The sequence below is a fragment of the Puntigrus tetrazona genome, chromosome 9, assembly GCF_018831695.1.
Source record: "Puntigrus tetrazona isolate hp1 chromosome 9, ASM1883169v1, whole genome shotgun sequence".
NCBI classification, from domain to species: Eukaryota; Metazoa; Chordata; class Actinopteri; order Cypriniformes; family Cyprinidae; genus Puntigrus; species Puntigrus tetrazona.
This window is the reverse complement of record NC_056707.1, coordinates 17507698-17796055: the sequence shown is the minus strand read 5'-3', so window position 1 is coordinate 17796055 and position 288358 is coordinate 17507698. Positions and strand designations below refer to the sequence as shown.

The 288358-nt window shown below is 36.5% G+C and overlaps 9 protein-coding genes and 2 long non-coding RNA genes across 20 annotated transcripts in view; 5 read left to right on the top strand and 6 right to left on the bottom strand.

Moving 5' to 3' along the window:
- lrp1bb (low density lipoprotein receptor-related protein 1Bb) overlaps positions 1–60050 on the bottom strand; it is a 228239-nt gene extending 168189 nt beyond the window's left edge. For all 6 annotated transcript variants that reach the window (XR_006251816.1, XM_043249358.1, XM_043249353.1 and 3 more), the window contains exon 1: positions 59792–60050. Coding sequence is in view for 4 of the 6 variants with exons in the window: in XM_043249353.1 (XP_043105288.1) it covers positions 59792–59885 (94 nt within the window). In the remaining 2 variants the exon portion in view is untranslated. The remainder of the gene's footprint in view (positions 1–59791) is intronic.
- An 86-nt stretch (positions 60051–60136) lies between these two features.
- Positions 60137–62853, top strand: LOC122352098. Of its 2 annotated transcripts, XR_006251849.1 has the most exons (4): positions 60137–60229; positions 61289–61572; positions 62531–62628; positions 62723–62853. It is a non-coding gene; the product is annotated as an uncharacterized LOC122352098 (long non-coding RNA). The 2 variants fall into 2 exon arrangements; XR_006251848.1 differs by having other exon boundaries at positions 62531–62853.
- Positions 62854–123538: 60685 nt separating this feature from the next.
- atp1a1b (ATPase Na+/K+ transporting subunit alpha 1b) lies at positions 123539–133568 on the bottom strand. Its single transcript, XM_043249292.1, has 22 exons — positions 133413–133568; positions 131543–131656; positions 131398–131457; positions 131109–131312; positions 130905–131018; positions 130652–130786; positions 130420–130537; positions 129839–130107; positions 129448–129756; positions 128535–128669; positions 128184–128379; positions 127913–128088; positions 127703–127839; positions 127449–127599; positions 126610–126778; positions 126379–126533; positions 126153–126276; positions 125826–125971; positions 125180–125310; positions 124985–125086; positions 124808–124899; positions 123539–124657 (listed from the first exon to the last, which is right to left on the bottom strand). Exons 1-22 carry the CDS (start codon positions 133422–133424, stop codon positions 124629–124631), a joined length of 3078 nt encoding a protein of 1025 aa, XP_043105227.1. The 5' UTR covers positions 133425–133568; the 3' UTR covers positions 123539–124628.
- A 6400-nt stretch (positions 133569–139968) lies between these two features.
- On the bottom strand, positions 139969–143786 carry mab21l3 (mab-21-like 3). The gene is made up of 6 exons (XM_043248857.1): positions 142491–143786; positions 142311–142382; positions 141675–141966; positions 141276–141457; positions 140695–140889; positions 139969–140614 (listed from the first exon to the last, which is right to left on the bottom strand). The coding sequence occupies exons 1-6, from the start codon at positions 142686–142688 to the stop codon at positions 140381–140383; spliced, it is 1173 nt and encodes a 390-aa protein (XP_043104792.1). The 5' UTR covers positions 142689–143786; the 3' UTR covers positions 139969–140380.
- Positions 143787–143934: 148 nt separating this feature from the next.
- On the top strand, positions 143935–146081 carry dnajc28 (DnaJ (Hsp40) homolog, subfamily C, member 28). Its single transcript, XM_043248852.1, has 2 exons — positions 143935–144067; positions 144744–146081. Exon 2 carries the CDS (start codon positions 144766–144768, stop codon positions 145897–145899), a length of 1134 nt encoding a protein of 377 aa, XP_043104787.1. The 5' UTR covers positions 143935–144067; positions 144744–144765; the 3' UTR covers positions 145900–146081.
- Positions 146082–146453: 372 nt separating this feature from the next.
- Positions 146454–147586, bottom strand: LOC122351635. The gene is made up of 2 exons (XM_043248856.1): positions 147456–147586; positions 146454–146968 (listed from the first exon to the last, which is right to left on the bottom strand). The coding sequence occupies exon 2, from the start codon at positions 146959–146961 to the stop codon at positions 146584–146586; it is 378 nt and encodes a 125-aa protein (XP_043104791.1). The 5' UTR covers positions 146962–146968; positions 147456–147586; the 3' UTR covers positions 146454–146583.
- A 658-nt stretch (positions 147587–148244) lies between these two features.
- Positions 148245–157412, bottom strand: rcan1a (regulator of calcineurin 1a). 2 transcript variants are annotated; one of them, XM_043248854.1, is made up of 4 exons: positions 157008–157412; positions 150156–150329; positions 149619–149778; positions 148245–149484 (listed from the first exon to the last, which is right to left on the bottom strand). In XM_043248854.1, the coding sequence occupies exons 1-4, from the start codon at positions 157128–157130 to the stop codon at positions 149309–149311; spliced, it is 633 nt and encodes a 210-aa protein (XP_043104789.1). In that variant the 5' UTR covers positions 157131–157412; the 3' UTR covers positions 148245–149308. The 2 variants fall into 2 exon arrangements, with proteins under 2 accessions (XP_043104789.1, XP_043104790.1); XM_043248855.1 differs by lacking the exon at positions 157008–157412 and adding an exon at positions 151188–151641.
- Positions 157413–157828: 416 nt separating this feature from the next.
- sona (SON DNA and RNA binding protein a) lies at positions 157829–167738 on the bottom strand. The gene is made up of 8 exons (XM_043248645.1): positions 167582–167738; positions 165680–165809; positions 164888–165080; positions 164714–164784; positions 161748–164210; positions 161189–161625; positions 160840–160923; positions 157829–159663 (listed from the first exon to the last, which is right to left on the bottom strand). Exons 2-8 carry the CDS (start codon positions 165705–165707, stop codon positions 159661–159663), a joined length of 3279 nt encoding a protein of 1092 aa, XP_043104580.1. The 5' UTR covers positions 165708–165809; positions 167582–167738; the 3' UTR covers positions 157829–159660.
- Positions 166103–188515, top strand: LOC122351532. Its single transcript, XR_006251765.1, has 4 exons — positions 166103–167307; positions 168447–168522; positions 187611–187729; positions 188065–188515. It is a non-coding gene; the product is annotated as an uncharacterized LOC122351532 (long non-coding RNA).
- Positions 188516–221681: 33166 nt separating this feature from the next.
- Positions 221682–236528, top strand: zp2l1 (zona pellucida glycoprotein 2, like 1). Its single transcript, XM_043248995.1, is given in 6 exon segments — positions 221682–221847; positions 235724–235865; positions 235867–235900; positions 235963–236057; positions 236131–236288; positions 236395–236528. Coding segments are annotated over 6 exon segments (729 nt in total).
- A 37967-nt stretch (positions 236529–274495) lies between these two features.
- The window catches only part of ncam2 (neural cell adhesion molecule 2), a 157368-nt gene continuing 143505 nt past the window's right edge, over positions 274496–288358 (top strand). For 2 of the 3 annotated variants that reach the window (XM_043248035.1, XM_043248033.1), the window contains exon 1: positions 274497–274752. In XM_043248035.1, the coding sequence (XP_043103970.1) occupies positions 274701–274752 (52 nt within the window). In that variant the 5' untranslated portion in view covers positions 274497–274700. Of the gene's footprint in view, positions 274753–288358 lie in introns of all 3 variants that reach the window. The other variant, XM_043248036.1, reaches the window with a different exon arrangement.

The window sequence follows — 288358 nt, the reverse complement described above, 5'->3', positions numbered from 1 at the left end:
TTCCTGCTGTGTGGGAAGCAGCAGAGGGGGGCTGTGATTAAGATGCCCAAACTCTTCTGATATTACAGCTTCTGCAGTTTATCTGGCGATGAAATCAGCGGGTTCACGCAGCAGGAAATCTCCTCCAGAAGATCTGATTAGTTTCATTTGACTAAAATCAGGGACGCGCACGTCAGATCTAAATGTAAAGTTAGCATAACAATATCAAGTTAGAGCCTTCAGCTTCTAATGATCCTGTATCTGAGGTCAAAAATAATGGGCTATAACTGATGTTTTGGGTGAAGTTAATATGTATGTAATCATTACTATGCATGTGGGTGGTGATAAGTACGGCTGAATGGGCTAATCTTATAAAGTGTTGCTCCATATGCTGAGATCATTTGAAATGCTACAGTATAATGTGGGTGGTTGCGAAATGCTGAATTAAACTGCTTTGGGTGCTCTCAGGTGTACAGTACAGAAGGGGTTTATCCCCAGGGGCTGTGAAGGAGGTTAAAACTCTGACAATTCAGTTTGTCTATTTGCATCTTTCCATATTTATGTCATTATTTGGATTCACAGTCATAATGGAGAAAAAGTCACTTAGCTAATCTGCATAAACCCAGGATACCACAATTATCAACAGACCCTGCCATTCTCTGGGGACTTTAGAGCTGTCTGCTCTTACCGCGGGAACAATTAACATAAACGCTTCGTCTATCGGCATGTATTTAAACTAAGGCTTTTCCCCACCTTTTACAAGACCATATGAAAATTAGAGCAAATTCAGTCACTATTAAATCCACAAATGATTAACTGGGGGGAAAAAAAGCACACCGTTTTTTGAATTATGGAGCCCTTGATTTCCTAGCAAGGGCTGGGCTGGTACAGTCATTGCCGCAGGTCTAGAAGCTCAATGAGATAAGAAAATGATGAACGAACTAAAGAATCATTACACAGGGCTCAGTGTGAGAAGTTTTCTTCCCGTGGGCCTAAAGCTTGGCTTCTATTTGTAATTACCTAAAGTGCTTTTTAGGATCTCATTGACATGCTTTGAGCAAAAGAAAAGGACAAAGTGAAAAGGAAACCTACGTTTGTTTTGTAGTCTGAAAAGGGAAAAAAAAAAATCTATATAACCTGCAGAAACAGCTAGGCATGTGAGCGGGATGGCTACAAACAGCAGCTATTAAAAAAAAATCATTGATCCAAAGCTTACTGACACATTTTTTAAAATAATATCATTCTAGTTTAGATATGATAACAGCTTAGAACTATTGAAAAAAGATTAAAACCATTTAAAGAGTTCTTAAAAGATATGTTTTTGAGCCCTGAGGTCAGATTTGAGAGGAAAAGTATGCTATTAGGAAGTCCGAAATGTTTTGACACAACCATTAAGTGTGACAACAAAACCAATGAGTGTTTTTCAACAAAATCAATATTAGCTTTACTGTTATATGGGTCCAGTTAGACTCTAATAAACAGGTGGAAGAGCAAAAACGAGGCCTGAATGCTTCATTGGAATCCATCATGTGTTTTTTAAAAGCTTTATAAACCGTGTGTGGAAGGAGGGTATGGCACATCTGATGCCGCAAATGATGCAATCCATTAGCTCTATCTGCTTCTGCAAGTGAAAGTATCTGCTGCAGAAGACCTCTGGAGAGCAGTAAAGTTTGACCTGGCATCAACTATAGGAGAAATAATGTCATATAGAAAGTTGCATTAAGATAAGATGACCATATGCGCGAGCATGATACGTCGAAACTGTGCACGTATGGAGTATGTGAGGGTTAGGGGTCATAAAGGCTCTGTCATGCTGAATGGCAATTGGCTGAATTGATTTCACACAATCTTGAACCTCAGGGCTCAGTATTGATCCCGCTAGCTTTTGATTTTCACACACCATGAACACTGGCACAACAGCCCATTTCAAATTATCCATCTTTAACAGCCTGAGGTAAGACAAAACTGGACTCAAATATTTTGGGACAACTGATACTCAAGTTTTCAGAGAGCCAAATGTACGCCAACAAAGATTCTGTCAGTCAACCTAAAAAAGTAATTAAAAAAACGTTATACGAACAATGATGAGCTATAAAATGAAAAATGGCTATTTGCAATAAATGGTATCTAATTACAGTGCATCTTAGTGGCTGGCCTCATTACTTAACATGTGACCTCATTCATGCAGCTAGTTAACAAGGTTGTTAGCAGCACATTGTTAAAATGGATAGTTCCCAGACACGCCGGTTCATCCTAATTATAGAACGTAATTGAAAGTATAGGATCTCATACATAGAGAAACAGCAGATGCATGGAAAGAAATATAGTTCCCTTGTCAGAGATGTAGAAGTACACAGAAAAATGATTCATAACTGACTGACATAAAGAGCTTTGAAATTTAATTAATTCATTATGTTGGCAAATAAATCTGTTAATCGCAATGCATTCACACCATGGAAGATCACATTAATACTCCCAGAACACAACCGAGTCAGAGACAAAGCATCGCTGTTTTTGAAATATGAGTGAATTATGAAATGCCATAAATCATGGCGTATAAATTAGAGGTACAAGATATATTGCTGGCTTATATATTATTTGATAGATGGGGAGATTAATGAAATGAATACCAATAGTGAAGCTGCATTGTGTGTGTGTGTGTATTAACATTTAACAAGCATTTACATGCATTTCTTTAACATACTCATTTACTACACAATTTGATGAACCAATCATTTCACAGACATTAGTTAGATAATGATGAACCTTACAAACTTCCAAGTCATATTATCCACTCCTGCAATATCCGTTCCGTTTTGTGACTTTGATACTGAGGCAATCATATACAATACGAATCTGCATTCAAACCATGCAATTGGTGACAGCCTGGGTGCTACAGTGATGGTCATTAAAGGCCAATGAAAATGTTTTGAAATCTCATGGGAAACCCATGTGTGGATGAAGCTGTACACACAAAAGGAAATATGCATACTTTTCAACTAGTGTTAGTAGCCAACTTGTCTTTTCATGCACATTTGCTTCACCAGTGTTTTCCATTTTGTTCCCATTGTGCCAGTTTTGCCTGATTCCCACCCTCAGTATCTCATTCTGAGCATATTTGCTTTCTAAGTTTACATGCATTATTTACAAATGTGACATTTGGGATCGCTTCCAAACTTCCATTTATGTTATTTAAAAGAACAGTTACAGAAAAAAAGATTCCTTTTGTGGTATCCAGTCTGATATAAAGTCCATTCCTACATTCATTATTAACTCTGAAATGTCTGAAGAATAAAAATACAAGTCTTAGATCTCTAAAAAGAGAGAGAGAGAGAGAGAGAGAAAGAGAGAGAGAGAGAGAAAGAGAGTGAGAGCAAGCGAGAAAGAGGATTTAGACATGATTAAAATTGTTTTGTATTTTAAAAACAACTCTTAACTCTTAGTTATCATTGTATAAACCCAAACGTCACTACACATTTCATATAAACCTTAATTTGCTGATCCTCACTAACATTTTTATGCTAATCAAATCCCTCCAACCCCAATGCTCTTCATTAAATGTCCAGTGCCTCACATTCACGACATAAATTTGGTGCTTCATGTCCTAGTAATTGTTTTATGGGATCATTTAAAAAGGTTAGCACATATCTGTGAAGATTAGTAAGTATTTTGACTGCACATCCTCAGAGATGCTGGCTAACCTCAAACATTTCAACACAAAATGTAATAAAACCATTTCCAAACTTATTTCAGCTTGCTTATTTCAGGCCAACCTGGATTCTACTACAAGCAAAATAAGACTTAATAGAAAATATACTGCACAAATGCTTCCAGCTTCCAAAGTGGATCTAAAATAGCAGCCAAAAAGACCCGTGACGAAGCCTGTCACCAAAAAAGACTCATGTCACTTCAGCTATACCAGACACAAATAATGCTGTTCACTTTTTCCACCCTAAAAGGCTCAGAGAGCCTTCATTTTTTTTCTTTCTGACAGGTAAAACCTGAATTATACCCCCCCTCGCCCTCTGTATGAACAGCAGAAGCAGACATCCAATGACTGTGTGATATGAGGGTCTGTTTGAGTGGGTTTGTGTAGAGGGCAAGCTCAATAATGGCCACTCTTGCTGGAGAGAAAGCAATGTCGTAGGGTCAAAGCAGCAGCTAAAACGGTGGCCTAAGGAAAGTGTTCGAGAGAACAATGGTGGTTGATTGTCAGGCTGAGATTTGTGCGACAGCTAATGATTCCATTTAACTCTACCTTTCCCAGTCTTTTCTTTGCTACATGGGACCAAACGCCTACTTTAGAATAGGCAGATTAGCAGCAATTAAAATTATTCAAAAACATCCCCCAATAATGCCATTTCTGATCTAATTTGCAAATGAATTATAATAGCTATAACTATGTGTAAAACATACAATGGCAAAGGCATTAAAATGTAAGAAACTGGAATGCCCAATATGATGCTTCTACTCATCTAAGTTCTGCCTTCCAATTAAAAAAGTCAACTGTGACTGTTTGCAGGGATCTGACCAAGCAGAACACAGATGTTATGTTCCATCGCTTCTATCCACCATCTTGTCCCACATTTCAGCCACAGCTGTCAGGCAAAATTGGGGATAGCAGCGGTACATAATATCCATGATAAATTCACTTTTATTTAAAAACCGCACTCAGCCCTTGCTCTACAATGTGCATCATTTGGACAAACCTTATTTTGAGAGTAAGCATGAAGTATTTTTGATGTTTTACACGTATGCGAGGGACAGCGTACACTGCATATGACGTGAATTTAAAACGTATGAGCATCAAATCTATTTTGCAGTAATAAGTTGTTCCAGAAGGTGGCAACACTCTCCATTATTTCAAATTAGAAAAGGAAATGAAATGAAATGAACAACAACAAAATACTACTACTTTGAAAGGCTACGTATTGAACTGTATACATACGCTAGTGTACATGTGTTCATTTTTGGGTGAACTAACCCTTTAATCTAAACATAGCTAAACAGAACAACTATTTTACTAACTATTAATACACAACAAATTAGGAGTTTAAAGCAAAAGTCACAGTTAATAGGGAATTAGTTTTGAGGATCGGTCCCCAAACTAAAGTGTGATCAAAAATATGCTACCGAAGTGCAAGTTTGAAGTAGGCTACAGTTTTTGGAATTTTGGTATTTCCCCATTCATTAAGAAAGAGGTCATATTGCTGCACAAATAAACTGCTTTGAAAGGCATATAGTCAAATCCTGTAAAAAAAAAGTATCGTTCATAAATTCAGTCTTACCTTAAAACAGAAAAGAAAAACTATTTCTACAAATGAACAACAAACCAAGTGACTACTTTAAAAGAAACCAGAAATAAAGGTGAAATAAAGGTGACAAAAGGTGTTAATGAACTGATCCATTTTAGTTTAAAAATATCATCATCAAGTGAATGTGGAGGTTGGGTCAGTTTTGTGGTTTTGACAGTGATGTCTTTATACCTTTTAATGACCACTTGATCAGTAAAAAAACTGATGAGCTGAAATTTCTCTTCACAAAGAAGCCATATTTTTCTCCCTTACTTGTGCATTCTGTTTCATAGACGCCCAAGAGAATGTCTTAATATCTGACACAGCAATCGGGCTGCTTCTGTTCCAGTTCACTTCAAGGCAGATATTGTACACAGACATCATGCATCCCTACACACTCCTGTAGAGCAACAGAAATTGTTGGCTTGGCAACTGAGCTACAGATAGATGGCAGGCCTCTTTGCAATGTAGACAATTCTGTGTGACTCAGACTGTAATCATGAATCAGCCACATATATTTGAGAAATTATCTGAACAGGCTTTAAAAATATATTTAAATAAAGCTAATCCTTTCTTTACATTCACTGGTCTACAGTATTGTGGATAAATGCAACAAGACTTGAAACACATACAGTACCTACTGCATATATTTTTCATCTGCATATAATATTAATAGAAAATTATACACATAAATTGTACTCTTTACTTAAAATTTACTTAAAAGGGGGAAAAGTTAATCAAGTGGCCTTTAAGGCCAATCAGTTCACTATGCTGCATTTTTATATAAATACTCCTGGATTAGTATTAATAATAAACACATATATACACAGTAGTCAACATTTGAAGTTGATCAAAACCTTTCATCAAAGTCGGCCTAAAACCTAAAATTAAAATGCTTTCCTGTCTTTGATTAACTTTTTTGATCCACTTCAAATGTTGACTGCTAAATTTAAATTGTAATCCTTGTTAGTCCTTTTGAACTAATTGAGTCCTTATTTTAAATAATTCACAAAAATCTAACCTTTCATTGGATAACAACAATTAAAATGGTTTAAAATGTCATTATGAGAAATGTTTTAATGTTTAAATGTAATAACTTATAATATCCATATCTACCAGTCTTTTTTTTTTTTACAAAAGAAATAATCTAAGCCAAGGAAGAATCTATTTGTGGATGTTTAAAACAGTTCAACAAAACCAAACTCAGTGTTAGCTAAACAGGCAATGCGGTCAAAGACACAGTAAAGCAGTCCAACCAGGCAAACAGGCAAAAGGGGCAATCCAAAAAAGAAGTCAAAGCAAACAGTTGAACAGGTCATACACATGGAAATGATACAAACGCTCGGTAGGAAGAGATGTGGGGGTCAAGTTAATATGACCAGCAAACAGGAAGTAGTTGCAGAAGAAGCAGAGAAAGTGCTAACAGTTAATACTGTGGTGGAGCTCCTTCTGCTGGCGTATTCAAGTTGAAGTTCAGTTTAACCTAATATGTAACCTAATTTTTTGAATGGGCTAACATACCTTAGGCTGAGCCTCCTGCTCAACAGATGTAACATGATGTCCTTTGTAGAAAGTCAGACCATATGTCCCCGTCGGTCGCCTTCTTTGGTTTGCCTGGAGTTCTTGCACTCGTACAGCTTTTTGAAGATGCACCTGAGCACTGTCCAAAACCCTTTCACTTCAACGTATCTAGAACACTGTCCTACACCCTCTCACTATGACACAAGACTTGGAGTATCTGTAAATGATGACAAAGATTGTTGTGAACCCTTTGGATGGTGGAAGACTGATAACAAAATCCATTGACAGGTGGGACCAAGGACTTTGAGGGATAGCGGTCAAAAAAGACAGTATGGCAGTTCCTTGGGGGTCTTAGACTGTGGGCAAACTTGGCAAGCTTTCACGTAATAAACTAAATCTTAATTCGTTGTTGGCCACCAGAAAGCATTGTGGATTATTTTGGTGGTGCATGAGATACCTGGATGACAAGAGTTGATGGAGGTATGAACCCACTGCATGATCCATTTTCGTAGTTCCTAGGGGAAATATTGTTTGTTCAGGGGGCACGTAGCAGATGGCACCTGGAGAGCGCGTCCACATTGCTATTCATATTTCCTTGGCGATGTGTGACAGTAAGTTAGAACCTTAAAAAGAACAGTAACCATCTGGCCTGATGTGGGTTAAGTCTCTTGGCACTCTTCACATAATCAAGATTCTTGTGGTCAGTGATCACCTAGAACAGATGGATGGCTCCATCTTGCAGCTTTCATGGACAGTAGCTCCTTATTACCAACATCATAGTTTCTTTCAGCTGAGTTTTCTTGTAAAGAATGCACAAGGATATAACTTAGACAGCTGACCATGACGCTATGGTAGTACTGCCCCAAATACCACAGTCTGATGCATCCACCTCCAATACAAATGGGAGGTTAGGCTCAGTGTGTTTCAGGAAAGGTGCCAAAGTGAAATTTGACCGGAGTTTTGTAAAGGCAATGGTGACTTCATTTGTCAATTTTAACTTGGATGGTTTCCCTATCAGAAGAGATGTCAAAAGGCGATCATTCTGTAGTTCCTGATGAAACGCTGGTAGAATTTGGCATAGTTTAGAAATCTTTGAAGTTCCTTGATTGTGGATGGGTGGCGCCATTCTGTTACTGCCTGGATCTTTTGCTAACTGCTCTTGGTAGTTCTACCGCAGTTTACTCTGATTAGTGAATGCCGCTTGGAGCTGAGAAACTTCAGTGGGATACATCGGTGGTGAAGTATTTTGTAATGAAGGTGAGGAGGAAGCCAAAGAAGTATGCAGCTAAACAAGCGATGAGGTCAAAAAAACACAGTGAAGCAGTCCAACCAGGCAAAAAGGGTAATCCAAAAGAGAATTTGAAGCAAACAGTCAAACAGGTCATACACATGGCAAAAGGACAATGATACAAATGCTCCGTAAGGCAGGATAAACTGGCAATACTTTACAAAGAAGACGCGGTGGCCAAGTTACTTCAAACAGGAAATAGATGCAGAATGTAATGAGGACCCAGACGGTGTGGTAGAATCCCTGTGCAGAAGTTTATTAGTGAATAAGACAATAGACATAAGCAGTGAAACAGTCAAAGGGTCGATACCAGGCAGACAGTCCGAACAGCAAACAGGTCCAGGATGATCCGAGTTACAAGTCAGTAGGCAGGCGATGAGACAAGGTAGCAATCCGAACAAGCAAACAGAATCCAAGAGACAAAGATGAAACAAACAGGCAAAGGTCATACACATGATAGCCATCAGAACAACAGGATAAACACTTGATAAAACAGTGAAACTAGCAATACTTCCCAAATCACATGTGGAGGAGTCTCTGTTTAAATAGTCCTTAAACAGGAAGTTACCCATGAAGCGGTAACAGGTTGAGTCGGGCTAGTATTCGGGTGAGGGTTCCCTCTAGTGGCCAGGCATTACACCGGTGGTGTGGGGTTACACAAAATTAGAAATGATGCCTTGGCATTTATTTCAATTAATATATGAATTTTAATTTAGTTTTAAATTCAAATATTAATTTAATTTAGTTTTAGTCTATCTCGCTCCAATCTACATGAATGGAGAAATACAGAAATCTTTATAACCGCATGCTAAATTATGTTTAACAAAAACAAAAAACTTACGTTTAAAGTATTATAAATGTATTAGGTTGATTTTATTTGCCTGTATTTAGGCTGATTAAGTTCATTTTACTCTGAGTAAACAAACTTTGTTTAACAGGTTATTGGTTCTTTTAATTTTAATTTATTCAGCAGCCACAATGAGTGTTAAAATTTCTTCCATTTATTTTCTTACGAGTGGCCCCATTATAAACTTTCTACAATTATCACATTTTGCTTTTTGAATCATTTTTATCCATAATATTGTTTATAGGTTTAACAAAGCAAAACCAAAATCTTTCCAAGTTGCTTCTGGAAGCTCATGGGGTACACATACCCCTGGTTGGGAATCACTCACTGTAGAGGATTAAAACCTACACACAAGCACAGGAACTAGATGCAAAACATCACAAATCACCACACTTTGAAATCTGGATTATGCAATGGTCTTCTTAATCCTTTTAGTTATTTAAAATCACATTAGAGTTCAGATAGAGACGAATGTTCCACATGGTGGAGTTTTTTCCCACTCATGTTGACACCCCAGGCGCTAGTGCTAGGACATTTATTTGTCAGATTTTACTCTTGATTTTTTCACTTCCACTTTTTTTCACTCCTAAGCTGTACAATTCTCAGGAGAGGTATCTAAACATGTTAGCTCTCTTGAAAACAGATATACCCCCTAACTCATTCAGATCCTTTCAACATTAAAATCCATTTTATAGTCTCTTTCTTCCCATGGAAAGAGCCTATTCAATGAATTTCCCTTTAGCTGTATGTTTCTAATGAGTTTATTCAATTAGCTAATGACGACTAGCCTATCTACTAGTATTAAGACATAAAGTGCATCTGCACTGTCTAGACATAACATTTCATGTCCTTGAAATTCAATGAAATAAAGTTGGTTTGTCTGCTATTTGGCATAACTTACAAGGTCAAGATAAATCTGAACAACTTCTAAGTGCTTGGATCAGCTGGAAAAAAACTGTCTCAAGAAAAAAAATCATAACCATTCATATTCTTTTCCAAAATCAAAATCCAGTAGATAGTAAGCTGCCTACAGAGGCATTTTAGGTGCACTCTTGGTATGAATGCCAAAAGGTAGAACCATGTCTATGTTTTATCTCGTATAAAAACAAATAAATTGAAGACCCTAGCAACACCACACAAGACTGCTCAGTAACACTATATAATAGGGAACCCATACTCACTATTAATTATGACTTTTACCCTCAATAAATTCCTAATTGTGCTGCGCATTAATAGTTGTTAAGGCAGTTGTTACGTTCAGGTACTGGGTAGGATTAAGGATGTAGCATAAGGTCATGTAGAAGGAATTAATATGTGCTTAATTACTACTAATTAATGGCTAATATTCTAGTAATATGCATGCTAATAAGCAACTAGTTAAGAGAGCCTAAAATAAAGTGTCTCTAAAAGACACCCAGAGGACATATTGTAGAAGCAAATTGGATATGTATAAATTATAAGTACTTTATTTACAAAAAATAAATAATAATCATTTAAAATTTATCTTCCAAGGCTGAAGAAACAGCAAATAAAACAAGAAAAGACAGAAAAACAGAAAAAGAAGCAAAGGTTGGTGTATCTACAGATAAAAGCAAATCAAAAGAGAAAGTCCTTCTCATTTGTATGAGGTATGTGGGTACTTCATACATAATATGTCCATGAGCTTTGAGGATCAACACAAAAAGGCTAAAATATCTTTGAATGGATAAAGGAAGACATCTATTATGTGTTATCTGGCCACTTTTTTCTCAGTTATTTATAATTTTTAATTACCTTTACGTCTTAAACTCAAGACATAAACATCTTTACATTATTTAATTGAACACAGTTATATGTTCATTTTACATTTTCACGTAATTAAAATAAAGAAAATAAATAAATAAAAAAGCACATATTTGTTCTGGTTTCTTGTTAATCATATTCGACTAAATTAATCTTTACATTCCAGTCTGCAGTTTTAACTAGATATAAAACCTTAAAACTAAACTAATGACCTGAACTCCAAAATCTCACAGTACATACAAACATTTCCAACCAGATCATAAAATCATAGCAAAAATAACTCTGACGCCTTTTATTATGATTAATAAAGCATATTTTTAACACAACTACTTGAAGAATATCACAATATTAACATGCTGGGATATTATTAATATGCTGGGAGATTTAAAAAACTGATGCTTTTGAATGTTAGCATCACACATATCCAGCTTCATATCTTTTCATAGATGGTAAGTTTGTTTGGTAGCTCACGGAGTACAGAGATGTACTTGAGAGGCGAGGAGCTCCGGTTTGAATCCCACGTAAATATGGTTCAACAAAAACAGTTCAAAGCTGCATAAGAAAGTTGAACTGACATGGTTGCATCAACAATTTTTTTTTTTGCATTTGTTAACACTATCGGGTATGTTTAGGGTTGGATTTGGTTTAGGGCACATTACAACATGGTACAGCGACAGTCCCCAGATATTTAACATAATAAAAACACAGCAATACGAACCTAATCTAATCTAATACAAATGTGCCGGGGTTCACGTATCACCTATTTCAGCTCCACTCAGTAAAAGCAGTGTTGCACAAAAGTGCACAGAGGTACAGTTAACATAGAGTTAACATTTTACTTAAAAAAAAGACTTTTTTATTGAGGCTGTTTTGAACACACAGTAGAAAAAGCAAGAACTGTCCCCCACAAACACGGGCATCCAGTAACCCCATTCCAGCTTTAATCTTGCGCGCGTGTTCTCTGTGGTTTTCATGTCTTTGTGTCAAAGCCGATTCTGTATATCTAGCATCAGTTCTTCATTCAAGTGAGCCAAATACCAGGTTGGATTTATCATCCCCAGCACACGACCACAGGCAGGAACATGCTTTAGTAATCTCACACCAAGCGTCTCAGCTGCTATGGCACTTTGTCAGTGCCGTGAGGCCAGCGAGATTTACTGTGGAGTGAATCTGGGCTCCTAGTGGCCAAAGCTGTCCCATTTTCCCCGGCCTGACTGCACTGACCTCATATGATGAATGTGCTCTTCGGGGCAAAGAAGAACAAAGCTCGCCGTTATTGATGCTCTCAATTAATAATCTCAGACCTGCCGCTGGATTCTCACGTGTAGAGTGTCCACCGCTGCCTCCACCTGCGCCGTGATATAGTATGGACCATACAGATAAGACACGCTGAACAATTAAAAGCCTAATTAAAAAGATAACTGACAGTGCTTCTGACACGCTCCGTTGAAATATCACGTGTAAGAAATGTTTAGAGGTACGTTCTCAAACATGGAGTGTGAGTGTTACTGATTAATGTGGAAGGAGTAATTCACTCGTGAGGCTCACGGCCATGTTGAGTCATCGGGTCTGGCTCAGACGTGTCAAAAGCCTGCTGAGAAAAGAAAAACACATGACTGCCTACCTACATTCAAGGTCACCATATATTTAGTTACAAAAGGACTGAGAAAATTCCTATCTTTTGCATGGAGTTTCACACAGTCAAACATTTCCACCTGCCTCGACTGTGTTTTTAACGTCAAGACTATTTCTTCAAAGATGAAGTGTAGCCTTTGAAACTAAGGCCCTGTTCTGTATAAGATTAACACATAATGATGAAACAATGGAATCCATGTTCACTTCTGTGCATATGAAATTGAAATTATGAATTTTGTGAACTGGTTATTTTTATTGAAAACATGTAGTTCAATACAATCTGATCCACAAATAACTGACTCTCGAGTTCTGAATTCTCTTAAACCAGTTTAATTACTGTCCTGTTATTCATATCACAAAAAAAACCCTAAACTATTTGAAACACAAATTTACAAGGCCTCTAATTTATGAGCATGAACTAAACTTAGTTGAAAACCCTGTTGTACACAATCTACTATACGCCTTCTGTCGTTTGATTGATAGCTTACACTTTTTTGCAAAGAAAAGGCCTTTTAGTATTATTTTGAAACACTTACAGACAGAAGCAACAAGAAGCATCAACTGCATTATTTTTGTAGCCAGACCCATAATATATATAAATGTATATCACACACACACACACACACACATATATAATATGGAGCAGCATGAGAAAGAAAACTGAATGGTCTATTCAGTAAATAAAAAAATAAAAAAATAAATAAATATAAAATGTGACTTGTAGAACTGACTGAAAAGGACAGAGAGAAAAAGGCCCAAACCTGACTCCAATTTTTACCATTAAAGAGCCAGATGTTGATTTTAGACACAACATGTTGCTCATGCAAAAAAAAAAAAAAAAAAAAAAAAAAAAATCTACACTGTGGTTAAAACCTCTCCCATCACAGCTCTTTAGCTCTGTTATGCAGGTCAGGTATTGCTTTCACATTCACTCTGAATGCAGACTAATGGAAGAAGTGAGAAAATACGCCCTGAACCCCTTAGAGGAGAAGCACGCCTCACAGCGCCAAATGGCTTTCGGCGTTCTCTCAGGGCGAGTTTGAGGGATGCAGGTTTATACCCTTTTTCTCACAATGAAAGTGGTACATTATTTTGCTGCACAAAAATGCCCCATCAACTCCAAATTATACACTAAATTGCTGGCATACGCTTTAAGGACATGGGGTGCTAGAGAAGTCCACTATAGAATTTATGTGACAAGTATTGGGTAAAGGGCCACTTCTTTGATAGATATGACTCAGCAGACGGTTTTGTGGCACATAAGAAAAGAGTTTTTGGTAAGCGGAGGTTTTAAGACGAAAGCTGAAGCTGAAATGGAGCATTAAGAAAATGACACAGTCCATTTCAGCTCCCAAATCCTCCTACGGTCGTCTCGCTGAGACATGATTAATGGGCGTAATCAAGTGATGTCCCTCCGTATGCCTGTGCCCTTCATGGCCCCAGCTAATTACAGCGTGCACAACAAACAAGCCCAAATCACAACGGATGCTTTATGGAGTAGGGGCACTTATTCATGGGCTCTGCCGTGTGTTGTGCGTATGTCATGCTAAAGGAATGGACAGGACATTAAGTGAATTTCTAAAGATTGTCAATACAGTATACTTTATAGAGAACCAGAACTGTCATATAACATTAAAGTTACACTACCTGAGAAACAGCATGGTCTTTTCTATGAGACAAAAACCCTTGGTAGATCACTGAGTGTCAAGTTCTGTTTAGAGAAGGCGGTTAGCAAATCTTTTTGGCAATACTGCACTGATGTTCAAACGTTTTTCCAAAGTAGCCCCTTATGCTTAACAAGGGTGCATGCACTTCATCAAAAAATACAGTTAAACATATCCAGTCCATATTTTTACACTTAAGGAACTACTCTAATATGCTCATTTGGTGCATTATATTATAATCTATGTTAAAACCAATTGTGCTGCTTATTTTTTTGTGCACAGAGAGCTGCAAAAAATATGTTATTAAATTACTGTTTTTAAAGATTACTTTTAATTAAGTGACTGATAATAAGGGAGTTTATATGTAAAAAAAAATGGGAATTTGACATTACCATTGTGACACTGATATACTACTATATTGGTCTTTTGTACTATCTTGTTTTTTTTCTTCATGTCTTCTCACCTGAAACGTACAAAGTCTTCCAAGCTGCCATTGGTGTGTCACTGACGATGAAAGAAAAATAAATACCCATAACAAATTTGTTAGTTTTATTAATGAACACTTACAAGTGTCTTTCTGTGAGTTTCAAATGGTATTTTTAATCACATTTAATTGAGGACTGCTGTAAAAGTTTAACACGCGGGTTACTGTGAGGGCAGTAAAAGGCCTGCGATCGAATGCTAAATTCCTGCCTTGTCTACTAAATATATATTTGGATACAAAGATGATGCTATTCAAGTTCTCCTTGCATTAATTTGAATATTTCAACAAAGGAATAAAATTAGCAGATATAAAACGCTGGTTTTCAAGGGCTCTAAAAAAAATAGAGGCATTTCTCTGGTTTGCAGTTGAGTACTTGAACACTTTAGTCTGAAACATTACATAAACAGTATTCAGCTGCAAAATCTAAATAAAACAAAATCTAAAAAAAACAAACGTCAAAGAACAATTTCGAAGGGATTCAACTGCAAATAAATGTTTTGTCAAATTAGATTAATTTATCAAGATGACCTGCCGATGCTGGCTTGAGGAAATATTGACTTTACGGTATCTCAAATTATTGATCCCATTTCAGATTTCTCAGCACACAACGCTTCTTTAACACATCCCTAGGCCTCACATTGCTTTTCAGTGTCTGTTGATAAAGACCATATTAATCAATTTAGCAAACTTCTGGGGCAATTTACCAGAAACTTTGAAAAATGAATCTCTGCCCGTGACGCATTTGGCTGGTCACTCTTCTCTCCTCTTAGAAATATCACTAATGTTCAGTCATACATTTTATACTCTACATCGCTCACTCATACTTCTTCCAGGCAACTAATTACTGAGTTCAGTGATGGAAGGGCACATATTTAAACTGCAGTCCATTAATCAAACCTTGGTTGAAATATTAATAATACATGTTAATTTAGCAATTACGACCCTTAATTGCAAGGGCCCCAATGAAAGCCCGGTGATTCGCAACTGATTCGACCACCAGTGTAAGACACGTAATATTCTGGTAAGTAGGACATCAATACAAATGTTAAAAATGCTCTGGAGATTCAGGTTAGATTAAAATGGCATTTACCTTAAAGGTTAAAGTCTGTGCTACTCATTTAAAAAAAATGGTTTATTAAGTAACAGAACTTAGATCGGCTGAACGTCATAAACACAGAAATGACTTGCTTTACTTTGCATTATGTCAATTTTAGCAGTATATAAAATATAGCTATATTCTATATAGAATATAGTATTAATATGATTATTAACAGTATATATTATTATAGTATAAACACTATAACAATTTGTAAGTTCCATATTTTATTAAAGTAATTTTTGTATTACAAAGAATTTATTTCACCTGATAATCCTAACAATATCAGAAACCATTTGAAATGAACTAAATTTCCGACAATGCAAACAGAATGTGACGATAATAAAAATTAAACATCATTTAATTATTTATCTTTTCATCTATTCTAGGCCATCATGTCACTTGACCCTAGCCTCTGATATTATAAATAATTACAGCAGTTTTAAAAAAACACATGCACATATAACTTGCATAATGAGTAACACGTGAAAATACAAAATTAATATTAACATAGTACACTGCAACATGTTTTTACCATCTTATAGTGTAAAGTGAATTCTGAGTATTCTCTCTCCTTCACCTGACTATTATAACACTGACCCATCCGTTCCCCACCACTTAAGTCCACCATCTGCTGGGCCCACCCCTCTCTCTCTCCATCTGCCTAAATGAAACTCCGTCTGCCAAGCTTGGACAGAAAGACTGAAATTCTTTATTGACCCTCAAGGGAATATTCAGCTGGAAAACAACACTAATATAAACAAAAATTCACTATGCAAATACGGAATGCAATCATGGTAAAGATTCATTATGCGATTTATTGTGATATTGCTTTCAATGTGTAACAGCTGTATTTAGATGTAAGTGTAAAAAGAGACAGATACTTTAGGTAAATACAATGATAGACAGAAAAGTAGATTGACAAACATATAGATAGATAGATAGATAGATAGATAGATAGATAGATAGATAGATAGATAGATAGATAGATAGATAGATAGATAGATAGATAGATAGATAGATAGATAGATAGATAGATAGATAGATAGATAGATAGATAGATAGATAGATAGATAGCTCACCAAAAAGGTTATTATATTATTACAGAAATTCTTAAAAGTGGAGGATGTCTTTGAAATCAGACACCTGCCTTTGTACAGTGTACCTAGCCATTTCAAGGTCTGGCAATAAAATCAGTTCTTTGGGAGAAGTTTTTTAAAAAAGCAACTACAGGAGGCTAGATCTGAGAAGCTAGAGAACTGAGAGATTATACAAGCACTCCAAAGCCGCATTTGCATGTTACTTCTGATGCACGCACACACACACACACACACGCACACACTTCACTGTACACTCAGGAACTTTAACATTTTGTCTCATTCAAAGTCAAAGCAATTAGCACATGCTGCTCAGATTTCCTTGAGGAAATTACTTTTGATTTAAATACGTCCTCTAAAAATATTTACATTGCTAATGGGCACCACAGACTGTGCGTCCCTATTGTAAATAAATATGTCAGGCCTCGTTTCCTATTAGCCGTCCTACTGAAATTATCTACCCTTGAGCAATCGTTAGCGTCTTTACTTTGACGGCTCAGACGGTATTTACGCAGGTGGAGGCGACAGTGTAATTAAACTATTGGAGGCTCGATTTGTGCGAAGGTGACAAACGCTACTGCGAGTAACTTTACAGCGGTGGACCAATGCAAATAAATGTGTTTGCGTGAAGGCGACGCCTGCTAATGATAATGAAAACAACTCGCTAATGTGATCCTGTTTGCGCTCGTGTTGTCTTACTGATGTATAACAGCTAATTTCCTCCGCGAGCATCTGCAGATGATAGAATGTCCGCGGGACGCCTCCGTTTTTCTACCTCAGGCTATCGGCGCGGTGTAAGACAACAGGTGTGCGCCATGTAGCAACCTCGTGCTGCCCAACCCAAACATTGCATCTTGCGCATCAGATTTATAGCTGTTGCCTCCTTTCTTTGGCATAAACAACTCATTTGGACAGCCAGCATGTTGTAAACAATGCAGGCCTGGAGGCAATATATCAGTGCAGTCCAGAGATTTATACGTGTGAAGTTGAGGCAGAAATCTCAGCAGACTGGTGTTCTTGGACCCATTGGCTTCCTCCTTGTTCAATAATCCAGCCATTCCCAATGCTCTTATCACTGCGAAATCGTGCAGCTGACCCCGGCGTGTTTACCGAGGTCTGCCAGGCCTATTCCCAACATCCCTACCAAATCCGTCATGAGCCAATAAAGAAAATGCCAATGCTGGGCTCGAGGCAGCCGTTAGTTCCATGTAGAGGTGCGGAGGACACAAACAGTGGGTCTTCTTTCTTTTTCTCCTATCTCCTCCACACACTCCCAGCTCTTACGGCCCAGAGTATAAGCCCTATATATTACACAAACACACATGCAGGGTCCACAAATAGAGCTTCGGCTACATGGTTGTCATGAGAAGGCTGCTCAAAGAAACAGTGAAAGACAGATAAAGAGAGAGAGTGAGCCATGCCAGTCGTAAATCTGGAAAGGTGGTAGAATGACCATGTAATTGGTGAGATTCTTTACACCAACATGTGCATTGATTAGATATACAGTATTTTAGTATTGCTGAAAAGTTCAAATGCAGATGAAATTGTTACAAAGAAATTCTTTACAACGTATTTTTTCTACAAATGGTTATTGAAAATATGACTTGTGTGTCTTAGGTTTAGGGGATATGATTAAAATATTTCATCACCACATAAGTAATTTTACTTATGTTAAATTTTATATATTTTTATAAATTGTTATATATATCACAAGTAATCACAAAATCAACTTTGTTTTTTTTTTTCAAAGTTCCTTGATTTGATTACTACTCTGGAATGAGAGTATAGTTTCTATCCATATAAGCCTAGAAATTTTTTACTTTTTATTTTCGGTCAGTTATAGTACATGATGTAACTGCAGAAAAGTCAAGTTTTCAATAGGAAAAGTGTTGAAACTCTTTGGTCATTTTTGAGTGAGATGGTAATGATCTAATTAGATTCAATGATCTATGCTATGCTGCAGCTAAAAGTGCTACCAGCAGACCAGGAGATCGGCTGACTGAATTGAAAAACGCTAAAACTCAACTGTTTAAATTAAGGGGAGTTGGAAAGTGAGCCTATTTTCAAAAGTAGTTTGAGTGTAGAGTAGTAGAGTGTTCCTTTAAGAGCTGCCTGGATCCAATATACAGTTTCACATGCTGTTTGCTTTTACTTTAGACTTAAATGACTGTTTACAAGGATAATTGCAAAGACGGGCATTCTGACACATACAAGTGTTTGTATTTAACGGTTCAAGGTCTATAAAGTAGCAAAAATAACTCATATTGAATACTCTTGCACTCTTTAAGCACCGTCTTCACGTGCATGTGCCTCTCTCACAGCACTCAGAAACAGTCTTTCAGACAGAACACACATATAGCAAAATGAGCTCTCTTTCGCTGTTAATTGTGCTTCAACAGCTTATAATGTGTTGTTTTTAAACTGCATGCAAGCGTTACGTTTTTGTGAACATGTAGCACATGAATTAACTGTGCAATTGACCTAAGCGCCTACCAACTGACAAATTTCTACCTGTTAATCATGTCTACTGGTATATATCCCACCCCTACTTCAAATAAATTAAATATTAAAAAAAATAAGACATAATAGCATGATATACAGACACAGCTGGAAAAATGGAAATCCATAATAGGTCAAGGAGTCAATAAATGCAAAAGAAGCATCTCGCTGGAATACTAAATGGATTTAATTTGACAAGTCTCAAAAGCCATCATAGAGTATCAATGCACTTACAAGAATCTTAATGGCAGTATAAAATTTCATGTAGCAATCATACACACATATTCAAAGCTTCCTGACACTCTTAATAGACCTCTTAATGCAAGTCTCTCCGTGGATGTCTTGTTTGGCGCCATCAGTGTAAGACGCAGACACCTACGTTTAATCTGATATGAGCTATCAGTGGTGGGATAATCATAAAACAGAATGATTTTAAGATCGGCTTCCATGACTTTCAACTGGGAACAAATGGATCAGCTCAGCATGCAAAGCTAATGGATGAAACCGGACTTGTCAGTAACTGAACACAGGTTCATTTATGAACATGACACGATTAAAAATAAATCTCAAGAATGCAGAAAAGCAATTCTGAATATTTATATATAATGAAGTTAGTAATAGCTTCAATATAGGAAAACAATATATGTTAAACTGTAAAAAAAAATATGCATTTATCATATCAGTAAATGTTCACTAAAGTTATACCTTGTCTATATAGAATCAAATTAAATGTCTGATATTTCTAGATAATCTTTGAAAAGTGATACATAAAATTTCTAAATGTCACATTCAACTGCATTAATTCTTCTTTTAAAATCAGATAAAGGAAACTTCAGACTATCAACTTTTTTTATTATCATCCTATTAATAACTTCATGATTAACTATGATATTCAGAATGTCCTTCAGAAATGTAATTAACAGTTCATTCTTAATGCCCTTTTTATGTCAGAAATGGCCAATTGTGGGTTAAATTAATCTATAGCTTTTTAATCACCATCATACTGTGCATTCTTGAATCATATCTATACAGGCTTTATCGGATGAGAAAAATGCATGATATCTGCATATAGTTTAACATCTGTAGTAAAAGCATCAAAGTATTAATACAAACACATTGTTTGCTACATGTCAGTTCTGTAAAACATTACATTGATAAAGGAGACTGAAACAAACAGTTTTTTCCTGACAGAAATCCACCCCTTCCTCTGATCTTATCGGCGTGCTGAGAAATAGAAGTAAAATGCTGCTGTTATGAATGATTCTCTCTCATTTCAATTATAGTACACAGAGCCTGGCAGTGATGTGTTTACCAATCATAGATTAGACTTTTTCCTCTATTAACTTTAATGATGCCATTAATGTGTCATATTTTCTTCTTTCCCGCAGCCTAAAAAAGGGCCTTTTGTAGTGAACAATGGTCTGGTACTTCTTAAAGTCAGTATGTAACACTGTTTGCAAGTCATTTTACCACCATATAATGACATATTTCAGGCTGAATCATGATATTCCAATTACAAAGTAAATATACAGCAGAATCTGATTTTACTCTTCGGGGACTGATTGGATTGTAAAAAGTGAATATTACATTTAATTTGACCTTTATTATATATATATATATATATATATATATATATATATATATATATATATATATATATATTGTTTTTAAATTACAGGGCTCTTTTGCTTAAATCTGATTGGTTGACAAACATTTCAAAGTTTGCAATTATTCTTTAGGAAGCACAAGGCTAAAGCAGTTCCAGGTTTTGACCGAATCACTCTTCCATATCCAAATGTAATTTTTAACACAGCCTAACACCACGTAAAAATAAAACCTACAAAGACTTAATTTATTATAAGTAATAGGTCTCTCTCTTCCACTCAAGAACCCTTCCATAGACAGCAAGGACCCTAACATGATCAAGGTCCAGAAATAAGGTTATTAAATAAGGTGTAATGTTAAAATAATCTATGTGACATCAGCGGTTCAACTATAATTTTCTGAAGCTACAAGAATACTTTTGTGCGCAAAGAAAACAAAAATGTCTCCTCCGTGTCACCCTACAGCATCATATTGGAGAGTATCATATTCATAAACAACGTATGCTGTTTTGTGTCAGCAGCTCCGTGCGCAGATACGCTGTTTATGTTGTTTATGCTTTGATCTGAATGTAAACATCATATCCACGCACATATGTGATACTCTCCAAAATGGCTCCATGACATGGAAGAGGTTGAATAAAGTTGTTATTTTTGCATTCTTTGCACACAAACTGTATTTTTTTAATGCTTGCTCTCTATGGGAGGGTCAGGGAGCTCTTGGAATTCATAACAAAAACATTTTCATTTGTTTTCTGAAAATAAAACGCCATGAAATTAATTAAATAGTTCACCCAAAAATGAAAATTCTGTCATCAACTTTCTTCAAAATATCTTCCTTTGTGTTCGGCAAAACAAAGAAATTCATACAGTTTTGGAACTATTCAAGGGTGAGTAAATGATGACACAGTTAAAAATTTTGGGTGAACTATTTTCAACTATAATAATAAAAAACTCTTTTGATACAATTTCTATTTGTTGTAGACTTAATTTCTCTAGCAAATAATGAGCTGCAGACATTGATGACTTGCCTGAGGTAAATGAAATAGCCTACTAAGTGACATTTTGTTTACAAGTTGATTACATGAGTTATGAGGTTACAAGTTGGTGATTACATGAGTTATGAGATTTTCATTAATGTATATTCCGCATTAAGACTAGTAATGAAAAGGAAGGGGTGCTCACACTCGCTCACTTACTCACTGCTGTTAGAACTGAGTTGTTAGCATTAGGCCACATGTTGAGACACATCAAAGAGCATAAAAACAGAATTCATTGTCTGAATTTCTTAAAAAAATGTAATGACTTGTTCAGAAAACATGCATATTAAACTGAAAGACCCGTGCCGAACAATTTTGGTTTGAGTATGTGTACCATTACACCCCTAATAGATAGATAGATAGATAGATAGATAGATAGATAGATAGATAGATAGATAGATAGATAGATAGATAGATAGATAGATAGATAGATAGATAGACAACTTTGAATGTGTGCATCAATTCAAAAAATGAGCAGAGATACATCAAGGACTGTCTGATTACATCCATTCACAGGTGGAAACTGAGCTGTTGGGAAAACGCCCAAGTTCAGAGGCAGACATGGAAATTGATGTTTCTCCCCCGAGGCGGCTGTACAGGCCCAGATGGCTGTACACTATGAGGACTGTGTTGTGATGGCACACACACTACAGGGTTTAACTGGGTTTGAGAGGGGAAAGGGGCAGCGCCAGGACTGTCAGATGGCAGCTCATTGAGCCTCGCCAGAGGCTGGCAATGCCTACAGGTGGGACGGCTACCACGCCAGCTTTCTGGCATCTACTCATTGGCGTTCTGGTCTAGTATAGAGGGCAGACCGCACAAGGTTTCATTATGATAATCAAAGGTTGACTCTTTAGAGAGGCCATGACAATGTACTGTATAAACCAGTCGCTTGGACACAATTCTGGCAATCGGTTGCTTCTACAACAAAACGACGTGAACAAGAAATGGCACTAGAGGTTACTGACATTTGAGGGCATTTTCAGAACATTCAGTTGCAAATGGTTTCCTATTTTCAGTCATTTTTCATGTACGATGTCATTTAAAGAGAAAACATTATGAGGCAGATCTGATTATCAATCACAGCAAAAACAAATTTATATTGCATATACATAATTGACAAACGTTGGTCAGCAGCCAATTTCTGTGGGTCAAATATAAACGATAAAATCCATTGAAACGAAAACAACAGTAAACACATCAAAAACTGCTGCACTCTCATTAATGGGATTTTAACAGTTTAAGGACATACAATAATCATTCTCTTTGTGAAACATTCACTATCGCTTTATCTGTGCAACATCAAATATCCTGTCCCTCTTCACACACCTCGAGCGCATAAATCGTGAACCTTTCACAATTTATGCATCCAGGAATGTTAATGATGCATTAGCGGGAGGCTGGGTCATTTTTCGTATGGATAGTAAGTGCTGTGAGATGCAGTTGGCATTAGCGAGGTACTCGGTACGCTGAAAAAGCACACGAAGAGCTTTATGGACCCTGGGTGAAGTGATTTACTACACAAGCAGGCTACTAGTTTTAATCCTGTGGGTTTAGAAGGAGGTCGTAATCACTTCTGTCACCAAGGTCAATGGGGGCTAAGGACACGGGGTGCAGTATACTTTGGAGGAATGTGATAAAACCTACGGTACATTTTTACCCTGAGAGCATATGAAGTAACTGAGCTTAAAATTTCCATTTCCTATCTGCATGGGAAAATTGTGAGCTCTTGGTGGAATATTTTAACATACAAACGGTGATTTTTACATATTTACGCATATTACAGAGCACCGATTTTAAAGCCTGGGATGACAAAGTATTCCAGTAGGTCTAACTTTCTCAAGGAAAATACTAATGGGATTTAATTAAAAATACAGTGTAATGTGCCATAATGCCCCTTTCGTGTGAATCAGACCTGGTGGAAAAAAAGACTAAATAAATAAATAAATAAATATTTGCACTTCATATACATAACTTGCAAACATCTATATTTAAAAAGGTGAAAAATACCAATAAAAACTTTGTGTAATGCTCAAAAATGCTTAAATTATATACTTTGCCATGTACTGAAAATAAAACAAAACGAAAGTTTGAACAACAGCCCCTTTTGTTGGGGTTTTCATTTCCACTACGAGCGTGTGGTAATACTGTTCGCCTCTTTTTTTTTTTAAATTTACATTCAATATAACATCTGTACAGCAAGTTTCCACTGCAAGCCCAACAAATTAAAAAGTAATGCATAATTTAAAAAGTAATTTGGCAGTGGAATCAAATGCGGTGTGATCTGCGCTCAGGTGTGGGTATTTTCATCTAGCAAGCGGCTCTTTTTTCCCAGATTCTCACATTTCCTGTTCATACATCATCCTTCATTTCCTTCATTATTGCTTAAAATATAAGAAGAGATCAGTCGCACAATAAGGTCGACTGGGATGATATTACGTTTAAAGAAATGTTAAATTTAAAACCTGACACTTATCTGGGGATCGAGCCAATTAAAAATCCCACAATTAATGGCAGGGTCCTGCAAATCCTTACATCCCAGTGGTGGTGCGACACAAAGACAAGATATAGTTTCGCAAATGAATGCAACCTCACTAGAAAACCTACCCCTGACTATTAAAATATGTGGCCGGGGGTAATATTACATTACCGAGCACCAGGAGATTCTCTTTCATTCTGTTTCTATTCTTGGCGTGCTAAAGGCAGGTGAAACATCTATTCTCCTCATCCCGTATGAAACGGTTCTCAGTTCCTTCAATTAAAAGACACAGCTGAAGGTACGCTGACTGCACAGGAACACTGTTTCATGACGTACTGCTATGAGGTCAAGAATGTTTTCTGGATGGAGTAAATCAAATATAATCGTAATGGGTTTTTTTACATAATATTAACATTTTAATAATTTAATAATAATAATAATATAATATTATTATTATTATTATTATTATTATTATTATTATATAAGAATAAAATTTCTTTAGATTTTTAAATCTAACCACAACAGTATTTTTATTTATGCCTGAAAACCATTTTTATATAATATATATAATATAAAAATTATGTCAAATGATGATCAATTTTGAAGAGATTTTCATTAAATGTAATTCGTAATAAATCTGTAATTTACAAAATATTTAAAATAATATTTTCCATTACATAAAAAAGTGCTAAATATGATTTAATTGTATTTACGATAGTTGTTCATGTTGTTTCAGGAAAATGTGCTAACAAAAGACAAAACTACAGCAACTGATTTATTCATTGTAAATTCATTTGCTCCTTCAACTCCATCCAAAGATAAAATTTTAAAATATTTACATTTAATCATTTAGCAGACGCTTTTATCCAAAGCCACTTACAAATGACTACAACTGAATCAAAATAAACAAAAGAGTAATGATCTGCAAATGCGAAGTCTCAGTAACCGTAATGCAGTACACATTGTAAGGTTTTTATTATTATTATACAATAACAATAATAAAAGACTGAATAGAAAAAGAATACAGCAAGCTAGTGTTAGAGGTCTTTAAGAATATAATATAATAATAGTATATTATTAACCAAATAAATACAGTAAATGTAAGATACAATACTATAAAAAGGTGGAAAAAACAAACTTGAACAAACTTTCCTTGCAGCTTTACAATTTAATCTATTAACTCAAATTTCGAGTAGCTGACAGCACAGCTACACTTTGTATGAAGATGGCACTTCAGTCATACCCATCTTAAGATGTCTAAAAATTCAAAAGCTGCAGTTTCACTAACTTATATTGGCAGGGTATTTCATTAGGATCTAAAAAAGGAGTTCTTTGTAACATGGAAAGAGTAAATGGAACATCAGTCTGTCGATACATTACGCCGCTCTCATTTAAAAGCTTGTCATAATAACTTAGCTCTAATTACTGACGGAGGGCCCCACTCTGGAAATCTGAATCACATGACTAGATGTCTGAGCTATCCAATGGCATCAGTAGTAGTTTGAGATCCAATCTGCTAGAGATGGAAGCACCAATTCGTCTCCATCACTCTCAGGGACTCGAGATAGCCCCTTTCTCTCGTTTCTTCGACCGCGATTAGTGAGATGAATTCCAAGCTAAGTGCTTGGAATTTGTCCTCTCCAGGATAGGATCTCTAGGGACAAAGCTCGTTCTGCTGGGCAGTCACTCAGCCACGGTCTCCCGTTTTGATAAGTCATCATTAACCAGCAGTGCTCTCCATCAAAAAAGTCTGGTTGTCCGCCCCTTTGCCTGGCTGCTGCATGCCTCATTCCACCTATCGCTGATGACCATCAACTCCCCTCCCTAGCACAAAAGGGGAAGATGTCTCAATAATACACAAGCTAGAATAAACCTAGTATCAAGAGTGAATGTAATGGCAGGAAAGGTTTATAAGTTATAGATATGTTGATATGAGAGTTCAATTTGCATCTCAAGCCATTTTGCAAATTGCTCAGTTTTTAAAAATTGATTAAAAAAAGTGTTTATTTGAGGAGGTAACGTTACGGTTATGGTACTTCTGCCAAATCCAACCAGCAAGTAGGGGCAGAATGATCAACCTTAACTTCACATTGCATTGGTTAAAGCAGACCTGGGCAAACTACGGCCCGCGGGCCACATCCGGCCCTTTGTACGTTGGTTTCCGCCCGCGCGAGGTCAAATATAATTATCATAAATTAAACAAATTTTTAAAAACTTTTATTTTGAAAAGCGTTACGTCACTAATTAAACGAACGTATGCACGTAAGTGGATGACGGTTAACAACTACAAATGATACAAGACGGTTAACCCTCAAGATATCGGCTAACGCTAAGAAAAGAAAAGTTGACAAAGAATGCCGTATTTTTAACAAAAAATGGACTGTCAAATATTTCTGTACAGAAGTTAAAGGTAAAGCAGTGTGCTTAATCTGTGGTACACATGGTATACTCCATTACACGACCAAGCATGAAGATAAATACAAAAATCTGTCCGATGAAGAGCGTGCAAGGGAGTCTGATGCATTGCTTGCAAAACTACAAACCCAACAGGAATTTTTTTTACTAAACTTCCCGCTGCCAGAGATGCAGCCGTCAGGACAAGTTATGTAATTTCTTACAAAATCGCCCAAAAAAAGTAAGTCGTTTTCCGATGGAGAGTTAAAGGAATGTTTATTGGACTCTGCTGCGCTGATATGCCCGGAGAAAAGGGGCGCATTTGAGAGCGTTTCACTCTCCCGACGCACTGTAACGAGGTGGATAGAGGACATCGCTGGAAACTTAGAGCTTCAGCTGAGGAACAGAGCGTCTGACTTTGACTTTTTTTCTCTGGCTTTGGGCGAGAGCTGCGATGTATCTTCTTACGTGGAGTAACTTCAGACTTTCAAATCACAGGGGAGGTGGCAGCCATGCAGTCAATAAAAGGCACAACTACTGGTAATGATTCATTTAGAGAGTAAATGCATGTTTGAACATTTTAGGTTTGAAATGAGATGCTTGCAGGTGTGACAACACCAGATCCAGAGTTTTGTCCAAATCTGACAGGGAAAAATGTTGGACTTTTAAAGAGAATGCAGGATAAAGTCACAGAAATTAACCCTGTTCAGAAATTGACATTTTGCATTGTATCATACATCAGGAAGTGTTGTGTAAGACAGTGTTAAAAATGAAACATGTAGTTGATGCTGTCAGTAAAACAGTTAACTTCATCAGAGCAAGGGCTTTAAATCACAATTTGTTGCATTGTTGGAAGAAAATTAACAAGTTAAAAATAAATTGCACTGATTCAAAAATGATTTTGTTTTCTTTTTTAACCTATACACCATAATTTCACATAACCTAATTTAAATATTTACAAAGTGTGTTAATCTTCTGATTATCAGTACCAGTTATTCAAAATATTTAATTTAGAGCATTTTACAATGAAAAAAAGTTGGTGGCCCTCGACGCAATTCTAGTTTCTCATGTGGCCCCTGATAGAAATTAATTGCCCACCCCTGGGTTAAAGTCTTAGGTTATGAGGTTTATCCAAAGTAACATACGGATAAATCATTCATAATAAGACCTACACACATGCATTTGTAGTACATTTTTACTTCACATTGATTTTTGAAATAGGATAAACCATATTTGTTGATAAAGGTTCAGGAAACCTAACATTTCTACTGTCATGGATGTAAAATCCCTGTTTAATGTTGCTATTCCAACCAGCGGCTTTTACTGGAACAGTGATTAATCGACCAGTCCTTCAAGGTAACCCACCGAAAAGCAGATTTTGAAATTTGATCATTTAGCACAGTTCCAGACATGCAAATGCATCTGCTGACATACATTTAGCAAGGTCTAATTCTGTTTCCTTCTCGAGCATAAAAAGGTACGTCCTTCAAAGCTGCATTTATTCATTTAAAGAGTTCTCCATCCCAGGTGATGAATTCTGGCAACTTAGACAGATTTAAAAAGGCAGTCTCAGATCTAACAATGTCAAAAATTCCTTCATATTATTCTTTCTATGATTAACATTCATCAAGCACTTAATATTGCTACCATTTATAATCCACTTTTAAAACCTAGTACCCAAATCAAGGCTAAAGACGTCTTCAAAAAAAAACAGACTAATTTAAAATAAAGAACAATTCAGACTTTAACGATCAGCCTTTCATTTTTCTCTCATTTCCTTGAGAGATATGCCAGGTTGGACGCGCACTTCCCACACAGTTCAGAGGGAAAAGTGAATACTGTGTGTTTAATGCCAAAAAGGTCCATATATCTGTAAACATGAACTTTTGCTCTACTCACCAATCACCCTTTATGCACATATTCTATCATCTGTTTAACAAGCTCATTAGTGGATAGAATTGAATGCGTCCCATGATGTCGAAGTGCACTGCTCTTTGCTCCAGTAAAGATTCTTATTTAGCTCACTGGTCCCATGTGTTTTTCAGAGCCCTGACACCTCATGCACAGAGGTTTATGTTGCGAGATAATGGAGAGCAATAGAATGATGTGGGAGTTGCCATGAAGACTTCTCCCACCTCCAAGAGTGAGAAGACAATCACCCACTGTGTAATTGAACTGACCTGCTGACCATTTGCTATCTTTGACCCCTACACACAAGCTGATTCCCATTTCACAACAGGGGACAAAAAAATGGCTATTGTGAGCCGCAGCTACAGTTTTCACTGCGAGCATATGAGGACCGTATCTGAAGTGTGGAGGTGGAATATCAGTGTGAAGCACAAAGATTCATCAGGCTAGAGTGGCACCTCTCTGAGTTTCGGTCTTCAGAGGAGGCTATTTTTGATGAGCACAGCTTTGAGAATTCATGCAGTACAGAGGTATTATTTTTTTACAGAAGGTAGAGGGGGTGACTATTACACCGCTGGGACTATTTGACTGGAATGGGCTCAAAAGTACTCTGACAAATAACATTGTGTCTTCACACTCTGCCAGCAACATGCTCAATTTGTAGCTCCAGGAAGAAAAGGTCACATCAGTAAGAAAGGCTACGTTATTGAGTAAGACCTGTTATGGACATAATTAACGAACAAAAGGAAAAGTCAGGTCTAAGTCGATGTTAACCTACTGACAATAAATGAAACTACTTACAAAAATATTCTTTAAAGTTTTTTTGTCAATCATAACCTTATGATGATGAACCTATGAGATGAAAAATTGGCATCAGTTATGATAATTAAACGTTTTTAATTAAAAACATGTTTTCAAGAAAGAAATATGTGATGTGATCTGGGAAAACCTGTCAGATGTCGCGTTGGGATGTTTTTTGAGGAAATGGTAGTGTGCCTTATTTTTTGTATCAAAATTAGGTTTTCATTAAATTATTATCCTATAACATCATGTCTATCATCTCTGAAAATGTCTTGGCACACAAAAAATTATTTATTATTGATATCAGGGAAGAGTGTGCGAAGTCCAAAGGAAAAAGAATTATGATATCACAGTAACCACATTTACTGAGTAAATGATCCTGCTCTTCTCAATCTGCTCAATCTTGTGATGTCAGTGCCATAAAACATTGTTATAATGGACTGTGAAGTGAAAGTCAAACTCTCATATTTGGAAAGAGCTTGGACCCAGCTTTCATATGATATCAAAAACTAAAAAAGGTTAAGTTTCGCCATTTGTTGGAAGAGGTAAAGTTGAACAATGAATGATCACTGGAAAACTGAAGCACTTTGCACACTAAAAGATGTCATGCTGAAGTTTAACTTAATAAAAAAAAACACATTAGTTTTAATTTAGCTTGGTTTGTCAACTAAACTGGAAAAGTATGTGTTAATATATAAGTACAGAGAGAAAAATATGTAAAAATGAACACTGGTGTTGATTATGGATGGATTTCATCAAGTCAATACATGGATAAAAACTGATAATATAATATTAGATGATAAGGCTTACATAATTTCATGTTGCTTGTTGAAAATATTTTTTACATCTTATTATTAGGTTAAAAATTCTAAAATGACTGAAACTGAAATAAAATTAAACGTTAAACAGAAAGCAACTAAAACCAGTAACAAAAAAATTCTGAAATGTAAAATATATATATATGTAATATATATGTAAAACTGAAAACACATAATTGTGTCTTGATCAAAGAAAAAATAAGGCAATTCAAAATATTAAGAACAAATACAATGGTACATAGAATAAAAGAATACTGAACTAAATAAAATAAAGTAGATAAAGAATACTGAACAAAAACTCAACATTTTTGTAGGAGCTTTCTCAAGCCAAGCCACTGCCACTGAGATGAATGAGAAAGCTAACGGATAGTTTTCTTCAGGTATTACAGACCTCCTCGGTTAAGACCGCTTCAGTTCTCAGTCAGTGACCACCTTGAGACCGCAGACGTTCTCTGTGGTATTTAATTCCACATCCACTAGACTCAGCTGGAATCAAAGAACAAAGTGCTGAACATAGTGAATAAATGATATTAAGGAAAACCACAGATGTTTGAAACAGGTATCCAATTCAAGCTGGTTTTCAAGCTGCAATTCAAAAATATTTGGACGTGTTTGAAGTTCAAGTTACCGTCCTGTATTTTGCTGTTGAAGCGTAATTAAAACCAGCGGCACGGCAAAAAATGTCCTCAAAAAGTCATCACTTACACTATATAAATACTTTTTATGTCATGCATAAAAAATTAGACTGCAAATGGAAATGGCTTCTCAGCTTTGTGGAATCGTGAGCAAAGCAATTGAAACCTGTAATGAAATGTACGTCTGTCTGCCTCAATGTTCTTCCACGTTCCTCTCAGGGTCAGAATCCATCGTGCTTCGAATCAGGCTAAAGATGTTTGACAGAATGACAAGGCGTCGTTCCCGAGATTCGTCATACAGAAACAGTGGCATGTATTGATCAACGGCTCTAAATGCTGTTTGACTGATGCATAATTTATCAGTTTGCACAAAAGGAAATGCAGAACAATCTCATTTCTTGATGCCAGCCCGGTAAAATTGGAGCTGCTCTCAGTGGAGATTACAGTGGTGAAACAAAGGAAAGAAAAACAAGCCACACTGAGGCACGGCGAGCGCTTCCCTTTTCACAAGTAAAGGAAACGACACCGCAGGTGGACATGGGTTTAATTACCCTGAAAATCACACAGCACTCCCTGCACTGAAGCTTATGCCCTGTGACAATGATGCGAGAGCTCCAAATCTGGGTGCCAAGGCCAACGGCGGAGAGGAAAAAAGCATATTCATCTCTTCGCAGGGTTAAAGGAGGAAACCTTGCCGCAAATATCTTCCCCCCCATCGGGATTCAATACCTGAGCAAAGTCACTCCAAGGTGATATCTGGCTGAATTGGACATTGGGTGTCTCTTGACTGTTCATTATTAATTCAGTCTCTGGCTCATGGGTGCCACAGTATCATTTCAAAGGCTGAGATGAGAAATTGAAGAGCAAGGGGAGTAATACTGCAGCTTTGCTTTCTAACCTCCCTTCTGCCTGTCAATATAGCCACTCAAATGATGAGGGTCACCAGCAAGCCCTTCCTGCGCTCTGACAGCTAATGCCTTTGGGTACAGAAACCTTGGTGGCTCAGAATGAGGTTAATAAGAAGCTAATGTCAAAAAAATTCTGCATACACAGAGAGTTCATTTGCTAATTCTTGTGCGATGGAGATGACTGGTCATGAATAGAAATGCCTATAGGACAGTGTTAAATGTCTGGGAAAAAAAACATTCTTCATTTAAACAAAAAAAGAAAGAAAAGAAAATACTGGGAATATCGTGTGCTGTTTTATTATTAAAGCCACCTCACCAATGCTGCATTTATTTGATCAACAATACAGTTAGATGGTAACATAATTAAATACAACAACAACTTAATCAGAATTTTGAAATTTTGTATATTTTTAAGTGAAATATATTGAAATCCAAATTTCAGTAAGTAGCACGATGCTTACTAAATCATTCTTATGTGCTTATTTGATGCTTACAAAAATTTATTCTCACTATCAGTGTTGAAATGTTGGCAATGTAGACTTCCTGAGTAATAATAATAATTTCCATAAAGCAATCTTTACTGACCCTGTTGAATCTAAAACGTTTTCAATGACTGAAAAAGGTGTAATTAAAATGAACTGACTCAAAACAACAAAATAAAATGTAGCAAGAAAAATAGCTGATGGCTTCACTTAAAATTATTAAAATGATTCAAAACAAGATTTTATTAACTTTTATTAATTTTATGTTGGATAATAGTTACATTATAACCAATTGAATTCTGCTCATGAAAAATGTCTCTTGAGGAAACTTCAGGGAGAGCTAAAGATAAAACCAATTTCTTAGAGCTATGAAAGACTTCAGAAGAAAACAGAAAAATTGATCTAAATGACTTTGGCATGGAGTTTATAGACTTTCATCATCTTTGAAATTTAACTAGAAAAAAAAGAAGCACAACAGATATTTGTGTTTATAGAAGCAAAAAACAAATGTGGCCACAGGTTCAAATACGAGTCAGTCTCTTGATGTCTTAGCAAAGCAATTAAATTTGAAATTAAACATAATAACGTTTAAAGAAGGATTACTTGATTGTATCACTAAAAATTACAGCAGACGGGCAGCAGTAAAAGCACAGCTTGTTGTGATCTATTCTGAGCCATGAAGCTCTTTTTTGTTTATTCAGGGCTGACAATATGTTGTGTGCTCTGAGACATGGCCTCAAATGCAGCCCTTTTATCTACATCATTTTTTAAGGGATGCCAAGGTGGTTGGCACCGCAGAGTGCTGTAGGGGACCCGCTGCAACAGCTGTCCTCACAAAAATAAATGTTCCAAGCAGAGGCGCATCTTTGACATTGGGACAAACAGCATTCTCCTAGATGAGGCCGCTCTACAATTCATCATGAAAACATATCACCAAGAATCACAGCAGTGTTTGTGGGAAGCCTCGGGCTATAATGCCTACTGAACAGAGAGAGAAGCATTAATTTAGTATGGGCCCGCAGTGATAAGAGGATGAGAGTAGAGCGATATTGTTCATCAGCAGATCCATAAACTCCATTCACACACCTGCCCATCACTGCGATCTATAAAGTCTTATTAAAGGCTATGGTACAGCGGGGCTGATAAAAGGCCAGGGTCACTGCTGTAATATCTGTCTGCACTGCTTTAGGGTTTCTTGCTCACTGTCAAATGGCACGCAGACAACACAATAAATTGTTAAAGGATTCACTCACAGAAAAATACAATTCTGTATCATAATTTACTCAGTGTCATGTTGTTTTTCGACATGTATGACTTACTTTCTTCCATAGACAACAAAAATAGAATCATAAATTCAACCCATATCCATCCAGTATATATATATATATATATATATATATATATATATATACACAATACAGTTCAAATGTTGGGGTCTATTATATTAAGCAAGACTATGTTTAACTGATCAGAAATTTTGTGAATAATTACAATCTTAAATTATTTTTTTAATTGCTGTGACAGCAGCTCAATTTTGTCTTCAGCATTATCAGTGTTCAAAACAGTTGTTAATATATACATATATATTAGGGGTGGCACGATACACAGACGTTCCGCTCTGGTACATAACTCAGTACGGGGTTCATGGTTCAATATGAATATGAATACAACAGGGACATGCAACAAATACTATGCTCGGTTTCTCTTCATTTATTTTGAACAGACAGTGGAACAAATATGCCTAGATGTGAAAATATAAAGTATTATATTACATTATTTAATTAACAGATAAACAAGGGGAAAAAACAGTGTGGTAGCAAATGTAGCCAATATTTAGTTTTAGTTCCTTTTTGCTTAATTTATTTACATAAAGGAAACTCAAATGGCAGAAAGTGACATCCTATCTTTATTTGTTTTATAAAAGCACCATGTATCAAACAGATTTGTAGAAAAGCAAACCCTTATACAGTTATGCATTATTATTAAAACAATAATTGTTTAAAGTTGATTCTGCTGGTCAAAATACAGCTGAAGTGATCACACACACAAACATATTGGTTCCAGCATTGTATAGGTTTTGTGGTTAGGGTTAATCTTTGTTTATTTATGAGAGAAGTGGTAATGTCTGATTTGTGAATTTATGATGCTTCTACGTAAGACTTTTTCAATTTATCTGGTTTATCTTGGTCACCAAACATTTAACATTACTTTAATTTTAATTTAATTTAACATTGACTTTGTGTCTGGTTGCAAGTGGTTAACAGCTCACTGAGAGGAAGATTATCATTGAAGAATGACTTAAATTTCAGTCTGTTTAGCACAAAATACTGTTGTACATCTTTAGAAATCCAACAATATAGTAATATAGTGCATCATGTTGATAAACCATTTTAATTCTACATAAGCAGGAAAACAACATCAGGCTCAAGCTTTCAAGTTTGTAAGTTCTATGGAAGAAATAATTCATTCAAGTTTAATATGACGTGAAGATAAATAAGAACAAAATTAATTTGGGATGAACTATCCTTTTAACAGCATTCCACCGTGAAGAATAAACGTTCGATTTAATTTCATTGAATGTTTGCTTCATTTATCAGACTAATTATTTACTTTGTAGCTGTTTTTCATCATCCCTTTTCACAGATTAATCAAGCACAATTGAATTACAATATATGAAAAGTGTTACAAATTCTAAAACTGATCAGGGCTGCTTCATGAGTCACTGAAAGAAACGTCAATGAGTCATACTTAGCTAAAGGCAATTTGTATGCAAATTGACTCTTGGTTTGATATGATCAAAAAAAAAAAATGTACAATGTCACACGTACAACATGAATGGCTTTCGACAAAAAAAAAAACAAACTCCAGAGGCAGTGATCCTTCAGGTAGAGCTGATTAAATTACAGCCACCTCATGGCTGAGCAAAGTGACTCGCAACTAGGTCGAGCGACCCATCAGAAACACATAAAACAGTGTGACACAGCTACATTGTGACTTGGAAGGGTACTCCATCACTCCATGTCGAAAGATTAATGGTGGAGAATGTCACAGGGAATAAGGTCATGCACTGAGAGACCTGGCGTTAGGGAGGCCACCGCCATGTCTGCAGTCTGCTTTCCAGCTCATCGTAGCTTCGACAGCGGTCTAGTAATAGTGATGAGTTCATACCCAAATCTGTGCAATCAAATCATGCAATTACCGCTTGTCAGAAACGCAACGCATACAGCAGAGAGCTAATAGGTAACCGTGCCATTTTTCAGAGTTTCACCACTCATGTTTAGACATTGTTCGAAGCTCTAAATGAATGCGTTTGGTCACAAGAGGAGGACAATATGTTACCTTGAGCAGAACCGTACGCTGCATGTAGAGCACGGCATCTGAACCTCATTAAGAGGCTTAGTGGTCCCATCAAAAAGCAATATGCCATTAGACTCACTACACTGAGCTTCCATTTGTGGACACTGTGAAGATCTACAACAATGGACTCAAACATGCTCATTACAGCCACCCTCAATTATTTGTCTGTTCCACATAATGAATTTGTCTTTCAAAAGTGCAGGAACAGATTTTCTTTTATTATAATCTTAGGTGTGAGTGTGAATGTGTGTGTAGGAGTCATTTTTAAGGGAGTATGCACTGAGGAAGAGACGACTGTGATTAGCTGAATCTCTCAGGCCCATAAATCGTAGCAATCACAACCTTCTCGGGTCACAGAGTAAGAGAGACAGGTACAGATTTGTGTTCAAGTTTCGGCTTTATGACTTTCTAGGCAAGGCATGTTTATTTATATAGCGCATTCTGTACTCTGTGGTAATTCAAAGTGCTTTACAGAAAAAAAAGAGAAAAAAAAAACCCAGAAAAGAACTGAATTTACATCCAAACTTACATCCAAATATCTACTAAGAACATGTTTTAAGTGACTGCAAATGCTTTTAAATAAATGCAGTGAATATAAAATAAGATCAAGAAATTGCAATCAATTAAATAAAAACCATTAAAACATCTAAAAATATATACTGTTTAAGGGTTTTGGGTTGTTATTTTTTTTTAAGAAGTCTCTTGGGCTCACCAGTGTTGCAGTTATCTATTTAAACATTATATTTTCAAATTAATGATTTCTATTTGAATTATTTTAAAAGTATTATTTAGTAAAAACTTTATTTTAAAATAAATTAAATCTGGATAAATAAAATAAATCTGAAGGTGCTTGTATACGTCGGATATTAAAATAATATTTTATCCCTGCAGTGATTGATGGGAGCTTGTTATGTTTGTGCTGTTGTGTTAATGTCGTGCGCCAGAGTTTCACTTTAAGCCTGGTACAGTCTGCTGATTCCCACGATTCCAATGAGCCAAACCCAACTGACTGATGATCCCAGAGATGCATACTGCTTATGCTGCAATACAGCACCATAAATAAATGAGTAAAGACTAGAAAAATCACCTGTGATTCCTCCCATACAACTCTGGTGCTTAATGCGTGTAGATATTTAATACCATGCTCAGCATAAAAACTTAAATTGAATTTGTGTCATATATCACTTCCTTTAAAACAGCATCAACCTCAATAACTGTTTTGTGTCCCTCTCCGCTTTCTCCCTTAATAATAAATAGAGAGACCAACAGAGAGACTGGAAATAAATAAAATAAATAAATAAATAAACTGATAATCTCTTCAGAAAAATAAAAGTAGCCATTAAGATTCTGAAAGATTTAAAAGAAAGAAATTAAAGTAAGTTATTTTATTTTATCATAATTTAATAAATCAATCAAGTCTTTTTGGGGATGTATATGACATTGTGGAAATAAAATAAAATACATATGAATGCATACAAAAATACATTTAGAGTAATTTGAGATTCTATTTCATGCTGACTTTTAAGAAAAAGCAGGACAAACTAAGGACAATACTTATGCTTTTTTGTTTTGTTTTTTTACTTTTGCAAAACTTTTGCAATTTTATTAAAGTAAAAGGCAGTGGTTTCAGAATTTTGATCCTTACTGTGAACACATAGAGCTCCACAAAAGCTTTTATATAACCTTTCTCACAGCTGTTGAAAGACTGTAATTACATATAACACTGACTTTAGCACATTCATATATTGTAACAGCTAATGGCTTTGTCAATAGCAATACCATGACTATTACTTGAACTACACAAACTCTTTGGAAACAGAGGAAAGCACTTTTGACTCCAGGAGGTCCAAGTCTTGCAAAATTATAATATTAAAAATTAGGGATATGCAAAAGTAAGATACATATATTTAGGGAAAAAAGGTTGCTAGAATGCAATCTTAAAACACAGTATACAGAAAACAAATCAAATAGACTTTTTTGCAGTTTGTATTGTATATGCGTGTAACACTGCTGTTTTAAAAGGGATGAATTTAAAGACCAAACATCTCCAAGAGGTTTTTACTGTGCCAGCTGTCTAACAGCTAATGCACGCCATGTTGTCGGCATGCCAATTAAAACTAAAAAAGGTAGAAAAAACATCAACCTCACTGAAACAGTGTGCTCAGGAGAGAAGCATACATTAAATATAGCACACTTGCCAATAATCTAAGTCCTCGCCATTGCACAACATAATACCTATTTGACATGCCTGACCTGCAACAAACCGTCACGAGCACACATCGACTGAACAATTCTGTGGTGATTTTTATATCTGGAAAGTGCCTTTGACAACTGCTGTAGTGCCATTGATAACTGCCACGCTAAAGCAGTAAATTGGCACTGTGCAATTGCAAACATCCTGTTTCACACCCCGTGAATTGGCTCGGTGCGTTGGCATGTATTGTTGAGCCCAAAGCTGCTCTCTCATTAGAGGAGTTTGGACTACATTACCCAAGTATCTGAAAATCTGATCACACAGGAGCATCCTCAGCCAAACTCGCCTGCCACAGTGGCCGGATCCTGAAAAACACATCCTGATGCCAAAGTGTGATTTGATTAAATTAGTGAGAAAGAACAGAAAGGAGGCAATATGCTGTTTTGTAACAATGTTAAAAGAGTAGTTCACCCAAAAATGTCATGCTAAATCGGTATGCTGTTAGTATTTACTGTGGAGCACAAAACAGTGTTGAACAGTTCACAGTGACCATGGCTCCCCATTGCAAAGCTCCCAATAGGACTGAAAACAGCATAAAAAAATGACTGTTTAGCTTGTGTGCTGTATTATAAATCTTAACTAAATGTAAATCTTATTACATCACTACATAGAGACATTCTGGTCTGTTTTGGTCATGAATAAAGGCGTAGTATGGCTTTAGTAGACTTTAGCGTACATATTGCCTCATATTTAGCGCACATACGACAACAACAACAAAATTCTACTCAATGTTAATACAAAGAGGTGTACAGGACACAATGAACAACAATCGTGTATTAAGACAACCATTTCAGATTAATTTTAACCCAAGCCTTTGCCAAGGTTCATTCACATAAAGTGGAGATCTAAAATGATGTAAATTGAATGTCAGCCAGAGGACCTCATCGTAACAGGTTAAAGGTTTTCCAGTGGCTTTTTCCAAAAGCTAAATGGTCAAAGAGGTACAAAGTCCTTCCCTGGAAACATCTATACCTAGCTTTTATGGGTCTGCTTCGAGGGATGCCTTCAGGCAATGAACGCTCTGGTCTGGGGCTTGTCAAAGAGCCTTTAAAGTCAAAGCAGTGCATGTAATTTCACTCCAGCGCTTTAACAACTAAAATACATGACATATCTACCACCGACACGTCCGATAGGTGGCCTGTTCCACACAGGAATCAAAGAAAAGCCTTGGACAGGTATGAATGCTGTAAAATAAGTCCTGATGCCGAATGAGTTGAAAACATGGAGAGAGCAGAGAAAAAAGATCACAGACTCATCATTTCCATTTGAGGCACTAGCAGCATACAAAAAATGACATCAGTTACATGAAATGTCTGAACCTGTGCCCAGACAAAATACAGTCAGAATGGTAATGTTTCTTCTTGTTGTTTTCAGTCTCGTTTCTATCGCTTTTGGCCATATTGAGCAGAACTAAAGATTCTACCCATGGAAGATGTATCCCCTGCTGTTTCTTTCTGATTGAAATGTGCCACTAAGCTCCAGCGCTACTGTCATCAGGGAGATTTTTCGCCTCTAGTTAAAGCTCACCAATAGTAATTTCCCAAACGTAAACCAGTGAAACTAGCAGCCTAGGTCTGTGTTAGGGCCGCATTATTTGTGGGAAAATAGAGTTGACATTTTTATTTATGTTTATTTTTTCTGCTTTTTTCCGTTTGATGAAACTCAGTGGAGCACAATTTTGGTTTTGGACCCTGTTATGAAAAAAATGCCATACAGGTTTGAAATGACAAGAATGCGAAACAGAATTTTGACTAATCTATCTCTTTAAGGGTCAGTCAAAAATGTAATCAGGCATTGGTAAATCATCTACTGTAACATAATGACACTGCCATTTAAGAGCATTTTAACAGTCCCAGTGCTCTAATCTGTTGCACAATGTCTGACTGTTTTTAAATGCAAGAATGCATCTTCCTTAAAGAGTTAGTTCAGCCAAAAATGAAAATTCTGGCATTACTTACACAAGCTCTTGTTGTTCCGAACCTGTAAGATCACGAATTAAGATATTTTTGATGCATTCTGAAAGCTAGACTTAATTAATAAACACAATCAAAGTTCAAAAACGTAGCGAGGACATTGGAAAAATAATCCATCATAGGACATTAGGGATTCAACCTTAATTTTGCAAAGCTTTTTCAAAGCTGCGAGAATACTTTTTGTGGTGAACGATGACTTTATTCAACAATTCATGTAAACAGTGCATGCTGTGCTGTGTCAGCTGTGCCACAGCTGAACCCCTGATTTCAAATGAATTATTTTACCAATGTCCTTGCTACATTTCTGAGCCTTGATCGTTTTAATTACATTGCTGTCTGAGGGTCAGAGAGCTCTCAGATTCCATCAAAAATATCTTTAATTTGTGTTCCGAAGATTAACGAAGGTCTTACAGGTTTGGAATGACACGAGGGTGAGTAATTAATGAATTGTCATTTTTATCTTTTTATAAGCCACCTAGGAAACTAGCCTCCTTAAGAACATTCAGACGACCAGTCATTCAGGCAACCCGCCGACTACCTGATTTCAAAGATGTGAAATTTTGCACATCCCTATGATAGACACATTAAGCACAATATGCTCTGCCTCACTAAATCACATTAACAAAGCCCACATATTATGCATCATCTCGCTTGCTGTGTCGGAGCATACAAATGCACAATTTCTCAAATCCTGTGTTTTTATTAAGTCACTCTGTAACATCTTGTTCTTTTGCTGAATGGACAAAGACGGATGAACAACCTCAAAAAACAATTATGATTTCTAGTATGGACTAATTGCTGCCTGGAAGTAAACAAAATCATTAGGCCAGTGTTTACCAAACAATGCAACTCTACTTGCCTTCAAATATTATGGGAAAAAACTGAACCCTCCTCATGCCTCATGTTAGATTTTTAAGAGACTATTAGGGTTATTAAGGTGTTAAATCATTAACTGGGCAGATACATACATAAAGTGAGGGCTGTCTAGAACCCATCAGACTTGCAAATTCCACAATCAAGCCATTTTATTGCGCCTTTAATCCTGTCACAACGCATGCAATGACAAAACTTTCAATTCAATGCACCGCAGTAGAAAAGCACGTAAAAATCTATAAAAGGCCCTCATAATATTCTTATTGAGAGCCCTTGTAGGATATGTACAAGAATGCCAGGCGCTGAAATAAAATCTCTGATTTAAAATCTTATAAACTGCAGTTCAGTTCATGCCTCTCTGCTCAAATGACTATTGCAGAATTTGATGCAAATGGAATAAATCAGTAGATCAGAGCAGAGGAGAAATTTCAATTAGGTGACAACTGCAAAGGATCTTGAAAGTTACGTGTGCTACAGAAAAGCAGGCAAATCAAATTAATCCAGAGTGGCATATAAAGGAAGCTTCTCTTTTTGTAATCATACTAGATAAAGCTGGGCTAATATAAAAAGGTGAAAATTCAATTTTCGCACCGGGAGAAATGATCAGTGTCTGTGATCAGGTAGCAAAAGAGAGGGCGGCTGAAGTGCCGTCGCCAAATAAAACGGTCTGTAAAATGAAATCTGAGCTGCTGCATTTCCCGAAGGGCACTGGCTTATTATAACTCAGATTCCTCGTTTAATTAAAGGTGCTTGAGTGCTGTGATTGGCAGGAGATTTTAATGTCACCCATACATTTCTAAATTGCTTTCCTCTGCGTGTTGGTGGTCAAAGGTGGATTACCTGTATTACAGCCTTTCCTCATAATCAAAATCAGTGACAGCGGTCAGTCTCCTCACCAGTCCTTTTAGGTCCACTGTTCTACTTAAGCACACATTGTACTTTATTGTACAGCCTATGCATAATAAAAGCATACTTGGTATTCAATATAAATTGGCCATGTTCCAGGTCTCCAATCACATCAGGTGAACCCTATATATCATTTCGCAGACTTATGCACGTATTAAAAAACAGGTTTGCATTGAAAATCTCCCATTTCTTCAAATAATGACCTCCAGCAGAAGAAATTAGTGAACTTGTACGTTACCAAAAGTTGCAAATGAAGGACACAACATAAATCAGATGGCTGTCTATCACTGCTACCGTTAGCTAATTATAAACCATTTATCCCATGCCACAAGAAATTACAAAACCGCAAGAACATCTAGTGCTTTATGGCGCTACACCAAACTGCCTGGGGAAAATGGCACATGGTCTGTTTTTGAAATGATGTCAATGAATATGAAAGCACTTGTTTTAAAATGTACAACGTATGATCCCTTAAGCCTTTCCTCCATCCAAGAATTTTACTAATCCAAAACATAGATTTTCACTGTCATGTGTATCTTTGTTATTTTCTAGTAGTGGTTTGGTATTCAGATGCGGTGTATCTTACTAAATTGAAAAATAATAGGGCTGCACAAATAATCAAAAATATAATAAAAATTATGATCACAGCTGCTGAAAAAAATATGACTAAGTATTGCAATATTTTACATCATGATACTGTATTGACATTCTGACCCCAATCAATATTTATATTCAATTTTGTACAAGAATATTTCAGGGAAAAAAAGATTGATGAGCCAAGCCCAGAAGTCCAACACACATGAAAGTTAAATAAATAAGTAAAACATCACAATTTATCCGTTTTACATAACTATAACCCCTAAACAAGTAATTAGAATATTTCTGAACCTGATAGCAATATAATATAGCATTGCCAGGTCCCTGTAGGCTCTCTTCTCTCATTTATGATTGAGTACAGTCAGCAACATGTACAGTACATTTTGTTCATCCAATCAGAAGCTTATAGAATAATTTAAAAGTAATGGCAACTGCTCCAAAAATGAAAAGAGTGTTTTACTCCTGTTAGTGGTGGGCCACAAAAAAATAGCCAAGTAACCAAAACTGTATATTTTGAAATTACTTTTAATTTTCTAGATGATGCATAATTTTCTGAAGGCCTTAACCATGTCACGAACATAGTAGTGGACAAAAAATAGACTTTCTGGTGGGGAGAGGGCTCTGTGAATGACTCACATTAAAAAAATAATTAAAATGAGCTATGTAATAATACAGGTTATTTTCAATTCAAAATGAATATTGGACAAATTTGGCAAAAAAATAAATAAAAAAATCAAATAGTTTGCATCACTGAATTTTACTGTCAATTTCTTAAAGTTGTGCAAATAAACATTTTGTCAAATACTAAAAGTTTAACTACTTGGATCTTTCAACACACTCTTTAAAGTTTAAGTGGAAGCGTGTCACATTAGTCTTGTTATGAAAAGATTATTGCACAATACAGATTTTGTAAAGCTTTGTTGATTATGAGAGCATTTGAACAGCAGGCTTTAAACAGTTGGCCTCAAACAGTTACATGAAACAGTGTAAATTTAAAGTGACAGCTTCATTAATTATCACAGCATTGTCTTGTTTCAAATTTTCTGTGAATAATTTATTTAAAATTTGAATAGCGGTTTTGATTTGTAAGCTTCTACGAGGTCCTAAGTTTACTTTTACTTTTGATTTACTGATGAATAAGCGATAAAGTAAACAAGGAACAGTTCTCAGCTTTTTTTGGATGTACAACCTACAAAAAAAGTAACATTGCATGCAACTGCCAACACAAAATGTATTTATTTATTTATTTGTATTGCCATTCCAGAATCTTTGGCCATTTTCATATAAAGTCACATAAACATAACAAACATTACATACAACTGTTTAAAAGATTTGATTAAAACCATAGTAAGAGATTTTTTAAATCATCCATTAAAGAAATTTCTGAGTAAAAGCACTGCCTGCTGGCATTTAAAGCAGACAATTCCAACACAATAATGTTTTATAGACAGAGAGGTCCGACAAAAATTACATGTTGTCACCTTTCAGTAAAAACAAATGAGTAAGTCTGGCCACCAAAAAACATCATAAATTATAACGTAACTTGTATTTTTTTTATAAACAATCATCAACAAATGAGATAATTTAACATGTTTTTTTTTTGCCATCATTGTGCCGCGGTAACATATACCCATTCAACGCAATACATTTAAATCAACCCAAGGGAACTATTACATGTCGGCTTGGTAATTTGACCCTCCACTGTGCCTGAGAGATTTAGCGGTCCCCAGATGAAATCCTTCCTATGACATCAGCCAATCAATGGCCACGAGGATATCATCTCACTTTCACAGCCCCTACAGGACAAACGCAACACATGCTGTTGTTTTATCAGTCAGTTAATGTAATCGTCCTCATACTTCCGTGTTCTTAATGAGCAGTAAAGGCGTCTCAATTCAGGCCGTATCAATCACAGCTACTACGAGGAGATTTTTTTGGCTTGTCAGCAGGTTAGCACGCATGGCTTAGCAAGGGTATTACAGTTGTGAATACATTCACTGAACCATGTTGTAATGGTTATATAGAGCGAGGGTAACTTATTCATATCGCATTCCAGATTTCAATTATTCTTCCCTTTCCTCAATGTCTCAAAAATTACCTCCCCACCCGCCCCAACCCGCTCTACTACGCTACTGCAAATCATTTGTAGCAACAATATGACAGGATTTTATTAATGGCTCCCCGTTCTGGCATTCACACTCAACAAGCATTGAACAAATAGCAACCTCAATATGTTATTCACTTTGATAAATGATTCAAATAATACTAATGATACCATGACATTCTATCACAAATTTTTCTTATAAGAGAATATTTGACTGCGAGCACACTTAATACATATTAATGCATCCTCATGTTAAACATCGCTTCTGCTACTCGAATGTTTATTAGCAATCTGCCTATACCGTTCATTTTTATTCCGCGCCGGTTCAGACACTAAAACCAGAAAGGATTACATGTTCTTTTCATTTTCTTAAGCCCCTGCGAAAAGCGTTGCCACCGCCGTAGAGGTCTAATCAATGAGGAACATAGCAAATGGTAGTGATGCTGTTCGCCAGCCAAAAGAAATGTAATAGTCGTGGGCTGTGAAAGTCTGCTGAAAGGGAGAAATAAGGATGAGCTTTAATCCCTCACTGAATCTTCAGAAAAGTCATTAGGTCAAAATACTGTGGAGGATGGTGAGAGAGGACCTTTTTTTTATAATGAAGCGCCTGGGCTCCTGGGGGAAACAATGCCGGGGGCCGCCGCTTGCGTTCGGCAGATCTGAAAATTAATGTTTTGCGGCGCTATCTGCAAAGGGTCCCCCAGGGCACCCGCTGGCTGCCGTATCCAGGAGCAAAGAGGTGCCCAAATCGTACAAAGGCATTTTGATTACAGCCACACTGTCAGACGGAATCTATGCATCAGCTTCTCTATTAGATATAATGGACCTGACAGGCAGGATGTGCTAAATCATTCAGTCAGATTTTGGCACCTAGTGACAAGCTATTGTGACAAGGCCTGTTTAGGGCGATCCGGTGGGAAAGGAGAGAGACTGGCTTTGAATGTCACACGAGCCACTTGAAAGACTGTTTAAGTGGAACATCTCAGAAAGAGAGAAGTTCCTGTTCTCAAAAAGTAAACTTCAACAGTGCTACTGCTCGACAAACCGCATCCTAAAAAAGGAGAGGATTGTTTCTTGGCCCTTAGCTTGTGAGATCTTAAGAGTATCCACAGTGAGACTGCGCTTTGACAGTTACTGCAAATTATCCACTTCAGTACACTTCTCCGAGACGGACATTTACCACGGACAACAGCATATTCACAGGGAAAAAATATTTTTTCCCTACGCTGCAAGATCCCTTTTGAACAGGAAAACATCCCGGCAGGATGCATTAGGCTCCTTGGCAGGAGACAAAACAAGTAGACCTTCAGAAAAATGATGGTGCACTAATGCTGCATTCAATTACAGGCAATCAAAATGGCCGATTCAAACATGTTTCTATGCTGCAGGTGTTTTATGTAAAGAAGCTAGAACTGAATAATGCACTCTAAACACTCTAAGCAAAGGTTCATTCTAGTAAAAAATAGTAGGATTTCTTTAAAATCACCAAATTACTCATACTTTCAATGTCCTTGATGCTTAGAATCTCAAAAGGAAAAACCGGTCATATGATATTATTTGCTTAGACATAAAAATGTACCTTGGTGCACTTTTTAGTGAGACATGAAATACGTACCAAGAAGTACATACCACTGCAGTTTCGAACAGAAATAAACACTAGAGAAAGTAAAACTCAACAAATGTGTTTTGTTTAAACAATTTTGCATTTGCTTTTTTGTGATACATGTTATTGCTGAACTGCTAAACTATTCTTTTAAGAACTATTCTTTTTTTATAATATATTTTTTTCTTTTAAAAATGTAAAACCCCTCTTTTGTGTGTATATATATATATGATTTATATTATACACACAAGCATACATATCCGTGTGAGGTTAAAATGGATCACACTTTTCTTAGTGCTTCAATGGTTTAGTAGTTAAGATCCACAAAACTAACAACTAAAAACAACCTTTGACAGACTGTGAAACTCAATAAAAAAATGATTTTTTCCTAGGATGATTCAGAAAGCAAGTCTCACTTTCATATAAGCTTTGAGTCTTTAATTTGATAAGATTTCATGTATATCAAATGACAATGTTTAACAAGATTGGACAATAAAGGTCTTTTCTATTTCTGCGAGCTTAAAATGATTTTTTATCTGACTCTTGGTGTTTTTCAAAGTGTTGCTTTTGCTTCGGAACGCACAATCATGACCCTATATTAAATATTAAAAGAAAAAACTAAATTGAGTTTAATAAGAAATTGGAAAATAGTAGTGGAATAGAGCATACACAAAGAAATAGAACTTACACATCCCTCAAAATCCCTCCATGCAGCCTGTACTCATTTGTTTTTCTTAAACGTGTCTGTCCAGATACACCAACAAACTCATTGTTAACCAGCTAAAAAAAGGGCTCTAACTCTTGGATCCAGATCACGTAGTGAGGAAAAGTCAAAGCCTGACCTCTCCACCCGGTGTCAGACAAGTCAGCATGACAGCTGAGCAATCAAAAACAGCAGTCGACCCATGACTTCAACACCGCACAGACTCCAGCCGCTGCGGCACACTTCATTTGATGAAGTTCAGGTCCCTCCTGTCCTGTCAATCAGCGGGGAGCATGACAGCATTATCCACGTTCCTCCATCCAAGGCAAATCATTTCTGAAACTGGCATGTTGAGATGCCTGCTTATCTTGAGCTTCTCTCAGATCATAATCTCTGATTCTGCTAGTCCCTTTAGGCTTTTAGGCATTACAAAAAGGGACAGTCATCTTTAATGAATACAATCTGATATTTGTGGTCAATACATCACGTTTTTCACAAAACAGTTGATTTTAAACCCATTCAAACTCCCAAAACGATTTGCTAAATGATCAAAACCTAAAATGTAACATAATCTGTATGCAGCACCCATAACAACCCATTTTGAAAGAGTTGCACTACAAAATGGTTTTTCAAATGGAATGCCAACAAATGACCCACCAGGCATTTTTTTTCAGGGCAATCTGTTGTTTCCAATAGACTGCATTTACTAATCAACCTCAAAATTAAATTCAGACATTACAATTCATTTTAAGGGCTACTTGATAATAATTAATCCCCTGCTGAAGAGTTTTTGTTTCCTTAGAAACCAAGTGCAACCACAAGCTGCCCCGCTGAAGCATTTTTGCTAAGTTGGTTTCCTTCACCTGTGTTGGCTTGTTAAGCCAGAGGGCTTTGACTTCTTTGTTTCAAAGAAATTAATTGCCTTTAGGGGAGATAAATAGCAAGTGACAAGCACTGATGCCAAAAGCAGGAATCCCAGTGGAATGAAAAAGCGACATAAAGAAAGGCCATTTTCACATTGTGGCATAGCCGCCAAGGCTCAGTGTGAAACGACCGGCTGGATGTATTAAACTCTCTGTTTTTCTGTTCCCTAATTACAGTGGGGGAAACATAACAGGTGACTTATGATGTATCAACAGGCATACAGAAAATTGCTAGAATCAACTCGGCTGAAATGCTGCAATCGCTGCTCACATCCATTTGGATGTTTTCATTGGTTTTACCAAAACAGACCTGGTAAACAGTTACAGTTAGCCCAAAAAGATATATGGAGAGAATAGGGAGTCTGGAATTAAAGAAATTGTTTAACAAAAAATGTAAAATCTTGCATAGAATTCTGTATTGTGCATAGCAATTATTTATGAATAGTATTTTGCTCTTAGTATTTTGGCTTCTCATATTATTCAAAATATTCTGTTTTGTGTTTATACAGGTTTAAAACAGTATAAAAATGGCAGTATTAAAATTTTTAGAGTCAACTATTTTTGATTAATGAAGTGTAATTTTCTTTTAATGTTTACAGATTACGTATGTAACCATGGTTACTCAAGGAATGTTGCGATGAAGAGCACTATGGGGAACGCATTGACTGTGACGGCTCTGAAAATGTGTGCCATTTTTCCAATGGAAGGGTGGGACATCATAGGCTTCAACTTCTAGACATGAAGCAAGTAGTGGCAGGGATGCTGAAAGTATGGCCTCGAGATACATACATAACCTGGAGACGTTCCTCTTCAGGAACTCAAGCTGCATCAAAGAACACTATGGGGAATGAAATGCCCATGCCACCAGACTTGCAAATCCCTGCCTAGTGTCTGTGATGCACAGGGACATTCAGAATTTAACCCGCTCGGGGGTACAGAAAAGCTTGGGCCATGCTGGACACAAAGTCCAAATGTGAATGGGCAACTAAGAGGGCCTGAAGGTGTCCTACTCTCTTGAGAGAGGATAATGCCAGAAAAAAGAGTGATTTTATTAGTCAGATGACAATCTCAAATTTCTTCACTGGTGGCCCACGGAGAGCCACAGCCAAATCCCACGTTGTGACACAAGAGCGTACTGGAGGCCTCAGCCTCAATGTACCGCAGAGCAAACATGTCACCAGGGATTGTTTGCCCACCTACTGTCCACCAAGAGGGGAAGGTAGGCTGAAATTAGCTCAGAGGGGCCACACACACAGCTTCCATAACTCCGGGCAAGAGTGCACGATGAGAGGAGATCCCTCCTGATGAGAATCTCCCACAGAGAGCTGTCTAGGAAGGAAATCAGGTCCGAGAACAATACTTGGCCTGGCCAGAACAGTGCTACAAGTAGTAGACTGACTGCATCCCAACACACTCTCTCTAGAACACTCAGGGGCGATCAGGTGAAAGGCATACAGATGCAGCCTCGGCCACATCTGAACATCCATAAGGCGCCCATCCTCAGTGGAGTTGGATGAATTAGAGAGAACCAGAGAGGACATTATGCATTCTCTCAAGTACAGAAGAGGTCCACTGATTCCGGATAAAACACTTTCCAGATGTTCTCCATCACCTCGGGGTGAAGCAACCATTCCCCTTAACCACTGCCTTGACACAATATCTGTACCCACTTTGAGATGCCTAGAAATGTAGACGGCTCTCAGCGAGAGCAGTCTGTCCCGGGCCCACACAAGGATCTAGAGCACCCGCTTGTATAAGGGACACAAACACAAAACTTGATGGTGGTTAATATAAGAGAGCACCATTTTTTTTTCAGTGCGACCTCTTAGGTCTGGGAGGAAGTGTTTCAGTGCTTGAAAAAGGGAGTTGATGTGCCTCGTGAGATGGCGATCCACTCCACAGGCCATGGGCTGAGCGGCCACACATGACTGTTCCCCAATCAGAAATGGAAGCATCTATCAATAGCGTTATGTGCCGACAAGGAGCTCCCAGCACAGGGCCATAAGAAAGGAACCAAGATTTCCTCCACATCCGACTGTGCTAGTATTAGCCAGTCGTTGATGTAAGTGAGTATGCGGATGACCCGTAGGGAAAAACTCAATATTGGTAAGCTTCGCCCCCCAAAAGCAAATCCTAGGAACCACCTCGGGGTACACCAGTGAGGACAAATGCCCTGAGAATCGAGATGGGGGCAATCCGAAAGTGGATTTTGTAGCCCCTTTCCACAGTTTTCAGGACACCTCGGTGCCCTGAAGTGGTGCAACAGCAGTGGGTGAACGAACTAAAGAGCCCCATTCTCTGGTGGTGCACCTTTTTCTCCCACTACATCTCCAGGCAGGGAAATCTGAGAGTGGGGCTTGCTGTAGACACCTGCGCCCCACAAATATGGCAGTGTTGGCCTACTGAGGGAACTGAGGGAAGATGGGCACTGTGTTATGTGGTGTGAGCCACTGTCCTCCGGAGGGATCTGCCCTTTGAAATCCTGAGGCAGGACCATCAGGACTTCTATTTTGACAGAGCCCTCTTAGTCTAAATTACAGACCTCAGACCGGCCCCTAAGCAGAGCGCCGCTGGCATCCCCAGTCCTGACTTGAAGGAACTCAGGTGGCAACACTCTGCTTCTGTGCCTCCTGGTTGTGAGAAGTGGGTACTCATGGAGTACTGTGTTGGAGAGTGAAGAGGGAGAAACTGCTGAAATGCCACCAATCGTTTGCACCCTTTCTGGTGTCTTTCAAAGACTGTATTGACGGTTTTGCCGAATAGACCCTGAGGCCCATGCAACAAACTTCATCATTCTCTTTGAAAGAGTCATCCAAAGAAGCCTCTCCACCACCACCATGGCTACCATACACTGCCCGGTGGCGTAAGCTGTCTCTTTGATGGCAGTGGTTCTCTGGAGCTTGGTCATTTCATCACTGCTAATATGCTCCCACTCATCCAGCTCCTTCAGCAGGTCAGTTTGGTACACCTGTAACACCGTCATGGTTTGCAGACACACGCAAGTCTGACTTGCCGCCGGGTACCCTTTGCCCACCAGCGCTGAAGTTGTTCACAGCAGCTTGGAGGGCAAGGTCAGAGCCTTTAAAGATAGTTGACATTCCCATAATAGTCAGACGTGGGGACAAGGCTCAGTCTCTATCTCCTCTAAATGTTCCAGCTCCTGGTACAATCCCAAGAGCGGATACACACGGAGCTATTTGCTGAATGACAGAAAGCTGAAGCCGGTTGCATTCCATGTTCTTTTAAAGCCTTCTGGCTGATGACATTCCCCGCCTATGACATCCTGCCATTCCATTGGACAGATTGTACACGTATTCAGAGCACTGATGCTGAAGCTGTTCCCTATAGCATTCTTTGATGCAGCTCGAGTTCTGAAGAGAAACTAAAAATATTCTTTGTATATTTAGTGTAAATTTACTAAAACAGTACAGACAGATGAAATAAGAAAGAAACATGATAACTTTACAATATCAATGAAATGATAACTCTGAAAAAATACTTATTTTATAGAATAAATTCATACAAGCCCTTATAGTGTTAGATGAATCGTCACCTCTCTCAAAAAGGTCAAAATCAAGATGGCACCTGACTTTTGAATACTTTACCTAACTGCTTTCACAACTGTACAAGTTCGAAAATCTGCAAGACTTCACTGAATCCAAAACCTCAAAAATGCCTCAAAAATACTCTGTCATGTTCACTTACTAGAAACTGCTAAACATAAACTATAGAAGCTTGGTGCTTTTCATCTTCTCTTTGAGCTTTCCCTCCATTCTGCTTCGTACGTTATAAGACTGAGTACTGAAGAACATTTCAGATGACTGTTATTTATCCAGCAGCGAGCACTGGAAGTGAAAGACAGCCAGGGATTGGGAGGCTGAGTGCTTTATCTCCTGTGCTTTCACAGAGCGCTGAGGCGCATCAGAGATGCAGAGAGGGTGAATGCACTTCTCCAGCACAGAAAGAAAAGAAACAAAAACAAGCAGGCATGTATCTAATTAGAACAAAAAGAGCCAGAAACAGAGAGAAGTCAGCTGTGACAGACCAGAGCAGGTGGTGAACCTAAACAATCGGATAGGAGATGCCGTTAACTTCAGAACCAAACAACATGCATTAAATTGCATACCATTAACACATAATGCATTTAAAATAAGGGATGGGTCACAACAGTTAAGTGGGTTAATGTAACTGCCTGATTAGTGAGGTCATATAGATTATACAGATTTTTTTGATAAGTTTGCATTTTTATAGTTTAATAAACCATTTTATGGTTATAAACATGAACATTTTCAGTAGATTTGGATTTGGATGGGTACACATTCATTTTAAAGGAACTGTTCACCAAAGAATTTAAATTTACTGAAAATTTACTCACCTTCATGTCATCCGTGATGAGTTTGTTTATATAATTGGAATAAATATGGATAAATTTAGTATTACAGAACTTGCACACCAATAGATTCACTCCAGAGGATTCAATGGTAAACAAGTGATATATTGCTAAATTTCTGCAAATCAGTTCAGATGAATGAAAACAAAAAATGCATCTACATTTTGGATTGCCTGAGGGCGAGTAAATTTCCATCTTTGAGAAAACTATTCTTTTAACTAGACCCAAACAAACTGCAACAGGGCATGCCCACATTTGCAGCTGCCTTGGATCTGGAAGTATTTGTCCGATATTTGTACCCAATTTAATTAGAATATAATTATTAATTAAAATTGAACAATTAATACAAATACATTTTATACAGTTTCAAGTAGAAATTCCTCTGTTAATCACAATTATTTTGAAAAAGCTAATAAATAAAATAAAGTAAAAAATTGAGAAAATGTACAGGATTTAAACACAGGGTCCTCAAATGAATGCCCGATATTGTATTACAAAATACAAAGAGAACGCATAGAGAGTAGATCACCGCATGAGCCCCACCAAGTGGGGTTACAAACCAAAGTTGGTGGTAATTAACTGAAATCAAATAATTTGTTCTATCAAAGTACATTAAGATAAAAGCATTTCAAATGAAATCAAACCATGTTAAATCCTTTTGAATGCCTTTCTCCTGAAAGAGGCACAGATGATGAATTAGGCTCCTCTACGGGTTTTTAAAACATTCCAGCATCAGCCTCTCAGCCCTATAGCTGCATGCCAGGTGGCAGCTGGGACAGTTGCCTTTTAATCTGGTTTGGCGGTCCTAAATCACTGCCACAGCAGCAGGCATGATGTAGGAGAGTTTGGAAGAGACATTCACTCAGACGCTCCTCTTGCCATGGGTTGGGCTCTGTTTCTCTCTCACTCTCTCCGCAGGTGTATGGCCTTGTTTGCCATATGTCAAGTGAGTGAACCACTAATATCCACAGGGCACCTACAGAAACCTGCCCAAAAACAAGTTTTTATTTATGTGGTATGACATTGAAAACCAGAGTCAGTCACATAGGCTGAAAGAGCCATTGGTCTTAGTTCATGCTTCAGTCATGAGTCATGATGTGTTATTATGATGCTTTTTAAAGATTCAACAGTGTACCAAAACTACTGTAACTATGAGGCAACTCATGAGGGTACCCAACTACTTGTTCTGGCTGTCAGACTGATAGGCATACTTTAGCCCCAGGATAAAACTGTCTCACAGACTGTTGAATCTCTGCAGCCCTGGTCTGCAGCACTGTCTGCATATATCGCTCTGAGTCTAGCAGTAGTTTTAACCTGTCTAAACCCTTATGCCACTAAGGGTGCTGAGTCCTCTTTAACAGAATGAAAGCCAACTCCTTCTAAGTATACCAAAAAAAGGACCCAGTTTTTTAATATTCACACAGTCTCAGGCCTTTTTCACATTACTATTCATGCATGTAGCAGATGCTTTTATCAAAAGCAACTAACAACAGAAAATTTGTTTTTGGTTTAGTTTTAGCTGTGTCTTCATCACTCAAAAAAAGAATACATTCCAGAAGATTAAAACTATATATTGACATATAGGATAAACAAAAGTAAAATTATAATAGTAATAGCTACTCTTGAAGAAATTTTGTAAGCTCACCAAGGCTGCATTTATTTGATGAAAAGTACAGTAAAAATAGTAATATTGTGAAATATTATTACAATGTAAATAATTTATAATGTAATATATTTTAAAATGTCATTTATTCCTGCTGTAAAGCCATTAGTCCAGTCTTCAAGGTCACATGCAAACCATTGTGTGTTCTTTTTTCAATATTCTTGAATGAAAAGAAAGTTCAAAAGCATTCATTTATCAATATAACTGCCTTTTTTACAGTTTTACTCTAAATAAATTTAATGTCCTTGCTTCATAAAAGGCCCTAAATTTTGAATCCTACTGTATTATTTGAAATTAATACACATATTTAGAGGTACATTTCAGCAAGTTCGGTCATGTTTGATTAATTATAAATAAAAAAACATTAATTAAAATACTTTTTTAATCTACTTAAAGGTTCAGGCTACATCCATTTACACAAAAGTATTATATTTCTAATGTAATTTCATGACTTTCATGCAGCATTACAAGGTGGTCCAGCTAAACCCTCGAGCCTTCATTTGTGCAGAGCACTGAAGACCTCTGAGAGTCTCTGAGTAGTTTATATATAATATGATCCTCATTGTTATCTCCACAGAAATAAAATAAGCGTCTCATCTCCTTCTCAGTATGTCATCATTACCTCTATATGGTTCACAATATCACAAACGGACCGCTCAGCAGTCCTGAAACCAAATACTCAGACCAGACCTCTGAGAAGCACATTTTGGACTGTTTGTTACAACCATGCAAATCATTTAAGCCAAATTATTATTTTTTCTTACTTTTATTTCTAAACCTGTTGCTTTGTGACATATTTTTGCATAAAAATGTCAAATTTTATGTAGCAAATATCTGGTTTTGAAAAACATGTTTTTTACTTAAGGCATTTAAGGCATACAAATTCATCTGTTTTTCACAATTGCAAAATTTGCTAACTTTTCAGTCTTTCAGACATAAAAAGACTAAAAATGTATTTATTACCCATAATTCATTGTTTCTGATTTGGTGTATTCAAATTGAATCCTTTCCGTGTGTTCTATTATGTTTTTCAATGACTGGTACTTCTCCACTAAAGACAAAATGTGGAAAGAGAAAAGGATACAGGATGAAAAAAAAGAATAGAGAAGAAGATCCACTGCTTCATTAATCACATTACTTATGCTGCACATTTCACAAAAAGCTTCATCCTAAACCTCTGAATAATTAACTCAACAGTGAGAATGCACAAACACACGCACATAGGTCTCTTCCCCAGCACGAAAGTAACTCACCAAGCACTCGCCTACGATAACAGGCCACCATGTGTTTTACCAGATCTATCAGCTGACAGCTTGTTGTAATATATATATATAAATAGTGCAAAAACATCCAGATCCAATTAAAACGGGTGCATAAATCCACAAACTAACAACATATGCACCCTCCTGACTGTGCTATTAATAGCATCCAAAATACTTTGCTCAAGCAGTGGCCAACTGTGACGTGAATGCATTTCAAGTACTCATTGATTTCTTCACTTGTTTCTGATTACTAAGACACAGGCTCAAAACTTAATACTCAGAGTTTAAATTAGCTTCAGTGGTTAAATAACATTTTTTTTGTAGCCAATAGATAGTCGAACTGAATAGTTCTGATAGATATGTAGAACCGAAACATCATAAATGGCAAAATTGTTTAATAATTTTCTAATCCTCACAGTGTATCAGTAACTTTCTTTTTTGTGTGTCTTCAGTGTTCCACAGAACTAAAAGAAATTCATACAGGTTTGGAATGACACGATGGAATATTTATGATGTCAGTTTTCATTTTCGTGTAAACTATGCAGGTAAACACAATGGATGGCTAGTCCATCACAGGACTGACAAAAAAAACATTTACACGTCGCATATGTTTATAAAGTACTTTCACTTTGAATGCGTTAAATCCCAGCCTCAATCCATTCAAAAACACGTGTACATAGAATCCTATACATGGTAGTCAGACTTATAGGCATTCGCATCTGAACTTTTCATATATATATATATATATATATATATATATATATATATATATATATATATATATATATATATAAAGCAAAACAGTTTAATGTAAGATATATTTAAGCCTGGAAAATTCTCTGTTCAAATTGGCAAGGGAGGCAAAAAGTTCATTTTGGACCCTGCAGACAGGATGGAAAACCATGTGGTACAATAAAACATCTTGACCTCCTCCATTAGCTTGCACAGAGCTAGTTCCAGCATGTCAACATAAAATACAGATGTACATGATGTCATAGGCCAGCAGATTACCTGTGTGTTGCAGGATTAGCTCCAACAGCAATGCTCAGCCACAACCACTCGATCCGTCAAAGGTCAGAACACTTAATGACTCAGCTGAATGTGTGGCCAACTTCAACTGAACTTCAATCGGATCAAATGGGGCGTGCAATAGAATGCCAACAAAAACAATGAAGCCTGCCACACAGGTGCTAGATGAATCACCTCCAGAAGCCGGGCTACTGCTCTTACCAGAACCCAAGTGCTTTGCTTTGTCATCTCCCTTGTCATTTTAAACCCCTTTTCAGCAAGTGCTTTAGCTCGGGATTAACATGCATTATTGCTTCCCATTTTATAGAGTATCACATGGATAATTGTAAGGTCATCTACAAAGCAGGGGCTGTTATACTGAGACCACTGGACCAATTCCTTGGTTGGGAAAGAGGAAACACCTGAAGCTGAGGCATGGGTTTATATACAAAAAAGCCTGTAAATGAGTTCCATGTGGCAGCTGTATATATAAAATAACACAGTTTTTGAAGTAAAACTTTCCAGACATTGACGAAACCACCTATGAAAATAAATGCAGGCCAACCCGAGAACGTCAGTCTTTTAGTGGGATGGAAGTGGTATGCAACCATAACCCTGTTTTCAAACCTAATTCATACTTAACCAACAGAGGCCAATAATGTCAATAATCACCTCATTACAGTACGGACTTCACAGACACTCTACAACCCAACAAACACTGACCAATGGAAACAGATGCAGAGGGGGTAACACACAGATCCAACAAAATCCGATGAAGATGTCTGTTGCTGTTGCTTTTTTTTTGTGACATCCTTACTGCGTATCTGGATTTGATCGTAGAGCTCACGGAATGCATCAAAAATATCTTAATTTGCGTTCCAAAGATGAACACAAGTCTCACCGGTTTGAAAAGACATGTGTAATTAATGACAGAATTTTTTATATTTGAGTGAACTATCCCTTTAAGAACACATCGAAACCATCACTGAAATGTGATCGATTTTAAATTTTCTATAAAGGCAGCAACAAACTCGCTTGATTTCATTATTTGTTTGTCAGGTGTGAGTTCAGGTCAGTTAGGATATTTTTTGCCATTTAGTTGAGTGTAAAAAGGTCCCAATTATACTGAATTATCCTTAGCGTTTGAAGCTGCAATGAAATCGCTGCTCTGAAAACTTTAATGAAAACTAGTCAAAGAAGCAAGTTGCTTACCATTTAAAACAGCCTCAACATCTCAAATGCTACGATCATGTCCTACAATACTGCCTCCGTGAGCAGCTCCCTAGCTTTCGTAACAGAGCAGCGATATCTGCCCTTTCCTTGAGTTTCACCAAAACATTTTCCCTATGTAGTGTAACAAATCAGCATTGCCTTTGCATGACTGAGGTCATTTGAACAATCACTGTTTGTGCCTTTATTGACTTTCCTCCAATAGCAGGTAAAAATCACAGTTGGACAATAAGCCAGCACAGCATGCCTAGATATAATCTCATTTAATTAGGCTCTGGGGGCGTCCTCCCGATTTCATTATGAAAGGATAGCGCTTAACCTGTTTTTTGGGGCATGCTCTCTTAAAGGGGGAAACATTTCCAGCAACCTTGAACTGTTTATAATAGCCGATAAATATCTAAAGCGAGAGTCGCGGGTAAGATAAAAGAGGGTTTGATATAATGAAGTGTGGTTTGAGTAAACTACTTTTCAATGATGCCTTTCCATCTGCCTGCACCGGTGCTGTAAACTCTTCCTGCGATACACTGGATTAGATGGCAAACAATGATTAAAGGTTCACTAAACAACTGTGGAAAGAGACATTTTATCAAGCATCCTAAGAGAGCATATAAGACACATTGATGACTCCCCAGCAATTGACCTTATATTTTTATAATATGTGATAAGTGAATGAGCAGTGCTGAGAATTAGGATGCAGTACGATGAAGATATGAACGCAAACACTTAGCAGAAGAACACGAGCCTCAGACTAACACTATTCAGATAATCTCTTTGCAGGGCGGCGTGACATTTACATTCATCTGATATGATGAATATGCAGCTTTTGAAAATGGCATTTTTTTTCTCTGTGTACACACCTGGATGAAGGAACACCGGATCCAGCGGACGCATGCTATGAGGTATTTTTAACTTAACTTTTTGATGCATGAAGTATTCATTAAAACGCAGGAGAAAACAATCACAAGTGAGTCAAACGTTCGTCCATTGCAATAGATGATATTAAAAGAAGACATTCAAGGGGCGCTGGGTGCTTCAACATTTGTAGCCATGCCAAATGTATGTTGTCATAAGTAAAAAAAGAGTACTATGACATATAAAGTGTCACGTTTAAGGGTCAAAGGTAAATTATTTGTGTTGATTTATATGTAACAAACACCCTGAATGGTTAAAATGTATCTTAAAGAACTGTCAACTACACTAAATGTCATGCATCAAAGGCTCAAGTTACATAAAATATGGATGTTAATATATATATATATATTTTTATATAAGTGATCAAATTATGATGCACTATTACCTGTTGTTGTTATTAAACCATAAACCTTTCTGTTAAGCGAAAGGCAACAGAGCTGCAAAATTCTGCAGAGACCTTCTTTGTTTACAAATGCTGTTTTTGGTTATAAAAGACAACCTTGCAATAACTGCCTAGTTGTACTTTATACTGTGTATGCATTCAGATATGATACTTGAAACCAGAGTCTCTTTTTCATCCCGCGTCTAGAATTGAGCGCACTGGGGGAAAACAATCTTGACAGATTTGTCTGTGCTACAAGCTGACAATCTTTGCTTTATCTCAATCCGACGGTGAACAGGGATTTGCAGCAAGTGAACAAAACCCCTGCAACTAGTTCAAGACTCATTGATCCCTGCATCAAGATTCATTAAATATCTGCCCTTATTGATTTAGATTTCTCTGACAGTGTCACTCACAAATGCTACTTTTCAGCCAAAAGCTCATACGTTACGCAAGCCATGTAAAAAAAAAAAAAAAAAAAAAAAAGACATAGTGGTATTCAAGAAACTTGTAACATTCACAACTAGTGGTTAGAAGTTGCCAGACATCAATGATGTAACAACACACTGGCTATGTTTCAAACATTACAGGATGGCTCATAATTGTTGTTTTTTTCCTGAAAATAACAAAAATGGCCCAACAGAAGGTCACGTGACGATTTCATTAGAGTTTAGATCGAAATTGCCTTTTTCAGCAACTATTGGCCAATAATAAAACACACAGCGCACTGACATCCATTCAAAAACGAAACAACACGACGCTAAAGTAACGCAATAAACTCTTCCTAAATAATACATAACGCCAATAAGGATACGCGATGACAAAAATAAGAGCAAACTGACTTAATGCAAGGAATTCTGGAAATACGGTACAAATTATAAGACGACTTACACTAAAAACAATTCAATCGTTATTTTACAGTTTAATGCTAAATTTAGCCTACATTTATTAGTAAATAAGCCAATTCACGTTTAAGACACACAACGAATATGTATATAAAAAGTCATTTTATCGATCAAATTCTTACGTACTCGTTTTATTTCCACAGTATATCGTGACTCTGTATCATCCCCATACATACTTAATATTTCTGTATGAAAATTCACAATATGATTATGACGGCTCTATTCGTACTCTTTTGGTTCAAGCACGCCACCGGTACACTACACCAGTAGACACTACCTTCAGGGAATTGAATTACACCATCGACTACTAGGCTACACAACACGCGAGTGAAACATTCCAACATCAGTTCAATTCAATGCAACACTTCGGGGAAAAATGCTCGCGTCGCGTCAAAAACGTGTAGCGACATCAGGCGCGTGGCGAGAAGAGCTGACAGATTAGAAGACGCTCCGCGAGCTCAAGTTTGATCGTAGAGCTGCAGCGTCTGCCTTACCTTGCTCTGAATCAGCGTCCCTCAGTGTCTGAACATTTGAGAATATATCCCCGAATCCCAGTATGACGAGAAAGGTGAGGATATATTCGGACATCGTTGCTGAGTGAGGGCGAAGGCCACCGCACTTCTTTTACTGAAGTCCGATCCCAGCCCTCCGGTAGAGCGCCGTTATTCAGGAATGACAAGTGAAATTTGTCTGCAGAGCGCACCGACCCTCCTTCACTCCTCGCATTCAGATGGATTTCTAGGCGCGCGCACACATGAGCTCACAGGCGACAGTGTGAGCGGAGAGAGAGAAAGAGAGAGAGAGAGAGAGAGAGAGAGAGAGAGAGAGAGAGAGAGGGATGGAGGGTGTGCGGATAGATGGGGACAATAACGCACTGTGAGCTTGACTTTGATCGGTTTCCAGGCACCTGACGTAGCGCAAGGAAAGCAGGGGTACGTAACATGGGGAATTTCGTTTTAGCGTCAAATCTAAAGGTTGGGGGTTGCTCGGGGAACGTGACAGCGGCGAGCGACGCGCGAGTTGTTCGGTAACTTTAAAGGGGGTCTGCTTACGATCATTTTCGCTGCGCAATTTGTCGAGCTTCGCCTCGCGCAAAGTAAATTCGTGCACGGTAAACTAACTTGAATACGTTTTGAACAAAGTACAAAGTTTTCTGTCATATAAATACGAAATAGCCTCATGAATGACAACACTGTTTGTTTTGTCGGCCGATGTGCGTTACCTTTAGCGACCAAACGCAATTTCCGTTCACGAGCTTCGCCTGGCTGAAAATATCAGGGTTTTTTTTTACGTTTTTCGAGCATCCCACTACAATTAACCCACTAACGCTAAACCTGCTTGCTTTAGTCCAGGTTTAATTGGTCGTATGCGTTTAATTGGAGTTTTGTTATTTTTCGCCCCCTGCTGCCGAGCGTTAAATGCCGTCATCAAACTGCAAAAGGCGGTTCAGAAGCGGCATTCATAGGATTTTTTTATTATGAATATATATATATATATATATATATATATATATATATATATATATATATATATATATATATATTACATTTACATTACATTCACAAAAAAGCATGATTGCTCAGAGAAACCATAAATTGTTAAGGTCAGTGAAACTGCATATTAAAAGGATGCCCTTTAACACTACTAACATATTTACACAAGCTTTCCATGTAGACTTATAATAAGCAATAACAGCCCAAGGCAAATTCAATTTTACACTGGATCCGGGCGCTATGTTGATAGTAGATAAAAGATAGTCACAAACTGACCCAAAGTGGTCGATTCTAGGGATGAACATTCACTCTAAAGCAAAAAGAAATATTTAGTTAGCGCCTTGTCTTATCTGCCAATGGAGCATTTTAGATCATCCATTAAACTGTCAGCGTTTAATTAAAACAAAACTGTCCATCTGACTTTACGTTATATAACTTTAACTCAATAAATACGCATTAAACACTGATTTAAAATCATTTTTATTACCTTTCTCATAGAGACAGCAGAGAAAACTGTATGCACTCTGTGGAACACGGCTTACTTTGAAGACACCCCAACATGCTGTGACTTTCTGAATGATAAGTGTTTAGTGTGTCTGTCTGTTTGTGCTCCAGTGGTCATGGCTACATGTGAAGATGCTGCAGACATCTATTGAAGATTGTGTTTTCAGTACACAGAATGCAAGGTCTGCCATAGACTGCCCACACACTCACAGCCAATGGCTCGCTCCAGGGAAAGCACTTGTGCCTGCGCAGCAGTGACCCCCTCCAAAGCACAAGCGGTACGGAGGCTTTCAGGATGAAACTTTCTTTATAAACACCGCTCATTTTTTTCTCGAGCATAGTCACAGCTGTGTTTGGCAAAAACCTTTCATATTCGCTTACACTGAATTTACTACCTTCTCCGCTGCTAACCTGATGCAACCGTGTGAAGGCGAATAAGTAAACATGTCATATGTGTAAAAATGAAGATGCGTTGCACTGCCTTTAAAAAAAAAAAAAAAAATGCAACAGGCTTTAAAATAATTAGAATAATAATTTACTTTAACAAATGCATTGACTGAACGTAAAAAAAGTTTTACATTTACTGAATCTTATGTTTTCTATGAATCTCATGCATGGTTAAAGAAGAGCTTGTAGTCAAGATGAAGACAAACACACACACACACACACACACACACACAACACACTAAAAACTCAAATACAATTAGTCTGATTTTTGTAGAAGGAAAACAGCACAAAACACAATTAATGTTACAACTACAGCGTAGATCAATTTAAAAACAATGCAATTAGCAATGCCACCATTTTTTTATTTATGGCCAAGTGCAGGCTGGGAAGATAAGCAAAGCAACTGGGATTGAACCACAATACCATTTTTTGTTCAGTTTGATCTCATCATAATTTTAAATTCCTGCTACACCTTTTGATTTAAAAAAACACATCATGTTTCTTCCATGAAAATGTCCATTCCCCAATGTCTTCTCACAGCTTACTTGTTTTTATGTTGCACGACTCTCATTGACTTTTTTCCTTTTTCCATATTCAGTTGCGTATGTTTCTCCTGATTCAAATTAGATGGCTTTTTCACTGGAAAAAAAACAATAGAATACTATTTTAGCCGGAAGCAATGGTTTGGAGTTAAAACGTCTTAATGATGGATTTGTGCAGCTTTTCTCAGAGTTGTGTGGACAACTTTTGGATTGTTGTGATGTTTTTACTTTTTTTTATTTTTATTAGCTGTTTTGACGGCACCCGTGAGGAGTCATTGGTGAGCAAGTGATGAAATGCTAAATTTCTCCAATTTTGTTTCGATGAACACACAAACGAACCAAAGGGTGAGCGAATCTTTTCAAATTTTTATTTTGGGTGAACTATTCCTTTAAGCAAACCTAAAATACATTACTTGCACTATCTTTGGTTATTTTTCAGCATCATTTACTGGATCTAACAATTACTTCTCATAGTGGAGTCCCACATACAATGAGTTGCTGTTGTTATCTGTGAAGCCTTCAGTTGTGTGCCTTTTGTTTTTGGAGCCATAATAAAGTGCTTGAGGTCCAGTTTGGAGTAATTGAGCTTCTTCTCAAAATGTTCAGCCCTTTCTTAAAGGTCAGCAATTAAAAGGATTGCAGTTTCTACAAGTTAAACAAGGTCCAGTGTCAAGCAGCTATATTGTTAAGACTCCAGGGAGAGAAGGTATCAAAATCTTACCATCTGTAATTAAATAATTGCATGTCAGTGATTCAAACCTCATTAAAAATGTTGCTCTGGCTTCATTATGAAGGTTGCATACTTTTGACACACAAATCTGAAAAATGCACTAATTGGTATGGCATACTACAACAGAACTAAACTGTCGGCTGTAACTGGTCTTAAGCATAGTAATGATGAGAATTTAGGCAATCTTTGCAGTGCAACATAACTAATTAATATTTCTGCTCTGTTAACTCAGTTTTAAGAGTATATATATATATATATATATATATATATATATATATATATATATATATATATATATATATATATATATATATATATATATAATAAAAAAGTATAATGGTTTCCATAAACATTAAGCAAGTATTTTAACATCGATGATAATACGTTTGTATGAGGTTTTTTTGCAGCAAATCACTACATTAAAATGATTTCCGAATCATGTGACACTGAAAACTGGAGCATCTGAATATATAAATAAAAAAAATCACAGGAATAAACTACATTTTCATATATATTAAAGTGGAAACAGTTATTTTAAATTGCATTATCGCATTATTTTAAATTGGTGAGCAGCTCTAACCCACTGAAAATTAGTGTACATTTAGTTATTTTGTCAACAATTAAGAGTACACGGTTAATCTTATGGCTGACAAGCTTTAATTCAGATTTCTTTCTAACGTCTTTAAGAGTATAATTGACTATTAGTTCTAGAGCTACTCTTGTGTGTCATGATAAAATACTAATTTCTAGGAAGCAATATTGCAAGATAAAATGACGTCATCTGCGTTTTCCATGCCACTGCTTATAGCGTCAATGAATATTCTGTCATTTTGGGATTTGCATCACCATTCCTTGCACTCTCTCGGTCTGTCTTCTCACCTTTAACCTTAATTAGCAAGACAGGAACACAGAGAGAATGGCGAATGCAAAAATGCAAAGCCCTCGTACTAATAATTATTCTAGCGACGTCGTGGAGGGTTTCGGCCCTGTCAATAGCTGTGATGCTCACTGTGAACCTCCTGGTCCTTCTGAAGTTCCACAGGCCCACTGGCACATGTGTGAACATGACACCTCAGTGCCCCACTGACATCACACCCATGTTTAATCAGGACCCTCTGTGAATTTTGGCACACACACATTTGCGGGGGCAATGTGCAATAATACAGGCTGATACAGACTTTTTTTATGTTCTGGTGTTGTGTATTTTAAACTAGTTTGTAAAAGCATGCAAAAAGTATATAAATTCTTAACCAAAAAGTACTAAACATCACTGCTGTCAAACAATTAATCACGATTAATTGCATTCAAAAAGGTTTCCTTTATAAAAACATGTTTGTACAAAACATATGTGCGTATATTTACACAGCATGCACACATGTATTACGTAAGTTTTACAAAAACCTTTATTTTGGGTGCGATTAATTATTTGATCATTATTATTTAGTTAACAAATTTACCAAAAACTTAATATAAAGTTCTTTCAAGCTGTCAATTCATAATAGAATGCTAAAAAAATGTATCACAGTTCCCACAAACATGTTTTCAGCATTGATAATAAGAGGAAATATTTCCTCGAGCACCAGCAAATATCAGAATCTATGACTGGAGTGAAAATCTAATTCAGCTTTGTTAACAATTTTACATTTTCTAATATTTTAATTGTTAATCGTCATGTGAAATACGCACGTATATGCTAAACATTCAAGTGGCGATGCAGTCATAAAGCAAGGTACCGCTCAACTTTTATGCAAATGAATCGCAAAAATATCCTGCCGGCAGCCAATCACTGTGAGGTGAAGGCAACGTTGCGACATCTGTCACGAAGGTTTCAAAGTCTGCACACAAGCAGTGCTGGAGCTTCTTAAATTAAGACTTGTTTTGGGTTATAATGAAATGGAGAGATGCTGGAAAGCAGAGTTAGAACGAATAGGGAGCTTTGGTGGGATTTCTTACAGTCTCTCTAAGTGGAATGGCTTAAATGATGCATTCCGAAGTCTTGAAGGGATTGTTAATCACGGGCGGCGATGACAGCTATTTGTTAAATGAATTGCTTCAGTCGAAAAAAATGAATAAACAATTGATTTAACCTGCAAGCCCGTAACAGCAGTGCATCCTGGGATAGTCAGCACACAGCATGTCCGTGCAAATTCTGCCTACAACATGTGTGCGTGTTCACAATTGGGATGAACGAAGGATGATTTAATAGCTCAAATTTAATAACAGCCCTTTATGAATTTAAAATATGACATTCGCCACCTCTTCACACCAGGAGGGCTATCTGTCATATTTACAAGCTGGCTCTGGAGACATAAAAATTTCGAACTTAAAATTCAGAAAGCATAGATAGGGAGCTTTTTTGTCATCCTGTCACGATAGCCTACGTGACTGTCTCTTTAAACATCTGTATCAGAGGCTTTGAAGATATTATTCGAGCTCTTATAAACAACAAATGAGGAAAATGACATAAAAAAGAGGGATTTTAAACTCATGCTATAGTTAATTGTTTAAACACTCTAACAAGCCATGACATTCAAACTGTTTGTTTACAGTCTGAGTTAACATTTTTCCTTGCAGTGTGCACACACAAATACAGAGACATGCATGAAATTGTCTCTGAGCTTACTTTCTGTCCTCACATGCAGTCACACACTCTTTCCAGGCAGACACGGGGAAGTGCACAATGTACTGAAAAATGCTTGACTTAATACTGCCATCTACAGAAAACGATGGATCTTAGTCATAAAATCTCCCCACAATTCTTCACATTTATTACTCGGAACTGAATGAGGAAAGTAATGTGCATTACTTCATGGCCTTGAAACGATGAGAAGACAAATATGGACGAAGAAATAAAGACTATATTTCAGCTGCACAATGTAGTTAAACCAGGAGGCTGAAGCAAACCATGGAAGCAGTATGTCTGTGAGACATTACTTGCTGCATTCTAATATCACAGACAGAAGTATTGCTGTATAAATCAGTTGAATGTTTTTTGGTGGATTTCAGGCGAGTCTTTTGGCACTTAGTTCCACTTATTGTGTCTAAGTGCTTTTCTCTGAAATTTTACAAGACCATTTAGGACCAGACGCTTTTTTAGATATATTTTTTATAATATGCTGAGGTGCATCAAAGTCAGATGAGACGTTATCAAAAGAAAAAATTCAACTTTTTCAATCCCCTTCTTCAAGTTGGTATTAGTTTAACCATCAAAATGGTATGAAAGATAGATAGATAGATAGATAGATAGATAGATAGATAGATAGATAGATAGATAGATAGATTACAATATATGATGTTATGTTAATGTGTAGTGCATATATATATATATATATATATATATATATATATATATATATATATATATATATATATATATACACACACACACACATATATGTACATATACATATAGATATAAAACTGCAACTACTTTTGATAGCCAGTCAAACATCCTGAATGGCTCAAACATCTTAAATGATGGTTGATACTCTCATTTATTTAGCAATTGTTCCGATTCATCATGTTACGGTGCAAAGCACTCGCTTTGTGAAATGAAATATTCCATCTGTCATGCGAAACATCCGATGGCAACGTCCATAAAGTCACACCAAGCCTGAGCCTGAGCCCTGCCTGTGGTGCAGTAGAGAGCAGTGGGGTGTAATGAAAGAGGGTATGTCAATACCAGCATAGGATTTGGCCGGACTAGTCATTTTGTTCTTCGCTGGAGCTCTTTGACTGTCTGTCCAATATGCCGGAGTGAAGCTCTTTATGAAAGGAGTTGTGTCAGAGCAGGCTGCCCTCATTCCTCCTCTGCAGTGTGGTAATGATGCTTTATCACTTTGCCTGTGACAGGCCTGTTTCCCTCTTTTGCTCAGTAATAAAGGTTGGCTGAGCTCCAGAGGGGACCTAGGATGCTGAAGGGATGGACAGATGATGCTCAATGGAATTGAAATTTAACCTAAAGGTATTTTCTCTGATCTGCACTTATGCACTCACGGGTGACCAGGCGCACACACACACACACTCCGAATCTTCCTCCGTGGGCCCTACTACCATCGATTGGTCATGGATGAGCAGTTTAGCTGGAGGCTGAGACAGGTTTCCAAAGCACAATCACGGCTGGTCATCATCCTGGCGGGCAAGGAAAGAGAGAGAGAGGGAGACAGATGGAAAAAGCGCATATGAGAGAGAAAGAAGCCTCGGAGGGAAGGAGCAGAAGATGAGTGCGGAGCCATGGGACGAGGATGCTGTTAGATACCTCGCTAATGACTGATGAACCCTCGTTCCTCGCTGATTGAGATTAAGAGGCTCTGGACAGCAAGCCTGCAGGGGTCAGCAATGAGTTAGGTCCCTTTACCTCTTTCGACCTCTCTACCACCATCCATCTCATCGTCTTACTTTCTCTCCCATTGGCCCTCTTCCCTTCCAGTGAATCACTTAATGCTTTCTAAACCCTCCAGAGGCCCACAACACCAGATCTTGACTCAGGTCTGTTTCGCATTGCATGCTTAAGCAGTATGTAAGTGAATCAGCACATTAAATGCGACAGCAGGCCAAAGTTCACGCTGGCAGCGTTTCTGCTGCTTACTGAAAATAAGGTGTTTTTATGTTAAAGGGAGAGATCAGCCAAAAAAAAACTTTACTTACCCTCAAAAGTACATTCCAAACTGACGTTCCTCTGTGAAACGTGAAAGAAGATATGTGTGTAACCAAACAGTTTCGAGCCCTAGTGATTTGTACAATGGAAAAATACGATGATTATTGAGTAAATTATGACATTAAGAAGATATTACTCTAATGACTGCTAATTGACATGTAGTTACAAAGTTACTACTCTTAGTAGAATGTCTAAAGTGGACTATAAAATTTAATGCGTTGCCAAAATTAATAAACATGACAAAGTACACAATAAAGCTAATAATATATTTTTAAAAAAATCTATAAATTATATATATATATATATATATATATATATATATATATATATAACAAATTCTATATATTAACAAAATATAATAGTTTAAATACTGAAATAACAGTATTTTTGTGTGGATTATGCATCCAAGCATTTGCTAAAGCCTGTAACTTATAAAATGGCTATTAATTATTTAAAATCTAATTATCTTCCAGTCTAATTAGAATAAGAAGCTTTTGCATTTTGCATTTAAACATTTAAACAGAATCTAGACCTAAAAATGCAGTTATAATTCTAAAATGTCTAGATTTAGTCAGAGCCAAGACCAAGCCAAAAGCTTTTTTTTTTAATGTTAGCATTTTGCTCTATTTTATGTTGCCTCATAAAAGCCTATATTGCAAAAGATAAATATGTTCATAGTGCATTTTCAACATATTTTCTGCTGAACACAGCAAAAATAGGCTCAGTTCCATATTACGCTGCATACACAAGCACCGTGAATGCTGTAACCTGTTAATGCTGGAGCCAATACAAGCATGTGGCACTTAGTCATTACTGATACAAGAAAATGCAACAAGTCACTTCTTTAATAGTTACACATATACAGACTTGTGACTAACATCTGGCCCACAATGTAGTCTATTCTGTTCAAGAATTCTGTTCTGGTAGTCAATGGATACCTTGTTAGTGACTTTGAATAAAACATCTGCCAAATGCATACAAGCTAATTTAAATGTAAAAGAACTGCCTGCTTAAACAGGAAAAGTCTTTCTGAATGATGTGTACAAACACTGAAAGTTTGTTTTATTCCCTGCCGTTTAGAGGTAGGTTGATCTGAAATAGTTGATATGTATAAACCGATCCAGCGATTTCAGTGGTTATTTCTTAAAAGTGCTCATTGTATCAACTTGGAACCTTAAAACATAAAACAGGCATTAATATATTTTGTATTATATCTATATTAATACAGTGTTTTTTTAATATTTTGAATTAGCTTTAAATTTTATATTTTCGGGTTATCATTTTAATTTGATGTGTATGAAAAAGAATTTAAAAGCTTTTCCAAGCATTTATACAGTCAATAAAACACATCAGAAATCATAACTCAAGTTAACCAAGTTGGAGCCCACTTTAACCTTCAGAATGTTTGTAAGCCCCATACAAAGATATTTGCATAAAGGCGAGAGGTTGACTTGCTACACCACTGTTTCTAACCCATTTTAAGCCAGAAATACTGTATGTTAACAATTTAGTGAAATAAATCAACACAGCATGTTGGGTCAAACATTTACCCCAAACTGCTAGGTCAAAATAACCCACTATGTTTTCTGTCCAATATTTAACCAATGCTGGGTTGCCAAATAACCCCCCAATTTTTTTTTTTTTACCTTGTATCTGCATAAATTTTTTAGCATTTATGCAAAATGCATTGCAGTAAATAAAATGTAAACCTTCTGTTTTCTGTATTGTGCTTGTCATGAGAGAAGTGTCCATCAGACGGTAAGTGAGAGGTCTGAGGGTGTGCCGTCTGAGAATACCAATGCTGAAATCTAACTGCTTGATGGTTACTCAGTGCTTTCATGGTCCACTAACCCCCCAAATCGAAACACACCATTTTTTCTTCTTCTGACAGGGCTGTGCCAAAGCGAGTCTTTTAAGTTGCATTGGCGGAGAGCCATTGCCTAACACTTACTTAGATACACACACACACACACACAGGCAATGAGGCTGTGTCATTCCATAATACAGCGCCATCCTGCCTGTGCGGAGCGACGGCGGCGGTGAGTCACACGTGATAAACCTCTATCCTAACCTTTGACTCCGCACAAGAATATGAATGGCCAATTCAAGTCAATGGCCATTTCAAAAACCTGACATTTGACCAGCCTGTGGTCCATTCTGCTCTCTGCGTTCTGCCTTTTCACAGGTTCCGGCGGTCAGGATTAGAAACTCATTTTATTCAAGGCTCTTTTACCGCTGGCTTGGTCAATATTGCCTGACAGGGAAGGAAATTCATTCCATTCCATTTGCAGGGCTGGAATTATTATGTTTGCTGTTGCTAAATACTCCCTTCACCTCAGGTCGGCATTGTGCCATCTGGTATGAGGGTGAGCAAGAATAGGAAGAAAAAGAAGACTACCCATTCAAAAGATTCAGAGAATTTCTTCTTTCTTTTCACATAACGCATATTTTATTTCATTCATTAGATCTGCAATTTGATGGAATTACAGAGAATAGTTGACAGTTGAAAAAGATTTTTCTAAATCAAAAACTTTTTTGTGTGTGCGCTTTTGTGCGTGTATGTGTGCGGCCATAGCGCGGTATATTTTTAACTAAAATGATCAGGCTGTTCTTGCCGCTGCTTATATCCAAGGGTGATAATATTCATTTGTCTCAGTGTATATTGATTTGATGGCTGCTTTATTAATATGCAACTGGGGTATTAATTGTGTAAAGAGGCCTGTTTCCAGGCTGGAATCAATTTGTAATTTATGATGAAACTCTGTGATATCAAATATATTTGTGAGAGCCAGCGAGTGTCTCCATGGGGAAAAAAGCAGATAGAGAATGTGCGGAAAAAGGGAAAGGAAGAAATAGAGGACAAAGCTAAGAGGAAAGTCAGTGGGTGAAATAATGGTGCACAAAAGCTCTCAAAGCTTCCAAATACTGTTGATGGTGTGTGTTTTTGGAAGCACGGCTGAGAATGTTATACTTCTGAGTATAGTTAGGGTGAGCAAAACAGATCAATGAAAACACACCTTTTCACCTTAATATTCTGATGTACTGACAAAGAAAAGAAACTATTTTCATGGGAGAGAATTTGAGTCTGTTTCTTTTAGTAACGCACTGGGGGAAAAAAAATAAAGCATTATCCAGTATTACGCTTTTGATAATATATTGGCATTATCTATATACATATATACTGTATATAGCAAATGAACATTTATCTCGAATCAAGTACTGGAATAACCCTCCCAGACTTCTGATAGAATTGACAATGTGAATCAATGCAGTCGAATGGCTTTAAAAATTTTGTGTGCATTTATGACAACTGTGGCTGTCAATGAAGGAAGGTCAATACTTTCTGATGGGCTTTCAGCATTAACTTTTCACCTGCACAGTAAAAAATCTCTACAAAATGGGAACCTTGCTTTAAGAAATAAGGCAATACTGCAAGCCCTTTTTGAGTAAACTCAATTAAAGCCTGTCCAACTGAAATTACACAGTTGGGCGGGAAATCTAACATTTTTTTTTTTAATGAGTTGTGGGACACAGTTATATTAGTTTGTGAATAGGTAACATGTCTTGAATTATAAAGACAGTCAATTCAATACTTAAAGCTAAATTAATGCAGAAACCTAAACCATCCTATTTGAACTTGTTTGTTCGATAAAACTTCAGTCAGTAAATGTAACTATAAATACAACTTTATCATAATTAAAATTTTATACATGGGTTCAATTGATTAAGTTAGCACTGCTCTGCAAAGCAAAGATCACGCAGTATCTGGAGATAAGAAAGTGCGGCAGATACAGCCATCATTTCAATAGTTTCATATACACAAACTTCAGAGCTTAATACAACAAACCTCAACAAACATCATTAAGGAAATAGATGAGCTCTGAACACCATCACCACACAACAAATAACTAACAGTGGTGATAAAACAACAGCAGCAGCATAAATAAAGCCAGTAAACAATAAAATAACAATCATATAACACTATCTGTATCATTTATATGCCACATGCACGCTGGGAATAAGCAAACAATGATGCAACAATGGGTTTTGTTCAAGTGGACTGGCAGTTTAAATCTGCTCTGTTTTTTTTTAAGCTATTTAAATTAATAGTTTTATTTTAGCAATTTAATAATAACTGCAATCATCCCAATAAAAAATAATTTTTAAAAATTATTGCAAAAGATAAGATATGTTTAAAAATAAATTTTTTTCAGTGTTTTTAAAGTTGCCACATATGCTATACACATCTAATAACCAGCCATACACATATTAATCAAGAATAGTAATCGATAATCAAAGCAGTATCGTTTATTATATAAAATACTTCTGAAAGAAAACTCACACATTTTATCTTTAACTGAAAACACTGTCATATGACAAATGGAGAAAAAGTTATCATAATAAGATTATTCTTTTTAGTACATTAGCAACACAAAATGCCATTTTGTGTTGGTGTTGTTTTTAACTTCTGGCAGTCTGATCAAATAATGAGGCAAGAGAGAGATCCCCAGTGGATATGATATGTCAGATCAAGCGCACTGCATTACAGCACACAGCATCCCATATGTCCCCTACTGAATAAGTATGCTTAGTATATCTTAAAATATACTCTAGTGTATTCCATGTAACAGAAAACTTGATGTACAAAGTATACCGCATACAGCGAAAACAGTATGGCATATTTCAAAAAGCCACTGTTAAATACAAATACATTTTATCGATAGTCCCAGTTAGCATGGTTTGAATGACATCAATTGGTGAAAAAAATTTGTCTGCCTTGCTTTCCAGTGAGAACCACACAAGCAGTCGTCAGACAGAGCATCTAATTAGTGTCAATGAATTTATTTGCTCCAAAACTCCAATTAAACTTTTTTTTTTTTTCTTTTGTTAGGACAGTGAATCCACGGTATGTGAATCTGTCAAATCAGTCATTCTCATTAGGCCTCGGCAGGCCGTTGCTAAACCGCACTGTCAACAGAAAGCCACAGTTTACAATTCATAATCAAGATTTATCAAAGCTGACACTCTGTGGTCAAAGAATGCCACCTCTTGCATTTGCTTGTATGATTGATTGAATGAGGCTGAACTGTGTCAGGTGGAATTTATCCTTTAGCTCAAACCGCAGAATGAAGAGCACTGTCTCAGGTGCCATATGATCCTAAATAATGAATGTTTCTATTTGCGAATGCTCACACCAGTGGGCATTTGCGCTGAGTGCAATTGTTCTTCCTATAAACTCACACAGAAGTCCATTATCTCGCTTTACTGTAAGATTTACGTTCAACCTTCAGAGAAAAACAGCATTAGCAGATCTGACCACTCAAGCATATTCTCCTCCCTCCTTGTGGAAGAAGCCTTCCTTTGTTTTTTACACCTTCTCGGTGTCTAGGATGTTCTCTGCCCACTGACTGACATTTTACAAATTAGTTTTTTCCCAAACTGCACAGTTGAGTACAACTGGAAACAGCTAGCTGCAGAAATTCCAAATCAAAAGGAAAATGGCAATGCAACTCAAAAGACATACAAAATAGAATATCTGTTCAATTTAATAATAATTTTAGAGAAAAAGAGAGAGAGAGTAATACAGTTTTTTAATGTTGCTTTTGCATCTCTTTGCTAACATACAGCTGTGACTCATTTCAAAGGCTTTGCCCTCCATTTTTTTCACTAAAAACTAACCATTATATAATTGACTACTACTCAAGGCAGAAATTACAGTTAAAATAATTTCTTTCTTACTTTTCGAACAGGTTTTCTAAAATGAGACGGCCACAATGACATTTTTAGCCGTCAAATGCGACCTCTAGATTGTGCAGCCTTCGAAATGAGAGACAGCACATGTATTCTTCATTAACTACTATCTGGGAAAGGAACTTAAAACGTGAAGGCTTTATTCAAGGGCACAAAAATGCCATGGATTTCTTATTTTAGAACAGTGTTCCATCCACATCAGCAGAAGATGTGCATGTGCGAAGAACTGAACATATATATTTTAAGGTTCACTGGCTCTATAACAGATAATATGTATTCATGGAGATTTATAGAGACCTGTAAATCAGTGAGCGTTTATGATGCTACTTTCAATTAATAAATTCTATGTAAATCAGCAGACAACTTCAATATTGTGGCATATTTCCAAGGTTAAGTAAATATACTCGGCTTAATTTTAGGGCACCTTCTCGCCATCTCTTACTCACCTGACAGTTAAAAGAAAGTGGTTAAGGATGTTCAACCCTAGACTTTAAACTGACATTGTTATATAAGGAAAGTGTTGACAATCCAGAGGGGGAGCATATTTCGCATTAATGTGTTTTCGAAAAGATCTTATGCAAAATTACGTTCTTTGCATAATTTAGGGCACCTTCTTAGTTAAATAGGGTCAATTTTGATTTCACCGCTCTTGAAATAAGGTATCAATATAGATTACACAGGTAGGCCGATACTTTGAGCTTGGTAGAAAGCTAAATTGGTAATGAACAGATCGTACCGAACACGTCTTCCTATAGTTATCACAGTGATTGACGTGATGAAACATTGCAAAGGTTTTAATGGCTTCAAGGCTCTTTTCACTCGCTGTGACTTCTGAAATACGCTTGTGCATGGGCAACTTAATTTGCACATTATCTTTTAAGGAAATTACTGTGCAGATCAGTCCCACAAAGTGAGTCATCCGTACCTCCCAATTACAAAAGATTAAAATCAGCCGTGCAGGATGGAAGCACTATTGGTGTCCTGGAGTTATTGACATCACATAAAAAGAGAGCAATTTTGGAAGCAAGTACAAAGATATATTACCGGTTTCATATTCAAAAGATTTAAATGAGGTTGCTTTTGACCCATAGCAGTGGTACGATGCCATTTTTAAAGATTTACAAATATGCAAATGCGTTCTGTGGAATGCTGGAGCGCCTGGTAGCACTGAGGGAACTGGGTCCCTCATGATTAAGATCCGTATCCTTCCCCAGGTGAGCTGGTCTCCAGAGACTTTTCATCTTACTGATGCTTTCCAGGCTTCTCGTCTCTTGAAAGTGACAAAAAGCATCCCTTTATGAGCTGACTGCATTTATTTATTCTGGGATGTGTTTATAGCAAAGAACTGATGTCGCTATGTCCTCCAAATTGTGAGGAGGTATTTACTTATTTAAATCATTTTGGTGACTTGTTCCACACACTTGAAATGACCTATGTTGTTTAAAATCCAATCCTGGAATGTTAACTTTTTTTTTTTTTTTTTTTTTTTTTTTACCTCTAATAAAAAGCAACCCACCGGGCAGTGTGATTTGGAGTTGGGTTGTGGGTTTTTAATGCAGGGGAAAAAAAAGTTTCATGCTTCCAGGTGAAACACCTATGCATTGTTTCATAATTAATAAGCTAATAAAGACACTAGAGAAAACCTAAAGCTTCTGCTGAACTCTCAGAGGTAATTAGCACCTCTATAAGCATGCAACTTCACAGAATCCTCCTGAATAATTGTTTTTCTCACCCAAAGGACTTCATCAACCTCTGTGTGGCGAAACAGAAGAAGAAAAGAAAGTGTGGAATTTTTCAGCTGTTGTTTAACATTCAGTGGAGCCTGAAATGAAACATGGTTTAGACCTGTAAATCCTGAAATGATATATATCGCTTTTTGTTTTTAAACACGACCATGTGGATAACAAAATATAATCTATTTTGCTATTAATGCAAGGAATAAGGGATAAGACAATGAAAACACAACAATGATGAATACTGATTGGAGATCAGGGGCTGACAAACTCCAAAAACAACAAAAAACACTATGAAATTATCATAAAACCAAAAGCTATGACTCATTCACTACATTCTAATCAATTTGATACTGCTGTAGTTCAATAAAAAAGAAGTTAAAATTGAGCAACTTTGATTTTAGACAATATTTGAATCAGTTAATCAGTGTTTTTGAAAAAAAATACAACAACTCAGTGAATGGTTTAATGACTCCATAAAGATCTATAAAGACGGTCACTTTGTTTCTCATTGAATCAGTGTTTATGAACAAATCGGTTGAACTAATGTTTTAATGACTGTTTTAAAAAGAAAGCAACGTCATTAATTACTCACTCTCATGTCGTTCGAAACCTGTAAGACCTCGTTCATCTTCAGAACACAAATTAAGATATTTCTGATGAAAGTTGAGAGCTATTTGACCCTCCATAGACAGCAACAAAACTGAAACGATCCCAGATCCAGAAACGTAAACACGTCGGTAAAACAGTCCATTTGTTTCCAGTTTCTGGAACGACATGGGGGTAATTAATGACAGAATTTTCATTTTGGGGTAAACTAATCCTTTAAGACAGTCATTACTTGCTTCATTCTTAAATCAATCATTGTTTATAAACAAATCTGTTAGTGGATTATTTAAAGTTTAGCTCCTGAATGCTTTGCTTTTTTTTTTAAGACTGAATTCATATTTTAATAACATTTAACCCTTATACATTTCATGTTCATAAGAACGGAACAAATGGGTTACACTTTATTTTGATAGTCCACTTGAGACATTTACTAACTATAAGTAACTTGTCAACTACATGTCAACTAATTGTCATTAATTTGCAACTACGGGTCTACTAACTCTCAGAGTAGACTGGAAGGTTTTTGTTTAGTAGAATAAATTGACATATAGTTGCAAAGTTTCTAATGGTCAGTATGTTGTATGTAAATAAAATTTTAGAAGATATTAAGCAGACTCTAATGATTGCTAGTTGACATGCAGTTGCAAAGTTACTTACTGTTAGCATAATTCCTTAAGTGGACTATTTATTTATAAGTGGACGAAATTAAATGTTACCAACAAAAGTTTCTTGAAATGAAACTTGCGACGTAAATTACATCCATCCACTGTGGCTTGTTTAAAATGGGAGAGCAAGGGCTGCAGAATGCCAGCAATTCAAACACAATATCAATGGAGTAAGTTATCATTGTCATACCGTACTCTGAATAAACTCAGAGCGCAAGCAGAAAGTGCAAGGAAATATGAGGAAACAATTCATATTCTGAAATATGTGTGCTTTGAGATCCAAAGTCAATTTCACATGGACAGATGAAATATTGATTTAAGTAGCTGGAACCCCAGAGCTGCAATAGTTTTGCTTAAAACATCACATCATTCAGTTTATCCGGTTCAAACTCTAACAAACAGACCTTTGTGTAAAGATATGGCCACGGTTTCCTTCCTGTGAGAGGCTTTAAGTTTTTTTTTTTTTTAATTTATTTTGCTTTATTAAAGAAATAACCAGTGGTATGGACTGTGTGTGTTTGTGCTAGGTTCAGACCAGCAGATCATCACTTGAGACTCTTCCCTACATTTGAAACCTGATTGCAAACTACAAGACGATGTACTACTAGTAGATAGCATCAGTGCCGTCGCTCGTCTAGAGCGGGAATAAAACAGATAGCAGAATACTTAAAGCTCTAGCTCATCTATCATGCATTGAAATTACAGTCAAGTCAGCGGCAGGTCACATGAGACTGGGATTCTGTATCATTGTGGTAGAATTTATGTCTACCGCAGGATCAAACTGCTATGACACTAATCCTGTCTCCATCCCAATGTAACTCTGGATATTCTATATGCATGATGAGATCAAAGACCTGCAGAGACGTTTCATTGATTGTGTGGAGGTGCTTGTGCATATGTGTGAGACTGCACAAGGTTGTTTCCTTACATTATTTGATCAGTCATCAGATCAGAAAATTCTAGTTGAAATCTGGATTTATAACAGATTTAGATTAAAAGCAGTATGTCTGGTCAGTATGCTTAAAAATATGAGACATTTTAGTATTTTTAAAAGACTGCATTCTCCTAATAAGCACTAATAGTACACTCCAATCATTTTTAGATTTAATCACATAATGCAGGATATATATCTTATGGCATTAAGCTGACTCTTCTTCGTGAAAATGCTTCCAGAAATCTGCACGACTGAGCAAGCAGATTTTTTTTTTTTTTTTTTTTTTTTTTTTTAACAAAATGCATTATTGCATTATTTCAGTCTTTGGACTTTCTAATTCTATTTACCAAACCTGCAAGCATGGCAGCATTGCGCTGCTCATCACTTTAGCCCGTGTTTGCAGGTAAGCATTCGAGGGTATTTGATTTACTGTGACCATTAATGGTGTGTTTTGAAAGACAGGGGACTGTAACTGTAAACCGTGGAGAAAGATGGACAGCAAACATGGATTTCCAAGTGATTTCTCACCCCTGTGACTCTTCCCTCTGTGCTGTTAAAAAGTGCATCTCAAATATGAAGAAGTTACCAACAGAAAAATTGGAAGGGTCACATTTGCACAAAGCTGGCCTTTGATATCTCACTACTATTGGCCTGCAGTTTGCAGCAACTTGATATTTCACTTTCAAAAATTCTTTAAAAAAGACTTTATTATAAGAGTTCTTTTCTTGCGTAAAATAAATGCTAATTCGTTTAAGTTACCTTCAACATCCCGACAACAAAAGACATCTCTAAAATATTGATTAGACCGGCTTCATTTTTTACTTCTAGATAAAAGTTTGTTCCTTATTATAATGCACTTAAACGGATAATACGATACAAGCGGATTCTTTTATTAAGCTGTGTGGCCCGACTCGTGTGCTGAGCTCTGAAGTAAAGTGGTAACAGAGTTTCAATCTTGGTATGTGTTTCTTTTGGATCCTGTCTAAATGAAGGCAAAATGCTACAAGTGCAGCATTCTTGCATTTCTGCATAAGTGTTAAAACATTACGATTTGAGCAACTCAAAACTAGGCTAAATCTAGGGAATGTTGGCCTCAAAACTGGGGAGAGAAGCAAGCTTTGATGTTACACATGTTAATCATCCACTTAGACTCAAGTAGAGCGATTAAATGTGCCTGTCGAGTCCCACAAGGTTTTAATCAGGCCTTTCTTCTTGTTTTTTTTTTTTTTTCCCCCCACACTTTTCATTCTTAACACCTTACATACATCAGTTTTACATGTGTCTAAAGTGTAAAGCCCAAGTCACCACCATGATGGCGATTCAACACATTTATCATTGTGTTCATTATTCCTTCAACGGCATCATGGCCACAAACAATTTCTCAGAAAACCTTTCGGAGAAAAATGATTTGTGCTAATGAATTTCATGCCTGTGAAGTTCTTCACCGTCTATATCCCTCAAGTTAAGTGCTTCAGTCATCCATTTGTGTAAAATGTGCGTTTGTGTATGTCAATCTGATTTAATTGTCTTGTCTTATTTTTAGAATCGCATGCATCTTCTATTTTCTTTTGTTTTGCACTCGTGCTCTGGTTTAATGCTGTACTTACCAAGGATAAAAATATTTTTCAGAATTTAAAGGATAGTGCACCCAAAAAGAAAAAAATCTGCTTTAAATTGAATTATCATTAGGCATTCTAAGACGTAGAAATTTTGCATTACATTAATTGCTCACTTAATTGTTTCTGTTCAGTGAATGGGCCATACCCCTTAAATTGACAGATTTGTACCTTATTTAACCCTAATGGTGTTACATGCATGTCATGTTTGATGTTGTGCCTTGTCTTCCTCATTTGATCATCTTCCTGTTCTAGTTTAGTTAGTTTTAGTTCATTTGTCCCATGTGTGTTTTAGTTCTAATTGTGTTGTGTTGTCTGCCCCATTGAGCCCCATTGGTCCTTAATGTAGTTAAGTGCAATGTGTGTTGATGCTGTAATACTTGTATTTAAGACTCTTTTGTTTTTCTTCATTGATGGCTGATTTCTACAACCACAGCTTGTTACAAATGGGGGCATATTAATATGTGACCCTGGACCACAAAACTGTCGTAAGAGGGTTTGGGGGGTTTTTTCTCCAAAAAAAATAGCTGAATATATAAGATTGTATGGTTTGTTAGACTTGGACAACATTTGGTTAAGATACAACTAATTGAAAATCTGAAATATGAGGGTTCAAAAATAAGGTTTCCATAGTTGTAGTACAACACTTAAAAGATCTTAAAGTAACATGATTGTTGCTATAAATGTACCCCAGCAACCTAAGTTTGGTTTTGTGGTCCAGGGTGACATATTAGGTGCAATATTACTATTTAAAAGTACTATGCACCCTTTAGGGGTGAAGAAGGCACAAATGTGTTCCTTCATGGGTATGACACCATTGAAATGCTACAGGTACAATTGTTGCACTCTTTTTTTCTGTTTTGTTTTCTGACAAAGCATAACACTTCGTCCCGTGAAAAAGTTGACATTTCACATAAAAAATACACTAAAATATTTGGTTCCCTCTCTGCGGTTACTCCAAGTCACATCGGCCATGACTGACGAATTGAGATCGCAAGTCGGCGTTCATAATCAATGTGACTTCTCCGCTCCCTTCTTCAGGGAACAGGGGTTACATACGTAACAGAGACGTTTTGCTTGTAAATTGATTATTTTTTTGTGTGTGGGGGAACTATTCCAAAGCCAAAACCCAAAGAAAGCATTGCACTGGACTGGTCTTGTCAGGTTAACCAACACAATGTCATAGCTGTCTGTAACTATTTTTAAGTGGTTTCTTATGCCAGTGTGATGGTTAGGGGTGCACTATCAAGCTTTAAAAAAAAAACTAAAACTTTTGTAATTCACATCATACAAATTCATATGGAATTGGCACATCATACTGTGAGGTCAGGTTGGGTTTACTGGTTCGTATTGATTTAACTATTGTTATTTTGCCAGACCACTTAGTTTAAATCTAAAAAAAGAGTCAAAACAGCATTGAAAATTATTATTCATGTCAGGCCACTGATGTTTACCGTTCAAACCCCATGGAGAGGAGTAGATTAGTTCCATCACATACTTGAGAGGTTTTGAAGGAGTATTTTCTGAAAGGTTAACACTCTCCGATCTATCGGTGAAGCCTGGCTCACTAAGTCCTGCACCTCAGGAGGATTGCCTTTGAAAAGCTAAAGTAGGAATATCTATTTAGGGCACATAAAACCACTGATCCATTTTTACTCTTTCTCGTTCTCTCCTGTTGGTCAAGAAATCTTTTCCCACTCCACACTCCTACTATTAAACTGTTTACTCTCGTGTTAAGGGAGCTTCTGCATAATTCATTGAGCAGATATTAGTCTCATTGATTACATTCCAGTCTCACATTTTTAGACATGTATGAAGCTGCTTTAACCCCATCAGAGTGTGTTCAACAGATGACCGTGCCATTTCCTCGAAACAGCACCCACTTTTGCTTCAACCTTCATCTTGGCTCTGTAAAGTGACCTTAAGTAAGTATCAACCTTTCCTGACACTAACATGACGTCGCTCAATAGTATATTTTTTTTTTTTACAAACGAAGGCTGAATTCAGACAGCAGACCTGCCCCAAGCTTTTCAAAGCCGACACATTCTCCAAGGCACCATGAGATGCCTGACAGGTTATCAAAATGTGTCTAAGATGATTTAATCCTCCCCTCACAAGCTTGTCGAAATACCAGAAGAATATGTCAGTCTCCATATTATGATGTTCTAAACTGTTAAGAACTTTTTTTTTTTTCCCTCAAACACCTTTTTAACCTCTATTAAATTCAAGGGAATCTCTGCCAATCAGTCACTGATGAGCAGCCAATTAATTAAAATAGTAGTCAATTAAGGATCTAGGGGTGGCCAGATGTGGTTCTTCATCCCATGTTGAACAAGGTTGTGAAAATAATTTGATGACATGCTTGATAAAAAAAGTTAGAGTCAGATACCAGCAAAAAGAATTTCCTTTTGAGTATTCAATACATCTTTTTATATATATAATATATAATACATTTTTTAGTGGTAACGATTTGAGCGATTTTTATAATGTATTTGCAATGCTTAAAATATATTTTTTATTCATCCTTCAGGCAAAACTGTATGTTCAGGTGTCATTCAATAAGAAATCTGCTGTCACTTATCCTACCACTGCTTTATTTTAATATTGAGCAATAATTCAGTGCATGATTTATATAATATGCGTTAAATTAATATGACTAACAGGCTTTTTAAACTAATTAGCTAATAAAATTAATTTCACAATGTGTTGCATGTATATTCATCTTGCAGTATTTCTATAATTATCTAACTACGCTATCTTTGTTAAACACACATCTGAAATGTTTTATGATACATATATTTTTCAAACATTGATCTGTAAGACTCATAATACAGAATCAACTCTATGTTTGCCAAGAAATGTAGAAGTAATATCTCATATGTTGTTAAAAGTATGCATCTGTCTTTACAGAGATATCATATAATGTTTGCTATGTTTGCAGCCAGACAGTAATTTTGGATAGAGGTAACTCTTCATACGGTTTATTAGGTTTTTTTAATAATCTGCAGTTTTAAGGCTTTCGACCTGAATGTCTAAATGGATTTACTTAGCAATTTATCCAAATGAGTGAAGTATTTTCTAGGAAATAACAACGACAACAACAAAATCCTAAATTATATATCCAGCACACTTATGGCATCTGTAGTCTCATATTTACTGTTAAAAAGAAGAAAAACTGCGATGAATAACTATGATGAATAAACCCAAAGAGCAAGTAGTTGAAAACTGCAATATAATTGTGGACTCAATGTGAAGCTCTCTTAAACGACGCGGATCCTTCAAAACACATCTATTGAATCTTTCTGATGGAAATCATGGACAGGACACATTGATCCCTCATCATGTCTCTGTGACATTTACTCATTTAAAGGCAAGCTGCATCCAGCATTGCTTGGCAGTTTGGCAAATGACTTATGCGTCACACAACATGACTAATGAATCACTAACAAACTTGATTCTGTGGGCAGATCTTTTCACATTTAAAGACATAATTGAGTTGGTGATGGTAGTAATTATAGGGCTGGGGCTTGTTTGACAACTGCGTATTCAGGCTTAAAACATTAAGACTCTGATTTTGTGCTGTTAAAATAAGAGACCGAGGACTCACTGCCTACATGCTTTATTATGCTCATGTCATGAGTTTAACTTCAAATTGATGAGCCCAAACTCGGAGGATCGTCCATCAAGTTCTGTGTCCACCAACTCCAGATCATTAAAAGTCATTATTAAAAGAGAGCGAAAAAACAGTGAAAAAGAGAATGGAGGAGGAACGGATAGAGACAAAAACTGCGTTCTTTTGGTAAAGTTCTTGTAAAAAATGCGATAATGGTGATGGACAGGGGCATTAATATTAGAGCGCAAGTCTCTTTAAAAATATCTCAATATTTGATACTCTTTTTTTAGATACGGATATATTTATATACTAGCTTTGCAGTACAGAGTGGAGCTGATTCATACTGACAAATGATAAAAGGCATTAGATTGAATTGTATGTAAATATCTCATTCATTCGCTTTTTTGTTTTCCCTCTCATATCCTGTTACTATTTCTGTGTGAGAAACCACAGCAAACAACCGAGCTGTCCAATGAATCAAAATAAATCACAGACCTTTATGCAAGCCCATTTGACCAATTAGATCAAAAGAGCGACTGATCTGCAAATCTGCTGCTGCTAATTTAGATTGTAAATCGTTAAAAGAAAAACCCACATGAAGTGATTGCCAGAAACGTTACAAGGGAAATGATTGTCAGGTCTGTATATGGTAATCCGCACTGCGAGACAAGGATTTGTCAGTCATTTTTTAGTTGGGAACGGTGGTATTTTTCAGTGACTCTTTCTGCAGGTTACATCACCGGTAGATAGAGACAAGTGACAAGTCTTTATGAGTGAGTCACTACACCATTCATTTAATGATTGATTCGCTCAAGTAATGAAACAAGGTGCTGTATTAATTAGTAAATAATTTGAATCAGATTTGTTTATTGAATTACTCATTCAGGAGAGAAACCTTGCTACTGTGTTGCTTGGAGGCAGAGTGGTTATATTCAAATATGCATCCCTCTCTTATGACCTTATGTAGCTCCGCACCTTTTCATCACTTGCTCTTTGTCTTCCGCAGCACGAAGGTAAGATCGTACAAATTTACAATTCAACCGCTAGCTTTAAAATCTTCCTAGTCTACTAATATTTGTTATGAAAGCTCCTTCAAACATTATGCTTGTGATAACTTTCATTAATGCTACACTAAACGGTCCCGCTTTATATTAGGTGACCTTAACTACTGTGCACTGTGTATTTAAAATAATCATTTGATACAGTGCACTACATATACATGTTTGTAAAGATACATCTGTAGTCACATCTGTAATTCATATTTGGAATTACATTTATTACAGTACATTAACCCACTCTTAAACCTACCTGAACCACCAACCCTGTCCCTAACTTTAACCGTATCCCACCTCAACAGCAACAAAAGTGTTTTGCAATACAATATGATCACAGTAAGTACATTGTTCTTATTATCTGATATAATAGTAGTTTAAGGTCACATAATATAAAGTGCGACCCAGTAAGTAAATGCACTTCACCAGCTGATTGCACAGACACTTAAACTGAACTGAGCTGGACAATGACGTCTTTAAATTCAATAATGAAATTTACCGAAAATTGATTGCTTAATCTTGCAATGCGCTACTCACACTCTATTCTCCTATTTGATACTGTTAAGTGCTTTGACACAATCTTTATTGTTAAATGTGCTATATAAATAAAGGTTGCTTGACTCGACTTGACTAATTACTCTTCAACAGTAGTGCTTAAAAAACAGATGCTCACACTTGTTTTTTATGCCTAAATTCTATAGTAGGAGAAAAAGCTGTTCGTTAATTCACCGTATTTATAAAACAGAATGACCTACTGCATCGAATTTCTAAAGTGTGCATCGGATCAATCCATCAATACACAAAGTGGCCAATATTGCTTCTAAAATGTAAATTGCTTTTAAATTGCTTTGCCAGTTGCTGTTGTATTTTAATAAAGCGACAGCACACTTGCAGTTGATTGAATAGTGACACTCTTGCTCCTTTGAACATTTTGTTATGATTTACTCACCCTCATCACGTCATTCCTAAACCATCTCAACATCTTTTGGGAGCCACTTAAAGAGAGAAACAACAGGAAGATAAATAAATGACGACAGAGTTTAAATTTTAAGGTAAACTGAGCAATTATCAGCAATATTTGGTAACTCAATTTAAAATCAAATGTATTAAAGTGGGCTGTCTCCATATAAAATAACTATAAAAATGGTGTTAAAATATTGTTTTATAAGTAAAAAAATAAACAAGGTGTAACAGTGATAGAAAATGAAGGAAAACTGTAATTATTGCAGATGGACGAGACAAAATAAAGGAACGCAATAGCAAATACTGAACAACATCAGACCATTACTCTCACAGTAGACCTTTGTGTGGCAGGGGATTTGAGATATGAGAAACAGGAAAAGCTTTCATATATCAGAAGAAATGTCTCTCTGAGGTGGGGACAGCATGCTGAGGACTACCAAACTAAACCATTCTTCATAGCTCACCAATATCTCTGTCAAATATCAGACTCTCCTTTCCACAGCCCTATTCTGTCTCGATTGAAAAAAAACGTTCACTAAGCCATTGGTGTATGTTTAGTGGCATTGTTTAACGCTATATTACAGTATTTTAACTACTACACAACTAATGAGCAAAGAAGTGCACTTGCTTTTACGAATATTTGACAAAGTCCAGCTTTGAGACTTCATTACAAAGTGCAAAGTCTGGCTTTTAAGGTTAAATAGATTAAACTTCAAATTACAAGATAAGTATGCCATGATAGTGAAACATTTTGTAACTTACTGGAGGACCTGCACTGGTTCCATTATCTCACTATAATTTAAGCTGCATTACAGACCTTTGGCTTCCCTATCGCCCTCTGTAGTCAAAGAAAAGAGAAACTAGTGCAGAGTTTTTCTCGATAATAAAATTGTATTAATTCCCATCCAAAAAACTTCGATAATGTACATTTAGTAAACCGTTCTGACAGTATCATCTTTCACTGAAACAGGTGGTTCGCTTTAGTCACAGAACTGGACATCATATTTTGCCTCGAGTCAAAATCTCTAAAAGTGCGCTAAGGAAGACATTTAGACTTTTAAAATTGTATCTGTCTTTTCAGATGGTGAGTGACAAACTATGGCAGGAAGTGAACTAACTCGCATCCCAGGCTGTCTAGGAGAAAGAGTTTTCTTTTAATATGCAGCTACAGGGCTGATTGTTAGACTAAGCTATGATATAGCAAAATTTGACAGAGGACCAACTTGGTGACAAGATTTTTTTTTGTCAAAGTCTTCTGACTGATTTAGTCCATCTCTGCCATTTTGTCACTGCTGTGTTGAATCTCTCTCTCTCTCTGGCTATGGCCGCATGGTCTCTTGCGTTGTGGACCTTCTCCAAAGGTTGTGCTGAGACACGCATAATGACCTCCTTTGGGATTTGGGAATGTGTCCATAGTGTCTATCTGTTGGCCTTTAATAGGGACCCACCTTTTCATGTGTAACAGAAAAAAAACACTTGACTTGCGCAGAGTGCTGCCTTGCCTGTGTAAAATCCCAGTCATGCCACCACAGCGGCTGGAGGATTCAGATGAAGAGAGATCATTATGTGCAATCTTGTTCCATTAGAGCCTTCTTCAAAATGGATGGGTAGCAGAGACAGTTTCTGACATCCCTGCTGTCAAAGGCAGAGCTGGAACACAAAGCAAGGGTTCTCAGAAAACTCACGAAGCAATGCTGTACAATACCTTCAGTACAAAAAATGGATGCCAGTTCAACAAAAAAAAAAAAAGAAAGCGGCGGTTTGAAAATTGCTTTAAGAAAATATTTTGACCGAATTCAAATGTACAAGATGCAATTACTTAAAATCTGGTATCATTATAACAGTCCGTTTAGATAAAGTAACCAAGCTTTGTATGCAGATAATGCATTATTTACATATTTTAATGATTCTGCCTCAATATCAAAGCGGGGAAACGTAGTTTCACCCTCATCTCATGTTATTTTTAAGTACCTACAGAGTAAAACTACATCCTTCATATCTCCATAAAGTTTTTAGTTTTATCATATTTATAAAAGAAAGATACAGTAAAGCCGAGCTCCTGGAGGCGCTTGCGCCGATCACCAACATTTCATGCTCTTTCTTCTGGTTTGTGTATGCCGCTTAAAAACTACAGTTACTCTTCAACGGCTGCTGCGTCTCTTCTTGATCCTTGTGACACTCCTGTTGGTCAAATTTGCTTCTCCACATCAAACAAAAGATTATTTCTTGAAAATTTAATTTCTGTTCCATTCGTAACTTTTTTGGGGGGAAAATTTATTCGATAATCTTAACACTAAAAAACTTTCTCACCAATAAAGTGAGAGGGTTTTATAAACTGATCCAAAGGTTTTATCCTGTCGGGAATATTATACAAAAGTTAAAGGCTGATGTTGAGCTAACATGTTCTTTTGCTGATGAAAACAGTGAAACACTTATTTTGGTCACTCACCTATGTCAGTACAATCATTTTGCCTGAATTATCAATACAAATGAGAAATATTATATTTGGGTATTTTGACTCAGACCCCAAAAGAAAAAATATTAGTTTTATTATAAATGTAATTATTTTTTAAGCAAATTTAATAATCGCAAATGCAAATTTGCATAGTGTAAACTTTCATAGTCTTTGTAAGAGACATGGAGTATTATATTAATTCGATTTCAGTATCTACTAACAAGAAAGCTGTGTTTGTTTTGGGAGAATTGCCCATCATGAAGAACCACGCTCCTAAATGTCTACAAACCCGGAAGTAACCTTTTTGGCACATAAATATTCGGCCAAATAGTATTTTTTAAACTTTGCCCATACGTAGCATGACAATCCAACTTTTTAACAGTGAAAACAACTATTACAGTGTTTGTCTTAAAATGATAACACTTTATTTCTCGCTATTAACAAACCATTCACTTTTACCTCAAAACTCCTAATTAGCTGCGTATCAAAAGTTTTTAAGATTAGATAGAATTAGTCATGCAGACTAATATTGTCATGCAGAATATGTGCTTTATAAGTAATAAACTGCTGATATGTTATTAATAGGCATGCTAATAAGCAACTAGTTAACAGTTGAATTTGTCATTGTATTAAAAATGTTTTGCCATCAACACAACTGAAGTTAATTAAAAAACTTTCTTATCCATAAAATAAAAGTCAGCTGCCACTGACTTTCATTTTTGGGAAAGAACAGTCCTTCAAAATATCTTATTTTGTGTCCTGCTGAAAAAAAGTGTTGCGAAATGACACGAGGATGAGTAAATGGTGAAACTATTGACAGCTTTATATGAATATGCAGCATTTAAACACTCACTGGGCAAAAAAAAAAATGGAACACACACACAGTACTTGATCCATGAAACAACAAGGGTTACACTCAACCAAGTGCTCTGTTTAACAGCCCCCCCCCAAAAAAAAAAAAAAAAAAACACACACACACACACACACACAGCAAGTCAAAACATCACAAGTTAAAAAGATACTAAAACACGACAAAATCAAAAGTGTAAACATTAAAACAGTACAGCCACATAAATTATTCACGACCTAGTGCATGCTGGGGAAAGGGCAATTGCGACTGATCCACAAAACTTTTATTCTTTTTTTCTTCCTGTCAGGAAAAAAAAAAGTGCATCAATCCAACTAACTTCATATTAAGTTTAGAAAGAAAGGTGCATAGAATGACCTGAAAGCTAGAACTTAAGAATACTTGATCTATGAAAGTTTTCTTAACAACGTACTATAAGAAACCGAGGATTCTCAGTGGTGTCAACAGATTTGTATATTTAACTTCATTCAACTTCTGTTACGCCTCTGGCCTGACAGATTTCTCTTATTGCTAAACTCAGAGCATGCATGCGGGAAAAAAAAAAAAAAAAAAAAAAAAAAACGCTAAGGTCTCAGGAAGAAAAAGGCCAACTCAACTTTTTATCCTGGAGCGACTTATAATGATCTGAGAGCTTGCTTAAAATGCAAATGCGAGGTTGGTCTTAAGCTTTCAAAGGTCAGAAATGAATGAGGTGCTTTTATAAAACTCAGTGTGACTCACTGTGCCTTGGGAGCACATACCTGATCATTAATTCAAGCTCACATGGAGTCATTACAGTCACTCCTGATGAAATCTAGGGTCCTCTTACTGATCTCTGTGCACTTCTCCCTTGATTAAAAACAAATCTAACAAAGTCATTGGAATCTATTACAATCATGTCTGCCTGTCAACTATTTGGCATCCCCCACTGACGTCTTCTCAGATTGGTATATTTTCAATTATGCTAATACAATCATCTCGTTTGGATAACATTATTACAGCACTGTGACATTACACTACAATGTCAGCTTATCATATTTGCGATAACATCTTAATTTCTTTACCAAATTAAAGAGGACAGTGGCTAAATTACCTTTTCAAAAATTAATGCATATAATCAGTTCTCTGGTTATTATTGATAACAATAATTATATTTTTTAAAAGAAAAAGAAACATTATACGACTTTAAACATGCTAAAACGATAAGTAGCAGCGAGAATAAGAGGACAGAAGACACTTTGAAGAAATACAGAGCACATGCCCTGAAATGAGCGGGATGAGGTCAGGTCATTGTCAGGAATATAAAATCATCTCCCTCATATGCAATAAGGCTCTATAATTGGAATTTCATCCACTTTTCTACTCTAACAAGTGAACAAAGCATTTCGGAAATGTAACAGTCAGATATAGCAAACTATGATCTTTTAAACTTTAATGAGCTTTAATGAGCTCATACTCATGAGCCTGGTGAGTGAAATACGATAGAAAATAAATCCCAGTGTTTTGATACTGTGATTTTGAAATTCTTTCTTCACAACCATGGTAGGGACTATCTTTGATTCAGTTCACCGCTCGCATGTTTTCTGCCTCATGCCATTTACAGTGAAAAGTATGATCTTCTAATCTTAGCCCTGTTGTTTTATGTTCTCTGCCTAGTTCATTTAGTAGATGTGTTAACTCAAGGGATAAATGAACCGATTTCAAACTCTAAGTCCACATGCCTTCTAAGGATTCCGGTGCACCAATCCTAGTAATTGCTGTCAGGATCTAACCACTGGTTTCTTTTGAAAATTGACTTTGTTATTATATACCACTGTGTTTTCATAATCTTTCCATTTTCGCAGGCTGCATGCAAAAGTATACTTCGCCATGCAACTGGTGTAGACCGATTTTTAAATTAATCTTTTTAGCAGTTGGTTTTTGTGTTTGTCAAAAAGGTACCGACCGGAACGCATAAGGAAAAAAAAAAAGGACTGAAAACCTAGAAGTGTGAAAGAATTTGCAAAATTTCAGTTAACCGATAAGTTTTATTAAGAAAAATTTCTCGGTGAGGCAGAAGCATTTGGTATGAAAAATGTGTTTGATATTGTATAAAATCACACACCAAAGCCAAAAATATAAAATTGTCATGAGAGTGTCCCAATTTACAGTGTGACGAGTAAATGAGCATTTTTAATGAATGAAAAAAAACTACAGTGTGGCCACTGTAGCAAGATTCTCAAATATAACAGCTCTTATAAGTGCTGCTTATCAAGAAAAAAAAATACTGCCGCGCATAATGCATGTCCAGAAATACACTCAAATGAAAAAGAACTGGAGTCAAACTGAACTGAATGGAATGGGTCCTAATGGAGAGGACTGCTTTTAGATATAAATCGCAAGAGGCTTTGAAATCTCTTTTCATATATTTGCTATGAAAGAAAAAACCTAAAAAAATAGTTTTTTTTGTTTTCCATCTACACACCACTTAAGCTTAAAAAGAGTGACATGCACATAATAGAACTGAGAAACACTATGCTCATTTTGAACAATGCACGTTCATTCTGGGTATTCTGAATACATCTTGTCCACGGAGTGAAATTCTCTGAACACTGAATTACACTCTCATCTATATACTCAACAAATATACACCTCAATCCAAAACAATGGCCTTTAGCCCAGGATCTTTCATGCTATGATTACATGATGAATTACTCCAGAGAACCTATAGAGTCAGAAAATGCATGGTTATCTGGGGGTTTTAGCCACCAGAACTAAAATAAACATTTCGTAATGCAGCATTTTACATTCCATTATGGCAGAGCAACATCGTGTCTGATTCCAATCATAAACATGTCGATAAAAGTACCACCTGCCAGAGGTTAGGAAGTTAATATAAGGAGACAAATGAGACGAACCTTGAAAGATAAAGGGGAACTTACTGCACAGACTGACAGTCTAATACTGTTGTATCTGATAAATGTTAAGCCACCAAATTATAAATCGTCTTGAGGTATGCGCAGACTACAGAAGGGTTTATTTTCTGGTGGATTGTTTTTGCCAAATTAGCTGTTCATGTCAACATGAAACATTAGTATATTGTCCACCCGCTTGACCTGGGAAAACATTTTCGCGTTGGTCTGAATGAAAACGCAAATTTATTCTTTGCCACTAGGTGGCATAAACACTGATCCACCAATCACCTCTGAATTAGCATCAGGAATAGAGGGGGGTTTCGGCAAAATGAATCGTTGAACGAATCGTTTTGGAGTCACTGAACAAATAAAGCAAAAAATAATTACAGTGTTTTTCTACCTTGCATGAATGTCAACTTGTTGTTTCTGACTGCCAAAAACGAAATGTGAACCTCTGATAAACCATCATAGGGGTACCAAACAAAAGAGACAAAAATAATTTTGTACTTGCTAAAATAAGTGGATAATGTCAATATCAAAATGTCAATATCAAAAACCCTAAAATGTATTCGACTGTGATAACATCATGGGAAATGTACCAAACGTTAAAATATTATCTCCCCATTGAATGTTTGGTCTTGAGTTCTTCCTTTTCCATTAAAAAGTTGGAAAACTTCATCAAATTTAATTGGTCATCACAAGAGTGTTATTATTCTCTCAATTAAAGTCCAGCACTAATAGTTAAATAGCTCCTTTCACAGAAATGGATTGATTTAATGACTCACCCTTCAAACTCTCAGCCAACTCCGTAATGTTTTGTGGGTGGCAAAGTGACAGCTTTTGTTTTCCCTTTCTGCCACCAAATAAAGTGAATATACACACTATGACTGGAGATGCTTTCTTCAGTAGGTGGATTTGAGTGATTACATGGAAGTAACATAAAGTAATTATTTTTCATCAAGACCAGCATCATTAAAGCGATCTTTAGCATTACACAATACCATTAGCACCTCATTATTATACTGAAACACTGTCCTTCTTAATTGCTGTTATTCATTTAAATGTTGTTCAAATTAGTAATAAAGGCTTAGGTGCTTATTTTGCACAACCTTCATATTTTACTGTCAATCTTTAACTTATTTATAACCGTTTTTTAATAAAACAGGTTTACAAGCTGTAATCTTGTTATCTATTAATATTTAATTTAATTTAAGATCACAGTTTAAAGAAAAATGTACAGTTATATTTCTTTCAACTTTGTTGAAAAACTGTACTTCAATTTCATACTAATGTTTTATCCATTATTCAAGAGTTTCTAAAATGGGTTCACAAAAATCAAACCATAGGAATGTAAAAATAGATAATTTAAATAAAAATAAATCTAAAACTAAAACTAAAATATACAAAATGTTTATTAAATTACTAAAATTTTAACAAAAAACCTTATGACAATTAAGTATTATATTTAAAACATTTTTATTATATATAGCCAAATGTTTGTAAACATTTGTAAAGCTACTGCCGCCAAAGCTGATGTATGCGATTTTTAATTTAATATCTTTTAACAATGTTGATTAGTATGGAGGCTTATCAAAAGGTGTGAGTTTGGGCATAGGACTATTTGTTGGACAGATGGCAGATGGGTGAAACGTTTGGTAAACCGGCTAAAAAGAAAATCCATTATTTTTGCACAAGAGTCACACATCACACGTTTAACTTAATCTCAAACTAAATAAAAAAATTAATTACAGACAACAGAATTAAGTTGTCGACAATTAAGTTAATTTATTTCTTTTACAATTTGAAACCTCTCATTATAATTAAGATATCACACACCGTGTAATTGTTTTTATATGGTAGTAGCTTTCACATTCAGACCAAAAAAAAAAAACTTATGAAAGTTTCACTTCTGCATTCTAACCACAAACAGTGGACTGTTGAGATCCTGTCAGCACCCTGCCAGCCCCTGTGTGACAGTCCCCGTCTAAGCTCTCTTTCTGATTCACTTTTTCCCTGCTGATATTTCCATATCAGCCGCTATCAGTTAATGAGGCCCAGACTGTGGTTCTGCACCTGTGGAGCACTGCAGAATCAATCTGGAGGACTGCACAGGGATCTTCAGCACCACGGACAGAGATTCAATCATCAGCCACGAGCGCTATCCAACTGTAGAGATTCCAGGTACAGTCGCTTGTGTTACCTTGATGATTAGCTCACGGTTAAAGCCTCTGATCGAATTTCAGTTCTTTTATAAAACAGGAACTCTGAACTACTCGTCTAGTAAAGTAGCCCTACACCACATGTGATATGACCTCTTTTTTTAACCCAGCCAGAAATAACTAGATTGTGCTCAATTGCTCCAAGCAATTTGCTGGATAACGTTTTACAGGCTTGAGGCTCCTTTGTGCTCACACTTAAAACTTTCTGACCGTACTTATTATATTTTTTACCTGACGGCTGAGCCACGGAGGAGGAGTCCAGACAGCTGTTGAACCAAACCGCATGTGATTGTTTGCATTAATATCAAATGAGATTACATGAGCGTTTCCAAACCTTTACCAGCAGACCAGATCCGTAACCTCTCAAGCTCTAGGTGTAAATATGTGGGTTGGAGCAGTCGACCGGATATGGGAGCCGCGTTTAGAAAGACAGAGGCAGCCCTGACAGTTTTGTTGAGACAGACGAGAAGGAAAAAGAATTTCAAGCACTTGCCTTCAATCAGAATTCCTCACCATGTTTGTCAGAGCACCGCCTGCCATCCGTGGGTCTCATCCTCCATATTAGCCTGCCTGTCATGGCAATCACTCCACTGTTTGGTCATTTCTCTCCATCACTATCTCATTATGAGCCGTCAGTGTTTATGTGGTCCTGACGGCCTTGGCAGGTAATGAAAGAATGCCGAGATGCATTTGGTCTCTGTCTTGCCCCACTCAGAGCGACTGGGCTTTTCTAATGAGGGATTGAGTGGGCGTAATGAGACAAGCCTGGTGTTCCATCGACATGACCTGCCTCTCCACAGCTCACCATAATTTGAAAAAGTTCCCTATTTCTGTTTGCCCGTACCACCTGTACGCTGTGGGCAAGAAACATTTGGGTATGCCTCAGGGAGCGCCGCACTGCAACCTCTGTGCAACCTATTAAACTGCCTGAACCAACATGCTATCTTGTTAAAAATGAATTTCAACCTACTTTCCTTCTGATTTCCTCATCTAATTAGAAGCAAATTACAGAAATGCAGGACGCAGTCATGCTGATGGTGATCCATACCTGCACACGACCCAAAAATAGAAGTGGAGTTCACTTCCTGCTTCAATGTAAATTAGGCCATGCTAATTAGCAGCAACAAATTCTCTGTATTCACTGCGTCCCGCCGAGCTGGAAAACATAAGGTATTGTTCATAGCACATTAGCATTTCAGAGACATTGAAAAATAAGGCGTAAATTAACTTTTTTAGATACTGTCAGGTTCTCACTAGTGTGATGATAACTCCTGGATCTCTCGCACAAATTTCAAATATGGATTTCATTTGCAGTTATGTGACCGGAAAACCAAAAAAAAATTGATTGTTCCTACCACCCATCGGCTGATGTCCCAGCGGACCTCAAATGTAATTTTGTGAGCGAAGACCAAGCTGCAATTTCTCCCATGTGTCTGAGTCTGCTGAGATGTATTCCCTAGAGTGTGGATCCTCCTCACTTCAGTGCTATGGCATTATTCCCTTATCTGCAGTTCTTCCTCCAGTTTCTAGACCGCAGTGCACTCCATCAATTTCCCCTGACAAGAAGAAAGAACAGGAACAATGAACGCAGGCTTTCAGAATTATTGGAAGTCAGTCTCATTTTCATTTTCATTCTGATCGGCCCAACAATAGCCATTAAAATACTGTCTTGCTCTGGTCACATCCCCAGTGCATTCAGCCGTCATGTGATGGACGTTTGATGACTGCCACGGGACGAGTTAAGTTTTTTATCCCAGATGTGCTAGTGTCATATCATATAATGTGTCAAATTTTGAACATACTACTTTAAATGGGAAACATTTGATCATTATGAAACATCCATAACTGAGTTACTTTTAAATTTGCATTAATTATACTTGGGCTCTCATTCAGTGCTACTCATGAATCTAAGTGGGTCTCACTCACTAATAAATGACATTTAAGTGCAGAGAAAAGGTTCTCATAAAATTTTGGCTGCAATTCAAGCACATTTGGATTTTATTCTATTACTATAATTTATATATTTTTATTCTTATGAATGTTTGTATTTATTACATTTCTAAAAAAATGCAAAAAAAATAAAGCAATCATTATTATATAAAAATAATTACATACAACAGATAACTCATTTTTTTAATTGTCAATTCCAATGAATCTCAATCAAATTGCAGTTAATTTTTTAATTAGGTTAAAAATAACTAAAAACTCTTATCTTGAAGTGTTCTTGATTACTATTGTCTCAGTTTCCCCCTCTTTCTTTTGCCCATATTTTTAGTTTCCTTGGTAATTGATTAGCCTCTCCCTCCTGCTACGTCTTTATCCTATCTGTTTAAACACCTGTGTTTCAGTTTTTTTTTTTGTTGTAGTTTGGATGTACCACATGTTCCTGTTCCCTGGTTTGTGCACCTATTCTCTCTCTATATATGTAATATAACATAGTGTGTGTGTGTGTGTGTGTGTGTGTGTGTGTGCATTATCACGAATAATGAACGATTATTGATACTCAGAAGAGAACATTTTCATTTTCTTGTTTTTCTTTAAAAAGTCGCTATATTTTAAAATCCAATAAAACATTTTCCCACCTTTAATTCTCACTTTACTATTCCATCTAAACAAATAGGTTTTGAACATGTGTGTGCATGGTTAATGAATACGACCCAGTGTGAGCTCGGCTGAGCTTTCATAGCTTTCTCAAACATAGCATACGATTCTCTAAAAATGTCTTTATCTTGTATAAAGTCTCCCATGCAGCTAAACTCCAGGCTGAGATGACTAAGACAAAGACACAGGCAGAGCTCCACCGCTCAAGGGAGCTCCAGCGAGCCTGATTAGTGCATTCACCGAGCGAGTTGAGAAATCGATTGCTGACCCCGGCTCCCTGAGACGCACACCATCACTCAGAGGCCAAGCGCCCCACCACCCCCCAACAAACACACACTTTCAAAGAAGCCCCATGAGCAGCAGCGCTTTGTGCTCCCTCACAATGTGGAGGAATCATGGGAGAGAAGAAAAGACTCCATGCCCGAAGAGAAGCGTGCCTACATTTGTCTCACAAAAACACATCTATGTATTTCTGTAGTTTATTATAGGAACGCATCACCACGGGGGTTGACAACATAAACACGAGAGTACTCTTTGTGAGAAGCCGATAGGGAATATGACAAGCGCAGTTGATTTTGTGGGGTTGTTTTGTGTGTGTTAAAACTTTCTAACTAAAGACATAGCTAAAAAAAAGTTAAAAACAAAATATGCTTTTGGGGCCAGAATAAACTTTTAAACAGCATATTAGGGATCTACAAACTGTTAGATCGATTTGTGGCGAGCAACCAGACCAGGTATCGGATAAAAGTAGAACCATTACCATTACATAACCATTGCAGATAATACGCACACATCTCTTTTTCTTTCTTTTCCCAAGCCTTGTTTTAAAAATGAACCACAAACATTGGAATATATCATCATTTATCTTGAAAACTAGTTTGAACTAATCAATATCAACACCTCCTGCAGGTATAGAGCCTTCACACCTTTACTCATACTCTCTATTTATCCAAAAGAACGAATCACCTAAATCAAATGCAAAAAATAGGCAACAAATAGTTTATTTGGTTATAATTTAGAGGCAGTTTGTATTAATGGATTGAGAAATCTAGGGAATAAATGCATTTTGTGTACAGTAAAGAGCTTTAGAGGATCTCTCTGTAAATGAGTTGTTCAACAAGGCACAATACAAAAGGATGTTGCATTAAAGACAAATGCTGATGAAAAAAAATGGTTTCAAAAGATTACAGTTTTTTTCAGCTTCCATTTGTTGTCATTGTTCAAAGTGAGTTTTGTTCATTTACACACTCAACAATGTGCAGTTGAAGTCTTTTGTTTATGAATGCCACACTTGCATAACCATTATTCATTGTGAGACTGTCATGGGCAAGATGGTATTTAAAGCTAATTTGCATATTCATAAATCAAAAATATCATGCATGGAAACCAAGCTGTCTCTCCTCTTCTTTTCTTTTTGTTGAAGATGGAAAAAAGTAAGTAAGAATTCACAGAACAATTTGCAGTCAAAATGCTCTGAGAGGGTCACTGATATTAATGATAATAAAACGGCACAAAGGATACCTATATCTGCTTTAGAAAATGCCTGGAATATTATCCATTCAAATTGTATTGCTGAAGCACTACTTCACTATGCATTCATATTCATCAAATAAGCATTGTATATCTGAATAATAGCACTGATTTGCACATGCAAAGAATGCTCGTTTGCTGAGGTAAAGAAATGCATTAAATAAAGTTCTTAAGTAACTATCAGACAGACACTTGTTATTACAGAGACAGCAGACAGGAAGTAATAGGCAACAGGACTGGGACATGACACAGGTTGAATTCAAACCTCCATCTCCCATATGACCACAAACAACTTGCTAACTGCTGCAGCACAACTTCGATAGCACCAATGATTTTGTGGAGAATGGATCACTGTTTTCACAAAAACATATGGCAGCACAACTTGCATTAAACAGACAAACAAAAAAATAAACAACCTATCAACCACCCGCACAATAACATTTGAGGACCTCGAGTAATTGGTATGTAACTTAAACAGAGCGTCTATTTACACTAATTCCATGCTTTGATGGCAGAGGCTATTTACACTAATTCCAACCAGCAAGGTCTAATTGGGACACACATTATACATCAGTTTCAGTGGTGTAGATGGTAAGGCAAGTGCTCAATCTGATTTCAAATCTGCCTTCTGCCTTTTATTCCTCCCTTTTCAAATCTCATATAGCATCGGAAAGGCATAATTTTCAATAAAAATCAAGGAAATAATAAAAAAGTTGAAAATAAACTATCGGGTAGGGTTAGGAATTTTTTAATGCCCCAGTAAGGTGGCATCCATTTAATGATTTGAATTCAAATTAAAATTTAGGTAACACTTTATTTTGATGGTCCATTATGAACATTCTGTTGACAGTAAGTAACTTTGTAATCTACACGTCAACTAACCTTCATTAGAGTATAAGTAGACTGTCTGAAATTATCTGCTAACTTTTTATTGTGATGATCTACCAACAGACATTCTACTGACTATAGGTAGCTTTTCAGGAACATGTCAACTTATTCTAACCCTAATGCTACCACTCTACTAACACTCTAAAAGGAAAGTTAGCTGACATGTCGATGAAAAGTTACTTATTGTCAACAGAATGTTCGTAAAGGACCATCAAAATAAAAGTGAGACCAAACTTTACACTCAGAACATTATTATTGCGTACTGTTTTTTATAATATACTATAAAAAACTGAAGTGCAGATAATTGACACTATGCGCAATAAGTAGTATAAATAGCAGAAAATCTTGCTCTTTTAACAGTGTAAATTGTTAAAAATGCTGTTATTTTCAATTTGTGTAAATAGAACTCATTTCTCATTATAGAACAGAATATATAGATATATATATATATATATATATATATATATATATATATATATATATATATATATATATAATAATTTTACTGGTACTGATTCAGTAATCGTTCCAGAGAATTTCTTTCAGTGGATGATTTCAACAAACAGGTTCCCTGACAAACCTCAAGCTATCATTTTAGACTGGTCAGGATTCTCCACAGAGCGCCAGAGAAACACAAAGTAATGCTTTTCACTGGAATCAGCTACTCTGACTGATGTCATTCGCTCACTTTGCAATATATCCACTGGCACCGCAGCCTCGGTGTGCTAGTACAGGCGGTGAGGTAATGGGATTACGATGCGAAGCAGAGAATCTGCTGGACATCCTGCCGAGTACAGGGCTTTGGGAACACGACAGTGGCTGGGCCGTAACTCATCCCTATGGCCTCATTTGTCAAAGTCCGTGTCTGCACCGAGGCAGAAAATGAGTCGTGTCAATGGCGGCAAAATTAGGAAGTAAAACAAGGCCCTATGAAGTCAGCGGCTGGTTCACCTGTCAAACGGATACTGAATTCCAACAGCCAGGGCTGATTGGGACAGGCAAGTTTCCACTTTCGTAAATGACATATGAAAACTTCAAAGTGCTCCGGTGATAATTCAAAGAGACATTTGAGACAGAGGACTCCAGAGTAGGAAAGTGAGTCACGAGGCGGAGACTCTGAATTTTGTCATATTAAAACCGTCGTAGTAAAAGTCTATACTTTAATTGGATTGGGCAGGCCATTATCAGCTCCGCAACAACAAATCCAAAGTGACAATTCTCCCATGGGCTTCCACCAGCGCCTCATGTTTTCAACTAGCGCGTGGGACTCAGCTAGAACATTCCACCAATTATGAATTACCTCAAATGGTCTCGGGGTTGATGTATCTGTGCTGCAGAATAACATTTCGTGGCCGGAGGGACACGATGGTATATTAGCAAATGTTGCGTATTCAAACCTGATGTGATTTCCTGCATCAGCGCCTTTCTCCTTGCATTTCTTTGAATCTCCACTTTAAGCTTCAGTACCTGTGAAGGTGACATTGAAAATCAAATGAGCAAGAGCTGTTATCTCCGAATTATGAAGTCAAATAACACTGAATTAATTGCTACAATATTCCCAGCTCAGACTGGCAGTGTCTACTCTTTCTAAGTAAGCTCCTAATTAGCCCGCAGTGCGAGTGTGATATCTTGCATAATTACAGAGGGACATGTCATGTCACTTCACGTAGAAGAATCGCACATAGATGAGATCAGTGATCTTTGCTCTAGACACCATCTTTAATGGAATGCTTATTATTTAGAGGTGCCTCTTCCAGCGAGACTATTAAGAGGCCATTTTCAAAGCAAAGAGAAATGCAAAGAGAAAACATTTGAGCACAAATGGCATTTCAACAGTTGTCGTATTTTAAAGCGCAGAGGAGCAGATTTATGCACTGAGAATTCACAATACACCGAGTAGAAAGTGAGAAACATACTTTGAAATATTCTCTAATGAGCTGAAATGACAAAAAAAAAGTACATCTCCGAGGACAGGAGCTGTCGAACCTACCAAATTTCCTGACAATATAACAGGACTGTGCGATTTGAGAGACACTGTCAAATATTTGATGACATTCACGTGGCAGCTGCGACCTTAGAATCAACATGAGCAGGTTTCACTGCTTTTGAAAATTACCCAATTTGTTTCATATTATTATGGCTTTAAAATAACATCATTATAACATTTTAGAAAAGTTCAAAAAGTTAAATGTGGTTTTGCGTGCTAGCTGGAAACGTAATGAGCAGAGACGGACTGCTGAACTTTATTCTCATTAAAATATCATCTGTGAAAGAAAATTGGAGAGTGAAGAATGTCAAATATAAATGAAGCCAAATAACAATGACATGAATATGAACAGCTCATCTTGATTTACATCATAGCGAGGTCATTTAAAAAGCTCACGCTGTGTGAACCCTTTTCAGCAAGGTTTGAAAGATGTTTTTTGTGTCACCGGGCATTTAGCAGGTCGAGGAAATGGAGTCACTTAGTGAGGCTTGCCTCATTTTGACAACACACCTACCATCAAGCTAATGTCTGTGAAAAAAAGGCTCAAATAAAGCAAAGAGCGTGCTTTTTGTGTGGCGAGTTACATGTAACATTTATCACCTAAACGTGTGCTTATTTAGTGACCCGTGTTGTTGTAGTGTGTGTGAGGCTGATGCTCTGCCTCGCTAATGCTAACAAGTCCCAAATTCACATTACAGTCTTCATTGAGAACTCAGTCACCTATGAAAACAATGTGTCAGCTTCCTGATTGCCTCAATATCGATGACCTTGAGCTAAAAGAGCATGGAGCACACCTAATGATGGGGAAGAAACTCATGCAGCTTGGCATAATTGCTGATCCATTAGGTCACAGACAGAGGAGAAATACATTTGACAGACAAAAAGTTTGTAAAATGTCTATATAGAGAAGAAAACAATTAATTTAATGAAGAGTTAAACTATCTGAAATGACAAAACAGTTTTTTTTGTGGGGGGGGGGTTCATGTTTTTTGGTAACTTATGATATAAATGTCACACTTTTGCAATAGTTTGCTTCATTAAAAAGTAAATTTTCTGATATCATTTAATATTTATTTTAGTCTTAGGGGGATGATACTCTGGGCACATTTTTGAGCAACTAGGTGAGACAAAGACTTATCTAAATTATCCAGATAGAAATGTGTTACCCATATTCAATTGAAAAGTGCTTAAGGAACATTGCTCAAAAAAAAGTTCTCAAAAAGTTGCCCAGGGTATCATCAGCCTATATTAGTCTTCACTGATGTTGTCTCATTGATAAACCCGTTAAATTAAATTAAAATAAAAATCAACCCCTTGTGCCTGTAGTTGAAAAAAACAAAGTTCTGTAGGAGAAATGAAAGCATATATTAAAAAAAGTGTATTGTTTAAAAATAAAATAAAACAAACATTTATCTTTTCAATATATGATGTAAAATGCAAGTCAATACATTTAGTAACTAATTCATTCCTGCTAAACTTTTTACATCAACAAGCATAACTTCTGCAGTCAAATTTACCTTAAATTAGAGCAGAGCAGACATGGTGTAATATCCTTGAGGCAATTTAGTGATGTCCCTTTTCGTGACACGAATACAGAGTAAATAATTTCCTCAATTTTCGTGAGGTTTTTAAACATGGAACAGTGAGTCAAAACAAATTTTCAGAGAAACTCATTTTTGACTCTTTCCTCTTTCCTCTTGTTTCCTCCCCAGTTTATTTGACGGATGCTGAGGCAATCGAAGGAACAGTAATTATTTTCTTCATTTCTAGATGACGCTAATTAATCTTGTGTCAGAAAGATTTCATCATCACCTAGGGAACGGGTAAAAAAAAAAATCAGCAATGCTCAAAATTAAGTATTTATAGACATCTCATCTTCCCTAAACACTATGTGCATAAACAAAAGCGTTCAAACATACATAAAAAGTATGTCAAGTATTCCTAACATTTGTCTGTCTGTGAATGAAAGCTGGTTGTGGAAGAAATGCTAACTCTTTTTCAACCGTGTGAATTCAGGAGCTAAATAACTTTTCATTCATTAAACTGAGGTTCCCTAATAGCATTAAGGGCTGTTGGGTAATTTGACAAACTTTGGCCTACACAGTGAGATCTATATCTACAAGGCATGTTGGACGACTAGCATCAATGAGAAACTCTTTAGATACGCTTCCTTTTCTCTACGATTCTCGAAGCCCAATATGAAGGGGAAACTCTTTCAGATACTCAGTGCTATTGAGTTGCAGGAAATGGCTTTTGGAATGCTTTGATTTTAATAAGATGCCCCACTTGTCAGTTGCAAATGATGAGATTTGCATTTCCTTATGAACAGTCTGTGGACCATTAATTGGTGTTGGACGTGATGACATGATGCTATAAAATGCAGACAGTTATTCTATCCCGGGGAAAAGCTGTTGAAGCAATCATGCTTGAGACGGGAAGCTATGTCACCGGCTAATGCAAATTAAGCCTGTTTCTCATTCAAATATACGTCTTTCAAGGTCTCTCGATTTAAGTCAAGTATTAGGGAAAGCAAACCCTTTTTTTAAATGAAGAGAGAGCACCTAGTTTAAATCCTAGGCTTCACATAGACCGTGCAACTCTACTGAGACCTTCCAAACTCACAGTAAAAAAAAAAAATCATTGTGCGAAACAGGAGACATTACACTTCAAATGCACAAAACGCTTTTGTTCGTTCACTAAATGTAAATGCCAGATCAAATCCCACAGGACTGTGGGTGCGCCTGTAATAGCGAAGGATATGGAAGTAAATTCTGCACTAAAATCCAACTTAATTCCACTGTATAAGCAAAGCACCAAGCTTCCTCCACACAAATTCTCCCTTCTGTTCTGTTAATCTCTTAATGCGAGCTAAGCGTCTCACAAGCAAAGTCCTCAGTCCCCTCATTCAACCTAAATGAGTAATAAACTTCAGAATGGAGTTCTTACGCAGTGCTGATAAATGTACCCAAAATCACCGGTAGAGCAGAAATCAGACGAGATCAGCCCTGTATCAAATGCTTTAACATCTCATCGAGCGCAGCACGGTCATGTTCGGCGCACGACCATCTCTGAAAAAGAGGATTTACTGGAACCGAAAACAATTAGCTTGTGAATTGACTGCTTTATTAAACAGATGAAAAACTTTGATGGAATCTCTCCAAGCTGTCTGAATTCCGGCTAATTCCCACTGCCTTGAACAACAAAGTTTTGTAAAAAAAAAAAAAAAAAAAAAAAAAAAAACTGTTCATGTTTCAATGTCGGTTTTGGCTTCTTTCTTTTCTTTTTTTTTTTTTCCAGAGTTCAGGATTAAACACATGCTAATGAGAAAAAGACAATCCATCATTAAGATAAAAATATTTAGCTAGTTCAGCTAACAACTAATTTACAAATTTCTAAATTAAACCCATTCTTTAGAGCAGTGGTTCTCAACAGGAAGCCAGAGCCACAAAAGAACTTCTAAGGGGCCTCAGAATGATTTAAAATGATGTAAAATAAAAGACAAAAGAGGCATTAACTGGAAAATTGAATGTTTACTGTCATCCTCTTGCATTATCGGCACACTGTTTTTCTGTTTAATATATACCATAAAGCTAAAATCCGTATTGTATAAAGTGCTATATAAATAGAGGTTATTTGAGGAGTGACAAAAGTGTGATTCAGGCATGAAAGATTTTATTGCCTTTTTTTACTAGCGAAAAAAATATTTTATAAAATAGAAATTGCAAGTAAAAAATATTTAATCTTCATCCTTATTCAGCAAATTACAAACAAATTAAAAATTTATGAAATACTGTTGTGGGCAACAAGTACCCCTAAAGTCAAAAAGGTTAAGAATGAATGTACTTACTATTGAAAAGCTTGGATGCAGATCGTTTTGATTCTAAACAGCCAAGGGAAAATAGCAAACGCACAACCTGATTGTGATATATTGCCAGGGAAAATGAAATGTTGTAGTGTTTATCGGTGTTACCCAGCTACATGACCACTAAACATCTTTGCTACTAAAAAGCTAAGCAGTTTAATAGCAATACTACAATCTCGCTAAATGTAGTGAAGCTAATAGTTCCAATGCTTTCAGTTTATTTGGATGAATAAACATTTAGCACCACATTTGCACTATGATGACTTCAAATTAAAACATCAGCATGCCCAAGCGCCACAATATCCAAGTAATATGATAGAGGCGATTGGTTATCTCTTTTTTATGTTACTGTGCTAGAAAAGCATGAATATAGACAAGACGATCTTTTATTCATAATTTTCATTAAACATTTTTCCTCAGTGTGCTCACTTACACTGCTGGGTTATCTTGCTCGCAATCAATACAGCTGTACTTTCTATGCCTGAAATGTTGAGCAACAGCAAAGGTTTAGTCGGTCAGATTCGTTCAATAATTCAGAATACATTAACTCCTTTTGAGTACGCTCCTTTCAGGATATTATGTCGGAGGAACTCTACGTTATTGTTTAAACAAATATTTGGCATCTAGAGGCCTACATTTACATTATTTTACATATTTAATAGACTGTTTGAGAGAGTCCAGGAAGCACCTCGTGCACGAGGTCACATTCCGGAGGAGAGAGCTGAAGCTTTATTCATTTATATGCAGCCACTTAAATATTCATTTCAATCAAGCAGCGTATAAATGAGATTGGCAGAGGTGCTATCCTGAGGTGAACCATGTAGTTCTGATTGCAGATTGCATTTTACAGAGAAAGGGAGAGAGATAGAAAGAGAAGTGGGAGAGTTAGAAGAGGTAACAGTAGGAGTAGAAGTACTAGAAATATAGAGATGTTATTCTTGAAAGACAAATCGTAGCGCAGGCATTGTGCCTGTTCGAGTAGATTATGGCAATACAGTTTTTTTTGTGGCCTCTTCAGATGGCAAACAGGCTTCCATTTGCAAAGGATTGGAATGTCCTGTATTTTTTTGGATCCTCTTCAGCTCAGAAACTAGAACATGTGAAACCTCACAGCTGTGGGAGAGGGAATTTTCTGTGATCTACATATTCATGACATTTTTAACATCTCTCATTTCATTCCAGGGTGGATGGAAATGGGAGTTCTAGTCATGCTTTCTGTGTTGAGCACTCTTAACTTTGTGTGGTAGTTAAAAAAAATAAAAATTCTATCTTGCGGGTACGGTTTGTATAGTATGTACTTCAAAAGTCTTTATACTTTTTCTCAGCCGCTTTCATTCTCGCTTGTTCTTGGCTCCTTTACCGCAGAACACAAGTCTTCACAGTTACAATTAGACCTGTGAATGTCGGGATGAGATGTTAGAATTTGAAATGTCTTGATCATAAAAAATATTACATAAACATATTCTCAAGTTAGACGCTGGAGCTAGGGAGCAAGCTTTTTAAATAAATGTCAGGCTGGGCAGGTTGTATCTTCTTTTTGGTTTTTAAATGTTTAACTTAACAGTTTATTAATTTCAATATGTTGAAATAGTGCACCTATTATGGGTTATAAAAAGTCATATTTTGTGTTTGAAAGTCCCCAACACCAGGTTGACATGAAAAACTTGAATCGTCTTATAATATGCATTTATTTTTACCTTATTCGCTGAACAACTCCCAAAACGATTTGCTCAGCAATTAATTTTTCCAAGCCACTTTGCTTGACGCTGTTCTGCAGCGATTGGTATGACTGGTCGTACCAAGAATGAATTTGCATTTTCATTCAGACCAATGCGAAAAGACCAACAAGTGGGCGGGAAATATGGTAATGTTTTATGTTGACACCAACACTAAAGGGTTTAGGATTTGTTTTAAAAACGACTCATTTCAATGATTCAGAGCCAACTCTTTCTTTTGAGACTTATACACAGTGCGCTTTCAGATTTAAAACACTGCAGGATGTTTTCATTCACTCAGAGCAGGGTTACACACTGCGTGAAAGGACATTTTCAAAAAATACATAATAGGGGCACTTCAAATGACTTCAGTGACAAATACAACCTAGACTGGATATTTTATGGATGTAAAACTAACCTCTGCAAGCTGTTTCAAATGAACATTCTGACACGCCACCAAGTCAACCGTTCTCTTAAAATGCAGCAGAATACAGCCCACAGGCCTCTGGGACAATCAGCGACCCTGTCTTGACCAGTTTTCTCACCTTTGCAAAGGTACAGGTCAAATGGTTCAAGAGTTTTTTTTTCCTTCAACCTTAGCGGAATGGAGGAAAGAGAGAAAAAATGAGTGCTGGAGGGCTAAAAATAAAAAAGTTCTTTCCCAGACCCTGTCAGACCTTGTATAATTGTGATGAGCTGCAGGTGAGAGTGGTCTGCAGGGGGAAAAACCTTTCCCCTTCTTGTCACGACTCTTTTGGTTTCTTGCTCTCCATGCCTTCAGGACCTGCTCCATCATTAATGCTTGTGATGAGAAGAACACTGGTTATCTATGACTAGTCAGCTGTTTTGTAAACACTTGGGGATGGACCCCGATACAGGGTCACATTCAAAACAACTGCTTGCAAAAAAAGTTCACCTAATATAACATCTGTTATTAAAATGAAAAACAGAGCATGCATTTTTAATATCACCACTCCATGTCAAAAATGTGTAGCGGTGATATGATTTAATGGGATGTCATGCTTTCCACTTCTGCATTAAAAAGATTATAGGTAGTGTGGCATTTCAAATCTCAAAAATATATATTTTCTAAAAGACCAGTGCTGTAGGATTGTGATGATTTATGATTCTTGACGTGCGCTTCTAATAATCATCATAATCCATGATTAAAATGTCAAATTATTTATTGACTGCTTCTGAATTGTAGCATATTTCATATATCATTTATGTTTTATTTTGTTGTTGTTGTTTTTTTTGTCTTGAATGTATTGATTCAAATAACGATCAAATGACTCATTCAAAAAGACTGACAGAAGGCTGCATCCAAGGCTGCATATCTCAGCTGCTATGTCATCAAATCTGTTGAAGGACATCTCAGTTTGAAGGATCTTTGGAAGGCAGTCTTCATTTTGTGTCCTTCCTTCAGCCTATTTTGAAAAAAATGCATCAGATGTACCCTTCGCATCCTTCAGTTGCCTACAATCTTCGCACTCATTTCGATTCACAAAAAAAGTCTGAAAAGGAATGATAAACAAGCTTGTTCCATTTTAATTTAATTACATAATGCAAAGTTTTTTGAGATGAAGGCATTGTGTTTTCTTTTGTTTAAATCTAAATGAATCACATAATGCTAAACTGTGCGAAATGTAAACCACTAAAAATACAGAAAATCTGCTCATTTTATGCTGTGAACAGGAGTCAAAAACATTTAGCTCACTTACTAGACCTTCTCGTGATACTGTTTAACACTGAGTACAGCTCTACTCTAGCCTTTAAGTCTCTGAAGAACTAGTCTAGGAAGAATGTGCCCTCATCAGGACGCAGCCATACATTTGAGAAGCACCCAGTCACTTGTTAAAGATTTTCATCACTCCATTGAAACCGAGGTGCTCCCTTTGCAATTTTGTAAAAAAAAATTAAATAAAAAATGTTCATTTGTGATTCCAAGATGAACAAAAGTTTTCTGGAATTCGGATTGGCATGGGGGAGACTAAATGATGACAGAATTTGAATTTTGTGGTAACTTATGCCTTAAAGTTCCTGAATGTGTAAGTGTTTTGAACAAATCAATTGAGTTAATGATTTATTCAATCAATCTGTCCCTGATTGGTTATGATGTAATGTGCGGAAAGAATCACTATGAAAACTAATACCACTAATATATAGACTAAATCAAATCAAATTATAAATGCATACATTCATACAGATTATGTACATTATAAAACAATATGTATGTTTTGCCAAATACGCTCAAATTACGATCACTGCTTAGAAAAAGTTGTTTGATTTTTCTATTTGTCATGACCATATGGCTACCATTTACACAATAACATGTTTTGCTGGCCTCATTCTGAAGAGATAAACTGAAAAAAAAGAGGATTGCAAATGCTACAGTGCAACAGTGGCATATGCATCTCTATCTACCAATGCAAGGCATCAAAAAAATTTGGAGTGCGTACATGTAGAGCCATCTGTACATGCCTGTGGAAATGCTTAAAGCCATAATGTGCATTTACATCCTAGATCCTGGAAAACGTCATCTCTGTAGCTCTCGCTAGAGACTGCCCTTTTTATGCATGTGTCCACTGCCAACATTTGTTTACCCTTCTTTGTAAACAGCAGGTTGACTGAATTTATGAAAATGTGAAACAGAAAAATTGCATGCTGCACAGGCTACTCAGTGCTGAGTAGATGCCAGACAGAGCTCCTGTGACTGGCTCCAATCTTAATCAAATGCAGCATTGAAAACCCACAGTAATTTCCAAACTGTCCAGTAAAATCAAATTCAAAAAGGCATAGAAAGACCACATCTAGAGATGGCTTCCCTCCTTTATATTTACTGAAACTTCCCAATTACAGAAAATGTCCTTTTTGCTCATTATGAATATCTTCTGGACAAAAAATTGGACCGCTGTGTGTCCAAATGCTCTGTTCAGAACATTTGAGGATTCTTGACATTTCAAGTGGATTACAATATCAAACGTCACAAGATGGGCCCAATTGGCTTTATACCATTGTACCAGTGGAAAAATATTTGTGTGGTGTCAATTCAATTAAAATGGAATGACTATATCCCCATAGACTGCATTATTCAACCATGCCCTCTTTCTGAGCCATGACAATGAATGGTAAAATAAACACTTTACTGAAGTATACACTTTCATTTTGCCTGTCTGCAAAAACAGTTCGTTTCCAAATGCATTGGGTTTACAAAACACTGTTATTTCATGCCATTCCGAATAATTTAAAAAAGCCCTTTAAATGGTGATTATATAGCAGTGTTTTGTATATTCGCAAGATTGAACACCTACATTTTCTACCTTGTAGTAGAAGAGACTGTAGGCTGTAAAACATTTTACACATGCAAGCTTTCCTTATATTTAATCAAATTGCTAAATCACTTTGATTGTGATCATAGACTCAAATCCATTGGAGCTCCATATGCCCATAGTTCTTGCAAATAGCTCTAAGAATCTGTATTGGGCTATACTGATGGGACAGATGCTATATGTTTGTCATGGATCATGAGGCTGAATTTAGTTCTGCTATTGAGCAGTTTTATTGTCATTTAGTTAAGCTACAGAAAATACAATCATTCTCAGCTCAAGGTCACAATGGTGACTTAAGACTGACTAGACTTTATAGCAAAATTTGGCATACAGAACAAAACCGCCAATTTTACGCCAAAGGCCCATTAACAATTCAAACTTCTCTGTAATTGTTCCAAACTAATAAATACAATTTAGTAGACAATTTTTTTTATTGTATGTCAAAGCAAAAAGCTAAATGCAGCTAGACAGTGTAGTTACACTCTCTAACAGTTGTAGAAAATGCTAAAAAAACACTACTGAATCATATATCACCCCTACAACTGGTAGCGTAGCTTTTTCCTCTCAATGGAAGACAGGAAAGCGAAGCCATATTTAATTACCATCACAGAGTACAACACCATCTGTGCTCAGACAATGATTGACTCTTAGCCTCCAGTCTCTTCCATCAAACATTCAAACACACTTCAATAGCACCAACCTTGCAGACCCCAGTGCGCCCATGTCGCCCGAACCAGCTTTCAGACATAGCTGACCATTATTAATGACACCGGTTGTCAACTATTACGGAGATGGAAGAGAAAGTTTAAGGAGAGTAACATGAGTTCACTCACAACTGCCTCAAAACATACTAACTCATATGATTTCACCTGTCCTGCATTCTGATTGGAGCGGTGTTAAAAGTCATTTCCATTTAGATGGCTCAGGCTATGGTGCATTTGAGAAACAGGATGTGGAAAGCCAGGATGAATGTGCCCGAACGTGATCCAACGTGTGCTGGTTATTCACGGGGGGTGGGTTAACGCATAGCTGGAGAAAGCATAACCACACATCATGACAATACAGAGAAAATACCCGATCTCTCTGAATAAGATGGACCTGTTTCACTCCAGCTCACTCTCCCCCACAGATTAACTGCTCTTGTCAAAGGTTTGGCCGTCTTGCAGGGCTTTCCTCAGAGCCCTATCGCATTCGCAGCTTCAAATGTCACAGAACTGATGTTTTGGTCTTTTGCTTTAAGGGATGAATGAAGTCCTTTGAGTGCTTGGTGTAAACCACGAACAGCGGGTCTATGTGTCACCGGCTATTTCATAGCATGTCTTTGAGAAGCTTGTTTACTATGTGTGAACATCTTGTATCATGTCGTGTAAAAGGTTTATCAGAGGATGAATATCTTGGGTTGGAAATAAATAAGAGTGCCTAACAAATATCCCAAATCGATTAAAAGGTTAGTAAATGGAAGGGATGTGGGAGCAAGACGCATGAAAAATGACTTGGAGTATCACCTAGCAATCTCCCGAGACATCTTAACAGCTCAATTTTCCTCTGACCACAGACTTTGAATAGTAGTGTACAGAGATGCCATAATTGCACCCATACTGCAATTTTTTAATTAAATATGAGCCAACTGAATAATGTAAATTCTACCAACATCTAATAAAACTGCACTGTACGGGTCAAGGGCAGGCAGTAAAAGTGCTTGGCCTTTAACCCCTACAGTGCCACTCAAGAAACACTCACTACCTTCGATATACAAGCCACTGCTATTGTAAAGAAATGCACGGGTCACACCAAATTCTCATTTAACCTTGGTATTAGAGCAGGCTTAAACAACTCTTAATCCCGTCTCCCAGTGTGTGTTTACATAAAGATGAAGGTATCTCCTCAGCTGGCTTAGTGTGGCTTTCAGGAGGTGGTCCAAACCTTGTCCTTCTGCCCTCTAATCTTCCCTCAGGTAAATGCAACTCTCCTAAGCCATGTAAAGCAGCCTGTTATCTGCACAGCGGTTTTAAGTTTCTGCCCACATGCTAATACAGGTTTAAGAACATTCTCTTCTTTGTTTTAATGGCACAAATGGTATTGACATTCTATTGCTGTTCCGTGCCCCAGAGTGGGGACTGCGTTGCTATTGCACTTGACTTTGATGAGTTCAGACACAACACCATTAAAAAGATAGAGACAAAAAAGTGGAGTGTGGGCATTTAAGTGATGTGCTTATCAGTAGTTGGATTGCTTGTTTTGATTATTTGAAATGGCTGAACCTGCACTGAAATTAAGGGAAAGTTCGAGCAAATGTGCAAGAAAGAAAGCAAGATCAAACTTCAAATTACTCATTAAGGTTAAGGCATTTATTTAAAAGAATAATAATAATAATTGTCAGCAACACTAAATAAAAACAGAGGTGCATGATTTAAGGAGAAAATATAATTGTGATAAAAGTGTGTGATAATTCAGTTTGAAATAAACAGCATATCCATATACATTCAAATTAAGACTTGAAACATCACTCTAAGCCATGCAGTAAATTCGGTTTTACTTTTTTTTAATCATGCAGCCCTAAATGAAACCGTCTTCTTAATGAAAATATTTAAAAATCATTCTAGCCATAAAAGTTGCCTATCACTAATGATGTGATATAATCTACAAATATTTCCCTTTGATATTCCTCTAAAATGCTCATTTGCACATACAAGAAAACAAATTGATAAATCGAATTTAAATTTGACTGCGACTAACAGAAGCAAAATGCTAATGTTTATCTACTAAAAGGTGCACTTTAGAAGACTAAACGGTACAAATGTTGAGCGCATGCATAGCTCCTGAATTAAAAGTTTGCAAAAGCAATACCCACAATTGATACTACAGTTATTCTCTCCCGGGGTGCTGTGCCCTGCTCAGTAAGTGCAAATGGCTGCATTAAGGCCATAATTAGGACAATAGAATGATTAAACACTTAGATTTTAAAGAGCGAAATCTGGAGATGAGGCCCTGGGGAATACAAAGTGCATTTAACACATTCATCTGTAAAACAGAAGGAACGAGTGCAAGAAGAAAAACAGTGACGTCATATACTGAGTGACCCTGGAATAACACGCTGCTTTTGGATTCAGTGACAGGAAATATATAAGGGGTCAGATGCACTGAATGCAAGTGATATCACAAGGTAATTTTATACAGCCTACTGTAACATGTATATCCTATCAAGAATGATTTGGCTTGCGCTGACATGCCCCGACTCGGAATGAGCTTTCAAACCACGTGAAATTATGTGGAAAAACCTTTGGCTCTATTCTGGCATCCTCCACCGCACTCAAGTATATCTCAACCTGACAGGAAAGTGAAGCATGATGCTGCATGTAGGTGTGGAGCAATAGGACCCTTTTTCGATCTCCTCCATGCCAGTCCTAGAATCCCTGTCGAGCATTTCCTGTAAAATCAATAACCCACGCTGTCCGTCAGGAGCTTGATGGACGGCTGCTCAGAACATAGGGCCGTTCTCCACAAGCGCGGAAACTCTCTAACTGGGCTTAAGGCTATTTTTTAACACTCCATTTGTCCCTACAACATGTGTAAGGATACCGCAGTGTCATGAATAATTTATGCATTCTTAGCACCTAGTGACTGACATTGTGGGGGAGAATAGCATGGCCTTGAAGGAAATTCATTTCGTCTTTTTGTTTTCAAAGTTTACAGTCCTCTCGGTACTTTGCGGGAATCTTATTCTTTGTGAATGTCAAAATGAACTTGAATCAGATTAAACACACCTACACCGCACACGCCTACAGTCTTGACAGCCTGATTGGCTTGTGGATTAGAACAGGGGCATCCTGGTTTCATCATGTCATTTTCCTATGTTTCAGGCTCTTGACTGCATTTCACCAGCTTTCTAGTTCCCATTTGCAGCTTATTCTGGCCAAGAAACACCAAAGAGACCATCTGACGTAATCAGACCAAACAAAGCTTGTTCACATGTTTAGCTTCAGCTTTTGGGAACTATTTTTTACTACTATGTTATAATATTATATTGCACCAAATGTGTTAGTTTGTATGCGTAGATTAATTTACAATATTGTTAAATGTGGTCAATAAAGTATATAAATTAATATATCAAAATGTAAATAATGTTTTACTGTATTTCTTTTCTTATAGATAATGGAGCTTGGTGAGCTCTTTCAAAAGCATTTAAAACAAATCAACAACTTCTGAGTTTCATATATTGTTTCTTTATGACAAGGATGCATATGTATCTATTGATGGATAGATCAAAAGATAGATATATCTCTAATGTGGGGATCACAATCAAATTAGAGCTAGCAAGTTTGTCCTGTTTGTGCTCAATACACATAACTGTGGGTGGTGAGAACAGGGTGTGAGGCACAGGAAAAACACCTATAATTCAAGTCGATAGGTATTTTCATGGGATTCATGAGAAAAGAATAAATAGGTGTTAGGTACATTTGGCTCAGCATTCATCCTGTTGTGTCTCTTTGTTCTCCAGAGCACCACACTCACTCTTTCACGCTTCAGTTCAGGAAAATCCTATGGATTCACTGCAAGAGCGTTCAATTCGCACACCTGGCATTCAATTCAAAGAGTTTTCTTGAGTGCTCAAAGGAAGAAGGAAATGAAAGCAGCCCAACTTCTGACATAAACGTTTTTTACAAAAGAAGAGTGCCAATATTCATCCTTAGCAGGATAAACTAGGCTAAAAATAAACCCATGTAATATTCAGACATGTTGCCACTGCTGCGCGGTATGAGACACACTCTCTTGTGCACATTTCATTACAATTTAATTTGCGTAGCTGTACTTATAACATGTTTAGTGGTAACTGAAGACAGAGTTATATAGGACAACAGAAGCGCTACACAAAATTATTTATCTTTGAAGAACAGGAATATAAAATCTGGATGAAAGTACTGAAATGTATGCCAATTACCACCAGTTTGAGCAGAAAAGGGTTTGTAGTGCTTTTGACACGTGAATTTCTGTCAGCCTTAAAAAAAACACCTGTAATGAGTAACAATGCTGCGTTTGAGAATGCTGTGTCTGCCACCAGGTGGCCAGACTGCACTCTGCATATGACACTTTTTTCGATTCGTTTACTATTCAACCTGCCTCTGAATGCAGTTCTACTCCTCCATTAACTCACAGCCGTGAGCTATGCAGGCAAAAAAAAAAAAAAAGCAAAGGAAAAACAAAGGAAGGAGTCCGAGCAGGCACATAGCTCAGAGCAGGGAAATATACAGTGTGAAACATTACACAAACTGTTGCTTTTGACAGTTGATTCCCCTTAGATTCTGATTTATACAGTATTTTAATATATATATGTAGTGCTATTATTACACAGTGTTTTATTACACATGCTGTACATTCATGTTTAGAGGTTGTTTTTTTTATAAACAATAATTTTAATAGCTGCTGAAATTTCAGCTTTGTCAAAACAGAATTAAATGACATTTTAAAGCACATTAAAATAATAGCTAGAATTTATCATCCAGTTTGTATTCTGTTCAACACACACACACACACACACACAAACACTCAGTACTTTTGCTTGATTTTTGCTTGACTTTTGCTTGATTTTTATTTTCAGAGCCAGAAAGTTTCATACAGATGACCATCCTACTGAAGAGTGCTCAGGGGTTTGCTAATGTCTTAAGGGAGGCTAAAATGTCCGTTTTCCACATATTAAAGTCCTTCTGCATTTTGTCCCTTGCTGGCTAGGGAAATGCTGATCTAGCACTCCTCTAGCAGGAGCAGATGTCAACGCACTCCTTTCTCCTCTACTCACCATTGGTCGTTTTCTAATTAAGCCGTGCCCATTTAAGCATCCTTGTCATAAAGAAACGCTTGCATGAGCAAAACACACAAGCCTCTTCACTTGTAGGAATGGGCCTGTAAAGTGGTTTGATTAGTCATTTAAAGTGCCTGTAGTTTAATTAAAATCACCTAGCAATTAGCAGCAGTGGCATCACTTTTAAGTGTATCTCCGTCATCTTCAATGCATTAACTGGTCTTAATAATCATAATTGTGTCAGTAGTGCTGCAATCCATGTAAAGTTATGGCTAGCACTGAGCATTGATCATGACATCCGATGTGCACCTCATTCAAGAAAACATAAAGCAAGACAACAACAGAGTTATGGATATTGTGCGATTAATAGGGCGTGCCCATTTAAATGAGGTGCTCATTAAATTGACAAATTACTCCCTAACATGTCCCATGCCGAATATAATGATCAGTTATCTGATCGGCATGAGCGTGGTCCGCAGAACATGCTTGACTGCTGATGAGTTGGCGTCTCTAAAGGGTTTCATCTGTCATAAAAGCATGAATTATTGGACGGCGTGATGAATGATTACCGCGCGTAATGTGTCAGAGCAGAGAAAAAGAACAGACACTATACAAGAAGAGAACAAAAACTTCTGTCCACTTGTTATGACTCAATGGAGTTTTAAGAGAAAACACACTCATGCATACACGCATAATCTTTCAACCTTGGCAGCTGAACAATGAAGCTTGTAAGACTAGCTACTTACCTGACTGGAGAGATAATGCAAAATCGTCTATTTGACATTATAAAATGCCATTTCTCTGGTACACTGTGCACTGCAAGAATATGGCTTAGTTCTAATGCAGAAAATATTGGAAAATGCTACACAGTTATTCTTCCACTTTAAATGTACTAGGCACCAGTAATCACCTTTCTTCCCTATATAAAACAAGAAAGTTATTTATAATACTTATTTATGGATTATATTAATACAAATTTCATAAAATATGCTAAGTCACGTTCTTATATGACAGAATGCTAGTTCTAACAGATATTTTCAAAACGTTCTATTGACTAAATAGGTGAATTTGAGAGTCATCTGCAAAAGAATCGAGACCTTCACTCACGACTGAAATTATTAATGATTGCAACCAGAAATTATCCATCTATAATTTTAAGATGAATTTCATCTGAAATAGTTTTGATCAGAGCCGAAAATGTAACATTTACTCACTCTCTGGCCATCTAAGATGTAGATGACTTCATCAAAACAGATTTGGAGAATTCATATTTAGGATAAAAGCTATGGTTTAGAGTTAATGCGGTAGCCCTTTATTTTACAGTAAGTGTACTTCTCTGGTACATACGTGGTAACCAATTAGATATTTTACTTACTAATGTATTTAGATGGTACATATCTAGTACGTATGGACAAGTGGGTACAAATAGGCACGTCTTTACAGTATCTTTATATGGTAACTAATAAGACGCATTACTGTACATGGTAAATGTGTGGCACCTACAAAAATGTGGTATTACAATATAAATAAAGGTGCTTCATGATGCTATAGAACAGGGGTGTCCAAACTCGGTCCTGAAGGGCCGGTGTCCTGCAGAGATTAGCTCCAACCCTAATTAAACACACCTGATCCAGATAATCAAGTACTTCAGACATACATAGTATATGTGTTTTAGCAGGGTTGAATCTAAACTCTGCAGGGCTCCGGCCCTCCAGGACCGAGTTTGGACACCCCTGCAGAAGAGCCTTTAACATCTGAAGAACCTCCCTGTTTCACAAAAAGTTGTGGTGAAATAACTTTGTGGTGAAATAAGGTTCTTCAGAACCTTAAAAAGGTAAGAAAGAGCAGGTTCTTTAAAGAACCTTTGACTGAATGGATCGATTCTTCTATGGCATCGTTGTGAAGAACCTTTTGAAGCTTCTTTATCTTTAAGAATGTATGTAGTAACAAACAAGACACATACTGTACTTGATATATATATGGTATGCTTGGTAAGTCCTAAACTAAGAAGAGGCTTGTGTTGAACTGTTAACGCTAAATTGCTCTCCACAACAGCGCATACAATATTTCTTATTCATTATCATGCACATGCACTTCGTGTAAGTTTCTTGATCAAAACTCATCAAACGGTGAATGTCCGGATTGTAAAGTCACTCGCCGGCCTGCCTCGCTAATCACCAATACACGTCATGCATTTCACAGATTTCATGCTTTGAAAAGCAGTGTGTTTCTAAAGAATAGGCTTCCTCATTGTCTCACAGCAATTACCGAAATCCACAATGGCACATGTTCGTCTGCTTTTATGTGTGCTTTTCCTCTAGCGTGCTGTTCGATTCTCCCTTTCAATCACATTCATCCCACACGGCCTCCAGCTTTCCAGATGAGCCCTATTCCCATTCCACCACTTAAACATAATCAAAGGCATTACGCAAATCCATGAAAGACCTCTAATTCACAGCAAGGCCATAATCACAGTCTACCCTCTTTATTTTGCATGACACTTTTTCTGAAAGCCTGCTCCATGTAATCAAGGGGGTTCTGATTTTGACACAATTCTTTTCTCTGTCCCCATTGAAGGAGTCGGAGCTAAAGAGAATGTTCTTGTTCACCTGACAGCTTTCTTTTCGCTTTATCTGAGATCCCTGATACAGCTTTGTGCTTTCTGAATATGTGCTAATGGATTAGACCTTAAATGCTAAAGTACACTTTTTTTTGGAGACTGGCTTACTGGCTCTCCTCTCTCTATATAGCGGAATGGAATTTGGGTTGGTTCACACTTGCCATGTTTTATTGCATGCATTCTCTATGGTTCAGTCGCTCTGTCTCCTGGCAGCGTAAAGGAGATCAATCAAAGCTTGTTGTGAGGGTGCTGAACTGCCTTTGGCTCATTTTGCTCATCCAAATGCATCCTATTACACATAATGTGTCCTCTACATTTTACTGCTGAACTCTCTGCCTCTTCTCTCATTACACTCAACCCTAACAAACTAGCTCTCCTTCATCTCAGAAATAATTTCATCTACTAACTAATGTCTGATATTGATGGATTGCAGCAAATATTATCAGCAGCATCACTTTTGCATTTCCACATCCCACATTCTTGAATACGTTGGTGTGAACTTTTCAATTATTTTAAATTATGTTCCAGGAAGATGAAAATTGTAGCCTACCTCACCCATTTGTCCGTATGATATATGGGTTTTTATAAAGCAATCAAATTGGCAGTGCTGCCACTAACTTTCACCAGTAGAGGGTGCAACAAATTATTTATTTCTTTTTTCAAACTACAATAGGGCCGTATACATTTTATTTCATTCGATTTCCGCTTCATTTTTTTAATGTCAGGAAAGCCTGGGCGATAGCATAAAATGAAAATGACAATAAAGCAGTAATGGTTAGTAGCCTCAGGTGGTCGTAATAACCTTCTTCACATCTGCTGAGTTTTCCATATGCATAATGGACACTACAGAAACGAAGAGACATAACTTGATTAAACTATGGATAATTTTATCTGGCTCCTGGTAGGCAATCACAACAGTAATGGCTTCACGCTGCATTTGTCGACTTCACCAGTCCAAGGGATATGGATAATATATAATAACAGTAAATCTGTTCTTTGAGGAATTTTTATTACATTACACTGTTAAATGCAAGTTCATTATGAAAGCGTTATAAAAATCCATGAGCTTAAATTAATAAATTAAATTAAAACTCTTGACATTTTTTAAAGCATTAAAATCATTTTGCTGCTAGAAAGAAAATATGCTCCTCTGATAAAAAAAAAGAAAAAAAAAAGATAAAATAATGTTTATCAAATATTGTCTAAGTATATCTCTGCAAAACATATCTCTGTATAAAATGTAGGACTGCCGAGCATTGCAGTTTAAAAAAAAATATATTCAACTAATATACTGCAAACTGAATATATCACCAAACATTTCTGAGTCTTTTTGTTAAATTGTGAATTTCCCTTGAGCTACTTCCACAGATAAATGAAATTGAATAAATGAACAGTAATGCTCAAGCAATGCTCATTCTGTTCAGACTGTTAGGAACTCTTCCTTATAGCAGCAAAACTATATGTAATTTTTAACTCGTTATATGTTTCGCAAGTATATTACACTAGGTCACGTAAATATAGAATATACAACATCAATGCTAGAATATATGCATTTTATATACAAAAATGGCCATGTTTTGAAGGTTGCAGTTTAAGCATTCTTATATACAGTCATGTTTAAAAAAAAACGTCCCTGTTCCTTCATTTGAATAAAGCAGTAAGCTTTGGGAACTCAGTTTGATTAAGCATTTGGGTTGTATTTACTATAAGCAGCTCTATTAGTCATGATTTTAAGCTGTAATGTATACTGTAATATCTCTGTGCCTCAGCTGTTCTCTGAGTTTATGATAATTCGCTCTGCTAACAAGCACATGTTAATGCCTGACAGGTTAATGACTGTGTGTTTAGGTGATAAGTGTTTGTTTACAGTGTGACATCCACCAGCAATTCCTTAGCGTCTGTTCTCTAACAAACAGAAAATGACTTCTCTGGAAGTATCATTTCAGAAGATAACTGCATTGCAGATGTGTCAGACTCTTCAGCTCAGCTGGGGGTGTGAAACTCAAAGTAATTGGGATCTGAAGCATTCGGATACCTCCTTCTGTCCCTGAGAGTTTATTCAAGGAGGCTGTCAATGATTCATAGCGTCTGCGGACACAATAAAACGTCTATTTGTGAACTGCAAATCATTCAAATATCTGTGAAATTGAAAGCTATAAAAAAAAAGCAAGTGCATGTTAGACTGAACAGTGAAGGTATGAATGAAAACAGAATACCTGAGTTTGACGTCATCAGGACATGATCTCATTTTTATTTTATGAACAGGGAATAAATAATATACCATTGCCAGCAGAGGGCAATAGAGTGTAAAAAAAGTGCATAGGGTAGGGTTACCTCACCCAAAACTTGAAGATGTCATCATGATGTAATATAATTCAAAACTGCCATGGTGAATAATACAATATTAAGCTTTTTTTTTTTGACCCCACTGACTTTTATTTATGGGCAAAATCACAGTTCAAAAATATATTATTTAGTTTGAACTATTGCTTTAACAGGAGGATATATTTCTCAAAGCAACAGGTAATTTTAAAACATTTGAAACCACTTTTTTTTTCCATCTCCTATCCTTTTTGTAGCTTAGTGAAAGCTAAATGTACCCTGTTAAACTACATTAATGTGTAAAAAAAATTATCCATGGACACGGTAAATCCATCATGGAAAAAAAGAGGCACAGTTTCACTATTCTTAGACCCTTCTGGTAAAACTACTGCAGCCACCGAATAAGCCTTAAGTCCATAATTCCTGCTTCAGTTTCCATTATGTACTTTGAGTATTAATAACTCCTCTATTTACAGTAAATAAAGTGACCTAAAAAAACTTTTTTTTTTCCAGCAAGGATGCTTTCAGGGGCCGAAAGCTAACAAACCCTGCCTGCATCTCAACCCAATTTTTTACTTAAAAACATGCAGTTATTATCAATTAGCAGAAAATTATTAATTAAAAGCTTGTACAATGTAAACTGTCAGATAGCAATGTAGATGTCAGACCAAATGCAGATGGACAAAAAGTACCTGTGAAATCTTGCCATGATATGACAGGGTCGAGGCTTCGAATCCCTGTCAGATTTGCGTTTTTTTCTCAGGTTTAAGTAGAAACTCTCCTCCCTGTATCCAGCATAGTTAGCCTTTCTCTTACACAACCCAGCAGGAGACAGAAAATATGATCAATACGAATAATAACAGAACCGCTCAAGTTTTAAAAATATCCTGACCTGACCGTGACCACGAAAGCTGTTACAGTCTGTACAAGAAGCTTAGATCGCTGCCTCATCCTACACGGCAAACTATTCAGCAGACCACATTTTCACATAAGTAACACAAAAAGCCATACAAATAATGAAATAGCCAAACATACTGCCAAGGATTATCAATGTGTCAGCTATTGATTACATGAACTTCATGAGAAAACCGTGCTTTCCTGCCCCATGATTATGTGGTTGTCTCAGAGCGGAGAATATAAATTACAATTTCACCACTGAGCTTTTTGTTCAGAGCTGCACTTCATTCTTGTCACGGAGAGATGGGCCCCTGAATCAAGTCCTATTTTCAATCCAACAAAAGCTCTATTCTCTCTAGGCTAGCAGAGTGATGCTGTTAGCGCCAAGTCACATTTAGTGGAAAACAATATACGACATTCTGATTAAGACAAAAGCTAGGGCTTAGACTCGGTGCTTTGGGTTAATAAAGGTATTGACCTGCACAATGGAAAAAAAGCTCTGGAGGCCTTTTAGGCTTTAACTGCACTGCTTTTCTTAAATTTACAGGAGATAAATGTTTAAAGAATGTTCATGAGTTCTTTTCCATACAACAACAGTGTGCTACATATAACGCTATATACTTAGTAATAATATTCAGTTAACATTATTTGCATTTTTTTCAAGAAAAGGCAGTGTGATGTTGGATAGACACGGTCCTGTCGTATTTGTTACTACAATTTCCCTCAGACGACCTCTCTGTCATTAGGCCCATTTGTTTTTAAAATACACAACAAAATTATAAAAACGGGAAGGGATAATTCTCCTAAATAGTAATTTACTCACCCTTATGTTGCTCCTTAATATCCGTGAAACACGAGGAAAACGGAAGAGAGGAAGGTGATAGTCCTAAAAGTCTGAAGGTATTAGTTTTGTATAAGAAACAGGCTCCTAATTAAATAAATATTTCTCAAAATGTTGCCTTAATTCCATCTCAGGGCTTTACGTTAATTATTTTGCACATAGCACCGATGCTACGGAAGTTTTGTAGCTCAGTCAAAACGGTTGTAGCAAGTTAGAGGGGGGTGATACAGCAAAAAAATATTTATAACTAATTTCCGTATTATAAAAGAAATAGGGAATATATTTTTTTTTTACCTTTCAAAAAAATATATATTTCTATTTTTTAATTATAACGTCTGATTGAGCGGCTTCTTGGTTGATTTCTAACTCAAAATAACACGAGTCAGTTATTTGTTATTTCATAACTATAAATATTCTTGTCACAAAAACACATCATCTGCTTCCGAGGACTTGTGATATTACTAAACTGTAAATGCGAACAACACCATATAAGGAGAAGAAGGCGGAGCAGATAACTTAATCGCGGTAGATATAAAACAGAACATGGATCTCAAAAACACCTTTAAGAATTATTGGTTGATTATGTATAATGTAATACTAATGTCATACTTCAGACAAACTTTAAATAGCAAATTTTAATTCTAGATCAATTGTATTTACTTTACTTGTATTTGTTTCCTATAAAGATACAAAGAGCTATAAGATACAAATATTCATATTTTTATTGGGAGCTTTGCTCAATTGTGAATATGGTGGGTGTAATTAATATTAGTTTTTAATCTTTAAAGCAAATAAATAAATCGTTTTGTGGATCAAACTTTGCATGTGCTCATAGAAAGCATTTTATATTTAAAGCTGCGTCTGTAGGTTTTTCCTCTTTGTCGCCATATTTAAAAACCTGGAAGTGCAGTCATATGTGGAATTATATTTTATTCAGGAGTATTTGTATCTATTAGATACTGCACCGGTGACATGTGAATCACAGTGCATTTACAGATTCTAGCCTACGTCTTAGAAAATATGACCCAAATAAGACTGTTCAGCATATATTGTCATCTGAACAAGTACAAAGTCTTTCACGTTTGTTTTGTCCAACTGAGGGAAAAAAGCATTACAATAACTCGGGCTACTGATGGTTATTAAATCTAACGATTGATTAGCTCATGTCACATCAAAACGGTAGAATGAGGCCGTAGCCTACCATCATCTTCTTTATGTTTATAATTTCCCATTAAAACCTACCCACTGCCAAAAATATTATAAGCTAACCATTGTAAATCGGCCTAAAGGTGACTTGGGTCAGGCACATTTAAAAAAAAAAAAAAATTTAATAATAATAATAATAATAATAAAAAAAAATAATAATAAAAATATATTATATATATATATATATATATATATATATATATATATATATATATATATATATATATTTGTGCTGCAACCAAAATATTAAATTATGCATAACAACTACTGAGATCGTTTTCTCACACCAATTTAAAAATTGCTGCTTGTTTGTATCAATATGATGATACATCTTTTCTGTTTTGACTAGATCATTTCATTTACGTGACAATAAAAATGTCTCACACGATGCAGTTTCCCACTGAAAAGGGATTAACCGTACGTGTATAAAAACGCTCAATAGGTTAACTAGGCACAGGTGTGGAACGAGAAGGTTGACAAAGCGATAAGAGGACAATTAAACAAGACAAGAATGAGAGTAATATTGACTGTGGACAGATCTGGCTCTGGACCAGGATGAGGTAGTTTAGGGTCAGGTGTTGGTTTTGGCATAAACACGTGAAGAGTTTTGATTAAATAAAGAGAAATTGTGCCATACAGTGTCACACAAACACGTTTCTTGGGGACAATCCATAAAAATAATGCATTTTAAACTATACAAACTGTATTTTTTTAATCTCTATACCCTAACCCTATCCTGCCGATCACACAAATCTGTATCCATTTTTATATTATCAAAAAATATAATTTATTAGCTTGTTTACTGGTATTACTGTTATTATTATCTTTGAGTATTTTGCCCCTATAACACCCAGACCAAGAACACATGCACAGACACACAGATAAATACAGAAGGAAATAATAATAATAATAAAATTCAGAATAAAGATTTCCTACCAGATTTTTAATCAGCAGTCCTGATTGTTTCTGTTAATACATAATTATATTGTTCATTGTTTACAGATATGATATGATCTTAATGCCCAACACAATTCTAAACAAAATGTAAGCTTTACAGTTTATATTAAACTACCGTTTCAGTTATAGACTCTATATGCAAAAACAAGTTGTTACTCACATTCACAACAAAGTCTGACTGAGATAATTTTTAGCAACTTAATTGACTGGCAAAAAAAAAAAAAATATATATATATATATATATATATATATATATATATATATATATATAGCATGCACTATTCACATGCACTAATAGACTGATGAATCACAATCAACAGTGGGCTGAAAATTATTGATCTAGAAGCTGAAAGGGAAATGTGTCACTGCCCTTTCATGTTGCTCATACTCAAAACGAATCATACAGTACATAGTACAATACAGTCACGATTTATGAGACAGTCAAAAACGTAGTTAATTTACTTTGCATCTTATGTGGGAAAATCAGTATTTTGGTGAACGTATTTTGCCAAATGAATGGAAACACCACTGCAGGAGAACAAAAAGCAGAGAGTGGCTTAACATTCCAGTGGCCTCTAAATGAATGAAGGACAGGGAGGAAAATAGAGGCACATTCTGTTCCTTAAATTCTGAATGAAATAGTTTGGGGCTACTGCTGTGTATCCATGCCAACATGATTCTATTCTTCTGGGTTACTAGGCTCTTAGCCATCTTGAAAGAACCATGCAGTGAGCAAGTTAGATTCAACCTATCCTCGTTTTGTCTTTTATTTTTAAGCTTAATTCGGAAATACATTTATAGAAAGGTGGAAATTAACTTCTATGAATGATCAAGTTGATGTGAATGAGACCACATTTTAGTCAAGTTGACAGTTTATTCAAGTTACATATTTTAAAAACCCTTTTCGAGTCTATCTTTAGCATGACAGCAGGATTTTAGTACTACAGTTATTCTATATAAAAATATTTTAAAATGTACAGGTTAAATTCAGAATAGCAAAACTACTGTAACGCCACAAAGATAACACAAAGAAGTAGTGTTAACACTAAAGATGTCTAGTAGTACGTCTCTCTTTCCACCCAACCTGCAAAGAAAGAAAAATAAAGCTTTACTTTACAATTGGAAAATATCAAATGATGCACTCATGCACTACTTGGACATACATTTGCAGACTATTCATTTAAATCCAACAATACAGTAGTTAGTTAGAACAAGATCGTAGTTTTCTGATTACCTCCGGGGTTGCGTCTAAGGATGAGCTTTCTGATTTCATCATAAATAAAGATGAGAAGAGAGTACGGGAAGGCGCAGAACCACCAGTTGGGCCTGTATATAGAGCACAGAATATAAACCAAAGAAGCAGCCGGGAAAAAACAGCATATTTATTTTATTCAAATAAATCTCAGCCTACTTGAGTGGGTACATTCTGAGAGCCACATCCATGCCAGGGCAATAAGACAAGAAAGCCGCCAGTGCTGTTTCCTCAAACAATCCAAAGATCAGGATTTTGTTCCTTGTAGGACAAAAAAATGTAATAAACAGACAATAAATAGAAGAAAATCTCCTCAAGAACATGGCTTTCGCTCATTTGTTCTCCCAGACTCACTTCATTCCCTGTTGGAAGACAGAATTGCGCCTGGTCTTGCAGATAATCAGATCAGCCCACTGCACTACCACAATGCTGGTGAAGAACGCTGTGTGGCACGTGAACTCTACAATCTTTCTCTGTTCATATGTCTGAGAAAACATAACATTGTTTCAACAGTTTCATAGTATCGCTTGTGAAGACTTTTTTTTATTAGCTTTTAGTAGCTAGCTGTTAGATTTTGAGAGATCTAAAGGCTTTCATGCTCCTAAATTTTTAGCCGATATACACAACATTTTTGGAAAATGACCTTTCATGAATGAAAACACTCTGCAAAGCTTTAAATCTGAATTGCGCATATAAAGTTTTGGAGCGGTAAAACTAGCGCTTTCCCCGGTAGATTAAATAAAAATCAGACCAATCAAGCCAATCACCGCAGATTAGCGTCACATAAAAACAGACTCCAGCAAACCAAAACATGAACCTATAATTGGGGCATTTTAAAAGAACTTTCTTTTTTTGACCAAAATACAGCAATACTGTTCATCCATGTTGCTAAAAATGATTTTAAACAAAACTATGCTATCAAGAATGAGAATATCCCTCCCCCTGACTAGCGTGCAACCAATATATGGTTCACAGCTGTGACATAATTCATAATACATACCCACTGCTGCCCATAACTGTCCTCTAGGTCATTAGTATGCTTGTCATCCCAGTGTACACGAATTCCTAGAAGTCTTGATGGTAAGAAGCCATTTTCAGCCAGAATGACAAAGTATGTGAAAAATCCAGCCAGAGCCTGAATCATACCTGCAGAACGAGACAAAATCTTCCATTAAAACTCTTTTTAAATTGTAAAGCCATCTTCACATTTTGATATGACAATCATTTATATGATGTTAGCACGTTAGCCAGAAAAAAAATAAGCATTTTTAATGACATGCTCCACCATTTAAGCTACTGGAACAAAAGCAACAAAATGTCCACCTACCTATCTGTCCATACGCAATGCTAATAAGTCTTTCATTCACCAACTTGTCTGTTTTAGGGTTTCTGGGCTGTCTCTTCATGATATCACTCTCAGCAGCCTCGTATGCCAGAGAAATAGCAGGGACCTTGAAAACAAAACTAAATTATTAACTGTCACATCTTGTAGAGATAAAATACCAAATGTGAAAGTGTAAAAAAGAAAATAACCCAGTGTGTCGTGCACTGACCATGTCTGTTCCCAGGTCAATACACAGAATGGTAACGGTTCCTAGAGGCAAGGGGATGTTGGCGATAATGAAGAGCAGGAAGGGTGTGATCTCAGGGATGTTGCTGGTCAGGGTGTAAGCAATGGACTTCTTCAAGTTGTCAAAGATCAGACGGCCTAGAGTGGAGGGAAAACACTAACCAAGGAGTCCACATCATTGAGAGGATATGAGAAGAAAAAAGGTCTCCCGTACCTTCCTCTACGCCTGTGACAATTGAGGCAAAGTTGTCATCCAGGAGGATCATGTCAGCAGCCTGTTTGGACACGTCTGAGCCAGCAATGCCCATAGCAACACCAATATCAGCCTTCTTCAGTGCTGGAGAATCATTCACACCATCCCCTGTTACAGCCACTATGGCTCCCTTTGAGAAAGAAAAGATTTAAAAATTTACTCAAAATAGCAATTAATAAATGCTTTCTAAACCAGAGGTTTTCAAACTTTGGACCAGTGGCTTCAAAGGGTGGTCCGTAGAAAACTTTTATTTATATTAAGACTAGAAAATGTATTTTTAATATTGTACTTTAAATATTTTTTATATAATGTTTAATACCAAATTTGATTTTACAGAATTGTTATGGTTTCATTTTTCATTCAGTTTTCTAAAGAATAATCACAAATGGTTGAAAAGCAAGAAATAAATTATGATCATTATATTTAACAGCTTGTATTTTTATTCACATATTTTGTTAATTAAAAGCATTTAAAAAAGTTTCATATGTATATATATATATTTATATATATATATATATAGAGAGAGAGAGAGAGAGAGAGAGAGAGAGAGAGAGATTTTTTTGTAAATTTGTGATAATTAAAAATTTGCTTTGACATTACTTCCTGAAAAATACAAATATTTCAAACAATTATTTTACATGTAAAACAAAATCAACAGTTTATAATTCAAAATAACTTTTTTTCCATTTAAAAATATCTCAGCCAACATTATTTGGAGATCTTTGTCATCAAAAAGTTGGAAAAGCACTGTTCTAAAGCACTGTCCATTATTTAGGTATATTCAGACATTCATTGATTACCTGTCGCTGACATCCCTCAACAATAATCAGTTTCTGCTGTGGTGAAGTTCTGGCAAACACAATTTCTGTGTGGTGCTTCAGAATATCATCTAACTGTTCAGCTGTGAGGTCCTTCAGGTCTCCACCATGAACCACGCAGGCCTTCGCGTCTCTAAAAAGAGATATTTATTGACTTATCTGATTCACGTCATGTCAAGGAAATTTAGAGTAATTTTAGAGGAATTCAGAGCTTTTTAGTAAAACTATCACAATACCTGGGATTGACCTCATTAACGGGGATGTTCAAGCGAGCAGCGATGTCTTCCACAGTCTCATTCCCCTCAGAAATAATCCCAACACCCTTTGCTATGGCTTTGGCAGTGATGGGATGGTCACCGGTTACCATGATAACCTAACAGTTGACATGTGTAAGCTATAATTATATCATTCAAGCACATTGTAAAGAAATTGCACATCTGCTTTACCTTGATTCCTGCACTTCTGCATTTGCCCACAGCATCAGGCACAGCAGCACGTGGAGGGTCGATCATTGACATCAGACCCACAAAGCACAGATTCTCAGTAGGGAAATTCACATCATCAGTATCAAACTGGAAGCCTTCTGGAAACTGCTCATCAGGGAGGTAGAAATGACAGAATCCTGTTGGGGAGAAAATGTAAATGATCGGTTCACAGTGTGCTCAGGTGAACTCTTTTAAAACTTTTATTTAATGTGTTATGTTTTTTCACTTTTACCTAAAACTCTTTCTCCAAGTCCCCCGAGCTCCAGATAAGCATTCTGAAAGGCTTCTTTCATTTCATCATCCAAAGGTTGCTCCTTGCCTTGGATCAATATAGTAGCACAGCGGTCCAGGATTCTCTCTGGGGCTCCTTTCATGACCAGCAGGTGTTTAGACTCCGTGCCACCATTTGGGTTCTTGTGCACTGACAGCTACCGATGCAAGCATCAGATAGTTCCATTTAATAATGAGTTGTATTTTACTCGTTGTTTAGGGGGTGTAAATGTAACATATTAATTTGGGGCATATTTGACATTATTGAATTGTAAATCTACCCAGTAGAGATGCAAGATCGTAAATACAGTACCTGATATTTATTTGTCGAGTTGAAAGGGATTTCTGCCACTTTAGTGTACTTGTCTCTCATTTCTTTCACTGATCCACAGCAAAGCTCAATGCATTTCAACAGAGCAGATTCAGACGCATCCCCAGCAACATCTCTCTAAATATTTAAACGCACAAGTGAGATAATTATTAGAAAATATGTGTGTGTTTATACATATTTTTGTATTTATTCACATTTATACATGTACGTGGACATACTTTAATACTTTAGATGTATTTAAAATAAATAAAGATGTTCATTTTTGAAACCTCCTATGCTTAAAACTAAGTCTACATCTTTTCTGAACAGCACTTACTGTACATGCCCTTAATTTCTCTGGTATCTATATCTCATTTCAGATTTTACAATTGATAGGACATATATGTATAGTCGAGGTACATGTTTATGTATGTCTTTAATATATGTTACCGTTGTAGATGAGCTCACCAAGCAAATTCCAAACAAATAAATGAATAAATGTTTACAGCGGCTGAATTTATTTTATCAACAGCTCAGCAAAAAGCTTACATTCTAAAATAGTATTACAAATGTTATTTCAAATAAAAAGAAATGATTTAAATTTTGATTAATTTTACAATATGTGATACACTTTGCTAAACAGAGAGCTCAAAAGCATTTCATAATTCATAATAATTGTTAATCTTTTGTAGCATTTTAAATATCTTTACTGCCTGTCACTTTTGATTAATTTAAGTATTATATCCTTGCTGAACAATATTAATTTCTTTCAGAAAAAAATTTTTAAATAAACATATAACACAACCTCCACTGATTTTTTTTTTTTAAAGCAGACCTCCACCAAAAAAAAAATCACTGTATAACTTGCACACTAATACACTAAGTATAATTGCTGTGCGTCAAATGAAGAACTAACCTTTAGAATTGGCACATCAGTTTGTTCTGCCAGGAACACAGCCCTGTTGCAGAGCCCGGCAACACGAGCCAATGACGCCCAGGTGGCCGAGCTGCGGTCAAAGGAGGTCCCGCTCTGATTCTCTGTGGTGTCAGCCTCGTGGATCTGGTTATCAAACCACATGTGGGCTACGGTCATACGATTCTGCGTTAATGTGCCAGTTTTATCAGAACAGATGGTAGAGGTTGAGCCCAGCGTTTCAACAGCCTCAAGGTTCTTAACCAAACAGTTTTTCTTAGCCATGCGTTTCGCTGTGAGGGTGAGACAAACCTAAAGAATGAGAAGCACAGAACAGGTGTCAAGCAAATATTAGGGCCTGATCTTCAAACAAAAGTAGTTTCAATTAACTAACCGTGACTGTAGCAAGAAGACCTTCAGGTACATTGGCCACAATGATGCCAATAAGAAAGATAACAGCTTCCAACCAGGAGTAACCAAGAGCGAGAGACAGGACAAAGAAAGAGACGCCCAGGAAGACAGCTACGCCTGTGATGATGTGGATAAAGTGCTCAATCTCAATGGAGATGGGGGTGCGTCCGACCTCTAGACCAGATGCAAGTGTTGCGATTCGACCCATGACAGTACGGTCTCCGGTGCTGATGACGATGCCACGTGCGGTACCTGTGTGCAAATGAGAAGCATTTAAATGTAGACTACATAGCTGTTCTTTTGAAACTGCATATTAGTCCAAAAAAAACGTTCAGTTTTCACATTAAAAATTAGCACAACTTTCAACCACGATTAAAAAAAGAAATTGTAATTGTCTTTTCAATCAAATAAATGCAGCCTTGGTGAAATTAAGAGGCTCTTCTATCAAAAACATATATAAATATGAAAATTAGATGAATTTAATTATAATGAAATCTTAACAATTATGCAAATATAAGTAAAACACTTTACCAAACATCTGTAGTGAATGAGAATATAAAATACCTTCTACACAGTTAGTGGAGAAGAAAGCAATATTCCTGGTCTCTAGAGGATTATCATTTGAGTAATCCGGGGACCGTGTCTGAGGCTCTGATTCTCCAGTCAGAGAGGAATTATCCACCTTAAAACACCCAATTTAAAAGCTATTTTTACATAATGTCACTGCCAAAGAAAGGAAATGTGATGTTCACACTACACTGATCAGCTCGGATAAGAAATAGCAGCTCATAATAACCTTGCAGCCATGCGAAGCTATGATTCTCAGGTCAGCAGGGATCCTGTCACCACCCTTTACCTCCACCAGATCACCAACCACCACATCTTCTGCATTGATGTGTTTCTTCTCACCATCACGGACAACCAATGCTTGCTAGAAAGGAAAAAAAGTTCACAATCTGAATAAAAAAATACACAAGGATACCAACCCACAATGCATTTAAGCTTATATATTAGTTTATTAGACAAATTGAATGGCAAAAAATATCTACCTGGGGAACCAAATTCTTGAAAGAATCCATGATTTTTGAACTCTTTGCCTCTTGATAGTATGAGAAACATCCAGTGATGATCACCACAGCTGACAGCACAACTCCCAAATAAAGCTGCATTGTAAGGCATAAAATAAGATTAGATATATTACATCAAATATCCAGACCACGCCAAATGCTTTTTCCAAAATGTAATTTCCTCACATTGTCATTAGCAGGCTCATCTTCCATTGCTGCTTGAATCCCATATGCAAGAAAACAGAGAACAGCACCGGTCCACAATAGCATGGAGAAACCTCCAAACATCTGCTTACAGAACTTCACCCACTCTGGGGTGGTTGGAGGTGGAGTGAGGGCATTTGGTCCATCACGGGCTAGAATCTCTGCTGCACGAGCGCTTGTGAGGCCCTGGTGAAGTCAAAGAGAGCTATTGATCATTAGAGATTTACTAAGAGTCATTTTATAAAAGTGAAACTGTATTTCAAGGACTTACCCTGCTCAAGTCTGTACCATATTTACGGTGGAGCTCTTCCAAAGTCAGTTTGTGATCATCCTGAAATAGATTTGGTACAGAAAGCTTTAGTCTTGGTAAAATAATCACAGTGTACTTTACTGATCAAAGCTAAGTAAAGTCTCACCAAATCCACTTCCTTTTTCAGCTCATCCATATCTTTTTCCTTCTTCTTGTTTTTGTTCTTTTTCTTTCCTCCTTGCTCTGACGTTGCCGCCAGCTCATATTGGTCTCGTCCATCCTGAAACAGATGTTTGAAACATCAAATAATTCACTCGAATTTATCGTTGCATACTTTCATGTAGTTTCAAACCCATATGGCTTTCTTTCTTCTACAGAAGATAACCTGACAAATTCAAAAGACTGCGCTGCTCACTTTTTCTCATTAAATTACTAAGCTCTCTGAAGCTCCTAAAAGCACTATATGTGGTCCATGTGGTTTGTGCAATACGCTTTTTCAAGTTATCACTTGTATAATACGCTAGAAACTGTAATACAACACAACCTATACATTAAGTGTTTTTTTCCCATGTTTCCAATACAGTTTCCTTGTATCTCATGTGGTAAAGATGAGAGCAAGCCCAACTATCTGATTACCAAAACATATTCAAATTACTGCCAACCCCCCGAGTTGTCAAGGGTGTTTGATGTATTTCGATGGGGATCAGCTTTCTCTTGACATGATATGCTACATGGACCTAACAAGTACAATAATGTTCTGTGGCACAGAGCCAGTCTCAACTAAGGACATGGAAGCAACCATGTCCTATTGGCCTGTATCCAGTGAAAAGAAATAAGCAGAAGCAACAAAGCCTTTTCCTTCAGTACATTCCCCAAAGAGAACACGAGTAAGCAAAGGGGGGATTATTATTAGTTTATCTCACATTTTTTAAGGGTCACACATCCGCAAACTCGCAAGAGATAAACAGTCCCGCACAAAGACTCTGGCTCATGTTTTATTCAACTGTCCAGTCAACCAGAGTTCAGTGCAATTGTTGCCTCAGGCAAACATGTTATGCCACCTTTGTGCCGACACACGGGAGTGTGACAGGAGCAACTGTTTGCGATAATGAAAAATAAATGTTTTTCCATATTAGATCTGCTTTCATTGTACGACCTCAAACAAATTCACAGCAGTTGTAAACAGCACAAGTCAACACAGCTGGTTGGTTGTACGGTGAAAATAGCTGCAGTAAATTGTAAATAGCTGAGTCAAAAAGTAACTGCGTGTCGATATCTGTCCTCCGTTCTTACTGCAGAGGTTTAAGAAAGTTTCGTGGTGATTCGGGTGAACTGACCTAGATAAAGCACACCATGCTCTTAAGGGGAGGAGAGAAAGCACCACTCTGAAACGACAACCTGTGGCTCTAGAACTAGGGTTAGGAAGTAAGGAAAATGTGCAAGTAAAATAATAATAATAAGGAAAAACACAATTTTAAAACCGATTCCACACTAAGCAAAAAAAGCTGTAAATAGTGTTGAATTAATAAGTACTGCATGCACTGCACAGGTCACACTACATCCTACTACACTCCCACTTCTCATTTAAACCGAATATAAAAAGCAATCATAGAATAAGAAACAATAAACCACTCCATATGCCCAGCAACATGATTACACAAAATTAAATCTGAAACATAAACTTTTTTTTGAATACATATAGCCTATATACATACACACATATACATATACACATAGGCTACATATAAATGTATAGCCTACCTATATGATTGCGTTTTTAATGTGTATAAAATACATTTTACATTAAATATAAGTCTGTCGATATATTCGTTAAAGTCATATAAAATACTGATGTGGTAACGTCTAGTCGTTTAGTTCAGAGCTGGTATTTTTCACTAGCGATTTTCACTTACTCAATATATTTCTTACTTACTCAATATGCTTTATATTTCTGAAAATATCCGTAAAAAGGCGTATCTCCGTTAATATAAATATGCAACGAGGCAAGTCTAGATAATGAAACATATTTTACTTACCCCAACTCCCATTTTCGCTCGTGAGCGGCGGCTGTGCTACTTTACGTTCACTTTCAAAGCCTTTTTCGAGTGTTTGGAGCAGAGCATCAGATCATCAGCGGCTCTGCTGAAGCTCAACTCATATGAGTCTCAATCACACGTTCGTGTAGAAACTGAACGACCAATAGGAACAGAGCAAGCTTTTTGTGTAGCGTGTGTGTGTGTGTGTGTGTGTGTGTGTGTGTGTGTGTGTGCGTGCGCGCAATTGAAGTGCAAATCTGTGGTTCGAGTGCCTAAGAGACAACGTTGTTTTTGGCGTTTATATTAGGCTACCCTTAATAATTAACAACGTGTCAAAAAATTACAGCAATAGCTTGTCTAGTATAAGATTAAATATACGTAATATATATAAAAAAATATTTTAAAAATATTTTTATTTATTTTTTGTAATTACTGCAGCCTGCATACAGTGATCATTTCTGTAATGTTTTTTTTGAAAGAACTCTCTTCTGCTCACCAAGGCTGCATTTATTTGATAAAAAAAAATATTCTAGCATAATGACAAAACATAATGGTTTTTCAGTATCGTTAATCCAGTCTCAACACAATCCTTCAGAAATCATTCTGATGTGGATTTTATGTTGATGTGGTACATAAAAAAGCGTAATTATTCCAAAAAATATTTATTGTATAATGCACAAAAATAAATCTACATTACAGAGTATGAGGACATATCCACCCAAATTGCAAATTTCATAAAGAATTTAACAGATGTACTATGATGAACAAAGATGGAATGATGTGTAGTAGGAGATTTTCTGGTTCATTTCTTCAATTTTTTCTTTTCCAAAAACCTCATTAATGAATCATTTAAAAAGAGTGAGGAAAATCAAATATATTTTCGTCATCTTTTGCTTTATCCTCCCTTGCATGTTTTACACCGCTTATGAGGAAACCATGACAATGTGGGAAACCAAGAACAACTCAAGTGGCTAAAAGATAATGCAATCCTGAGCTCTGCTGTGGAGCCAAAGACGGGTTGCTGTGTAGTATTGACTTGCCCTATAACATTATATTACGCAACATGAGAATTGTTAGCTTATGTCTAAATACTACTGCATTTTAAAGCCGTTGCTCTGTAAATCTAAACGCTTAACATGGGGTCTTAGAACCTATTATGCAAGAGCTTTGGCGGTAATCTGTGTATATAGCTAAGCCGCGCATTTCTGACACCAAACATTCTTAAACGCCTGAGAAATACCAGTCACACACAAGAGAAAGAGCCGCGGATGGTACGAAGCCAGGCCTTTTCAATGGATTTTCCAATTTCATTTGATGCATCGTTTTTATTTTGTGCGTAAGCCCGTGATTACAAATGGTTTTATCAGTCAAGCCTCTGTGCGGTGTTTTATCTGTTTATGCCAGAAGGACACAGATGCTACCTTAGACAAATGCATTGTAATTCTCCCCTTTCAATCCCTTTGATCTGATACAAATCCATTAAAGGTATTTCTCTCGTCGGGCCTTATCAAAGACCCTCTCTGTTTTCTCTTGATCTCCGTCCAGCTCGCATTCACCCTCTCCCCATTTCAGATGTCCACAGATGTCCAAATATAGACCACACGCACCTATTTAAAAAGCTCAGGTACTCTTTCTTATAACGAATCCTATTGTAAACAAACACAAACGTGTCACGAGGCTTTAGATAAGAGATACAATGAGATACAATGGCCACTGTAAAGGTTCTGTCGGTTGACGGACAAGCCATTACTTCTTTCCTAGAAGAGCACCGGTGCTGCTGGGTATTCTGTCTGAGATCGTGTGACCTCACTTTACTGATGCCTGTTCGTAGTGAAGTATCGAAACCTGTCAGACAATGAGAAAATGAGTTATCAGGGGTTGTGACCTGAGCCGCGACAACAAACAGAATGACGTTTCATATTAACATGGCTTCAGATTGACGCTTGTATGTGCATATTGTGAAACTGCTATTTATTTTGCATTTAGTATAGAGTGGGAAATAGACAAAGTTGCATCAGAGGCACAGATATGTTTAACGGCTAGAACGTTGGGTGCAAAATGTCAGTGCTAAGTTTTATCTCACAGGTTTGTTGTAAAAAAAAATCCTGTTGAATATGCTGTGGATAACTGGCAGCTAGTAAACTACACCTTATTATTAACTGTTAGAGTATAGTATTACCTTTAGACCAAAAATACATACATGTTGCTGACAGTTATAGAGCTACAATTGCTCTGATAATTAAGTCTTGGAAGAATCTGATAAGAAAAGTTTATATAGAAATCTCAGACTTTTTATTACAGACTTTGACATCTTGGCGTCTAAAATTCATGAGAAGGGATCTTCTGCTTAAAAACAAGGCATAAACAAAAATCTTTTCCCATATTTATTTCCTTCAACATTCGCTGGGTTTCCCAAAGCGTCTTTACTGTCACTCCAGTTATCATACTCCATCCTTACTCCCTTATAGTTTCTTTCTGTCTTTACGTATTTGTAACTGTCAGTCTATATCTGTGTCAGCGGGAGACACTTCATCTTCACGTCAGTCCCGTTGTCACGCCAGCCCTTCTCTCTCCTTTCCTCTGCCCACAACCAAACTGCATGCGTTTCTTTCTATCAGTGCACCTGTCACCGCTGTCTGTCTATCTCTCAGACTGTGCCACTCAATCTTGTCTTGATGCTGAACGTCTTCGATCGAAGCCCTTTGATGTTAGCTCTCTGTCTCCAGCCCTGAAAGATGCAACAGATGTGGAAGTATCTCAAACACTGAATGCAACAGACGGCCCTCATTTTTCACACTGAAGGAATAGTTCCTCCAAAACTGACATAACATTATAACATTGTTATAAGTACATAAATCGTCTTTAAATTTAGTTGAAGAGGCTCTAAAGTTTTTTTTTTTTTTTTTTTTTATGTGAATATTTCGCCCAGTTTATATATGTATTCAATATAAAAAGCAAATTTGATATTTTAAAGTCATTAATGTCATTTTTGGCCATTCTAAGCTATGAATAATATATATATATATATATATATATATATATATATATATATATATATATATATATATATATATATATATATATATATATATATATATATATAAAACATTGCCGTTTACAACATATATTTAACATATACATTTAATATCTGTGAATAATGACTTAATCTGACCTTAGACATTATAGAAATTAGAACAGTCATTATATATATTGGATCTCCATGACGATAAAAATGACAGCATACAGGTTTGTTCGAAATAATAATAGAGTGAATCAATAATGGCAGAATTGTAATTTTTAGCCGATATATTCTTTTGTTCTTTTTTTAAACTATAGTAGATATATTGTAGAAATGTACTGCACAAGCAGGAAGTATGTTCGCATTTGACATGTTAATGGGAAGCGGGGCTATTCCTCAAGCCTTAACGTAATAACTCCTGCCACCCAGATGACAGAACGTCCAGGGAAAGCTGTCTCACACTGAAACCATTATGCCATCGTCCCAGCAGGATGTTACGCACAATTGTCCCTTTTCAAAGCCAGCGTGAAAGAAAGCGTGTAACAAAGAGTGAAAGAGAGGGTGACCATGTTTACCGCCATCCAAGGGAATGTTCCCTCCGTCATTCACTGAGGCAGTCGCAGGGCCCTCCTCTTTTTGAGTGCCCTCGCTGAACTCAACCTATTTCAAAAGTAATTCATGTTTAATAGCACATGATGCAAAACGTGACCGATTTTTACTGAATACCAGTCTAATTACAGTAATCAAACTATCGGAACTAATAGAGTAAAGGAGATATAGAATGATAGAGAGAGAATGAAAAGATGAATGAGAGACAGAGGGAAGATGAGGGTCTCCCGGTCTATTGCGATGCACGAACGGGCGCTTGGCACCCAAAACAAAGAGCCGCTTGTTTCTTGAAATTCACTGCGAGTGAAAAAGACTGCATTAAAACACACGGCACAACATATAAACACAACCAGACGAGTTATACGCACAAAACAGGCCCAAAGGGCAGAACTTTCCAACATCACTGAAAGGGAAAAGTGAGGGAGTTCCATCTTTCCAGAAGGGTTAGGAAGATAAATGTTACATCTATCCTCCATATAGTTATTAATGATTACAAATGAAATGAAGTACATTGTCTCTGGCATGTACATTTATTACATATCATAATGGTGTTAAAATATATTAAAATAGAACTTAATTATTTTAAATTGTAATAAAAATGAAAATTGTAATATTTATTTGAATATTCATATATGCTTGAATATATTGCCTATGTGTATGTGTGTGTAATATATATATATATATATATATATATATATATATATATATATATATATATATATATATGTCTTATTATTATCAATGTTAATAAAGGTTGTGCTGCTTAATATTTATGAGACATCTGAATTTGTCACTTTTGATCAATTGAAGCAGAAGAAGCAGTATTAATTGCTAAGAAGCAGTATTAAATTCTTTCAAAGTAACAAAAAAATAAATAAATCTCAATCGTAGTTGCTTACAGCTAAAGTGAGGCTTCATTAGGCTTGTAAGCCTAATGAAGAACATAAACATGTTTTTATCTGGCAGAATTCTATAATTACATGGCATCTAACAGCAGGAGCTAACGGCTGAAGCTAACAAGCTAAACACCGCACATGTAAAACGCTGCTAGCAAGTTTATTTTTAGTCAGTAGCTAAAACACGATGGCGTCAGTTTGCTTCAACGCCTCTAAGAGAAATGTCCTTCTGAATGAAAGAACCCAGCACAGCTAAAGATGGAGACATATGAAAAATATGAAGTAATTTGACAGACGATGAAGCTGACTGATGTAGGAATGTGATATGATATCGATGTTTAGAAGATGCAAAACTCACAAATCTGACACCTTACAATGCTGTCACCTCGGGGAGATAAAACATATTCATTTTGTTCTGAGAAAAGCTAGACTACAGTTTTTCTTTTTTTTTCATAAAGGCTCCCTCCCGGCCACCCGTCTTCTGCATACTTACCCTGCATTTCCACTCCAGTGATGGATTTCTGCACTGAAGAGACAGAAAACAATGCTTCAAGCTGGATGCTGGATATTACTCAATACTTCATGAAATGTTCTGGGTGTTCTGTTGGACATATTGATGGATGTGTTGAATTGTTATTGTCAGGTTATTGTTACTGTTATTGTCACCCCTAAGGGGTTTGCCTCTTCAAACTGTCAGATGAACAAACTCAAAAAGGCTCGTCATGAACATGCAACACTTATGATTAATTAAAAACCACTCAAATTAAAGAGAGTCTAAACTTTCCAATGCCCATGTTAGCTCATTTCCATCCCTTTTGAGCACCAGGTTGATGTCATAAGTGTATAGGCATAATACAGATGGGTTTCTGTGCAGTTAATTATTTTATCTAAATTATTCTAGCTTGAACCATTTTGCATTGGTGATCTGTTTAATACTTGGATTATTTCAGTTATAATACAGATTGTAATCGTTTTGGTGAATGTCTGTTTCTCAGATTAAAGTGTGGCCCTCTACTTAAACAAAAAACTGGATGCAGTTTAGGGACACAACTGAAGCAGCAGACATGTCAGTTCTCCTCATGGGATTTGTGTTTAGTATACGCATAATATACGTTTTCTTTAGCAGCTTATTGAGCTTTCGATATTTATTTTTAATATCAAGCACACTTTATTTTACCATTCATCAATGCAACCTTGTTAATAATTTCAAACTGTCCTGCCCATTAACAGTTCTGAGAATTATTATATAAATATAACATATTTATATAACATAAACATTTTGTGGGGCAAAGGCGAAAGTCGCTTTTTAACATTTAGACAAGTACACTTTTACATTTATGCTTCTGTTTCAGAAATCTTTCTATTTTGTCATTACCACAAAGTACAGCACGCAGCTGCTTGAATATGAACAAAGGAGCTATTTGTTACCATAGAAACGTAAATGGTATGCAATTGATTGAACGATCAGCACTAAACGCACACCTGGCCAGTGCATCTGTAAAAATACGAGCATTATGCAATTTGGTGTACTGTACATTCAATTTTCTTCCGAAAGTTGAATTCTAGTGATGTGTATAGTTTTTTTAGAACTGGTGTGGCGTGCGAGCCATAGGTTCACACGCATTATTAAATCTGATTCCAGCGATGTTAAGTAAAATACAAAATTATGTCTCATTCAAACTACATAAATACAAATGTGACCCACTAGATTTGGTGGTTACATTCGCTTGAATGTTTGTTCGTTTCAGAACATGCTGTTTTTGCTCAGAAAAGAGCAGAAAGAGATGTTAACATAAATCCTTTTGTGTTTAATGGAACACGGGTTTGGAATAACACGAGGGTCAGTAAATAATGGGTTCATCTTTGGGTGAACCGATTCTCTTACTTCTTTCACAACGTACTCTTGCTTGTTCCTTTTTTTTTGTGACAAAACATATAATTAGCCGAAAATGAAAATAATAGTTCTGACATTGACCTTTTTTTTTGACTGCGCTATTAGCTAGTCATGTTTGCTGTGGATATTTGGAGCTCTTGTACCACGTGTTGCTGTAATCACAGTGCCCTCTACTGGAACAGATGAAATCTAAGCGTTCCTGTAATAGGTTTAAGGACTCAAATATCTTATTTGAACGGTCCATCTTTGTCCAAAAAAAAGGGCACTGATCATTTAAAAAAATAAAATAAAAATGGTGCATTTTTTGATGAGAAAATATTTAACTTCATTATTTAATTCAGCATTTATCAATCAATCAAAAAAACTTAAAAAAAAAAAAAAAAACTGACATCATAACTCTGGCGAAGATTTCAGGATCAGATAGACATATACATGCATACTCACTTCATCCAACCACAGCCTATTACCATGATCATCTCATCAATATGATGCAGTCAGAACAGAGCACAGCTAACATAGATTTATGCCATCTAACCCATAGAGGAAGCTTCTAATGAAGGTATGTTCCGGGGTTGTCCAGGAAATTATTGATCTTCTTTGCCACGTCATCAAGCTCATTGGTATTGCTGTATTTCAGAAGATTGTGGGATCGCACAAAGTAATGTCGGAGGTAATGCTGACTGACACACTTATGTAGCTTTTGCACCAGCCGTAATACACATCCTCTGAAGTCTCTCCAGTCCCTGGTGCAGGGGTACTTCTCACATGTCCAGAAAAGCAGCGTCTAGATGATGAGTGGGAAAGTTCAAAAAACTAAATAAAATGCACATGAATCACAGAAAAGGAGTAGAAGTTGGCTGATACCTGTAGGTGGTAGGCAGTGATGACGGGTTTGCTTCCAGGACACCAGACGTCCTCTTTGAGCTGTCTGACCACCCGATAACACTTCCTGCGGTAGCCGCCGTCCTCATCTATATTGCTCATCAGCACCTGCTCTGCCCGTGAGAATGACAGCAGCCAGTGGTAGTTTGATGTGGCCATTAGATTGAATCCAAAAGACTGAAGGGGATTTATTAGATTAATCATTGCATTGTATGTAAACCGTACTCAGGCCATTTTCTGTTTACTAGTTAATCGTTGACATATAGTTGAATAATAATAAATAAAACATATTATATATATATATATATATATATATATATATATATATATATATATATATATATATATATATATATATATATATATATATATATATATATATATATATATATAAAAAATACAATTCTTTTTTATTTTGAAAATTCTTCTAAAATGTAAAGGTTTAAATATAAAAATATATTTCACAATATTACTGTTTTTACTGCATTACAGAAAAATTAATAAAATAAAATATAAAAACAAATATAAGCAAATTACATGTACAAATTCATATATCCACTGACCTTAATACAGCGAGCTCGGTCTGTGGAGGGCCATCTTCGAAAGAGCCGAGGCCACCTAGCTCTCTTCGGCCAGTAGTTCATTAGCTCCACCGTAGGAACCAATTCCACCTCAATTTGTGCCTCTGATGTTTCCACAGCAACACGCACCACTGCCCCAACCGATTCCAGAATACTCACCTTACCTGTCAAAGAGTGGCAGAATAAAGTAAAAACACGCACAGCGCACATTATCCATTTACCCAAGCAGGATTCATCGCCAACCTGAAAATCAATCAGTCAATCAATCGGTCAATCTGTAATCCCAGAACAGTTGATAAATATGAATAGAAATGTAATTAACAAATCTTTTTCTCTCGTTCTGTTTCAGTACGCAGGAGTGGAGGTTATAAAAACTCTAACTTGTTAGGCCGCAGGTCTTTATGGATGCCTCTAGATGCTCTCTGAAGATGTTCACCACCTTTGCTGGCACAATATCACCCTCAATGATCATGCGGGCATCGTGCCACTCCTGACTCGGATTTACGAAACTCTCCAGCTCCAGCCACTGGTGGAGCTTCTCTGGCTCACGGACCGGCGAGAGGAGACGAGATCCGCTCAGCGTGTAGTAACGCCACTGGCGCGCTCTCCTCTCCTTATAGCCAATCAGACCCTGTAGAGGCACCGAAATCAGGAACAGAGTTGGAGTGAGCACCTGCCGAAATGAACAAGAAATCAGTCAGTATATATATATTCATATTTATATGTCATGAGTTGCCAACAAGACAGATTTCATAAATGAAATGTTTTACTACGCAAACAAGGAAGAAATATATATTCAGCCTTATGTGAATAAACATGTTAACTTATGAAAGAGAAATAAATACATGTGTTAAATAATTTTTTGTGTTGTAATAAACTATTACATGTAAAAATGTAGTGAGGTTTTTAATCGCTATATATTTGTATATGCATCCATATAAATCCATGCATGATCGATTAATATACTGCAATATTTTGCTTTTTATTATCGATACAGCTGACAGTTCCGTCGCTTACTTGGATGGCAGGGTTGTATGCACATCTTCCTCTGAGTAATGCAGACCATTTTGACACTAAAGCCGACTGGTCCTATATCGGATTGTGGACGGCAGAAGAATTACGATGTTACAAAAGTAGCCATAATTAAAATGCAGTTATGCACTGTATAATAGACAAGAGGCCTACATGAAGTATTACTTTGAGGCTGACATTATGAACTCCAGAGTTTGCAATGGACTGGAAACGAGCATCCTTTGAGCTGACCTCAGCTGTAAGATCTTTAATGATTTTTTGCACATCTTCTACAGACTTTGAAACCTGACGATGCCTGAGATCCACCTGACAATAACACATTCGGCCACCATTAACAAACAGCGCAACAGAGCAAATTAGCATCTTGCAAACAAACCGAAGCAATCAGCCTATTTAATGAGCTATCTGAATGGAACAAACTCTTACCAGACTAAAATAAAATAGACAACAAGATTCGGTTAAAGTTAATACTTTAGTGTGTTTTAGATCTCAGTGCCCGTGACAGCATAAATAGGTCACCTGATTTTGCAAATAGTTGTCCAGATCTTCATCTGTAAAGTTGGTCATTTTGCAGTCTATCCTTAGAAATGTTCTCTTTGAATGCTATTTTTAAGTTTTCTTTCCAGCTGCAAAGCTCGATGTGAGGTCTTCGTGGCCCTTTTTTGCGGTTCTTTTGTGTCCCCGTGTACATGTGACACAGATTGTGCGAGGGAAAAGCACTTCAGCAGAGACCCATTGATCTCACGGTATTGATTTCTGAGATGCTAAAAAGCCCTCATGGTGCTCTGGACAAATGAGTTCACCAATTGCTTACTCACATGACAGATCACACTCATAGAGAAATTTGAATGTAAACATCTGTTTCGTTTTAATGTAGATAGCGGAATATACAAACATGCAGATGCGTCTTTCTACATTGTGCATTTAATATCCGTCTGAATATATCTGATTAATATAAGCTCGTTTCAGAAGCAACATCAATTTTTAAATTCAGTTTATATATGAGATGATATAATTTTAAATAAGAGGTCTAATGAGGGGACAAACATTTGAGTTCAAAACTCTGAGAGCTGGCTTTTACGTGTTTAAACAAAGACAAAACAGCCTGGAAATAAACAAGGTTAATAAAGAAGGTTTAAAAAAAACACATCTATTCGTTCAGCGCATGCATGGAGTGCCTTTATCTCAAAAAAAAAGAAAAAACAAAACACCTCTCAAAATGTCATATATTCATTCATCACAGTTTACTATGTAAATTGGTTGGTTCTAAAACAGTCCAACTTAGGAAAGGTCATGTGAATACAATATGGACTTGCAACCACTTGCAGGCCATCCATTAACACATTAACCGTGTAGTCAATAATGGAAAGAAACTGAACTAAACTCTTTTGGGTATAGCTAATAATTGCAGTTTATTAAAATCATAAAAATAATGCTGCACAAAAGCTGCAAAAGACGATAGCAGCAGATATGTGAATTATGTGAAATTGTGAATTTTCAAACTGAATTTTAAGGTGAATGAAGTTATGAATGTTCCTACAAAGTGGCTGTTGAGATTTGTCGCCACCTAAAGGACAAATCTATACTGTGCCCTGAATGCCGACTACATTTCCCAGCATTCTGTTCGACGTTAATATATAACAACAAACCCCAGTGAACGTTCAAAACGGTGTCATTCAAAACACAAAGACATGCTGACCTAACTCACTCTGCAGTGGAAATATCCGAGCTGTATCAGTGAGGTATGCCCTTGGTATATATTGTTAGTGCTGTATTCAGATTGTATTATCGTGTTCATATTTGATATGTAGGCTAGTGTCGAACATTAGCTTTTATGCTACAGCAAACTTGACAATAACACTGAAGGTGTATGCTGCCATGTCAACAAGTATCGTCTAGAAACATTATTGCGTTATAACATTATTGACAAAGCATTGCAACGATCTTACGTAGCAAAAATAAAGCAAGTCCTAAATCTACATGGAACAACCGAGCTCTAATTTGATTGGCAGATTCTCCTCCAAAATAAAAGCTCGATGTACATAAGGTACAAAGGGGTACTTTTTTAAAAGTGTTATTTTTTTATATACTGCTTTATTTTTTATAGTTGCTTAAGCTTAATTTTTACACACACACACACACACACACACACACACACACACACACACACACACATATATATATATATATATATATATATATATATATATATATATATATATATATATATATATATTACTAAATTGTGCAGCACTAACAGAGCATCTGTAGCTAAACTACTTTTAATGTTTTAATATGGCATTAACTGGTGTTTGAAATATCTTTCTAAAGCACTTAATTTAATGCACAAATATCACTCACTTCACTTACTCCAAAGCAGTTGTTCAACTCATTATTTTGTAATTTACATATGTGTAGGTTCCAGTTTCATATAGGCACAATGAGCTGCTGGATGTTGTTACAGTTGCACGGCGGGGACCTTCGCAGATCTCTTCTGCCTCTGTGCTGTTCCTTCAGTCTACGAGCTCTCAGCTCCAGGGCTATCAGCCGCAGCTTGAGAGAGAGTTACCGTATTCTGCAGCTGCCTGATGATGGAGCCAGCAACGCTGCAGAGGTCAAGGAGGCTTACCTACACATGGCCAAGCTCTACCATCCAGATTCAGGCGCACCCACAGCAGATGCAGCTCTATTCTCTCAGATAGAGGAGGCCTATCGGGCTATACTAGCCCACCTTGCCCGGCAGAAGTCAGCCTCACAGTATACCCAATCGATGGAGGAAGAAGAGGAAGATAAAATTAAAAGTAATGCCCCTCAACACAGACATTACCTCAGTTTTGAAGGCATTGGTTTTGGCACTCCAAGCCAAAGAGAACGACAGTACCGACAGTTTCGTGTAGACCGCGCCACCGACCAGGTCCTGGAGTATCGCCAAAAGGAGATGGAGAAAGCAGCAGCAGATGAAGGAGCCATGGTGACCCGAGATGCACGTTTGCGCAGCAAGCAGATCAAAATCACTCAGGCGGTGGAGAGGCTTGTTGAGGACCTCATACAGGAGTCGATGGCTCGTGGAGACTTCCAAAACCTTAGTGGCACTGGCAAACCGCTCAACAAGTTTGATTACAACCCGTACATGGACCCCATGACGCACAACCTCAACAGAATCCTCATCGACAACGGTTACCAGCCTGAGTGGATCGTGGCTCATAAGGAGATCAGGGAAACCATTGCTAAAATGAGGGCAAGGTTGCAGGAGATCAGGGCCAGGCTGGGAGAACCCATGAGACACTCAGAATCCCTCCAGTGGAAGGAGCACTGCGCTGTGTTTGCTGACGAACTGGGGAAACTCAACAAGAAAGTGGACAGTTTCAACCTGATTGTGCCTCTCTTGAGCAGACAGATGGTGCATTACAGCCTGAAGAGAGAGCTGGAGAAAATACTGAAAACTGATCAGCTGCTCAGGCAGGAGAAGGAGAGAGAGAAAGAAAGGAAGCAAAAGGAGCAGATGGAGACAGCGAGAACATCTCAGAACACCAGACAAGGACTCATCACATGGATGCAGAATCTTCTTAAATGAGGCGGCTTTAAAATGCAGAGTTGTATTTCGCCTGTTTGCCTATTATTAGTGCAATTTAAGATTATGTTGGCCTTGCTTGTTTTTTATTATATCTGTAATACACTATGAAACAATTATTTAGTTTTATTTAAAACTACCAACAAATTATAGGCAATGATAAATAAACCAATCATGTTGATGTACAAATATTTTCTTTTTTTTACTAAAAAGAAAAAGGCTATCTAGATTATCATCCGTCTAGTAAAGTGGCTTGTGGCTTGGTATGGTGACCCAGACCCATACACACGCACCTTGAACACACACACACATAATGTAATTGATTCCATTGATGGCAAAGCTGAATTTTCAACAATCGTTAGTCCATTTATTGTAACATAATTCTTCAGAAATTAATACGAATTCCTTAAAAAAGTGGCACTAATGATTTTGTCCACAGTCCTAGTGGGCAGTAATTATGGAGGACACACTGATCCAACAAAATCCCACGACCGTTGAAGGTTGGTGTTTGTTTGGAAATTGCGAACTAGCCATAGAACTGCAGATGAGAAGAGCCGTTGCCAAATTGTACAATACGTTTTTTTTTTATTATTATTTTTGACATAATGAACAACTGTGACACTGTGAAAGAAGCAGAATATCAAAGACACGCTCTTTATAGAAATGACAGAAGTCACACACTGTAATCTAGGCCTGCTCCTGCTCTCTTCCACCGTACCCGGGGAGATGTACGAGCGCAGCCGGGTTGCTGATGATGACAGGAGACGCTATACTAGCCCAGTCTTTAGCTATATACTGATGGTACGGATCCTGCGAGTTCTCCACCTTCTTTGAGCGGATATAGCTGAACATGATGCCAAAGGTAAAGAAACTAAAGAGCCCCACCATCAGACAGATGTAGATCATGCCTTGACCTTTATCTTGAACCGGAGCGCCACTCAGATGCACAGGTGGAGGATGTGGCGGCGCATATGGAGCTGCTCCCATCACCCATGTCTCATTAATGTAGTGCTGCAACCAGGATACCAGCAGAGCATGGACATCTGTATAGTTCTGCTCTAGCATTTTCCCGCTGTTGATATAGATATAAAATCTCAGTATATATAGTATAAAAATCAGTAAATATAAAAAGATATAGAATTTTTTTGGTTATTTCATATAGGAATTCTTAATTATTGCTAAATATATACAACCTATCAAATTTGAACTCTTGCAATAACAATTTATCCTTAGGATTTCATGACAAAAATATGTATTGACAGTTTGGTATCTATCTGTACTTTTTTAAATTCTCGCTGAAATAATTTATTTTTAAATAAAACGATTACTTTTTAATTTACTTCTATTCAGAAATGATGCATTAAAGTGTCACTGAAGGCACCGATTACTTTACAAAATGTTTAAAAATAAATGCAGCTTTTTTTACATAAAAATATTTAGCAATACAAATTTCCATTTTTTTTTTCATTGTCAAAGCAAAGCAGTCCTGTATACAATATAAATATACAAACTGATACAGATATTTAATCAAGTGAGAAAGGTATATAAAATAAACATACCTTATTGTATTTGTTGGTAAAAGGTTTTAGATTAATGCAAAAGAAGTCGAAACAGTGTGTCGTTGATCTTGCTGGCTAGTCTCCGTCTAGCTCTTTTAGAAAAAAGAAAATCACGAAGGAAGACAGGATCGTATCTGAGATCGTGGTTCCACCCCATTATGAACACAGAGACCAATTCAGAATGACCTGGTCCTCTCAAGATGTCAACAGCTTTAATGAATCTAAAACAAGTCAAGGTCATCAGCTTCAACAAGGGTAAAGTCTGCATCTGTCTAGCTAATCAATAACGTGGTCAGATCCTTCGCTGATCAGCCCCAGCACTAATTAACAGCCAATGTGGATTTTTTAAAAGTATCTTCTTGACTTTAACAAGCTACTTCGAAAAGATATGTTGGTGGAGACAAGCATGAGTCACTGGGGACTGTAGATATTTCTATCAACGCTGTCAGCTTGACCTTGATGTTGAATAACTCCACATGCAAGTGGGAACAATGGTTTACATTGAGACAGCCAGGCATTCAAGACTCACAGATTCTATTTCAAGGCAAAAAAAAAAAAAAAAAAAAAAAAAAAAGCGACATCACCTTGAAAAGTCCTCGACTTGCGTCATTACTGCGATACCAGCATACTGGATGAATGCTGAGTCATCTTTTGAAAATGGCTAAATGCATAAAACTCAAGAGGCATGTGGGCTGAAAGTCAGAAAACGTACAATTTTGCAGACTAAAATACAGATTCGCTTTTTTTCCCCTACAACAAAAAAAAGGGGTAAAAAGGACATAGAACGACTTTGAAGAAAAAAAAAAAAGTTTTAATGACATGTTATGGCTGTTATTTATGTATGACAGGACAAACACCCAAGCCATTGCCAAGTCAGTGACATTTTCAAAACCAAGTAAAAAACATCATATATACCATTATATACAGACATAAACAGTAAAAGGCATCAGAAATACATTATTAAGCTCAATGTAATAAAATCAATTGGTGTTCGTCCTATTAAAGAGAGTGTAACAGTCTTCCATCAAAACTAATTACAGTGTTATGGTCCTACAATTGACTCAAGTGCATGAACTTGAGGACCATGCCTTTCAGTACATCCTAATGGATAAAGAACTACTTTGGGCCATTTTGAGTCTTTTTTTTTTTTTTTTAAAAAGACGATTTTATTAAAAACGTTAAAACAATAGACTCTTATAACTGAATCCTAAGCTCGCTCTGTCTCTCTCACATACACATGTACATGTATATATAGAAAGATAGAGAGAAAAAAAAATGTATACGAGAGCATTAATTGTGATTCATAATTTAGAAACATGCTGAGGCACATGGTGGAACAAGACTTACAATGGCAATATAAATGGGAAAAATAACCCCCGAAATTTGCCAAAAATGTTTACTTCATAGTCAGCATTTACTCTAGTTCAAGTTCCAGTAATTTCGCACAAGTATTCATTAAATAGGAGCCTGAAAATATCAAGCTAAACTATAAAAGAAAGTAATCATAATAAAATCACACCCACTGACTGGGATTCAACATGCTTCCCAAAATACAAAAACACAACACAATAAGACACTCGTGTTCTCCACGGGCCACAGTTACCAATGAAAGCACTCTTGAAAACCCCCAGCCTGCAGAAAAATGAGTCACTCTACCATCGAATGCATGCAATGAACCACTTTGCCCTGTGAGATGGTGGACATATACATTATGTCGCTTTTCACAGGGCTGAGGTTCTGTCTTAAGGCGTCCTCTAGTGGTCTGGAGTACCAACTGCATGCCACGGCAGATCCACCAGAGGGTCCTGTGATAGTAAAGCAAATATTATGGCACAATGAGAGCTTCCTTAAGCTCACTGCATGACAGAGGGACTGTATTCTGGTCGACGGGTCTGGATGATTTTTGGACGTGGACGTCTGCCTCCATCCATTTCCTCCTCATTTCCTGAGCTTTCTTGATCGTTTTCACAAACATGAACAACCACGCTGGGAGTGGTGGGAGTTCCTGGTTGGAGTTCATACTTTTCACCTGTTGAATGGGGAGAATTCATTATTAGATTTGTAAAACAGGTCAAATTAAAATGAATAATTCACGCATTGACCTATTTTTTTTTTTTAAGAACAGAACATCCAAAGGATTACATTTAGGAACAGGTTTCTTACCTGGCCCAAGTCTAGCAATGGCACACAGAAGGTCATAGTTTATGACAGGTGTGGCATCCTTTGACTGCTCCCAACCAACAGGAGGCGACGGAGGAGGCGACAAGAGGAACTGCTTATCTGGTTTAGGGGGTTCCAGGTGAGGACTGCCAATGTGCACAGACTAGAAAGAAAACAAGGTGGGGGGAAAAAAAAAAAAAAAAAAAAAAAAAAAGTTTTTTGTAATAGTCAGAACACTGTTTTCAACCCAACTAGGGCTACAATTAAAAAAAATAATCCACAGTCAAGTTAGGCATTATACCGAAATAAACCCTGACACAAGTGAAAAGATATTACAGTTTAGAAGCCATTATAAATATACATACAATAATTTTGTTTATACAGTTATACAAATCAAAAACAAAGTGACAGTTTATATATATATATATATATATATATATATATATATATATATATATATATATATATATATATATATATATATATATATATATATATATTTTTTTTTTTTTTTGTGTGTTTACATTTCAAGTGACATACCTGGGCAAAATAGAGGCGCACTTCCCTGCCGTTGAAGTCACTTTTGTGCAGTTTTGCTCTTGCCTCTGCAGCAGCCAGAGCGTTGGTGAAATTAATTCTCACCCGGCGAAAACTCTTAAAGAACTGAAAGGTGACATTTCGGTCAAAGGCACGGAACAGATCCTCAAAACTTGCCTGTGGATGAGAAGAAAAACATCAAACGGATTCATTTGACTTTGTATCTTCGTGGAAACAGAAATTAAGAAAGGAACATTTTGCATGCGACTCGGGAGCACAGAAATAAACATTCCCTGTGGAGCAATCCGAGGTCAGGTTTTAAGTGTGCCCCCATTTAGGCTCAGAGTCCAACCGGCCTTAAGCCTAAAACGACTAGATTACCCACCGCCCCGTGGTGAGCCCGCGCTACGAAGACGTTATAGTGCAGAATCCATTTAGCTTGTTTTTGGGGATCCTGCCAGATTGATATTCAGTAAACGCTTCTATATTAAACCGTACTGACGCACGTAGTACTAATCTAATACACATCCTAAAAACGACCGCGTCTGTCAGTGCTTGGCAAGATGTTGGTTTCCAAGGTAACAGAGACTTGCTGCATGCTGTGAACACACAGACGGACCTGACAGAAAGAGTCCTGATGGACCATTTCAAGCTATGCAGAGATTTAATAGAGTATGATCCACACATCCTGGGTTATTCCTATCCTGCATAGGTGTTGTGTGCGTAAGAGCTTACGTCAGACACACAAAAAAACCCAAACTGTTCAGCCAAACGCTCATTAAATGTACCCACAGCATCTTATTCCATGACCTAACCACTAGTACCGCAACCAACCAACTAGATCATCAGCTAACTACACATAAAATCACACACAATCAGGTCATTTAGTCTACCACTAACCACACAGAAAGCACGAATCAAATTGGCACCAATAAAGACGAGTTGGCACATCATCATTTCTGATCATGTCATTGGTGGCTTTCAGCATTTAAAGCTATTTCGATATCGTAACGCACCATGTCAGTGAAGCCTTACCCTCTGCTCTGGTCTGTTAAACATATCCGGATCCTCCAAGGAAGCAATAAGGCAGAAAGGGTTACACTTCATGGTTTTCAGGTGCATGACTGAAGCCCGCTGACGGATCCTCCGGAGGACTTGAGAGGTTAGAGAATGTAAAGGGCAGGAGGGGTTAAGACGCGTCCGTTTTTCCTTCCCCAGCGTGAGGGCACAGATGACGCCTGCTTCTGGAAACAAATGCCTCGAAATCGCCCGCTTATTCTTCCCGTCCCTCTCAGACGGTCTCGGTCCAGCGGAGGGTCTAGAGCGTTTTCACAAACGAAATAGGTCAAACCGAGCAAACGCGCAGAAAACGAACCCCCCTCCCGTGTGATCACGTGACGCTGCTTTGTTGCGACGGAATATTCTGGAAGGGTCTGTGCTCCTTGCGCTACCGATCAAACGCCTTGAAAGCTTCGTAAGACTGCAGCTCGCTCATCCGTCTCCTTTTATACAAACGCCCCTCTCGGCTGGCGCAACGACAGGCCCCGCCCCCTGCAGGGGTGGGGCGACTCATTTTGCAGGCCCCGCCCCACTTTCCCATTCCGTACTGAAACGAACGGCTCTGCTGACTAATCACAGACTCTCTCTCACACACACACACACACACACACACCCTGAGAGTGCAAGTCTTGGAAACTATGCGCCACTGCTTTCCATGCAGCTCAGATCCAGTTCGGCCAATCTCTGCTCAATTCGGTCGCACCATTTCAGGACACCGGTGCGGTAAAACAATGATCTGTATCGCTCATCTCGCAGCATGTCTCTTTCATGCCGCCCCTCCCATCGTGATGGAAAATCTAAATCAGCTGAGCTGGGCAGAAGGGCAGCTGTGTTATCAAGCTCTCCCCGCAGCATACTTTCCATGGGTGTTCGTTTTCTCCTGTCTGACTCCAGGGGCAGCGGATTTGTCCCGTTATTATTGAACAGCAGCTTCACCCCCTCTCTATCTGTTTAAGCGCCATTCGGTTATCACGTCTGGCTTATTTTGAACACGTCTGCTTTAACGCAAGCGGTATAAATATGATCCACATTCTCTCAGTCTCCTGTGTACACACAACTATAACCAAATACCGAAAGTGACGAGTCGAGGGTGCAGTTGATAAACAGAGATTAACTGTAATTCTCTATTAAGGTAAACCTAATTGGGAATAGGCTTTAAATTGCTATTCTTTATTTGTGAGGCATTTACAAGCTTGGTAACACTATTAAACAGACATTCTTGACCCAAGAAATAGGTCACGGGTCTGTAGGGTTGTGGCCAGCAGAGGGAAGAATAATGATAAAGGCAAATAATAAAAATAAGCAATGTAATAAAATGCAAATAAAAACAAAAGCAGAATCTGCCGGTCGAAGCGCGACCATTTAATGATAAGAGTATAGCAAAACAATGAAGATACAGGCTAAACTGTGAAAAAAATGAACACAGGTTTTATTTTTTTTAAATCAATTATTAATTTTATTCAGCAAGGGTGTATTTAATTGCTCAAAAGCAACATTAAACACTTCAAAAATGCGTATTACAACAATTAGTTATTTTGTGCTTTCTACTCAAAGAATTATGAAGAAATGCATCACATTTTTGCAAAAAATATCAAGCAATGCCGAAAAGTTTCTTGAGCGCCAAAGCAGTATATTTAGGCCAAATGATTTCTGAAGGATCATGTGACACTGAAGACTGGATTATAATTCATTTTACAATATTACTGTTTTTGCTATATTTCTGATCCTATAATTGTAGCCTTTCTAAGTATAAAAGACTAATTTCCAAATAAATATGACTGACCTGGACAAAAACTCACTCTGAAACAATTCTTTTATCTATATGTTTTCTCAAATGAAATAAAACCCTGAAGCGAGCATACATTCTAGAAATTCTCCCCGTGCCTTTCACTCAAATTTTCCCCTCTCTATCTGGTAAAAGCTTTCCTGTTTCAGATAAGCACACTACACTAGACATAAGCATCTGTCAGTTATATGCGCAGATGTTTTTAGCCCAAAAAGCTGGGAATCCAGTTCCAGTGGAACGAGGCCTCTCATTAGGGAATGGAAAAACAAAACACATGAAAACACATTATAACAAAAAGCCATAGAGGGTGGAAAATGGTGAACAGGACAGCATTAAGTTGTGTTGCGGTATTTTACGTATGCTTTGTTTATACGGGTAGAAAGTGAAAGGCATTATTATGCATACAAAAACATTCCATTCTGTTCAGAAGCATACAACACAAACAGCTGAAATCATCATCTTTAAATAGCTAGAAGCCAAAATATGGGTTACGTTACAAATAGTAAATAGACTATGAAATGTAAAAATGACAACAACAACAAAAAAAAACGCTTTTAAACTTAAAATACTTAAATTACTTAAAAGACATCACATACCATGTTAAACTGAATGCTTTAAAATGACGTTCTGTGCTGTAATGCAACGATGGATACAATTATAATGTCAAAGTATCAGGAAAATGATTTTTTTATTTAGTCAAATGGAAAGGTAAATTTATATCTAACCTTAATGTAACGGCAAATGAAGTCATTATTTGTAATGGAAAATAAAAGGTCCCTCTGTCGACTTAATGGCAAATGAGGTCATCATGAAATATGTGTAAAGGTGGGATATGGGTCATGGCACAAGGTACAAAGAGCAAGATAATAATAGCCAAAACAGATCTGAGCTCCATATCAAGTTTTCGGCAACTAAGAGCATGACTTTCTACAGGCTGAAATCAGCCACTTGTCTACATAAATGGCACATACTTTATGTTCTGAAGCACCAATTCCAACTTTCTAAATGGGTCAGTGTTTTGTTTACAAGACCCTGGCTTAGGTTATGATAACTAAATGGGAATGTCAATTCATCTGACACTTTTAAGAGAACAGCTTACATTTTCCACTGACTAGACACCCAGCTGAGTTTACGACTGCTCGAGGGCCCGTGTCGCATACAGCAAGTGTCAAAACTCCTTCCAGACTTTCCACAGAAAGTAACAACCAAAGTGGATTCTTTCATCATGAGACAACCAGCTGACTATGAATAACCACTCAAAAAAAAACAACAACACGCAATTTGACACATTTACTGCTTCCAGAAAAATTAGATGTTGAAACCAGAGGAAAATATTCTAGTAATAGTGAAACTAAATAACTAACTAATGATACATTTAATGTCGGAATTAATAAATTCGATAAAGCTTAATTTAGATTATTTTAAAAGCCCATTTAATCATCTAAACTACGTAAGACCCTCTAATGTTCCCAATAGACAGGAACCTGTTAGCCTGTACATGTAAAAGCTCGAACAAGGTTTTTATATCGTAAGCCAAGAGTGTGGTCGATTTGACAAGAAAGCGATTTTTGCCTGTCCCTTTAAGACCTTAGACCTCACACAATGTTAAATTGCCATTGGCTTGTGTTAAAAACAGCCTAAGCAGAGGAAAAGCAGCATGCTCCAGGTGGATCCCGAAACTGCGTGTCGTGCAGTAGTTTGTTTACGGCCGTGCCACTGTAAATAGGCCAGTTCAAAGAACTGAGGGTGGAAGATCACACCGCAATGATAAGTTCTGAAATTAAGAAAGGCTGTTCACTTGGGCGCAGGTGACCATCATCTGCATTGTGGAGGTTTAAAAACGGCCACGTCGAAATGCGAGCAAAGAACCGCTGAAAATGCGAAAAGAAGGTGTGCGTTAAAGTGGAACTTGTGTGTACAAACACTCAGCCAGTTAAAGTGTTTGAGTAGCTTTCCGCAATTAAAGGAACAGTTTATACGAAAATGAAAATTCTGATGTCTTTCCAAGCAATAGAAATCCATATAGGCCAGAAACATTCTTCTAAATATCGTCTTTTGTGTTCAACTTAATTTTGAGTAAACTATCCCAACAATATGCAATTACACATTACATTTTTATGTGGCTCCTTGACAAGAACAGAGACTAATACGTCTAAGAATATACCACTGGAAAGCTCTACTATACTGAATGAGCTCTAACTTTTGTTTGGGACCTCTTTGTATATACGTCTATGGTAGTAACATGACCTTCTTCTTCAATCATATTTGCATCCGCATTGTAATACGTGTCCTAGAACTTGCTTCCTGTTTCCACATTACAAAACACAATGGAACGGATTTTCCATTTTCTCCATTCTCAACAGCAGACTATTTTCCTATCACTTATGATGCTCTCATCCCATTTCCATTTAACTCAAGGTTTCCATCCTATTTGGAAAGCTGCACCCACCACAAACCTGTTGCCTAAGCTCAATAAGAAGCTATTTGCGCTAGAGACAACGTCTAGTTTTTGGGCATAAGCGCTTGCTTTATCGCGTATTACGTCTCAAAATCTGCTTTTCGCTATAAATGCTCATTTACCATGAGACAAACTGACAAAACCCATTGAGTGTCACTGTGGTAAATCAATCTCTGAATTGAACTATATAAAAATAGGGCAGGAGAAACAACAGGTCATTGCTCTACATTATAATAACAATGTCTGCCACCTGACTTAAGGCTGTCTGATGGCCAGGATTTGTGTAACACCTCAACAAAGGTGACGTCAAGTGGAAAATTTCTTCAGCCAAGACAAACACACCTATTCACCACTGCAATGTCATAATCATCTTGCAGAAAAATGGCAAACAAACGAGCCCAATATGCTTTGTTATTTATTGCTTTGTTTATTCACTCAGCTACTTGACTTGTAAAGAAAGCACTTCAATAATTCAGAGCTGAACACAAGGGACGCGGCCGGTATATAAAACATCTCCATTTCCTGAAAGCACGGCTACTGCTTTAATGCATCATAAACTGACATTAAAAAAAAAATGATGGAGGAAGTATGTAAGGCTACACTTTCAGGACAAACAGCGTATTGAGCTAAATGAATCATCCGATAAATGATATGGAACAAAACCGCACAAAAAATCTGGACTTATTCAAACGCCTTTACAATGACGATGTTATTTCCACAAGTTCCTGTTTTCTTTTTTTTATGATGAGGAACAAAGAAGCTCTCAGGGATTTTCAAGTCACACCAGTGATGTCCGGAAGCCTTTAAATATTCCAAAAACTACACGGTTACTACTTCATACTAACAAAAAAGCCATTTGCTCAGACTCAGCCATCTCGAAAAAGGCCTAATCATCGATGTGATGCGTGCATCATATCATTAGGAAAAAGATTAGATCTTCTTATGGCCCATTAAATAGGATTACTGTGATGATTATGCGGCATATGGTCCCATGTCACAAAGCAGGTTATCTCTGTTTCCATGAGTTCATAGTCAATAGATCACAGTCCAACAGAGCATCTTTTGGACAAAGTAGAAAGACACGTTTGCAGCTGAATGTGCAGCCAATAAATCTCCGACTGCATGATGCAATGCCAAAATGAATTTTTTTTTTGCATTCAGTAACAATTGTCAAACCTAGAAAATAAATGATTTTTGTGTAGCTCAGCAAATTAAATATAGACATATAGATGTATATGTTTGACAAGGAAGAGTCTAAATAGTTTTTCAGGATTAGGAAATGATTATGACACTTAAGAAAGTGTCTTCACAGTTGATCTAGGTTATTGTTTATAACCTAAAAACTAAGCGCACTTCTTTTTTTGTGTGAGATGTGCTGGTACTCTGTTCTTCAACGTGTATGCTAATTTGTAAGTGACTTTCTTGCACATTCAAGTTTTAATATATGTACGTATTAAACTTGTGAACATATCAGTCTGAGAATACACACGCACGTCAGGCCTTAATAATATTCTCCAGATGAATACGGGAGCGTGAATTCAATGTTACTCACTCTTAAAGGGTTTTCAATGGCAAAAACATCCACGGGAACTTTCCAGGCCACCAGTGAATCGGTCAGGTCGGTAAAATGCACGTCCACGGTGGCCTCACCGTCCTCGTTATTCGACTGCTGCATAACGTAAATATGGGAACATATGGGAGACTACTGCCCAAGTCGTAAAACAAGTTTAGCTCTTAGAGAAGCTGTGATAATCATATGTCGTGACAGGCTAAGCTATCTGTCTATTCTGTATGGAAATGTCACTGCCCTTAAACGACTCACGCTCACTTTGGGAGCCGATTTGTATATCGGCATTGACGTGTTAAATTGGTTTTAACTTTACACTAGATGCTTGTCTTTTAAGATGGGTGTTATAATAACAAGTAACGATTCAACCCTTCGTTTACGGAAAGCAAAAATCGATTCACGCAGCTCGACAACTTCCCGTTTCCTTTTTTGACATACCCAGTGATTCCAGCAGGGGGCGGTAAGACACCACTCAAAAAACTGAAGTACTTTGTAACAAGCTGCGTTAAAATATGATTTACACAACTGAGCTGGGAATTTAGTTCAATAATTGTTACGCTATATCTATTACTAGAAGACTGAACGGCTAATGCTAATGTCACTAGGTTTGCTAACTTACTCTAAGAATTCTAGAACATGTATTAATATCCATATGTTCCGTATGGAAGAACATGATGCACTTTTGCCTGCCTTAAAGGCACAAGTTAGCCAGACCACTCAGACAGCAGTTCCATTTGTTGATGTTGTAGATATATATTGCATATTAAATTTGTTTATTGAAATTAAAGAAAACACATTTCCAAAGATCATGTAGATTGTTTCCTTTAATTGAAGTTGCATTATATACAAAGTGTGTGCCATTATATTTCACAATGTGATGGAAAGGATAAAAACGCTTTGTCAAAACCGAGGATGTTTCACATTTTATGCAAGGAATGTGGGCTTGTACCTTAGGTGTAGAACTTGTTCATACAATCCTTAAGGAGACTTCAACATGGCCGAACTCATTTCGTAATGACAGTTTTCAAATTAAAGGGGTAGTCCTGAAAATAACATTTTCATCAATTAATCACCTTCACGTTCATCCAAACCTTCAAAGTCTTATTTTGTGTTCTGCAAAAAGTCAGTCGTACAGGTTTGGAACAACATGACGGCGAGTAAACGACGAACCGTCCCTTAAAATGAATAATAACAGCTAATTTAAATATTGTAATTCACAATGCTTTACATTTCCAGTTTAAAATCTGTTGTTAATTGAATAAAGTGTAAAGCGGTTCTAAATCTAAAGCTAATGTAGCATGGAACATCCCATCATGTTGAACATGGTCTTTAACCTTAATCTTTATGTGTCGACCTTAATAGTTAAATATTTTTAAGTGAATTAGTAGGAGCTATGCCATCATCACATTTATTTTTAGATAAATCGGTAAAGTGGTATCCACCATAGGACACAGTGGAGGGGAGAGGTAAAAAACTGACAAAATGCACACCTACACAATATACAGTACATCTTACAGTACATGTGTCTAAACGATAATCTTATGCAAATCATATGCATTATAGTGATGGATGACATGTTCTCACTCCTGAAAATACAGCATCCTACCCTGCAGCTATGCTGGGTCAAATATTTCAGTCACATAGATAAAACAGCATTGTATACCACACAACTGCATCATGGCCTGTCGTTTACAAGGATGCACTATATGATGGACTAAATAATAAAAAAACAAAAAGAAAAACACCTTAACCCCATCAATGAGTGTCATTTTTTTTTTTTTTTTTTTTTTTTTTTTTTTTTTTTTTAAGATGACGTCAGACCACAATGTCAGTTACCGGCAAGCGGCACAGCAAGGTTTAACCAAAGTAACTCTCTCTGCAGTCAGAACCCTTACAATGCACATCAACGCAAACATCATCTGTTAAGTATAGCAGTCAAGTACAGCCACAACTCTGAACCTCAACATTTAATCTGCTTTAAAAGTTCACAAAAGTGTTAAGCAACAAAAACTATTTTCTTCTCTAATGTATTTAAACAAGTGATTAACACTTTATGAATTTTAAAAAAGACAAAAAAGAAAACAAACCAAACCCTAAAATTATCATGTCTGTATGTTAACAGAAATCTCTGAAAGGGTGTACCAACAGACCTGATCTGTGATCTAAACTGCACCCAAAAAATCTGTTTCTTCTTTTAGGTACACCTATAAATCTGTGTTAAATCTACCAGAGGTCCTTCTTCATGGTATCAAGAGGCACCATATGTAATGAAGGTAAAAAAAAAAAAAAAAAAGCCTGAAAGCGAAATGTTTCACTGTTATTTTGGGCAGGTAGTATGTTTGTTTTACACTTTACCGCCTTTGTTCCACTTTTAGACATACTGAATGGTCTAATCTGGTAGTTTTTAAGTCTATGGTAAAAAAGATTCCTGTAGTTTGCAGCTGTTTCAACAACTGGCTATTTAAAGATAACTGAAATCAATGTTGCTTCAAGTGTCCAGATGCTCAAAATGTCCTTCTGTGAGCAAACAAAAGCTTAATTTACATGACGGATGAAATCCTCTGGCAGAGCTCATCCTTTCAAAATGCGAGCCACAGGTGTCCATCGTCAGGACTGGATGCAGCAGAATGACAGTGCGTTACTGCAAAAATAGAAACAAGAGTTAAATATAGGCAACCAAGATGAAAAATGTTTCAATTAGTTCAAAATGACTGAATTTAGGAAGTCAATTAAATCTAGGTATTAGGTCAAATATTTGACTATCATGCATCTCTCAGTGAGGCACAAGTCTGAATAGTAGTACATCTCATCCCAAAAAGCCAAAAGGACTCACAAATATGACCTGCAGAAGAAAAGCATGTCATTCCAGCAAAAAGAAGATTGAGCTGCCTTTATTGATTCAACATGACTAAGGGTGTATTTCGCACCCGTCTTGTTCGGTTTGACTGAAATCAAGTCCAAGTTTGTTTCCCCTCTTTGGTGCGGACCTTTTATGGCAGGTGTGAATATAGCAATCGCACTCTGGTGCACACCAAACAACCGAAATGAGACCCAGCTGAATTCTGATACAGTTCGTTTAAGATGTGAACATAATCCGACCCAATTACAGAAAGAACAATCTTTTCAGTTAACAGGCTCCCGTATTTGAAGCTGCCTAATTGGAGCGTTTTTTTGTTCACTACGATTGCTAGCCAAGATGAGACACACGTGAAAGCCTGCGATCTCATTTCTTTATGCCTAGTCCATTTTCTGCATGTCAATTCCGTGTGTATTGCCTTCAGTGAATTTCTATTTTGGCAAATACAAATAATGTGATTATTTTTCATGAGTCCGACATCAAGCCGCACAAGAAAAGCAATCTAGCCATGAAGTGGTCATTAAGAGAAGCCTCTTTCAAACATGTAAAATACTGCTGGTCAGGAAATCTATACGTTCCATGGGGGCATTATAGGTATGTGTTCTGTTTAATTTAAGTTTTGTTATTTACAGGGGAATGTCTTTTGAATTAAAGTGCGCAGTGAACTTTTCAGCCTAAAAAACTTGTGCTGCCACCATTTATTTCATATTTTTGCCTGCCAACGTGGTGGGGTAAATGGGTCACGTGACTGTCAGAGCTCTGTGGCCTTCAGACGGAAATGTACTACGCATCACAAAACTGTGCTTCACTGAAAATTACAAATTGCATACGATAAAACAGCCCATTAAAACTGTTGGACAAAAACATTATTACTAACCATTCATTTAGTTTCAACATCTGCATATACTTAGTTTAAAGAAAAGATGTTTTGCTGCTCTAAATTTAAGCTTAAATACTCACCCGTGTCTCATCATCATCATCATCTGAAACATGTGGCCGTGCAATACTCATCTCCTCCTTACTCTCTGCAATCTGTTTACATTTCTAAAAAATAAATAAATACATTTAAATCAATTGTACAAATACAAACATTTATTTAATATAGATATATCAGGGCTTAGTACGTTTTGCATTACACTCACCAAGGATGCATTAAATCAAAAGAACAATAAATCAGTATTATTGTGAAAAAAAAATTAGGAATTGTTTTCTTTATAAATACATTGCAAAATATTCCTGCAAATATTCCTAAACCCAGTATATCTCATACACTCAACAACTTGGATACTAGTTCACAGACAAATCTCACCTCTGTAAACTCCTTGATGCTAATGCTGTTAGCTTGTTGAGCCACTTTCCTCTTCACCTCCTCAATACTGGCCAGATTAGGTGTGGGTGCTGAAGGGGGCTTGTTGGTAATGGTAGGAAGTGGGGGCATCGGAGGCATAGAGGCCAGGGCACCCATGTTTGAGAGAGCAGCAGTCATTGTTGCCGCAGTCATACTTGCCATGGCAGCGTTCATTGTCATGTTTGGCATTGCAGGCATACCTGGTATCCCCATGGGCAGATTCATAGGTAAATTGGGCACAGGCAGTGGCAGAGGCAAAGACAAGGGGGCTGGAGCTGGGGTTGGCAGAGGTAACTGTAGAATTGCCTTCGGTTTGAGACTTTCAGGTATGGGCATTCCAGCTTTAGCACACATTGCAGCAGCATTAGCCTTCGCAATCTCCAACAGTTGATCTTTATCTGTTTGAAAAAGCAATCAAGAAAATTTATGTAGACAGACATTTCATGCTATTATTGTCAAGTCAACTTTAATAATTATTTATGCTAACAGGAAAAGGGAGCCAAGCACTGAGTGTATTTACCTAGGTCAGTAAGACGCGGTGGTGTCTTGCTAGAACTGCGTCGAGATCTTGAGGTTGACCTCCTCTTACGAAGAATTAAAATTGGTGAGTGGCTTGGTTCACGTTTCCATCGATCTCGTCTATCAAAAGATCGGCCACGAAATGCTGGTCTCCTTCGTCGTGAAACAGAGCGTGATCTTCTGGATCGTGACTGACGAGCCCTTGATCGTGAACGAGATCTTCTTTTTCTAGCAGGGGTACGTGACTTGGACCTCCTTTTCCGAGCTGGTGATCTAGACTTTGACCGTTTCCGCTTGGGGGATTTCGATTTTGAGCGCTTTGTTCTTGTGTGAGATTTCGATCTTGATTTTGCCCTTCGATTGGCTGATCTTGATCTTCTTTTCCGAACTGGTGACCGAGATTTTGTCCTCCTTTTACGATTATGAGAGGGAGACCTGGACTTGCGTTTTCTTACGGGAGACCTCCTCTTGCTACTGACAGATTTCGACTTGGATCGCCTTTTCTGTGTGGACGAAACTGATCTGGAGCGCTTTCTTCGAACAGGTGATGTTTTGCTGGAGGACTTTGCTTCTTTTACTTTACTTGGTGTAGGAGATCGTGAGCTCGCGGATCGATCTTCTTCATCATCTGATCTTGCAGTACCACACTGAGGAACTGGCTCTGAGGACAAAGATCGAGATCGGTTTGGTCTTCCTTCACATTCAGAGGGATTTTCAGACTCTTCCTTATTTTTTTTACTTTGTGTGTCACATTCTGATGTTGTTGTTATGTCTTCACTTAATGGATTTTGCACAGATGTACATTCAGTAGAGACTGGTATCCATTGACTTGACTCTGCTGTCTTTTTTACTTCAACATTTTCCTCTACGGCGTCCACAATTTGCTGATTAATCTCTGAGGTTTCTTTGGAATCCGTTAAGGACCTCTCCTCTTTAGTTGGAGATTTACACTGTGCTTTCTTGGAAGGGGATATACTTCTATCTGATGACTGTCGCTCTCTGGAAATAGATCTTGATGTGCGTCTCTGAGAAACTGACCTTGACCGTTTACTTTTTTGCTTTTTAGTTTTTCTTAATTTCGGGGATTCAGACTTTGAATTATGTGAAGATGCCCGTGACTTTGATCTTTTACGTCTTTGAGGAGATACTGACTCTGACTTTGTGCTATGAGGGCTCTTAGATTTTGACTTCCTTTGACGGGCTGCAGGAGAACGTGACTCAGAGGGCCTGGAGCGCTGAGGGGACCGAGATTTACTTCGACGTCTTGGGCTTCTTGAACCTGATTTTTTACGAGCGGATCTAGATCTAGATCTTCTGTTTCTCCTTAAGCGTGACCTAGATCGCCTAAGAATCACAACAGATCTTGAGCGTGTTCGCCTTGCTCTTCTGACAGATCTAGACCTAGACCTCCTTGCCCGAGAAACGGGCGTCCTCTTTCGAGAGCGGGACCTTGAGTGTCTTCCTCTGCGTACAGATCTGGACCGTGATCTTGAGCGACGATTCTTACGCCGAGAAACAGATTGTTTTGATCTTGAGCGTGAACGTCTTGGTCTTCCAGTTGACCTAGATCTAGAACGATGACCACGTCGTGGAGATCTAGTCCTCGATCTTTTGGTCCTTGTGCGGGACCTTGAATCAGAGCGATATGCTCTTCTTCCAGAGAGTGACCTTGACCTGCGTCCAGTTTTCTTTGTTACTTTAGACTGTGACTGTTTTGATGGAGACCTTGAGCTTCTTCGTTTTGTACGATCCTTCCCACCAGAGGCAGACACAGACCTGTCTCTTGAAGATGACTTGTCATTACGACGTCCTGATTTACCAGATGACTGCTTTGGAGTTCTAGAGCGACTGCGTTTAGATTTTTTCCCTTTAGTGTTCGAAAGTGATCGTGACCTTGACCTTGAAAGGGACTGCTTTTTCTTTTCTTTCTGATTCCCATTTGCTTCCTTTGAGATGTCCTTCTGCACAGCTTGCTCTTTGTGCACATTCTCTTGCTTAGGAATAATATCGGGAAGTTCTTGCACTTTACTAAAACTTTCAGGTTCACCAACAGCTTCCACTTTTACATCCCTCTCTGTAACTAGTGCATGTACCGTCTCAGGAGACATCTTTCTTATGCCTTCTAATTTTAAACTTCGCTCTTCTTCAGTGTGATCAGAAGTCATTTCTCTCTTTAGATCTTCCAGTTGATTGCTATCTTTACATTTATCTTTTGGAAATTTAGCTGCAGTGATAGGTGACTTCCTGTCTAACTTTAAAGTTGCCACCTGCAATTTTTGTGATTGTTTGGAATCTGGTTCTGATTCTGACCCTGATGCTGAAGTACTTGCCGATCTAGAGCGAGATGAGGACTTCTTTAAGACCTCTTGCTTTTCCTCCTCTTTCCGTCTTCTTTTTTTCTTCTTTTTCCCAACGCGGTGTTTCTGCTTTTTAACCTTGGCATCAGCTTCCACATCACTGAGGTCTGTAAAGACACATATAATGTGCTTTTACTAGAGCTGGAATGATACATCGATTCTGACACTTTCAGAATGTATCGCAATTTCTCTGGAATTGATTCTGAACCCAGATTTTAACAGCAGATGTCACTCTAATCTAGTTTTTATCTGTACACTCAAATGCTCATGAAAAAGAGTGCTTGTGTGTTTCGGCCGAGTTTCACCTTACCTCAGAATGCTTTTATAACACAAGATTAAGATAAACACAGTGCACAGAGTTTGAACACACCTGTAATTTGCTTCAACCTTTTGGAGTTATATGAATGATTATTTTAACTGTTTCTAAAGCATGCAGTGCCATCTGATGTTCAAAACTAAGTTGAGAATCGATTCCTTGATACTTAATGCTTCAATGTATTGTCCCAGTCCTAGATTTGTCTTAAATTATACATTCCTTGTAAATCTGTGTCAAATTGTGCATAAATATAAACTGCCATTTCATCTGTTAATCATGAAAACATGGACATACCTTCTGTGCAGTTTTTTGTGGCATTAGCATGATCATCAGCCTCAGGGTTAGAGGAGCCATCTTTTTTCACACTGTAAAAAAAAAAAGAAAAGAAAAGCTGCTTTTAAGTAAAAATAATCTAAAAGTATTCAGGAAAAAAAACATTTAGCATTTCCAAACTACTAAACCTCTCACCTCGTTCTAGTTTGGGAATCGCCATCTGACTCTACTCCAGATTCAGAGCTACTCTCCTTTTCACCCTTGCGCTTCTTACGTTTCTTCTTACTTTTGTGTTTCTTATGTTTCTTGTTTTTCTTTTTTGGGGTCTCACTCCCATCCTTTACAGTAATGGCTTCATACGAAACTGCTGTATCAGATGGCTCATCATCTGTAGAGGTAACATGCAATGTTCACAAACATTTATGCAAACAGCATGTAAACTGTTTTCTAACAGTTATAAGTTATTATGCAGAATTAGCTATACCTTATTTTATATCGAAATAATACTGATATCTATCAGAATATCACACTTCAGTGTCACCTACAGATTTGCACCTTATTTGTGGCGGCATGTGTGCAAATTCATTCTCTACCAGTGGCAGGCGCTGTTGTCATGGTAGAAATTACCAGTGTTACCAGGTAACATTGTACACCAACCAGCACTACACTCACAAACTCTCCTTTATCAGATATTACATGCAAAATAAAAATTACATCCCAAAAAAATTGAGGACATTCAGTTTTCTTTAGAAATACAGTTATGCAAAGTGGCCGGTTTTCAGTGGCTAATGTTTATTCAACCAGGTTTAACACCTTTTAAAAAGTTTATTTGTGGTCAAAGTCAGCTTTGCTATTGTGGTGTGGGTCAATCTATGGGAAACAATGCACTTACTTCTAAAAACATATACTGGAAAACATCAGTCAAGTTATCAATGAAAAAAAAAAAAGTCAGAAGCTGTCAGGTTAACTAACAGTATTATAACTTACCAGGACCGGTGTTTACGGCACACTCCATTTCAAAAACTGATTTAACTGAATCCCAGTCTTAGTTTTTATTATTTCTGTAGTCTTTGTTCTGTAAATCGGACACGAAATGCGTTAACCCTCAGTTTTCACTCTGAAATGGAAAAACAAATGAAAAAAAAAATCAAATCAATGGGTTACTGATTTCCAGTGTATTTATGACATTCATGCTCTCTCTCTCTATGGAGTTATACAACTCTTACAGTAAACTAGTTTTAGTAAAACATAACATGTATTAAAATAAAATGAAAATAAATAAACTTTTGATATATAGAATTGTTGCTAAAAGAAATGCAAAGCAGCCAGTAAAAATATTTTAAGTGCAAATCTGAATGTCTGGGTCAAAAAAAAAAAAAAAAAAAAAAAAAAAAAAAAAGCCCTGAAAATAACAAAAATACTTACAAACGCATCTTATATAAAAGGCATGTTACATAATATCTGACCCACTTGGCTGAGCTTCTTTGCACTCAATCAGCAGAGCTCTTGCATAATAACATCAGCCATTGCAAATCACTTTTGATTCTCACACGATTAGAAAAAAAAAAAGATAACTTCATCCAATGATTCACACGCCTTATATAATTTTCTATGCTGCAGAAAAACACTGAATCAGTGTAACTAGGATAGTGGCTCTTGATGTGTCCCAAATCAAGTACAGTTTAAATACCAGAGCTCATACAGAAAGAAGATGGGAGTTTCTTTACTTTCAGAACTGGTCATGTAAACTGGACAGATTACATGTATGCCTCAACTCAACATCTTATCACTTTCAGTCATTCATACAAATTACCCCTAAGCATTACACATATTACTAGGTACCATTTTTTAAAACGGTTTTACAAACAAAAGAAAACAAACAAAAAAAGATAATAGTTACATTATTGTAAAAATCACAAAGGGAGCACATGCATGTTATAAATTTATTTGACTATGATGGCTAAAAGTATATGCCTCTATGTACACAACTATGGCTATCATAAAAAAGTGATTTATCATAAGTGGCCTACAGTACCATACCCAATTACAAAACCCTAACAGAAAACTTACCATGGTAACTAATTTGGCCCCGCGAATCAACTACTCGTTTAACGTTTAATTTGCGACCTCTTAGAATGCGTAAAATGTTATTTCCTGTTTGTTTGCACTAGTGCTTACCAAGTTAATTGTTACGATACGAGTTGTAAACATACAGCCGACGGTAACATCCAGTACACCTTTAGAAAAAAAAAGTAATCCAATGCAAGCATACAGAAGCAAAAATATAAAAATATCGCTACATTTCATGGATGCTAGACGCAGTTGAGCACACCGGCTAGCACTGTTAAGAGGGTGCACGAGACAACGCGTGTGATTGTTTTGGTTTTATACGCCTCATTAATAGACATCTTTCATTCTTTCATTTTCATTAGAACATAACCGTGCCGAATGTTAAAATAAATACAGGCAGTGCTTCAATACACGTTTGTTTGCACGTCGTTTCATTCAGAAGACAGAACGGAGATGCGCTTCCGCGCGGCTAACTCGACACGCGCGTCTCACAAAAGCTAACTCCACAAGCGTGCTCTGCAACTGAACCGCCTACTCATTTACAGGTAAAATACAATCGATCCATTTGGTGTGATAATATTAAGTCGTGTGGAGGTAGAAAGTAATAGCGCACTGTAGACACGGCTAGATACGCGTTTCGCGGATCACGCGGACAAAGACTCGTTAGCTTGTGTTAGCTTAGCATTCTACTCGCAACAGGCTTTACGCCAAACAAACCGCGCTTCTCTGTTATTCCCGCCTTCGGCTCGGCTATTCCCGTCGTATACTTAAATCGGGCAGCCGTGATTATTGAGAAACGTTTCAACCACATATACTTACTCGTGTTGTGGACTTCTTGGTTTTTATCAGTTACGAAACCTCGAGAAAGTTGCTCGCTGTTGGTCGCCATGACATTCAGAGCGCAGTCAGTCCGCCAGTATCCCAGAAACGCGTGAAACAGGACCCCGAGACTTCTTCGCTCGCTTGTCTCTGTATCTTTAAGAACAGAGCGGCATCTAGTGTCACCCTGCTGAATTCACATTTACGGCTTTTCTAAGGGTTTGACCAAAGCGAGAACCGATTTTTATGCGCATAGCATTTACACGAATAGCCCACATTTTTACATTTTGTGGCAGTCAGTACATTTTTAAGTATTTGTTTTCCGCGTAAATCAAAATATTAGGCCACTGAAAGCATATTATGACTGTAACTGCCTGCATGAAATACAGTCATTGCAGAATATTTTTAATATTCATAAACAGTGACAAGGTTATGCTAATTTAGCTAGTTCTTACTTTAGTTAACAATTCAAAAGGTTATTACTGGATCTGAAGATGCTTCAGTAGCTAATTAACTAATTTTACTGTAAATAATAGTTTAATAATTGTTGATATTTTATTAGAATTTGAACCCCATGCTATAAAAGAATACACCTCTAGACTATCATTATGCATTTTCGATGTGTTTGTAGTTTCCTGTCCAATTTGTGTCTGCATCTAGTTTGTGCAATATGCACAAATGCTTTAAATCTTTATTTGATTTATTAAAAAGTCAATTAAATAATATTTAGGCTTTTGAAATGCAGAAAACAGCGGCAGAGGCACAAACATCAAACATTTCTTAGATGTTTGATGTTCTTGCCTCTGGTGCTCTTTGATAAAGGAATTCATAATTTATCTGTGAATATGCGTTTGTTTTTGTTGAGGAAAAGGTTTTGAAGTGTAAGGATGCGCAAGGAAAAGGATGGTGCAGTTTCCTGCAGAGGGCAGCATGAGACCACTGTGAGTAAACTATAACAGCTAAACATTGTATCAGGTGTAGATGCTCTTTCATGACTCCAGGGCCCCATACTGGTGTGGGCAGCTTTCCTCTTTATTGCTAAAATGACATTTGATACATATCTCTGTGTAGACTCTAAATAGATTTGGACTATTTCTGTTTAGCTAAATATTATTGTCTTCTCGGACTTGGGTTCGAAGAAGAGAGAAACCAGGTATTTTTTTATTCTCATGAGGTGCGCTCAGGCTAAATCAGCACATCTTTCATACAACATGTATTTTATGAGATCCCTTACTCAACAACAGCACAGCAGTTGTGCTTCATCTGAAGTGCGCAAGCACTGATGTGTTTTTAAAGTGCTTTGCAATGTAAAAACAAGTTAAATTGTTTTCTGCTGGTTTAATTTCATGATGATTCTATTTTTTTAAATTAAAATTCTGTATAATATCTGAATTGGAATTTAGAGGTATTCTACATTTATTTTACAGGTAATTTTTGTATTATATAAGAATTCTAATTTTATTTTTAAAAATGGAATTTTATGGAGGGCCACTGTATGGGGTATTGCTGATGTAAAAAAAAAAAAAAAAAAAAAAAAAAAAAAAAAATATATATATATATATATATATATATATATATATATATATATATATATATATATATATATATATATATATATATATAGTATTAATTATTAAATTCATTATATACAAAGCAGAGCACATCTTGTTGACTGTCCAAGGACATGCAGTATCATTTACAATCAACTGAGGGAGCACTTGCATTGTGCTGCAATATTGCTTGCTCCTCTGAATGAATACAACCAAGACCGCTAGCGATTATGAGCTCACTGACACAACTAATAAGAACATAGCATTAAGCGCTTCATTTGAATCATTTTAGCAACAGGAAGCAAGGGACAATGTTTAAAGTTCAACATTGTGATGTTAAACTCGATTTCAAAGAATAGTTAAGGTGGCCGAGGTTGTTAACTTATCTCTAAGTATTGCCGTAGTTGCCTAGGTAACAGTTTGAGTTTCTCAGATAAGCCATGCAAGACTCAGAGGTGAAAAATTGGAATACCCTCTAGAAACCTATGGCAACATCTGCACAGTGAAAGATTCTCAATACCTACCGCAACAGGAACCAGCAGCATGAAGAAGCCTCTCATAATCCCATTTGCTGAGAAGAGAACGAGTACTTCAGGCATCTGTGTGGACAAATCGCAGATGTTTAGTGCCCCTGCCACTAAGATTTTGTCAACGCGAACAAGCTTTTAATCTTTGTACACCATCGACGCTTCAGTTTTAGGATGCATGCCATTATGCAGCCAATGTATCAGGCGTCCTTGAAAAATTAAGAGGAGAACAGTTTATTTAAGCCTTACGCAGGCCTCTGAATGAGTTTGAACAAATGACTAATTCCTGGAAGCATTAACTAATGTAATTTCAAGAGAGGCCATCTTTTTCCACTAAGTCGCTTTTACAGCATACACATTATAAAAGCTCCCAAGAGCTAAATCAGATTCCATTTAGACTTTTTCTGTTGTTTTCTGCTCAAATAGCACATTAATGACTTGCTTTTAGGGCTGCAACACAACATGGAGTCATTTAGACATAAGACACACACTGTTTGTTCTCTGAGTCATATATGCTCCACACAGGGACCTAATCCAAGTATACTGCAGGGAACTGACAGTCCGTCCAGTTTGACACTTTAATTCTTACATTGCAACACTTTGAAATGAATAACCTGTCAGGCATTAGACTACAGCCTATAAAACAGACCAGTGTCATAATGACAGTTGCATTTAATTTTGCCTTTTGATTAGCCCTTTAGTTTAGCCTTCGTATGATGTTCCGCAACACTTCAGCAGTTGGTCTAAATCCCTTTATACCTGAGAAGTAATTTACATCAGTTAGACTCTTTAAGTAGAGATATCTGACACACAATTTCACCATTCATTTGCAGAACATGCATATTTGCAGTGCCACTTATTGGCGTGTTAAAGGGCGCTTTAAACCCACTCATATTAACATGCCAACACTAATAATGTACAGTGGGACTCTGCACTCATCTGCAAAACAGAAAGGAGGAATAATGGCTCTGGGTGCTCTGTTCCGAAGACACTACACCTTGTTGCCTGAGGGAACAGATACACAGGGTAGGCAATTAAAGTTTGAATTACACGCTCACATCATACCACATAAGTCTGCGCTCAAAGAGTCATGCTCACTTTTATGATCAGTCATCACTGCTTGCCTCTATTTTCAGATGCCTCTCAGCAGGACTGTGAAAACGGAAAGTTTTTCATTTGTCAAAGAAAGTTAAATTAATGTTTTGGCATCTCTTTGCTGTTCAATTTCCACTGCACACACCGCAAGTTACAGTAAAGCACCGACTAACTCTGTGAGCTTAGCTCGCTAAAATGTGTTTTGCTGTTTTTTGATGTAGCAGGATTTCAGTACAGGTAAGTGATGTATAGGCCAGGGTTTTTCCATTTTTAAATACCAAGGAAGCAAATAATATTATGATCATCTTACGTGGAACCGCAGCTGATAATTGAAATTATAAATAATCTCTATCATATATAACTCTAAATATATTATGATCGTCACAGTTATGGTCAGTTAATTAGTTTCTTTACTTCCTGTCGGCCTTGTTTTGAGTTTTTCTGCTCAATATGATGGTTACCGATTTCATTAATTCATTAATAGGCTTTTTCTCTCATAGTTTTATCATTTTTATTTAGCCAGTCTCCAGGTCTGGGTCTGATATGATTAAAGACTATACTCTCATTCTGACGTAATAATCAAGGAACTTTGTTGCCGTACCATTTCTTGGTTATTACACCGGAATGAAAGTATATTTCCTAGTCATATCAGCCTAGAAAACTGCAACCTTTCTATTTCTGTCAAAGTTATTGAAATTCTTTGATCATTTTTAAACAAGATGCATCTGGTCTAATCAGATTCAATGATCTATGCTAAGCTATGCTGAAAGTGCTACCGACAGTCCCTCATATCGGCTGAATGGATAAAAAAAACGGTAAAACTCAACTTTTTAACTCTGGGGAAGTTGGAGAATGAGCCTATTTTTAAAAAGTGGAGTTTTCCTTTAAGTTCAACTATGTGCCATTAATTTACTTTGTTTGTATCTTATTTAAGTTCTTTCTTTTCTGGATCTGTTCTTGCTTATGTTCCTTGTTTGTGTCTCTCGTCTGTTCTGTTTACCAGTGTGTGTTGGATTAAACCCTTCTGTGGTCATGGAACCCTAAAACACATTTTTTTTAGATGTTAACATATATGTACAGGCTGCACATCAATACAATAGAACTCATAATGTATATATATACAATGTATATATATACACATATATATTTAATCAGAAAAAAATATTTTTCAATTTTTTTTAACAAAAGTAATTTATATCATTTGCGCATAAGACTTTAAATCAAACTGTTTTTCAGATCATAAATTTAGTCAAGTGTGTTCAAACTTTTGACAGGTAGTATAATTGTTTATTAGGATCAGATGAAGATGCGTTGACTGTTATAGTTGCGTGTGCAGTGATTGAGTTTGATTAAAAGCTAGTAAATGTCGTTTTATATAACTTTTTGTGAGATGTTGGCGAATAACAATGACAGTGTTTTAATCATTTTGACACCTGATTTACTGCGTATTTCTTCTGTACAACTCTATTTGTTTTATTGATGACATTATTTGATTTGACAACAGTACAGAGAACCAGTTAGCATGCATAGGCAGTATTTCATTTTAGTTTGTTCGGACAGATCTTTAAATGGAATATGGGTTCAGTTTTATTATTTTGTGACATATTTCGATTCATTTGATCGTCTACATTTACATTTTATCTCTAAAACCTTTCTGGCTGGAATAGAGCAGATCATTTCTGTAATACTAGAGTAGTCTGTGGCCACAAAATATATTGTGATAAACTGCAGCAGTTTGATGGACATTTAATCCAGACGAGTCTAGTGTGAGAACTTGACGTTATATTGAATTACCCACATCCTCAGTGGGCAAGATGCAATTAAGCTATGTAAAAAGAGAGAGCATGTGTGGTCTGTAGAGGAAGGTCAAGGGGGTGAGTGGTGTATCATTTCTAATCACTGCAATGGTGACACCATTTTAGACAATCGTAGCTCCAATTAGAACTGACAAATCAGCCATTATATTATAATAGCAGCCATTACTGTCATTGTTTATTTGATGTAAAGCAGTTAGTGTTTCGTATAAGTTCCAAGGCTAAAGTTCCTCTCATGTATGCTCTCAGGATAGAATGTCTTGAAGTTCTGTTGTTCATGGGAGCCGAGCAAAAACTGTTCAAAAATAGAATGATGTTTTGTCTTTTTGTGCAAGAGATAACAAATTTCTTTTTGTGGGGAACAGAAATAGTGCTTCAAGGTCAGTGTGTCCTTTTTGCTCACAATTTTCTTCTGTTACACTGACGTTTTCCGGATAATTATAACAACTAAGCATTTCTCTCACATCAGCAAGAATTGAAAGCAATCTTTTCATTTAAAAGATTTTGCATCACCTAAAGCACGAAAAGCCATGAAATGCATGAAAACATAAAACCCAGAGTTCATTAAATGCTTCCAATTTTAGTACCACAAACAGACACGGTAATATTTCCAGACATATATATATTGTGCATATTTAAATTCACAACTGCTCTCACAAAAGACAAATGAGACATCTCATCTGTATGTTTTATAACTCAGAAAGTTAAACCAGGTTTTCAAAGAAGGCCAATGCGATGAGCACCTGCCAGATGAGATTCTCTCATCACCTGCAGGTTGTTTCTCTCACACTTGTTTATATTCAGTGCTGTAGGCTTTGTATGAAGTCATAAACCTGCACTCCTTTCTGCTGCTGAGATCATTGGCAGTAGCAGATGGGCTGATGTTTATGGCTTCATAAAAACATGTCTATCGTGCACCGTCTCTCCTGGTGCTGTCACAGAGAGGTGTGCTTCATGTTCTCATGTCCCTCATATAGTACAGCTAATGTTTTTTAAGCAGAAAACGAAAGTGAGATGAAAACATAAAAAAAAAAAAATCTTATATATATATTATATATATATATATATATATATATATATATATATATATATATATATATATATATATATATATATATATATATATATATATACATACATACAGTGGTGTGAAAAAGTGTTGACCTCTTTCCTAATTTGTAATTTTTTTGCGGGTTTGTCACTCTTTATTGTTTCAGATCATCAAACAAATTTAAATATTAATGAAAAAGATAACACAAGTAAACACAACATGCAATTTTATGAATTTTATGAATTTTTATTATGAAGGGAAACCAAAGCCCAAACTCACATAGCCCTGTGTGAAAAAGTGTTTGCCCCCTAAACTTAATAACTGGTTGGGTCACCCTTAGCCACCCAGTCAAGCGTTTGCAATAACTTGCCGTAAGTCTGTTACAGCCACGTGGAAGAATTTTGACCCACTCAACTTTGCTGAATAGTTGCAGTTCAGTCACATTGAATGGTTTTCGAGCATGAACCTCTTTTTTAAGGTCATGCCCCAGCATCTCAATAGGTTTCAGGTCAGGACTTTGACTAGTCTTCATTTTGCTTTTCCTCAGCCGTTCAGATCATTGTTCTGCTGCAGAACCCAAGTTCGCTTCAGCTTGAGGTCACTGGTGAGCACTTTTTCGCACAGGGCCTTGTGGATTTGGATTTTGTTTTCACTTCATAATAAAAATTTAATTTAATAACTGCATGTTGGGTTATCTTTGATTAATATATTAATTTGTTTGATGATCTAAAACATTAAAAAGTAACAAACATGCCAAAAAATTAAATATCAGGAAGGGGCCCTTATTTTTTTGCAGAATGAAAAGAAAATATATTGCAATATATGCATATTTGAATATCTGAACCAACTTCAGTATTCTGCATTTCTAAATCAGGGCAGCTCTGTTCAGCATTGCCCTCTTCCTCTCCTTCAAGGAACATGAATTACTATTATGTAGCTCATCTTCAATGGATAAAAAATGCTCACAAACATTTTGTTGTTTTTTTTAAGCACAATTTGTGGAGTGATGTTTCTGGTGCAGCTAAATGCTATGTAAATGGGTCAATTATTTATTCATGCTGAAAGAAAATAGCAACAATCTCACCCCTGACCCTCAAGGGTTTATGGAACATTAGGATCTGTTTCAGTCCTGGGAAAGTGAGAATTATAAACACTGATATCTAACTACATGAATACATAATATGCATAAACATTTGTGGTCCAGTTTTGGAACCCAGAGGCAATTAACTCATGGTGACAAGGAGGGCAGTTCATTTTGTTTATCAGTGCAATATATAACCCTCAGAGACAGCGAAATACGGCTACAGGCTTATATCTGATGTTGATAGTTATTTTTTTGGTCTATACAGACTGTTTATTATTACTGTGTGGGAGTGTGTGCTTTAGTTTACATTTTTAGTGTGGTGCAATTCTGCAGACAAAACAACATCTTCCGTTAAGGCTATAAAATAAATCTATTAATTTTACAGAGCTCTCATAAACTTTCTCCATGGTGGTCTATTAAATTGAGTTTTGGGGATAAATCTATATGGCACAGGTGCCATACAAAATTAGATAGAGAGATAGACAGACAGACATATATTCCCATGGTCTCTGCTCGATTTACACACTACGCAGAAACGAGGCTTTGCTCAAGTATGTGCGTTTACGTCAATCTCAAGTCTCGCTGACAGGAATAAGTTGTTGTATTGATCCTTCCCAGACTGTGATCTACGCATTATTGATCTGTGATAGAGGAAACAAATGAGACGGATGGAATCAATGAGTATCCTATGATCTTCATTTGTGTGAGCTTCCTAATATATTAAGATCCATTCCAAAGTGTCCTCTTCGGTATTTAGAAAACAGTAAAGGCTTATTACAATACCCCTAGGTTGTCTTTTGGGACAAACAAATCAAAAGGATAAATCCCAACAAGCTCACGTTTGTCTAATTTTTGTTGTGCCCTTCAGACGTTTATTTATTTTTTCTGAAATGATTTGAAGCCCCCCTCCGTCCCCGATTCTATCTGAACAGAACCAACTCATTTGATAAGAGCCTAATCCTCTTTGAAGTCCACTAGAACCCCACAGAGCGCAGAAGACTTTATAGTTCATGTTGAACTTTATAACCTTACTGAATGCTAAGTTACAAAATCTCATTCCGAGGCAAGGTAAACTCGATAAATAAATCGGTCGATAAGTAAGGGCTGAAGACATATTATTGACCTTAAAGGAATAATCACCCAAAAATTTATATTTGCTGAAAATGTACTCACCTGCAGGCTATTCAAGACATGATTTTGTTTAGTCACCGTAACAGATATGGAGAAATGTAGCATTTCATCACTTGCTCACCAAAGAATCCTCTGCCGTGAATGGGCAGAGTTAGAATGACGAAACAGTTAAAATGAGTAAGCAAATCCATATGATTTTCATATGATGTTCTGGCTTGTTAAGTGGTGCTTTTATATTAAAATGCCTTCATGATAGATTTGTTTCTTACAGACATAAGCCTTTTCACTTTAAAGTAATTTGTCGGCCAATTAACATTTTTTGGATGAACAATTCATTAAAATATACTTTTTAACATATATTTTATGGAACAATCACTTAAAAAATGTAAATTTGCTGTAAATTTACTCACCCTTAGGCCATTTAAGATATAGGTGAGTTTGTTTCTTCACAAAAGGATCCTCTTGAGTGATCCTTTTCCAAGCATATGCTTGAAAAATATGCCTGCTCACAATGCTGTGTTACGTAATTTATTAACGCAGTTATGTAATTGCATAAACCTTATCAAGCATTTGTCTTAACCGTCTTGTTTTTGATGCAATTCTGAAAATCGTTTGAACTGATATGATTTTAACAATGACTTTCAGTGAGCCATTTAAAGCCGAGAAGTAGGTCATGATTGCTTTTCCTTTTTTTTCTTTAAAGTAATTTAGCAGTGAATCAGTTGTCTTTTTTTTAAGCCATCGTTTAGCATAACATTGTTCAGAGCTGATGAAATATTCAAGTGAAATATTTAATTAAAATTCAAGATAGTCTGAAACCTTTAAAAAAACGATTCTGTTTGTTTATGCCATTTTAATTGGGGTTTTTGACAGCAGCATGTAAATGAGATCTAAGTATCACGGTTTCAATCTCCAAAAGCCTGCTTTCATGAACTGAACTGAACTTCGGGAGACTGAAGAGCACTTTTCATACAGTTTGGCGAAATAAAAATTGAAAGCTTTGTGCATGAGGTATGAGGCGAATGGTAATGACATTTTTGGTGCAGAGAATCATTAGTTAATGAGGGTCTAATTGTATAACGATTGAATGACTGTTATAAATGTGCCGGGTCACACGCACACACACGCACACACAAAAAGATAGACAAAGGGAGTCTGTAATCATAAATAATTAAGCTCATTTACTGTATAAAACTGGAATGTGGAATGCCACAGATACCGTACACAATAAGCTAATCGCTCACTGTTGTATTAGTAGTTAATTAGAAGAATGCAGGGGATGATAAAATATGGTCTTGTGTTCGTGCATGTCTGGCTCTCGACAAGTTTAATAACTCACAGGATTCATTTATTTTCCCACATTGATTAGAGTATTCTAATGATGGTGTCTCTGTATATGTCTAATATGCCACAAGATACAAGTTTGGTTCTACTCAAACTGCCTGCATAAGCAGCACTTAAAGACGTCGTATACTGTAGATGCACTCGCTATACAAAGGCGGATAGGTAAAATATAAGCTAAGATAGGCTATCCTATAATGCACTGCAGACCGGTGTCGTGTGAGCGACACCGAGAAGAACCCAGAAACAGTTGAGGTCGCCCCGCTTTAACTTGTTAGGAAACACTTTGGGAGCACTGACAAGTTTAACTACTAGGCTGTTTTTAAAGTTTGTTTGAGGGCAGCTTTGAGCATTGGACTGTATTGTGCACAAGCATTTTACTTGTTCCATGCCACTTCACACAAAGTGGAACTGAGGAACTGAATCTGAGTTTCAGAAACCTTGTATACCTATTATTTATTTATTTATTTATTTACAAGAGATCACAGGTGGCAGCCCTGGCTCTCTTTATAACCCTAATAATCCCATTATAATCGTTTTTTGAACGATAGATAGCGCTTCAGTTATTCCAGGCACATATTTTGAAATATCTCATGCCACCCAAAAAGTCAAAAAGTTTATATACTTTCAGTTTCCACTTTTTATTTAATAGATATCCAGAAACTAGGTGAACAAGGTGTGTTGTGAGTCCTTAGTGCTGAAGATGAGGATGAAGATGAAGATGACCTATAAAACATACTAAATAAAGAGATAACAAATATTGGCAGCAGGAAAAAACTGAAGAAATGAACAGGATAATGTATAAGACTTAATGACTTAAAAAGCAAAGTGTGAATCTTTGTATATGAATGCATCTAGACTAGTACAGATGCTGTTTTTCTATCCCTCTTCTGGCAGTCGTTCATAAGGTTTTTCTATTAACGTTGAAGCAATTTTCTACATTCAGCTTTAAACTGGGGCCACCCACCTTAGCATTGACGCAACTGCATTTATATTTCGAAAACATATTTTGAAGCTTTTTCCAGATGCATTTTATGTCTCACACTCCTCCCACATCTCAGATTGCAAACTTGAACTCGCTATTGAAATTATGGCTGTAGCTACTTTCCCTCTGGCCCTTCTCCTTTCTCCATTCCTTTCATCCTACACTCCCAATAAGCAAACTATCGATTGTTCAGCCCCTGCAATTTTATAAATACAAGTCATCGCATGTGGGGTGGCTTTAGGCTAGTCAGGTTCGTACATTTATGTGCTTAAGCGTCTGTGCCATCCTCTGATGGTTTTTCACCCTGGTTTATGTTAGAGAATTAGATTTTCAATCCCGAGCTCATGTGTCCATTGGTAGTGCTTACCAGCCTCCACCACGAAAGAGAAAAGTCACAGAGTGTATTTGTTCCTTTGTTTGTGTGTGTGTGTGTGTGTGTGCGCGTGAGACCTTTGTGATGTCTACTCCCGAGGACAGTCCCATTAAGCCAGTCCCATTACCTGCCTCTTGCTTGGGTGCAGCCCACTGGCCCTGTCACCAGCAATCCCAGCAGGACAAGTCTTGTGACATCTCTAGAGAAGGAGTCTGACCTGACATCTCATCACATCCAGCTCCCCATTACCGCAGCTCATCCTGATAGTTCTGTCCTGGTCCCTCTGCACGAACAAACAGTAGAAAAGAATTCCCTTTTCCATTAAATCCATCAGATCATGAAGAATGACAACAGAAGATGGACTGTTCCGTCTTTCTTTCTCCATTCGAATAGCCAAAAAGCATCCATTAGATAACTCAGTCTGAGGCCCTGTATTGTGCTCAAAGGGCTCATAGCTATTCTTTCTACCTTTCACTTGCTTTTCTCGCTTACTCTATTGATCTGTCTTCTCCCATGGGCTCCTAAAAAAGGATCTCACCTACTAGGCTGCTTGGTTTTTGGAATACATTGTGAGGATGTCCTGCTGTAAAGTTCTGCCAGAGACCATCCGTGCATTTGGTAAAACCTCTCATCACCACATTTTCTGATGAAACATACATAGAGGAGTGCTGTGCCTTGACCCTGAAAGCATTTTGCCCCAGTAAAAAAAGATTATGTATGACACTTTTTTTATGGTACACATCCAAGGCTGTTTAAATTCACAAGACCTGGGACAAAAAATGTATAGTTTATGGTTGTGGTTTATGCATATTAATCTGAAAAAGCACAGGTCATATGTACATTGACAGCAGCTACAATTTAAGCATTTCACTTTAGCCGTTAAAATGTTTTAAAAAAAGACAAATGTACCATATTAATGCCTACAAAATGTTCAAAATGTAAAAAGACAAATGTATCACTAATGAATGACTTTTTGATATTCTGAGATGGACAATAGCACGTACAAGGGCATTAAAAAATTCATCAGATGACTATTTTAAAGTTGATATGATTCTTTAGGGTCTTAATGAAATGTTTCTAACATTCCTCAATGGTAGTGTAAAACAAACCTTTTACCTTGCTAAAAACAGCCTTAAACACAGCACGCCGTTTTGGTGCGTGACTTTTTAAATGGATCAAAATTATTTGCGCAAAAATAGATGCATTTAGGTAGATCGTGGGCACATTCCATTTAAAAGCAAAAGTAATCCACTGCGTCTTAGAAACACCCTCACAATAGCATAAACTATTTTTTTTTTGTAATTTAATGAAAAGGTAATATATTTAAAAGAATATTGTTATAAATGTACATAAAAACATTTGAGGCTTTGTGATGTTGATGACCGTTAAATGCGTCATTTTGAAAAGGGTCTGGTGGAATAATGACAGCTCACTCAGGGCGGGTCTTAGTTAAAACACTAGTGTCAATCAAAAGTTGTGGGAGGGGCCTGGGTCTGTGTGAAATCACACAGCCATGAAGCTGAGAAAAAAAACAAAATTTTATATATATATATATACGTATGAAAATCTATGATTACATTCTCTGAAAAAAGGTGAAGAACTCTTACTGAAAAGGTTCAAAATGTACAAATATGTAAACTGTATGTACTAATATATACTTTTAAATACCAATATGTATCTTTTAAAAGAAAGTAATGTACAAGAACATGTACCTTTTCTACCTTAGGTTAACATCGCAGAGGCAGCTTTGCAAAGCAAAATCGAGCACAAACACTGCAGCCGTTCAAAAGCCAAAAAGAGAAATGTTGAGCTGCATATAAACTAGGAATATTCAGTTTCACATATGCATGCCGTTTACCATGAATATAGCAAACAGACATAATACCCAACCCACAATACAGAGGAGAAAAGCAAGTGAGGGTGTGGGTGGGAATAAATTGTTTAAAAGATTAACAGTGGAAGTGCTGGATTCTGAACCCACTCATTGCTTCAGGGTGGCTCTGGTTGGTGTTGACCAGTATCTTATTGGATATCGTGGGTTCAGTCGATGAACTTTAACTGTGATCCGCCGACAGGTCATGTTCTCACAGCTGGTCTGGGAGCACTTCACAGCATCGCTGTGACCGTACAATATAAATGAGACCCGTTGAGCAAATTGAACGCATTTTTCTTCAAATATTGGAAATTATAGATGCTGATTTCTCAGTGTCTACCCAGCAACAGTCGAGATGAGGCAGTATTGTAATGTGTATATTTAAACAACCCAGTGTTCAACTATTTTATAATCTTTTCAGAAATTCATGTGGGAGGTGAATGCCATTTTCTTCTTTGTTTTTATACAGTTTAGTCATAAATAGCAGGCCGTACTTTTTTCAGTTTTTTCACAGAAATTTTATAAATATCGTCCCTTTGGTTTCTTTCGCTCTTTTCCTCTTTGTCTCCTCTCTAGAGTTTCTTTCCTCTCCACCGTCCCTTACACGATCATTGATATTCTGAGAAATAGCCCCTTGAGAAGAGCACACAATGTATTTGCTGTAATGCAATCTGGAATTATGCGGATACAATTTTCAATCTTATTTGTGCACAAACTCATAAGAAAGGCTCAGGCTAGAATCCAATCTCTCTCTTGCAAACCGGAAAATACAGGGTATTAGAGAAGCTATTGGAGTGTGTAGATTCGCATGTCGACGCGCGGGGAAAGAAGAGTGTTTATGTGTGTGTGCTGTCTTTTATGTGTTGTGATAGATCTCTAGGTTTGGTAAATCGCAATCATTCTGGCACTAGCTCAACTTTATCTACTCCCGTGGTCAGTACAGCGCAGGGTTCGCTGTGGGTCAAGCTGACCAGTGCCGAAAAAGCGTATGCTGTAAAATTGTAATGTGTTGGAATGTGAGAAAGGAGTACTGGTACAATATAATGTGTGAAAATGGTAATAGGAAATGCTTATCCTGTTTCATAAATTGTTATTCACTGGGATTCCATAGTCATTGAAAGCCTGAAAATATCAGGGAATCAGTTTTAAATGAAATCTGGAAATAATAATAATAATAATAATAATAATAATAATAATAATAATAATAATGGAAATTCATTATTTAATCATTACTTACTCGTTTAATTATTATTATTTTTTTTACAAATGAAAAAAATATTTTTTTGGTATTTTTAAATGAATATAGCCAAAAATCTTCTCTTGTGTAGAATTAAAATAGCTTCCTGTGTATGGAGCGCTCTGTTGGATTAGGTGTTTTGGTTTGTCTTTTTAATATGCTATTATTATTATTATTATTATTATTATTATTCATAATAATAATAAAGTAATAGTAGTATAATGTGAAATAACAATGTAAATAATGTAGTGTCTGTAACAAACTGTTACTTAAATCAGTTAATTTCACATGATTTCATTTTAATAAATCTTTAATTAGCTAGTTACAAGTAAACAAACAAACACCTACCTTACTGGGGAATCATTTATTGGTCAAAACCGTGGGAAGCCCTGTATATAATTTCTTGATAGTGTTGTATTTAGTTAGTAGATTGCTGTGAGTCATCCTCATTTTCAGCACAAAAATGTATATTTGCTAAGAAACACTGCATATGTGGAAAATAATGAGCCGATATCACTGAATGCAACACTCAGTTTCACTCTTCACACATACAGATGTGATACCTTGAAAGTTGCTTTAGGCAGAAGCCTGTGTCAAATACAAAATTAAACAATACCACACAAGCAAAAACGAGAGTTACTTGATAGATGTTTCTCGTTTTAGAACTTTTATATAAATGCAATACTAAAAAAAATCATGCTAATTATCATCTTGATACTTTTCTTTAGATGCAACAATTCATACTTTTTTTCTAGAGAGGTCTGTTATTTTTTCACAGCGCAGAATGCCACAGAGTGTGTTGTGTTTTTCCCCATTAAAAGGCCCATGCTGCATCTTTGATTAATGATGAGAAGCAAAGGTCAAAAAGTGAGCATATACCAGATGCCGCTTTTGTTTTCAGTGCCACGTCCCTTGCCGAGTTACACTTTATGTAGAGAGGAAGAGAGAATATAAGAAACGAGCAACAAGCTTTCATGAAAATTATCTTTTTTTCTCCGGTGACCTGTGTGGTCAAGTCACAGCAGCATAGCTGATTGATTCTAGAGAGACCAAAGTGTTGAAGAAGGAAAAGAAAAGCTGGCACTGTTTCTGCCTAACATATGTGTCTTTTTAAAACGCCTTGGCCCTTATTGTTCTTAACAGAAGTGAAAAACAAGAATGGCGAGGCATTTGTTTAAACAAGCAATGTTGTCACTAATCCTGCCAGCATGCTTTTAACACTGCGGCGTGGTTAATGAACAAATCCATCAATCTCTCCACCTCCCTTTCTTAGCTGCCTGTATTTTAATGGACTTTAATGGAGACTCTGAATTGTCTGAAGCCCATGCCTTTTGGAAATAACAGGGAGCTGTGCATACTGTGCATGGACATGTTTTGAATTGCTATACTAAACTGCGATGCAACGCCTCTTCAGTGATGAAGTTGACAATTTGAATGTCAGATAAAGTGACTTGTATAATGGTTTTTAATGTTTACAGCATGTATAACACTGTGCCTGAACTGAAATCGGTGCTCAGCAAAATGTCCTATTGCTTTCTGAATGTAGCACTTGCTGCTGGTTAGGAAAGTCTTTAGGAAGTTAGGACTGTTTGTGGAGAGCGTGGGCAGATGATGCGATGAAGGGAAGTATGATGACTTTTATTTGGCAATATTAAGCGTGTGTGTATCAATACTGCTGAGAAACCTCATTTTGATGCTAATGCACTGATCCATTTAGCTCTTTTGAAAGCACTGTAGATCACTTAGGATCAAGTAATAGAGTTTCTTTACTTTTTGCTGCCACATTGTTCAGTAAAACACGTGATCTTTTTATTCCAGAATAGACCGCAATAGTCCATAAATAAGCAATTTTGTCTTTGAGTGATTAAGCATTTAGTTAAAGACTGTGTCAATGACAGGTAAAAGTTTTTTTTTTCAGTTTTTTTAAGAAATGTTGAATAAATTATGTTATTATTACAGAATTTTCATTTTTGGGCGATCTAACCCTTTAATGATCTATAATGAATATACTATAATAAATGTTTTTTACAATCTACAATAATTAAAAAAAAAATTTCATGAATTTAAATATATAATGTGTTTTGAATTGATTAAGTCGTATAAAATGTATCTATTTATAATATACAACATAATTGTTACAAAGGATTTCTATTTCAACATGATGTTATTAAAATTTAAATTAATCAACAAGATATATAAAATGACCAGTTCCCCAAAATTTTAATAAAACAAAATTAAATATATTTAAATTAAATTAATATGTAAACAGCACAAAATGGTTTATTTATTGATCATTGTTCTGAAATGTTTCTGGAATAGCAAATCTGAAGGATATTGTATAATAAATACAGAGTAATGACTGCTGAAAATTCAGCTTTACCCTCACAGGAATATATCATTTAAAATAAATTATATTAAAAACCAGTTGTATGTAATATATGGATAGATAGACAGACAAATATATACATAGACAGACAATCGATACTTCTTTTAACTATTTAATATGACAGGATTGTGGGATAAGTCAGCAAAAGATATGTGTTTCTTTTCAAATCCGTCCACTTAAAGTCATCTTAGTAGAAGGGGTGTGCATACACCTTTCCCATTTACAACATTTTTCCTCCTTCGGATACCACCGGTAAGGTTTTTTGCCTTAAAGTATAAACATTTTTTTTTGCCTTCGGTCTGGGATTTTTTTTATTGCGCGGTACTAGATGTTTTCAAATGGAAGGCTTTTAGATGGATGAAAGCTGAAGGTGCAATGAACTTCTAATGGAAACGCCACTGAGCTGGCCAGTGTCCACACCATTAGAGAACCAGACAGAGCGAGCCGAGTCAGTCCCTATGTTTACACCAGGTTGGGGTCATTAGAAGAGGACTGATGGACTAGTGCAGCTCTCTCCCCATTGACAGATGTGCTAGTCTCTCTATGCACATTTTTGATTGATAGCTGTGCTGAACGCTCAATGCCAGTCATATAGTCACCAGGGTGTATGAGCCAGAGCAGAAATAAACCTCTAAACCAGGACGCAGATTGAACCGTGCTCAACTCCAGCTGTGACGGATTGTTTCAAGGGGGTTATTTTTGAAGCTGAAGTCATTAGTTCTTTAGCGAGAGCACATGCTCTGCTCATTCAGATGTACAGCACACATCCCTGAAGAGCTGGTGCCCAGGTGACTCAGGTAAGAGGTCACCTTCTTAGTGTAGGTATTGATCAATCCCTGTCTCTCTTAGGACAAGGTCATCTTATTTGGAGCTGCAATCGATTTATTGTGCTTTCTTTGTGCCTAAATGTAAACAAAAATGTCGACCAACCACGTTGTTTGTTTTCGAGAAGATACAAGCAATAAATCTACTTACATTTAATCCGATAACATTTGGTCCAGAGAGGTGGTAAAACGTAATTTCAGACAATAGCAGGTCAGAATTTCAAAGTTAAGAGGCTGTAATCATATTTTTGAAAGCAGCCTGCAGCAATGTCTAGAGAGAAGACATCTTAACATTCAAAATTCGCTTCAAGTTTTGCTAGTAAAGTCCAGAGGTTTGCAGAGGCAATCGGCAGACCGGCTTTGAAATCAAAGCGTTGCAGATGAAATGACAACTTCAGATGCGATCCTTTAGCGCTGTCTGAGAGAACAGACGTAATGTGCTCCTTATATATTAAATGTGGCTGAATGCTGCACATTTGATGAAAACAAAACCATACCTGTGAAATGAGAACATAAAATGCATAAACTTATTTTTTTCTCAGCACCAGTCAACATCACTGCACTGCAGGAAATAGCACGTGACAAGTTATGCATAAATTGTTCATAAAAAACAAATCATGTGAATCTGATCTTCAGCTAAGTTACAAAAAAAGTCTGCTTAAACAAATAACACATTAATGCATTTTATGCCTTATTGAACGCAATGTGTGAATATTCTAAGTGCATGGTGGAAATGTGAATCCCCAGGGTAATGACTTATCCAAGAGCTTGGAGTTAGAAGTCAACTAACCAAGAGTCAAATCGATGAAGTGAGATTGGAGGTTTTGGTGAGGTGTGCTGTGCACTATATAAAAGCATTTTGAAATTCAGAATTTGCTATTCGCGGAAAGCATTGCCTCATGTAAGCTATGCTTTGATCAAAACAGCTCTGAGAATACCTAAGATTGAGAAGTGTTGACTTGACTTGTCTGGCACACAATAAAAAAATTGGTGAAGATATCGCTGTGAAAAGATGGTCAACGTTCACATATATTTTTTTATATATTTTACATATATGTTTTTACTCCTTGTTAAAGTTTTGTCTTATTTACACCCTCATGTCATTCCAAACCTATATACATTTCTTTCTCCTTCACAGTTTTGGCTTTCATTGACTATGGAACAAAAAATGTACATTTTTTGTGATTTATGTCCCTCTACATTATACTTTTACAGGTCAAAAATTGGCTATAAAACTACATATATATTTCTTGGTATGTTAATACAAAAATTAAATACAATGTTTTTATTATTAATATATATATATATATATATATATATATATATATATATATATATATATATATATATATATATATATATATATATATTTTGTCTTTATATGAAAAACCGAGGTGTTTAGTTAGCTCAAATATAAAAACTGTGCTAATAAAAAAAAACAGTAATCAATCAGTATCAAATTACGTAAAAGACTTTTAGCATAGATCAAAAGTTTAGATTTCTTTTATGTTCTGCAGAAGAAAGAAATTGTAGGAAAGGAACATGATGTTGGGCAAATGATGAAAGACATTTCATTTTTGGCTGGACTATCCCTTTCGACATACTGTGTTTCTCTATTATTGTGAAAATCCGATTATTTTTCTACATGATCTATGAAACCCTGGTAAATTCACAGGGCCGACATACTTTTCCTACAATTGCAGAAATCCAATTTAGAAGTGCACATTTATATTATATTTTACATTATATTTATGTGCATTCACATAAAGCGGTGTCACTAATCTCAATCATATACGGTATACTTAAGAAAGTACGATTAATATTATTTTCCTCGGGGCATTCAGTTTATTTCACAGTAACTTTTTTGATGCGTCCCTGTCTAGAAGCCAGGAAAGCCTTGTTAACAGACAGGGTCTGACTTATGTGCCTCAGAAATTGGCCTGATGCACTTCCAAAGAGAGGGGGTATTAAAATAGCATCTTGCTCAGAGTTTTAGACTCAGTGCAACATAAACTTGTGTTGACAGGAAGTGTCTCTTTCAAGCTCAGTCTTCTCCAGGGCAGAGATGACACATGGGTTGTCACCAGTGGCTGATGCAGTCGTTCAGCCTTGTGGATGACACACAACACGTATAGACAAAGGATGGCAGAATTGCTGTTGATAGGGGCTTTCTCCATTCATAGCAACACAGTATGGATTTAGGAATGGTCTGGTGTTATTTGAGAGATGGATGAGGCCACAGCGATAGGTGAGAAAACTGTCCACTCGAGACATGGAGAAATTTCAGCTTTACTAGTGTCTTACATCCTTCAGTCAAGCAATTTTTGTTAGTAAGGATGGATGGTTCCTCGTAACTGATTTCACTTGAGCCCTTTTCTTTCTTATTGGAGAGGAAAGATGACTGGAAGTGAGAGCAATCGTGTCTGTAGGATTCAAACCTGCAAATCAATGCATTACAAATTGATAGACCAGTTCACTCAAATGTGAAAATGCAAACTTCTTTACTTCTGTAAGAAAGATACATTTCTAATGCACATCCTGTAAAAAAATAACTTGAGTATCATAAAGTAGTTCACTGTTTTTATGAATGAATTGTTCTTTTGAGTCAGATGTTTTTAATGAGTCTTATTTTTCTTATGACTGGTGCAGTAATTGAATCATTATTTTGAATCAGATCTCTCTGCATGACTCATTCATGGTCTCTCATATATGTCTCATTCTTTTGAACAGGATCTTCATAGTGGTTTGTTTGTTTCAGTTCACAGAACAGAACCTCTTCCATGATACATTTGGGGTCCTTTGGCATCCTTTGTACAGCTGTAGTCATTATTCACTTCATTGGCCTACATTCAAAAGATTTGTGCTCCACGCAAGAAAGTAAGTTTTTTTTTAATATATTTTTTGTTTTTGGTAAATTGTTGCTATAATGTCACAGCATGTGCAATAATTGTTTTCCAAGTGGTTTAAAGAATGCTGTCAGAAAGAAAAAAAGTTTATTCGGTATGCTAAACTATAATTTTGGGTAATTTGATGTCTGCATTGGAAAATTATCAAAACTACTTGTGTTTGGTCATGATAATAAGCATAATTTCAGTTAATAGGCACCAACATGAAATACCTAATTTCTGACAGGTTAAAAGTATAAACACGTTTTCAGATCATTATGAATTTGCATTTGAGAACATCTAATTAGTGCTCTTCTCTTTAATCAGAGTAATGGATGATAAATTCAAGTGAATAAATAAGGAGAAGAAAAACACTGGCTGCAAGGAAAGCTGAGAAAGAGAGTTAGGAAGGCAACAGTGACTGTGTAACATACTGTCTACTGCAATTCTTTCATTTGAAACATTTTTGATGTATCCTTCACTGCCTATGATATCCCACTATCCTGTGCAATGGATGACAGCTGAGCTACAAAAAAGGTACTGTGAAATTGTGAAATGGTTGGTCTGTTTTATTTGATTTTTAGTGAGAAATTAGTATTCCCATAATATAAATATTTGCATATTAGTCACTGTAAAGTCAATGGTAGGGCAGCGAGGCAAGTCAGCAGCATAAGCTGTCAGATACAGTCATTATAAAATAAACGTATTTCTTATTTCACTTCAATTTTAATATACATTCCTTTAAAAGGGTGCTTACATAATGGTGCTTTTTAGTTCCACAAACAACCATTCAGCCAAAGATTCTTTGAAGAACCATGAAGAACCTTTCGCCACAAGGACCCTTTTATGAAATAGAATGGTTCTACAGATGTTAAAGGTTCTTTATGGAAGCATTTACACAAAAAGGTTCTTCTGTGGCTTCATGAAGCACCTTTATTTCCAAGGGTGTATAATAAAAAATAGGATCGATAGATTGAAGTCTAGCTGTCTTACATTATTTAATAGGTAGGTTAATGCACAATAGAAATGACCGCATATCGCAACCTAACAAATGTTATATGGTACAGTCAGTTTGAACTTGGATACCGCAGCGGAATGAAAAAAAAAGTGACATTTTGGCAAGTCTTTTTGATTCACTGTGCTATATCTGGAATCTGTTGAAAGATGTTGTATTAGATTAACCGATTTTTCATCTAATAGCCGTTTTTATTGAATTAATTCAGCTTTTTATTTAAAGTAGTAGATAAAACTTTTCGGATCATTATGAACTTGCATTTAAGAATATTATCTCCCTTCATCAGAGTAATGGATGATAAATTTATGTCCACAGCTATAAAATTCAGATAATGATCACCGATACAGATGATGATCCACACGTTGTATCCATTTTTACAAGCAAGTTAACGCTTTGCAATGTGTAGCCATAGTATTAACATAATGACTAATCATTTACATTGCCACACACCATTATTCAATATTATAAAATGCTTAACAGAAAATATATATTTTTTACAGGCCTTTTAAAATGTGTGTACGAGTCTGCAGGTGCAGTTATCATTACAACACTGCTATTATCCTAAATACATGGCACATTTACGGCGCAAGGTAATAATTTCACTGGAGAAAGTGATTTTCAAGCCATTCCATAAGAAATCTTCTTACTTGTATGCAATGTATACGAGGCGCTCATGGCTCATGAAATTCATCAGGCAAAGCTTTCTGCACCGCTTAGAAAATGAAATTAGAAATTGTCCCCCACATTTTCAGTCAGTGCATCCAACGTGTCTGGCTATGTGCTTGGCTGGTAATTCAATTAAAGTGTGTTTAAGGTGAGCTGCAGCAGCTGTCAGTCTCACTTTGCTCAGAACACAGTGTGTCAGTGTGTGTTCTCCCTCTGCTACCACCCAAGGGAAAAACAGGCAGGGTGAGAGACTGCCAGAGAAAGAAAGGCACTGCTCGATAGCTAGAGGTCTACTGCATCATCCATAGTTCCTATCTCCAGCTGTATTCTCTCTGCTCAATTGAGCTTCAGTCTTTTAGACACGTTTCGTTCAGAAGAGGCCCGATGTGACGGATATCGTAGGTCTAATTAAATGCTGTTCTCAGTTTTACTTAGTTGATTATGTGATAAAATTAAATTATGGGCTGTCAATCGATTAAAATGCTAAACAAATTAATTCTATGATATGCAGACTAATTGAATTGCTTGCTGAGAAAAGCTATTAAATTAGGACAATTCAAACATGAAAACATTATAGAAAAGGATAAATACAATAAAAATGATATAATATAAATTAATAAAATATATTTTTATATTATATATTTTCTTATTTTTATAATTAAAATGAAAATATAATTTTAGAATGGAAATATATGAAAATACATTTTTATATTTTATGATCATTTTAATAATATTAATAATTGTTATTGCTGTCTGTCTGTCAGTCTTTTAAACTGATAGCCTTACATTAAATAAGTCAATAATCTATATGTATTTACTGAAATTTCAGTGAAAGCTGCTCTTTAGAGAGCTTTTCGCTTTAAGTGCTTTTTTTATAGTAATAGAGAATATGCCATATCTGGCTGTAAGCTTTTTCCAGAAAGTTGCACACTACTGTGTGATTTTGCTGATGAGTATAAACAATGAAATGCTCTGAGGTAAATGATGCTGTGGCCTGAAAAGCAAACAGTGCTGAGCAGTAACTTTGAGCAGTTACCTTCAAATAAACAAGTATTTTGAAGAACGTCAAACCCATCGTCCATCTGTTGAGAGGAGTTAGAAGCAGAAAGGGGAAGAGAGGAGGGATGACATACCATCTGCGTTATGTTCTCTGGCATTGTCACTGTATGGAACAGAAAGCTGAAGGATTTTGCTGACTGAGTGAGAGCCTATGGAAATCAGTACTGCTCAAAAAAGGCCCCAAATATGTCATAGCTGAGCCGCAGCCAAATTATAGACGGTCTAACAAGTGTCTGTGGTTTTTGGAGATGCAGGAAATCATTGCAGTGTGGACAACTTACCAATGGAAAGTGCAAGATGAGTATTTGCGGTTGAAATGTATTTATTTATTAGAAAATGCAGGGTGTAGAGGCTGGGTGTAGATCCCTTTAAAACTGAATTGAAACTGTAACTGGACACGTTGGCTGCCGCTGAAGTCCAATGTATGGAGAAAAATTCTCAAAAACCTTGATTTCTTTTCAACAAAAAAGAAAGAATGAATTTCATTAAAACTACACTGAAAAATCATAAAATATAAACTAAACATCATAATAATTATGAATGCTAGTTATAGAGAAGCCACAACATAAAAACAAAATCAAAGATGTATTTACCTGTATTTACATAGTAATAAATGAAATCTAATTGACCAGGATTACAAAACAGGATTACAACCATTCTGCATTATGGCAAAAAAAAAACCTCTTTCAAATATTCTCTTGCATTATGTAAAAGAAAGTCTTTTTTTCACTTTAGGGTAACGCTTCCTTTAAAAAATGTCCATTGTGGGCCCACGTAGTCCACAAGACTGCGGAGTGTTAAAAGCTTGCTCATGAGTAAAACTATAAGGATTTGGGGGACATTTGGGACAAATCCTCAGACTGGTGTATTATGGCCTGGCTCAGTTGATAAGAGCTGTATGTTTTAAAGAAAAAGAAAAATGAGAGAAAAATTTCTATGAGGTTATGAAGACGTTTCAAGTTTTTATAGCAGTACCACAGATGCCCATTCACTCTACAACAACTGTACTTCTACAGACACATAAAAGTTGTGAGACCACAATAAATCTTGTTTTGTGATCACAGTGAAGGTTAAAGTTTGAGCATTGCATTTGAAGGAAAGTATTATGAAATTCCATATTCACACTCGCATGCGGCCATTCTAACATTACTCTTTGCAAATGCATACTTTTTAAAATAATAATGTAATAATCTGTTATAATTTATATGGTTTCGCATAGTTGCCCTAATGTACTTTTTTATAGCACAGAGAGCCCAAAATGAAAATTAACAGCCAGAAACTATTTGTACAAAATGAATTCTGTGCAATCATGTGATTTGCAGTGGAAATGGTCACCTCATGCTATTCACAGTATGTGCAAATAGCACTTTGCTGCTGTTTGCACTAAATGGCCATGAGTGACTGCTGTTATGAACTTAGAAATGTGGTCCATATGCTGTGCATCGACTCTTAAAGACCCCTGATCATCAACTTTTATAGTGTCCTTTCACATTGCCTTTATGGACTGAAATGAATGGAGGACAGAGTCATTTTTTCAAACAAAGAAGCACTTTTTTTCAGCATGCTTTTGTGCTGTTGCTTTCATTCAAGGTTAATTAGAATGACTTCATCATAAAGCCTCTGCAACTGCTGTGCTGAAAGATTGGTTTGGGTGTATTTTTCGGTTCACGTATGGAAAGGACATAACATGCTCCGTCACGTCACCCCCCTTCAATAGACGGCCAACTGATAAGTCAACATCATTATTCCGAAATCCTTTATTGTGTATTTTGACAAAAGCAGGAGGCCGCAAAGGTTGGTTTGAACGAGAGAGATTCTTATCTGAGCATATATAGTCATTCTAATTCTGAACAGAGCCTATCAGACTTGCACACTTACTCAACAATGGAGCACGTTCCATTAAAACATTTTTAAATCAATCATGAATGTGTATTATAAACCACAACGGTGATAGCTAGCAAATTCTGGTCAAAGAGCAAACCGCACAAAAGATCACCAGGCGAGTGTGGTGAATAAAGAGTAAGAAGGAGTGAATGAACATTGGGAAAGGAGAGAGAGAGAGCGAGAGAAAGGGAACAACAAAGATTAGATCAGGTGTTTTACTGTGCAGGAGAGTCTGCTCTCAGGCTTCATTATGCTAGGAGCTGTAAATCCATTGGGGGAGTTAATTCAATTTGAAGCACCATATAAAAGCATCATTTACTGCAGCTTCGCATCTACTGCTGTTGGTCGATAGAGCACTGGTTCCTTAGTCAGATCTGTCAAAATGGCTCTGGTAAAGACCAAAAATACAGTATACAACATTCTTTCACCTTTATGAGCACAATTTGTGCACAGGTTGTTCAACACTAGCTTGCAGTGTTTTGGGAAACTATGCTGAAAGCTGACTCGAAATGCTTAAGATGGCATAAAATTGATTTTATTGATGATAATTTGACTTTATATGTAAAAATGATACTTATAATCTTGCAGTGTTACGTTACATTCCCTAATTATAACTTTTTCTCACATTGTATCTTGAATGTCTCGCATATCTTGCAGTTGTGAATTATTAACATTGTTACTTCTTATGCGATTTCTTTTTTTTAACTATATCTTACAGGTACCTTGTTTATTTTTAGGTAGAAACAGGCTTGAATAATTTATACATTTGAATATAGAATTTGTTCTAATTTACACTATAAATAATATATATATGATTTGTTCATGTTTTTAGACGAAGTCTCTTATGTTCACCAAGGCTGCATTTGTCTGCTAAAAATACATTTACAAATGTAATATTTTTACAGTTTTAAAAAAGTGTTTATATTTTAATATAAAAATAACCTATTTTCAACAGCCACGACTGCAATCTTAAGAGTCAAATGATCATTCAGAAATCATTCTATTATGTTACCATGGAATTCAAAATTGATATATATATATATATATATATATATATATATATATATATATATATATATATATATATATATATATATATATATATATTTATAGCTATATTGTGCTTTTGTGGTTCAGGGTCACATATGCTGATTTAGTGCTCAAAAACATTTCCACTTATTATCAATGCTGAAAACAGTTTGATATTTTAATATTAAACATTTTCCTAAATATGAAATATTCGTAATATTTCTGTGAAAACCAGTTTTCTCAAGTTTCTCTGATGAATGAAAAAACAATATAAAATTATGCACTGTCACTTTTGATAAATTTAATGTGCCCTTGTTGAATAAAAGTTTTAATTTCCTTAGGAAAAAATGTACTAAACAAAACTTTTGAACGGTGCTATGTAATATATCAGAGACATACGATTTTGGACACAAAAACAATTTATTATCAGTTAATTTACACAAACCACCTGCACAAATTGATTTACCTGATTGAATCCACTTTCCAGTGCCACAAGAGAGAGGATAGTTTAGGATAGAAGAGTGTATTTTCTTATTTCCTCCACTCACCCTGTTGTAAAGCTGTATGCTTAATCCAAAAATAGAAAAACGTATCTTGCTACTGGAACTGTTATACTATTTACAATATATAACAATTGAATTACTGTGACAAAAAAACAGAAAGAAAGTAAGATCAGTGTAAACCATAAATGTATGTCACTAGATAAAGGCACCTTCCAAATGCATAAATGCAGTAAAATTAATGTATAGCTACTTTTAGTAAGTTAGGCACACTGCTAACACTACTGGGAGTTTGACATTGTTATTTATTTATTTGCCTATTTGTTTTTCACCGTAGGATCGCTAGATGCATGACGCTTGTGTTCCCACTAGAATATTGGTCACGCTTTAAAATCAAGATCAAAACCTTCTATCTGGTGCCTGGTAGCAGTGTGGAGAGCATGTAGACCCCTGGGAGATACGTGTTTGTGGCGCACAGCACAGCGGTTTCGGTCACCTTGACCCAACTAGCAACAAAGTCCCTCATAAGACAGCAATCCCCCGCTGAGTTTGCAGACTTCAGAACGTGTTTGTCTTATTTCCTCTAAACATGGTCACTGCCTGTTGTTCAGCCAGCCTAGATCAGGAGATCGCAGGCTTTAAAAACTCCATCGAATTCACTGCCTCACTGACTCAATCAAAGCATCTTTTTTGGGGGGGTGGATAGGGGGCTGAGTCAGGGATGGAGGTAAAATTGGATAAGTCCATAATCGCCTTTGTGGTTTTGTAGACTCTGCTTCTTAGTTGCACATGATCTGGTGCCCTGACACAAGCAGAGAGGAGGATTATTGGATACTTCGGTGAGGAGTGTAGTAACTCATTAGGGCAGGAGGTTAGAGTTGCTTGGTGAAGGACGTTAGGGTGCAGGGCATACCTGTCAACCCTCATGTTTTTCCCGGGATTCTCCCTTATTAAATATCATCCCGTCCATATATTCCAAGTTGTCCGGTTGCCAGATCTTGTATGAAATGCTATTTTCTCACGCAGTCGACACATACGAATTTCAACCCATTTGTCTCCTAAACTTGGCAACTTCACAACCCAGTGATGCTATTGATATCTGCGCAGTAGTGATGCACGAATGGCGGTTAAATCCTCGGGCCGCTGTGGATAACCCGTGACTCAGGTAACAAAAAAATGCATTCTCATTATTTGCGGGTGGTTAAGATAAACCATTAATGATGCAAATATTAACTACATTTTTGTGTTCGCCTTTTCGGGAAGTTGCAGTGACAGAAGAAGATTTAGGTGGTCTTCTTCTGTTTTTTTTTTGTTTGTTGAAAGAAACAAATTGAGATATAGCTTTTACTTCAAAAGGCTGTGATTTACCAGGGAAACCTCTATATTCCTGGCAAAAAGACTCATTTATTGCCTAGACTAATGTTTTAATGCAGAAATTACATTTGTTATTCTGTAATATTTAGTTCACCACAGAATATTTATCAGCGCATAGAGGAATCTCATATCCACAAGCAAAACCTTTTTATTACAGTACATATGGCCGTAAGATAACAGTACAGGATTGCGTGTGCATTGATATCACACACATTTATAGACGTTTATAAATGCACCATAACCTGTTTTCCCTGGGCATCTGTCCGATTGCCCATATAGTTAATCAACCCATGCTAACAACCCAGCATCTAAAACACAACACATTTTCAGCCAGTGCATATTCAATGTTCAGCATCAATTAAAAGTCTGAAATCCATTGTGACCTGAGGTAGAGCCAAAGCTAAGTGGACCAACCAGTCATTAGTATCTGAGTTAATGACTCTGGACCCTCAGTAGACTTCTGCCTGCAGTTTTGAAGTTTATATTCCTCCCTTTAGAGTACCAAAGTCCTTCATCCATGCTTGGCCTGGAAAGTTTTAAATATGGACGACCTGATTTCCGCCTTCGGTGACCCTGGAGAGACCCCTGATTCTACTCTACCAGGGACCTTTCTCTGTCTCCCAGTTTGACATTAATACAATGGAAATACGCAGAGCACTTTATCATTCATGTGAAACACCGTTTATGACCTACACAATCCCTCATTACTCATTTACATGTAAATGATTTTACATTCCTGCACTAGCCTCCATTTTCTTTCATTTTTGCCAGGCGCCTATCATCTTTTTATTTCTTTTTAAGGGCGCTTTATATATTTTAAGGCGATAACCGATGTGGGCGGATAATTGAAATCAAAGCAAAGGCGTGGTATGGAAAGCAAGAGCTGTATATAATGATTTTATATAACTTGTTAACCGATGCATAATATTCTATGGTAAGAATGAACTTGAGAACGTTAGATCTTTACAAAACTGCATAGCTTTGACAACCCTTACATTTTCACATTCAGGATCAGCTCAGGAGGAGACAATTAAATTAACAGGATCATCTGGGACAATTAAGTTATTTTAATTTATTGATTTTTTTTTTTTTTTATGTTCGTGAATGTTTACATGAGGCTGAATACCACATGATTCCTCCTGCCATATTGTTGAATAACAGTTCATTTGGTTATTTTTAATGATGTGTGGCCCATTGCGTGATTTAATTTAATACTCTCCTCCCATACTTTTTACGCCTGAAAGGGAAGCTCCTACAAATGCATGTTCAATAAGGTCAGGCGCAAAAAAAACTATGTCCACACCTTATTAATTCTATACAATTCTTCTTAAGTACATTCTGAAAGCTGGCACAAGCTGATAGTAAATCTGGCCCTTTACGTATTGTATGAATTGAAAATTGCTTCATGAGATTACACAGATTGTAAGAATTAATTTGCCCCTAAATTCACAATTTTCGGAAAATACTTTCATTTACTAAATGTATCATTTAGCATGATATAGGAGCCTTGGCTGTTTTTTTTTTTGACTGAGGGGATATTATCTAAAAGCTTTAGTCTGAGAAACCGTCTCTGATGATAGATGCTGTAAAAGCAGGGGCAGATCTCAAAAGTGCTTTTCCAACATGTCTCTCAAACTTTCTTTTACATTTACCAACGGATGCTCTTCGACCAACTTTGATAAAATGCATCATTTCCAACATTGAACTCTTTAAAGTGCCTCTCAGGCATTTTTTCTTTTAACAAAGCAGACAATGTATAGCTTGTTTCTGACAGCAGCATACAGTTCTGTCTCTCAAGCAGGTTGAGGTAGCAGGACACTCAATTAAAACCTCCTCATACTTATGGCTGCCTGTCTCAGTACTTGAGCTCTTCTAAAATGCCACAGTTGCACACAGGACACAGCTCTTCGCTTAATTACTGGTTTTTATAGAAATGGGAAAACATGTTGGCTGGTGTCATTAGTGTTTCAATCCCAGTCTGGAGCTGTCAGCAACCTGCATTATCCACACGAGATGTGTTGAGCGTTGGCACGCACTGGTTTCTGAAATCCTCAGTGTTGGCATGCTGCTAAGCTCTGGTATCCCTCGAGAGGAGAGCCAGAGAGGAAGAAGCCAGCAGCCTGAAAGCACTTCATCACGGGTTTATCAATGAGGTCAGAATGAATATACAGAATTTATATTTGATTGGACACTGGATGGCAAATTTGTGCTCCTGTACTGTTGGTTTAGCAAAGGTGATTTATCAAGGTCAAAACCTGTTGTGGTAATAGATAACAGATAAATCACTGTAACTTCTGCAGCTGCGTTGTTATTTTTTAAGGTAATTTTGCACTACTAGACCTTTTTGCCCCAGTAAATTATTTCTGATAAATCCTTGTGCATTTTGTTCTCTAGTGATTTTTTGGCTTTTTTATGGATTTAGTGGATTTGAGTTACAACAGGTATTGTAGCAGAATAATCATCGGTGTAGTTCATTATGAAATTAAAAAGTGTCCAAGTGCCTTTGTGTTAATTTTGACAATATATATACAGTATATATATATATATATATATATATATATATATATATATATATATATATATATATATATATATTCATATTCATTCCAATGTTAAGCATTCACATATTTTAAAGTGTCCAAATACCTCTTTTGGACATTGTATATTAGACAAAAATATGTATTTTCACTGGAATCACAAATACGGGAGACCACGAGCCATGAAACCACGTTTTTGACAAAGAAATTGCTTGGTCTCAAAGCAAATCCACCGCTGTGCTATTTTTTCTGCTATACAAATAACTTGCACTTCATTTTTATTTACCAGATGTATTTTGAAGTCTTTAACACATAAATCAGAGTGGGGTGAAACAAATCTTTGCCTGCTCTGTTTGTCATGATGCTTGTGATGAGACTCTTTCAGTATTGCTAAACATCACACATATGTAGAATAGCGACCAACAACCTATGATATTCGTGTCAGCACTGGCATGCAAAGTGTAATAACACCTGAGTAATAGAAAGTGAAAGAGAGGTGTATGCATTTAAATTAAATGTTAAGGACCTCGATAAACTTCAAACAAACATTTTTGTTGGAAAAGGCTAAAAGGTGCTATACTGTTTCCGATCAGTTGGACCCTTACGCTGCTTTCGCTCTTTTCATGGCTTTGGAAAACTTGCATCTTGTGTTTCTCTACGTCACTTTTTGCATAACTCTGGGTCTTTTATACAAGCTTTGATGTAATTTCATTGTAGGAAAAAAAGTTAGCTTTGGTGAGCTGATTCAAACTGTAAAAACAAACCTCGCTCTGTCCTGATTTAGTTTGAAATTATGTCATTTCAGTTCGTTCTTCGATTTAGTTGGAAGTATATCGGGGCCTTAATTTAGTAGTTCCTCGCACCTTACACAGCCTGTTTTAAATTAAGAGCTAAGAATAGTACCATACGAAATAGTAAAAATTAAATGCCGCACCGACAACTTTTGCTCAACAACCTTTCGCTCATCGGCTCGGTACAGGCCACAGCTCTCCTAAACTGTGGCTTAAATTGCTTTAAAATCATTCTGAAACGCATAAAATGATTATATGCTTAAAACATTGACACATTTCCAAGAAACACCTTTAAAGTTAAATGAATAAAGGACAATTTAGTGAAAACCACCACCAGTGGTTGTTAAGATTATTTCTATCCGCGTTAAAGCGCACTTTGCTTCAAACAAGAAAAAGGCTAAACTTTTTTCTTTTTCTTTTTCCTTTTTGGCCTTTTCAAATGTCAGTGGTACATGAGGTGTAATGGCCTGGGTTGAGCACATAATGAAATAAGCACCTCTGAGTATTGAATACGAGCTTTTGCTTCATTGAATTACAACACGTCCTCTTTAAAGGAACACAGCATTCATTTGTATGGAAGAGGTCCTTGACTAGCAAACACTTAACACCCTCTTAGTTTAATTGGATTTATCAGATGAAAAAAAACAAAACAAAACAAAAAAAACAATGCGTACTGTAGCCATTGACAGCATTTCTAAGGCACTTCTATGGCTTTAGTAACTTTTCCCACAGGATATACTGTACAAACTAATAAGACAGATATGGTGCAAGTATTCCAAAGGCATTCAAACATGCCATCCACCGAATACCTTTCAGCACCAAGGACAGCTCTTGTATTGACTTCTTCAGAAAATCTTCAGACTTGGATCGTTAATAGCTCAAAATGTAACTAAAATGGCTTAAAATGAAATCTGAAGGTTATAAATGTACCCGATGCTTTCAGACTGTCCGAACTGTCCGCTGTTTAAGGTACAATAACCTCTTTGACTCTCAGATCTTCTTTTTTTGGCAATTGCGCCACAGCTACATCTCAATGGCCTCTGGAAGGAACAAGGAAAGCAGTTGGCCTATCTTTAAACACATTAGAGATTCTAAGGGGGGAACATGAATATTTTATGCTGTGATCACTTAGCCAAAGGTTTATGCGGTTTTGTTGAATATGTGTAGATGGATTGTCAACGGTGAGTAAATAAATGTGAACAAACAGCACGAAACATAATCTGGATGCAAAAAAATCAATGCATTCAGGCCAAGAGCCAGAATCAGTCTCCTTCCTCTGTGGCAAACCATATACCCCACAATGATTATTCCTCAGAGACGAGCAATAACACTTCCTGTACACTCTATAGCATCTGTCTCATAGTCTGGTGCATTGCATCAATGATGTATGAGGAGATGGCATCGAGGGAGGTTTATACTGTAGGCATGAAAGATTCATAAATGTCATTCAAAACAGAATATTAGACAGCCACCACAAAAAGTCTGCGCGGCATTTAAAGAGAGGCACCGAAGAAGCCTTTTGTCACCTATGGAGACTGTGGCTTGAGTTATTTTTGGTCTTGCTTAATGGACTCGTGAAAGGTTCCCATGTAAAGCGAGCAACTCAACCTCAGTGGGCTTCATCTGATTGCATCCACAAGCTTAGAAAAAAAGGCAATTGGGGTGGACAATTAACCTTTAGATCTGGGCTCCCGATTGGTTGAATTGTGCTTTGACCTTTAAATGTAGGTTTAAGGGGGACAGTGAGACAGCTGTTTGCTTTTAATACATCAGTAAACACGTAGAAATCAGGTCTTGCCCCAGTGGTTTTACAAACACGTCAGCTGTATTAACAGCTCATTATGGACTTTGTTGATGATATGTGGCACGCCCTGCAATGTTTTCCTTGATTTGATCACAGTGAGAGGTGCATGTGTGCATCTGTGGTGTTAGCATACCGTTACAACACTTGTGTTTTCTCAGAGGAGGCATGGCAATAATTAAAGGGATGCAGTAAATAAACAATAATAAAACATAAAAAGTGGGTTACTTTTAAAAAAAAAAAAAAAGTTAATTATAAAGGGTAAGTTTAACTATGAATGATAAAAAAAAAATAAAAATGGCAAAAACATCAAAAAATTATATATTATTCAAAATTTCAACAAAAACTGTAATAACAGATGGCTGCCGATTTTTAGAATTCTATTAACTGCATATCTCATGCACACTTTTTTGAAGGTACGTGAACAGTTATGAATTTTGCATTGGTGTCTGAATTTGAACTCAGCACTTAATATGTTCCAAGCATGTACGGATTAACAAACCGATTCCCAAGAGGATAATATTTTATAGAACACTGAGAGGCTAATGAATATGTAAGTATAGATTTTATATCAATCTCAAGAGAGCAATATACTATCAATATATACAGTATAATAATGTATGTGCAAGCGCAAGAACATCAGAGGAAGATTTGACAGAAGTATGAATTTTTTATGCACATGTGCGAATATTTCTGAAGGCTTTTTTTTTTTTTTTTACACTGAGCAGTGGAGGTTTCGCTCTGGCTGAGTTTCTGTCTGTATGAGTGTGACTCTGAGATTCACAGCTGTCTGCCTGCTTATCTATCCTGTTGAGTTTCTTGCTCAGAGTTGCTCTATAATTCATGGATGAAGAGTCAGCACCAGAGGATCACCATCTACTAACCAGGGATCAGATGTTCAAGTCCCTGTAAGTGCCGCGGATGCAAATAAGCGACTATAGCTTCAGATCAGTGACCGACGACAAACAACAACAAACAGTCTGTCCTCGGAGAGAGAAAGTGGAAGCGAAAGAGCCATCCATTTTAGTCATATCCACTAACATATTAATAAAGGAAGAGGCCAATATCATAAAATATTGATGCCCCCGTCCTGTAGCGAGAGAGCTGACTTGTGTTCATGCAGGTTGTGCTTTATGTTTTAATATTGAATAAATGTCTATATCAATATTAGATCTAATACTCCTCTCCTTGCATCTTAACAGTGCTGAGCTGAGCTTTTAGGCGCCGTCCTTGGCCGAAGAATGGGAATTTCCATCATTCCCCCGGCCTGACCAAGTCTTTCCTGCAGCGCCTCGTGACCTTCACAACATTCAGACAGTCATTAGGTGGAATTAACAGTGGCAATTAACCTTTCACAGATCACAGGAAGTGAGAGTCACAAAGTGTGTGTGAGGACTACATGATGTCTTCCCCCGTCAGTGTGAGTATGCAGACATTATCAAGCTATTAAGAGCCCATTAGGATGCAAATACTTCCTAAAAGTGTAAGAGTTGTGTCCTAGTTCACATACTTCTGCACTATTTTACAGAAAACGGGGTTAGTTGTCACACAGCTGATATGTTTGAAGACGGTCGTGAAGAAAGCTGGAAGCGTATGACAGCAGATATGCTTCTATGGATGTGCTTTTTTTTTTAGCTGGAAGGAATGTTGGGTGTTGGCATGACTGATCAAACAGTGGCACAGCCCGGCCAGAGACTGAGGGATGAGAAGCAATCTGAGCAGGAACGGGCTTTGATGAAACAGATTTGGACTAATCTATCGCTCTGCTCAGTCTCGACCTGTTATTCTTGCACCAAATGAGATCTTAATCACCGCATCGATTACACCTTATTTGTCAGAGAACAAACAAATGATCCTGCATGCGTCAAAGAGGATGGTTTTGAGCTAGCGTGAAAAGAATGAAATATAAAACGGATGATTTCACAGTGTAGGTAGAATATTTGTTTTATGTTGGGATTTCTTACACTTTTTCTTATGATCTTTTGATTTATGTTTTATAAACTAAGGTCTTTATAAGTTTATAACGTATTTGTTTCAATTTGGTGCCTATTCTAGTGATCATGATTGTTTTTGTGTGCATGGTAATGTTGGCTATTTAGAATTACAATAATAATTTATACAACAAAACTGAATGCTTATCGTTATTGTTATTTTGTTTCTTGATTTTGGCTCTAATATACATATATTCAACGACAGCCTTTTTTTTGGGCAGGGGTTTTTTAATTTATCATATCATTAATCATTTTTATTTTTATGTTACTTTTCTTTGATTTATTGACTGATTGAACCTGATTCAAAACTGATTCGCTAATGCATGATTCCTATGGTGGAGGGCAATTTCGGTCATCATGGTTTTAGCTGAGTTCGTTGTTGCTTGAACTGAAAAAGTAAACACCGTCATGTGCTGTAAGAAGATGATATTCGACTAAACCGCATATGGACGTCGTGCACAAAGGTGTAAAGTAACGGATTTAATGCTCTCGAAAAGATTCTTTATATTCTATATAAACAGCATTCTACCTTATGGCACAAGAAATAAAAAGTTAATTGAGAAGTCACACAGCAAGACAGACAAATCCCAAATGTAAGAAACACCGTTGAAAAATTACCTTTTACTTATTCATTTACTTCCTCTGAGGTGGAAACCGCTTCCAAAAAAATTGAGTGTTGTTCGATGAGTGACTAAAATAACATAGATTTTCATGAGGGGGAAAAAATCACTTACTAAAGCTCCGTTCCAAGTTATGTGTGAGCCAATGTGCATGTTGCGTGTGTGAGAAGAACACACACCTTATGTTTGCATAAGGATTATCCAGTGTCAGCAGCTCTCGGGTGAAGGTGGAACAGATTGCCTAATGTACAGATGTTTCATGTGCTGTCACGGGGATCAGTCATTTGCTGAATTCTTTGTTTCTCTCCACCTCATCCGGTTATCCTGCAAAACCCTTATCGTCGAGTCTTTCTGCTGCGTCTCACCTTTGTGCCTCTGGCCTCTTATCGCTGCACAGGAGCAGAGGATCCGGGCCAATCCGAAGGCCAGGGCCGCTCGCTGCCTTTGAAGTCAGGAGCTTTGGCGGTAGATCAGCTGGTTTTATGAGAAAAGGTGCCTTTGAAATGCGGAGGCAAAGAGAACGTGGCATTCCTCTGACTCGCGTTTACCATCTATAGAGTCAAAAAAAAGGATGGAAGTGTGAAATGTGAGGCGTTAATAATGTAACTGCTTTAAATATCCGTCATCAATTTATATTCAAGGGCAGGAGGCCCTTTGGGAGGCAGAGGAAGGTTGGAGGATTCTCTAGAGAGCAACTCAGTGTAAGTGCGTGATGGGATGGGTCAGCGAGGCACTGCTCAAGACTTTACATTAAAAAGCACAGATCTTTTTGTCTTCTCAGCTTTCTGCGTTATACAGCAGGGGCTGCAAAACCAAAAGCCACACACGCTGATGTCTGACTCGCTGCTGCTTGAGGAAGAGGTTCATTTCAGATGCAGTCTCTCCCCCTCACTGATTTACTTTGCAGTGAAACAGGAGAAACCTTCAAGTGAGACGGATAAAGGCAAGAGACTGTTCTGAAAAGTTAGTTACATTTTCTTTTGAAATTATAGCGGTGATACATTTTTTTACCTCCAGGTCATTCTGTGATTTGGGCACCTTTTCCGGTGTTTTTCTTTGGTGCAAAGATTTTCAACCTCTTAATCAAAGATCTTAAACATTGTATCAGATTAATTATGTGTTGAGATAAGCGTGAAATGCAACGTGCTGCGCATCCAAGTCAAATTTATGCATGGTGGGATGTAAATTAAATTTAACATAAGAAGATACAGGGTTGTGAAACTATAAGAAGCTTTACATTACATTTCTTATACTTTTGGTTATCAGTTATTAAGTGTGTACAATTATTAGGGCTGGGTTTTCACCCATTTTCATGATGCAATTTGATTCTGACACACAAGCTTTTTAATTAAATTCTATGTCTTTTACAGTATGTCACATTTACTCAAGGAAATGACTCAGTACATTTAAATACAGGTACACAAGTCAGTTTACTTAAACATAAATTAAATATTTAAGAACAGTAAAAATTATATTGTTATGTTATAGGGTGCATATATTTATGAAAATGCTCCTCTTTCAGGTTTCTAATGACTTTATGTCACAGAATATGTTTGTTTCTAAGATAAATGTGACGCTATGAGACTTTAAGAATCTGTTACTATATACTGATGTCTTGATGACCTTGAGACATACATAAAGTTTCTTTAGGGAGAGTGATTTAACATAAAGCGCTAAGATACTGTTAGCACACGTCATCTTTGTTAGCGTGTTCCTTACTGTGTTCCCGAGCATGTGGATATTATTGTTTTTCTCAGAATTAATATTGTAAACAAAACAATGTAAACACAATAAATATAGGTTGACAAATGGCACTATCTGTTAGCTCTGTTTCTGTTTGCTTTGTTTGATCTTGAAAATGTTTGTTTTTCACGCATATGGTTTTTCATTTACACACGTTTTTGAACCAAATTAAAATCTTGCGACATAATGTAACGTTGTTGTGGAGCATTGTTATCTCCTGCTAATCAAGTATTCAGAAATCGTGACAAAAATAACGTCTTTCTCGTGAAACCTCATTTAAATAAACCGATATTCGAGTTTTCGTTCTTTTTCTTTTTCTTTAAAATGATCCAGAATATCCGAATGCGATATTTTTTGGAAAATGCCCATCCCTACTTTTTTTTAGCTAAACCAGTATTAGCACGTACTAAAAGTTATAGCACATTGTTACAGTTATTTTATATGTATGCTCATGACAGAATAAAACTGGTTTCGTAGAATGACTTAGGTGATTTGTGTGATTGATGAAATAGGAAAAGTAAAACAGTAATTATTTTCACCCTTTGTCTACATCCGCAAAGAAAAAAAAAACTTTTCAGCAGAGAGTCTTTTGGCATATTTTCTCTTGTAATTATTCACATTGTGATGGAGAGCAAACAGGAAAAAATGAGACAGAGAGAGAGAGAGAGATAACCAGCACAGAGGTCATTTTCCCAGCGATTAACCACAACTATCTGAGCATTAGTCATTACTTAACAGTTTTTCTCCCTTGAAGTGTCCAATGCTGACAGGAGACCACAATGAGAGTTTGTTGGAAGGAAAACTATTTAATCTTCCTTTAAAAAGCAATTAATGATGGTTTCATCAAATGGCCAAAGGTCAAACATTGATTGAATTCCTTTGTTATTGTTTAGTAGCGTTGAGAAAAATATCCCAGCAGACTGCTTTTAGTTTCTGTCAATGTTTGCGCACTTTTATGGTTTCATATGACCTTCATATATAAATGATTTGTACGAGAAAAAGGTGGAACCGTTGTGGGGTTGTTTAGAGTCCACAGCTTTTTACAGAATAGTATAATCTTTGATGTTAGCATGCAAAGGCAGGAAATATAATCAGGGCTTTGCTGCCTGCATGGTTGTACTTTATTTTCCTTGTGGTTATATGTTATAATCAAATCTATATTTTACTTGTCAAAAACAGTTTTAATATTTCAAATCAATCCATTATACATGAAAAAAGAATTATTATGAAGATGTCTTAAAGGCGTTAAGGATTATGCGATTATTATCATCTGTTTGAGTGAGGCTGATGTTTCTTTTTTAATTTAGCTTAAAAAAGACTTTGGGGCACAAACATCAGTCTAGTCTCCCATATTATTGATATCTAAATATCAGTCTAAGAATGTGCTTAGTGAAATCAAATCATTCTGACCTTTACAAATACATGTCGATAAACAGATATTTGGCTTGTTTATGCATTCCTTAATCGTAACAGGCTTGCAGAAATCTGCTCACAGAAATCTCATTCATATTCAAATGCCCACCATTTGCATAGTTTGTAATAAATACTTGACTTTCAGCTAACAATAAGACTAATTTTAGCTGTTTAACACATTGCACTTTATGTAAATCCATTATCTGCTTGTTTCCATAGATTTTCTACCACAATCAACAGAGAAAATGTATAAAATAACTCATTCTTATGTCTTCCCCTTGTAACTATATTATATACTACATACTAGATTTCTCAGTGCTTTTTTAAACATTAAGTTTTAAAGATGAAATTAAGTGACTAAAAAATATTTTTATCTACATTAAGTTCGGTTACTAAGAATAAATGTTTTGTATTTATTTATTTATTTTTTTACATGTGGAGAATATAACAGGAAGTGTATATATATATATATATATATATATATATATATATATATATATATATATATATATATATATATGAATTTAAAGTTCATAAGAGTTTTTTTTAAGAATGGCAAGAGCTAGAATGTGGACCTAGCATAGATGACAGTAGAGATGCTTTTAGCAAAAATGGCCAGATGAATGAACACAGTAATTCATCATCATTATTATTTCTCTGAAATCCAATATTTAAGTGTACCTTCATGAGTGAGGAACAAATGGGCCTCCTTATTCCAGAAACCATTTGCATTTGCATAAAAGGAGCTGTTTTCACTGATCCGCTAAGGTAGCTGGATTGAAAAAGTCTTGAGCGTCAATTTATAGCCACTCACAAATGAATCCAGCAATCATTCCCCGAGCCTGCAAGATCAATTGGTCTTTCTAAAGTCATAAGCTAAATGGAATGATTTCTTAGTGGAATAGCGCTTAATTGCCAAGTTACACGTCACAGTAAAAGTCAAGTCGTTCTGGTTCTATTTTATTTTTGTTGTACTGCTTGGAGAATAAAGATCTCTTTGATAACAAAAACATCTCAATGTCATCGAGACTAAACGTCTTCCTGCTGCAATAAACATGCACAGCCTTGCCCCGCATCTCATTTCATCTGGATGTTTACCAGTGATGTGATGTGATGCTGTTAATGCACACTCAACCAGGCTGTTCCACTCACAAAAAGCACTCTGTCAAAATGAGGATGGCTATGAGAAGACTGATGGCCTTCACATTTGCCAAGCGCACCATTAAGGAAATGTTTAGACCCATAAACAAAATGACATAACGGGCAGCTATAGCCCTTAACAATGCCATAAGGGGAAGGTTATGGTATTTGCCTGCACTCAAAAGCAGAGTTTTAAACCCACAGCCTGTAAATCTGCCCGTGTCACTGGAGATTGTGACTTTCATCAGTTCCTGTCACCCTGAACCGTGAAACGTGACGTCACTTTTAGTGTGGCTGTGTGATTTATGAGGACGAGAGAGCGCAGCCAATGGCCTGTCTCGACATCAGTCATGTCAGTGTTACCAAAATACAATTCAGTCAGAGTTAGTGTAGTCTGGGCCTCAGATGGCCGTCTGATGCAAACTACACACCAAACTGGCAGGCACTATCTGGCAAGCTCTGATATGACTAATCTGGCTGCTTTTATTAAACTTTGTCAGTTCGTGTAGAAACAAGGTTGCTTTTAAAAGAAATGTCAGGTTGATACAATGAGTTTGGTTGAAGAGAAAATGATCACTGGATTTATAAAAAAAAAAGACACTCATTGCATCCAAAATAGATATCCGTGAGCAGCAAAGTGTTCTGTATTTGCAGAAACATCCATGCCACTTTGAAAAAAATATATATATATCCTTGAAAGAAGATACATTTATTTGATTGTAAATTAAGTTTATAGTAACTATATTTGAAACTGTATTCATTTCTCATAAAGTTACTGAATTAAACCATTCACCTGATTCTGTCACAGTCTGTGTGTGATGTTAGAGCGTTGTTAGAGCGTTGAACGAGAATGTTTTGGAAACACTATTGTCCACCTGACTCTGTCTGTATATGATAGTATTCTGAAAATATGATAGCCATAATATGAACTTCTAAATGCTGTGATTCTGTGGCGCTCAGATACTGTTATTTCCTTCTCACATAGCTGATTTCACCATTATCTCTTCACCTGAACAGTTTATGCTGTTATACGGTATGTAATCCTTGACCACCAAAACATAGGGGCAGACATAACCTTTTCTGTGCTGTCATGTTTGGTACAGGAGATATGACACAACACACATATTTGGTTATGGTGAAAGTAAAATTGTCACCATAGCAACCACAAAGTATTTTTGCAATGATATGTAGCACTGTTATTAATTATTATATAATGAATACTTTGTTAATTATTTTCTATAATTAAAAGTTTTATATAATCTATTAAAAAGGAAATAAGTAACCAGGCTGTTTTGGGTCACCATTGACTTACATAATAATATTTTTTTAAAATATATTCCTTTGTGTTTGGCAGAGCAAAGATATTTATACAGATTTATAAACAGATATATAGATTTATATACAGATAGATTTATATACTGATATGTCTTTTTTTTTTTTTTTACTTAAAATCAAGTTAAAAAAGTAGTTATGAAAGTCCATATCTTTCTCTTTGCTCTGTTTCTGACCTCACTTTGTAGACTTTGCTCATTAATTGTGGTTTGGGAACTTCTTGCTTTTTGTTTATTTATTGATTTAATTTTTGGTTAAGTAACTAAAGACTAGTTGGTCTTGTAGCATCTAATTTTAAGAAATTAAAGTCAGTAATTAAAGCCAGAAGATCTGAAGTACAATGCTTGAGGGATTATAAAGATTCATTTTAAAAGGGCAGCAAAGATGCTGAGGCAATGATCAGAAGATCCTGTGTTGATTCATTCCCACTGTATGCAATATGGGGAGAAGTATATTGGAAAGGTTTGACTTGCCTTACTTCAGCAATAGATTCAGACGCCAGACGGAGAATCAATAACGATGTTCTCAATTACAGGAACAGTGAGAGCCCCAAATGAACGCTCTAACGAGTTACTTAAGCCTCGCACGGGTCAGAAAGTGAGAGAAAGGGAGAAGTTGAAGACGGTGTGAAGAAAGAGAGAGAGAAACTCTGCTCATCATAAATAGATTAGCATGCTACTTGAAACTGGAGGTTTGTTAGTTGCAATCATCATTATTCATCAAACCGTCAAGGTTCACTGCTTGTGCCGCATCAAGGTCAATTTGGCTTGTGTCGCGTGTGTTAGTGTTTGGGATGAGATATAGCAAATATAATGTAGTATATTTAAAAAAAATAAAAAGACAAAAAGGAGTATTCGGGCAAGATGTTATGCTGTTCACATTGAAGTTTATTGATTGCTACAAGCACGAATGCACATATTTTTTTCAGATAATGGAGGAACCATCACATAGACCATGTCTAAATGGGGAAAGAGTCGCTAGAAAATAGATTGCTTGCCATTTACTCACACGGTGAAATGACACTCTTATTGACAACACAGACGGGCCCAAAACAATAACCAGGGACTCACAAATAAAACCAGTGGATAATAACTTCTCCGAGAGAAAAACTGGATTCGGTCAACTTCATTAAAACAGTAGTCATTATTTTTCATGTTTTTGTTTCTCATGCGTACTTTATTAATGAAATAAATTTTTTACACATTTGATAAGAATACAGCATTTCTAAATATAGCTGACATGCACTTTCTGCATTTGCCATAATTTAACTTTTTTTTTTTTATTCAACCTTTATTAATGCATCGAATTAATGCATCCTTGCTGAACAAAATTGTAATATAGGCATAAAATACATAAAATACACAATTATAGTTTAAATGAGCTTACTAAAACAGTAAAGCATTTTTTGAAATTGCATTAATCGCTTATTATTACTATGATTTTCTGATGTTTTTTCAAGTATTTGTAATATTTCTCTAATATATTTACATGATTTTTTCCCACTCTGTCCACAATTTAGTTTTTTTCTCTACCAAGCTTTGCAAATCATTATGGGGCTGCATGCTCCATTAAGGATACATGCAATGCCGTCTAAGCATTCGGTCTAAAATAAGGTGTCTTTGCATGCAAAGGCATGTCTTTAATGCCTTAAATTGCTTTTTTGTCATAGACGGCGCACTAGACTTTGGAACAGAGTCTTGGAATTTGAATATGGATGTCCATGGAGGGATTTATTTGACTGCCCATCACTTCCTTTCCCTTCGAAGCCCACTTATTTGTTACCTTATGTGAAAATCACAGCTTTCAGAGTCGGAGCGGGGTGAGAGACTCTGACAGCTTCAGCTGGCTTGTCAGTGTATCAGGTGGAGAGGGTCAGCGTGGTTATGCACCCATCAGGCTGTCAGCTTTACAGTGGGTTCAGGCTGCCAGAAAGATGAGGCCACTGCTGGTATGATTTCATCACTTTACACTGACAATATAAATTGTTCTGCTTCCCAAACATCACATTAAGACCGATACCAGATGTTCAGCTAGTGCAAGCGAACTATTCATTTTATACGAAGTGATGTACAGCACACTTAACGTGTGCGTTTTTTTATGATGATGTGTTGAACTTACGACCTTGTGTTGCTAGCATGTGTCATTGCAAGCTGAAGCACAGAAACATGTAAATGATGATCCGATGACTAAGTTTAATTGACAAACCCAATTTACATAATTTATGTGCGGTCTCCTTGTACTGCCACCATGGTTCCATTTCAACATGTCTCCTATGAGATTAAATGAGGAGTTGTTATCTAATTACTTGTAGACAGGTTTGCTGTAAATGACAAGTCCATCATGACAGCCCTTGTCTTGATATGCCACATGACATGCACAACCAGTCATTTTTAATTATTCATTCATGTTCAGATGCATCGTAACATCAGCCAGAATTTCATAATATTCAAGGAGTATCCGAAACGAAACGGTTATATGTTTACTATCAGACTTCATTTTTTGTGGGTGTGTTTGTGACATTATCACGATTTGCATAATTCCTTTAGGGAATTGGGTGCTAAAACAATAAAGACAGAGAGTGAAAATGATGCTTACAGCAGATGCTATCTATTCTTAGCGAATGCCCCCTTCATGTGTTCCTTATGTCTTTAATTATCTTTAATTACCACACTGAGCATTTTTTTTAACAACAAACACAAATTATATTATTATGAGTGAGCTATTGAGAACCATCAGCCTGATCACAGTTGGATTTTTAAGACCAAAAGTTGTTAGTTAATGGACTGTGAATTTATATGATTATGAACATTTTTATTTAAAATGTTCATAATAACCCCCCCAAACGCCATCACAGGAATATAAAATAGAAAACAGTAGTAACACTAGTAATAATAATTCACAACATTATTGTCTTTACTGTATTATTGATCACATAAATGCAGCCTTGGTGAGACTTTTAAGAACTTCTGAAGAGCATAGCGCATACATTGGGATACACGCTGAAATGTGAAATATGGACTTATTGGCATATCGATTGAAAACTGCTTTTTTTTGAATAATGACTGAATGATGACACTGTGAACGCAATAAAAATAGGCTCAGCGTCAGACTGCATCTTGCAGCTACATTTCTGCTATTTCTGCTATTTCTGCTATGCTCCTACTGCTCGGAACTGCGCTCCTGAAAAGTGTGAATGCTGCAATCTGTTCGCTTGGGCGTTAAAATAAGTACACTCTGCTTTGGCACGCGGTTCGAAACAAGGTCTGAGGTCATAACAGCTGTCATTAATCAAGGTGAGTTCTGAGAAGAACCGCTTATAATAATGCCAATTATGTGGACCGTGGACATATTGACAGTAGTTCTACATTCTGTATGTGTGTGATTAGTATAAAGAGCAGCACTCTTGGTTGTTCTTCTCAGGTCACTGAGTGACAGATGAGTTTAATCTAAGGGGCCGGACCAGCTGCTGAATATTGATGGGGGCAGAGAACTAGTTAACCTTTCTGAAAGCAACATGATTCCAATTTTTGCAGTGTCTATGTGTGTGTGTGCTTGACTATTTGACATCTAAACTGAAGATGTCATAGATTAGCCATTTAACCATTGATTCGAGTATCGAGTTCTTAACAGTGCTGACATTTGGCTTGAATGCATTCTGTCGGCCCCCAAAAAAGTAACATCTATGCTAATGTCATATTAACTTATTGTATGATTTCTTACTAATTTAGTCTGAAAATGACTTTTTATAGTTATAGATGCGCGGTTTAGAAAAAAAATGACACTAAACTTTCTCCTTTTAACTATCTCAGCCATCTCATTTCCTAGCTCCCCCTCTGTGCCACTTCTTTCAGCAAACAAATCTTTATTGAAAATCAGATTCTCTGAGCAGAGAGCTTGTAACAAAAGCTAAGAGCCTGTTTAATAATGTAGGTGGTGACCTGTGTGTTATTGGAGACAGTATGATTGGATATTACATTCAGCGGAGGAAATGTCAAGATCTGGGCTTTCTCTGAGAGGTGTGTGACCTCGGTTATTAGCAACAGCTGCTATGAAAACCACAAATGTCACTGGCTGGGGAACCGGAGAAGACTGGTTAAGAAGGACTGGCGGATGCAGGACCACCGATCACAGACACACCGCTCCTGACCTGTTTTAATGAGAGGTCACGAGGAGAGGAGACCATTGGGCACCAGCGATTTCGGTCTTGACTTTTAGTGCCAAGTGTATCTGTTTGTGTCAGGATTTCCAACCACAGCCACTACAAGTTACACCTACTACCACTGCGAAGAATGCCTAATACAAAAGCTGTTTACACCATTTTTCCATTCTTTTGTAAATATTTCTGAAGCCTGTTGAAAGGAATGGTCCTTCAATAGGCGTTTCATAGAGTAGACTTAGGTTAAGATTTAGTATTATCACGTTTTTTTGACACTTTCTGCAGATTACATGAATGCTCCAGTAGGTGGCGACGAATCATTCACAGATTCCGATCGGTTCAAAAACAATTTGTTTTTGGGAATATGTCGAGTGGTTGTTTACGCCAAGCTCACGCTGCACAATTTTAGGCCAGATTTTTCACTCGCCAGCAGGTTTTTGCGAAAACCGCAAATTCCCGAAATCAGACGAATCTGGGAGACTCAACGATGCTTGGCCGATATCTTTTTTCTTTTCCCCCGTTTTAGCCGCAAATCAGCACACCGAACCATTCATAGCGAACTTCTCGCAGACTACCTTTTCAATAAGGTCTCTAATCTAATTCTGATGCGTGATCTTACGTTATTTCCTGCGTTTAGTTGTGTAACGATAGACCAAACAGAGCGGACAGCAATTCTTGCTATTGTAAAGCCATGCAGTGCATAACCTCTTGTCTTCCAACTTATCATTAGGAGTGAGTTATTTGATAATTTAGCTCATGAAGGCTAATTCGCTCCACAACAACACTTGTCTTTTTAAATGATTCTTCGAATCTTTTAATGAATTAATGAATTAACGTGATTTTCCAATTCACACCGATTCATACAGAAAAGAAACACCACCACCGTGTTAGTTCTTTAATACCGCTTATTTGTTTCATTGGAGTAAATGTAGACAATATATTGTCTAAAATGTAAGTTATTAAACTTCTTGTTTGCGGTATAATACTGTCCACACACACATATGTGTTATTTTTAACGAGCATTCGATTAAAATGAAATTCTGCCACAAACATATTTTGGTGTTACTGCCAACAGACAAATAGCTTCCAGGGACGTTTTGTAGGGTTTGACAGGACAAGTCGATTTTAAATGCTTGCAGTAAACTCATCTCTGGTAGTGTATAATAAAGAAACAAAAAGAAACAGCAATTAAATTCACCCAGCATTTATTGGAAATTGGATTGGCTAGCAGACAGTACAAGCTCTTCCCGCAGACTCGGTCATAACTAAAAGTTTTACTGGTATAGAGCATCAAGGTTATAGAAAAAAATACATAAGAACTTACACAAGCTACAACACCAGAGCACACAAGAAAACGGCCGTGATTGCAAATAGACACAACCAGCTATATCTGATGAATGCAATTATAACATATGAATGTAAAGATCATGCTAGAATTAATTTATAGTATATTTGATTACCTACAGTATATATAACAACATTTGCATAGACCTGAATGATTAAACGTGACGTAAAATGGAGAAATATACAGAGTTTTATTAGCAATTTTAATAAGTCCATGTGTGACTTCTTTATGTATTTTAATAAAATTGTATGCATGCAAATATTGCTTATTTGATTTTATATAATGGTGCATATACATAAAAATAATTAAATATCTTCTTTGTGTTTATTTAATGAAAAACATGCCTTGACTAGTTTCAATTAGGTCGGCTACATTGTCTCTTGTCCAAATGGTTCTTCTTATTGGAAAAAGTTGAATTCTTGAGATAATTAACTGAATTTACCATATTTATATTATTCGGTATGAATGCAATAAAAAGAAAAGGTACATGTTAAAATAGCATATAGAAAACAAACATGTATGTGTTGCATTTCACAAGCATTTGCTGCATTCTCTAAAAAAAAGGATTTAGTACTTTTTTTCTCATAATTCAGACTCACACGCTTTAGTAACACTTTATAATAACTGCACATTATGAATTATTAGTTAAGCATTAGTGAATAGTCAATTTATCCTTTTTTAAAGCACCAATCCAACATTAGTAAGCAGTTTATTAATGCAACTATAAATGATTTGTCCTTGAGCGTATATATAGTGTTTAATAATCATATTTGGTAACACTTTATAATTACTACACGCTGTGAATCATTAGATAAGCATTAGTAAATAGTCAGTTTATCCTTTATAAACCATGTTCTAACATTAATATTCATTAGTAAGCAGTTATAGTTACTATAAATGCCTTGTTCTTGATTTATAAGCATATATATTACTAAGGAGATTCCAATCCACAGTTATCTTGCTAACAGGAAAAACCAAAACACAGAGGGATACAGAACTATTCAAAAATAAAAAATAATTGAGCCTTTGCTTCTCCTTTGTAAATGCTTTACAAGGTATAAATAGTCCTCACTTTATATAAGCTCGCAAAAACAGACGGCTGACAACTACTAAATGCTTTACAACTACCTTAATCATGAATCACAGAAGGAACGTGTGTTAATAATAAAAAGATTTAATAATGTACGTTTAAATAATTTATTAATCATTTACTTTCTAAACGACCTTATTAAACCCTGACAACTCCTGAGTAACTAGTTTGTAATGTAATCATTTAGAAATGATAAATTGATCATTTAATTAAACTGGATTAATAAAGTATAAAATTACAATTATTAAACATTATATATAAGAGCAAAGCATTTATAGATGCACTTGTAAACTGCTTACTAATGCATATTAATGTTGGAAGAATGGATGAATTGAGTATTTACTAATGCTTAACTGGTGATTCATTGTGTGTAGTTCTTGTACTTTCATACTTTATTAACTATAAATTTATAATTTATAAATTATTACGTTATTTACAAACCAGTTATTTAGGAGTTGTCAGTGGTTCATAAGATCATTTAGAAAGTGTAAGCAGATGAATAAACTAAAAATGTTAATTTGTAGACCTTATTATATAGACTCATGATGACAGTTTCTCGGTGTGTTAATAAACGCTGCAGTTGTTCATGATTAGGTCAGGTAGAAACATTTAGTAGTTACCAGCCGTCTAAAGTGAGGACTATTTATAGCTTGAAAAGTGTTTGCAAAGGATATTTAAAGGCTCCTTTATCTTCCAAACCAACAAGTTAAACACAACACTGAAGGATATAGAATGCGGAAATATTTGTTTATTTTTTCAATTAGGAAGGTAAATGAGCTTTTAAATATCCTTTGTAATAAATTTGCTTATGAATCAAGACGAAGGCAATTACAGTATAGCTGTACTTATAAAATGCTTACTAATGTCTGTTAACGTCGGAACATTGCTTTATTAGGAATGAACGATTTACTAATGCTTATGATTCATAGTGTGTGGTTATTTTTATGTAATAATGACACCCTTTAATTCACAAAGTGCTAAATATTATTGAAAGGTTGAACGCTTTCCCATGCGGAGTGAATAACTCTATATTAATACTGACCGTAAAACGGAAATTAGACTTTTTCTAGACACACATTATTGCTAGCTTAACTAATCTGCAGGATAAAGAACATTTGTGTCATATCCTGCATTCGACATCTGTCTCCTGTCATCCCATCTGTTCTTAATTTTCGGTATAACATCCAAGATTATATCAAGGCAGTGTTCACAGACACCTAGCTGGTGATGTTTTGCTGTTTACAGGAACATAACAATTGAATATTCACCTGATTTTCATTGGTAATACAAAGGCAGCTCGCAGGTATCTACAGGGAGTTGAAATGCTGATTAACTTCTTGCTGTGTAATGGCATCAGAAATCCTTCAGCAGTGTTTTGCATACGCAAGGGGTCGTACAGAGGATTCAAGGCAGGAGAAGTAATTTAGGCTAGGATTTTGGTTTAGGAGTGCAGGAAGAGACTGATTTTACTCATTCGTGCATGCAAGGAGTCAAATAAATAAGGCCAGTCTTCATGCACCATGTGTCTCTGTGACACTGCACTGAAATATGTTGGTATTGCGCCACTGAACTAGACACAACCTGGCCAGGGTACAAAGCTTTGTGGGATTTCAGAGGTGCGGGTTCAAGATGTACAATGCAAATCGCTTTCAGTGAACTTGAATGAGGACGTGCTGGTCTTTGACCTGTTTTCACTGCAGACGCTTTTGCCGACAGTGAGGTTGTTGTGTTTTGAACTGTGTGCATATGCTTGGTAGTCGTCAGTAAAACGATAACAGCAAAGGTTCTACTTAGTTTTAGATATTTGTGCATCTAGCGAATAGCGTGTTTGTGTGTCTTGCGCTTGCGTGGCTCAGATCTCGTTTATGTAGGCAAATAATGCAGCTTTCAACAAAGGGTTGCTCTTTCTTGAAAACATGGTGTGATGTCTGAGATGTCTGAGATTAAATTCATTTATTAATTTATTTCATTTTTATTTAATTGTTATTGTCATAATAAGGATATTTAACACCTGTTCAATACTTTAGAATAGGTAAAACTTGTTAACTATGACTTTTCCCTCAATAAATTCTTAATTGCTGTTTATTAACAGTTAATAAGAAAGTTGTTAAATTTAGTTATTAGGATTAGGGATGTAGAATAAGGCATTAATATGTGCTTTAATTGGCACTAATAAATGGCTAATATTCACGTAATATGCAGACTAAGAAGCAATTAATAGGTGTAACCCTAAAATAAAGTGTTACCTGAAATATATATATGTGTGTGTTACCTGATATATATATATATATATATATATATATATATATATATATATATATATATATATATATATATATATATATTAGTTTAATTTTATTCAAGATTAATTTATTTCAAATAAAATTTAGAAATTAAATATTAAAAAACAGATCATTTGCATTAATCAGCTTTCAGTTTTTTGTTGTATTAAAATTTAATGTTATAATATAGCTAAATTAAGAATTATCGTTATTAAATATATTTTTCTGAAAGTTTTAAAATGCTGTAATATACTTTTATTTTTTTAATAATATACATTTATACACACTAAATATCTTTAGCTTATTGCATTTGAATAAAACAATCTGCTCTGTCTTATTTTTAGGATTTGTGTTTAGGATTTGTTTTATTGCACGTTGCATATTTATTGTGTTTTGGTTAGATAGAGTTTTAGATCATGACAGATTGTTTCTTGATTATATCAATACTTATGAACGTCTATTGTTCAGACTTTGGTGCACAGTCGTTTTTTGCAAGGCAACAAAAAGCTGACATCTGTTAAATCATTTCCACAGTTAAATTCAATTGCATTTTGGGTAAATTATATTATGGGGTAATTCTGTTGTGGTTTGGGCTAATTCGATTGTGTTATGGACCAAAGCTGTTTGTTATCAACTGTAGTTTGCTTTGCAAATACTGATGTGTTTCGCTGTTCATGGCCTATTGCTTTACTGTGCAAGGAATAATTGATGATGGACCACTGAATTATTTACAATTAATGTACACCCTAGGTGGCCAAGATGCAGATGCTTTTCATAGATATTAAAAGTAATCTACAGGGATTGTCGTATTACCGAATTTACTTGGCCTGTCTCCAATCAGAATTGAGCATTCAAGCATGCTGTGGTATAAATATGCTCCTAATACTTTTGATGCTAAGGGCCACGAACCGTATTAGACTGACTGCTCACCAACATTGAGATTTGCCTTGATGTCTATCTGAGACCAATGAAAGATGCTGCGCTCGAACACTCACACAACAACAATAAGAAAAAAAAAAGAAGTGGTGTTGCAGCTTTGACCACAAGGCCTGACTTCAAAGTGCAGATGAAAGCTTTTCAGATGTGGACGGATTCCCAGAGAGGGTTTGCTCAGTACTCAAAATGCTCTGCATCTCCACTCCGTGAGACCCAAAAGAGCCGGAGTGGGCGTTCTGACAGGCCAAGCTCTGGTACTGGACTTAGAGGCTTCAGACAAGTCTGGATATAGTGTAATTCTCAAATGTTTTTTGTACAAAGCAGTGCCTAAAGCGGGAGACTATGACAAGCTTTGTACGAAAAGGGAAAATCTGGGAGAATGCAAGACATATTAGATTTTTTCCTCCTCGTATTTTATTGAATTTTATCTAAGGACACTACTGGTGATGAAGATTACGGTGAACGCCAGTGGGGAGACTTTGAATATTTTTTTACTTTGATAAAGGCCTGCTAACTTCCCTATGTATTTTTCATTTATTTTAACTGGCCACTGACCACGAGCTGGGGAATTTAATTAAAAGCCCTTACGTCCATCATGTGGTTGATTCTACTGAAGTAAATATGAGAATGAATAAGGAGACGCTTATCGCTTCAATGAATGTGCTGCCGTATTAAGCTAATGGAGAAAGAGTGAATATTAGTGTGAGCTATAAGCTTAAATTAGTATGCGTAAGTGAACAGAGATGAGGCATGTCAGACTGGTTGCTCTTAACACTATTAGGGGATTTATAACCCTGAGGGCCATAGTGTGATAAGAAAAGAAGAGCAGAGAGCCATCAGACACTGACCGTTTTAGAAATGTCAAATTAACTCGGTTTGGTTCAAGATCCACAATGGTAACCCAAAGACTGTGCATTCAGATTCATAAGATATCACCGATGTTCACTTGACAAGACATTTGACATTTGCCATATTATCAGACAAGCATTTGCTCTTTTCTAAAGGAACTGCTATGTATTTGGATGGTTTTATTATGCATAATTATGGTAAAATGCTCTTGCCAGGGCAGTTATAATAGCGGCACTCTGTTGCATGTGATATTTGTATGCTTTTGCAAATCTTCAAATTAATCTGAAATAGCGGCAGGCGATGCAACCAAAATCTTATATTACCTATATCTTATTTTTTTATTTTAGTTATTAGTTTTAATTAGGCTTTTATGATATCAAAATTTCAGAGTTCTCATCATCAATTTCTAGATCACAAAACACTATAACCTAAGCCGTACAAGCTGTAAAAAAAACCTGTTAAAAAACCACTCAAGTTTACTGAAGATAGGTAAAAGGTCTTTAAATAAACATGAAACAATCGAAAAAGACCTATGTGAAATGCAACAGAACCTAATTTTGCTGACTTCTATGTGTTCCTATAGATCAGCATCTTTGTTAAGCCTGGAACAACACTGTGATCAGCCAATCAGATTTGAAGAATCAGTTTCTATTTTTAGGTTTCGGAATCAGTGTGTGGTGCTTCAGTACATCAGTATCATTCATCTATCATTAAATCTGATTTTAGACGTTACTCAGGTTTAGGTGTAGAGATATGGTCAAGACAAAACATGTTAAGCTAGGAACGTGTCCAGCCAAATGCAGTACGTGCGTAAAATGCAAAGGTGCTTCATCTGGGACCAGTAAGAGATTTTCTGCTTTCATTTGTTTGATTAACATTAATGGCACAGACGGCACCAGGTTTACTAGGTCACTTTAAGACTGCGTGCATGGATCTAATAAATTCTTACTCATGTGCTTTTTCAGGTTTTTACATTCAAGACAAATGACTGTGATTTACTCCTGAATACAGTTATTTTGACGGACGTTCAAACCCAATAAGTCACTCAGTTTGGCTTTTTGTGTGCGACTATGCAGGTGCGTGTGCACATGCCGTATTTCGCATGCGTTCAAACGGTTTAAAATGGTTTGTTTTTAAATCGCTGTGCTTAAAAATGCATTCAAATGACAAGCTTTAGTGCAGAAACTTTACGTGTTTCTATTTCAGACAAGCGAGCGCAGATGCTTTGCAAAAGGGTCAGCTGTTGACACAGTAACCGTCAAAATCTGATGGGAAGGTCAGATAATTAATCCTCAAATAATTTTATTAGATATCCCTTGCTTTTGACCCCAGCGCCTTAGCAAATCTGAGCACAGTGTGTGACGTTGTCACGATCAGTAGAGTGAAACTCTTGTGGAGACGCATGATTACTGGGGACTTATTCTCAGGAGAAAACCATAGATGCTACGCCATGCTCATATTTAGCATACAGATGGCATTGGCAATCATCATGCTAATTTATGTAAATCTCTCATCTGATACAATCACTCGAAGTGACTTAACCTTTGACCTCATCTATGTTATACATTCTGAGTGTCATAAAAAACTAATTACATTTTACTGCGATCACACTCTGTGTTATTGCAGAAATAAACTTATGAATTACGATGCAGAGTAAAATACGTCGCAGAAAATCTCTATGATATATGTCAAACAGAGGATTGCAACTGATTGTAGAAGACAGGAGATGGTGGGATTATTTTTTGTCAGATCAGAAAGCAGTAAAATATTTGAAAAGGTTAGCCTCCTCTCAAAATCGTGTCTGACATTAAAATATTCTCTCAGAAATGTCTCCACTTTGAGGGAATAACTGTTCTGTGTTAGCCGACCACATTCTGCACAGTTGGTTTTGAATAGCTTTTGTGCTAATGACACAAAAGGGCAGTTAAATGGATGTGAAAGGCACTATCGTATGATTCAAACAGTTAGACGTCCCATGTCCGCGAGCTCTAGAAATGGTAACCGGTGAGGTTTGAAAATAGAAAGTTGGTGAGAACATGCAGCGAAATATTTCTGAATTGTATACCATTCAAACGTCTATAATGTTGCTTGTTGTTTTTATTCAGCAATTGCACATTAAGTAAAGAAAGACATTTATAACATATGTATTTCAAATAAACAAAGTTCCATTAAACGTAATATCTTGTAAAGAATATACAAACGTATTAGCTGTTTTTAAGATCATAAGGTAAGATAAGGTAAGACACTTTCTTTAAAAAAAATAATAATGTAACTTAAATGCTTGAAAATGAGAATTTCAAATGTGTTTGCTGTAAAACTGCTGGTGGCCGTGTCAGTCTCGGGTCACCCAACAATAAGATTCTATCAGCAAGCTTTGAAACTTCTAGGAGGATGATGCTTGTGTGGATATATACTAAAGGAGGTTCTGAGGAGCTGGCGGCGCTTTCTGAATGTGTGATGAGAGGCGAGTGTGTCCTGACGCTGCAGTTCTTCTGCTGTTCAGTGGGTGGTAGCAGAAACCCCTCTGACAGCCCGTCTCGCTTTAATAAGCAGGACTGTACAGGGAATTCAAAGCCCACCTTCACAGTCACAGAGACAGCAAAACAATAGAGAGTAGAGGAAGAACGTGACTTGTAGCAGTATTACCACTGTTTTATGTCCTGTGCTCATATGTAAGTCAGCTGATACTCTTCTGCTCTGCGGGTCTCTGTCTGTCTCCTTGAGAAAAGGGTTGAACTTCAAGTACACCCTCTTCGTATTCAGCTTTTTTTTTTTTTATGCTGTTGCATTATGCCAAAACTGTTTCATGTATTACAAACATGCTGTCTATGCAACATTTTTTTATTAGGAATTTGACTGTCATCACTTTCCAGCTGAAAATTAACTAACTGGATCATAATACTGAATATATTTTAAAGGCCATTACATTTTTATTGACAGCATCACAGCGAGTTTAGCCTATAGCAGAACTTTGAAACTAGTTTCTTAAACTACATGGCACTCAGAATTTTAAAGTACAGGCTTGTCGTTAATTTTTTTTTTTTTTTTTTTTTTTTGAGAAAATGCCAATAACGATAATAATAAATAAAAATGTGTTTAGCGTTCTTGCCTTAAGGTATATTAAACGTATCGTGAATTTGTTTATTCGCATGAAACATCCAAATGGATAAATGGCCTATTTTATTTCAAAATGTGACCTGGAAAAAAAAAGGATCTTTTATCTTGAACTTACATTTAGCTGTGTTTAAGCTCCAAAGAAATGGAAGTGTTTCTGTGTCTATTCAAATGGCTCTCTGACTCAATTAACAACGCAATCGATCAAGGCTCCAAACATATTAACTCATTTTAATAGCCTTCATTTCACTCTCATCCTCCATATGACGAAAGCGTGAATAATGGTGTCATTAATTGCGATCACTATTCAGATTTCACTGTCCAATCCTGCAGTGTCATTACCTGCCTGTTGCCATAGATTATGATGTAGCACGCAGCCAATAGGCCCACGTTTAATTGGGTCGGTTATTATTTATATGTAAATGTATTTTCATATTGCTGATTTTATCAGCCTGTGACTGGAAATAAACACAGTGTTTGTGTTTTACATCTGCTCGCAAAAACATTCACAACGAAGCTGGTGATATAATTACTGCAGGTAGTCTTCAACCTGAATAATACCTTTATCTGTCCTGGTGAAATGGCAGTCTAATGGATTTTCCCCCATGAACTCGGTTAAATGAAAATGATTATGTAAATAAAATGCATATTTCAGGTGAGGAAACTCTAAGGTTTTCTCATTAGGATGGAGAAATAAACAGTTTTGGTTCACAGTGTCTTCATCGATACGGTTGTGAAATACTGTGGATTTTTTTTCACCACCCTGACAGGATTGTAATTTTTGCTATTATACAGCTTGGTAGGTTCAGACAGGCCAAGTGGACGATTCAGGGGGGACTGGCTAATTTTCACAGTGCACATAATATTGATTAATACAGGCTAATGAAACTAATGACCTATACTTCAGATGAGGATAGTGACTGTGTTTAGACTGCAGACGTTTCTCTATTTTCACACAGCCTTGTTAAATAAACTCTTTATTCCCATGTAATCGATTTGTCTGAACACTAACGTTTTACTTGTGTACGCTGGCCAGCCTACACTAAAAAACATTGGACACTGGGTTAAAAACAACCCAGTTTGAGTTGTTTTTATACCCTGAGGCTGGGTATAGGAGAGATATATATAGGACAGAGCACATGTTGGACTAAACTGACCCAGCATAATGGGTTGATTTTACACATTTGTTGTTTACATTAGTGGCTTTTTTATAACCTCATAAATGAATTAGTACTTGCAAATTAACTGGATCTTCTAAATATTTGTAAAATACACAACACAAGCAGTAGTTCATACATGACGTCTTCTTTTATTTTTCAAAGAGGACAGCTTTTAATGCAACATATGTTTCTTACATTTAAACAAATATTTTAAAATTGTTCGACCGGTCCCTGTCTCCATGAAACTCCATGCTGGAGCTGGGTTCGTGTTTGGTGGGGGAACTGCAAACCTCACTCATAGGCAAAAGATGCTGTAACTCACTCCATAACCTGCCCATACACAGTGCATAGCTCTGAGAACGTAACTTTATGCATAAAATTATGAATTTATTTTACTCAAGGCATAAACATGAATATACAGCTGCTAGACTTTAGTTGACTGATGTTGCGTGTCCCTGTGTGTTATTTTGCATGAAATCATTTTTTGTTGTTGTTTTTCAAATGAAGCATGCACAAACCAGTATTTGACTGAAGAAATGCACCAATTTAAAAACACTCCATTGAAGAGGACGAAAAAAACAACGTGCTCAGTAACTCAATAACTGGATTAACACGTCAAACGGTGGGAAAGGGGTGCATTTCACCCAGTCACTGACTAAAACAAAAACATATTACCCAGCCTCAAAATTAATATTCTGTCATCTTTTACCACCCTCAAGCTGTTCCAAATGTTTTTGCTTAACATGAAATATTTTGGAACGTGAAATGGTATTTTGGAACTGTGCTTGCCTGCATGCAATGGCCAGTGGGGTTCAAAACAACATTGGAACCTATAGTGACTTTCATCGAATAGCTAAATCAAAACAAAATAATAAAAAAAACAAACAATATATGTGTTCGTTTTTGGGTGAACTAACAATTAAATAATAAAAATGGAAATTGAATCACATTCTGTGGATGCCCTGTCATGCATTTTGAAGTTCAGATATCGATCTAATTCACTGAGACAGCTGATGAGTCTTCCATTTATCAAATATTAAGTAAGCAAAAAAACTAGAAAGTTAATAATGTTTATGGTAAAACTATGTTTTACAGATTGATGTGAAATGTGAAAAGAAACAGTTTCAAGCTTTTAGAAATGCTGGCAGCTATATGAGCAGCCAGTGTAGAGAAACCAGGAGGGGTCTGACATGGGTTTTCTTGGTCTGGTTGAGGATCAGACATGCTGCTGTGTTCTAAATCGTCTGAAAAGGCCTTGATAGTTCTAGGTGGGAGGCCAGGTGGTAAAGCATTGCAGCATATTTACTTAGTTTATGTAAGGTCACAAAAACTTTTTATAAAGTTTCTGTACATCGTTCTCACTAAATGCTTTTTCAGATGATAACAGTTTCAGATGGGGTTGCGATACAATTCCAGCATTTACAGGCGCTAGTCTGTGATTTTATTGTCTTTTGAATCAGAAATGTCTTTCACCTACCATTCAGGAGAAAATTGCGTCCAAATTACCTAGTATTTTTGACAAGCACCAGAATCTTGTGGTAATTTAATTTCCATCTGAATCGTTGGATTGGTCCAAAAGTCGTTTTGGAAAATCTTTGACCTCTTGTAAGTGCTGCATGTTGGGCTGCTGTTTGATACTTACAGGTTTGGATGTTTGGCACAAAGGATGCTCTTATCAAAGGACTGAGAACTATAATTAAATATGGCCACTTACTGAAAAGTTTTGCCACCTTTTTTCATGTGGAGTATTTTTGATGACTGACATACAGTGGAAGCGATTGGGCAGCTTGTGACCAAACACGGAATTTTTTAGCGTTGGATACTGTATTATCATCCTTGATTTTTGAAAATCGGTTTATTGTTGATTATTATGTTTAAACTGCTGCTTTTATACTGAATGCTTTCTCTTGACAATCATGTGTTGGTGTTGTGCTTGTGGTCTACAGGACCACATGAGTTTTAAGATCCACGTGGCTTGTTAATTCTTTAAATAGATGCTATAAAAGCTATTCTAGGATATGTTTCCTCTGATCTGCGTCGGTGCCCCCCACATACGCAAACTTTGGAGAACCTCTAGGCACCCTTTGATGGTGTCTCAACTATCTCACCGAGTACACAAAGAATATCAATATACATTTCAAATGCCTCAAACCTTTTCCTTTCATTTCTAGTTATCTGATAGTCTTTCTTGTACAAACGTGTGGGTTCCTCAGAAAAATGCCATACTTGGAAGGATATTTAGAAGTTCTCCAAAATGCAGTCTTTAAATGAAAAGTCTTTAAATGAAAAGATCTGAAAGCATTTGCTACAATAAATAAACATTTGTGAAAATAAAAGGTTCCATGAACGTTAAAGGTTGTTCATAGAACCATCGATGCCTTTAAAGAACCTTAATGTTTATGTGATTATCATTTCATGCCATAAAAGGTCAATGAGCATTAGAAATATTATGTGTGTTTATCAAGCATTCAGTGATAAATAAAATATTCAACCCAGAGATTTGAGTTAGCATCCACATACAACTCTCGTGAACGTACAGATAAAATCTGAATCAGTATTCGCCCCCTCACTCACACTCTCCACAGTGCCAGGAGCAACGCCATGGGCTTCCAACTAGGCTTCTGTTAGCAGTGCCTTAGGATCCTGTCATAGCCGACTGGCACAACCTGAAGAGCTCAGCGAGAATAAGCAGAACTTTACATCTGCCATCATCTGAGGGTCAGTTTCAAACCTTCCCCTTGAGCGGAGTTCTATGAGATCAATAGAAAAAAAATAGCAAGAAATCAGAAAATCGTAAAAGCTAAAATACTAATGTGCCTTTGCAAACTGGCCCTGAGATGAATCTGATCACAGCAGGCATGAGATGAACAACGGTGAAGAATGATCATTCGGTTTCTATTCGTAATGGGCATCTCATTCTTTGTTTGGTGGCAGTTGGCAATTGGGAAAATCATTACGTTAATCTACACCAACAGTGCATTCACTTTATAACTCTGGCAGCAGTTTTTGCCGGTTCGCTCTGCATTCCAAAGAGTGGGGAGAAAATTAGGGGGTGTAGGAGGCACAGTCATTTTTGAGCATGAATTACTCTGCCTAGATTTTCACTTCATCCTGCGCACTCCATGGCCCTGATACGGATGTGAAATTCCAGAGTCTGTTGTGACAGTGCCTGTTTTTCTGCTCTTATCGACTTCACCGTCTGGGCAAAGCACTGGCAGCGAGATATGGATGAGGAACTTTTCAATGCTCTCTACACATGAGGCTAAGGCTTTATTGTGTGTGTTGTGCATGAAAGAACATATTTAAATATTGCATTGCTATTTCCAATGGCTCGTGAATCAACCTGGCTGAAAGCCATTATCTGATATGAATATAATTAGTCCAATTAAAAATCTGAAGTGATAAATTAAATCATATTCCTATCTATATATCTATCTATGTGTGTGTGTATATATATATATATATATATATATATATATATATATATATATATATATATATATATATATATATATATGAATGCATGTACACACACACACACACAAAAGCTCCTTTAAATTATAAATGTGTACATTTGAAATTCCAACATTTGTAGTCACTTTGCTCAGCAAGCACAACCCCAAATAACCTGTTTCCTGTCTAATGAAGAATATTCTTTGGGGGTGAAATTTGTTCTGATAATTTGTAATAATACATTTAATTCTATATTGAACATTGGTGTCTTGTATCCTAATGCTATTGTTACGTCTCTGCATCTCAGAAAGAATACAATTATAGTGAACTTCATAACAGATTTGTTATTCAGAATCCCTCTGCAAGAAATAACCAGAGGGGGAAGTAATTACTGCCAGCTAATCCACACATAGACACTCATTAACATCAGCGTAATGATGGTTCTCAGAATTCCCCTGCGTTAAAAAAATCCATTTTTTCTTATACCAACATGGTTAAGAACGGTTACTGAGTTTGTTTGGTTTGAATGGTTGGCATACTGAATATGACAGGTCATCAGAACTTCACGGGGGGAAAAATTGAGTAGGTGCTTGTGGCTGTTCTAATTCCAGATCTTCAGCTTTGCCCTAGACATCCTCATTAGTCCAATAACACAATCCAGCTCTGGTGATGTCTTCTTGAATATCTTTCACACTGTTTCTTTTTCATCTGCCCATTCACACTCTCTCACTACTTGCTGTTTCTTGCTTCTCCCTTAGTAAGCCTTAGTCATAAGTTTCTGTTTCCAAGCCTAATCATTTAAAACTCAGCAAATGTTCTATCAGTTAAACTATTAGTTGCTTGGTAACCATAAAAATGAAGTGTTTTATTTTTATAGTCATATTCATTGTCTGTGTGATTATTATTATGCTCTTTATATATATATATATATACAGTATATATATATATATATATATATATATATATATATATATATTGTATATTTTCACTGCATGTGTTCACCCTCAGAGATGTCAACAAGGACAGCAACGAACCATTATAGTGTGTGATTTTAAAGAAGCACTTAGCACGTTTTATTCCTCAGTAAAAGAATAATCGTGTGTGGGAAAAAAAAAAAACTATGGTTGCATAAAATATGACCAGTCCAATCGCAATGACCTTCCTGTTTTTGAACACTTAAAATAAAAAAAAGCTCACATTTACGGCTGCATTGCTACTTAAAACCTATTGCACTGTGATGTCGCTTGTCAATAAACACAGTGCATATCTAAAACAAATGGTCATATGCAGATGACTCTTTTTGCTCGTCATAAGAATTCATAAACGCATCTGCGAGCAAAGTCAAACCCGAGAACAACTTTAGGGTGTGTTAATGAAGTGCGTTAATTAACATTCTCTGAATCGCAATATTTTTTTGTTGTTTTCTGTGCTTTTTGAAATCACAATATTCTTTCATTTATATTCAAAAACATTTGGTTGCTGCCTTCAGCATTTTTCGAATCCATGATTAACTCATTTGCCTAAATGTTTCCCGAGATTGGTTTGTTTACTGAAAACACAGAGACTTCTCAATTATTTCGTTCGAGCCCTCAATGAGATTATGTATGTATTTGACCAGAAAGCATTCTGCCTGCTGCCAAATGACACCTTAGAAAGAAATTATTGCATATTTCTACACCTATAACCCGGGCAGTATGAGGGAGACGGGGAATAGCTCAGTTTAATAGCCTTTAAGCTTGAATGATCAGTCTTGCAGAGGTGCATTGGAGACAGTGGCCCATCCCCTCTACTCCCACTGGCAGCTTTTGAGTGGGTGGGTGGAAATCAAAGAGACCATTTTAAATGAGCGTTTCAAATCCATTACACAGCAAACATTTAGATGCGCTGGAGGCAGCACATAAAGTAGAGAAGCTGTGAGATGTTTCCCGTTGTATTACAACACATTTTGCTGCAGCCGAAGCTAGACAAAACCACATGGGTATGGATTAGGAAATTCGAGCCGTGAAATTCTTTTACAAAAAGAACTCACAGTTGATCATTCGCCAAACAGTGTAGTGTAGAAATGTTCACTGATATCCTGAATCCTTAAAGGGATAGTTCTGTCATCTTTTCCTCACACTCATGTCATTCCAAGGCATGTGACTTTCTTTATTTGTGCATTTGACATCCAAAGGTACTTTTCATGCAAAGCAACTTTGCATTCAAGGCGCACATTTTATTTGGTCTTGCTAACCCTGGGAATCGAACCCATGACCTTGGCTTTGCTAGAACCATTTCTGCAATTTAACCTACAGGAAAGCTGTTTACCACTTCTTCTTCTTCTTCTTATTTCTCTATTGCAGAACAAAAAAGAATATATTTTGAAAGTCAGCAGGGTCCAAACAACATTTCCACAGAAAAAAAGAAAGAAAGTTACACAAGAATGAAATGCAGTAAAGTTTAGTGAAGATGATAGAACTATTAAGAGAAGGCAAGGAACAGACAACTGTACAGAATAAATCTTTCATAAAGACTGGACAGTTATTACAAATGCATTCTAGCTTGTATATATATATATATATATATATATATATATATATATATATATATATATATATATAAAATAAAATATGTAGTTTATCATATAAATACTACATATTTTAAAACGTTTACTCTTAAGGCACTTTATATCTTTGAACGTTAAAGAACAAATTGCTTTTGGTTTCTTTTCAAATCATGCTGAAGAACGTTATGTTTTACACTATTTTTGGATTTTGTGCCATGTTGAGTGCATGCTGTTAAATAAATGCAGAAGCATTTTCCTAGTGGTCTCAGACTTTTGGACCCCTTTGTGAATTGATGACACACTGTGCCTGTTTTATGATTTGGTAAAAAGACCCCCATAAAGTAAAAAAATGCCCATGTCAAACAGTTCCAGGTGGCAAATATAGTCTTTTAATAAAACTCCTCAGCCTGTTCGCCGATTGTCTGATGTTGCTGAAAAATAGGAAAGAACTTTCTCAATCTGGCAAACTCTAATCTGATTGGCTGACTTCACACAAGCAGGAATACGAACACAAAAGGTTTTTTATTAGTCTTTCTGGAAACAAAGTCACACAAGGTAACACGCTGATTTAACTGGTTCCGATGAGGCTAAAATAGTAATTATTGGATTAGCCACAGTTGCCAGGTAAGTGGCATGAATGTAAGCAAAATGTGAAATAAGTGAAAATAAGACTATAATTAAGAAATGTAAATATAAAAATGAAAATAAAAAAGAAAACCCAGGCAACCTTTATTGTTTTCATATAGATTAGACACCAAAATATTTACTAAAATAACATAGCACGGACATTAAAAAAAGTAAATACCTATGATAAAATTAATAAAAAATATAATTATAGTATAATACAACAATATTATCTCAATTATACTAAAATGACGCAAATATTTGAAATAATTTATTAAGGCACTTGTAAATATATTCACAAACAAAACTGTATGTTGATTTTAAATTATTTATTGATTAAATTAAGTAATTTTTCCCCAATGGTGCTCTATTATTATAATATATCTTCTGATAAATCTACAATTAATTGATCTCTGTACATGTCAGTTATACATTCTCCTCCCGTCTAAGTGGCTGATTATTGGCTAGAATATTAGTAATGTCTACCAGACCTTATGTCGCAGTCAGAAGTCTGGCTACGAGAGACTGCATCTCACCTGATGTCAACAAACATGTTTGGAAAGTGAAACCATTACCGAAGTCTAGGGACCTTTTGATGGAGGACATAAATTTGCAGAGGCACAAACACACAAACCATGGGGCTATTAGTTACGCAATGGGAGGTCTCTTTCCCCAACCAGCATCCATCATGGTAAAATAGCATCCACAGCTGTGCCATTCCCATCTAAGTGTGTGTGGTAAACTCAGGAGATGCTACTCTCATCCCATTACTGGAGCATCTCGTGTCAGACCTCAGCATTAGTGAGTCTCTGTGTCCTCCACTGGCTGTGCGTGAGTGTGTGTGTGTACCTTCCTTTATTGCAGTGTAGATCCGAAAGAAGAGCTGCTTAAAGCCAAGAGATGTGACTGATAGTGGCAGATGGAGGACTGATGATTCCGACTGCCCACTGAGGGAAGACACTTCACACATCTCTATTTCACAGTTTGGCATTTAGGCCCCAGTACAAGTCACAAACAGCCAGCCAAGGCACTGTTCTATCAGGAAGTGAGAGAATGTACGGGATAAGAGACTCCAAGGGACCAGATGTCCCACTGTACGTGAATAATACGGTATCTTGCACGGCTGTGCGATGATATACGGCGTTCTGAAATCCTATGGGTGATGTATGAAGCGATATTTCTCCGCCTTCCCAGGATACAAACTAACTCTCGCTACTGACTCATTTGTAGGGAGAGGCAGAACTCGACTACTCATGTTTAAACATGGCCGCTACAATGCTATCTAAACAAACCCTTCAGGCTGTGAGCTGATAAGCCCCGGATGGGTCTATGCTTTACGTTTAAGAACAAAATGACAAATGAACAGGGGGCTACGTTCACACAGCAGCATAATACGGACAGTTTTGTTTTAGAATGCTAAGTACTGTTATGTTCGTATACTGTATAATCTGAGCAAACTGAAGGGAACCAACCGAAGAAGGATTTAAAAGTAAGTTTTGTCAACCGGTGCGAGTGGAAACACATTTGGACAACTAGCTAATTAAAAGGATAATTCAACCAAAAATAAGGATTCCGTTATCATTTACTTGCTCTCATGTCGTTCCAAACCCGTATGACTTTCTTTTTACTGCTGAGCACAAAAGAAAAATATAATTAATGAATATACGGTTGGGTGAATTCTTTGCAATGGCAGGACATTGTGACTCATTTTAATGCTCAATAAATTACCCACAAGTGTTGGAAGAAAGTTCACTGCAGAAATAACTTCTTAATAAGTTTTTAATTAGTCCTGTTTGACATGTTTACCAGAAAAATATATACAATTCTTGCAAAACTGCAGAAGATATTAAGTATTTTCAGAGAATATACTGTTTCATCAATACAAGTGTAAAACATAATTACAGCGGTATTGATATAAAATATATGAAAACAAGTCTTATAGTGTTGCTTTTAAGGTTTTGAGATTTAATTATTCTTTATTTTTTATTATTATTGTTATTTTTTTACATACACTTGCTTTTGAAGAAAGACAATTATTAATTAAGAAATATATTTTTTTAACAAAAAACATTTATACATTTAATGTGTATCATTTAATATTGTGTGTGTCTGTATGTGTATATGTTTAATTTTTAAGTTTAAGTATTTTTTGACAAGTTAAAAGAAATAAAACACTTGTACAGAAAAACAAATATGTTAAGACAAGTGTGTTTGACAAAAATAATAAATGATTTAAATTATTATTATTATAAATTACATTATATTTAATATTGTATACAATGCTGCTTTTCGGTACATTTCTCCCTCTCTCTCTCTCTCTCTCTCTCTCTCTCTCTCTCTCTCTCTCTCTCTCTCTCTCTTCTATCTATGTGTATACATAGATAGATATAGATCTCAAACTCAAGTTTACACACACAGATAGAGAGATGGATAGATAGATACATTTATTTCATTTTTGTTTTAAACAAGTTGAAAATGAGTGAAGAATCTGCCAGTGCAAAAATACAAAATAGACTTCAAAATTAAGCCCTAATATTTTTTTACACAGTGTTGTTTTTCAATTGCATTTATCCTGTTTTAATTATTTTAAAATATTTTAATTTATCAACCAATATGAACTTTGTTGGCAGGCTGTCCAGGTAGAAGCTTGCCTTTAATAACCAGTGTGTGCACGACTGCTGCATTGAAATATATCTTCTGCTAGAGGCTATGCAAAGGAGTTCCCACAGAAAGAACATATCAGCAGATCGCCATGGCAACCCTTCATATACAATTGACAGGTTTGTTTACTAGTCTTCACTTTTACCAGTGAAATTTACATTATTTATGCCATTTAAAAGGCCTCATTCTACTAACTTCAGTCCTCGGTGAGGTGAAATACTTTCAAATTAGTAGGGAACGCGTAGGTTGTGCGTTTCAAAGTTCACTCCATTTCCATTTAAATGAATAGCTGTGTGAGCACTTTTGAGGAAATATGACATTTTAGTTAGGTTAACATATTGTGTATGTTTTTCAAAGTCATCATCTGTGAAATTACAAAACCACAGGCACAGAGAGAAAGGGGCTATGTACAGGCCCAATAATATCATTACCAAACACGTAAATCATCAAGCAGCCATTTGCACATCAAGCAGACATTGCTCCTGGCAGATAGACAGCTGTGGTTTTTGGGTTTCTCAGTTTTACACAGGAAGCAATGCCCTTCACAAACTTCTAATTATATGAATGTCATACTAAATGTTTGATTACATTGGTATGCTCGAGAACATTCTGATTTATTAATGACACACACAGAAAAACAAAAGACGAACAAAGAAAAACAACATTCACGTTATACTGCTCAGTTATGATACAGCATTTTATCCAGAAGGATCAGGATTTGGCTGCTTAGCCCGTGTTATGTACCTGTAACCTCTAGCTTGAAACGAACAAAACAGTTTCTATTATGAAGAAATGTTATCTTAGCTGGCCATTGTAGACAAAATAATAATTTTAAAAACAATTAAATTTGAGCCATTTCCACTCTTTACGTAATTTTCTGTGATTCTTAGTTTTATCATTTTCAGTTCAATTGATTGATGCAAGACCGCACTGTTCATATAACACCATGTCCAGCAGACCTTCTCATTCATCGCCTTTCTTTTATTGCCTTTCCATTTTACCTGCTGTGCAACGGAGTTGAAATGAATATGTGAATGGAAATACGATTGTGTCTTTTGTTCTTCAGTTATGAGAGGTCAAGTCTGAATTAAGTGAATCAAGTGTAAATTAAAAGGTTTTTTTTGATAAAAAAAAGGAAAAGGACAGAGAGAAAATGAGAAAGTAAGCAGTTAAAAACATTTTTGACCAAGAATACAAAAATAAAATAATAATAATAATTAATTAAAGGACAATTTTAGAGCCACAAATCACATGTAATTTTTTTCAGGGTCTACAGGTCAGCCGTGCAGTAGTGTACATTATATATATAATTTACACTAGACTTAATGGCAACCAAAAACTCTCTCAGTCTTTCCTTCATGAGCTCTAATAGGCTAAATTGTCAGTATCTTCCACTAATAGATTGTCAAACACTTGTGCTGTAATCATCTTGGTCAAATCAAAAAAACACAAGATTTAAAGCAAAAACACATTAGATAAACTTTGGGGTATATTTTGCATTGAATAAAATAATCTTTTGATATGTATGAGACCTTGAATTAATTATTGTATTAGCACATTAACACAATTAAAGAGTGCAATGGTTTCATAGCATGACATATAGATTATCCCACCTGGTAAGGCCAGCAGAAAAGCAGCAGATCTTGATGGATCAGGTCTGGGTGCTAATTGGTGGTAAATATTGAGGTGGAGAGAACATTCAAACGTGGCTAATTATCACCCTTTAAAAATAGCTTTTTTTTGCAAGTGCGAGTAGTTGTATTTGGTTCTGGAACAATGGCAGTACTTTTTACGTTGCTTGGGAGTTGTGGCGCTTTGTATTACTAGTTGCTTGTGCGCAGCATATTGTCTGGTACAACAGCCAGCTCCTCAGGCAGATCCTTTTCAGAAGTGTAATGTGGAAAACTATGAAAAGGTGCAGTGTGAAAAGCCTGACGTTTCTCCTGCAAACTGTGATGTTATAAACTGCTGTTTTGGTAAATCTGGAATGTGTAACTGATGACATCTAAGACTTAAGAATTGCTATTAGTGTATCTATAAATGCCATCAATTTTGACTCTAAAGCCTGGAATATACTAAGCATTTTTACCCCCATTTTCCCCGATTGTACAGTCTGAACAAGTTGACACTATCACACTTTATATTAGGTGACCATAACTACTGTGTACATACACTGAAATTAATCATTTGGTACAATGCACTTATTGCGTACATACAGGTTTTTACATTGTATAAAAATACCTATATGTAATTACATCTGTAATTAATGTCTGTTATTACATATATAATTATTGTTGACTCATCCCTTAGATATTAACCCACCCTTAAACCTACCCACACCACCAAAGTTGCCCCTCACCTTACCCATATCCCACCTTAATAGCAGGAGAAGTGTTTTGCAATATATTATGAATACAATAAGTACATTGTACTTATTTTTTGATGTAACAGTCAAGACCACATAATATAAAGTGTGACAATTGATGATAGTTGAGGAAAGCCATAGCCAGTCTGCAGGTTAAAGCTGACATTTTCCATAGAAAATCAGGTAGTGTAAGATGGTCAGTTTTTCTTTGTGATTACTTATAGTCGGTAAATGTATGATGCTTAGTGTTTGAGAAATCTGTACAGATATTTAAAGTTGTGTAGTGTATTTTAGCCTCAATCATTTTTAAAACATTGTAATATCCTTATACATACTTGAGTGCGATTACAAGTGTGATTTCAGAGAAATAAGTGAGTGTTGGCTGGCTTAAACTGAGCTCTTGTGCCATGTAGTTCTGGTAAATCACATTTGATACTAGTTTTGATATTAGTGGCATGTCTTGACTATTTGAGGTTTTGTTTTCATGATTGAGTTCTTTTATCTTTGCCAGTGACTTTCGAGTGTACACGAGATGGTCTGTTTGTAGTTGTGACAATAAGAGATGCAACCATTCCAAGGATAAGTTTAGAGGCAATCAGCCTTTTGGAAGGATGTGATCCTCTTTGTCCTGTTGGCACCACTGCTGCTTTTGCTGTTCCCCGTCACTGCTTGTGACATCATAATGATGGTTGGAATGACATCTTTGGTAGTACTCCTCTACATGTTAAATAAAATTTGACTTCCTTGCAGATGGATGTTGACTTTGTAGTCTATGAAAATTTTACGATTTCTGCCTAAGTAGGTGTTGGACCTCATGGCTCTATCACAAGGGACAGCCATTATGAGTAAGTATCTGTAACTTAATTGATGTCATGACTCTCTGTCTAGGTCTTCTAATTTGGGAGACTTCTCTTTCGGGCTCCTCTTCCAGTATAGATATTCTTGCACCAGTGTTAAGGCATTGGTTGCTAAGGTCAACACCATTCCTCCTCCACCTCCTATGGCTGCTCCTGGTTCTTTGATAGTAGAGCTTAGACTGGATAATGGGCAGTGTTATGCTAAGGGATGTATGGAAGGTAAAGCATTTTCTTATACAGTTTGTTTGAAACAGGGTTAAATTTGAATTTATGCTGTCTGACTTGGGCAGAAGAATATACTTCATCATACAAGATCATACATAAGCATACAAAACATACTCCTCATACTATGGTGACGCTGAGTATCCTGTGATGAAAATCCTGCAGCAGCCAGTCTACACTGAAGTGAGTGTTCTAGAAAGGACTCATCCCAAAATTGTACTGACTTTGGGTCGCTGATAGGCAACCTCGAACCTTGACCCTTAGAACCTGACCCAGTGGGATTTTATTGTGAATGGGTAACACTGAGGTGACCTCTTTAATACAACACTGCGATTCAAGTTGTCTATAATGATTTGCTTTTGTGCAGTTGTCCTTACCAGGATGACCTAAGGACCTGACTACACTGATCTCTGTGAATGGGTCCTCAGGCCTGCAATCTCCATCCCACTACAAGAGATTTGCAAAACCTACAACTTCAGCTCCCTTAATGGAGATGGTATGCTCACTGTGATTTTGCCAAGTAAGATATGATCCTGACATGACCAACATTACTGTCCAAAAATATAGATTTTTACCCCAATCCCTACCCCTAAACCTAACCCTACCCATTTATTCCTACAATCTGTGGGAAATGATTGCTGAATAACAAGGGTGTAGAAGCACCTAACCCTGATCATAAGCCTAAAACAGATATTTTCTGAAAAATATCCCTTACTGCTGATTGGCTAATTGGAATGTTGTTCCATGATCAACAAGGATCTAATACTTGTTGATTCAGGAACATGTAAAACTGAAATCACTCTCACCAAGATGGTCCTTCTGTTTTTTCAAGCTCTTTTTTCTTGCTTGGTCTAAAATTTGTTCTCTGCTAGGTTTTCGTTCACTGCAATACATCTGTTTGTCCTCCAACTGCAGTGGACTCTTGTGTCTAACGGGAAGAGTGAGTGCTACTTCTACTTAATAGTCCGTGGCATACTTGAGGCCTTTTCTGACTTTCCTCTCTTGCAGAGAAAGATGCTGGGCCACATACATATGGTACTAGTACAGTTGTCTCCAGTGGAGCAGTAATCCTTTCTTCTGACTAATTTTACAATAAACTTGTCTAGATTCTGAAGTTTGGAACTTTGCAATTCTTAGAGCCATGCTGGATGTTCTTATACTTCTACAGATCGCTGATCAATGCCAGGGTGGGGTTTTTTTGCCTCAAGTGATTTTGTATTATGGAACACAAAAATTATTTTGGTTAATTTTCATACACCCTGAAGATGTTTGTCACTAAACATATGTACCAGATCTGAGGCTTTGTAATCAATCTTAAGATCCCATTAGCTTGTCGTCTAGAAGGGGATCCAGATCTGGGCTAACCTTTTGTTAAAACAAACCCAGATTCATGGAATATCTCCAGACCATTTGAGCAAAGTCCCACAATGTCTTTATGCTTCTTTTTAAAGATAAATCTTTCAATCCTCTACATCCTCTAAAAATCATCTGTTTTTTTAACCACTTTCCATATTGTTGCTTTTTGTAGTGCAGTTTAAGTGCTGTCTTGTATCATTCTTTCAGCCTTTGAGGTGTAATGCATTAAACATTTGATTTACCAAGCTTTGTTTTGGACTCATCAGCATCTCATCTGTGAGGACCTTGATTAATCATTTTATTTCTAACAATGCATGTTTTACCTCGTGCTGGCTTAATTGCTGCACCCTCAAAACTAACAATCAGCAAGCATCTGGTGTCAAAAGTTTAGCTTTTAGATCTTATTCCCTTTTGTGCTGGTGGCATCTGCTGTTATTTGTTGACAAACACCTTGTCATTTGTGTGTCCAGGGAACCCTGGGATTTTTTTCATGACAGTGGTATGTCTTTCTTTGAATGTGGTTTATCTAACAATCCCTTCTTACACCTCGGTTCATCAGTGACTGCAAGTTTTAATGTGAAAAAGAAGAAAATTTTCATGGCTGTGCTTTTTTTGAACAATCTGTTCCAAATACAGATCATTAAGTCGTTCATTAGCCCTCTAGTATTTTCTGCATGATAATCTGTTGAGAAATTCTGACGAGAACTATAGTTTTATGGTTTCTGGTCATCAGTTTCATACAAAAATGTAGAATTGAATTCCCTTACAATTACTGAGTTGGAATTTTGAAGTGAATTGGTCAGAATTCATTCAGTTAAAGCTGCAGTTAGTAAGTTTTGCTTCTTTGTCACCATTTCCGTTTGAAACCTACAATGGCAGTTACTTGCAGAATTATATTCTTAACATGATTTGTGTGTCTGTACTGCTACAGCTCAGATGAATCTAATGTTTTGAGTATGTGGCTGCCAGTCAATGCACTGGAGTGGATATGTATTATATTTCAGAATCCCCTGGAGTTGGCACCCACACCCCTGGATTGTTTTGTGTTTTCATTTACCATGTGCTCTGTGACCTAGTTTCTGTCTTCCTTTGATTGTATGATTTACGTTCAGGTCTTTAATTATCCCCATTATCTCCCTTTACAAGTGACTTTCTTGTCAGTGTTTATTGGTCTGTTGTCATTGATGTTACCCCTCCATCTATGCAGTGTGTGTGCTACACTATTGTGCAAGATTACCTCTTTGTGGATTATTAAAAGACTGTTTATTGTGAACTTTCATCTTTGTTCCTACCCGCACCACACGGTTACACAGAAAGTGTTACCGGAAGTTATTTTAAAACAAAGCAAATTATTATTCCTTAAAACGGTCTCTCTTTAAAATACAAAACTTATGTATTCCCACACAGGCTCTGTAATCAGACTCACATTTAAAATAATTTTAGTGATATGTGTTTCATAATCAAACCTTTTTGGATTACAATCTGCCATCAAAATAACCTTAATAATTCCAGCTGCTTTGATAAAAGCCAACTTTGTTTTACAGACGTGACATAATGGCACAGCTGCATGCTTATAATTATAATATTATTGTTTTGCATCGGGCTAAGGTAAGGAGTTTTTTGAGTTTTTAAAACTGGCTCGTTATGTACTTACTCAAAAGTTATTTTGTATAATAAAAAAAAAGTTATGCCCTGCAGCTGTAATATTAATTTTACTTCTTAAAACATGAGTTGTGGCATCGTTGAGTTCGGATCTTGCCTGCTACCTCAATTAAAATTCTTATCCAAGAAATTTAGAGGGCATTCTCGTTCCAATTCACAACCCTGATATACATTAACAGAAACATTATGATTGAAAAAGGTGAGTGTGTCAGCACTTGCAAATGACGGATATGTCGTATGTAGAAACTACAAATCATCTTACTCTTTGCTCTTAGTATGAGTCACTTGGGAATTAAGCGTAGAATAAAAATATCATAGTTGATGTACTGCAATAATGAATCTGGGAAACAGACTCCAGAGAGAATTATGAAGGTTAAAGCTGCTGGCAGTTATTTATATGATTTTACTTTTTTTAAATGGAGATGCATTCCGCATTTGCTTGCAAATATGTTGTTTCCAAACTTTCTGTGTTAAGAGCCATAAAGTGTCTTACAAATACCATAGCCTCTAATCAGTTTAGAAACAAAGTCACAGAATGTTAAAATATTCACCTGTTATTTATTTGCAAATATACATTTGCATTTTTATGAACCATTTTCTAGATTTATACATTAAAGTTTGCAGTGTTCTCTATCGACGGCGGTCACACATCTGCTCAGAGGTATAAACGTGATTGAATAACTGGCTTACCCTGAAAGGCCAGGTATAACAAACTTTTAATGGTACCCCTAACGGTGTTATTAGCAAAACACCGGCCATTTAGAGCATCGGGGGAGCTGAGCCTGCCAGTTTACGTCCCGTCTATTTTAACCCGAACAATAATGCGGCGTTGAAACCGGAACCAATAAAAAATGATTAGCTTGCTTGCCAGCGCTAATTGTGTTGCGACTAATTCTGTGATGCTCCGACAGTGTAATATTATACACTGAGGAAATTACCAGCAATTAACTGAAGGCAATCCAGGAGGTTATTTTAAACAAATATTGGTGGAAAAAGCAACAAGCCTTTCAGTTAGGTTCATCTTGACGTTTTTCTTTGGTGCGGCCTCTTTTTTCCGGGTTAGCTGAGGGTTTCCTTGAAATCAAGCATGGAGCATAATGGAGCCTAGATCAAAGACTTGGAGTTATAAGGCTCGGCTATAGCAGTGGCATGAAAATGGGAATTCGTAAAGAAGCAGACCTCATTATAAACAACCATGCTATCTGTGAAAGTGTTGGGTGGGCTGTAGTCAGTGTGACGGAATACATTGGCGTTCCCCAAAGACATTCGCAGTGCATCAAACTACATGTGACACTGCAGCAGCTTTGCAATAAAGCAGATGCAGGACTGTGGCCACTACTATGATGGCCATCTGGCTTAGACATTTTCTTTGTACTGAGAATATAGGCATTTCTCTGCTGACAAGACCGTCAGGCCAGCACTTCATACAGGGTAGTGCTGGTCTGAGATGAATGGGAATGTTAACAGGTAGCATTTTCTATAGGCCTCCTTAGAAAATAAAATTTAGCTGGAAAAGCTGAGAGCAGTTGAAAAAGCCTCCTGGGAACATCACTATACCTATGTCCTTTGATGGAGACCAGAAAATACATTTTCTGTTCTTTTCAGCAGGAATACCCTCAATAGTCATGAAAAGATAAAGTGAAGTAAATGATGTGAGATGCAATATAGACTTGTGATTGGATGGCAATGAGAGACAGGAACTCAAAAGCTGGAATGTTTGATTCCATGATCTAGAAAAAATGGCCTGCTTTCTTCCTGTCTCCATAAATTAAATGTCTTGAGTATTATTCGGATTTGCCTAATTTTCAGTCATCACTCTTTTCCATCAACAAGCCATTTCTCATATAAAATTACACTGTTTCCTTTTGGATTGTTGAAGAACAGCTTCTACTCAGCTTCTTTAGCTAGAATAACAAAAAGTCTTTTCACAGTCAGAATCTGTTTGTATTATATCAGTGACAAGCAGCTGTTTGCCTCAAACAAGATTTTGATAATTGAGTCCGATAATTACGTAGAGAAAAGCTCCTGTGGGCCACTCAGGAACTCTTGACAACAAATTACTGCATGCAGGACTTTAAATAGTTTATAAAGTGGCCTTTTCAAAGCTATGAGGCTTTCATTTTTGTGTTTGTAGATATCTGACATATCAAGATGATGAATATGCGAAAATAAAAACTATTAATTAGAGCACTTTTGATGCTGAAATAGTTTATTTTGCCCGTTTAGGGTAATGTGAATCAATTACTTGTGTATGAACACACCAGTGGCGAGATATGACCCACTCAGACTGCTGGGTGGTCAAACAAATGAGACGTGTGGGGGGAAATAATCTTATATAATGCTTAAAAATAACCTCTCATGAACATAAGAATTACTTTAATGTGTAAATATGTAAAGAATAAGTAAGGAGTATTAAGATCCTGGTGGATGTCTTCTAGTTTAGAGCTTCTATTCTAGTCCCTAACCATTATACCACTATTTACTCTGATGCTTTCAAGCTAACTCTTTTGGTTAGGACCTGTCTTTCTTTTAGTGAGAGTTTAAAGAAAGTGCTTTGATTTGACTATAAAAAAATATTTGTAGATCATTCAGTGCTGCATTGAGAATTGTCATAGTAACTCAGAGAATTGTTCAAGGAGAAAACTGGAAAATGTAATTTATTTAACTTATTTTCACTCTTTTTGTTCTTTTTCTTCATGTGAATGCACTAAGGGAAGCAGGTTGAGGAGCTGACGTAGTCGCAGGATACTGTGGCAAATCTATTAATAATGTCACTGATTAAAAATACCGCCTATCACTCAATTATAATAATTAACAGTACCTTTGCAAGTATAACTCTCCCAGTTTGTTGGCTTGTGAATTAGCAAAACTGGCACGCAGCCACTATAAAACTGCTCACAAGTTTAATTTTGGATGTCGTGTGTTGAATTAAATCTGAAATAAAGGCTACTTACCAAATTAGTTAAGACAAGGACACAAAATGTTGGTATGAAGTTATAATTTTACCTGGATTTTATTATAAATATTCTGTGAAATATATTGTAACTGTTCCATGTTTGTTGATTAACAATAATTTGTAATTTTCTTTTATGAACAATGTCTTGTAGTATTTGCTTTCGTTCTTTAGGAAGCACTCTTTAAATTTCTAGATATCCAGTCTGAACTAGTTTTTTGGAAATCACCATTGCTACCTTATTAAATCAATGAGTGTTCATGGTAGTTTAATGGTTTTGCCATTTTATGGCTTTATTAGTTTTTATTCAGGTTAGGAGATTCTTTATTTAGCAGTGAGGTGGTCAATTCAGGTTCCTAATCTCACTTTCTCTCTGGATTTAATAAAAATGCATCATAAAATGTTTTAGAGGCCTCTGACTAAGCTCTTAATGGAGGACAGGTCATCTCAGATTCAGATCTCACTTTTTACCAACACATTTTGTGTGGCCGCTTAAGGGCTGGTGGAGGCCTTGAGGTCACATTGTAATTCTGCGAAGTGAAGGTGGTAACAGGGGACCTGGAGGCAGCAGACACAACTTTCACCTTGTTAGATTTATTTCTAATTATAGAAGATTATTTTTGGACTTTTTCCATCTTGTTATTGACAGATATGGTAGAGTGGAGATGAGGAATTGCACATATAAACATTTGCAGTAATTTTTTATTAATAAATAGTTTTTTTTTCTATGTGGGGAAATATGTTGCTTACAGCTACAAACAAAAAACAATAGCCCTCCCATATGCCACTATTACACTGTATAAAATGACTGTGATTTTAACGGTAAAAAACTTTACAGGGAAAAACCATAAACTAACATTCCCAGAATTTCCTGCATTGCATTTCAGCTTTTGTTCCCAATTACATAATTTTTTGAGCGCAAATATTCACTTTAACATATGTGCCTTAAATATGTCATATTATGTTGCTAAAAATAATATTTTATGGTGTAATGCAATGTGTTTATGTGGCTTAGGTTTCAAAAAACACATTATTTTCCACATACTGTACATTATTGTTTACCTTCTGAAACGGGTCCATTTGTACAAAGCTCATTGTTCTAAAAAAGCGTTTGTAAACATGTTACAAACAATTCATGTGTTGCATCCAGTGCAGACATAATTACTGATCATTATGACTTAGAATTATAATATTTACTCATTGCATTGCGCCTCGTGAACATAACACCATGTCTGCATTCATAATCGGAGAAACGACTACTCACTGCTCAAAACTCACGTTTGAACAGTAAGCAGCAGATTCTTTTAACAAGAAAATTTTACTTACTTAAAGGTTGTGAGTCAGAAGCACCAGACTGTCCTGGCAGAGATAGAATTACCCCACAGCCTTGGTGGACAGCCAGTACAGGCTGCTCCCAAGTTGAGAAAATAGTCCTTTGTAAATGTGCTGAACACACTTTAATATTTATGCTAAACTCTTTTGGAACAGTGTTGAACTACTGATTTCTAGTTGTGTCCTCTTTTGGAAGCACAAAGAAAGACGTTTCACTTTCACAATGAAACATCGCGTCTCCAGAACATGGCGCCTGCAGCAACACTACAGTGACAATAATAGTTCCACCTTCTTTCTTTGTGTAAACATTTGTGCGATATTATAAAATAAATGATTCAATAAAATTGAAATCACATCATACTGTACGACCCCTTTATTGTCATCTTTGCAATCATGTTTTGTTTGATATATTTTTCAAAATTGCTCTATTTATTTTTTTCTTCTTCCTATTTCAAAATTGATTTTAATTTGAACATGCGTTTTCATGAAAAGTACATTTTTTTGTTTTCTTTTCCTTTTTCTGTTTTGTGTTCTTTTTTTTTTTAAGAAATGAATGAATATTAAACAATAATGTTAAACTACTTGCCGCCTTTTGATGCGACTCCTTTCAACTGTTTTCTCTTTTCTTCTTTTTTAACACGCCTCCAAAACTTTAATAAAACATTTAATATCACTATTTAATTTTTTTAAAGTAAATCTAATTGAAGAAATGAGTGTCACGTCACTGACCCAAGAGCAGGGAAAGCAGCAGCGTATTATGCCAAAGAGTGTCTTCCACGCTCACACTGTCTTAGAATGACCTCCAGCCTTGACAACTCTGTCACAGTTTACTGCTGATGAGCTCAGGGGAGCCTGGATCAGGAGGAAGCCGGGATCAGTCCCTTCTGCCTCGGGCTTCACACATCTTATTACACTAGAGTTTAGCTGGGGTTTGTCTATGGATCAACTTGAGCACTATCTGTTGCCCAGCTCCATGCTTTGTCTCTTGAGATTTACTCTGTGCAGCTGTCAAGGGCTGACAGCATACTGACAACATGCATACCGCAGAGCTCACTGCAGTGCCTACTTAGAATACCAGAACACACACTCGTTTGCTGGTGCTTCATTATCATTTCGAAGGTAACAGTCTAGGAAAATATTTCACCAGTAAATCGTTCTTTTGATCTAAATAAATTCATGGATAAATTCCCGAACTTTGGGTTCACCCAGTGCTTAGTTTTTAACGCAGTAGTTCAAACAAGAATTCTGCCATGATTTATACACCTTCAGACCGCTTTTATTTATTTATTCCCTAATTAGATACACTGGTTAGTGAAGCTTTCATGTTAGCGAGAGCAGTGGTGATGGTCAGTTTGTGAACGAGATCAAAAGATCCATTGAAACAATCTTACTCAAAAGAATGGTTCTTTCATAAATCTAACATGGGTGACATAATATACCTGTAATACTTATTAATGTTTAAAGTTGAAGGAGATGCATTTGAAACCCTTGTGTAATGGGTGGAATTAGTAAATGGATCTCAGCTGACAATTAGTCATTTAATCACAAAAAAAAGATTTCTGGGATGTAGAATCTATGTACTTTGTTGATATCAAGCACCACAAAGAGTTCAAAAATGGATCCTCTTAAATGTGAATGGGTGCTGTCCAAACAGAGTACTCGTAGCTTCTGAAATGAAAAGTTTTAAGGATGAATTTGTTTCTTGCATACTTGTAGCTTTTCAATAAACTGAATCAATGATGGACTGTTATTATGGAGTTATTATTGTGATGTTGTTATCAGCTGTTTGGACTATAATTCTGATGGCACCCATTCTCTGCACAGGGTCCACCGGTGAACCAGTGATGTAATGCTAAATTTTCTCCAAATCCATTTCGATGAAGTCCCTCAAACTCATCTGCATCTTGGATGGCCTGAGGGTAAATTTTAGCTGAACCAATTCCTTTAACAACATATAACAAAACTGCATAATTATTTCAATAAAAAAACTACCAAATGTGACATCACACGTTAATTTTTGGCCTTCAAAAATAAGCATCATAATGTAAAGTTATGTAAATTACAGTAACAGGTTTACGCTATATAGGGAACAACCGTTTGCAGGTTTTTTCTATTTAACGTTTTTACAGTGCAGGCAAATGGCACATCATTTTGTGAATAAGACGAAATAAGCAAAAATGACATTGTAAAAAGGAAATGAGAATGACTTAATGACTTGCCGGTTCAGGGCTATTTAGCACCTGGCTATGATGCAGAGTTTTGAGCTAAGACTACGGTGTTTCATCCTTTAATACTATTTAAATTTCAGAACATTTGGATAAATTCCACAGTGCGTTTACTTCCTTGTTTTGCCTTGTTTAGGAATTGCCATTCCAACCTTTTAAAGCTTGCCCTCATACATATCAAATAAACACACCCCGCCTGGACTAATGCATGAGTGCACTGCTACTAACAAAGATATTATGACTTTCTACTGGCAGCTTATGCTTTCCCTTTACAATTTCAAATGTGCACTTTATCCAGATGTTGTCATGGTGACATGTTACATTTTGTGCAGTCTGTTTTAATCTCTCTGTCTATTCTCATGTAACAAGGAGAAATCAGAACAGGTCTGAAGGTTGGACTAAAAGGCCCATGAATTGAGCTCTCTTTGAAGTCACGACAGCAACAAAGCACTTGTGATAAACTCCTTATTGTTTCACCTCTTCTTCTTTTGTGTCTTCAGGGAAAAACTTTGATCAAAAGACCTTTTCTTCTGACAAATATGGTACCGTGTTTAGTCTCTAAACCATCGCAGGAAATTGGAAGTTATTTTGTTTTCAGCAGGAGTGCAAAGGGGTTACACACTCTAAAAAACTTTCATTACCCTTTGGGTCGTGTGCAAGTATATATAGCTTTATGTATGTGTGGGCATAAAACAGAAACGTATTTGAGTCTTCCTCCTACTCTTGTCATTTACAGCACATAGGTTAATTAGAGAGAGTTTTATTGACCAACCTCCCCGACCCTCCCCGCATGAAAAAAGAAAAAGTGGTAATTGTGGCAAAAGAAATGCTCTTTTATGTGTACACTTATAAAATGAAAATATATTTTTTTTACACCAATATAAAATGTTTGTATTTTATGTTGGGATAAAAACATTACAATATGACATTGCGATATTGCTGTACAGATTTATCTCTGAGATGTAGTTTTTAAGTGTTTTTCTGTTGTCTATATTCATTTTGAGTTGACAATTTTTTAATATGTGCATAGTTATAATAATATATAGTTTTTTATTACATTTGTATTTCGGTTTTAGCTATTTTAGTACATATTAAAAATAGATAAATATAACTACATAGACATAGATAAATATAACTAAATGAATAACAACTAGATGAAATTGACAGAATTTTTTTATTTCAAGTAACACAATTTATTTCAATGGTTTTCATCTTAGTTTAAGTTTTATTTACTAATAATTTACTGTGTTTCCCTTTTTTCTTCTTTCTTTTTTTTTTTTTTTTTTTACCTGGCTTTCAATAATTTATGAAGATGGACATGATCAATCAAGTCATGCATACTAGACACAATCAGTAATCACACTTGACGTGTTCTCCTCTCCTTTCCTCCATCTTTTTCCCTTCGTCACTTGTATGTCTGTAATTGAGTAATTAATAGAGATGTAGAGGGTACTTGTGGGAGATATTACCATACATAATATATTAGCGCAGAGGTGGCTGAACTACATATTTAATTTCTTTTATTATGGGGTTCCATAATGTAGCAGTTAAAGAAAACCTCTTATTTCACCCCATACTCTGTATTCAGTGGAAAGCTTCATAGCGTTCTAGATTCTGTAATCTTCTAAATAGGAAGCAGCATGAAATTATCGTGTGGGCTTGTTTGACTAGCTGTAACTTTTATGATATTTAATAGCTTCACATCAGCATAATGTTTTATTGTGTCTTCACGATTTGTTCTCTCGTGTTAAAGTGTTTTAATGTATACTGAACAACAAAAAGACGTTGTTATCTGTATCTGTATCTATATGCACTGCTTAGAAAAAAAAATATTCACATACACCTTTTATTTGAAAGAATATTGCGAATAGTTTGAGATCACCAACAAGATACGGAGGGATGAACTTTTGTCCCGGTTTTTACCATTCAATTCATTCACAAATGTTTGTGTATTTCTTGTAATTTTTTACACTAAGATATTAAGAGGCGGAGCTTTTTTTTGTCCTCCATCTGTTTGAGATTCGATTAAGCTGTCATATCCGTGAGATGTTTAATGGTGCCTGACTATGTTAGTTTGAAAGGTCTGACGTGTCAAGATGTGAAGCTATAGTGCCTCAGAATGTCGCCTCCGTCAAGCCGACTTCTTTCTTGCACTTAAGAAATGCTACATATGCTGCTGATTAAAATCCACTTCACGTTATGTTTAATATAGAAAGGCTTTTAGTCGGCCCCGGCCAGCCTTTAAAGAAGAAAACAACCCTTTCTCTTTCACATCGTGAGGAGTTGTGAGCAGTAATTCATTCTTTAGACTATCAAGTACTCGCAAAGGTAAGGATGGAATTAGCTTGTCCATTAACATATTCGTAATGGCATCAATTGAAGAATACATTTTCGCTTTAAATGAAAAGAGACAACGCTAGAATGGGAAGCACATTACTGATCTGTTCATTTTTGAGCACTACTCATTTTAAGATTCTGATTACTGTAAAATGTGTGTGTGTGTGTGTGTGTGTGTGTATATATATATATATATATATATATATATATATATATATATATATAGAGAGAGAGAGAGAGAGAGAGAGAGAGAGAGAGAGAGAGAGAGAGAGAGAAATCTAATTAAAATAAAATAATGCAATTAATGCTGTCAGCATAATTTTTTTGTGGGGTATTACTGTACAGTTTTATTAGTGTTTTTTGTATTTATAGGTATTTATTAACTAAATTAAATTGAGAAAATGTTTGTGTGGCAACTAGGTGATTTTTTTTGTTTGTTTTGTTTTTGGTTTTTTTTTACATTTTATTTCTGTTAATGTGCATTTTATTTTAAGTAACAAAATTAGTTTTAATGACTTTCACGTTTATCAGCTTTATTCAATTATAAACTATCATTGTTGGGTTAATATAATAACCTTATTTTAATTCCATTTAAAAAGTATTGTATAATCAATTTAAATTTGATTTCATAATCAGTTGAATGAGCTTTTTTCACCTTAAAAAAATCTACATTTTATAAACAACATGAAAAATTTTGTAAGGCTTTTTTTTATTATTTGATTTGATATATATTATATGTATATATCTATCCTGTATGTATGTGTGTGTGTGCTTGTTTATGCTAAAATATCCCAAATATCCCCACAAGTATAGTAAAACCGCAGGCCAATCCCAACAAGAGAAAAAAATTCAATTGGCAAATTATGTTTATCAGAAAATATAACAATGGAAAGGTTTATGGCTAGAGTTGGGGTAGGGGATAAAAAAAAATGTTTGGTCAGTATAAAAGTAATAGAAATCTATGGAAAGTCCCTACAATTCACAGTAACAAATGTGTGTGTGTGTGTGTGTGTGTGTGTGTGTGTGTGTGTGTGTGTGTGTGTGTGTGTGTGTGTGTGCGTGTGTGTGTGCGCGCATTTTTTTCTCTCTCTCTCTCTCTCTCTGCGAAGGTTGAAGGTTGTTACAAAAATATATACATGCTTTGTAGCTTAAATCCCCATGTCTTTCTGTAAGCTTGTATTCTAAAGGCAGTGTGTCATTGAAATATTTACAGACCTGAATCAGTTGGACTTTATTAAAAGCTGTCAAATGGAAGAGAAGGTCAGATATCAGTCACCTCCTATCCTTACATCCCCAGTCCTCACAGATCCTGCAGGCTCACATCTGAGGGGCTTCAGCCTTATCACTGCACTGCGCTCCTCTGCTGGAGTGGAGCGGTCTGGACATTAAAGTGTGATTTATTCCACTAATATCCCCAGGTCAGTAGGAACTACAGCAAGGTCAGCATAACAGTGCTGCCTGCTGGGTCTTTTCAAAACTCTGATTCTTGGAAAAGCTTGTGAAACACTCCTTTTTGCTTTATAAACTTAGTTGTTCAATAGTTGTGTAAGTTTTATAATAGTATTTCATCATTTCATTTAGAAGTGTGGGGGAAAAGGTCATGTTCAGTGTTTTCAAAACATGAAAAGTGGCTCCAAATTAGGTTTTGATCACTTTTATATGTGGTAATTTATTACACTAAATTATCACATATAAAATATGAAAATGAGTTGAGCTTAACTATATAATTTAAAATCAAAGACAATCCTGAAACGTACAAAAATCGCAGAGAAATTAGTTAATAATATTGCAGTCACAGAAGACCTTTGAGGTCATTTCCCTTCGGTCAATAACTGAGATGCAAGATGGCGCCAGTGTTTATATGAAATGAAAGGATGAGTCAGTGGTGTAATATGAGAGATATGAAAGTCGTATGTTATCTTATTCGGTTAAATTGTGCATTATGCAACAATATCTGACCATTCGTAGTTGTGACTGCCCAGTCAAAGTTTAATATCGCAGACATATAATGAAAGGTTAATTGTCATTTCTTTAAGTACTTATTTATGCAGACTGGCTAATCCAAAAGCACAAACTTCGAAATGTAAAGCACTTAAGTTTTTCTCTGCTTTCTAGACGGGGTAAACATGAATCGTGGGTTAAAGATCAGCGGCGATAATTAAATTTTTACTTTAATGGATGCGCTGCAGTATTATTGAAACAAGGGATCTTTTTAGTTTCTGATAATGTGCCCGAGCAGGGTTCACTTCCATAACTTCACAAATAAATAGTAGTCGATATTTCCATTGCAGGCAGGCCAGTTCCCTCTCTTTCATTGCCGTGTGCTGGCAGACACAGAGTGAAGCACCTAGAGACGAGATGAATCGCTACCTTTCTGTTGCTTGGCAGGGGGTCCTTGCTAAAATGCATATAATTAAGCTAGGTAGAACAAACAGCCATTATTTAGTTGTCAGAACATCATTTTGAAACTCGCGAAATGGAGAGAAAGGGAGGGGGTGGAAGGAGAGAGAGCAGAAGAGATGATTAAGAGTCACTCTATCCTCTCGTCTCGATATGTAGTCCCTCAGGAGCCGGCTGGGGTTTAAATCAATGCTCAGCCTTTATTCATTCACTCACTTATGTTCACACACACACACACACACACACACACACACACACGCAGACACACAGACAGATGTTCGGTATGTTCACAAAAAAATACAGAAAAACTATCGGGCTTGTTGCCCTCTGAGAGGTCACTTAGAGAATGTGTTTTTACATTTCGAGATGGGACTGAATAAAATGCAAGCATTTTGAGAAACAATTTTAGTTTGGTGCGAGATCCATCACAAGACTAATAACACTTTACATTCTGCTATTTTTTCCTGTCTATTTGTACAGCTTATGCATTTTGTTTATTAATATTTATTTTTTTATTACATAAAACTACATTTAAGTGCTCATTTTTGGTGTTTTACACAAAAAAAATATCCTTTAAATTAAGTCAATATTTTTTTTCCTCATTCTTTCAAGTTAATCAGTTTTACTTGTTTAATTAACTCACTGACTAAAACGGCATCTAATTAAGATAATGAAATTAAGAGTTATTTTAGTTCATAAGTAAAGTGCGAAAGTAAATTAAATGTTATGTATAATTTAAACATATATCAAGATTTAAATAAATGGGAAAAGTTGCTGAAAATGTACTTACCCTCAAGCATCCACAATGTAGGAGAGCTTGGGTTATCTTTTGAACAAGATTTGGGAACATTTTGCATTTGCACTTTACACTTGCTCACCACTGGATCTTCTGCAGCGAATGGGTGCCGTCAGAATGAGAGTTCCAACAGCTGATGATAAATCATCACAATAATGTACAAGAAATCCACATGACTCCAGTCCATGAATTAATATCTTGTGAAGCAAAAAAAAACCTTCATGTTTATAAGAAACAAACCATCACCGTTTCTACTTTAAACCATTGCTACTCCTTTAATTGTACCTGTGTTGCTTAACATATGCATATTTTTCTACTGATTCAGACGACCTTTCCACTTACTACTTATACTTTACTTATGTATTCCACCCAGAAGCAATAGTTTAAACATCTTCATGTAGATATGTTTATTGCAAACGCCTTACTGCCTGTTATATTCCTTGCTTTGGATAAAAGTGACTAAGTGTAAAATATTTTGATGTTTTTATCAGCTGTTTGGACTTATTCTGACGGCACCCATTCACTGCATCCATTAGTGAACAAGTGGTATAATGCTATATTTCTTCAAATCTGTTCAGATTAAGAGACTAAACTACATCTTGGATGGCCTAGGGAAAAGTAAATATTTTATTTTACTCTTTCAACAAAACTAACAAGGAAAAGATCAAAAATAATATTCTAATCAATTCAGCATTGCATTACACGTTATCCATGTTTTAGATGCGTTTTAGTGCATTGTTAATAACGGTAAGATTATTTTGGTTACATTGGCTGTTACCTCAAACAGCAATTCCCCACAGCGCAATTCCCCCAAAACAGTGGACATGAACAAACCAGGGAATAATAATGGTAAACCAAGCCTGACAATCCTATTAGCCAGTCTTTAATTATTTATCCAGGTTTGAGCAGATTGGCTGCCCTCTGGGAGAAATTAAAAAGTTAACAGGCACTTTGGAAAATGATGTTCTGATGCATCTTTCAAGGGGCTTAGGAATAAAGGACTGTTCCATCTTGCTTCATAATTAGCCAGAGCCTTGTTTCCTTTTCGGATTAGCATGGCAATTGATATACACTGTCATAAGTGCATGCTGAAAGCAAAATGCTGCAGGTCGACTGTGGAATCACAAGCGATTCATGCTGTAAAACTATTTTAAACTCACAATTGTGTCCTTTTATTGAGACGGCTGGCCAGAAACCCATGATGGTTATGGTTTGCGACTCATGAAATCTGGAATAATCTATGGGCCTGATCTTAATGCCGCAGGCATCCACCGGAATACGAACCTAATCTTTTCAGGAGTAAAGTACACACATCATGTGGACAAAATTTCAGGTGAAAGTGTCACGACAGTAATTGCCAGGTTCTTGCAGTGAATGAATGTACTTTTGATTTCCCTTCTTTCAGAATCCTGCCGAACACAGCAATCGCACAGGTTTCAAGTCGCCTAGTTCCAAGGCATTTATTTTTCAGAGCAATAATTCGATAAACCAGTCATGAATGTTAACTCCAAAAAGACCATAAATGCATAATAAAGTTCAGACTGTACATTCAGTATGATTAACCAGATCCTGATCAATACATCAACACCAATACTAATCACCTGCAAAGGATGCGTTTCAATCTTCAAATAACTGTTTCAGGTTCAGTTCAGTCTAGAAGTTAAAGCTGACTCATCCACCATAGCTCCACCTCCACAAAGCTTTCTCTTACAAAACCAAAGAGGTATATATGATAGCCTTCCTATTCATCTTAATGGCAATTTATACATAAAAATATTTAAAATATGATTTTTTTTCTTAAATATACACATGCATGTAAATGTATTTATATATACACATATTAAATATACACAGTCCACACACACATATATTATGCAAATAAAATTTTTGTGATTGAATCATGATTAAATCGTTTGTATATATATATATATATATATATATATATATATATATATATATATATATATATATATATATATATATATGTATGTCTGCTAGTACATGCACACGACATGCAACGTGACATATACAATACATGATATGAACAACATATATAAAAACTCCACTCCAATGAAAACCAAACCACATAAAAATGACAAGTGACAAAAGCAAAAGGAATAGTCCATGTCTCAACCTATCTGATGAACTCATTAAATAAGGCTTTCTTTCATTCTTCTGTTATCTCTATAGCCTCCATGGGCTTTTCTGTTGAGCACTTTGGAGTAACACTTTGTACGCTGTATATTGCAAGAACTTCTAGTGCGTACATACAGTTTGATAGAGAAAAGACAAGAACAATAAAAAAATGTAGTCATATTTATACCATTGTGGGCCTTTGGTTAAAAGGTATCAGTGTCTTTAATAACAGCAAGATTATTAAAGGTAAATAATTGAATTGAGTTCTTTCATGCCTTTCCTATCTTGTTTGTATGCAACCAGTAGGGCAAAACGATATACTGTTTATTTATTTTTTCAATTTATTAGTACATTTGGAGGCGAAAATAGCAAAGATGGGCAAAAGCCATCATCTCATGCTCCCAAGCCAAATTACAGTTGAGCAGCTAGTCTCTCAGGCAAAAGATATGTCATACATTTTTAATGTGCTGGGAGCCAGCTGAATGTCAGCCAGCCAATTCTAAGTTACTTCTTTGAATGTGATGGGCAGTCATGGGTTCTGTCACCACTATTGTAAATCACAGCACAGCAAAGCCGTAGAAATGTACACTGCAGCTTGACAAAATCCACCTGTAGAAGAATCCTGACCCCTCTCCTAATAAGAAGACTGCATCATGTGTATGTCATTCACCATATGATAGCCGTTCCGTGTAAAAAAACGTCATTCCACAGACATGCACCTCTAAGATTAGCCGTGATAGAGAGAAACAAACTAAAAATAGCGATGCTACTAACTTAACTGCATTTTCAGGAGCACAACAGTATTAAACTGTAGCTTTTCAAATAACAATCTGCTCTCCCAGCAAACAGGAAAGTCTGTTTTTAGCGTGTTTTCATAATGAAACATAAATGTTGCAGATAAATATTTACGTTTTCGACTCTGCTGTAGACTTAAAATACTACTCTGATTACATTATGAACTATATATCATATTTTAATATATGTGACTCCCGTGGCTTAAATGTAGTTACAGTAGATGCGTTTTGTTTGTAGCATGTAGTGCAGATCGTGGCTTTTTTTCAGTGGAGTAGCTTGACTGTAGTTTATCTAAGTTTAAATTATTAATAGCTTCTAGCTTTACAAGCTACAGTTTAAAGTATCTTTCCCAACACTGCCTCAAAGCTTACTGGAATCTTTTAAAGCACTTGCTATTTTTATTAATTATTCACCCTTATTCTCAATTGTTGTGGTGTTAATTGGAATTGTTCGCAATGGTACCTTAAGACATTTCGCGGATAACACGGCTCAGTAAAGATATATCACCTTTTTTTTCCTGTGGGCAGTGAAGAAATACTGGAGTAGGTCACAAATTCCCAGTCTGCACTGCTACTGTTCCTGTTTCTTTCTCTTGTTTACTTTTTGCAACTAAGAGAGATCAATCCCAGCCCCCAGCTCTCCTAAGCCCATTGTTTCTTCCTTCCATCGCTCAATAGTCATTCTTTGCAGACAGAGATGACAGAAATAAGTATTATAAAAAGGCGATATAACAATGCTTTGCACCAAGCTGCTTCACACAGATATAAGCGATCCATTCTGTATGATGTCACCAGTCTCTCATTGTGTCTGGAAAAGCGAATCCCACAGTGCCGAGAGCAAAGGAGATAGCGGTGAGATGAGTTTCTCCAATAAAATGGATGAAATCAGGTTGATCTGTCCATTAGCCGTTGAAAAGCCTTTGTGGTAATACAACGGCTTGGTCAGAGGGCAGTTAAATCATTATGATCGAAAATGGCAAAGGGATTTTAGCTATTCTAAAGGTTGGTTCACACAGATTCAAACAAATGGCTACATTTCGACCATTTTAAAGATGGCTGTTGTGTTCCGAAACACATAAGTGTCATATATAAACTTTTTTTTGCATGTCACTGTTCCTCTTCACTGAAAAGAGAATGAGAAAGGACAGGGTTTCAACTGTAGCCCTAAATCTGCTGTGAGACAGCTACTGTTTTGAGAAGTAGTTTATATATACTGTATGCCGGGACTCAACAATAAAGGTAGACAGTTGGCCCTGGGGCCAGTGTGGGAAAGTTTTGGCTAGCTGATAAAACTGCACTTCCAAAAAAAAAAAAATAGTTTAAAAGTTTAGTATCGTAAATATAATTGTATATATAAAATGTAACATAATTGTAAATATAAAAATATATCGCTAAAATATATATAGAATTGCATTATTATTTTGTGCCCTGTTTTTTAAATAAAATTTAGAAATGACATCTTTGTCAAAATGGGCGTTATAATTATTGCTTATAATAAAGTTTAGAATATCTACTTCTGCAAGTTCTCATCAGTCATGCCTTTTTTCTGTTCATCAAGGCAGGCATGGTTTCTGCTTCTGAACTGGCAGGGATGCTTATACCTTATTGTCTTGGCAACATTTTGCGATGAAGTCAGATTAGGTCAGGTTTTTATAGAAAATCATACCAGACTGATCAAACATTCCAAGACAAGACCAACTCTGATTGCACATGGTCATTCTGTGAAAGCAAACACCAGCCGACGTCAACAGGGCGAACGCTCTGATCCAACAAAGCTCCACTGGATGTATTGTATATTTGTAGCACATTTTTTATTCCTTGGTATGAAAACCGAGGATTCTTTATATGCACGCTATCATTCAAAAGTTTGGGGTCTGTAAGATTCCATAATGTTTTTGAAATAATTCTCTTATTATTACGAAAGCTGAATTTATTTTATCAAAAGTACATTAAAAACAGCAATAGTACAAAATGTTATTAAGGTATGTGGTAATGGTAAATAAAATTGAATGAGAGAAACCTGTCCTGTTGTTTGTCCAACTCCCTTAAATATGACCCTTAAAATATGACCCATCAGAGTGTATGCCCTATCGGCAATAGAACATATTAATGTTTCATACTCTTTTATCTGCATTCTTATTTAGGTTTTGTGTGGCTCAGTTGGTAGCGCATGATGGTATGTAGTCTTGTGATTGAGATGGTTTGCATAAAATGTTTATGCACTATAAATCACAATTTCTGTGATGGAAAAGGTGTTCAAGGTGAGGACAAAATATATATATATATATATATCAATGCTATGTGTTCCCCAAAGACACATTTTTTGAAATACAAGGTGAAAAAAAAATCTATATTTCAATGGTATTCCAAACACATTTCTTAAATGCGATACTTTTGTGAGAGAACTCTAATGCATTTTTCCTTTGTCTTGTTGCATGCGATCAAGGCAATGCCTCTTTGCAAATTAAAAATGTTAAATTCTTTAAAAGTAAAATTGTGTTGGCCCACAAGCTTTCAAATGGTATCGTATGTAATGTATTTCTTTAAAAAAATAATAATCACCATCATTTCAGAAATAAAGACGGAGAATAAATTTGCTCGCAGTTGCTGATCTAGCGTCAGCTTTTCCTTTCTCGCTAGTAATTAAGGTTTGAATTTGTCATGTAGAAATAATGTGGATTTGTCTGGGTCTAGCATTTAGCACACAGGCATTGACACATTGTGCAGTGGTGCTCACGAGGGCAACTCAAGTTCAATTCCTGGCTTATTTCCTGATCCCGCTCCTCTCTCTCTTCCCATCATTTACTTTCCTGAATAAGACGTGGCGGAAAGCCAAAAATAAAATTAAAATTTGGATTTTAACCTCATCCAAGCGATTAATTTTAGCCTTAGTCTAGGAAGCGAGTGGCCACTTCAGAATGGTTACAGATACACACTAGCAAGCTCACGAAATCTCCTCTAATCCCCAACAGAGACCTCAGAAACAATGAGAGTAAAGGCAGCTTTGTTTTGAACACAATTTGTTTCCATTAATTGGCCGCTCATCTCCTGCCTCTCCTTCCCTGCAAATCCCCAATCCTTCGTCTTAATGAGTTAGACGTGTGACAGTTAGACAGGAGTGCGCTTCTGAGGCAAGGGAGTAAAAAATGTCCGCAGCATTCAGAGCAGTACAATGGAAGCGTGCTGTTAGTGCCATTAGCATTGTTTCAGACACAGCGCGAGCTGCATGCTAAGGGAACATCTCCAGCGTTGTGGCGGCCGTCGCTGAAAGGGATGATCGATCTCTTTGAGCATCCATTGCCTACAAACACTGAGCATCCACAATGCATCTGGCCTGTACATCAATAAAGAGCTCTATGAAAGTCTAACAGGCCTTTTGATGGCAAATGGCTCAAAAAATAACAAGAAACAATGCATGTTAAATGTTTAAGATATTTTCACTATTTTCCCCTACATGATGACCAGAGACATGGGTTTAAATACATAAACATAAGAAGTGTATACACTAGGGATGATGTCTATAACATTAATGAAGCGGAGGAACGATAATGCTGGAACCCCATTTTTATAGGAACAGTTCACCCAGAAATGAATATTCTGTCATCATTTACTCACCCTCGAGCAGTTCCAAACCTGTATGAATTTCTTGGTTCTACTGTTTGTAACCAAGCTGTCTTGGGTCACCATTGTAGGAATAAAAATACTATGGGAGTCAATGGTGACCCAAAACCGCCTGGTTACAAACTTTCTTCAAAATTTCTTTGTGTTTGGCAGAACATAGAAATTTATACAGATTGGAAATACTCGAGGATGAGTAAATGAATTAAAATTTTTGGGTGAACTATTTCTTTAAAACCTTTTTTTCTGGCCGATGAACAACTGTCAACATCTCCAGATCAATTCACGTCTGCTCATTGAGTGAATAAACTAACATCTTTTATCGTAACTGTTGTCCAAGTCCCTTCTCTTACTGACCGACAGCCAGTCTGACTTTAAAGAGTTTGTGCGTTTATAGTAGTAGATGACGTGAATTCAGCATGCACAATGTTATCATCCCTTAGTTTTAAAAATAATATAGTTATCTGTCTGCCTTGAAATTTTTCTCGGTCACATTTTTCAAACCATCCTTGATTTCCAAAACAGTAAGTGCATTTCTTGAAAAAATTCGTACAAATAGCAAAACCTGAAAAGAACAGTGTCTTGCTCAAAATTTTTATTTCATGTCTCGAAAATATATATCTGTGTCAATGAACATGTCAGTAGCATCAGAATGACAAGTCCTTGTGTCATTGTGTACGGATAAGGCAGTTAAATTGTTGTCAGTGTAACAGTGTACTCTGGAGGGATGCTCTGATGTAAATTATGGCTGCAGTTTTGATAACAGTTATTGTAAATTGTAGGTTATACCTTAGTGTATGCGGACTGGACAAGATTCACACTTACGTTTTTACTGTTTGTACTGTAATTTGTTGACAGACCATGTCAGTGCGAAACAGAAAGGAAAAAAACAGCACTGCATAGCAAAAAGAAGAAAAAAAAAACTAGAAATATGAACAAAGGACATGCAGTGCTGTAGGAATTGCAGTGCACTGTTCCTACACCTTCTGACTGAGAACGTGGTCTACAAGTGTGGTTCTTATTTCATCGGGAACACGCATATGTGCTCGGCCTCTTCTGTCTCTGCCTCTGTTTTGCCTCCTAACTCCTCTGCCACTCAGTCTCACTCCTCTTCCTCTTTTTCATCTCTCTGAAGGTTGACCTCATCCAATTCCTCGTCCTTCCAATGTCAGACATTGTAACATTGTATATATATATATACCTGCCATTTGATGGTTCATGAGATTCCTTCATTAGAGAAAGTTAAGATTTACCTGGAAGCAATTTACCAATTCAGGAAATGTTTCGAAAAAAAGTCTAATGGAAATGTATAGAAATATGCTTGACATATTATGACAAGTTGTTCAACCGTTTTGCATGTGAAGACTTATGCTATGAAATGATGTCTAAATGTTGTGAGGGTTGAGACTATTCGACAGAGATCCAATATAATATATTTTGATCACCATGACATAAGCGATTGATAATGCAGGATACAGCAGAGAATTGTACATAATCATTTGCACTGAGTGACAATGTTGTGAAGGTTGAACAGTTGGTTTTTTCCATTCTGATCCGAGAAATGTACCAAAGCGTCTGAGAAAAACTGTAAGTTATCTCAAGTCTTGTAATGAACAATACTAAGGAGGCATTTAAGTATTTATATTTTCTTTTATCAAATGCATTCATCTTATTCAACATACAAGTGAAAATAATACAATAAAAGAAGCTATTAAAGGCTTAATAGTAATCAACTTAGATCAACTCCGTTAGATAAAGGTCAACTAAAGAGGAAAAAAAAATTTTTTTTGTATTTTAAATTTTAATTTAAATCACACAAAATTTTTTGGGAAGCACCAACAGAGATTTGCTTTTCCTTTCTGTCGACTTACACACTTCTCCTTGATAAGTGAAAAGTCATTAAGCGGAGGTGAGATGTGGTGAAGAGCCATCATCCTGATGGTGGATTCAGAGATGAGGACATGATTGCACAAAGTCAGTGAAGAGCTTTAATTGCAAAATGCTACGATAATTAAAAGAAAAGGAGTGATGTTTTCCCCCTGCTCATCTTGTAGCCTGATTGCGAGTCACTGTACGGTCTCATGTTAAAAACTGCATTCACTGGAATCTCAAAGGTGACAGTGCTCATCATGTACGCCCTAAGCGTTATTTTTCTTTTTATTCATCTGCCTTCCATAATCCCTTAACAGCCATATATTGTCTTGGGTCATTTAAATTGCAAACATTGCATTTCTGCCACTTTAAATACCCCAGAATCCACTTTAATATTACAAAGTATGTGATGTATGTGCAGCATAGCTATTAGTTCTGTGTAAACACACAATACGTTCATAATTTAGTATGCAAATATTGCAAGGGTGTCTTAGGCTTCAGTTATATTTTGAACCAACAGAACCAAAGCCTAAAGTCAACATACATCAGAATATTCTACAAAAGATAGATAGATAGATAGATAGATAGATAGATAGATAGATAGATAGATAGATAGATAGATAGATAGATAGATAGATAGATAGATAGATAGATAGATAGATAGATTGAAGCTATCTGTATTGAAAGAAGCTGTGGTAAAATGTTGATTGTCAATGCAGCCATTTTATGGTTCCAACATTTTAGCCTGCAGAAAAGTAAATGAAATTTGACCTCAAGCCACAGTAAATCATCCTCTATCCGGAAGTGGCCAAGAACCAACAGCACTTTGTTAAACCATGACCATGTGAGTGTTTTATTGATCTGTCTTACCACTTCCTCAATAATCCATTTGCATAAAGAGTGTTTCTGGTTGACATAAATCAGAGAGCAGCACACAGCATGGATGAGCACTGCTGACAAGAACACTGTTGTTCTTAGCAGAGCCAGGACATTAATGAGTATGAGTACACATCTCATGAGATGCTATAAAGCAGTAACTTAGCTAAGCGCATCTCACAAAGAGCAGCGAGCAAGGGATATTAAGCCAATTTCTTAAAAATAATAATAATGATAATACACCTTGTCTATGCTGGCGAAAACATTGCCTATTAAGGGCCAGACGTTAATATGTAATTTATGTGACACTAGTGGCACCAAAAGGAATTGCAAAAATAATTCTCAAAAATGTTTAAAAAAAGTTTCTAGAACACTCGTACTATCATTTTCATTCTGCTCTTCATCTGTCATTGTTCAGATGAAAAGAAAAATAGCTCTAACCTCAAATTTTCCATTCCCTCTCAGATGCTGACAGAAACGAAAGGTTTAACTGGCTATCCCCTACTTGTGAGTATCATAATCAGGGGCATTTTTGACCCTTTTGGCCCACTAGATGAGTTGCTTATTGATGTGAAATGACAAAGATTTGGTAAACACAATCAATGTTGCCTTTCTTTACAATCATTACATTGCCTTTTCTTTACATACATTTAAATTAGGTGGATCTTTCCTAACGAAAATAATGATTTTAATTACATTGTTTTAAACTTAAAATTTTACTTTATTTCACTTTCATACAAGATATTATAGAAATGCAACGGCAACCAATGCATTTGATTACTATAATTATCTAGATGATGTCTAGAAATGGTTCCTGTTCGTAACTATTCTATTCTTAATTGATAGTAATTTAATAGAATTCCTCTTAAATGGTTGTTTAAAATAAACATGTATTGTGATTAAAAATATATTTGATGTACTTCATTACAAATATCTCAGTAGCTACAAATACTTTGCTCACCAAGTGACTAATATGCATTATAATTATGAATTATAAATCTAATAGCTTTCCAGGTTTCATTGCCATCTTTAAACCACTCCGACAAACAGAGCAGCATTTTGAAAGTTTTACTCTTGGTGGAAGACATACTGTAGCTCTCTTAAAGTTGTCTCTGCACATGAAAGTGGTAGAAATGGCACACTTGACTTTTAACATCCACTACAGCTGCATGTAGTATTTCTTCCTAACAGGTTTGAAAAGTCAGCTTTGTTTGGAAAAAACATAGTCTTCCTGTGTAACGTTTTTTTTTTTCTGCTTAACTTCCAGATGAAGACTGGAAGCAAAATGCTTTCAAACTAAACGGTGTGGTCTCGTGTACCTTATTACATGATCAATACCGTTTCACCACTCACACACACAACTCAGAAATTCTAGGTTTAAGTAAGCCTTCATGTGCAGTCGGAAATATCATAATTACAAATTGCATTCACATGAATGACTAAGCTAAGTCATATCGTGGAAAAATTATTTGTTAGATACCATGCGCACATAAATCACTCAGGTTGCATAAATCTAGTGCAGGTGCATGTTTCGCTGGTAATTATAGCTTTACTGTCGAGCTCAACTTGTAAATATGATCATTATTTGAAGGTAGCATATGACTCCATTTTAGAAAGTCATACATTTGCTGTGTAGATTTAAAAAACACATAACATTTTTATTTATTTTAGGCATGGTCCTGCTAAAACAGGCAGGTAACAATTATAAGGGACGGGCAAGATACAATTCAAAATGCTGACAGCAGGTTTTGCTGTCAATAACTGGAGTGTTTCTGGGATTGAGAAGTTGTCTGATACTTGGTTGAATTTAGGCTTCCGATTGCAGAAAAAGGGAAGATTGGTATCTCACCCTAGGGTAACTATAGTGCTTGTGCCTGGGCAGGAGGAGTGTAAAGCCAGATGGGGAAATTTTGATTCTTCACACTCACTGTTTTGCCCTCTGCGGCCAGCGTATAGCATCAATAATAACACCTTATTTCTGTCATGTCAAAACATGAAAGTATGTCGGGAAGAGATTGATGACTGTCATAAATCAATGTCTGGAAGCGTACGTGCCGCATTGTAGGGAGAATAAATACGCTAACTCATACACATTGCACTGCCTCTTTAAGAATGACTGATGCCCTAAAGATAGATGCAATCTTTGTGGAAAATCTCTAGTCTGAAGTTTTCAGTCTACAGTTTACATTAATCAAATTCTGCTCTTCCTTGTAATTCTTAAAAAGCCATTTTAATTCAAACGTTTCAGACACCCACGGTTGAGTTTACAGTTTCCACTGCTTGAAAAATGGTGGTATTTGATACAGACCTTTGGGTTTACCACAGAGGTGCACTTCATTAGACACATGTTGCTTTAGCTCATTGTTTTTAAAAAGAAAATACTAAAACCTATCTAGCAAATGACTACCTTCAACAACATGCTGTTAAATGGACTATTCATCCGTAATTAATCATTTTGCTACAGACATCACTGAAAATTTGTTGATAAAACTGTTAATTTGGGAACGTGATTTTAAAATTTTATTCGCTAAAAAGGTATGCTGTACTTCATAAGAGTCAAGTGAAGTCAAGTCAGATTAGTTTGTATAGCACTATAGTTTGTGATGCAAGCTATTAATGTTCACAGCGTTTTTATTTACTAAAAAAGTGTCTTGTAAGTGTCTTTCTATATGTTAAATGTAATTCATTCAAATGAACCAGCTCATTAGAGTCATGATTATATTGGCTCTTTTGTTCAAAAATCAGACACTCACCGATACGGTGTCAATGTTACTGATTCAATAAAACAAACCTGCTTATAAGAGTCTTTCATTTGGGAATCAGACTGGTTTGCTGTATGCTTTTGATTCACTAAATTAACAGGTTCTTAAGAGTCTAAAAAAAACTAAAAAAAACTGTAAAGGAATCGACCTGCACATGTCACACTTTCTCATACACTGTAAGAACTGGATCATAAGAATAAGTGGACATTTAACAGTCAGAGAATCGGTATTTATTTTAGAGGGATGGCAGAGAGATTCCAGTATTTTCTATTACACCTCTGCCACACTATATCTCTTTCCTTTTCAATGATGACATGCAAATTGTCAACCTTTTTTAACTAGTGGAAGTGGAGAAGCCCTATGCTGTTGGTCTGTATGCATGAGATAAGATAACTACAGAACGTGAATACAGCCAAGAGGATGAAAGGTCACCTGTGCCAGAGCCCTAGAACAGAACCCACAGAGATAAAGGTCACCCAGATCGAAGTAGTGATTCCTTTCACAGGTTGACATCTGAACTCATTTAATTTGCTGAACTCAATCAGCATCCATTCATTATCAATGCAGAACGAAGAACAGAAACCAATTCAAAGGCCTAAAAAGGAATAAAATACAAAGTTTGAATGTTTCCTACAGGCAAAATAAATCACTGCCTTTGGATTTCAGTGCTGACGTGTTTACAGAATATTTTAACATTAAAAACTGGTCACATTGGCTTTAGCTCTGCTATTTTGACATTTACAGACCTTTAAAAGGGCTTTTCACAAAATACATCAAACCCAGTTCCTCCAAATCCAAAAACGTCACTTTTCTTTTTATTCTGCTATACTCAAGCTGCCTTTGCTCAAACTGTTCCGCAACCTCTCCATGCCATTCTCCCATTTTCTGCATCTTTTTATGAGTCTGTAGATGAGACAGCCATCAATCAGGGCCGAGCTAATACTTCAAAACATCAAGGATAATAAACAATTAACAGCAGCAGTCGATGACCTGTGAAAGGTTGAACACAGCAGGGTTTCAGAGGAGAACAGGAAAGGTGCCGGGCCTGCAGCACTGCCCCTGGCATGTCACTGCAATCTTTAGCACAAACTGGCCGTAAACCAGACAGTCTGACCTCTATTACAGATTGCCCTCTGCTTATATAACTCTTGAAAATGGTGTATTGAAAAAAAGAATCTTTTAGGCTTTTGCTGTTTAATGTATAAAAGTTGTTTAAATCTGTTGTCATGAGCAATCCCAACTTTTAAATAAATAGTTTCAATTGAACAATGGAAATTATGTCATTATTTACCCACTCTCATTTTGTTCCAACCCCATATTCCCTTCAGGGCATCTGGGCAAATGTCAATTGTGTTTGTTCATGATATACTTGAGAGCCAAGAGGTCTATAACACCTTGAGAAAGCTATCCATGTCTTAACGGCACTTTCTTGCTTTTAAGCTGCATCTAAAGTCACATAGTTTTCTACTATATAGTAGATGAAAAGAGTATGCAAGTCCTTGGATGACCTTCTATTTCACATGCAGTTTTGGACTGGACTATGAAGTGTTGTGAGAAGTCTGCCATCCTTGATCATGGCAACTCATGGATGTTCAGTTCTTCATATATATATATGACATATATATATATATATATATTTTTTTTTTCCAGTCCTGTGAACATAAATGAAAAAGCTATATGTCTTTTTCTTTTCATCCAAACAAGATTTTGAACAGAAACTGTAGCTCTAACAGACTTGTGATTGATGGAAATAGTTGATTTTACAGCTGAGACTGATGTTGACTGATGAGACTGTTTTGTTAAGCTCTAAACATTTCTGAATTTTTGAATAAATGTTTCAGAGCTGGATTAAACAGGCCAAGTCACATTTTAGCAATCAAGGATTTTTATTTATGCCGTACTGTTTGGATCAATGATTTGAACCAAATAAGAGTTGATCTTTCAGTATTTCACTGTCAAATATTTGCTTATACGTTTTGAAGAATTGTGCCGTTAAGGGTTATGTAAAAAGAAATCTACCTATTTCAAACGAATGCTTTCATGCACACAATGAGTAATTGTAGCTGCTCGTTTTTCGCATATTTCCATTGGATTAAATATTTGATCAGTAGATGTCCTCAGTGTGCTGTTTCAAGCACACTTGAAATCATTTTATGAAGCAAGTGTTATTGAATCACTTTGTTCTGTTAGAATGTTGTATGTCGACAATGTTTGTAATACCTTGTCTGACATGTCAGCGCTGCTATATGCTTAAGCTTCCAATTTGTATAAACAACTTCTTTTTTCGGCTTCTCCTGATTAGGGGTCACCACAGCATCCATTTTGCTGTCTCCATTTTGCTCTGTCCTCTGCGTCTTCTCGCATGTCCTCTTTCACCATGTCATCCATAAACCTCCTCTTTGGCCTTTCTCTTCTCCTCCTGCATCCCTTCTCTGCACATGCCCAAACCATCTTAGTAATGCCTCTCCCACTTAGTCTACAAAATATCCCACGCTGTCCCTCTAAAAAGAAACTCCCAAAGAAAACTGCATCATCTTTAAGCTCCTTCTACTTTTTCAAGCCATACAACATCAGCTTATGTATTATTGTAAAGTCACACCAGTTGCACAATAAGACTTATATATATTATATAAAGAACACATATGGACTACTTTTATGATACTTCAATGGTGTTATTTTATTAGACAATAACTAAGCAACATAAAAATACATAAAAAAATTTGTTTAATGAAAACATTAACAGTACAATATGACACGAATGTAAGTAAATAATGACAGATTTTTTTATATTTTGGATTGACTACTCCTTTAACTTTCCAGACACTAGAAGCAAATGTCTAAATCTCAGATGAAGTTGCTTGACAGTGAGTAGCAAATAAGTATTTCCACCATCAAAATCTTCTAAAACCAGTTTGACCACAGATCATAACCTCGGTACTCTCTTTGAATTTCCGTCAAAAAGACTGACATTCTTAGTAAGAAATGCTTACAGCCCTCCCGCCACATCTTCCAGGGGCTGTTTTTCCATTCCTATGCATCTCTAATTGATGAGGTTTCAGGCTGATTTGCCTCCTGCTGTGGGCTTATGGGACCTCTGGCCCTTTAAACTCTCTGTGAATGCAGTGAAAAGACCTCGCTGGGCGAAAATTAAGAGCATTAGCAATGGTAGAGAAGACTAGGCCGTGACCCTCAACAACAGATGGACAGAGGGAGACATTTTTAGCTTCATCACTCTATGCAAAGAAATTAGTTTGGGTCTCTGGAAGCATCTTGCTGACACTCCCAATTTAGTAAATCCTTCTTAAGTACATTAATGCCATGTATTAAAGATGGCAACATCTGGTTCTGAGTTAATTACACATCACAGGGATCAAAAGATCCTATGGTTGATGGACGTGGCGGTTGAGTAGGACAGGATCACGTTATCCAGGAACATGTGGAGATACGGACTTAAGGAGATCACTGGACAACCGCTTATTTGCCCTATTAAAGCAAATCATCATTATGTACGCATGAAAGAAGTACAAAACCATTTTCAGAATAAAGGGCTGCCATGCTTGTGTGTGCCATGTTATCTTCAAAACAGCACATGCTGGAGGCTCAAACTTCTCTGAAAAACAAATGAAAAGAAGATAAATACGAATTCATAGACAATATTTATGAAGTAATAGCTATTGTAGATAAGAAAAAGTTCTCTGTGTCCAGTTTTTGCTTATAAAATGTCTAACTCTGAAGTTTTCCTCTGGTTAGACTATTATTATTATTGCAGTCTGTGAGAGTAACTACTCAAGCTAACTACATGATAAGTGTGGCTTGTTTTTATAATGAACACTAACCAAAAGAATATCTGTGGATATCCACTGTAAGCTTCTATAGTGAAATAAATGGCAAAGAGTATCTGTCCTCCATAGTGTCCTCCATAAGACTCAAAATATTGTGTAACTAATGTAAGGGATTATTTCTAATATGGAGCATCAGGATAAGGTCACTGTTGTAGCACATTGTCAGCCTTTTGTGAAAATATATAGGTCTACAATACCCTTCAAAAGTTTGGTGATGGTTAGGTTTTTTGCTTACCAAGGTGAAAAATACAATAAAACAGAAATATCGTGAAAAATGTTTATAATTTAATTGAACATTTCTCCAAATATAATTTATTTCTGTGATGACAAAGCTGAACCTTTTAACAGCTCGTTTCCAGCCACATGATTCTTCACATGATCGCTCTAATATGCTGATTTGTTGGGGAAGAAATTCTTGTTGTAGCAATGTAAAAGTAGTTGCTGTCATCAATTTAATGAATCATTGCTAAATAGTACAGTATAGTTTTTAAATAAAAGGAAATAAATCTTCTTGCTCTCAGATTTTCAATATAAATAAAATCAGTGTTTTTGACGGCTTACATATGTTTACAACATTCACAACAAACAAAAGTCATTTAGCTGTGCCTCTACAATAGAGCATTTTTCTGTGCATGTATTGAATATGACCTTAAAAGAGATAAACGGCTGGTACGTGAACATTGGATTTTTGTTTTATTTTACAGACAATGCTGGATTTATCTGGCATTTGAACGCATGTGGGTTAATTCTGTGGCCTTTTAGAGACACAGACCCTTGTATTTCAGTACAAAGAAATAAAGCCGGATTTCTCTTTCAGGCGATATTAAAGCACGCGCATGTGATGCTTTGTCCCTTGGGATAAATGGTGAAGTGTATGATTTCTAATTATGATCGACTTGGAATACTGTGCCAATACGACAGCCTACAACATCTTCCATTATAGGATACAGCAAAAGGGTGAGCCGCTGTAGAATTACCTTTCTGTAAATGCGGGAGTTTATGCTTTTGTGCAGTGGGAAGAAAAACGGCAGATCTCAGCAAATCTAACCTGTCCAGCTGACAACACCTGTACTATTATAAATGGTTCATTGATAATGACTGTAGATGGGCCTGAATCTCTAAGTCTAATTCTGTGAGCATAAAATTGCAGGTCATTCATCCATCTTCATTTAGCCTTTAAGAAACTGTCACACGCTAGTCTTTTTTAATCACAATGTAAAAAGACTATAGTTGCTTATCTACCATCTAACACCCCTCTCTCTCTCTCTCTCTCTCTTTATAAATGTCAGTCTGCCGCTCAACATCAAAACAAAGAGCACTACTTGCAACTCTGGCTTCAAAAAACATGAAAAAAGAGTTGGACTTCACAAGGATCCAAAATCAACCTTTGAGGAAATGCAATCTGTATGGTTTGTGCTAAAATAAACATTAAAACATGCCTACATTTTTTTTTTAGCAGATTAAGGTAAAGGGTAAAAAAGGCTATTTCTTACCACAAACTCAGAAATGGCCTGTGCTTGAAATTTCATTATTAGGTAATACATTGATGTAGTGCTCTTTATATTGTGGCTAATATTGTCTAATTTGTTGTTCAATTAATTATAATGACTATAATTTAGAATAGGAATAATAGGGATACAGATATGTATGGCAGATACAATTTATATATAAGACTTGAGATTGCAGACAAGGGCACAGTTGTGGGTTTGATGGCAGGCTGGGGGCTAGGAACTAGAGACCCCTGAGATGTGCGGCACCCCGATGTGTGGGTGGGGAAAAGGAATAAAGAGGAATTACAATAGGAAGAAATTTCTATCGTAGAGAGCTAGCGCAGTATGGGAATTTATATTCACGTCTAAAATTAACCTTTTGTATGCCATAGGAAAAAGAACTCAAATTTGGAGTGACATGAAGGTTTGTAAATGATGACAGAATTAAAAAATAGTAAACTGATTGTGTATGACACTTGAAACTTTATTTGTTTATAAGCAGGTTTATTAATATGGGTGACATGAAACAAACAGTGAAAGTATGCAGGCTTGTCTATTCAAACGTGGATTTATTACCAGCTTAGGAATTGGTGTTAAAAAATAATTAATCAGATTTTTCAAACTGAACTGTGTGAGGTGTGAGAGTGATTGTGTCACAGAGATGGACAGATCTTTAAGAGTTTGTATTCTGGCTGCACAAACTCCCACGTGTCATTTGAGGAAAGACATGTTGAGTGACAAGAATGATAAGAGTCTGGAGAAACATTCAGTAACAACAAAAAAATTATTTATATATATATATATATATATATATATATATATATATATATATATATGACTGACTGATAAAATAATTTAGAATTACCTTGTGCTGCGGTGGTGTGGTTTCTGAGAGGTAGAGGAAAGAGCATGATAATTAAATGCAATCTCTGGGAGAGGAAAAATGTCATCATAATTGGTGTGTTAGACTGCCAACATCTTTTTATTTGCCCGTCATAGTTAATTAGGTCTAATTATATGTGGTAAAATTTAACTTTTAAATTATACTTTTAAGCCTGAAACGTCATGCTTCCACAGAATAAAACATCTAAAGTGTCAAAAGAAATTCTTAGAAGGGTTGTGTGTGTTCAGGCTGCTTCACCTATTTGTGTGTGGTGTGTGAACACATTTATGGATGGCCATATGTCTTTCAAGTTGGCGCATAGTAGTTATCACCTCTGTGACGATGTTCTTTAAAATATATATAGCCATCCTTGTGTCGCTCATGATTGCCTGGTCACACTTGATTTGCCATACCATATGTTACAAAAAGATTTTAGACCAAAAAAAGCAAATGTAATGTTTTTTTTAGGGATGAAAGATGTGTTACAGAATGATTGCAGTGATATTATTATTAATATTTATGTTTTATTAATACATTTATCCATATTTCTGTAAAACAATCCCTAAACAGAAAACGAAACATGAATAATAAAAAAGATTATAAAAAAATGTTTAGTTTAAATAGACTAAATATATCACATTTTAAAAAAAAACATATTCTTATCAGCATTCTATCTTTTTTTTTTATTTTACTGTACTAATGCTTTCACTCACAAGTTATTTATGTCTCACAAAGCATAAGATCATTATCCTTATTACTCCAAGTTTTCATGGCCCTCCCTTATGACCAATCACCAGCTCAGTCGCTCAGTGACGGTGTCACTGATGTCGTGCCCATGTTTCTGTTCAGTTAACACATGCTAGGATCAATGGATAGACAGTGAATGAGGCTGTAAGAAGGAGCTTTCAGCTGCAGATGCTCACTGCAGGCTTGCTAATGGCTTATTGATGAATGTGTCTCCTCTTCGGTCTCAGCTCTCTGGCTCTGTCTCCGAGCATATAGGCCGTTAGGACACGGGGCCACTGACGTCTGACGTGCCGGGAATGAGTTCAGCGCTTGACAAGCAATGTGGTGTGAAACGATGTAACACGAGTTAAGAGGGAATATCGCAAAGCCCTTATGTGGTAACATTCGAATGTCGAGGAACAGTAACGGCAACGGTACTTCCTGTGAACTAACAATGTGAACTGAAAACACTGAAACGTGTCTTTCTGCTAAAGATCAGGATTCTTTATTCCCGCCTTTTTTGGTTTTCACATCTTTAACTGTCAAAGCACCTCATTATTGATTTTCAGAAACTCAACCATTCATCTACACTGACTGTCAGCATACTCGCAAATGCTAATTCTCAAATGTCTGCAAATTTTAACTTTCAGATTTTAGCTACTGTACCAATCATACCTTTTCACTTTTCCTCTTTTTGGTTTAACAGAATACATAACAACTGAGTAACAGACATAAAAAGATTTTAAGATTTTAAGATTAGCTAGTCCATTTTGGCCGCATTGAACGTCATAAAAAAACTGCAACAGACACACTGTAACTCTTTATCTGCAGAGGGAAATTGCATTGAAAGTGTACACATGATGGACTTAATGACCCACATTTGGTAATTGTTTTCAAGAATATCACTTAAACAGTGTATCAGGTGTCTTTTATTTTATTTTATTTAGTTCAATTTTATTTATTATATTTATGTTGTGGGACCAAGTGTTTTTTAACTGGTTTTGCCTTAGAACCTTTTTTTTCTAAAAAGGATTTATATTTCTACATTTTACAGTTATGAAATATTAATTGTTTAAGCCAAACAATGTGAAAACATTTTCATTTTTTTTATCGTGACGTGAATTCCAACAGGTTTAAACCTCTTCCATCCAATAATTCACTGAAAAAAATGGCTAACTAAATTGTAGTATAAAGACGTTTTTCTTCTGTGAATTAAAACAATGCTAAATTCAAAATTCAAAAATGTCAAAACTACCGAATTACTGAATTGCATCGTGATTTACAGTGTAGTAACTTGGCAACTCTCCATTCAACGTTCCCTCTTTCAATGCCTTGACCACAAAACGCGTCAGCACATTTCTGTGTTGATCTTAAAGTACATTTGATCTTAAATCAACGTTCTGACTCTCTTCCACCTCTGCGTTTTGGGCCATACAGTCCAACACGTAGGAGGTTTCAATGGCCTGCATTCTGTTTCATGATTTTATGCTTCAGGCAGGCATAGGCATAGAAAAATGCTCTGAACTTGTCTGTGATACGCAGGAACCCAATCACAGCGTCTCAGTCTTCCTGAGTCATTAATCTCATATCTACACAGTCTGTGTGTCTCGGCGTCCTGTTTAAAGCCCCCTTTATGTGACTTGTATGCTGAGCATTTGACTGTGACAAAGTATTCATTCCACTTATAATCATTAATGATGTTATCTGGAGAGTTACAAAGTGTTGTGTCTGTCAGGGGCAGACGAGCTTGAAATTGAGAGGTTTTCCTCTTCATCATGGAGCTTTTAAACATAATAAGCATAATAACTTCATTTGGAAAACAACTGTTGAATCTATTATGCCCAAATCTGCATTTGGCTCTGTCCGTTTCAATCAGTCTTTCAGGAAATGAAAGAAGTCGTTCGCAATGTGTTCATAGATAATTGGAACGGTTGTCATGGTGTATATTGCTATCAAAAATCAAAAAGAGCCTCTCGTAAGCATTAATATGATTTATTTTAGAGATCAACATTAGTGTGCTCCAACAGAAGTGGACAATGCAGCCATGAATAAAGGACGCATTCTGTCTTTTAAGCCGCCATTTGAAATTGCTATTTGAAATCGTTGCTGTTTCACATATTCTCTTTTTCCCTTTTATTTCCGTTCTAAATAGATCACAAGACATCCGTGAAACAAAATGACAAGGAGCCAAACAGATTTGCTTGAGATACATTAAATGTTTAGATCCTAAAAGGAGCATAACTATCGAGCTGACTGAACTAGCGGCACGTCAGCCTTGAGGACGTATTTCAGACATTATTACGGAGTCAAGGCTGTTCTTATCAGTTCAGACTCAGCTGCAAACCTCGCAGACTGGGAACTCTATGAATAAAGCCTTTGTTATCAAAGTAAAAGGTGATTGTTTGCACTCAACAACTTTTCTCTTTGCTAAATTCCTTCACCTTAAAGCAAAACTGAAGTACAATCAGGAGTTTGACATAAAAATCATAAAATTAGTATTCATGGAAAAAAAAGAGATTTTAAAAAGTAAAATGATAATGCGTTTCATCCACCAGTACGTGATGCAGAGTTCAGACTTCAATTTTGACGTTTTTGCTGGACTTTACTAACTGTGCATTATACGAACCTACAAAAACTAATTTGGATTCATCATGAATCTGGTATTTATGCTGTTCTTTCCAGATTTGTATGAAGTGGCTCATTGCCACGGTTCTGCTCTTCTCAGCGTTAATGCAACAGCTTTTTTCCATGACAGTGCCTGCAACATCTCCTTAGATAAACAAACATCACTAAGCTGCCGGTAAACAGAACCATAACCATGCTTTACCTAAACACACACTAAGCCTCTCCTCCAAAATCTCATCCTCTCTGCAGGGAGTATGTGTTATGTCAAGGTGAAATGGAGGTATTTTTAAAGTCGCATATATTTTCTTGCCACCGTTTTTTTTTGGGTGAATTTATGCACTTGACGCAACGAGTAAATAAAAAAGCCTTAATACAAATGCAGCACAGAATAATAAATTGGCAGGGGTTTGTGGTTTTGGCTAATGATTCCAGTATCATGTTCTGACCCATGCAGAGTTATGAGTCACACCTGTCAACAGGGGCCACAAAAATTGTGTTTTTACTCTCATAAAGTTCTACACCCTAATTTATCTTTATGAAAAAGGTGTCGTATTTTCCCCAACACCATGTGGACCTTAAGGGAGCAATTTAATGAATGTAGCTAGATGTAGGTCTTTGGAGAGTTTTAGGTTACATTACATTTCTGGGATTAGATAAACAAGCTAAAAAGGGAAATGACGCAGTGACCAAAATAGTGAAAAAAGAAAGAAAGAAATAATAGATAGATAGATAGATAGATAGATAGATAGATAGATAGATAGATAGATAGATAGATAGATAGATAGAATGACCTTATCTGATGCCAAAAATGACCTTATCTATATATATATATATATATATATATATATATATATATATATATATATATATATATATATATATATATATATATATATATATATTTTACTGTGTTCTTGTTCATGTTATATGTTCTTTTTACTATAATAATAATGATAATAATAATAATAATAATAGCAAGTTATGCATAGTTAACCATATATCCTACACATAAAGACTCTTTATTGGCGCCAATGGTTCTACAAATAACCTTTACCAAAAGATTTTTTAGATTATTAAAATGTTCTTCACGTTACAAAAAAATAGTTCTTTTAAGAGCAGTTCACCAAAAGGTCCTTGGGGAACCAAAACTGGATGGCACTCCTTTTGAAACCTTTATTTATTTTTATTTTATTTTATGTAGACAATATTATTTAACATGGACACCTTAAAGTAAAGTGTAACAATATTTTCTTAAGCAATTTAAATCGTCCCTTTTCCACGTATTTTCTTTTTAATTCACAAAAAACAACAACAATAATAATAATAGTAATAAATAATATCAAGTTGAACTGGGGGAAAATATATTTATATATATTTTTTATGTGGTTTTCATATCTTGCTTCCGAACCCCACTGTTTACGCGCGGCTACTCAATAATCAATACCCTATGACTGAACTGATGATGGGCATTGGTTTCTACCTGCCGCGATGCACTGCTGCTGGTAGGTTGGGCTGCTTGGGCGCATTTGAAAGAGTGCTGCATTGAGGCAGCTGCTTCCAGCTCCTCAACAGATCCCGTCTGTGGCAGACAGAGAGCGAGTGAGTGAGTAGCGAGCGAGCTCGTGCGCGCCAGCGACTGACACGCGCGGAGAGGGAGAACCAGCGTCCAGCGTCCGTTCAACTCACTTCGAGCACTGGCCGCTGTCCACCAGGACCTGCTCAAAATGATCCGGACCGTCCTCTGTTTCCTCGGATTGCTCGTCGGTGGCAGTCAAGGTATGGACGCGTGATTGTGAGAAGTGTGAGAAAAAAAAAAGACTTGCTCTAAGCCAGCGTTGCACTGAAGGGGTCTATCTGAATGAGGGGGACGTACGAGGAGTGGGGCGGATTTGTTGTGTGCTGCTTTGCAGTTTGGGCACGTCCCTTTGGAGAAAACATTTCTTTTGATAGATTAAGCTTACCTTTTATTAACAGGGCAAAGCCTCTCTGTTTGCACTTGTTATCGTAGACTCGTGAGAATTCTTGCGGACGGTTCTCGAGGTGGTCTGGAGGAGACGTAGCGTTTGCCAGATTAAGATATGGATTGTGTTTGATCGTCATCTGGTGCAAAAAGCAACTTTTTTTGCATTTGCATATACGGCAGTCGTTGTCTCGCAATATACGTGTTGTAAAAAGTAAAAATGACTGCTTTTGTGTGTATTTCTGTAATACAAATAGGATATGCAGAAGTAAATGAGTGATAGAAGTACGTGAGCTATACAGTAGCCTGCAGATAATTTATTGTATTTATTTATTATATTTTTACTTATATTTTATTTAGATTTTTTTTTACATTTATAATTTCATTAAAAATAATTTGTAGTACACGAAGCAGCGCTGTTTTCTTAAGCTGACCAAAATAAAGGTTGCGTTTATGGCGAATTCGCGCAGATGTAAATCGTATACACAGCAGTGGATGCATGCCGTTTAAAACGCGGCTCCGGTGACTCAAGTGCGTCTTTCAACTTGAACATCAGCTGCCAAAGTCTTATGAAGCCTGTATTTTAGAGGCTGGTACTTCCCACGCGACGGCAGGTGGGGGTAGAGCGCTACATATTAACCCGTTTAGAAAGCGCGACCGCCATCAACAAGCGCTATCGATGCGTGCCAAGGCAGAAATGGAATGAACCTAGTGGGAAATCGCTGGATGGTAGAGCGTTCCTCGGATCTAAATGACGGCTAGTCTTCATCCAACTTCAGAGACCTCCCTTTTGTTTACACAATGCAGGTTTGAGTCAGAGCGAGGCTAGCTGACATGCTAGTCAACGGATAAACAATGAAACTACTGTAAATTCCAAGCTGCCCCTACAAAAGTACAATTTTCACAAGAGTGCATTTTCATACGGCACCTGGTACTAGCCAGTAGCCTGCAGTTTTCACAATAAGAGCTGAAATGGTAGTAAAGTGTCTTGAATTGTTCAGAGGAGTCATCTCAGTACGACTGTTTGTTTGTTTGTTTGTTTGTTTATATATATTTACTGATATTTTGGGGGGGTATTATAACGCAGGTCAGCATAATCTTAAGTATGCAAACTACTGTTTAAAAGATAAATACGTTTTTTAAAATACCAAAGCATCATGCATGAAGGAATCTAAAGGAACTCATGCAGTTTAAAGTGAGCATGCGTTGAATATGTGACCAAAATGATACAAAACTGAAATGTATTCGTTTTTTTATTCAAATTGGTGGTTCGTTAACAAACCTTTCCCAAGTCCCATTTGAAAAACTTCACTGCTTCCCTTCCTTGAACTGTCTACAGAGCAAGTAAATAGCTTTTAGTGCATCCTGTTAAGTAGCATATCTTGCAGCTATAGCGGTTGGACTTCTTGTTCGTGATTGAACTGGGATACATAGTTCTCGAGTGCAATGAATGAACCAATCATATCGGTTAAATATTTGCTTAGAGACCCGAGGCATATTGTTCCTTCAGTTTGTCATGTGTTGTAGACTTAAGAACGCTTTAAAAATGTCTTATGACAATGTATAATTGAAACTGTGGGCTATTATTATGTTGTCTTTTTATGTAGCTTGATACAAGGATAATAAGACTTGATTCACTTAAGAAAAGCAACTATTAACAAAGTCCCTTTTACACTGACTGTGATTTAATCACCAGAAGTTTTAGATTTTCACAGCGGTATTGGTAGTATTTGTTCCCATTTTCCCATTTATCAGGTGCTGGATTACTTGCAGGGCCCCTAACATTAGTTGCCGGATATGTTGCTGCTCATTTGCATAAATTGACTCTTTTTTGAAAATTATTAACCTCAGGTTGCTCTGTCGCTACTAATCGCTGTCATTGTGAATGATTCAATGACTCATTCAATGTCATAATACAAAAGACACTTAACATGTCTCCACCAACCCACAGAAAGAGCAACTAAATCAATTTTTTGGGGGGGGTAAAAGATTAAAATTACCGATGTTAATTAAAATCCCCACAGCTAGTTTTAATGTAATGAGCATTTTTTTTTTTGCCCCGAGCAAGGTTGTATTGGATACATATACTTTATTTATAAAGAACTTTATTAAGATTACATTAAAAATCTGTCTGCCAACCGCATTTAATTTGAGCCAAGTACCTCACAAGCAGTCACGTTATGATGTCACTTCTCTAGCATAACCACATCCCACTGAGAAGCTTTTGTTAATTAGTGCCTCTGTTGTTGTCTTAGGAAGTTTTTCTGTGACTGACAGTTGCAGTGAACCTTGGCTTGTTCATCAGTTTATCATCAACGAAATCTCCTGATGATATAGGCTTGTTAGAGTGAGCGTATGATGTCAGTTAAACTGTAATTTAGCTTGGTGTTCTCTCATGAATTTCATCACAGCACAACACCTGCCGCTTGGATGGTGTACCTCCAGGGCTGTTGCTAAAGTCTGCGTGGCTTGGGAATTTTTTTTTTTTTATAGCTGATAGTCTCAGAGAAGGCTGCGCTGTCTTTGACTTGCTTTTTTTTTGTTTGCGGGATTGTTAGATTGTCTTCAGAGAGGGAGAGCAGTTTGCTGTGCTGATATCCATTAGTACTCCAGCTCTTGGCTCTCAGGTCTGTGTTATTGTAGGTTGGCTTATAGCAGTATTTGTGTTTATGTGTGTGTGTTTAGCTTCATTGAAGCTCCCGGTGATAAATTGTGTGCAGTGCAGGTCTCAGTGGACATAGTCCTTCGAGGTGTTAAGTGCTATAATGAAGGGATTCCTCCAAATCTCCCAATGAATGCTAACAGTGGAGCATTAATAGATTTATGTCCTGGAATTCTATGGCGTGTGTGAGTGTGAATGTGTAGTGGTTTGATTAGAACACTGTAACAGCCTCTCTGGGGGTATTTCTGTGGGATGTGGTTGTAAATGAGTGAAATTAAAGCGTGTGTGTTTTTGGGTCAGGGTTTCAATACATTGTGGGTACCAAATGTACTTCAGCATGGCCTCCTCCATTAGGACAACAGATTGCATATTAAATTCACACTTAAGCAACATACTAAGCAATGAAAATGTAAAAATGCAGATAGCATTCTGCGAAGGGTAATATCAGGGATAGAAACTAAGGTCAGCCAAGTCAATGGAAGTAAAAAAAAGAGCCTTTCAGTGGTTTGTCTGCACTGAATCTTTTGAGTTGTCAATGAGTTAATGTTAGCTTTTCTCGATTAAGCTTTTCTGGATCTCAAATCATACTATGGAGGTTAGTTTTTTCTTTATTGAACTTTCATGATGGTTCATTTATCCTTTGTAAGCATAATAAAGATTTCTTCCAACGCATTAAAATTCAAAATGTTAAAATTCGTATTGACTGCAAACTTCCGACAGGTAGAAATAAATATAAAATCTAGCACTATACTTTGCAATATGTGTAATATAATTTGTGATAACATGTATATTTACTTTGTTTAAATGAAAATTAAATGTGTATTATGTTCATCTTTTTCGGTGCGTGTTAGATGTATAAAATGAAAGAGAAATTGAAAAATACAATGCATTTATCTGAACAACGTATATCTATACCTTGCAGGTCTTGTGATATTTTTGCATTGTCAATAACGGAATGACGGTCGGGGATCTCAAGATATTCCTGCCGATCATTTCAAATGATAGGAATCCTCTTTTCTTTGCATTCGCTCTCAAAGACAATTACAGGTTTCTGCGGTATTGTATATCACCAGCTCTTGCGAACTTGTAAAATGACAGTGTTGCTCTTAGCCCTCCTGTGGTTCAGGGGATGACGTATCTAAAATGTTGCCATTTCTCTTTACAGTCTTCCAGCCATGTTTTCTGTGTTTTATACCATGTAACAGAGCTTGGAGCATGCTATAAAAAAAAAAAAACTAAAACACTAAGCCTTTCTTATGCGAACACGCTGGCGTGTGACTTCTCTTGGTGCAGAAATTGATCGTATTATGCGATTAATTGAGTGAATAGAGTGCCACACAAGCTCGTATGGAAATGGAATTGCCCCCCGCGGGAGTTCTATATGAAAATCAATTTAAAAAGTATTAAGAGTCAGCATGCTGCTCCATAGAATAGAGTGCAATTTCACTGTTAGTGAAATGATGTTCATTCTAATGGGTGTTCTCTCTCGATTGTTCTATAGATACCCACCAGTACTCCATCCTATTAAAACTAGTTGTGCTTTCATCTTGTGCCACTTTCAACTACGATTATGATGGCTTAAACCTACAGCATGGTTCAGCTTTTGCTCTCTTCATTTTTTATACCAGTGTTATTGTTTACTGTATGAATCTTATTTTATTTGAAATGCCCCAGACTCAAACCTCTCACACTTTAGTAGTTTGCTTGTTTAAATATTCAGATTCAATCGTTTGATAATCTAGCTCTATGGACATGTGGTAAAATATTCAACTATTGTGCTTTGATCAATATTTTCTACATCGGTAACGTAGAGCGAGTCTGAGTCTGAGACCACCAGTGCATTTAAGAAATGGCTTGCTTCTCAGACTTGGACATTTTGGAGATAATTGGTTCTAGTGGTCAGATACGAGAGTAAAGAGACTCTGGAGAGCCGGCTGCCGTTTTTTTTCTCAGCGGTGCAGTGCTGGCAGCAAACACCCTCTTCACAAATGTACACCACATTTAGATTAGAGGACAGTGATGAATTGAGACCATAAAAAGGTAGAGAATAAAAAATGAGCATAGGCCGTGCAAGGCTGTAAGGCTTAGGTCTCATATATCCATATACTTAACTACTACAAGAGTGTTACACTGTGTGACAGTTATACCAATTCAAACAACCAGCAGTTTGCATCATATGTTTAGCAGGATCCCAACTAAAGGCAAGCAAAGCTTTGAAACGTGGTGTCAGTGTGAAAAATAAGAAATGTGGCTTGATGTCATCTGCTTTCAGTACTCTTTAAAGTTGATATGTTTGGGTTTTGTTTCTAAATTCGTCTAATTGGATTTATTGTGAAGAATGTATCCTTGCATGTTTTTTTTTAGATCGTAAGAATGCCATAAACATTTTGTCCCCCATCCAGTAATTTTTTTTTGTCTGCTTAAACGCTACTTTTTCTTAATTGACTACAATCTCACCTCCGTCTAAAAAAAAAAAATCCCTGCCCTCCTTTTTTTCTTTTTTTGCCATTAATCCGTTTTACTCTGATGTTGCAATACATGTGACAATACAGAAGAAAATATTTGTCACTATATCTTTTACATCACGGCTTTAAATAAGCCAACAAATATTTTACTGGCTGCATTCTCCTGGGGATAGTGCACTTCATCTGACTTTTTTTTTTCTTCAGTTTCTGTGATGAATGAAGCCAAAAATGATGCAAATGATTCAAAACTGAAATACATTTTGGCAAATTAAGATAACACATCATATGCCACAACTCAGGTTATGTTAATTCCTTTAATGCTAGTTCAAAGCTTTTATGAGTTTATTTAAAAAAATAAAAATTACATGGAACATTTTGTACTTTTAAAAAGCAATTTGTCGAGCAACAGGACCATTTAAAATTAACTAGTGAAGGTACAAATGTTGGAAACGGTACAAATTCAAAAAGAAATGGTGAGTCATTGTGCTATATTTTTCTTCTGTGGCATTTTGTGCAGTCATTTAAGCACATTTAAAAAAAAAAAAAAAGTATTAAATAAATCTGGCCTCCAACCACATGTCTGCTTTGAACCTGTAGTGTTAGGATTCATTTTCTGCAATAGAATGGCTTTGTGGTAAGTGTGTTCAGCAATCAGCTTGCATTATCCCCCTGAAACTCAAAAGCTCTGCTTAACCTTTTTAAGAGGTGCCAGTCTATCTCTTGGAACAGCGAGTGAGTGGTAGAGGGAGAAAGACCAGCAGAATTGAATGAAAAGAATGTGTGAGTTATGAAAATACGTCTCCTGAAATGTTATACAATGAGCTCCAGCTAGCTTGGGACACTGTTCTGGGCTGCTATGCCTTATGGCTCCAAACAATGGCAATAATGAGGACCGTTGGGAGGATTTTTAACTGCTCCCATATCAACCAGCAACCGACCATTACTGCTAAGCATAATACAGCTCGGGTTGTTTTGAAGGATGCATGTGCATTGTTGGAAAAGCTTGACTCAGATTCTGTCACACACTATAGGTTCCTTCATATAACAATAATTTCTCCCCTGAAGTCATTGTGAAATGGAATATCTGTAGCTTCAAACAGAGATATACTGAGGACATTATCCGAGCTATTTTATCCCTATGCACTCTCAAACTCTCCGTGTAATTATAACCAGAGTCAGGTCTGTGTATGTCTTCGGTGATAATGCAGTTTGACATTGGAAAGTGACCTCTAAACATATTTGCGTGGCCCTGGATTTAAGAACTGCTGCAGCGACATACGAGACGAACATCGATAGCTGCTTTTAAGGAGTAAATATGATATGTATTTCCAGGGTGAAGTAAATGAATGATTAAAGCTCTGTTTGGCCCCGCTGCCACAGTACAACCGAAGAACATTTCATCACTGTGATGAAAGCTTTCATGGCCAGCCACTGTCTGTGCAGTGCCGCACACGGAGGATCATTATTTAAAGCACAGATAAGTCGTATCATGTGACAGTTGTTGCTTTAATGATTAATGTAGCCACAGATCAGTGTGTCTGCGGGAATAGGACGGCTTTTCGTAATGTTAAATGTGTTTCTGAGTGCGCAATGTGGAGTTTGACGATGTTTATCTGATGGTTGTTTTTTTCTGGCAGTGGCTTTGATTCTCACTGTCTTCTCACCGTTGTACTATATGCTACTTAACAGATTTTAGTAATCAATTTTACACTATTAGTTGCAATGTGGTGTGTGGAAATGCTAAACCTGAGCTATGGAATCATTATATCGATTATAAACCTTTGCCTACGGTGTCGTTTTTCAGGATACACATGGTTCCTTGGCAGGTTTGGAACACAGTGCTGTTGGCTGTCAGTTTAGTTTCCATTATTCATAGATGCCAAGGCAGTGAGTCAAAAAAGTCAAGTATAATTTATAGTATGTTTAGCACTTTTCATAAAATGCATTGTTTCACTGTAGCTTTACTGCCTTGTTTTCAAATGTATGTTAAAGGGTTAGTTCACCCCAAAATAAAAATTCTCTTCATTAATTTCTTCACCCTTGTGTCGTCCCACAAGGAAGATTTTATGGGTATCTGGACCAACACACACATGTGTTGTTTATATGCAGATAAAATGAGACACATGTGTTGTGGTACTCTCCATAATGGAGGAAGAGGATGTACCAGGGGAAAATAATTATTTTAGTTTTTTGCACAGAAAATGTTTTCTTGTAGCTTAATGAAATTACAGTTGAACTGCTGTTGATAAAATAGTACCTTTTCTTTACTTTAAACGTGGTTTATGGAGGGTCAGAAAGCTCTTGAATTTGCTCAGTAATATAGCCTCATATAGCCTATAGTTAATTTTTCTGAAAATTAGCAAAAGTCTTATAGGTTTGGAAAGACATGGGGGTAAGTAATTAATGACAATTTACATTTTTGGCTGAACTGACCCTTTATGTACACCAATGAGCTATTACATTATGACCACCTGCCTCATAAACAGTGGCATCACTGCCCACAAAACATTGTGCATACATCGAGACCCTGATTCAACAAGGTAGAGATTGGTCTCGTGGGGTATCTAGTACCATAATTTCAACAGCAGGTTCTCGGTTTCTGTATATTGCGGGGTGGTGGTGATGTAGCGTAAACCCTCTTTTTGATTGGGTTCATGTGAGGTGAATTTGGAAGCCAAGACATTAATACCATCATGTTCCACAAACCAATACAATTACCTTTCTGGTATTGTGACAGAATTGAAAATCTGGAGCCTTTGAAATCAAAGAGCATGACCAATAAGCCTCAACACAGTGTCATCCACTGACTTTATTAAGCCTAGAAAAATCTGGAAATAATGATTGTCCACGTAGGGCTAATTATTGAACTGTTACTGAGTCACAAGCTCTTGGTTCGATTCTGATAGGATTTGGGTATTTTTTTAATTTTTATTGCCATTTTTCTTAAATGTGAGAGAAATTATCTCTCCTACCAATGCTCTAATTCATACAAGACAAGAGCAATGTTTCAAACCGATTCAGAACAATAACTATTAATAACAATAACCTATTAAGAGTCATTTTTTTGAGATTTAGACTGTTGTTTGATGTTAACATGGATTTTAGGAATTGCTATACTTGTAGTTTAATGGCAATTATTTGTACAATAGATATTATTTACCCAGCTCGAATTGTGGCCACAAGTTATGGAAGAGAACTTTCAGCTATAAGATTGCAGACATTACAGTTTTAGATGTATTTGAATGTTTTTTGACATGGTAAATTAAAAAAAAAAAAATTGAAGATTTGAGCAAATTCAGAGCTGATCTGTCCAATATTTTAATGACATGCCAGTAAATTACTTTTCATAGGATGAGACACCCATGGTTTTAAATTAATAAGTGTGGACAGCCTTTATATGCTTGTGCAGTGTGTGTGTGTGTGTGTGTGTCCATACAGACTGAAAGTTTGGCACCAGGGATTTCTCCTCATTAACAATGGATCTGGACAGACCTGGTTCATTACACAAGCTGTGTAAAGAGTAAGAGGTATCTGATGGCAGGTTTTTTTCTCCCTCCTGTCCGCTCTCTCTCTCTCTCACTTTTTTCCTTCTCTTTATCTCCTCAAGTGCAAATGCCTCAACTGAATCAATGCCGGTAGATCCCTCTTTAATTAAATCTACAAAGTGAGCAACAAGATGATATTTGCTTTCTAAAATGTAGCAGAATCTCAAAGACCCAGCTCTACAAAACTCCACAACAGAGCCTTAGCTTTGGCTTTGTGTCTATATGGCTGTGACAGACGCCACACTGGGTGGAAAACTAGCGTTGTTTTCACATTGCCAAGCCTGATGGCTCAATTCAAAGTCAGCTGCAGTAAGTGATTTATGGCTTGGTTTTAATCAGCCTGCTGAAAATGCAATTAGAAAGGGTTCCCACCGTGTGCAAATGAGCCGTCCCAAAGCCACTCGAGGACGCACGCTGTTAATTAGCCGGGTAGGGCACCTGTTAGCGCTCTGTGCTGGCCAGCACAGAGAAAAAGAGAAGGGTCATGCGGCCACCGGGAATGAGGGAAGTGGTTACCCGAGGGTGCGAGAGTGTGGGAAGGGTAAGGCACTTGTTAGTGAGCTAGGCTGGACAGAGGAAGAAGACGACAGCTCTGGAATAAAGTGGTCGATGCGGAGAGAAAGGCCACTGGTTGGATCGTTGCTTGAGATATCAGTGATGGAAGATGTGCATTGGCAGAAATAAATTGGAGCACTCGTGATCTTTAAGAGCAGGAGGGTGCTTGTTAGTGAGCCACAGGAGGCTTTGCTTTTAGAACGGATCAAAACAGCACAGAAAGGGCGGGAGAGGTGATATGGTGAGATTAGCAGGTGTCAAGTGTGCAAAGGAAAGTCTGGTGGAAATTGGAAGGTTGTCAATGGTAAGGTGAATAAGAGTTAGTTAGGAGGAAGTTTGAATGCGATGTGCATGGTTCAGGTGAAGCTAGAACATGTGTTGTTACCAAAGTAAATGAAGTCAGTGTATCAGTTTTACAATTTAGTTCATTTATTCACTTTAATGTATAGATTAATGGATAGCTCACCCAAAATGAAAGTTCTGTCATCATTTATTCAGGCTCCTGTAATTTCCTGCAATTAACCAGTAAAATTTATTTGGTTAATCCTCAAAACATAAATAAAGATATTTTTAATGAAACCTGAGAGATTTGTTTTTGTCGTTCCATTGAAAGTCCAGGTTACTTATTATAATGTAAATTAAAATAGTGTGCATCTCCAATATTAAGTGGCATCCAAGCTTTGTCGGTACCGAATCGCAAATCTATAATTTACAATTCAAACCATGTTTTTGCCTGTTTTTGCTCTTCTTGTATAGGATGCTACATTCATGCTGATCTGCCTGGTTTAGCTAGCCTCAACCAAGCACTAGATGAAAATACCATAGAATATGATTTAATGGGTTGCTTTTGAGCCAGTGCCAAAAGATATGGGATGCATTGTCTTCTCTTAGCCTTTTTAATGAAACTGATAAGCATGGTTATTTTGTTATCCTAAATATGTGCACAATATTACTAGATCCCTGTTGGCTTTGCCTCTAAAATAACCAATCAACTGTGGATGGAGTTTTGTGTGCTTTCTTTGCTGATCATGTGTTAAACTCAACCTACGTCCCTGTGTTATTCTTTCTTTTAACTCAATAAAATACATTAAAGATAGAAGAATGCTTTAGCTCTCTGTTTGCCTTGCGGGTCCAGGCGTATTTTCCTTTGTACGCTCTGTCTATTGAGACTGTCAATTACCAGCGTATGTAACAGACCATATTTTTTTCACACTGATAATCTCATGCTTTTAAACTATCGTTCCCTCGTGATGGGTAAGAAGAGAATCAAGACAGAAAGGAAGAAATAGAAATACCAGAGCAAGCCACAGGTGGTTATGCTTGTCAGATCGATGCAAGATGAAAGGGTTAGACCACCATTTATATAGTTGCGTGTTATAGGACTTAGTTGCGTGTTATAGGACTCAGCTCAGAGAAGAACCCACTTCTGTAGTTTCTTCTGCCTCTAGTTAAAGTGGTACTTTTATTAAATATTCAGGAGGTACTAATGGAAGTGCACTAATGAGCTGACTTGAACACCGTGGTGACAATTTAGGTTGACTGTGATCTAATCGGGTGCTTGAAATGCCACCTATGGAAATGTCTATTTAAATTATAATATTTTGAATTTAAATTACAGTAAAACTTCTTACCTGTGACAGACAGACAGGCAGACCTCTTTTGCCTCCCCTGAGCCCATTGAGGTTTAACAGCCCTGGTTTAACAGCCCCCACTAATGTGTGCTGCGGGGGGTTATTGAGAATGACTAGTGGGAAGTCCCATAAGAATCCCGCTGTGATTGCGTATGATGATAATCTGTGGCTTTTTTTAGTCACCCATCAGCTTGGTGAAATTAAAGTTGTCTATGACCAGTGTTTACCAACCTTTAAAGTGGTGATCTGAAAGTAAGCAGAATATTAGAAAAAAATCAGCTGAACATAAGCTCACAAATAAAATATATAGTTTAAAATAAAAATGCATGTAACAGAACTAACTTGCAATATATTTATTATGGAATCTCATTAATTAAATAGATTTCTTTCTTTTCAAATGTGACGACATAACTGGCATATTAATTACGTTTGATTTATTAAAAAGACACTGTAAGCTTTTCCTTTATTTCAAAACAGCACTTAGAGACGGACAGACAGACGGACAGGTACAGCAGCAAAATGCTTAAATGTTCAAAAGTAGCACTAATAAGAGCTAGATATGCACATTGTAATCAAATTGAACAGGGTTCTGAAGACGTGAGCGTATTTTCATTCAATATGTCCAGAGTTCGCGTTTGACTTGGGGCATATTGCAGCAGCTCATCTTGCTGACACCGACACAACGCCACCACACAGCCTCTGGGTTTCACCAGACTGAGCAACCGAATGCCATCAAATCCACATCTGCTCAGTCGCACTCTCTGAGCCTGATCCCATATGCTTTTCCTCTGTGAGTGTGTGTTTGCGTACGCACGTGTGTTCCTTTACCGCACAACGGAGATGAATCTCCCCTGCTGTTGGAATAGCTGATGGATTTTTCTTGCTTTCCTCTGCTTCCCCTTGTTTGCTTGTTTTCAGAGGTGCAGTCTCTCCAGCCCTGAAACAGATGAGCGAGTAGTTTCTTGCAACAATGCGAGGGGAGTATTAAGGATGGCTTAGCCGTAGTTATTTCTTATCAGAAGTGCGTACCTTACTCATGCTTTTGTGTTGGAAACAATGCTGAACACTCCTGTGAATCTCAAGTACCACTCCTGCTAATTTATTTTCTCTGTGCATTCTTCATGGCTTTCTCATTTGTATCAAACGTGATGAGAATGTAATGACATCACTTCTCACATTCACACATTAGAATTGCATTGCAGTTGCATTTGAGCGTGGATTTGTTTGTGGGTTTGTGCTCGTCAGGTTATGCCCATATTGCAAATATGTTTTCGAAAAAAAATTGATTTCAGATTAAAAGAATAGTTCAACAAGGTCATTTTGAATCTGTATGACTTTCTTCCATTAAGCATAAGAGCAGTCTCATACCATGGGAAAAAAGCATGTTATTGCTCTTCTCATACAATGAAAGTGATTGATTTTGTGAAACAAAGAAATTATACAAAAAAAAACCCCAAAAGTTTATAATGGTATACTGAATTAAGTAATTAATATGCAAATTTGATTTGGATGGAAAAGTTCTTCTGTGAATAGTAACTTAAAATTTCTCTCACATTTTCATTTTGATGGTTTTTGTTTTAAAATAATGAATTTTTATTTTACAGTTTTATGGCCTGAATTAGGTTTTTATCACCTCACAAACCCACTGCAGTTCTCTTACATTAACCCTGGTGTACTGTAATGTTTCACTTCATGATTTTGATATGAAACATTGCAATATATTTTCTTTCTCTATCCATATGGTACATTTAATATTAAGTTTACAATCGAATTAAAAAGTAATCTAAAATAATATTTTAAAAAATTGTTCACCTAAAAACGTTTTTTTTTCCTACTATGAAAGTCAGAGGTGACCCAAAACAGCCTGGTTACAAACTTTTGTTTCTTCCTTTGTGTTCGGCAGAACAAAGAAATAACAAAGTATTCTTTTAAATTCAATACCTTAAATGAATAACCACTAGCTAGTTGTACTTTTTTTTTGTTTTGGAAAGATAGACGTGTCAGTATTGTTCTAGTTTGTGATGTGTATGAAAGTATTCAGAATGGAGTTGCAGAATGCTTGTGAAGTGAGAGCTGTTTTCCAGTCCCCATTAGTAAACACTGCTCTCTCTCCCTATGATCCACTTTGCCTCTGATTAAAACATTCACTCAAAATCTCAGGGCTCTGGCCTCCAACTGAGATTTCTGTTCATTAATTAAAGCCTTAATGTAATTAATTACCACCCAAATGAGAATTCAGGGCTTGTTTGTTAAAACCGAAATGCGGAAAGATTTCTGGTTGTTTAAAAGCGTTTCAGTTGGAAGCCAATGAAGAGGCTATTTAGAGCTGGGTTTTCTTTGGAGTACATACAACAAAACAACATTCCCTGCATGTTTGGTCCGATTGGAATACTTCTCATGCTATTATGTAACTATTGTTTTTATTTTTTGGCAAGCTGTAAATTATCCATCGTATTTTTTGTTTCCAACAACATTTCTAACATTTGATGATGATGGCAAGAGGTGTAAATAATAAAAACCCGGTCAGTACCAGGGGTTCGGATGATTCAGTCCTGTATGTTGTT

Bases quoted from the DNA above. Each gene is read 5' to 3' on its own strand.
- atp1a1b (XM_043249292.1), bottom strand. The intron at 130,538-130,651 runs GTTATTATGAGC...GGGTGTTTTAAG, and splicing joins TAGCTTCGCATGGCTGCAAG to GTGGATAATTCCTCTCTGAC. The intron at 127,840-127,912 runs GTAAAGCAGATG...GTCAACTGTTAG, and splicing joins GCAGAAGTGCAGGAATCAAG to GTTATCATGGTAACCGGTGA.
- sona (XM_043248645.1), bottom strand. From the start codon at position 165,707: ATGGAGTGTGCCGTAAACACCGGTCCTG. The intron at 164,785-164,887 runs GTGAGAGGTTTA...TTTTTTTTACAG, and splicing joins GATTCCCAAACTAGAACGAG to TGTGAAAAAAGATGGCTCCT. The intron at 161,626-161,747 runs GTAAATACACTC...TTTTTCAAACAG, and splicing joins ACCGCGTCTTACTGACCTAG to ATAAAGATCAACTGTTGGAG.
- dnajc28 (XM_043248852.1), top strand. From the start codon at position 144,766: ATGAGCTGCTGGATGTTGTTACAGTTGCACGGCGGGGACCTTCGCAGA.
- LOC122351635 (XM_043248856.1), bottom strand. From the start codon at position 146,961: ATGCTAGAGCAGAACTATACAGATGTCCATGCTCTGCTGGTATCCTGG.
- rcan1a (XM_043248854.1), bottom strand. From the start codon at position 157,130: ATGCAGCAGTCGAATAACGAGGACGGTGAGGCCACCGTGGACGTGCAT. The intron at 149,779-150,155 runs GTATGTCACTTG...TTTTCTTTCTAG, and splicing joins TGCGCCTCTATTTTGCCCAG to TCTGTGCACATTGGCAGTCC. The intron at 149,485-149,618 runs GTAAGAAACCTG...CCCATTCAACAG, and splicing joins CATTGCTAGACTTGGGCCAG to GTGAAAAGTATGAACTCCAA.
- mab21l3 (XM_043248857.1), bottom strand. From the start codon at position 142,688: ATGCTAATTTGCTCTGTTGCGCTGTTTGTTAATGGTGGCCGAATGTGT. The intron at 142,383-142,490 runs GTAATACTTCAT...AATCCGATATAG, and splicing joins TTCATAATGTCAGCCTCAAA to GACCAGTCGGCTTTAGTGTC. The intron at 140,615-140,694 runs GTATCAGCCAAC...CTCATCATCTAG, and splicing joins TCACTGCCTACCACCTACAG to ACGCTGCTTTTCTGGACATG.